At 41.0% G+C, this 288,358-nt stretch overlaps 6 protein-coding genes and 1 pseudogene across 9 annotated transcripts; 4 read left to right on the top strand and 3 right to left on the bottom strand.

Annotated features, from left to right (window-relative positions):
• Positions 1 to 2,347: 2,347 nt before the first annotated feature.
• On the top strand, positions 2,348 to 9,064 carry nanp (N-acetylneuraminic acid phosphatase). The gene is made up of 3 exons (XM_078272693.1): positions 2,348 to 2,489; positions 3,928 to 4,086; positions 4,527 to 9,064. The coding sequence occupies exons 1-3, from the start codon at positions 2,400 to 2,402 to the stop codon at positions 5,019 to 5,021; spliced, it is 744 nt and encodes a 247-aa protein (XP_078128819.1). The 5' UTR covers positions 2,348 to 2,399; the 3' UTR covers positions 5,022 to 9,064.
• polr1b (RNA polymerase I subunit B) lies at positions 7,067 to 19,698 on the bottom strand. Its single transcript, XM_078272692.1, has 15 exons — positions 19,458 to 19,698; positions 18,669 to 18,836; positions 17,973 to 18,119; positions 17,740 to 17,872; positions 17,472 to 17,608; positions 16,051 to 16,274; positions 15,322 to 15,493; positions 14,687 to 14,858; positions 13,076 to 13,357; positions 11,689 to 11,822; positions 10,748 to 10,918; positions 10,432 to 10,588; positions 9,091 to 9,287; positions 8,756 to 9,006; positions 7,067 to 8,333 (listed from the first exon to the last, which is right to left on the bottom strand). Exons 1-15 carry the CDS (start codon positions 19,632 to 19,634, stop codon positions 7,451 to 7,453), a joined length of 3,405 nt encoding a protein of 1,134 aa, XP_078128818.1. The 5' UTR covers positions 19,635 to 19,698; the 3' UTR covers positions 7,067 to 7,450.
• A 1,963-nt stretch (positions 19,699 to 21,661) lies between these two features.
• Positions 21,662 to 23,386, top strand: LOC144532818 (tubulin alpha-1B chain-like; annotated as a pseudogene). Its single transcript, XR_013503375.1, has 2 exons — positions 21,662 to 21,881; positions 21,973 to 23,386. The product of XR_013503375.1 is annotated as a tubulin alpha-1B chain-like (transcript).
• Positions 23,387 to 26,870: 3,484 nt separating this feature from the next.
• LOC144532517 (uncharacterized) lies at positions 26,871 to 35,826 on the top strand. 3 transcript variants are annotated; one of them, XR_013503358.1, is made up of 5 exons: positions 26,871 to 27,292; positions 27,936 to 28,159; positions 31,429 to 31,588; positions 34,800 to 34,923; positions 35,542 to 35,634. XR_013503358.1 is itself a non-coding variant. In XM_078273315.1 (4 exons), exons 1-4 carry the CDS (start codon positions 27,010 to 27,012, stop codon positions 35,700 to 35,702), a joined length of 828 nt encoding a protein of 275 aa, XP_078129441.1. In that variant the 5' UTR covers positions 26,872 to 27,009; the 3' UTR covers positions 35,703 to 35,826. The 3 variants fall into 3 exon arrangements, 1 of the variants encoding a protein (XP_078129441.1); XR_013503357.1 differs by having other exon boundaries at positions 34,797 to 34,923; XM_078273315.1 differs by lacking the exon at positions 34,800 to 34,923 and having other exon boundaries at positions 26,872 to 27,292; positions 35,542 to 35,826.
• Positions 35,827 to 44,267: 8,441 nt separating this feature from the next.
• LOC144532908 (ras and Rab interactor 2-like) lies at positions 44,268 to 99,633 on the top strand. Its single transcript, XM_078273878.1, has 12 exons — positions 44,268 to 44,527; positions 52,278 to 52,354; positions 55,180 to 55,280; positions 56,522 to 56,732; positions 59,415 to 59,526; positions 65,432 to 65,504; positions 68,827 to 68,918; positions 77,872 to 79,527; positions 92,260 to 92,568; positions 94,479 to 94,610; positions 94,724 to 94,887; positions 95,112 to 99,633. The coding sequence occupies exons 1-12, from the start codon at positions 44,455 to 44,457 to the stop codon at positions 95,586 to 95,588; spliced, it is 3,477 nt and encodes a 1,158-aa protein (XP_078130004.1). The 5' UTR covers positions 44,268 to 44,454; the 3' UTR covers positions 95,589 to 99,633.
• An 8,509-nt stretch (positions 99,634 to 108,142) lies between these two features.
• On the bottom strand, positions 108,143 to 241,477 carry LOC144532690 (sodium/potassium/calcium exchanger 3-like). Its single transcript, XM_078273597.1, has 17 exons — positions 241,140 to 241,477; positions 186,308 to 186,433; positions 133,977 to 134,053; positions 132,506 to 132,580; positions 131,998 to 132,082; positions 130,909 to 131,012; positions 130,252 to 130,326; positions 129,224 to 129,249; positions 129,051 to 129,104; positions 126,007 to 126,134; positions 125,181 to 125,341; positions 123,431 to 123,671; positions 119,705 to 119,871; positions 117,874 to 117,988; positions 117,025 to 117,137; positions 113,075 to 113,140; positions 108,143 to 112,175 (listed from the first exon to the last, which is right to left on the bottom strand). Exons 1-17 carry the CDS (start codon positions 241,318 to 241,320, stop codon positions 112,026 to 112,028), a joined length of 1,944 nt encoding a protein of 647 aa, XP_078129723.1. The 5' UTR covers positions 241,321 to 241,477; the 3' UTR covers positions 108,143 to 112,025.
• A 34,554-nt stretch (positions 241,478 to 276,031) lies between these two features.
• LOC144532466 (uncharacterized) lies at positions 276,032 to 278,247 on the bottom strand. Its single transcript, XM_078273241.1, has 4 exons — positions 278,084 to 278,247; positions 277,888 to 277,996; positions 277,192 to 277,345; positions 276,032 to 276,634 (listed from the first exon to the last, which is right to left on the bottom strand). The coding sequence occupies exons 1-4, from the start codon at positions 278,213 to 278,215 to the stop codon at positions 276,463 to 276,465; spliced, it is 567 nt and encodes a 188-aa protein (XP_078129367.1). The 5' UTR covers positions 278,216 to 278,247; the 3' UTR covers positions 276,032 to 276,462.
• Positions 278,248 to 288,358: the final 10,111 nt, after the last annotated feature.

Below are 288,358 nucleotides of genomic sequence, written 5' to 3'. Positions count from 1 at the left end.
TGGTCTGGTTTCTCTGGAAATTCAAAGACAGACTGTCATGGCGGCTTGTTCAGAATACGATCTCATATTGTACTAAAATAGTTCACCGAAACGTGTTTCTGAAAACATTTTAAGTGAGAAATAGGCCGTGCAGTTGCTGAATCTGTCTTCATTTCAGATCGACAAAGGTCAGTTTAAAAGATTTTCGTCAGATTTTGAGAGGCTCCAGTCACGCTCGTTCCGCTCCCCGTTTCTGGGTTAGCACTCTACCAATCAGATGGGTCATTTGAGTCCGACTGCCGGCAGTGCCCGCCCCGCCGATTATCCATGTCAAATCGCCCAAAATGAAGGCCGAAGGCCCCTTGGACAGACGACGGCACGGAACACACCGAAATGACTCGAGTCACTGACCTCGCCAGACTGTCCAACGGCCGATTATCAGCTTGGTGTGTCAGCGCCTTTACACTCGCCCTATCCAGACTTGAGCCAAAATGTTTTTTTTGGTTCATCTGTTCAGATTATTTTGTTCTTGTCCAAAAGGTTTGAAGAAGAGGGGCTAGGGCCAGTTTATATGTTGCTGAGGATCTTGCTGTATTTTTATTTTTATTTTTTATTGCTTATAAATTTTTATGTTGTGTTTGAACTTTTAGTTTTTTAACATATTAATATAATAAATTGACCAAAACAAATGTGTCCAGATAAAGCCCCTAATGATATAGAATCAAGGGAGGGTCACAAGAACATAAAAGGTGATTATAAAGCATTTTAACTAATGGAAAAATGAGGCAGATCAAATATACTCAAGATGAGAAAAGGTCTGGAGTGCTCACAAGTTCAAACACATAACGAAGGTGCTCTTTAGAAGGGAACGCAAATATTCAAAAAAGAAGAAAGGTTCCAAGGAACTCTTCTTTTCTGCAAAAAGCTAAAAAAAAAAAGCCTTTATTTAGATAGCTATATCATATTGAAATTGTTAGTATGTTAAAAAATACTCAATACTCAAGTGTTAGCTTGCAAAGCTACGAGGTGTTTGGTGGAATGACAACCTTAATAACGGGCCTTTGCAGGGGATTGTTGCCCAGCTGAGAGATAGCGTGTGACTATGTGCAGCCATGGCCACCCACACAGATAAAAGAGGAATGGTGTCGTGCAGACAAAGACACCAGGCCTCACTGGTCCTTCAGATGCCTGCACTTTCTTGGAAGAGTCACACGCGTCATTTGCTTCTTTTTTCCCCCCTCTACATCAAAAGGGAAATTCCATCTTTACACTTGTAAGTTCACTCTTCACAAATCCACTGTTTATGTTTCTCTTCCCCTTTTTTAAGGTTAAGGGTAATAAAAAAAGAAGGTTTTGAGCTCATTTTCCTCACATTTGTCATTTAATCAAGCACATTTCTCTTTCACATGCAAGCGGTAGGTGTTGTTTGTTCTGATAGATAATAGCAGGTTAGGCCTCTCACACCATTCCTTGATTTATAGTTTATCTCATTTTTCTGTCCAAGGTAATTGAAATAATTAGGTCAGGTTTCTCTTAAAGACACAAGCACATGAGCTGCAATCCAAATGCTGTCAGGTAATGCAAGAAAGGATTATTGTGATTTCTGCTGGTGCAACAGGCATACTGCACACTGTTGCGTGTCAACCTCTGGCCCGTTGCCAGATGAGAGAGGAGTTAAAGGACATTGTTGCATAAGAATTGAGGTATGTTTTGATTTTGAAAGAATGCGTCACGGAATGTGTTTGAATGGCAACATGCATAGTTCATAGTGACATAGGGCATTTAATTAAACAAGTGATAATACACATAGTTTTCCTTTCATTTAATTTTCATAATTCCTTTCTATAAATAATTTTGGAGTGAAATATATACGCAGGTTTCAGTTATAGCCAAATGGAAAACTTGTCATAATGGAAACACAACATATTGGAAAATGGTGAGTGGTGTGTGGTGGTGTGTCAAATAAGGCAAAGTGCTCCATTTTTCGAACAAAATAATCATTTATATTCACTAATATTTCTATGGGGTGTTTTAGTGTGTCATGTGCGTATACTCATACTTTGTATTTTGAAACTGTAATATTTGTACATTTCTATTGCTGATATATAAGCAGCTCTCTTGCCTATATTTCCTTTAAATGACACAAACAAGGTTTCATGTAATTACATGTAGAAAGTCATTATAAGTGGAGCGGCGGAAATCAGCGCTTAGTCCGTGTGGAGAGCACATTATAAATCTTATGAACTGCTGGCAAAAAAAATATTTGATTTAATGGCGCCCTCTCGAGGAATAAGCTCGCAAGTATGCTTACTGCAACAGTCTTGCATTTATCAGAACTACAACTCCCATCATGCAGTTTACCCGGCAGTACTTCCGCAATGTATTTAGTGTTTGTGTAGAATGAACAGTGTGTTGCAGCAATGGACGGTAAAGCTGTGAAGGCGATATTGTTTGACTTGGACAACACGCTCATTGAAACAAGTCGGGCAGGTAGAGTAGCCATACAAAAGGTGATAAAGTCTGATATTCTTCATGTAGCATTTCAAGTTAGCTTCCATATTTGTAACGTAGGCTACTATACGTGTTCAATGTACTACGTGGACTGGTGACTTGTCTCTAACTACCATGCAGACGATAACGTTAATTTAATTCCGGTTGCTAAATGGGTGTGATGATTGGTTACCGTCAACGGTGTTCATTTCTGATTGGAGTCGCGTTCAACGGCGCTGGGAGGGGCAAAAATGCACCGCTGTTTAAAAGCTAATTTAACAAGCTTTAATTTTAGCCAGAACATATTATTTCACCGCTGTCCATTTTTTATTTGTTTTTATAATGGTGTGTAACTATTGTCAGTGGTGTAAATTAACTACGTTTACTCTATTACAATTTTGAGACACCTGTACTTCGCTTAAAGCCTATTTACTACACACACAAGGGGTCCACCCACACAGGTGTTTTCGCACCTCCTCTCAGTACTCTGCATTGACATATATAAAAGGTACTGTGTGGGCATGTACACTGTGATTGACAGGCCTTTTACACAGCAGAGCTTTTGAATTGTGAGAGCAGAAAAAGCACAGGTGTTACAAATTAACTTGGGCACCACTGTTCTCTTGACAAACTTTATTACCAACACAGTATTATTACAATACAAAAAAGTAACAGTACAGGGAGTATTTTTTTTTAATAATCTGCACATAAATATACAGCTTACAGTTAAAGTTTATAACAATAAATAACCAACTTAAATCATCTGGCAATGTTGTCCATAATGTTCCTCAAGAGATGAGAAGTCATTTCTTTTTTTTTTTTTTTTTAAATATTTTACAAGCAGTCATAGAATGTCGAAAGTTGACGGTTGTATTGCACTTAAGCTTAAACCAAGGGTCTTCAATGTTCAAAGACAAGGACCCCTTAAATGAAAGAGAGAAGGAGCAGGGCGCCCTTACTAGCCTGGTTGACACCAGACCCTTCTCAGTTGTAACTGAGAGCGGGTCTGGGGAAGGTTCATTCACAGCCCATTTCCAAAGGGAGCGTCACCAACGGACGCAGCTCAAATGCCTCTGGGCGCAATTGGATAGTCCTTCAACCAATCAGACGAACAATCCGGGTGACGTAACAGCGACAGCGGCATCAACGGGTTGCTGCGCTTCGGTGGCCGTCACGTTGTTCCATTATCTTTATTGTGACCGTTTTTGCCACTGTTCATCGCACCCCCAAGCGGCACCGTCAGACACCGCCTACCAAGAGCCTGGGTCTGTCCGAGGTTTCTCCCTAAAAGGGAGTTTTTCCTCGCCACTGTCGCACTAAATGCTTGCCCTTGGGGGAATTACTGGAATTGTTGGGTCTTTGTAAATTATAGAGTGTGGTCTAGACCTACTCTATCTGTAAAGTGTCTTGAGATAACTCTAATTTTAAAGGGTTATCTGTTGTGTTTGAATCTTACAGACCAGTGAACTTTTGAAGAGCACACTGGCCCTTGACGACAAAACCATCAGCAGCATTTGTGACGAGTTCAAGCAGAAGCTTTTCCATGAGCGCTTTGACCCGTCAGCCGGCAGATCCATCGACGAGGTCCGGGTGGGTCACTGGGAGGAGAGCATACAGGTAGAGCTGTAACAATTCCAAATGTATTACTTTTTTGGAATGAATCCCAGGATACATCTTTTGGTTATATCTCGGTTATGTGACCCAGATAATGTAATAACACAGGTAAACCATGCCTTTTTATCACGTAAAACATTGTATTTTTTTTCTTAAATGAACATAAAATTGACAATTATTGTGTGGTCGAGTTAGCTTAGTTGGTGGAGTGGGCGCACATATGCGTAGAGGTTTATGCCTCGACGCAGAAGTCCAGGGTTCGAGTCCGACCTGTGACGATTTCCTGCATGTCTTCCCCCCTCTCTCTCCCCTTTTAACACAAAAAAACAAATTGACAATTATCATCAACAGTCATACCCCTTAGGAGTTAGCAATTCATTTAATTAATTAATTAAAGTTAAACAAAGAAACATGAATGTAATATTATGTAATAATTGTTACAGGCCTACATCCAGGAAGCTGTGGGCAGTTGTTCCGCACCCTCATTGGCCGCTAAGTGCTACTACCTGTGGAAAAACAGTCGCCTGGAGGTTCTCAGTCTGTCCCCTGAGATCTGCAGTCTCCTGAAACAACTGCGCAGCGGATACAAGCTGCTGCTGCTGACCAACGGGGAAGCTCGCACTCAGAGGGAGAAAGTGGAGGCAGTCGCATGCGAGGAGTTCTTCGATGCCATCGTGATCGGGGGAGAACACGCGGAGCAGAAACCATTCGCCTCCATCTTCACTTTGTGTTTCAACATGCTGGAGGTGGAGGCCCAGGACTGTGTCATGGTGGGAGACTCTCTGGACACAGATATTCAGGGGGGCTTTAACGCTAGAGTACGGGCTACCGTTTGGATCAGCCGTGCAGGAGGCGCTGTGCCCGATGGTTCAGTGAAACCAGACTACACTATCCCTACTGTGTTGGACCTGCCAGATATTCTGCAACAACTGGAATAATGACAACTGGTGATTGAAACCGTGTGTAATACAAGTGAATGAGGGGAATTTTGTGGAATGGAAATGTTAAAACATGAATGCTGTTAATAATAGTGCTGGGTACCAAATTTAGGTTTGCCTCCATAGTATCGAGTATCGAAAAATGCCTCGTCATTCAATACCACATTTCAATACCTAAGGAGTACATCTCATCAGCGTCAGTGAGCCAATAAGCACGCAGCACGCTTCTACCTAGATCTGATGATGCTGGTGATTTGCTCAAAGTATCTTTATTAGTCAGGAGAAAGGAGAAATTAGTTTTTAGTTTTGGACACTGAGAGAAATTGCTGCAAGAGTTACAACAGAGACACACAAGAAGCACAGGGTTAAAACAAAAGACAAATGTACAGTAAACATTTGGGCTACTCAAAGAGCTATGCAAATTGCAAATTACCATTTTCTATACAAAAAAGCCATCCTTCCTACATTCTTCTGTTCTCCCATACATGCCTTACAAACACTCATTCCTACTTCCATAAGCATCCATGCATTCAGTCATAAAATAAACATTCATAAATATCCATACATTGTTATAAATATGCATTCAGTCCTCCATTCATATCCATACATACATTCAGTCACAGATATACATTAATGAATTCAGTCATACGTTCCTCGCTGCTCATTAATGAGCTTGACTGAGAGAGGAAGAAATGAGTGCTTATACCTGTTATATTTGCACAGAGGAACCCTGTATCTCTTTCCTGAGTTCAGTAGCTCAAACTCTGAAAAGTGCTGTCGTTGCACGTCGTAGAGACACGCAGGAAAAACTACGTTATGCAGAGACGGGGCCCACGTAGTAAGTGCCGTAATGTTGTCATTTCTTTTCGTTAAAATGGATTTTAAATTTGTATTGGTAAAAGTATCGTTCAGGAACCTGTATCAAAGTCGTAGCCTCAATGATTAATTTTACAAAATTCAACATTGTCATTGTTTTATGCATTCTGCTAGGGATCTTACACGCTAACATATTGTCACTGTAGGACTACATGGAGTCTGTAGTGAGATTCGGTCAGCAGCACAAGTGTGGGCACTCAGGTGTGAACCATTTACTCACACAGCTGCACTTAAGTACAAGTATTTCAAAATTGTACTGGAGTATTTTTATTTTCTGCTTCTTCACTTGTACGCCACTACATTTCAGAGGGAAGCACTGTTCTTTTTACTCCACTACATCTCTGACAGCTGTAATTACTGTACAGATTAAGGATGTACATACATACGTACGATACCCTGATCAAATAGATTGTTAAAGATTCAAAAGGTTAGTAGTTCAAACTAGCTCCACGATTACCCAGCTACAAAATTCTACTTATGTTTTGATGCATCAACAACCTAATAATATAATATGGCACACGGGATGAGTACTTTTACTTTGAAGTACATTTTGCTGATAATACTGTTTTTTTTTTTAAACTTGGATATCATTTTAAAGCAGGACTATTATTTGCAGAATCCACATGGAGTGTGAGTTGGTACTTTTACTTAAAGCTACATTGTGTAAGAATTTCTCCTATCTAGCGGTGAAATTGTATACGACATCCAACTGAATATTACTTTCTAGCCCCTCCCATTCCAATCGCATTTTAACGGCTACGGTGGCAGAACCATCGTTTACGTGCAGCTGTTCCAGCCACTCCAATATTAACGTTGGTCTTGTTGCTTTGCCTGTCACGTTGTTGTTTTTAATTCTCTTTTTCGCTTCCCTGGCGAGTAATCTCCCCCTGGCATTCGTCACGGTGCGGGGTGCCACTGAGTGTAAAAGGACGAAAGGCGGAGGTATGTCCCTCTTTGGCTAATGTATTTTAAAGATGGAGGCGCAACATGCCGGCCGTCATTCCAGCGACTCGCTCGTATGCATTCTGAATGATTCTAAATGGCAGATTCTACGCTTAAGAGAATACTTTGATTAGTTGGAAGTAATTACACATGAATGAGCACATATTTGTGAAAGAACAAAAGGGTTTTTTTGCTAAGAATCGGCTACAAAAATTACACAATGTAGGTTTAAGGATCTGAATAATTTGTACAATGGTACAGCATTTTTATTCAACACTCAGTGTGACTGTACAAAAGACCTTTGGGTTATTTTTTTACACACCTTTAAAATATGTCAACACATTCATTCCATCATATGCTGCTTTTCTGTCATTTCCTCAAAATCTTGGCTAAAACACTTGACGAAGGAGATTAACTTCTCAGGCTCCTGGCTATTCTTACACACATGGCTTTACGGTTTCTTTTTTTTAATCTTTATTTAGCATGGTTAGTTGTAGCAGCTTCATAGGGTATAAAGACCAATTTTAATCAAACAAACAGCCGTTTCATAATACACTTATTTTGATTTGTCACGTTTAAGACATGCATCTTTACCGGTCGTCCTGCAAAATTCACTTAACGTCTAATTTGACTTTGATGTTCATTGCTGCGAGCTCGGCTACAAAGTAGCGGAACACATAAGGGACAGACACTGAGTCTATAGAGTCGCTTTTACCACACAGAGTGCAGACAGTCTTACGGTGGCGCATGGCCGACCAGTAGGGTGGTGGTTTCTCTAACAGGGGGGAGAGCAGGCTGCCGCAGTCGACGCACACCTGAGCCACGGATCGGTCCGAGCAGTTAAAGAGGCGATCGTGAAGCAGGAATGACGAGCCGTGGGCCAGCAGGGCGTCTCGCTCCATCTCCCCAAAACGGATGCCTCCCTGGATGTTCCTGCCTCCCACTGGCTGGTTGGTCACCTTGTCCCGCGCTCCCGTGGTCCTCACCTGGAACTTGTCGGAGACCATGTGACGCAGCCGCTGGTAGTAGACGACTCCGATGAAAATGTCGGCCTCCAGCTCCAGGCCGCTCACTCCACTGTAGAGCCTCTCCGTGCCGTAGAAGTTGTATCCGCCCGCCCGGAGCATTTCGCCAAAGTACTCGAGCGCCGAGCTCTCCTCGGAGAAGGTGAAGGGCGTGGCGTCGTGGCTCAGGCCGTGCAGGGCGCCTGACTTGCCGGCCATGCTCTCGATCAGCATCCCGATGGTCATGCGGGAGGGGAAGCCGTGCGGGTTGAACAGGATGTCGGGGGCCATGCCGCTCTCTGTGAAGGGCATGTCCTCGGCCGGCCACAGGCGGCTCAGGATTCCCTTCTGACCGTGGCGACTGGCAAACTTGTCCCCGATGGTGGGGTTTCGTGGCACTCGTATGGTGATGCAAATGCGTTTGAAACGGCCCGAGCCAGTGTCGTTGCTGCAGATCTTTATATTGTCCACAACGCAGGCCTCTTGACTCCTAGGAGAAAAAAACAAAACACAGTCACATTGCGGTTTGTAAATTGTAGCGCTGCCCCTTTTTAGTCGCCTAATCGGTCGCTTTGTTCTCAGTAGACTGAGCTTTCTTCAGTCGATTAGTCATGTTCTTAACCTTTTTCATGCTGAGTGACTTATATCAAAGAAACTTATCAGCACATCCGTGGTAAAGAACAAGATTTAAAATGGTGCTTTTGCATGACTCATGAGAAACTCATTTTTTTTACAGATCTGTTGATTTAAATCAATTAGTCAACAAAACCCTGTGGGTGTTAGTAGACTAAGAATTTCTTTAGTCGAGGACAGTACCAGTAATTTGAAAAGGTTTAGCTGCAAAATTAAATACACTGAAGAATGTAAGCAGTGTTAGTATTAAAGAACTTATTTTTCTGATAATGAAATTACTTGTAGAAGTTGACGAAGGTCTGGCCAGTGTTGAGGTTGATGTAGCTGTAGAAGGGGTCTCCGTACTGAAGTGTTGAGCCAATGAATGGCAGTCCGTCAGCGTCCAGTTTGTCGTTTACTTTGGGGTCACCTGGCTTGGTCCCAAACACCACGCTGTCTTCTCCCCGCACCTTTTCTGCCAGGTCCACCAGCTCAGTCTTGTAGATACTTCCGTGGGCAAAGCCTCTCTCCCATGACGACTTGTTCACAATCTAATATGATCAAATTGTGTCACAATTATATTTCACTCCACTTTTCTACCAGGAAAAAGACTGTGACTGTTGCGTTTTCCTCACCATGGCATCTTCCATGTCGTAGCCTGTGTAGGATATGACGGCCACGATGGCGTTTGTTCCGCTGGGGTAGTTGTCCAGGTTGTAGTGGTCGTACATGTAGGGCCGGACCAGTGGGCTCTGTGGGGTCTGCAGCCGGTACAGCTTGTTATCGGAGCGATCCATGAAGGAGTGCAGGGGGAAGCCCATTGTCTGCTTACCTGAAGAAGAGAAGGGGATTCATGTCTGATGGACACAATGCGTCATGACTCTGCAAGGCTAATGCTTCACAGCAGCTCAAAATGGTAAAGTTAGGCACGACGATGAGCGCCCGTCGCCGTAGCTTTTGCGGTTTCACAGGGAATGAAGCAGAGGCTCTGTGCTGCCACTGGCCGATTTGGGCAAATTTTCAGATTCAGAAAACTTTATCGTCCGTCATGACAGAAAATCAACTTAGATCATCTGACAACAGTGCAAAACAAACTCGGACAGTAAACGATACAATATGTATGAAATATAAAACGGACTGAAATAACAAAAATTATTTACACAGGATAAAAAAAAAAAGTAATACATGAAAAGTAAATAAAATGCTGTTTTGTTTTATGTATCATAGCAACGGTTTATCTATATGGTCTCCACAGCCCTGTGGAGTAAGGTCTGGCTACACCACACATACATTCTGGGATAGGAGAGAAAAAAAAAGAAAAGAAAAAAAAAAAACACTCTGGGTTGTTTGCATTTCTTTGAACCAATCATAATCGTCTTGGCCGGCGCTAAGCTCCGGATGCAGCGACGGTGGCTCTGCTAAATAGCCTCGTGAACGAACTTGTCTTGGTGGAACATTTGCGCCCCGAGAAAGAAAACACCACGTACAATATTAAATGAAGTTAACTGTTGACACAATACAGTAACGTGAGCTATTTAAATTAGCTGGATACAATTTGCTCCTTTGTATCGCTGTGTGTATTTCGTCCACAGCAATTTCATCAATCTCAAAACCTCCCAGTTAGAGAGTAAATGCCGTAAACATATTCTTTGTAAATCTTTACAATCATTCACTGAAAGAATCAAGCAGGCCTGCCTTGTTGCGTCATCTTTTCTTTAAAACTTGCCATTTTCAGCTTTTAGCTTGCTAGCTAGAAGTTTGTTGTCGTTTCCCGAAGAGAAGGGATTTTGAGAACGGCAACACACACAGAGAGCAGAAGGAGAGGGACACCACGCCGGTGTCAGGCAAGTATTTGGAAATGAGCTTCCGTTGAGCCTGACTAAAACGCAGGCGACGCCACAGTCGGTCTTCGTCGCCACTAGTTCTTTGTCTTCTGCCTAGGTTGTCAGCACCTGAACAGTCATCTTAACACTTACCCATCTGACACTGGTACATGTTCCTAGGACTCTGGTTGTGGTCCGAGTAGGGAATAAAGTTAGCCACCACGCTGAGCATACTGTGAGGGAAGAGCTCCTGGTGCGTGGTCACTCCTGGCTCGATCTCATCCTCCATGATGCCTACATTGATGTAAAGCTAGAGCAACAGAGAAAAAGACTGTTAAACAAAAGTTTCAGCAACCGATATGCAAAACAAATTAACATTCACAGTTGTGTGCTTCAGATATCTTGCTAATATAACGACCACATCATCTTTATATATATATATATATATATATATATAGTGTACACATACTTGTTCAAAGGTGCCGATCAACTCCTGCTTGCCAAGAGCTAAGTTGCGTACGGGCCGCACCATGCGGCAGGGTGTTGTGAAGAGGAACAGGCCTGGGTACAGGCTGGCCTTGCCTGTTTTTGGAACCAGAACAATCTCAGTCCAGGGAGGGATCTTCTTCTCTTTTAGCACCTGAAGGTATTTGTTTTAAATATCAGTTTTCCTGCACACACAGTGTGGGTGGTACAGACAGTTGACACTAGGGCTGGGACGATGGGCTTTTGCCCCGATTCGATTCTTTCATGATACATGGCTGCTGATTCGATTTATATTGCCATTTTCATTTATTGTTGATTCTGGAAGTATTGCGATTCGATAGTGTTGCGTATTGCCATTTTCTTTTCCTTCTTTAACGAAAACAAAAGATGAATAATACACTTCTAGAGACAATATATCATGAGACATTTCTAAAAACTAATTGCTTTCTAAGAATAAGAATAATCACGTCAGTCAGTCTGACACAAGTACATAACGTGGATGTTCTGCATTTTCTGCTTTCCGTCTGTTTTGCTGGAAACGGATATGATGTAGTCACCGTCGGCGGTACCGTATAAACAGAGAATATTTAGGTGAATCATTGGTTAAAAAAGAAAGAAAAAAAAGATTCTAGGGAAAAGAATCAAAAAATGTTCGCCAAAAAAAAAAAATCATTTAACAGCCTGTGCACACGCTGAGGAAGGGCGCTGCCCGAATCTTCCGTTGTGTGGCAATAAACTATCAAATTGGAGTGCAGTCCTAGTAGCTTTATTTATGATTATTCACTTTTAGGATCCAGCACAAAGCTTTCTAAGTATCTACGTGAGTTGAGCGCGTCCAGTCTTATTTTTTCGCAAATAAATCATGACGTAGGATTGTTTTTCCCACCCCTAGTAGACACTGTATACATTATACAGTTGACGTACCTTGAACCTGCGCAGTGAGTCGACCACAACCGGGGCTAATTCCGTCTCCACCCAGCCGACTACAGCGCCGTCCAGGACCACGGGGAAGCAGTCGGAAAAGGCTTGGCCTGGAGATCCATCCACTGGAGTAACACCTTAAGCGCCAGAGATGGAACAGATTTTGTACTATTGCAACTCAGCCCACTGACATGTACTTTAAAATGCGTCAGACTGAATCATCAATAATTTGGTCCAAAATGTATTTGTGCCTCATGGCTTTTAAGGGCTGTCAAAATAACGCAGATTAATCCATTCCATATTGACCTTTGACCCAGAGCCGTTCTAGCCACCATTCGACTGTAAAATGAAGGAGGGAGATGAGAATGCGCTGCCTGGATCATTAATTGGAACATTTACTTATAAAAATGTTCTTCTTGAATAGGGTTAGATACCGAAATCCGGTGCTAATACGGCACAGGTGCCTTAATGATCTGTATCTACCAGACCGAATAGCAACGCAGATTTCGGCGCCTCATTTCGGTGCCACTGATATCTCTGCGCTTCTCTCTGATTCTCTGAAACGGACGTTACAGGCAACAGAAACATCGCTGCATGTGACGCTAGTTAACATTATACTCGACAGCAGCTAACGTTAGCCTATCGCTAGCTAGTAGCTGGATTAAACATGGTTACAATGCTGACAGCTAACGCTAAACAGTGTGAAGTGTGACGGTATTTCACTGTAGAGGATTCAACACCGGGACATAACAATGTGCAGCTGCTGTTGTCGGAAAAACACAGATGGTGCGTTCAATGAAACTGGTAACCGACAGCCTCGTGGTGCATTAAAAGTTAATGTTAAATGCCCTTTTCCCATCTGCTGGTTGTTTTTGTCAATATAACAGCAATTTACTAGTGAAATAAGTAATTGTTATAGTTATTACATTATTATTAAAATCATTTAATTTGGACCATATGGTCTTAGCAATAAACAGCAATTTTACTTTAATATCACTGATGCTGATTATTCATTGATTCATTTGAACTGAATTATTTAAAATACTTTCACAGCAACAATTATGTATGGGATTAATTTAGATTAATTAATCACAGAGTATGTAATTAATTAGATTACATTTTTTAATCGATTGACAGCCCTAGTAATTTCACAATTTCATTACTAAACTCTTCAAGACATTTAAATTATCAAAAAACAACTCTTTTTTTAATAAAAAGAATAAATACAAAGTGGGAATTTAAAAATAAAGGCGCGGCTTAAAGATGACGATATACATCGATATTTTCACTTTGTATCGATAATATTGGCTCGATATAGCGATCCAGATCGATGCATCGTATGTGTATATGTATACCCCTATGGCTTAATGTAGCCAAATTGTTGACTCACCAAGGGAACAGAGCAGAGCGGGCAGAGATGTGGTGGGCAAGCTCGGGGCCACAATCTCACAGATGGCCGTCATGTGGTTCATGAGTCCACAGGGCTCTCCGTCCGGAGTGTGGACGGGACACAGGAAGCCCCAGGACTCAGGCAGCAGCTTACGGACAGAGGTGGTCCTCATCTTGGCGAAGGCAGCTCCTCTGTGCACACAGCGGAAGTGGGACAGGTAGCGGATGAAGTTGAGCTTGTCAGCTACCACACACAGGCCTGTGTTCTGCAGCATGCCGAGACCTGTGCACAGACAGCGGGAAACGGTGTTTATTTAATAGATTAACTACATTTGTATTTGGGCTGCACTATATGGAGGTAAACAATAACGTTGTTGAATATCGCTATGATGATATTACTCGCGATAAATAAACAGATTTTTAAGTGTATTCAGTTCTGCTGCTTTAAGTATTCTGCTAAAATATAACTAATTGCTTGTTGAATTTGAAACATTTTTGAACACATTGAACATTGAAAAAGGCATCACTAAAAAAAGTGACAGCTACATTTTAAAGTGCAGTTTTCTTCGGATATTTTCTTTCACGATATGTCGCAGCCTTTCATGATGTGTTTATTGCGATATCGGGATGATGATTAAAAAAATAAATAATAAATATATATATATATATATATATATATATATATATATATATATATATATATATATATGTGTGTGTATGTGTGTGTAAGCTACCTAACCGATAAGACTGACTGACGTGCGTCATCGTTTCCAAAACGTCTCCGTTTCTGCCCGTCCAGACTACAAAGCAACCCCAGGGTTCCCAAACCAAACCGGGGGCAGCAGTGTTTCCAAATGTTAGGCCTGTACCGAATACCATTTTTTGAGCTTCAAAGCTTCGGGGCTTTTCAACAGTGAATATTAGAACCTTCGGCAGCGGCAGCAGGGGAAACCAACATGTCCCATCGCACTTGAAGGCAGCTTTGGAAAAAAAAAAGAGAAAATAAAAAGGCGACCAAGCTTGAGATGCAGGACTCTCATGCCGTGATACGGACAGACGAGTCTGATCTCCGGTTACACGATTCTCCAAAGCAGGTTGACGTTGGGTTGCTTTTCTCCAAAAGTTAATTCAGACTTAACTTTTTGCCGCAGGCATTCAAAACAAACGGAAAGACCCGTGTTTTTGCCTGACTGTCTGACAAGTGACTACAGACGCAGTGTTTGTGAATGAAAGCTCAGCCAGCGCCTCACTAGAGCAATAGCATTCTGAACAGCCGTACTGTCTTTACCTTTATACAGTCGCCTGAAAACGACCCCAGGCTGCTACAGTATAACCATACAGACCTGTACTAACATCAGCCTGCTCGCATGTAACTCAACATTTCTCCGATCTTGGCTGAGATGGACGACATAGCGCTGCATAAATTAGCCAGCAGCTAGCGGTCATTTAGCTTGCAGCTTAATCCAGACACTACCAGCCCTACCAAATGTCTCCCTTTTACGGGCTCGGAAGTAGTGCGGACGCAGGGCGTAAACTTAGTAAAAGATATTCATTTTTAAACCAAAACGTAGTAGTGTGAATGTAGCCTCATACTAAACTCATATGGCCGTACCTGTCTTGGAGGTGAGGTTCCCAGTGGCCAGCAGATATTCAAAGGGTTTGGTCAGGTCAGTGCCCAAGTTGAATATCTTCATCACGTTTTCAGCGCTCAGGCTTCCACTCAGTCTGCTGCCTCGCTTGTCAAAGGACAGCTTTACAGACAGCAACCAGGCAGCCAATCTCTCCTGTTGGGAATATTTGACGGGTTAAATCCATAACTCAAAATTTCAAAGAAAAAAAATAATAATTGGGGCGGCCTCTAGCTCACCCAGTAAGAGCGTTCGCCCCATGTTGTCCTGCAGCGGCCCGGGTTCAAATCCGACCTGCGGCCCTTTGCTGCATGTCATCCCCTATCTCTCTCTCCCCCTTTCATGTCTATCCACTGTCACTATAATAAAGGGAAAAGCCCCAAAACAAATTATCTAAAAAAAATAATAATAATAATTAATAACACCCCTAAGAGGGCCGTTTGTGCCGCTACGCGTGGGTTTCTGCTTTTTGATATAATAAGATTTCAATATGAAATAGCCATATAAATAAAGGCTTTTACATTTTTTGCAAGAAGAATGCCTGGTTTCCTTCGGTGTAATGCAATCGCCAGGGGCCAATAAAATGACAGTGCTCGTTCAAATACCTGGATGAGCTTACCTTCATAAACATGAGATAGAGCTGACCGGGAGTGAGCACCTCCTGACACATGATGCTGTCGGGGTTCTCCTCCATGCACTCCTGCTTGGCAAACGTGAAGAGCTTCCGGGTCATCAGACACAGCAGGTAGAACTTCTCCACGTCTGACTTCAGGTGGATACAGATGCACTCGCTGGTCAAAACACAACACAACTCATTTTACTAAAGCGTAACCAAAAAAACAAAACAATCCATAACCGTGTTGTTTCTGTCAGACTGTGGGTAAAAATAAAATAATATCTGCCAGTTCAAGATTACGTATCGCTTCTATTGGACTCCCTCCAGTGTGTTTAGAATTGGTCTGAAAGACACTAGAGATGCACCGATTGACCGGCCGGTGACCGGAATTGGCCGATTTTCACGTCATCGGCCATGACCGGCGACCTGCCGGTCAGTCTGACATATGCCGATTTTATGCCGGTCAAATTCACTCGGGCGCCGCATGACTTACATCGCGCAACATCAGCACCACACGTGCACATGCAGGGTTTCCCCTATACGCATGTAGCAGCAGCGCACTGCCATCTTTTCTTGCTTTTGTCTGGGTGGGTGGTGATGATGCATGGGGGGAGAGGGGGATATGTTCATGTTGCAAATTGTATATTTTGTGTGTCATGTTTTAATAAAAATAAAAAAAAAACGGTTAATCATTAAACAAAAATAAAAAATACATCCGTCAGAAAAACGTACTCCAGCAGGTAGTTGGCGCACTGCTCGTTTGTGTACCACTCGGGAAGGCTCATCTTGACCCTGAAGCGCTCTCCCAGGTAGTCGAGCACCTTGGCGCGGGTGGTGCAGCCCTCCTCCATGACGACGCGCAGCATCTCCGACGCACAACTCTTATAGAAGGAGTTGTCCTCGCGGCCCTTGATCAGCTCCTGGTAGATCTGGAAGTCTGTGAAGTCCACCAGCGCCTGGACCGAGTGTGCAGGAAAATTAGCTGGATTAACAGATTTTAAGACAGTGGTTCTCAAACTTTCTTCACTATTGTAATCCCTTTTGAATTGTAGTACCCCCTGACCAGCTCAAAACATGTTTGGTAGAAAACAAAAGTCTGTATGGGGTACACTACAGCGCTGGTAGTGATACATTTACTACATTTAAATGCTGCATTTCAAATGGTTAAAATCCATCAATAAATTCATTCATTATTGTAGTGCAATTATTTTAGGATTTATGCATGACATTTTTAATAGGGCTGTCAATCGATAAAAAAATGTAATCTAATTAATTACATACTCTGATTAATTGAAATTATTCGCATACATAATTAACGGTGCCTGAACCGATACTTTTTAAGAAAGTAAAAAAAAAAAAAAAAAGGGTACTAAACAACAGTTGGTGACATTAAAGAACGGCTTGTTTATTGCTAAGGCCATATGGTCAAAATTAAATGATTTAATAATAATGTATGACAATAACTTATTTCACTAGTAAATTGCTGTTGAACGACAAAAACAACCACCAGATGGTAAAGGACATTTACAATAACTTCAAATGCACCATGAGGCTATAGTTTACCAGTTTCATTGAACGCACTGTCTGTGTTGTTTCTCCGACGGCAGCTGCAGATTGTTACATCCCGGTGTTGAATCCTCTACAGTAAAACACAGTCAAACTTTACACCGTTTAGCGTTAGCTGTCAGCATTTTAACCGTGTTTAATCCAGCTACTAGCTAGCGGTAAGCTAACGTTAGCTGCTGTTGAGTATTGTGTTAACTAGCGTCACATGCAGCGGTGTTTGTGTTTCCTGTAACGTCCGTTTCAGAGCATCAGAGAGAAGCGCAGACATATCAGTGGCACCAGATTTTCGTCTGTATGCAAACGTCAATATGGAATGGATTAATCTGCGTTATTTTTTTTTAACGCGTTATTTTTCTCTCAGATTAATTAATCGAAATGAACGCGTTATTTTGACAGCCCTAATTTTTAAATTAATTAAGTAATCCCTGCAGTACTCCAAAGTACCCCTAAGGGTACACATACCCCCATTTAAGAAACACTGTTTTAAGGTATTGTTATGTCGATATTTAACATCTCTTTTTTTTCACTTAATAATGAATTAACACCAGGCTTGGTAATTTCTGAAATACATCAACCCTTGTTATTACCTTAAGAGCAAAGCCTAGTGGGAGGAAGAAGAGCTCTTTCTGGTAGATGAAGTTCAGCATCACGGTGCCGTTTTCCAGATAATGCAGGTTCATGTTGACAGCTGTGTGTTCTTCCTTCACGCAACGCATTGAAATACCTGTGAGAGGGTATTTCTGATGACATCCAAAAAGATATGCAATATATGCAGCTGGAATTATTGGCCTAGACTATTATTACACTACTACTTTTACTGTGCTTCTGCACGTTATCTTAAAAGGTTATATTTACCAAACTGAGTGTATCCCTGGCCCCTGCTCTTCCATTTCGGTCTTGACATGGCAATAGGATAGTTCCTCCTTGGCATTATCAGCATACGGATAACCTTCTCATTTCCATTCACAATGAAATAACCTCCCATTTCCTGTTCATTTTAAAAGACAGAGTTTGTAACGTATTAATAAATACGGTTGCATGCAATGCATTTCTGTTCATCTTGCAAATGTTTTTAAAATGCTCTGTACCTCTGCTTCTTCGTGGTGTTTAACAAGCTCTTTGGGGGACATGCCGTGCAGGTTACACATCTTGGACTTCACCATGATGGGCACCTGACCCATGGACTGTTTGATGATGCCTTTGGGAACTCCGTTGACTGACCAGCTGACGTCCGCCTGCAAGCGATACAAAACACAAGCAGTTCAAGAACTGACCAGAGTGTTATCATGCCCCTCACATGCAGTTTAGAGCAATTACTAGGAGTGGGCTAGGGTGGCAGCGTTTGAAAAAATGTCATATAAAACCAGGTGCCAGGTTGGATGTCTATACTAGAAAATGGGGAAAGTACCTGAGCTTTCTGGAGGGCTCCTAAGAAGCTTTGTGCTGGTGTTTTCATTTATAAATGTGTTTATTTGGTTTATGGTTCATTGTCTATGTTGTTACTATTCTGTTGAATGGTTCTGAATATTGTAGTTACTGGGTCATATTTTCTTGATTTTTGTCTGGGTGGGTGGTGATGACGGTCTGATATGATATATTGTCTCTAGAAGTGTATTATTCAACTTGTGTTTTAGTTACAGTAGGAAAAGAAAATCGCAATACTTCTAGAAAAGCAATAAATGAAAATCACAATACAAATCGAATCGGCACCCTTGTATCATGAACGAATCTAATCGGGACAAAAGCATCTCGTCCCAGCACTAATAATTACATCTCAAACTTACCACCAGCTTTCCTTTGTATGTACATTTTCTGCCCCTGCACTCTGCTGGAAACACCTTCATTTCCCTGCAGATGCTCCCTTTGGCGACCACTGGGTTGTAGAGGGTGGCTTCAACAAACGCAAGGCTGATCCTGTCCTCTTTGAATGTGAACTCCAAAGGGGGGATGGACTGAGAAAGATATGTCACACCACAAAAACATTTTAAAAAAAACTTTGCAGGAAAAATACTGACAGGAGGTTACCCCAAGCAACAACAAACTGAGTGTGAGAACCAAATGTATACAGGAGCAAACGGACAATACAAGTTGTGAAAGTTTAAGGGTGGAAAGCTACCTGGCTACCTTTCATTGAGTACTGATGCTAGTAACCTAGCAAAACCAAAATACAGCTCACTCGTTTTCATAAGTCGATTCAAGTTACAAAATTACAAATTATAGATAAGGAAAACGTTATATGTGTCCTAAATTAGCTTCTCAAACAGAACTGACATAATTAGAGAACTACTCATAGCAAATAATGCAAACACGGCTAAAAACAAATCATGTAACGTTAAGTTATGCTAAGTGTTAACGTTAATGCACGCTTTAAAAAAAAAGCTAACATTATTTGACTTGACATTAGCAGGGTGTCATTTCAATTGACGTTAACTTTAAAGACAAGCCGTTGTAGTTTGATAAAAACGTTTTCAGCTTCATTAAATGCTAAACTGACACGTTGACACGTTTAACTGTATCTTAAGGGAATAATATGTTATGTGGTTAAAACTTTACTCAAAGAAAGCTGAACTGACCTGCACAACGCGGCTGAGTCCGTCAGTGACAGCCTGGTCAAACGACTCGATGTGAGCTTTTGTTAAATCCTGAACAGCAGCATGTTGAGACTCCTTCAGGACGCCAAATCCTCCCTCTGTCAGATTCTTTAGACTCGGACCTTTGGGCAAATTATTCCACTTTGATGAAGAGTCCATGCTTGCACTCACAGGGCTTGTTTACCACATGTGCATGGCGACACAGGAAGTACATGTACATCCCGCTGGAACCGGAAGTCTTCCTCTTCTTCACTGCTATTTTTTTGTCGCAGGTCGCATATTTATTGTTGGACTAGTGCCATCTTGTGGCGTAAATGGTCTCTCGTTTCATCTCTGCCACATGTATTTTGCACAGTCACTGATTTTGCATACCGTACAGTTTGAATTTCTTGATTTTAAGTACTGATACATCTCGACGTTAAGGGACAAAGGCTGCAACCGCATTTGTTTCTCACCTAAACCTGAAGGCCAAGGCTGGAGGCCAAGGTTGGAGCTGCAGCTGAAGTTCATGGAGAGTGGGGCTTCAGGTGCAAATAGAGTCTGGGGCTGGAACTGGTATTCTTTTTGCCATATACGAAATCATTGTCAACCTATGTTCCATAAAACAAAGATTTATTTTTACATTGAATAGTATTGTTATTCCAAATGTAGTAATTGGTTGGTGAAAATTATGTTTATAAATTAGTTTTCAGGCCAGCACAGCTTGTTTATGAAAATGTGATCATAAAGGCGAATGTTTTTGTTTAACCAATAGGAAAAGAGCTCCTGTGACTCTCGACTAATCAGATTCAGCTTCTCTTTCGCCATCGTAACAGCGAGGCCACGCCTAGCAACAGCACTATTATTTAAGCGCAGTTGTGAGAATTGCCCGTTAAATCAACCTCTTCATTTTATTTCTAGTTTTATTTGAACCGCTGTTGAGTAGTGTTAGTTAAAATGGTGAGTATGACAAAATGGGAAGTTTTCTTTTTGATGTAACTAGGCTCACAGTCCACATGTTAAATATCAATTTAAGCTAACTATTTATCCGCACAGGCTGGCTAATTGCCGAACTTTCAGCATAACCGTTAGCTAGCTAACTAGCTAGCTCTCGAATGAAAAGTCTGATGGGAAGAGCAGTTTGTGTTTAATGGCAATGCTACGTTTTACCTGTAATTGTAATTTTTAATAGTAAGTGTAGATAAACTTGTTGGTGCTATCTTTCTAATGGAAAAGACAGCGTTTATAAATTATTTTTTGTTTTTTCCTGTCTGTGCCGTGTGGACATTGACCCAGTTGGACTAGCTAGCTAGCCAGCTAAACGTTAACGTTAGCTTAACGTTAAGTACGCTAACGGCGTTATTATGGAACCCACGCAACTTCTAGGAAAGGCCCGCCCTTCCAACAGCATTCACACACTATTGGCCAGGCGTCCATGCTTACGCAAGGTTACGTAACCCGATTTATTCAGGTCCTATCCCCTGACCAATCGGCTCGGCTATCTTAACCTTAACCACTCGAGGTCAATAACGCAATATTGACCTCGACCCATAATATTAACCCAATCAAAAGAGCTACTTCGTAGGGCGGGCCTTTCCTAGATGTTACGTGGGTTCCATAATAATTTTTTTTTTTTTTTCGTTATAACTTTCAAGTAGCTACATTAACGTTAGCCTTGGCACATTGCTCTGCTTTACCGCCCATTTGAAAGGGCCTGCCTGCAACTTTAGGTTTTTCTAATAATAAAATGTATTAATCTGACATTTTAATCTTTTGTAGTAGGTAGCTAACGTTACTGGTGACAAAAGCTGCATGTGTATGGAAAATATCACCACAGCTCGGTCTGGTTTTGGTAGACTCCCTCCACAGATATTTTATGTAATTAATATTAACGTGTCATGCATATAATTAATAGTTATATAATTATGTCTGAACAAGCAGGTTCATTTTAAGAGACCAAGTGCAGCATGTGTCGGGTGACTTGATGTGGTTTTGGGTTCTTTAGAAATGGTACATTTTTATTTCCTCCCTTAACGTTAGCTTTTGAGATGATGATCTTAATCATTGAATTAAACATGGTTAAAAGATAAAACAGATTTATTGCAATATATTAATGGTAAATGTTATAAATTGCTGTTTCCCCCCCCCCACCATGAGTGCACCATTTTGTTTTCTTCAAATACCATGTTCTTTTCTTTCCACAGCGTGAGTGTATCTCTGTCCACGTTGGTCAGGCTGGGGTCCAGATTGGCAATGCCTGCTGGGAGCTTTACTGCCTGGAACATGGGATCCAGCCGGACGGACAAATGCCCAGTGACAAGACTTGCGGAGGAGGAGATGATTCCTTCAACACCTTCTTCAGTGAGACTGGAGCTGGAAAGCACGTCCCCAGGGCTATTTTTGTGGACCTGGAGCCCACTGTCATCGGTAAACTCTAATTGAAACTTTAGATGTCATAGTTACCTTATTTCATGAAGTCAAACCCTCAGGTGATTTCTGATTGAATCGGTCTCCTTAGATGAGGTGCGCACTGGGACCTACCGCCAGCTGTTCCACCCTGAGCAGCTGATCACTGGCAAGGAGGATGCTGCCAACAACTATGCCCGTGGACACTACACCATCGGCAAAGAGATCATCGACCTGGTGCTGGACAGGATCCGCAAACTGGTGGGTAACTTGATATCAGGAGGGTTTTCGTCCCTCATTTTTCAAATGTATTAATTGACATAATTGTATCTCATATGTGACCGCTGTCTCTCCCTCTCTGTCCTCAGGCAGACCAGTGCACTGGCCTTCAGGGCTTCTTGGTTTTTCACAGCTTCGGAGGGGGCACCGGCTCTGGTTTCACCTCCCTGCTGATGGAGCGTCTGTCTGTGGACTACGGAAAGAAGTCCAAGCTGGAGTTCGCCGTCTACCCAGCTCCCCAGGTATCCACGGCTGTGGTGGAACCCTACAACGCCATCCTGACCACCCACACCACCCTGGAGCACTCTGACTGTGCCTTCATGGTGGACAACGAGGCCATATACGATATCTGCCGTAGGAACCTCGATATCGAGCGTCCTTCTTACACCAACCTGAACAGGTTGATCAGTCAGATTGTGTCTTCCGTCACTGCCTCCCTTCGTTTCGACGGTGCCCTCAATGTTGATCTGACAGAGTTCCAGACCAACTTGGTGCCATATCCTCGTATCCACTTCCCTCTGGCCACCTATGCCCCTGTCATCTCTGCTGAGAAGGCTTACCATGAGCAGCTCTCAGTGGCAGAAATCACCAACGCCTGCTTCGAACCAGCCAATCAGCTGGTGAAATGTGACCCTCGCCACGGCAAATACATGGCCTGCTGCCTTTTGTATCGTGGTGACGTGGTGCCCAAAGATGTGAATGCCGCCATTGCCACCATCAAGACCAAGCGCTCCATCCAGTTTGTGGACTGGTGCCCCACTGGTTTCAAGGTGGGCATCAACTACCAGCCGCCTACTGTAGTTCCTGGTGGAGACCTGGCCAAGGTCCAGAGGGCCGTGTGCATGCTGAGCAACACCACTGCTATTGCAGAGGCCTGGGCTCGGCTTGACCACAAGTTTGATCTGATGTACGCTAAGCGTGCCTTTGTTCACTGGTATGTGGGTGAAGGGATGGAGGAGGGAGAGTTCTCTGAGGCCAGAGAAGACATGGCAGCCCTGGAGAAGGATTATGAGGAGGTTGGAGTCGACTCTATTGAGGGGGAGGGGGAGGAGGAAGGAGAGGAGTACTAATAATAAATAAATCTGACTTATGTGTCATTCCTTAACAAGTACAGGAGTGCAATATATTGCTTGTTTTGTTGATTTAACCGTTTCTGAATTCTAAATGTATTGCTGTAGTTGTATTTGCCTTTTGTGTACTGGTATGTGTGTGAGGGTATGGAGGAGGCCAGTGAGGATATGGCAGTTCTGGAGAGGGATGTAATGTAGTATTAAACAGGCATGCATTCCCTTTTGTGATATTTTAATGTCTAAAAAATAAAGTTTATTGACTGCACTATTGTTTGCTCTCTTTAATATACTTTCCACAGGGAGGTGCTCATACAGTACTCTAAAGCCACTTATCAACTTAAGATGGGTTGTATATTCTTTTGGTTTGTCACTTAAAAGGATCTCAAACTTAACTATAGAAATGATCTTGCTGCTAAACTCACTTCAGTCACTTGGGGGCAGTGGTGTTAAATAGTTTAAACTACCCACCTATACCTAAATGCCAAACTTAAGGGCCATTCACATTGTATGCGGCATGCGCTGCGCTTGCCGCTAGGTTGTCCTATTCCCAACTATATTTGTTGTGCTTGCCGCCGGGCTCAGCGCAAATTTACGTCATACGTGTGCCAATATTTGAATGCACGTTACGTCTGCGTCCGGTGTTTACATCAGACGTGCAGTACATGCAACATTGTGGATAGTGATTTGGTGGAGACGATGTTTCTGTCTTTGAAACAAAAGAAATCCTTGGCACTTGCCCTGGTTGTGAGAAGACGGAGGAAGGCAGCAGGAAGAAGGGTGTGGGTGCACGAGAACCTCAGGTCCAGAGAGCAGTTGGGGGAATTCTGGCTGGTGAAGGAGCTCCGCATTCACTGTGACCGGTTCCAGGGGTACTTTCGGCTCAACAGGGAGCAGTTTGACAGTCTGCTGACGAGAGTCGGGCCTACGATTTCCCGGCTGCGAACAACATTCCGAAAGCCCATTTCTACAACGGAGCGTCTGGCTATTTATCTCTCCCTGACGTGTGGCTCCAGACAAGACAGTATGGAAAAGTACTTCCGAGTCTGCCCCTGCACCACTTTTTTTTCTCCTCTCCTTTATGTACCTGTCCCTTAGGTTCTTCCACCTTTTCTTACACTCTTCCTCTAAATAGATGAAGACGTGTGGATTATTTTCATTTCTAAATAAAATGTTGCATTTCAACACTGTGTCATTGCATGTTTATATACTTAAGAGGTCTGCAGTCATTGCAGTTGGCTATAATAAAGCTAAGATATGAGCCTACATTCATACATGCATCATTCATTCTCTGGAAAACACTGTGTTTAATGCATATGTGCAATTAATTCCTCCAAAACTGGAGCTTACACATTTGGAAATGGGTAGTTATTCTGTGTAAAGGCCATATACCTACCTATATACCTATATGTGAACTTCAATGAAATGAACATGACTTGTGTCAATCAGTCCAAACATATTTTACATCATATAAACATACAAATACAATATTATTATTGTGTAATAACAACCGAGTGTAAATTGTAATTTCCATATTGGGGATCAATAAAGAGCATAAATTATAATTTTTTTAATATAAAAAATACAAATGTATCCTACAAATACCTGTGTGGAGCTGTATAATCAACTTGGTATTTGGTTTTCGCAGCTCACAACAGTAGGCTACAGTTCTTCTCAGTTGCTTTGGCGCATTTCTCAGATCAGAGATGACAATAATGTTTAACTTTGTCACATAGGGAATAGTGCTCCCTTTCATGTGCATTGTTCATTAGACTATACTTCCAGAGTGAACTGTTAAATATGGACAGCAACACAAAGCAGTTTCACTATCTTGGTATAAACAATGGCGGAAGGACTTGTCAGTTTGATTCATAAATACTTGCTTTGGACACAAACAAAAGATTTCCAGCAGGATACACGATTTTGCAGGTCAGTCACTAGGCGGTGCAGTTTACACCAATTGTTTTAAGAAATGTACTCACTGTTGCGCAAATGCAATTCTGATTTGACAAATGCACCAAAGTAACAGGAAAAAATGTAACATAGTTATGATTGTATTTCAGTGGAAACATGTCCATGTTCATTTCACATAGCTAAAACAAACCTGAATGATTTAAATTAAGAGGCTACAATAAGCTACACACCTGGCATGCCTATTATGGTGAAATATGCTTCCACAGCATAGTTTTGTGTCTGAGGTCTCTGTACGACCTCAAACTTGTGTCGTACAGCTCTGGGAGATCGCTGACGGCCAAAATCAACCTCTCGTCCATGTTCCTTTTGTGGATCCACGTGTATTCTGTGTTTTTGTTGTTGTTTTTTTCAGACACTTGAATGCACGTCACAGCACACCGCGGCCGCTGTTGCGCGTGCCGCGGTCAAAGTTGAACCATGTTGAACTTTGACCGCGGCACGCGCAAGAGCGGCCAGCCGCAAAATGCCGCTTCCGCTGCTTTTTTTGCTCAGCGCAGCGGCAGACCAGTTCTTGCGCGCGCAAGCCATTGACAATAATGGTTTTCATAGCGCAGCGCTGCCGTTTGCGCGTAGAATGTGAATGGCCCTTTACCCTAAATTTCATATTGTTGCAGTATACCACTTGCAGATCACACATTTACTAAATGAAGGCGATTTGTGCTTTAGGTGAGAGTTGCCTTAGAATAACAATAACAGTGGGTGAAAATGATCGTCCAATGTATGAAATAGTATTTAGACTAAATGTGATGTGAAATCATGCAGATTATACCACCGACTTGGGGGAATTAAAATAGCCCCACATCATCACATACCCTTCACCATACCTAGAGATTGCCATGGTTTTATGTCGGTTAGCCTAATAGCTGGTTTGATTTGCATTGAGAGATGATTTTATGGAAAGTACCCCATGCCAATCTGTAGGTATGTGATGATGTGGGGCTATTTTAATTCCAAAGGCCAAGGGAACTTTATCAGGATGCATAGTATCCTGGATCCATGAAATAACTGGCCTTTAAAAATAAAACATCTGCCTGCCTCTATGGGAATTTAACATAGAGGTGTACTCACTTTTGTTGCCAGCGGTTTAGACAGTAATGACTGTGTTTTGAGTTATTTTGAGGGGACAGCACATTTACACTGTTATACAAGTTGTACACTTAATACTTTACATTGTAGCAAAGTGTAATTTCTTCAGTGTTGTCCCATTAAAAGATATAATTAAATATTTACTAAAATATGAGGGGTGTACTCACTTTTGTGAGATACTGTACATGATGCCTGACAATGGTTGATAGTACTCTTTACATCCCCCTGGGTAATTTTAGTGTTACAGTGGCCAAGTCACAAATACACAAAATATAATTAATTAATTAATTTAATACAAATTCTTAAACTTCTGGTTCAAAAAACGCCCCCTGTAGTGGGAAATGTCACAGAATAATCTCACTCCAAACTAAACTGAAAAGGTTGTTGGCACTGGATAAACTAGTCTATCATTTAGGTCTCGTTTTTAAATAAGACGAGTAAACACTGTAGTGAATGTCACTCGTAGAGCACGGCGGTGTATTTCTTATAATTACTCAAACTCCTAAAAAAAGCGGTCATCTGTCTTTAGCAATGCGGCGTTTGCCTTGTGGGAAATGTAGTTCGATAGCCACCCCCAATGTTCTTTCAACATTTTGGTGACGTTTGTGCAACGTGATATCGTTCGCTGGTTTTTATATCAACTTCCGCTTCTTCTCTGTAGTGATAGAGCAAAGAAACGTTAGCAAACGTTTTATAAAGGCTTTCGGAAACGTTTCATCGGCTCACAGTTTGTAAAAACTTAAATGGAGCACGGTAATGGGGATAACCCGGACTGGCCGATACAACGACGAGTGGAGGGTTTAGTAAACAAACATATGGCAGACATTGCTCGAGAAACCCTCCAGCAGAGGCTGACTGCTGTGTCAGATGAGATGCACAGTCTGGCCGAACATGTTTCCAGACGCTCAGGGGAAGAGTTCAAAGACGACCCGCGGCAAGGGGACGTGAGCTTCGGTGTACAGCCGCCACTCTGCTCCGCCTGTAGCTCCGGAGCCGCAGACAAGTTACTTTCTGCCCCATCCACAGGTAGACTGTTAGCTGCGAACCATTTATTTCACTCCAACAGCAAAATCTGGATCTAAACGGTCTGTCAGGAAGTAGGACAATAAAGTCAACGTTAGCCATTAAACGTACCCTATTTTAGGTAGGTTAAGTGAATTTACCGTGATACCTCAAAATGCACGTCAAGTGAACATTATTGTGTCGCATTGTACAATTCCTGTTATCAAAATAGTGACTGAAGAGAGGGAGCGCCTAGGACAAAGCCGTGAATCGGAAAAATAAAACATGTTTTCGCCGATTCTACACTAGAAATGTAACAGTAGCAAGCATCTCACTGTCACTAAGGTTATCCACATTCATATCTAGACGAAACAAATGATATTTTTTAGCTACAAAAAGCCTGAAAGTTGGAAGTTAGGACGGAAGTACATGGAGTTGTTGCTATGGAGATGATACACGTCTTATCTCGTTGTATGGTGTGAACTGGCAGGTTTTAGAACGCTGCAGATCGAAGTAGTTGCAAGTTTCAATTCGTCGCACATCTTTGGTCTGAACTGGGCTTAACATGTACAGTGAATATCACTTGCCAGACTAGCCAGATGTAACTACACCTTATACCTTATCCCATCCTGTCACATTCAACTCCTCTCCAACTCTTCCTCTCTAGAGACGGCTGCTCAGCGGAAGATCATCGGCCTACTGGTGGAGATCCAAGAGGAGCAGCAGCGGCAGTGGGCAGTGCTGAGGGATCTTCAGGCCCGCCTGCAGGGTCCGGCCGGCTATGAGGAAAAGGATGTTGAGGCCCTGGACATGGATCTCCCCCTGAGGACCCTGGAGCAGCTGGATGACATGGAGAGGCAGTTGGATGACGCAGGAATACAGAAGAGAATGGTAGTTAAAACAGCTCTGTTTAGGTGTGATGTAGGGGTGTAACCGTACACAGAAATAGGGCTGGAAGATACGGAGACAATCAGATATCACAACGTTATTGAACAAATACATCAATGTCGATATTGCGGCGATATTGTAGAGTTGACTATTGGTGCTTTCACAAAATATTAATGCATAATAAAACAGCTAGAACAGTCTGGTAAGTTCAGAAAATGACATCACTTTACTGTAATGCAGCCTTTAAAACCAGGAAAATACTAAAACACTTGTATACGTTATATTACGATGTTACGATATCCAAAATCTAAGACGATATATCGATATAATATCGATATATTGCCCAGCCCTACACAGGAGTCTGTAAAAGGTTCTGTATCACACGCTTCTGTATCACACTGTACGAACACTGAACCAACCACTTCCCCAAAAGGAAACAGGTTACAATAGGCTGTCAAACTAGCACAACAAGCATCTCTTATGCTGGGAAATTGACAATACAGATCAAATAGAAAAAATAAAACTTGTGCACAGGGAGGAGTGTTACAATTACTTCCACCTTGGCTATATGCCAATTGCATCAGTTATTTTTTTGCTTTAGCTTCTAAAGGCTGCTTGAAAGCAGCGGGGATAAGGAGTTGGGCTCCGGTTTGGCACATCTGGGCTAGAGCTGCAAAGATTATTTGTTTAGTTGTCAACTAATAAATTAATCTGCAACTATTTTGATAACCCGATTCATCGGTTTGGGTCATTTTGAATGAAAAAAGTTCTCTGATTGCAGCTTCTTAAATATGAATATTTTGTTATAATATAGTTTTGTTTCTTTACTCATCTGTGACAGTAAACGGTTCGGTACGGATACATGAACCGTTACAGCCCGGATGTGATCGGATGCTTAAAAGCTACAGTTGGTAACTGTTATAAAAAATTAACTTTTTGTCATATTTGCTCAAACTGTCACTGTATCCTGACAGTAGTAGGCCTACATAAGACAGATCATCGGAGAAAACATCATGTTCCTCTGTCTCCTTCTGGGGCTTGGCATTAAGAAAACAACCAAACAGAGTCCAGAAGTCTCTATGCAACAACTTTAAATAGTTAATATTCAGATATGACTAATATGATATGATTCAGTCAGCAGCATCTATAGGGCCCCAGCAATGGAATCTGTGTCATTATTTATTTTTTTATTTTTTTTCATGATCATTTTCTCTGTATTAAAGCCATATTTTCCTGTGGACGTTTACATTAAAACGTTTGTAGAGGCTTAAGGAGATCACCACTATCTCTTAAAAGTGTAAGACGTGCTCTCCCACTGCAACATAACACGTAAGTAAGTAAGTAAAGTTTATTTAGTTTATTTTTTATTTATAGTCACGAAGTGCTTCACTGGCCAAATAAATAAACACATAACAAATCCATAATCATAAAAAGCACAATAAATCACAGTAAATCATAGTGAAACACAAAAGCATAAAATACATAGGAATACAGTCAACAATGTGGTTAAACGGCCGCTTAGAAACATTTATCACTGCCGCACATTTAGCACACACATTCACTTAAAGTGGAAATGTGATTCTGAAAGGGATAATATCATCATAGCTATATAACCTAGTAGCCAGGCCTGGTGCCAGGGTAAAATGACTAAGGGGGGCAGGTAAAAATTGCGAGGGGACGATTTTTTATACATAAAGTATGCTAAAATGAACTAATTTACCCAGGGTCAGCACTCGCACATTTTGAAGCAGTTAAGTTGTCCATCTCTTTTTATAAATAATAAGTACGACTTGACAAAGTAACTATTTAAACGTCCGTTATGAGCTTTAGGCTCTTTCATTACAGATTTAACACACACACACACACACGGCTGTGACTGGCTCTCCCAGTGCGTGCTCCCGGTTGTAAACACTTCCGTCCAGTAACGGTTGAGCCGACACTAAAGAATAAAATATGTATAATTAGTTTAGCTAGTGCAGTAAGCCAACGTTAGAAACTGCTACCGATTGTAACTGTAAGTACCTGTCACATCAGGGTCTGAGGGCGGCTGCGCTGCGATGATACGGGTAGGTGGACGTTCCTCGTCATCAGATGAAGATTCCTCATCTGATGGAAATGACGGGTCATTGAGCTCTCCCCGATCCGATTCTACATCACTCATGTCCAAATTAGAGATGTTCCTGCCTAAAACGCTGGTATCGGTATCGGGAAGTACTGGAGTTTATGCACCGATCTGATACCACGTAATAAAGCCCTAAAGAAAAAATATGTTAAAGTAGTTTATTTATGTTCTTTTTCCGTTATAACTGACTGTCAAACTGGATAATAAAAGAACGTTCTGTGGCATTCATGTTTCACAAAGAGTTTAACCTGAGCCAGACTGACAACAAAGATAGAAATAATATCACATCCATACAGGGATAGTAGTATACAGTTCTTAAAACATAATAAAATATATGACACACTGGTATCGGATCGGTACTCGGTTATCGGCCGATACGCAAGTTCAGGTATCGGAATCGGTATCGGGAAGCAAAAAATGGTATCGGACCATCTCTAGCAAATCTAGCTTGCTCTAGCTTCTGATAATGCAGCCGCCCTTGTCAAAAGACATGTAAACAACACGCATCGATAGGCTACGCGGCCACGGTCTGAGCACAGCACAGCGGCTTTTACAAGGGGGTTAAAGTCATAGACATAGGCTACTAATGAAGTGAGAGGACGGCTGGAGCGGTCGCTCTCTGTGTCAAATATCGCAGCAGATGGGATTACATTGTTAGTTGAAAGTCCCTCGTGGTAAAGACGCCATGGAGACCTAGTAATTGTGTTGTTGTGTTTTGTACGTTTTATGGATGTGATGCTGAAACAAGGGGGCAGAAAATACAACTGAAGGGGCAAAGCCCCCTTTTGCCCCCTCGTGGTGCCGGGTGCGCAGTAGCATTATGTAGGCTACATATATAACAATCACAAATGTGGTTATGTGTGACATCATAATCTAATAATGCTTAAAAAGTATTGTTGCGAAACATTTTGGGTGCACCTAAATTATGTGCTGGTGCACCTAAATAAAAATTCAGCGCACCAGTGCAACCAATGTAAAAAGTTAGTCTGGAGCCCTGCACTGAAACCTTTTTTATTTATTTTTTTTAATTTTTTGAACTTGTTAAAGTTACCTACTGCAGCTTTAAGGCTCCTAGTCCCTTGAGTTGTTTGCTGTGTGAATGCTCAGTGTGTGCTGTGAAACTGTTGTTGATGCCTTGTCTAAATTCAAGGTGTCTTACCTGTCCCGGATGGGCGGGGCTACGGTTGAAGATGCAGTGAGACGCCTTATGCAGGCTGTGCTTTCATTCGCTGTGGGTTCTGAGCTTAACTGGGTGGGCCGCGGACAGAAGAGAAGCTTCAGGAACACTCGCCTCCAAGGGGTCCTCTTCTGTAAGTACACATGCTGCTTTAATCTACTAAATATAAGATGAGATCAACTTTACTGTGATCCCACACAGGGAGAAAGAAGTGTCACAGCAGCAAAAGCAATGTTTTCCCTTGGTTTGTGGAAGACTTGGGTGCGCATATTTGACGGGGGGGGGGGGGTTTATGGGGATTTGATATCTTTCAATAAAAAAAATAAATAAATAAAATGCAATTTGACATCATTTTGGACTTATTATTGTCACCATATCTGTGTCTAAAACATTGGAAAAGCTAGAGCAGACAAATAAATAAATAAATAACACTCAAACAACTTCAGGACCAAGAAGAACCGGCTCTAAGAACCGGAGTTTCTTACTACTTTAAAGTCTTTATCCACTACGCAGCACTTCAAGAAAAACGTACATTTAAAGCTAGTTTACCTGTTACTCTCGTTTCCTTCTTCCAAAACAGTGGTAAAAAAACACCAGGAGCAATTGCCAGGAGTTTATGACTGAAATTAATCACACAAGGGACACTTGCCTCCTGAGTTACCGTATGACCGGTCGCTGACAAGCATTTAAAAAGCTACTTTCAAATGTGGAGTCTGACGCAGTCACTCCACATAACGGCCCTGACACACCAACACGATAATCGGACGTCGGACAGTCTGGCGAGGTCAGTGACTCGAGTCTGTTCGGTGTGTTCCGTGCCGTCGTCCGTCGGAGGAGGAGGAGCCGTCGGCCTTCATTTTGGCCGACCTGACTTGCTGGGTCGGAGGGCGGGCAGTCGTTCTCAGTCGAGTGGGTGAGTCCGACCCAGACCCACATGACACGTTGTCATTTCTGGTTTTCATTTTTTGTATTGCGTTTCGCGCACGCGAGGAACGTACGCCCAAGACGGCGTCGCTTCGGTGTGTTCCAAGGCACTTTTTGGACCTCGGGGAGCTGACTGATCAGTCCGACTGCCTTTTCTGCCGACGGTCAGCTGTCGGGTTAGTGTGTAAGGGGCTTAAAACACACCAGGGCTACCATCACTCCAGCTAACTTCACGGAGAACAATGAGGGCAAAACGGCTTCACCAAATATTCTCCGTCTAGCTCAGCAGAAAACACCGGATCTGCAACATGTTACCTTATCGTTCACTACCGAGCCTGACGTGTAAACTCCCCACAGACACTTTCCTCGTTCATGGACGCAGAGCGGTGCTCAGAATGAACAGGGGGAATGCTGAAATGGATATTTGGCGTTATTTTAAACGAACGGGAAACACTGATAAATGAAACAGCCAATAAGATTAATTTACTTACCAATGGAAGGTGCCTGACCGCCGCTCCTGATCGTACCGTCCCACTTAACAAGGTGCTGTACAGCACCTTACAAGTGCTGTACAGTGCAACATTATGTAAAAAATACACAGTTAAAATGGAAGGCAACAATATAAAAAGCAAACGAAAACGTAATAATAATAACTACAACATAAAAGGCAAACACCTTATGCAGTATATTTGCCCTCCGTGCCCCCCCTGCAACCCTCCCATGGCCCCCCTGGGGAGGCGCACCTCACAGTTTGAAACCTCTACACCAGGGATGTCGAACTCAATTTCACAAAGGGCCACACTGAAAAATGAAAATCACATCAAGGGCCAGACATGTTTAGTTTATTGACATGCTTTTATTTAATTGAAAAAGTAAAATATCTTTGACTGTATTACTGCATGTCTCATATAGCTTTCTCACTTACAGTTTGGCTAGTCTCGCTTTGCCAGACCGTCCTCCAAAGCACCCTAAAGGAGGGTCTGGCTACTCCACATTCGGGGATGGGAGGAAAACGTGCTCTGGTTTAATGGCATTTCTTTAAACCAATCAGAATCGTCCTGGGCGGTGCTAAACTCCGCAAACTGCAAAATAGCCGTGCGAGAGAAAACTCTGATTGGACAGATAGTGTAGCTGTCTGGATTTACCCTGCAGAGATCTGAGGAGCAGTTAACCATACTCCTCCAAAATTCCAACACAAAGAAAGCGGAAGGAAACGGAAAATTCATGCATCCGGCAGAATTTCCTGCAGCACCGGAGCAATTCCGAAGTGGAAGGCAAAGGATATAAACTACAGTTTGGCCAACGTAAAAACCCTAAAAAAGTCAGAAAAAAAGTTCCTTAGCCATCATAGCCTCTTTCCGACCAAGTAGTTAGAGGAACGTAGTTATAAGAACAGTCCACTTCTAAACAGTTCTACTAACTACTCTTCCCCCAAAAGCGGCTTTGCCATTTGCATTCACACTGGCCAAGTTATTATAACACAGCCATCTAACCACCACTATGCGGAAAAGGGAAAAGACCGTGCCCTGAAGTAGGAGCTGAAAGAGTTACAGGAACTGTGGCCAGAGGAACTAAATAATCCCCAAATTGGTCCAGTCGGAACAGGAGAAAAAAAGGGTTCTAGGAACGTTACGTTCTAGGAACTGCAAAAAGCCCTCCGGTCGGGAAAGCGGCTATAGAATTTAGCAAATGAAGCAAAACAAAGAGTACATTTTTAAAAGCAGGCTACCACACAGCCGACAACACAGCAACCGGAATATGCAAACTCTCTGGTTCTGTTGGAATTTCTGAGTCTCAAAGTCGGCAAATTCTGCAGTTTGAAAAACAGTTTCCGATTTATTGTGAACCTAAACTGATACGGGGGCCGAATCAAAATTTGTGAGCTGCCAGATTTGGCCCCCGGGTCTTAAGTTTGACACTGTTTGATTAACCTCTTGTGTCGCTGACATTGTTGGACAAGTTACTTCCAAAATGTAATACATTATAGATTCCTAGTTACTGTCGTTTGAGATTAATTAGTTATATTACAATATTACTCTGAATTGTAATGCTTTACACTACTTTTGCATTACTTTTGAGTGACTTTCACCAAAATAACAGCGGAAGTTTGACTTGGCAGGTAGCTCGTGAATTTCACCACCAGATCAATAAAGTCTCCTCTATATCCACTTTAATACATCATAGATTATTCATAATATTTTGTATAATTAATATGAATATGCAAAGTAACTAAAGCTATAAAAATAGAGAAGTAAAACGTACAATAGGCAAGTAGGAGAAAATGAAAATACTCAATTAAAAGTACCTTATAGTTGTATTGAAGTACGGCATAGTTACTTTCCACGGCTGATAAAATGCAATGATATTTACGTGTAGCAAGCCTAAACATTAATTCCCGACATGTTTCTATCTGTCAGCAGCTCAGACACACAGCTGTCCGCGCTGACGTACCGTCACCTGTTGGGACCCAGATGTTGTCCGTACCGTCTCTGGTTCTGGCTCTGACCACGGGAACAGTGACGGGACAGCTCGCTTCAACGCAGCGTAAATAACTCCTGAAAATAATGTCCATCTCGCAAATGTATCTGTCTCTGCAGTCATCTCAACCGTCAAATACAGCAACAGGAAATGACACTCACGGCTTTTTTTTTTTCCTGTGAAGAAATGTTTCGCGGTGTTGGTTAATTCTTAAGAAAACAAACGCCACTAAACGTTGCGTTAAAATGCGTTGTAACTCGCGTTACTGACATTGTAACTCGCGTTACTGACATTGTAACGGGTATAATGTTACCGAAATTGTATTAGTAATGTGTTATATTACTGCGTTACAGCAAAAAGGAATACATTACTGTTATTGCGTTACTTTTGCAACATGTAACTCCCAACGCTGGTCGCTGACTCCTGGAAGAAGTTCCACTTGCAACACTATGACACTTTGAGTCATGCGTAAATGAGACTTTCTTTCAGGTTTTAACTGACATTATCATATTGTTTGGCTCATGCTAACTGATTAGAGTTTTTTTGTTATTAAATAAGTGGTTTGGATTGCAGGTTCTTAATCTGTATCTGATAGAAAACATGTACAAAACACATGTTATTAAGGATGGTAAATAAATAATGGTGAGCTGTACAAAGGATAATCCCTAGCTTTTCCTCTTTTAGGCGCTCTGAAACGAACACCGGTGGGTAAGGAGGCCACACATCACCAGTACGCTGACGTGGTGAAGAAATGGCTGCGGTTTGCTCCGTTCAGACAGGGAGGGACCGGCCGTCGCTGCTACAAAGCTCCTGTGGAGTTTCCAGATTCCGAGGAAACTGACTGAGTTTTAAACAGAGCTGCACACACTGACACTTATGGTATCCCAAGATACCTAAACATGATGGTTTCCATTCTGGGACAAGATATCCACATGTAAAAAAATTAAAAAAAAATTAAAAAAAAAAAAACATGCATGAAATTATTGTATATTATATTAATTTTATTTATATGTCTTAAAGACACCTGCACACTGTACACTTTTGTATTTTTCCTCTTCCTGCTAAAAGTGCAAATGTCCTTTCAAAGACACGAATGAGAAGACATTTTCTTCCTTTCAGTGAACTATGTTCATTATTTATTTAAGGGACCACCAGAGTAGTTTTAGGACCTTTTAGGCTAAAAAGACTTGCCAGTAATAACTTTTCTATAACCCCTATGACCCGCCCCTTATGTGCTAGTTTCCACTTAGCAAAGATGTACAGATGCCATTTGATTTTTTTTACAGCCATGGCATGTATGTGTTAACCTCTGCATTCTCATCTTACACATCCCACTCCTCTGTTATGGTGTGGTGGCCATTTCAGTAGATTTACTCACTAACATTGTTGTGAAAACACAATAAGCATGGAAACTAAATGCACACTTCCTGCACTACTGCATTACTTCAAATACTAAGTTACTCCTCTAGTAAACTAGTATTCACATGAAATAAAAGCAAAGGACACTGGGAAATCACCAATTCAACGCTGATTGCTACGGACTCGTCACTAGGCTTCCTCACTCGTATATTTAGCACATAGGTAAAGCTGCCGAAGCTGAACATTATATTCCAAAACGTATATTTTTTATTTTTAAAGCAGATTTTAAATGACATTGTAATAATTTAACAATTCGCCGTTATGAAATCCAATCGCGGCACGGCTGTCTTGGAACGCAATAGACAGACGCTTAAATTCAACTAAAATGTAACGGTGAACAATCAGTGTTGGACCTACAGTCTGTTGAGATGCCTCTCCAAACTCACCATAAAACGTTAAGACACGTTGAGAAAAAAGTTCCGTATTTTGCCGTAATCCAATGACACGAAAAAAAAGTAATCCACAGCGATCAGTAGATCCACAAACAGAGTCACGGTGTATCCAGCAAGGCCGATACGAGCGTCACATTCACCAGCCAGCTCCAAACAGGTGAACGAGGCCTCTCCACTTCGCCGTTTAAACAAAGTGGAATAAACGTATAAAAGTCCAAATCTACACAAAACCCGCAATCAATTAGTAAGCTGACATCACATGTATATACGTGGCATTTAGGAAACCTTTATTGCAACGTTGGCACGGCAAGATATCCAGACTAGTGCAACAGTAACTTTCGTTTTTTGCGTCCTGCTTCTCCCATCGTCAGCCAGGTAATATTTTTTTTTTACTAAAGCAGTATATGAAATCAGATGTATTACCTACCACCATTTAGTCGTTTTGTGTTATTTAAGATATTTATAAAATATCTGGTCATGCCAGATATAATTAATTGTTCCACTCATTTTTTAAACAATGCAATTACCCGTTTCAGCCACCAGGGGGCCCCCCAGCAAACTCATGAGAGAGCTACATGGAAAAATATGCACCAAACAAACCACTTTGAAATGTTGCTTTTTTCATGAATACAAAAGTTGGGTGACACCCCCTCCTAGACTAAAAAAATGTCGGGTGACCCTCCCCTCAACAAAGAATAAAAAGACATGACCCTCCCCTATTTTCCTCCGGTGGTCCATTTCATAAATACCGAACGGTCCCTTAGAGAAGAAAAATGGCAATGATACGTCTTACAGAACACTAAAAAAAAAAAAACATTTAAATGCATCTTTCTTTTAAAAAATATAGGTCAGTGTACATCAGTCTCAGTTGTTTATAAATAGATGTATAGTGTCTTGGAATGAAACCATTCACTGTATGATTTTTTACGTATGTTAAAGCATTGTTTCATCCCTTGTACACCAACAATATTTTCTCCCTTCTTAACCGGGACCCGGAGGACAAAACAAGGGTTAATACAGCACCTTAGTGCTTTGTTGTACAGCATTTTGGTCAGCTTAAACTGTGTTTAAATGTGCTCTAGAAATAAACTTGACTTACTTACTTTACAAGAGACAGGGTTTAGAGAGCAATTCTCAACAAAGTAAACAGAAGTACATAACCCTTGTGTTGAGAACACAAGGGTTAATGCCTGATGCAGTGTTGTAACTCTACTGAGGGTATGTGAGCGTTTGTACAGTGGGTGTTCACAGTTTATACTGTAGGGGGCAACCAAATCAAAACATTTGTCTTAAAGTTAAGAAGAGGTTTTTTTTCTGTCATCTCTTGCCTTAAATGTAAAATATGTAGTAGGTATCACTCAGAGAGAGAGCAGCGGTGGTCGAGCAAGCTAGAGAGTAATTGAAGAGAGGGAGCACTGAACAAAGCAGTGAATTGAAGGATTACATTTTATTTTATGATTTGTTTTACTGCAGTTATGTTCTAAAGCACAAATAAACGCACACCTCCAAGGGAAGGTACCTCACTGTCGGATTTTGTGTGAATGCAGAGCTTCATTGTGTGTGTGTGTGTGTGTGTGTGTGTGTGTGTGTGTGTGTGTGTGCTACTTGCGGTCAGAACGGGGGCGGATTTACAGGGGGGGCAAGGAGGGGCAGCTGACCCCCCACTGTAGGGCCTTGCCCCCCTAACTTTGGTGTTCAGAAAACTGTGCTTGTAAAACCAAACTGCCATGTCAATGTCCACAAGCTTCTTAAAACATTGAAACAAACAATTCATTTATATTAATTAATAATAAATAATAATTGTAGACGTAATCTTAGCCCCCTGCCCCTCAAATACTTAGCTACGTCCCTGCATCAAACGTGCAGAGCGGCGTTTGCACAGTCTGCGGTGCGGTGGCCCTGCATCCAGGCAAAGACTGGAGCGACTGAAACGTGTGGTATACTCGCCGCAGCCGACCTGTCGAGTGCCAGTGTGACGTCATGGGAGCGCCGTAACTGTTTATACTCACGCAGTCTAGTTGCAGTCTTCTCCTGAACAGAGGTGGCGCTAATGAGGAAAGGCTACCGACTTTGCTATTTCTACGGACTAGAAGAAGAAGAAAAAGGTAAACAACGTCAGAACTGGCAGCAACATTGCCGTCAGTGCTTCGATTTGATTCGATGACCTACTTCATTGGATCAAGCCTTTAAAAGAACTCATCTTAACCCAGTAAGTTTACAAGAGAGACTTGCAGTCACTCTGAGAGTCCTGGCATCCTGTTACCCTCGAACGCGTTCGTGCTTCCGTTTTCTTCTGGTCACGCACTCAAACTCCTGGTGCGCCAGCGAGATCTACGTCGTTTTGACGTCACATTGGCGCGCGCCAGCTCGGCTACGGCGTCTGTAACACGTGCGGTATACTAGCCAGGGTGGCACGTGCCAATGTGATGTCAAAATGACATAGATCTCACTGGCACGCCCGCATTTATTTTTTCAGCGGCGCACGACAAATTGGAAACGGGAAGCATGGACGAGCTCGAGGGTAACCGGATGCCAGGACTCTCTGAGTGACTGCAAGTCTTGTAAACTTACAGGGTTAAGATGAGTTCTTTTATGGCGAATGAAAGGCTTGATCCGACGAAATAGGTAATCAAATCGAAGCACTGACGTCAATGCTGCTGCCAGTTCAGCCGTTGTTTACCTTTTTCTTCTTCTTCTAGTCCGTAGAAATAGCAAAGTCGGTAGCCTTTCCTCAATAGCGCCACCTCTGTTCAGGAGAAGGCTGCAACTAGTGTCGCGACCACCACGCGCGAGTATAAACGGTGCTCCCATGACGTAACATTTGTGCGCGCCAGCTTGGCTACGGCTACTGAAAAAAGGCCTTAAAACAGCTTTGAGCTGCCCCCGCTCCTCTGAAGGTGAAGTCAGTTTCCCCAGGTGAAGTTTAAACAAATGTTTAATGTAAAGTTACATTTGTAATGAATGTAATGTATGCTAAAGGCGAATCAGCATCAACAACAGCGTGTCTATTACGTTAGCCAAAAGTCAAATCGCTCCCTCGTGATTTGTAAGAGCATTCTGCCCTTTGATTAGTTTTGATTTTAGTAAAGACAAGAACAGCACAATACAAAATGTTACAAACTGGCATGTTTGAATTCACATGTTCATTTTGAACGTTTACAGAGGGTTGCCGTTTCGGTGGCGTTACGTTACAACACACTACACAGTGCTTGCTGAGACCGATCATTTGTATGTGATTAGTTAAGGAGTACTATAAAATCCACTTCCTGTCACATATCTCGGCAATAAGGCTGCACAAATTAAACCAGGTGACATCCTTTACTGTCAAACTGGGAAAACAACAAATCCAATGGGATTAAGAAGGCTAGTCTAAACATAACTGTTGTGTGCATGTAATAAATCTCTTCTGATGTTATGTTTGTTAGGCTAGGCTACTTATTAGCTACAGGGCCCTACAGTGTAATGTAATACAAGCATAACCAGAGCTTTTCACATCTTGACTTTTGCAGGCCAGAGTAACTGGCGATATTAGCTGAAGCCTAAAAGTGGGGATATTGCTAGCCAAGAAAATTCTGAGTAGTGCATAGGATGAAGAGAAGGAGGGAAATGAAGAAGAAGAAGAAGAAGAAGAAGAAGAAGAAGAAGAAGGCAGTAAATTGGAGAGACCAGGTGAGTCAGAGCAGGAGCAGACCACAGAAGGAGTGAAAGCGAAAAGGGAAAGGAAGACTTGACTGTGAGGGATGAAGAGGAGGCTGCATTTAGAGAGAGGGACAGAGGCAGGGAGTGATCAGAAGGAGGCAGATGAAGATGACAGGGAGGAAGAGGCCATATGGTATGTTTATATTCTCCTTCCATATAAATTGCAGAACAGTACCATAACATGTCATATCACTCAGTGAAATGACATGTTTTCAGTTTTTGGCTATTTCCATTCTGTTGTATATGTTATAGGGTTAGATATGTAAACATGTACATATACATAGATTATCTAATGATGTTTTACAGTTTCTCTATCATAGAATTTGTTTTACCTTTTGTTTGATCATAATACACATTCTGTTCTATTTTTCTGTATCAGTAAATATGATCAAACCATTTAATTCAATTTCAGCTAAATTCAATTTTATTTATAGTATCAAATCGTAACAAGAGTTCACTCTTCTCAAAACACAGATAGAGTAGGTCTAGACCACACTCTATAATTTACAAAGACCCAACAATTCCCCCAACATTTGGTGCAACAGTGGCGAGGAAAAAGTTCCTTTTGGGCAGAAACCTCAGACAGACCCAGGCTCTTAGTGGGCGGCCATCTGCCGCTGCCGGTTGAGACACAGAGACGGACACAGATATACAGATATAGAGAATTATGATTCATAATAATTATAGCAGTTTGTATGATGAATGGTGGCAATTATAGTAACAAAGATAATGGAACTATGACTAGAAATAATAGTAGCAGTTCAGGATGTTAGTAGGGCATAGCAGTACGTTTACATATAGGGGTTCCCATGTACCGTCTTCCAATGCCACCCTGCCAAGAGCTCTCGCTACCCCTTTGCCACCCCATGTAACATTTTCTAGATCCACCACTGTGTATGTTCAACATTAAACAAAAAAAATGATTAGGCTATTTTAATAGCTTAGTATTTTATGCACTAAAAAGGAATGTATAAAGGCTTTACGCTGTCCCACATGTTATTATAGGCCTTGTTTTATATGCAACTTCATGTTATACAATATATGTAGAGGGTCCCTGATCCGTCTCTCTTTCAGTTAAGGGGTCCTTGGTTTAAAAAACGTTGAAGCCCCCTTTTCTAAATACATGAATACATTGATGCCGATCCTGCACAGTGTGAGGAGACAGTATGCCAGTGTTCTGAACCTTTTCAGCTTGTGACCCTTTACAATAAAGCAGCATTGCTCTTGTGTCCTCTAATCACAAGGTTTTCTTTTTTTTTTTTCACTAAATAAACCTGTTTTGTCTTAAAGTCTAAAGCTACATGAGACTCGTAGTAAACCTGCAAAATGTCCCTGAAAGAAATGCTCCCATGTTGTTCATTTAATTATTTTCTTTGGATGACCAACATGTACCTCCAGGCAAAAACCTATATTTAGTATATTATATTTAACATATAAAATAATTTGAGCCAACTTATATTTTGCAAATGAGCGTTTGTCCCCTGATTTATACATCAAACTATTTTACACATGACTGTAGTGCAACTTAACATTTAAACAACAATAGACTAGCTCAACTAAACCAAATTGCCTCAACAGCAACTAACTAGGATTAATTAAAGAAAACCACAAACAAGGTCCTGGTTTTATACTCACGGCAAACGAGCCCCCAACTTGTTACGACCGGCTCACAGGCCACAACAAAAGAGGGAGATGCACAGCAACGTAACAATAATAAAGTGACATTTATTAAATAATGATGCAAACAAGAGAACGATGAGGTGTGATTGTCAGTATCAGTGATGAGTGAAGGTGTATGGATGTAATGGAGAATGTGAGTTGCACGTTGTCAGTAGTTAACAAAGGGAAAACTCAAACAGAGAGAAAACATGTTGGTGCGCAGTTGGGAGAATGCGGCCGCCTGGTCTCGGGGCAGGACGCCGTCGTTGGGGTCTTCAGTATTTACCCATAGCTGGGGCTATTTACCCATAACTGGGACAGTGGTTGACGGGCATCAGGGCGTTTCCACTCACCGATGGGCCTGCATGCCACGTCTCTGGGGCCCACTGCTGCTCCGAGATCCTAGTGAATCATTAATTATGATCAACCAAAAGGTCAAACAAATGATAGAATTATGTTATGCAGTTTCACAGTTTTTCCTCTATTTGCCACACGAGCCATTTACATATGAGGTTTCCGTGTACCGTCTTCCAATGCCACCCTGCCAAGACCTTTCGCCACCCCTTTGCCACCCCATGTCAAATTTTCTAGATCCGCCACTGGGTCAGGAACACTAAGTGTCTGGCAACATTATGGAAAGGATGGACAAGTTGCGGTTATCCTGCCATGCTTTCATAAAATCAATCTGAGCCAGTCAGCCACTGAGTTTCAAGGTACTGGTATTGTGCATGCTGGCTCACTGTCACACTGTCATAACAGGGACACCTGAATTGAATTACTGTAGCTTGGGTTGTACATAATTTGTATGTCGCTATTGACAAAAGCATAAAATCAATAAATGTAGTTAATATCATAATAATAATAATAATAATATAGTTTATAACTCCATTATAATAATCAGTTTACTAAATACTACCATAGTTGAAACTGACTTTAAAGTGTATAATTAATGGAAAAGCATGACAGTGACTCTACCAGGGGGGAGGAGCTGTGTTAAATGTTATAGTAGGGTTTTACACTTGGATTTTTTGCTAGAAGTGCAATTTCTGCAAAGTATGAATGTTTGCCTTCTTTCTGTTCCTCTTTCCATTTCTGATAGCAATGCTAGCTTTTAAAATAAGACCTAAATGAAGGGAGTATACTGAGCTGCATGGAAACATGACAAAAATCAGATAAATAAAATAGTAACATGTAGGTAACATGTACCTGTGACATGTTTTTATATTTAGCAGTGGTATCACCAACTCATAAATAAAAACATTCTCCTTCCATTTCAGTGATTCAAATTTTTTTTTTTTTTACGTTTAGGTTTGTCGCTTATATATTGTCATTATTATGGTTTTAACATGTAGGCTGTCTTATTTGAAGAATAATTAGATCTGTTGTTGAGTTATTTTGTTAAAAGGGCATCTCAGTACGTTGTAATTGCTCTGATCTGGGGGGAAACCCTCAAGCTTTGTAAAGGGGGCATAACATTTTGCCAGTCTATGGCCGAGACCTCTATGGTCGGGACACGTGATATGATGATATTAGTCTGTTTTTGTTCATTTGCAGTTCCATGGGGAGATTGAGGCAGTAGTGGCATCAAGCTGATTTAGAAGAAGTAAAGCTCCGGAAGTAGTGCGGCTTTACCTTTAAAATAAAAGCATGAAATGTGACTTTTAAAAATGTCATGAAAGAAATTCTGCTGCATCACAGATATGGCACCATTAGGGCATAAGACCAGGGTAAATTTAGGAGGTGATTTATACTAGACCAACTGTCAAAACATTTGAAAATATTTGGTAAAGTTTAGAGAGACTGTAAATTTTTTTATAAATAACACATACTATCCCTTTTACCCAGACCATGTTACTGCTTTATCTATTTAGAAATTACTGTTTCTGTCATACATAAGCAACACGTTTTCTACTGTAACTTTACTCAAGTGTCTGGTCAATTAAGTTAAAACACTAGCTAACTGACTGGTTAACTGACTGGACTATGTTGCACTGCAGGGTAGGCTACTTTGAAGTATAAATATTGGTAATAACACAGGAAGTAAGCTATTATCCAAAATGTACTTAAACCATTTTGTTTATAGGGTAGGTTAGTTTAGATGGTATTACCTTTTTTTTAAACAGCCGAAAATCAACTTTTAATTGTATTTATTTATTTACATGTAGGCTAAAAATGAATACTTTATTTTGAAACGTATAAACGGAAGTCCTTTCTTCTTGTGGCTTGTTTGTTTTACACAAAGAGAACAACGCCAGCAAGGCAAGCTTCTCAGAAGAGTTTAGGACCATGGAGGCAGCCCCCCTGACACAGGACAGATTCTGTTTACTTGTTTTTCCTCACCTGAAAGTTACAAATACTTAATCAAGTATTAATTATCACAACCTACAACCACCGAAGGTACTCGACATGGAGCTATAATGTGAATTACATGTCCAGCAGCAACTCTTCGGAGCAGCGGAGTTTTCTTTTTCCAGACTGGAATAACACTCACACCGTGATAGGCAAGTAACGTTACCGTTAAAGCTTCCCTTTGTGTTGACATTCTGCTCTGGTGGTTTCGTGTTTTTGTCGTCTGTAGCTAACTTCCAAACTCAAAGTTAGCTCCGTCTCTTGAGAAAGCAATAGCCTACTCCCAGCCATAGGGTCATTATTAATTGTTGCACCGTCAACAATAAGGCAGCATTGAATCCTGCGGGACGTGTTGTACAAGTTATCACCACCTGTTGCACGTCGTCAGTGTGTAACCAGCACAGATGAAAGCGAAGGCATATACGCTTAACATTTCGTATAAAAATGTGTTGCTTTGCGAGTTCACAGAGCATAAACTGTGATTATGATGGGGTTTTTTTTATCCTTTACCCGAGAGGAAAGCCGAAGACATGAAAGGGGAGAGAAAGGACTAACGACACGCAGCAAGGGCCGCAGGTCGGAATCGGTCCCGGGCCGCTGTGGCACGGACCGAGCCTCAGTACATGGGGCGCACACTGAACCAGGCGAGCCATCCAGGCGCCCCCATTTAAGATGTTTTTGCTTCAATTCGGCATCTAAAAAATCCAACACAAACTAAATAACATATGAATGTTTCATTCATTATAAACCGTAATGTGGTTTAAACTTTAAGGCATTTGAAGTAAGCTCTCGACATCTTACAGGACATTATAAGCGGTTTGTTCCTGTACCATACGGTCCATGGCCAGTATCGATAATCGTAAGCCTATAACTACATATAGCCTATAGATAATAGGCACATTTTTTAATTGAGTTTGGTGTATGCTGTAGATGTGTGTACTTGGTGATTTATAACGACTTGTGTGCATGTCTAAACGTCTAAATCACATCTTGTGCAGATTTAGAAGTTACACAACTTTTAATACAGAACCCATGTTGAGTTTTCGATGAGAGATGTGATTTAAGAGACTACGTCAAGTCAAGAAAACAAAATGCTTATCCCCAAAACTCTCATAGCGTGGAGCATCCGTTGATATGTGAGCAGTGTGATTTCAGTTCAGCCTAGAAATCCAATTGTCTGCAGTGGTGTTTTGTGGCTGGTGACCTGAAACTCTGCTTTCTTTTGCCGCTGAAAGTTTCCAGCTCACAGATTGGTGTGTCATCTATTGTTTGCATGGCAATTAGACTGCTGTTCAAACGTTGCTGTCAGGCATTTGCAGGGTTCTCAGACTGTAACCTCAACTATTATCCCAAGCCTTGCACATCATATCATCTCCCTAACTTTTTTTTCCCTCATAGGTAAAGCCAAAGTATTTAATGGTACAGGCCAAGACCCTGATTTTTCAATCTCCTCAGAAATCTGCTAATGTGCTTAGTGCTGTGTTGTCTACCTCAAACCTGAGTCACAGTTCAGGAATTCAAGAGTGCATTGTTCTGGCAGCCTGGTTTGCTGTCTGACCAATTCCTTTTGAATGTCAAGCTCACTCTCTTTGCTCAGGTGGAGTGACATTTTAGTTTCTTTTTTTCTATAACTCCGCCCATGGATGTATAATAAGACCTGGATACAGCTTTCGAGGCGGAGCCACACTCTTTCCTATGACAGTTGCTCAGTGGCACATGAAGCCAAAATAGTTCAACTTCAGCTTATAAAATGACCCAGATGACCGACGCTGCTTCTGAACTATGGGGCCCATATAGAACTGGGCAATATAACTGTTCTATTTATTGCCTTTACCCACTTAGTCATTGTATCCACATTACTGATGATTATTTATCAAAAAACTCATTGTGTAAATATTTTGTGAAAGCACCGATTGGCCAACTCTACGATATCGTTGCGGTATCGATATTATATTTGGTCAATAATATCGTGATATTTGATTTTCTCCATATCGCCCAGTCCTAGGCCCATTGAGCAGGCCCACTAGAGACCTCTGCCAGGCGAGCCGGCTACTTTCAGTTTAGCGCGGCGCTTACCTGAGTGGGGATTTAATCTTGCAGCTCTTCTAGATTTTCCTAATGTTATCAGACAGAATAAATAAAATTTTGATAGTGAAACAAGTCATTTTGGGGGGCTTGTAACGCTTGAAAAAGATTTATCCACTGATTTACACATCTCTTTCACTATGCAAGTCCATAGAAAAAAGTGTTTTTGGGCCCCATAGCATCGTGTGACTGACACAGAAGTTGTAATTGCACTTTTAAACCGCTACATCAAATTGGCTTCAAAGCCCGCCGCCCTTCCTGGAGACCTGTGTCCTCCAAGGATGTTAGGTTTTTGGTTAGGTTTGTATGTTTGTTGATTTGTTTGTCTGTCTGTTAGCAAGATTGCGAAAAAACTAGTGGCCCGATTTTTAATGAAACTCGGTGGAAGGGTGTAGCATGGGCCAAGGAAGAACCCATAAAATGTTGGAGCGGATCTGAATCATGGGGGGGGGGAATACATACAGTATTTTTCACCTTTGTTACGTTGGGAGATTCATGTGGTGTTGGAATAATCGGAAAAACTAGTTCCCGACTAGGAAAATTCACCCTGCAATTTTATGTATTAGTTTGGCTTTTATTGCCTTTTATTTATAGGACAGATTAAGACAGGAAAGTGGGAGAGAGAGGGCAAATCGCGTGCAGAAAAGGGCCGCAGGTCGGAACCGAACCAGCGGTAGCTGCGGTGAGTTTTTTCTGAATTGGGATTAATCTGAAGAGATGCAGATCAGGTAAACAGGTAACTATAAATCCTGTGTAGTTGTGAATGTATTTCTGAAAGACTTGCAAACTGTCCAAGGTGTTATGGTCGCTTGCCCAATGCTGGGTTAAAATCCAGCCCCCTGCGCGCCCCAACACTGGAGAAGTGATATGAAATTGATGGATTGAAATCCTGGGCTGGAATTAGTTCAGCTACAGTTTAGCATTGCTATAAATTACGAAACACTGACCTTCTTTGGGTGACCACTTGTAATCAGTTAAAATGTAAGTATTACAATTTCAGTACATAAATAATCATAATAAGGCCATGTGCAATTTAAAAGTAAAAGACTGAGGTTTTTGCTCACTTTTATTGACTTTTTTTAAAAGGTTCATAATAATTTTTTTTTTTGTTTTTGTTTTTTGCTGATGGACTCAGTCTTAACATAGTGGACTAACACACAAAATATGGGCTTTATCACAGTGTAGTACAGGGGTCTTCAACGTTTTTTAAGCTAAGGACCCCTAAGCTGAAAGAGACGGAGCAGGGACCCCCCCTACTAATATTGTATACTGGGCCTACAATAATGTGTAAGGAGGCCTAAGGCCTTTACACATAGCTTTTTGTGGTGCATATTCATATATTTATACACCATGTTTTAATGTTAAACATGCATGTGACACAGTGAATCCTTATGCTGAACTGTATCTGTGGATGGCTACCATAGTGGCTAGATTACCTACAGGCCAGTAAGCCTATCATCAATGTTCGGTAAATTGTTTTTCACAAATAGGCTGATTTATTTTTGCTAATATTATGTTGGATTCATGTTAATGTAAAGACATTTTAATTTTTGACAAAAACAAATAATTTGGTGCCCCCCTGCAGTAACTCTTAGGACCCCCTATGGGTCCCAGACCCCCTGTTGAATACCTTTTGGTCTAGTGCAAGGATTATCCAGCAGCAGCTAATACCAGGACCCTGCCTACAATACATGTGACACGTGTGTAATTTCTGCTATAGGCCTGAGTTGTAAAAGGAACTTTCAGGTTAGAGGATATAACTCATCTCAGATCGTCTTGCCTAACCATGATTGTAGAATCGGGCATTAGCTGGTATTTCTCAACACACTTACTCACTTGTCACTTACATATGAAAGCACAGGTTTTTCCTTTTGTTTTGAAGAGGCTCATTTGTTGACATCCCCTTTTGTGTTACCAAACTCTCAACTAATAGAAGTCAGAATTGCTGACATTTTACATGTAACTTTAGATATTCACTAAGCAGAAAGGTTTGCTTCCACAGTGGAATAAACAAAGAAAACTCCTGGGAAAATTCTTGAACACTATAGATATTGCGCATGTTTAACTGCATGGTCGCTGTTTTACTGTGAAGAAGACAAGTGACACACACAGGCATGATTTATTTTCCCATTTCCCCATTTTGTGTTCTGTTAGTATTTCAACCATAGAGACCCACCAGCTTTGTAAAGTTTAATCATACAAATATGACTAATTGTCACATGTGCATATACAGTGTAATCCTTGTGTATATATAGATGGATGAGAAAAGAAAGTAAAAAAAACATACATTACATTTTAAAACAGATTTTCCCTCGCTTTAGTAAAGCTAGTGCAGTCCCATTTGGAACGGGCTGACTGTTTGTCCTCTTGTATCGCTGCTTGCAGCTTTCTCCAGAACCATTGTACCCTGAAATACTGTATCTTACAGAAGGCCCCCAAAACAACCCCACTGTATACTACTGACTCACTTTGTACTTCTACTTCAGAGGAAAACATTGTACAACTACATTTACATGACAGAGAAAGGTTACTGGTTACGTTGCAGATTCAGATTTTACTCACAAAATATCACAGTTAAAATATGATGCATTATAATTCATTCAACTATGTAGCATTATATTAGAGTTGAAAGCTCCACCTTGAACATACGTTAGGTAAATGTGTAAAGTACATTGTGCTGATAATGCCTCCCTTTCACTCTTCACTTGAAGGAAACATTTGAATGCAGGACCTGTATTGTGCAGTAACAATAGTTTTACTTTGAGTACTTCTTCTACCACTGCCAATATCAACATTCCCAGTTAGAGAAAGGGTTAAACTTAAAGCAAGACGCTGTTTGCCTGGGGCCCCCATAGCTTCATATATTACACATTTTAGTTAATCTAGTCTTGCCAAAACCACCAATTTTGTCATTTTAGTGAAACTGATTCCACATAAGAGTTTATCTGATATATCTTATTATCTGATGAAAAACACAGGTGCCTATACGTTATCTTCACTTCACCTGTTCAACTGACAGTTTAGTTAACAGACACTCTGCTGTCCGGTCACGACTCGTATCGTTTGGGTGTTTTCCGATACCGGTGCTAAAACGATACTTTTAAAACGGTGCCGGTGCCCGAACCGATACTTATACTTAACGAAAAAATAAAAAAAATGTATAGATTTAAAAAAGAAAAAAGGTGCACAAAACGACAGTCGGCAACATTTAAGAACGGCTTGTTTATTGCTAAGGCCATATGGTCAAAATGAAATGATATTTTAAAAATGTAATAACAGTAACTTATTTCACCAGTAAATTGCAGGTAAACGACAAAAACAACCACCTCATGGAAAAAGCGTATTTTACAATAACTTTGAATGCACCACGAGGCTGGCGAGGCGAGTTTCAAGTGAACGCACCGTCTGTGTTGTTTTTCCAACAACAGCAGCTGCAGACTGTTACGTCTCGGTGTTGGAATCCTCTACAGTGAAATACAGTCACACCGTTTAACTTAGCTGTCATCATTTTAACCATGTTTAATCCAGCTGCTAGCTAAAGGTAGGCTAACGTTACCTGCTGCCAAGTGTATTATGTTAACTAGCGTCACATGCAGCGATGTTTCGGTTGCCTCTAACGTCCGTTTCGGAGCATCAGAGGTCAGCGCTGGCATTTCAGAAGCACCGAAATGAGGCACCGAAATCCGCGTTACCATTCGGTCCGGTAGATACCAGTTGGTTAAGGCACCGTTGCCGTATTAGCACCGGGTGTCGGTACCCAACCCTACTGTGGAGGAAGGTCTGGCAATGCAAGAATAGTTTATCACTGAACAGCTGGCAGCCCAGTGTTTGTTTTTCCTCGACTGACAACCCCAGGGGCCTTCCTGTTTACCAGGCAAGCACTGTGAATTACACACAAGCTTGCAGTCACCCACATGAAAACACATGCACGTCTTGCTCCAATCAAAACAAATCCAAAAGTCCACTCTACTGCTTTGTTTTGACAAGAGGGGTTAGCCCAACAGAGCCAGAGAGACAGAAGATAAAAAACAGCAAGTTTCCAGGCCTTCTGTCACTCTTTGGCTTCTGTTGCTTTCCAGGAAATAACCTCTTCCCCCTCCGCTTTTGTAAAAAACATGGAAATATAATCCAGCCTTCTTCCAAATGTGTGTTTTTTAGCCCAAAAACTAGAAGCCTTATATCTACACACTGCACATGTGTTTAAATGTGCGTGGTTGGGCCACACAATGTGTTTCTTAGCCAGTACCAGGGGCGGAGCGGGGGGGGGGGATTCTGGTGGTCCAGCCCCGAATATTTTATTCTCTGAAAATAGGTTTTTAAGATTAGTAATGCTGTCCACACCTGATTCCTACCCTACCATAGTTATGTACCTTTTAAAATAGTCAGACAATGTTTGTCTTTTTAGGTGGCAGGAGTGAAAATGAGTCATCCTCAACCTTTTGTTGTGTTCTGGTTTTAAAATGACTAGTACAGTGCCCACTGAAAATGTGCCAATTGCTTGGCCTGTGGTTGTTGCTTGTAGCATTAATCAAAACCAAATTGTACCCCAAAATGACTTACAGAAGGACCCCAAACCACTTCATATGCAACTCCCCTGTATACCCTACTACTAACTTACTGATTTACCTGACAGAGAACGTTGCAGATTCAGAATGTGACAATAACAATGTGGAGTAATCAGACAGCCTCATGGACTCATGGCAGTGCGCTACCCATCCGACCCGTTATGAGAGCTAATCAGCATATATCTGCATTAATCAACCACCAGAACCAGACTGTGTGTGTGTGTGCAAAGAGAGAGAGAGAGAGAGAGAGAGAGAGAGAGAGAGAGAGAGAGAGAGAGAGACGGTGTTGTCTCGTGTCGTATGATCATTAACGAATTTAACATTTCAGCAGAAGTGTTCATTTTTAGGTTTAGTGGCTTGACAGTTAACTGTGAAGTAGGGGATTTGATTCGCGGGGGTATTTTGGCAACGGTAATGTTATTAGTTAGCAGTTTACTTAATTAACCCGGGGTGAGTCTGATGACAAGTGCTGTGTCTGCCCAGTTCAGCTCTGAGACTTTCTCGCATTGCACAACGCTGTGAAGGAATAATCTCCGAGATTACTTTATATTCTGCCTCTGGTTAGAAGTGGTAAATGTAGGCGCTTTTCGGACGCACTAAGCTGTAACTTTCAACATCACTTCCTGAGAGCCTCCTTGCTGTTTGAAGACACGTAACCATGGTTACCCCTGCCGACCTCAGCTCCAGCAGCACCGCCAGATAATGCTTAAATTACTGAAAGATGTGATTAACTAGAGATCACTCACTAACTAGAGTGTTATTGTCGTTACAGAGCTGCTTGGTTTCTGTCTGTTTGTCTTTTAAACATTGTAATTTCCCCTTGCGGGATTAATAAAGTATAAATTATTATTATTATTATTAATTATTATGAACGTTGTCGTTACTACCGAATTGCATTGTGGGATACTTATGCCGGCGCAGTGTCCAGTGTTTGCATACTGTAATATTTTATCGGAAATAGTATGAAATTCACGTACTACTAGTTTCATACTGAGGTTTCGGACATACTAAAAAATCTCACTTACTGTTTTAGAAAAAAAAATCTTGTCCATAGGCTTAAAAGTTGAGGTTCAAATTGCGTTTGTGTCTTTGGAAACAGCAGTTGACAAAACAATCTTGATAAATGAAACGACCTAATGATCGGTGGACAAGTCATAGCAATTGTCCTTGGCTGAACAGATTAGGATCTTGTGTTTGTTTGTGTTGTTTTGATTGTTATAGTTGTTTTGTCTTTTTTTTTTCCTCTCCTCAGAGACGGACAGAGACACCATGTCCACCAGTACCATCAGTCAACCCGGCAAGCAAGAGAGGAAAGGCAGTTTCTTCAAGGTACGTGCCACTCAAATATTTATATCTGTGGGGCAAAATCATTTCTGCACACAGATCTGTAAAGGCAATTAGGGCTGGGACTATATGCTTTTCCCCCCCGATTCGATTATTTCACGATACATGGGTGCCGATTGTATTTGTACATTTGCGATTTTTATTCATTGCGATTCTAGAAAGATCGTGATTCGATAGTATTGCGATTTCTTTTCCTTCTTTAATAAAAACAAAAGTTCAATAATACACCTTTTAGAGACAATATATCATGAGACATTTCTAAAAACTAATTGTTTTCTAAAAAATAATGCACATCACCAGTCAGTCAGTCAGTCAGACATTTATTTCATCTGTAAAGAAGTACATAACATGGATTTTCTGCACTTTCGCTCTGTTTTGCTGGAAACAGATATGATGCAGTAGCCATTGGCAGTAAACATAAAAGTATTTAGGTGAATCATTGTTAAAAAAATATTGATTCTGGGGAAAAGAATCGCACGAATCACATACAATCCCCCCCCCCCCCACCCCTATTAGCAACTCTAGTTTACCTTAAGATCCTGGATTATTCTGTTTACACTGTAGGGTAATGTGGGTCCAGTTCTAGGCTAAAGCCTGGAGAAGATTAAAGAGGAGGAGGAGAGGACAGCTCTGTGGTTTGTTTTCCTGTCAGGCTTTTCAAGCTCAGTTTCTCCTGAGTTGCTTAACTTGCTGTTTTTAAGGAAGATGTAATAGTGAGCGTAATATTCATCAGACAATGGGAAATAAGGGTTCTCATCAAATATTCCCACAAAAGAGGAAACAATCAAAGCACAATATCACCTTGTTCGCTATATGTGTAGTTCACTCGTTCAGAGGAAGGTGCTTAGTGTGCTCAACTATCCGGCAGGCAGTTCAAGGACTGATCCTTGCCAGCCTGAGGGTAAAGGCTGTTATCTGCACCCTTGAGAATTACAGGCCTGCCTTACACACATGGCCTTAAATCATAACCACACCTCACAGCAAGCTAGCCGAAACAAAAAAGTAAAATAAAGGTGGGGTAGAAATAGAACTATTAAAGGGATACTTTGCTGACATTCAACTATATTTGAATCATAATAATGTTGGTGGTGCAAATGAACGATGTCAAACTTCCCTCCATCTTACGAGTGCCCAGATCTTCCTAACTCGCAGACCAGCAGAAAAAACTCAAAGTTTGACGCAAAACGCGTCACTTGGAGGTTTAGTATAACAGTATTACAGTGAGTGCAGTTTTCCAGCCTCTTTTTTTTTAATATTTATTTTGCTCTCTCTGGCGTTTGGCCAGTCCCAATGCCAAGGACACATACTTTCCTCATGACGCCTGAAGAATGATTTTGTTAGTTAAAGGCGGTTTTATTGCATGCAGTGGGCACAGACCTAGTGGAATCTCAAGCAGTGCCACTGTGTGCCATTTTGTGTCAGCAGCAGTGTCCTCGCCAAATGTGACCACAGTTTTCTTTCCCCATAGTTTGCAATCCTGTTTTGCATGGTTTAACCTGTTGCTTGCAGGCATTCATCTCAAACACTCATGCTTTTGTAGTTTTTCAAATAGTATTCCAAATATTTTCCAGCATACTAACAAAGTCAAGTTTGTACTGCATCTGATTATGTCAGGGACTTACGCCAGAATGTGATTTTCAATACTAGTGCAGTGCCCGTTCAAAACATGCCTGTTCGGAACAGGTCGATAGCTTGGCCTGTGGTTAAGCTAAAGATTTATTTAATTGATCTTCTAAAAAAATAAATGTGTGAAAAAATATGAATATTGTTATATTATGTTAAGAAATTGTATCCCGAAATAACTTACAGAAGGCCCTCTAAGCACTTTAAAAATATGCAACTCAGCTGTAAACTACGGACCTAGCTGTGTACTTCTACTTCGGAGAAAAACATGGTACTACTACATTTACCTTCCCGAGAAATGTTACTGGTTACACAAAATTAATAATAGGCATGCACACACACACTAACTATTCGTTGCTTTATAGTTAAATTTAAGGTTGTGATCCTCAAATGTGCCTTTGGCAAATCCAATGAGTCAACATTTATAATTTCCTTTGGAAAAGCTAAGCTAATTGTTTCCTCTATGCTAAAGCAGCTGACTCAACGGAGGCATTGCCCAACTAGACAGATAATTGGGAAACGAAACAAATGACGGCAGTGTAACACTGAAAAGAATTAGGCTCAATCTTCATTCCAGGGAAATAATTGCTAACTGTATTCCTATAAATCAAGACTTATGTTTTTCTTTCTCGTTCAGCTCACTGAGCCTGCTCCATTACTCTCTGTGATATTTGGGGTTTAATTTTAGGATAATATTAGAAATTATAACTTTAAATCATTTAGAAGTAAGAGAAAATAAAAACCATGAAGTGGAAGACTTTACATTTTAAAAATGAAACTTTTGTAGTTAGGTGTTGAATCAGGCCAGAGTGTCATACTGGTTAAGGCTGTTAGCATTGATGTCATTCTTTTAATATTTCACAACCCAAAATGCAACTTGGCTCCTGTGTGTATTGGCTAACGTATTTAAGGCGCTCTTGAATTTTGATCTTACCTAAGAACAAGCGGGAGGCAAGTTTTGACGACAGCCACAAAAAGTTTTTAAATTGTTGTTACACACAATTTAGGATCAAATGTGTGTGTATGCACGATTCATCCATGAGTTTAGGTGTCATTTACACCGGGGGCGCTGGGTACAGGTCCCCACCACTTTTTAAAATGGTTGTTTGTCCCCATTACTTTTTAAAAGCAGATTTCCTTAAAAAAAATAGAACAGAAAACACAGATATTTGTGTGTTTCTTTGTAGCTGATCGACTCATTTGCCTGGGAAATCGGCACCTTGAAGAAGGAAATGGGGAAGAAGACTGAGCCTGCAGAAGGAGACCACAATACAGATACACTACTTGGGTGAGCTCAGAGTGTGTCTGCACATTGTGTGTGTGTGTGTGTGTGTGTGAGAGTATTGCCATTTGCTACAATGTAGTGCAGTTCCCCATGACTACCAACAGAGGGCACTCTTATAAGGCCTTTAAAATGTTGTGAAGTGTGAAATGTGATGGCACAAATGTGATAGCCACATACTGACACAATGCTGTCACCTAGCTATGTCAGGAATCAGAAGGTAGTATAAAAAACTGATAAGCTTTCCGGGAACTGGTATAAAGTGTGTGTGACACTTTATACCAGTTCCCGGAAAGCTTATCAGTTTGTTATACTACCTTCTGATTCCTGACATAGCTAGGTGACAGCATTGTGTCACCTAGATGTGGGTGAGTGTGAGTGTGTGTGTGTGTACTCTGTCCTGTAAGTCTTTGAACCTAAATGACATCTTACCTTACCCTTGTAGAAAACTGAGCTCCCAGACAATCTTCTGATGATAATACAATATAAGCTTTGAAAAGAAGAGTCAGAATGTGTATGTGAATAATGTCAAGTTGAATTCAGACCATGCCCATTAGGGCTGCATGATATACCGTTTTTTTATCATCATCGCAATATCAACTGGCGCAATATACATATTGTGAAAGGCTGCAACATATCGCGAAAGAAGCTTAGAGATTTTTTGTGTTAGTTGAAAAAAAAATATCAGTAGAAAACTGCACTTTGTGCTCCCGGGTTGCTTACCTGGAGTGCGCACCCATGTATAGAGGTTTATTTCTCGACGCAGAGGCCCAGGGTTCAAGTCTGACCTGCGGCACTTTCCTGCATGTCTCCCCCCCCCCCCCCTCTCCCCTTTCATATCTTAGCTGTCCTATCAATTAAAGGCAGAAATCTTAAAAAAGAAAAGAAAACTGCACTCATAACATAGCTGTCATCGTTTTTTCAGTGGTGCCTTTTATATTCAAAGCACTGTTCAGTTTGTTCAATATAAGAATGTTGGTAATGATTTCAAATTCAATAAGCAATTTGTTTAATTTTAGCAGAATACTGAAAGCAACAGAAAGGCCAAACTGGGTTCACTTTATCTGTATATTTATCGCAAGTAATATGGTTATCACGATATTCAACAATGTTATCGCATATTTTCCTTACATCGTGCAGCCCTAAAGCCCCAGCATACCTTTGCTGGAATCATTAGTGTGCATTTCTGGTAATTCATTTTCAGTTTCTGTAGCATATATTTCATATTTGTTTGATCTTGTTATCAGACTGGGTGAAGAGGTGGGAGGTCTCTTCCTGCAGGCTTCCCCCTGTGCCGGGATGGGAGCGGGGCTGGCCAGAGCCAGAGATTCGGGCTACGATTCCCTGCATCGGCGGCTCAGTGTTCTGGACAGACTGGTGCAGACGCATGCTGTGTGGCTCCAGCTGGGCCTCAACCACCAGGATGCCATACATATACTGCAGAGCCAACCCACTGGGGTAAGGGAACAGCAGCCACTGGGACTCCTTGTATCCACACTGTTGAAACAATCATTTCAACACCTCCTCGGTGTTACTACAGCCTTCAAAATCATTGCCACCAATTAACTCATTTTTAACACAGTCCAACAAAAGTGTAACTGTTTCATGTACTTGGCAAAGTATGAGACAAAGTGCAGTCTTGAAAATAACTGCAGAGTCAGTAGGGGTGGGAATCACCAGAGGCCCCATGATACGATATTATCACGATACTTCTTACTACTTCATTATTTATGACCTTTTTCTTAAATTTCACATTATGTCCCAAAGTAAAACGTTGTAAACATCGGTTTTATCTGGTTTTAAAAGCAGTTGATTTTATTATTCTAGTACCAAAATGTTAAATTCTCACGTGCAATTTCTATTATAAAAGACTGATATTAACGTCCATGTATCAATACAGTATTGCCACGGAAAATCTTGCGATACTATGCTGCATCGTTGTTTCCCCCCACCCCTACGAGTCACCCAATGCATAGGTTCATTTGTGTGGATTACTATGCGTTTGTGTGTTTGTGAATAGAAGAGAACAAAACCGTATATGATGGGTAGGGCTGTAGTGATGACGGATGCAGTGGTTGATCACCTTAACAAAAAATGTAGAGAGTTTATTATATACAATTCATGTTCAACACCCTTTTTTTAGGCATTATACGCCTTCCTATGTTTGGGAATGCTCATGAACAATGGAACACCCACCTGAAATCAGCCGTTTCCTTTTATACATGAAGGTAGAGCTGGGCGTAATGCAGCGTTTAAAACCCGTTTTAAAACACTTATGTCATATTACGATTTCCAAAATATCTAATCTCATATATCGATATATTATCAATATATTGCCCAGCCCAACATGAAGGTTACCTATGATCCATCTACGTCTTAATTGGCATTTCTTTTTCTCAACCTGAAAATCTCCTGCCACTTTGTAACGTAAACAGATGACAGGGGGTTTGTTCACTGCTTGCAATCAATCAATTAACCAATCAATCACAATCAATGTCACATCAAATCATATAAAATACAATTCCAGTGAAATGGAATCCAGCCAGTTCTTTTACTTTATGCCGACCGCTTCATTCATACTTACTCCTGTGAATATTCATTTTTCTCTTCCACATAGCCTACCTGTGGTATGTGTATTGTGTGATATGCTGGTGTAGTTTAGCCTCCTTGCCCATAGTCTATTAGAGGTGTGAATCTTGCGTCAATGCGTCAAATACATTTTTCTATTAAAGCCATAAAGGATATTTAATTCATAGCTTTTCAAGCTTCAAAAACTAAACATTCTGCAGTGCTCTAATACTAAATAAATTGGATACATAAAACTACAGCAGTGAGCACATGGCACTTCCTGAATGTGCAAAACATAACAGAATATGTAAACAGAAAGGTTGTTAGGCCTACATTAAATTGTAAACAGAAATAATCGATTATGGCCCGGCCGATTATCGATGCAGCATCGTCCACGATTCGATGCATCGATTATTTGATTAATTTCAACACCTCTATTGTCTATATAAGCAATCATCATCTCGCATTGCCAGATCCTCCACCACAGCGCTGCGGAGGAGGGTCTGGCTAGTCCACACAGCCTTCCGGGTTGGGAGAAAAACGTGCTCTGGTTTATTTCTTTAAACCAATCAACTTGGGCGGGGCTAAGCACCGGACGGAGCCACCGTGCCTCTGCTAAATAGCCCCGGGAAGGAACTTGTTTTGGTGGAACGTGTGTACGTTCAAAAGTTGTTTTTAGTCGTGTAACAGAAAACTCAGACTGGACAGATAGTCTAGCTAGCTGTCTGGATTTACCCTGCAGAGATCTGAGGAGCAGTTAACCATAGTCCTCAGAAATCCACCAGAGTTTAAAATTACAACACACAGAAAGCGGAAGGTAACGGACATCCGGCCGAAAAGAATGACATCCGGTGGAATTTCCGGTGGCACCGGAGCAATCCCGGAAGGGGAATGTCGTGGATATAGACTAAAGCAACTCTTTCCAGTCTCGCCCTGAGAAAGACCCTGTGTGGTCGGAAACCAGTCGGCATTTGTGATATGTTTTTCTTTTATATGCCCTAAACTGATTAAGGCATTTTAACTACAGTACATCCTTTGCTCGGTGCAAGTTTGCCTTAAGTAAGCCCTAGTGTCTTCCCTTTTTCTATAGGTGACCAGATTGAATTCAACACCCCGTTTCCACCTGGTAGTAAAATCTGATCTGAGTGAGTGAGTGGTCACTCTAGACACATTTGGAGACACATTCTACTGCCAAGTGGGAACACGCGTACCTACAGTAGAGCTGTCAACTTGTGATCCCATCACTCAGATCAGATTTTAAAACCAGGTAGGAACGGGGCCCAAGAGCATTTTGCATTCACCTGGTGTTTACTACCGTACAACCGTGAGCACCCTGTATTTTTTCTTATTGCTAAATCCTGATTGGTGCGTGGAACGTACATGACAAAACCTTTTCCCCAACTGAGGCCTGTCCTCTTTTAACATACAGGGAAGCGCACAGACAAAACCACTATGACATTAATCTCTCAAAAATACACTTGAGTCAGCATAATTTCATAAAGAATGACGCAGTTCTTCAGTGAACACTGAAGTATATGTTTTTGATTGGATGTTTCCTCCCCTGGCCTGCAGACATTTGTCGTGAGGAAGTCAACTAGCCTGCAGAGGAAAGTAATATCTCTACGCATGGACAAAGAATCTTCAGTTCCTGTCAAAGACTTCCCTGTCAAGGAGAGCCAGTACAGTAAGATTCTGGGAACCCCTACTGCATGTGCTTTTTGTGTGTGTGTGTTTGTGTGCGTATAAACATTTAATAAGCATGAAGCTCAGGGGTAAACGAAGTATTCAGATCCTTTACTTCAGTAAAAGAACTAGTACCACACTGTGAAAATACTGTTACAAGTAAAAGTCCTGCATTGAAAATGTTACTCAAGTTAACAGTATGTAAGTACCATCAGGAACATGTACTTAAAGTATCAAAAGTAAAAGTACTCATCACACATTTGAGAAACTGGAAACAATCAAAACAGTTTGGTCAATCAGCTAAGTTTTTAATCGTCTAATCATTTCAGCTGGACGTGTAGGCTGTTATATCATTGGCTAGTTTAATTTATAATAAAACATTGTATTTTATGAACTACATATTTTTTGTGCAAAAATCTTAATTTGTAAAGTAGCTAGTTTCAGATGAATGTAGTGGAGTTAAAAAGTAACATTTTTTTTCTCTGAAATGTAGCGGAGTAGAAGTAGAAAGTGGCATGAAAAGAAAAGACTCAAGTAAAGTACAAGTACCTCAAATGTGTACTTAAGTACAGTACTTGAGTAAATGTACTTAGTTACATTCCACCACTGATGAAGCTGCCTATCAGGTTTCTGAGTCCTCCACCAGCAACAAAAACTATTAGAAAGTGGAATGAAATGAAGAGGTTGTCACCGGAAATAGAACTATTTTGTTGTAAAATCAATTTAATCAAAATGATGAAGGTGCTGTCCTGTTTGGTGGAACTGACAGCAACTATCGACTTACAACAGCCTGACTAACACAGGCATGCATTGCAGCAACAAATATTTGCTCAAAATAACTCACCTTCTACTACAGTCAAACCACCCACAATGTATGTCATAACCAATAAATAACAAACCGTTTCAAGCAATGTTATTGGCACCCTTGTTTTTTTTTTTTTTTTTAACCTTCTGTTGTGTGTACAGTAATTCCTCTTGAGGCTTTGTTCCAGAGTTAGAGGGTTATCTCAATCTAATGTGTCAGAGGCTTCAATATACTGTATATCTGTCAGTGAGATGTTTGGTGACCTGGGATCTTCCCTTTTCTACAGACTTCTTACTCGTCCATCACCCCCATCTAAATTAGTAAATCACTAAATCCACTGTTCTTTTCTTCTTTGTTCTGTTCTATTTTCAGTTACCTGAAACACAGGGACTTTCCTGAAGCTTTGAACAGCCATCTCACTGCTCTTAATGTGTAGTTTCTTCTTCCTCTACCTGTGTGTGCTGACACTTTGGCACCAGACTGGAATTTCCCAATGCTTACCTAGTGAGAGTATGCGCTGTGTGTGTGTGTGTATCACCGCCCACTACAGCCTTTGCGACTGGTAAAAAGTGTAGACTGAAGAGTCTGTGACGTCTCTCTTATCACCTGAAGAGAACAACGCACAAGAACAATAAGTACAGTAGTCAATTCTTTAAGGGATACTTCATGCAGTGTTTAACGAGCAAAAGTGGACTTGGACATGCCTTAAATTGCACTTTAGACCATGCGCTATAGATGGTTTGAATAGTGCCACAAATGTGACACATTTGGCCCGACAACTTTAGAAAGAGTCTTTTCAATTATTTTCCGAGAGGAGAAGAGAGAGAGGATACGAGAGGACGGGCGAGCAATGCCACCTGACGATGAAGAAACTGCCAGCAGCAGTGTTGTAGTCGAGTCGCCAACTGTCGAGTCCGAGTCGAGTCCCCAGGGTTCGAGTCCGAGTCACCAAAGAAGAGTCCGAGTCGAGTCACCATTGCCTGAGTTCGAGTCCGAGTCAAGTCTCGAGTCCCCAGTGTTCGAGTCCGAGTCGAGTCATCAAGGTTGAGTCTGTTATATTTCAAGACTGCCTACATTTCTCCACTCTGGCACCTTTAAAGAGCTGATATAATTATAAAAGGAAAAAGTGAGAGAAAAAAAGAGATTGCAAAGACGATGTAAAGCAAGTCAACAGTAAACGACAAGCTTCTTCCGTTTATTATCATATGCATTAGTCAATTATACGTTTTCCTTGTGATGCAGGTTCTATCGCAGCACAAAAAATATTGAGGTGTTTTAGAGTTTTTTTAAGTGTCTCACTGAATCCAGAATTCAATCCAGTCAGCTATTGAGTAATATAATATTACTAGTAGTTAATTTTAACAATACAATCGTGTTATGAATACAAAACTTTAGGAAGTGTAATGTTTTTTATTTTGAAATACATTTTCTATTGATCAATAAATTATCAGTCTTTTCCTCAATTGTGCAATTACACACAACATTTAGCGCTGCTCTTTCCAGCTTTGGATGTAAAATCCGTGTAGGCGAACTTCACGATCCGGGGCGCATCTCTCTGCATTTTCCAAATGTGAAAATGAGTCTCTTTCAGACCAAGTAGTTACAGGAACGTATTTATAGGGACAGTCTACTTCTAAACTGGTAACTACTCTCCCCCAAAACCGTTTTTTTTCCATTTGTATTCGCACTGGCCAAGTGGCCATATAACTGGTAATCACACACAACACAAAGCATGAATTAGCCAGTGCTTATGTAGACCTTTTGTTATTATAACACAGCCATTAGCAGCGTTAAGCGAGTGATGTCAGTAAGTGTGTTGTCAAGCAAGGAGAGCGAGCGGTAGCGGTGTCCAACTGAGAAGCGAATGTGTGGCAGTGAGGAAAAAAAAGAGATCCCGGCCGAAACAGGAAAAAGTGTAACATCTTATATCAAATTTTTATAACCTATTAAGTCAGAAACTTCATCCGAGTCCGAGTCGAGTCTCGTTATATACATCCCCAAGTCCGAGTCGAGTCTCGTTATATATATCCTCGAGTCGAGTCCTCAGTCCGCGAGTCCAAGTTGAGTCATGAGTCCAGAGAATAGAGACTCGAGTCTCGGACTCAGACTCGACAACATCGTGACCCTTTCGGAGTTCTGCGTCAGGGTTGAACGTGGGTCTTTGCATTGCGGTGCATTTCACCGCCAGCACGCTAGAGGGTGTGTGGTTTCCGGAGGGTCAATCGCGGAACTCTTTGTTTACTTGTGCGTTGGTGTGTGCCTCAAGCCGGCGTGTGTGTGTGTGTGTGTGTGTGGGGAGTGGGTGATAGAGCGAGGGAGAAAGTGAGAGAGTGACGACAATTGTCTTCGGAGCAAGTTGTGACTCGAGAGTCGTAGTGAGAGAAACAAAAGTGTCTCCCCTGTCAGACTGATCTCACTAAGAGGCGTATGTATGACACGCCAATTCGTATGCCATTTTGGCGTTGTTATCAAGACGCATAATCATTTTTTAGCATGTTTATCAATGCTGTTTGGCCTCCATTGACCTACATTACATGCGAGTTATCGCCGTAGCGAGTAGTATGAAAGGAGTGTGGTTGGGATGGCGGATGGGTAAAGCACAGGACTTTCATCCAGGAGAGCTGGGATTGCATCCCGCGCGTGGCGTTTAACAACCGTTTTTTTTCTTTCTTTTTTTAATAAAGCCTTCCCCAATGTTTTTTCCTAAACCCAACAGTTTATTGTTTTAGTAAGCGTGTGACGTTGGTCACCGTCTTGGGGCGTGTATGTTTACATCCGCTGTATACAGCGTAGACATACACATGGATAGCTCAATATGCGTACAGATAACACGCCATTTGGCTTTAGGAAAGTGCCGTGTATGTTTACGCAGTCATGATGCCATGTTGCCCCTGTTCTTTCTGACCACGGTGGGAAATCTGTAGCAGGAAAAGTTAACCCTAACCAGGAAATGAGTCACGGCCGAGCGACGTGCGTGGCCGCGACGTGTAGTTACATTTTTCGAGAGGTGCACGTCAGGCTACGGCGTAGGGTCCGGCGAAGACGCAGAGGGGTCTGCAGGGGTCTGCATGGGTACGCCGTTGATTCTACGCAGAACCATAGTGACACTGCTAACATGCTGATGCGAAACAGATACGCTTACCATGTTCATTCGCCATATTTTAGAATGGTAGCATGCTAACATTTGCTTAAATACAACTAAAGTAGAGCTGAGGCTGATGAAAATGTCATACATTTTGCCAATATTTGGTCAATAAACAAAGAATTGGACACATTGACTGGATCCCAAATTTTGTGGCGATCCATCCATCCAAGACAAATATTTCAGTAAAAGCCTAATTTAAGTCTCAACCAAAGTGCTGGGCTGACCGACGGAATGCTATTGCCATCCATAAAGCCGTGCCATTAGCATGACTGATAATCTGGTTATTGCTCAAGTGTGTATTATCTTCCAATAAATGACTAAAACCTTGGCACAAGTTTCCTGATTGAATTGGATTTTGGTTTTACTGTATGTGACTCATTTTACTCTCACGCTACTTGAGGATTACATTGTACTTTGGCCTGTTAGAACTTGTGTTCTTTAACAGAGAAATGTTGAGTTGCGTAAAATTGTTTAGTGTATCCTAGTAGATAGTTAGTTAGTTAGTTAGTTAGTTAGTATGTGCAGATGAAGCAAATAAGTCTTATTGGCCCATGTGCCAAATCAAAACTCTCTATCCAAAGTATGGTTTGATGACTTTAGAACTAAAGTATGTATCACATGTTTGATTTTGCGGCTGTTTTTGACTGTTTAATCCCACCGTGTTGATGTTGTTTTGGATGTTGGAACCCGCAGCACATTTTGAGAATTGAATTGGTGTTCATAGCGCCAAGTATTGAAAACTGTCAACGAAAGTTGACACGGCTTAGATTCTTCCATAGTTTTATTTAGTTCCATTCAATTCAGTTTATTTAAGGCCAGTGCAAATTAATAAAACGCATGATTATACATGGATTAAAAGTGCCAGAATTAGCCAAAAGGGCAAATTTTTCATTAGTAGTTCTTTGACTGGATGTTGCCAGTCAAAAGTCTTTCACTTATAAATGTCAATATTTGAACAAGAGTGTGTTAGATTAGAGCTCAGTGGAGATTTCAGATAAGGAGAATTCTAAGTTGTAGGCCTGACATACGTTTGGCTTTAACCCACTTCTCATTCACTCCAAAGTGTAAACCTGTATTCTTCTCTCGCTGTCTCTGCATCCTTCTCCCTATTCAACCATTTGAATCAACCTTTGGATTCAAATGTACTGTAGAGACATAACTGCAAACAATTCCATTTTATTGACTGATAAAATCTCACACTGCTTATCTTACAACACACAGAAATGCCTGTTATCTCTGTCGATATTCAGAAAACGCTGAGTGCAACAGAACAGTCGTGCCTACTGGCACAGTGCCAGTAGGCACAGTGCCAGTAGGCACGACTGTAAGCTGTTGCACCTGTGTGCCCATAGCAAAAAACGTTTTCACTATTGTATTACCGACAAGTTGCATAAGTTTTCCTCCTCCCAACTGTTCTGTGTGCACTTAATCTCTTACAAATGCATTAAGCAACAATTTGAGTTCACATGGAGAAAGTGGTTAGCACCACAGTCATTCTGGTTGCCATTTGTTCCGATTATTTATATGACACTTATAATACCAGTCTTATTCTTTTATCCTTAGGGGAATTTAAGATGAGGGATTATAAAGATGAAGTAAACCATTCCTTTAGCATGCATTGGTTTAAAACAAGTTGTACTGGTTGTTGTGCTTGTTTCTCAGCTATATCCTTTTCGCCCCTTGCCAGTAAAATAAGTAAAAACATGATGCATGTGGAATCTGCATGGTTTTATATCCTAAGAGTTGCAGTTTATGGCCAAAATCGCAGGATTTCTTTGATGAAATGAAATCAAAAAAATCTCGTACGGTTCGGTGGTCTTTAGAGTTTAACTACTAAATGTGGTTAATTTTGGAGCGGTTTTGACTAAACCTTGTTTTTGTTTTTAATGATTTTCCTCTGATAGTTTGCTGTGTTCCTCATCATCATCATCATCTTGTTCTTCTGTGCTCCTACAGCTTTCTCTTTGGTGGGATCAGGCCTGAGCTTTGCAGACCTTTTCCGTCTGGTGGCTTTCTGCTGCATCAGCAGGTGAGTTCTTCAGTCTGAAATACTGTATGTTTCATACACATTAGGGCTGCACGATATGAGGAAAATATCTAATTGCGATTATTTGGACTGAAAGTGCGATTATGATGTAATTCACACGATATTGGAGGGAATGGTCATTTTTCGGTCATTATTCACGTTTCCATTGAAAAAATATTAAAATAAAATGATTAAAGTTTGATTTTTTTTTGCGAGGATCTGTACCAAACAAAGATTTTTTTCTTTAGTCTGTAGGATAGGATTTGTAGGTCGGGACATCTCTGCAGGACCACAACTATACTTAATTCAAAATGGTATTTTGACACACATTTTGCCTTTAAGTAGTGGTGGAGGAAGTACTGAATCTCAGTACTTAAGTAAAAGTACAAATAACCAGAGATATATTTACTTTAGTAAAAGTACAAGTACAACAATGAAAACCCTACTTTAGTAAAAGTAAAAAGTACCTGATTTTAAATGTACTTTAAGTATTAAAAGTAAAAGTACTTGCATCACGATTTATTCTCTTAATGTCTATATTCTAATAATAAAAAAAAAAACTGTATGGGCTGTGGCATTTTAATGAAGTTAGAGATCAAAAGTTAGATAACTGCTGCAAAATGTAAAAGTAAGTAAAAGTCAAAAGTATGCACTATTGATTGTACTTAAGTAAAGTATAGATACGTGAAAAATGTACTTAAGTACAGTAACAAAGTATTTGTACTTCATTACATTCCACCACTGCCTTTAAGAAATATTGTTTTGGTTGATGGTGCATTAAAAAGAAAAACAATAAAATAAACAAACAATAAATACAGAAACAAATAACACATACAGTACATACATATGTCTATTTAACATTAAGAATGAAATAAAAGGCTGTTTGGTTAGTGCAGGATGTACAAAAATGCAGTGCATAGTGCACAAAGTTCAAAAAGGAAAAAGTTCAAAAAGGAAAAAGTTCAAAAAGGATATATAGAATGTGCAGAGGACAGGATGTAGAACTATCAAAATTGTTGCGACATGGCTAAAGGCTCACAATGTCACATCAACATTGGTTCTTATGTCTGTGGAACATAGAGACTCTCCTATCTATTCATATACAGATATTTGCCCTGTTTTGGACAGAGACGAAAAAGTCAACATTTTAAAATTGCAGCTGTGGGGTGACGGGCTGCTTTTGTTTTGTATATAATGTTTGTACCACATATGGTTTCTTTTGTATATGAATTAGTGTACTTAGTAAAATTATTCAAAACACATAATGTAAGTATATTGATGAATATCCATCCATCCATCCATCTTCATCCGCTTATCCGGGGTCGGGTCGCGAGGGTAGCAGCTCAGCAGGGGACCCCAAACTTCCCTTTCCCGGGCCACATTAACCAGCTCCGACTGGGGGATCCCGAGGCGTTCCCAGGCCAGGTTAGAGATATAATCCCTCCACCTAGTCCTGGGTCTCCCCGAGGCCTCCTCCCAGCTGGGACGTGCCTGGAACACCTCCCTAGGGGAGGCGCCCAGGGGCATCCTTACCAGATGCCCGAACCACCTCAACTGGCTCCTTTCGGCGCGAAGGAGCAGCGGCTCTACTCCGAGCTCCTCACGGATAACTGAGCTTCTCACCCTATCTCTAAGGGAGACGCCAGCTACCCTCCTGAGGAAACCCATTTCGGCCGCTTGTACCCTGGATCTTGTTCTTTCGGTCATGACCCAGCCTTCATGACCATAGGTGAGGGTAGGAACAAAAAACTGACCGGTAGATCGAGAGCTTTGCCTTCTGGCTCAGCTCTCTTTTCAGTCTAACGGTGCGATAAATTGAATGTAATACCGCACCTGCTGTGCCGATTCTCCGACCAATCTCCCGCTCCATTGTCCCCTCACTCGCGAACAAGACCCCCAAGGTACTTGAACTCCTTCACTTGGGGTAAGGACTCATTCCCTACCTGGAGAAGGCACTCCATCGGTTTCCTGCTGAGAACCATGGCCTCCGATTTAGAGGTGCTGATCCTCATCCCAGCCGCTTCACACTCGGCTGCGAACCGATCCAGTGAGTGCTGAAGGTCACAGGCCGATGATGCCATCAGGACCACATCATCTGCAAAAGCAGCGATGAGATCCCCAGCCCACCGAACTGCAACCCCTCTCCACCCCGACTACGCCTCGATATCCTGTCCATAAATACTACAAACAGGATTGGTGACAAAGCGCAGCCCTGGCGGAGGCCAACTCACCTGAAACGAGTCCGACTTACTGCCGAGAACCCGGACACAGCTCTCGCTTTGGTCGTACAGAGATTGGATGGCCCTGAGAAGGGACCCCCTCACCCTGTACTCCCGCAGCACCTCCCACAGTATCTCCCGGGGCACCCGGTCATACGCCTTCTCCAGATCCACAAAACACATGTAGACTGGTTGGGCATACTCCCAGGCTCCCTCCAGGATCCTTGCAAGAGTAAAGATATATTGATGAATATACTAAGCCAAAATAATCACACATTGTATGTTCACATACAGAATATTAAAATCTAGGTTTTACAGTATAACTCTAAAATGTTTGTTGTTTTTGTGGGTAGAAATGAGTACGTCTGGCTCTAATACAACACAGCAAAGGCCAGGAAGGAGGTATCAAGAATGTTGTCATCCTTTATCTCAACAGGGAAGCACAGAAGCATTTTTAGATGGATACATAGTTGAAATAGAAATATATCACTAGTGCATTACTATTCCATTGCACATAGCACCACTGGTGCCTGAACAAAACAACAACTCCTTGTTGTGTCATTTAAACAGGACAGACAATGAAAGCAGGTTTGATCAGAATTATAATTGGAAACAATAAGGTTCTCTCAGTACAGTCGCTTTGTTTACCTGCAGTGGCAGGTCACTGGAATGTTCCCAACCAATGCTATGTAGCAAAGTTTACGGTTATGAGCTTTTATAGTTAACATCAGCTCGAGATAACGATTGTTTATATCCTGGTGCGCTGGCACAAGACAGACAGGGACTTCACTTAATTGCACGTACACTATAATTATTATGTCCTTCACAAATCAGTAGGTAAAATGTTAAGCTTTGGTAACTAAGGTTTGCTTGACTGAGAACTTTGGAAAGCTTGTAAAAGACCCACAGGGAGGAGAGCAGCGGGCATATATTACCCTCCAGCTGTCTGGTCCAACATACACCACACACCCAGGCTACACCATGCTCCTCTTTTTCAACAAAGTGACTCACACACGTTTTGAAAAAACTGTCAGTCCCGCCCTCTTTTCTTTTCTCTGTTGACCAGGTCTTTGTCCCTTACATTCCAACTTTTCTCTTTTTCTTAGGGATGTGCTGCCCTTCACTCTGAAGCTTCCAGAAGCCATCGCTTCAGCCAGAACGTCTGCTGATCTTGAGGAGGTTGCTAAACTTGGAGCAGGTTTGTTCTCAAATTTGAATATATATTTGGGGAACAAGAATGCAATTGGGGGAATCTGTGAACTGATTGCAAGCTGAAGGTGGGAAAATGAAGATGAAGTTTCTTGATTCCATTGCAGCAGAAAGCAACATGATTTAGATAAAAAACAATAGATAAAGGAAATAATCATGCTTCATGGCAAAAGTGATTGCTTTTTATCTAGAAAGAATTAGAAAATTGGCTTATAACATTTGCAAATGAACCTGTTAACACATGTAAAAAAAAAAAAAAATAGTCGAGTATGAAAACCTAGTATGTGTAAGGTTGGATGTAGGTGTGTAAATGTACATCATTAGGTGTTCCCATAATCCTATTAAGTAATGAAAGTATAGAGTTGTAGGATAGGGAGACGTGTTAAAATCACTAGAGAGGAGTCTCCAGAAAGGATTACCATGTAAACTATGTAAAGGTTGTGTGCAGTGGTGTAGTATCAGTGTGTCATGTCATAAGTTGTGTTTGTTATAAATCTTCCTTATTGTGTCAGAGACACCAGCCAGTTTGAATCAATTATTGGTAGTATTGCATCAGTTGTTTGCAGTCAAACTGATTTGTGTAGCTCTGTCAGCTTCTTGCTGATTCAGAAAAGTTAAGTGTTTTACTCCACTCCACATCTCTTGTAAAAATTAAGTTTTTTTCGTTACACTCGTAAAGCCCCTGTCAACCACATTCCCCCCTGCTTGAAAGATTAACTGGCATGCCTTTGCTAAATGACTCACCCCCCCAGGGACAAAAGCCTCTTCCAGGCCCAGATCAGTGCTGCTCAGCTGGGCATGGACTCATGCGAGAGCTGGGTTCGGCCTTCTTACAGCCATCCCCTAAATACGCTGGACATTTTCATTCTTATAATCTGACACCTTCATCTCAAAAAAGGGTGAAGACATTTTTACTATAATGAAGACCATGTCGTTATCACAAAACCATTTCATTTATGTATTTCTTTAAAGTGCAGACATTATTTTGACTACCTGCCTCTCCTAACTTATACTATGTACTTTTGCACTTAGTTGAGGCAAAAATAATGGTTTAAAACTGTGTAGGTGTTGGTGGATTTATTTTACACACCACTGCTCTTTCCATAACCCACTTAGAGTGACCTTTCTGTGCATTCAGGCTCGTGTTCTGTGACTCAGCTCTGAGCTGTCGTGTACTCTCGGCTGACTCGGCCAGACTTCCACTGTCCCTCTGCCGGACAGCTTCTGAAAGAGTTCAGGATGACACACAATGATTCAATCAGTCTTTTGTAGTCTCAAATGATCTACATACATCGGTGGTGGAGGAAGTACTGAATCTCAGTACTTAAGTAAAAGTACAAATAACCAGAGATATATTTACTTTAGTAAAAGTAAAAGTACAACAATGAAAACCCTACTTTAGTAAAAGTAAAAAGTACCTGATTTTAAATGTACTTTAAGTATTAAAAGTAAGTAACGATTTATTCTATTAATGTCTATATTCTAATAATTAAAAAAAAAACTGTATGGGCTGTGGCATTTTAATGAAGTTAGTTTTAGGTTAATGTAATTGTGCTTACCATCTGTGGCCCAGTTTACATTCTGACTTACAATTCTGGTTATCTATCAGGGTGATCTGCATGAAGCTCGACTTTGCATTATTTCCCACGGGACAGTGAATGCTGCACACATTTATTTAGCAAGAACACACGGGCTTGGACAACAAGTACGTGTCTTCACAGCTGAGGAGGACCGGGAGTGTTTTTAAGATAGATATACGGGTTGTATATTAACCCTATGCGAACGGATGCTTCACATACGACCAAGCAGAGTATCGGGAGCAGCAGCAGCAGTAACAGGAGCAGCGGTAGTATTGGGAGCGGTACGTGCTTGGCCAATAAATGCTATTGAAGGGCGGGTCTTGGTGTGGCCATAGTGGGATTCGTAATATCGCGAGCGGCACCGGGAGCTGGACGGCCGCTGCTGAAGGCTTCCCTGCGGACTGCAAACGTGTGACGGTCAGGAAGACGTTTTGTCAGGGGGAAAAAACTGATCTGAAAATGTAACGGAACGTTGTAGAAATGTAGTGGAGTAGAAAGTATAGATAATTGCTGCAAAATGTAACGAAGTAAAAGTCAAAAGTATGCACTATTGATTGTACTTAAGTAAAGTACAGATACGTGAAAAATTTACTTAAGTACAGTAACAAAGTATTTGTACTTCGTTACATTCCACCATTGACATACATTTTTTTTTCTATTTCTTTCCCTTTCTTGTATTTCTCTCTCTCGCTCTCTCTCTCTCTCTAATTCATATACATATCACATATTAAATACATAGGTGTCACATTCTATACTGTACTGATCGCTATACAACACACTATTACAAAGTAATTACATTACACAATACAGTTATGTCTCTCTCTCTCTCTCTCTCTCTCTCTCTCTCTCTCTCTCTCTCTCTGTATTCACAAAAGGGTTCTTGTTTAGTGAGGTGACACAATGGCGGCTTTTGTGTCTGTTAAGGTACTTGAGTGGCAGTGGATAGTTGATCTAAAAGGCTGTTACGTAGGTACATACGTGCAACCTTAATGGCTGGGAAAGATGAGAACAAAGTACTGTTGGCTCGTCACAGTGTCGTATTGTTTACGTTCTGTTATATGACTCTCCACCTGTAATGACAGTTTGGTTTAGGAGGCAGTTTGTTTGTTGTAACCCACCATTGGGCAAAAATGACCTGTTGGCCACTATGGAGCCCCACACACACATGTTCCCGCAACCCATTTTTCTGACATTCCCAGAAACTAATATTTCTACACTGGAATATTAGCCAGTCCCAGGTTCATTGTCAGTTCGTCATAATTGATTAAACCTGAGTTAAACTAAAACATTAGCTATTTAAACTTGATTTTGACAGAGGGCCCTTACCATTGCAGTTTTCATTTGTGCTTTGGTGGTGTATTTTACAAGAGGTTGGTACCCGGGCTGATACTGACTTTATTTAGGGGATCAGGTACCAGATGTGACTGATCCACATTTAATAAAATGTCTTTCAATTCAGTATAATTTTATTTATAGTATCAAATCATAACAAGTTATCTCAAGACACTTTACAGATAGAGGAGGTCTAGACCACACTATAATTTACAAAGACCCAATAATTCCAACAATTCCCCCAAGAGCAAGCATTTAGTGCAACAGTGGTGGAAAAAACTTCCTTTTAGGCAGAAACCTCGGACAGACCCTGACTCTTGTGGGAAGCTTCTGCAGATGCCGGTTGGGACACAGAGACACTAATCTTTGCCAATGTTTGAAAATTATGTGTTCGTGCTATCAATTATTAATAAACATTTATTTAGTCAGTGTAGGACGCCAACACTGTTTAGTTGCTGTACGTATTTTGACTGAACAAGTGGGTTGTGCATTTTTGCTACTTTGGCTACTTTGGCTAGCCTTTCTAAAGCTATATCAGCTATGTAGCATTAACTAAGTAACATAATCAATGCTAGATTATCTGAAAAAACCTGCACCCTGAACGTTTCTTAAGGCCTTTTTTCTGTAGTCTTTCAAAAAATGAACTGGGACACTTCAAATGGCTACAATGAAGTTGTCTTCGGGATGCCTGCTAGATGCAGTTAGAAGAAGCTGTAAATATTACACAGTTAGGATTCTGTATTTATAGCAGAGATGGTCTCGTCCTCAAAAGACTTCAGACTCAGCTCAAGATTCGGGACTCCTGAACAATCTTTTTTTTTACAGGAAACGTCTGATGAGTTTATTCCCCTCCGTGCGTAACCTATAACCTCCAGTATTTACATAACATGTACTGATCTGCTGCGCTACACGTGAGAGAGGATAACATTTCGACCGCACCTGCTTCTGTGCCATTCATCAGAAGCTTTGGCTTTAAAAACGTCCTACAACAAGGCCCAAACAAAGTAAGCGCTGAATGCAAAACATTGGCTCGGCCTTTTAGCTCAGAGACTTGTGAGCATCTCTGATTTATGGTATTGCTCATCACCAATCATTGTAAGCCATCTTGTATTTAGCCAAATTGTCATTGCTTTTTAATCCAATGTTTGATATGCTGATGTTTCCTGTCACTCTAAGGTTTGGAGTTGGCTATTAATTAATAATAATAAGGTTTGAAGGTTAGAGATACAGGTTCGTTCCTGAAATGTCCTGGCTACAATCTCAATATTTCCCTCTGCAGCTACAGTAGATGAATGCCTTTTAAAAGAAGGGAGCCAAGCGTTTTCCTTTACTTTGCTCTGCTGCAGGTTTGATTTACCTCCTGGATGTCAGAGGCTCCTGTTTTCCAAACTATTTGCACAGACATTTACAAAGATAATCCACCTTTGTAACAGTATTATTACATAGGCCTGCACGATATTGGAAAAAACTTACATTGCGATATTTATTTTTTCCCTGCGATATATATTGCGATATGAAAAAAAGACAAATTTTTACGAGGACATAAATATCCCTATTTAGAAATACTAAATCATTCTCAACTACTGGGGTGATTTTGTAGGGGAGTGCATCTACAAAGAAAATAAAAATGAAAAAGGAAATGTTCTTATGTGAACCAGTCTTTGTTGAACTTTAATGCTTTACAAAAACCAAAGCAAGTAAGGCTGTGATTACTCTTCTGAAGTGATTTTGGAGAGGGAAATTAGGAAGAAATACACTGGTTGACTGACATGACACCATTGTATTCATATAACATCAATCCAGGCTAAAGTGAATATTAATAATGCATGCATGTTGCTTCCTCTAAATGTCAGGTTGTGGTCGACTAGCGGGGCCTGCTTTGGTTGTTTGATAAATTGATTAAAATTGATCATGATTGTTGGTTTGCTGTGCATGCAGAGCCTGCATGTCACACTCTTCAACAAACTGTGTATCCAAGAGAACTTAAATCAGTGTAAATTACGTTATATCAGAAACAGACTGCTGTTGTAGACTAGTGTTACGTTTCCAGCGTCGCAGCTCCGAACCATAACGTTAGTTGGGACAGACGCCTTGTTTCTTTAGGCTAACTATGTTAGCTTTAGCCTGGCTGGTAGCAGCTTTCTGTGGTGAAAAATGGCCGGGAGATGTCGTGATTACGTTGCATTAATCAGGTGATTTAGTTTGTCTTTGCAGCGAACATAAAACACTGACTACTGTAGCTTCACTACCCATGGAAAAGCATGTGCATCACTGTGTCAGCGGCAGCTGCCGCTTACGGTACTTTTCTACACACGGGAGAGCCTCACTTCCCATAACAACCCCCCTCGTCGGACTAACGTTACGTCACATGACCACCTGTCTTAAAGGGGAAGGGTCGGCCGGTAACAATCATGGAAAATGAGACCGGTGAAAGTTTACTTTTTTATCAAGCAGCAAAGAAGTTGTAGCGTCAACATCGCAACGTCCTGCGATGTGACTATCGCGCATGCCCACATCGCGATGTAGATGATGAAACAAAATATCGTGCAGCCCTATTATTACATATATTAAATATATTTTATTAATTAATTAGTGTATACTAATTAACATTAGTAACATGCAGCATGGTAATCAAAGTCTAATCTACTGCTCACTTTGACATGTCATAAGTTTATGTCTGCTTGATCTACATATGTTGTGTAAATTATACATAAGCCCAGTGAGTAATTAGGTTTTTGAAAGATTCCCAGCTCAGCACCAATCAAAGTGACTGAAGTACTGTGCAGTGTGTTAGCTCTGTCCATTTATGGCTCCAGTTCAGCTGTCATATTTATGTCTCTACAAGTTGCCCTTGACTTAACGTTGACTTTCCCAGTTCTTACATCACCACACCAAACCACATTCCTCTATGCTGTGTGTGTGTGTTTGAAGATAGTACAGCAGCGCTTGGCATATACTTGTGTGAACATGCCTGTAAGTATAATTGAGTAATCAAAACAATTCCACGAAATTGGAATTGTCGAGAACAAACTGAATTATCAAAACTGTATCTGATGACTTAGCAGCAGTAATAAGTGATACACTCAGAGCGTGTAACAGAAGAAAGTAGGGCTGCTCGATTATGGAAAAATTAATAATCACAATTATTTTGGTCAATATTGAAAAATTCAACACAATAGACAAAATAAGTTGATTTGCAAAACCTAATGTGCAAAATAATCGTTTTTCTCGATTACTCTGTCTTTGTGATCATTAGGAGCCAAAATCAAAATCGTGATCAAACTTCGATTTATTGCACAGCCCCAGAACAAAAGGAGAATATACTAATAGGAGAGAGAGTAAACAAGAGTAGAGTAGGAGGGAAATGGGAAAAACGTGTCTCCGTGTGTCAGAGAAGGAGAACAACAGAGAGAGAGAGAGAGAGAGAGAGAGAGAGAGCGAGACGGACCACAAACTCCAACGGAAAGCAAGGAAGGGAGGCGGGAATACTGTGCCAACAGCCCGCCCACACACACATTACCAGGAGTGAGTCATAACACAGATTGAGCATGAGTGAGCCAGAGAAGCTTCAGCCTGTGCAGACACAACGGCGTGTCCTCTGCAACACCGTCAGATCTGTACAGAGAAGTTTGACTGAGTGTGCGACCGACAGCTCGTCTGTGTGTCACTGAGCTTTGGGATCACAGTGAGTATTGTTGCCCTCTCCTTTCTGCTCTGTAGTTGTGTGAAGGGGCTGCTCTGTGTCTGGTACAAGTATTCCTCATGCCGTATTGTTCCCACTGGTGTGTGTCTGTCTTGTTTTGCTCTGTCTGGTACGGCTCGGACTCTAAAGGTTCCACAAATTGTTGTTTTACAGTAGTTTATTGCTTTTTTCCCCTCTTTCTTGTTTGCTAGGAAAAGATACGCTCCCTGACAGGCTGAGCCTCTAGTCTGCTAAAGGATATGGGCATTTTTTTAGATTGGTTGTAATTGCAGGTCTTGTATTGAATCATTGGGAGTGGATGAGTGGTAGAAGTTGGCAAAAGTTAAAGGGGGCTTTAAGTTAAGCATTTTTTTTAGTCCATATTTTTTGCTGCCGTTCACTGTAGTATAGCACAGTTTGGTTTGAGTCTATACAACTGTCAGCTACCAAAAGAACAGCAGGAGACAAACAGCTGACAATTGACAGTTTTATTGCTCCTCTGGCACCTTGAAAACAACATAGGTAAACACAGTAACCAACGCAGCACACAAACACACAAGCAGACTAAGCAGGGGCCACCACAATGTGAAGGAAACCTATTTCTGTGGCATTTGCTATTGCTTTGGCTCAGCCTGGAACTGCAGTAAGTAAGAGAGGGATTTGCAACTCAGCCAGTTTTAAACTAGTTCCAGTAATTGACATATCTAGGCGATGCCATCACAAATCAGTAAGTGTGTTCAGTGCAAGGTTATTATAGTTTTGCATTTTTCATTAGTTTTTATTTTTATTTCGTTTTTGACTTTTTGTTTTCAAATTCAGTTTAGTTTTAATTAGTTTTTAAAGCGGGTTTGCTAGTTTAGTTTATATTTTTTGAAAATGCTTAGTTTTTGTTTAATTTTTATTAGTTTTAGTCTTTTTTTGTAATATGGGTTATTTGTTGGGGGATTTAAAAAGATCAGAAAAAGTATTGTGTAATAATAACAACAAAAACATCATACAATTTTAGAAATATGTATTCACAATGTATTCAACAATAACACCAGTACATAAAATGTAGCCTACATGTGGTCATAAATATGTAAACAGTCTACACAAGACGCCGCAGTAAGTGCAAAATGTGTAAGTGACGTGTTCCAGGAAAAAACCTAAATAGCCAACAGACTAAAGAAGACATGAACAGGTGTTTTCAACTTTGGTTCGAGTAAAGTGGCAACCTTTTTGAAGTCAATCGACTCACACAGTGGTGTGTAGACATCCCAGTATCAATCCACATATAACCCACGCTTCCTCCTGCTTTTGGTGTTCCTGCGTATGTACTAACCAGCAGCTATCGGGTCGCCGGTGAAAGCCCTCCTGTAGTGTTCTCTGTCCTGCGGTTGTCTCTGTCATGCTGCCTGGCCCTGTATCCATACATCCATGCCCGTAACGTTACCGGGGTTAGCTTCTGTTTCTGGGAAAGGGGGCTTTGCGTTCTCCTTAAGGTAAGCTAGGTTAGCCTCCTAGCTTGTGTGCGCTTCTCAAATGTATTTTCAAATTTGTGGGATTTTCCCCTGTAATAAATTGACCACATATTTTACCACCTTCCACTGCAAGGCACTTTATCTGACACAGTCATAATCAAATAGGACTGCCGCTTTCTTCCGACTTTCGGTACCGCCATGATGCCAGGCGAGAAGCACGGAGCCACGGACATGTTGTGTTCAATTTGACGTGGAATGTCGGAATTTCTGGGTTTCCAGTCGGAAACTATACATGTCTACGGGAAATGTCATGCTCGGAGAGATATAACGTAATTTGATCGATGAAAGATCGACAAAGACGAAAACTAAGGACATTTACTCGATAATTTGATTTTATTTTAGTTATTTTTAGTTTTTTCTGTCCTTTAGAGCTGCCCCATCTTATGTTGTGTATTCATAGGTATGTGTATTGATGTGCTGTGTATATTTATGTTTTGTTTATGCTTTTGTTTCTTCTGTTAAAGCACTTTGTAAGCTGTTGTTTTTAAAGGTGCTATACAAATAAAGTTATTGTGGGTAATGTAGGCGCCAGGTTTTGACAAGGAAAAAGAACGCACTGGAATAACAAAGACAACATCTCTGGTTCTTCTGCATCGATTTTGATAATTTAACTATCGTGAGTCCAACAACATTATAAGAGTGCAATGCTTAATTAGTGGAGTACTCTTTATTTTGTCTGAAAGCTGGTGAAAAGGCTTCAAGCCACATACTAGTATGTAAACCCCTTGGGATGAGACAGGCCCCAGACATTAAATGTGGTGCTTTCATGTTGTATTACACCCTGTCAACATAATATAGGTAGCATATTTCTCTCACTGTCTCACACAGGCTTCTGGGATGCTCAGTGTTGCCACAGGAGGAAGGACTCGGTCTCCTTGTCTGGAATAGCTGCTCCCGAGAGACCACCTCCCCCTGCCCAGAGACCAGTCTTCTCGGCCACCAACCCAGGGCGCCCTCGGCTTCTAACCCGCACCCCATCAGAGCTTGATTGTTGCCAGTCTAATGGAGCACTTTGCTTCATCAACCCCCTCTTCATAAAGGTTCACCAACCAGATGGTGACCACAGCACCGCTTCAAATCCCTCTGGTACAGCAAAGCAAGGTCTGAGGGAGGAAGCTGTCAGCGACAGCCTAGAAACCAACAACAAGGACACTCAACACCCTTGCAGAGACAGTCATCAGGTCTGTACTTCAGAGCAAAGTGACAGCAGCCAGTTCGCTCAAAGCAACCTTCAGAGCCTCGACAGAAACACAGAGTTACCGGACATTGACAGCCAAACCAGCATTAGCAGCAGCCAGAAGCTAAGCCCTGCAGACAGCGTGCCACGGTCCCCACCTCCACGTCCACCCCCGCCTCGCATTGTGCTGCAGCGCTCAGCCCCTCCTCTCCGACAGCGCAGTATGCCGGAGAAGATCGCCTGGATCAACGTCCCCAAGGAGAAGATGGAGGACAGGGAGAGGGAGAGGGGCAGCAGCCTCCTTTCTCGTCTGGGCTCCTCGCTAAGCATCAGCCCCTCGTCCTCCCCTCCCAAGAGATTTAGCATCAGCTCCCCCATATCCATCCCCCGGCCCTCCCTGCCCATCTCTCTATCAACTCTCTCTTCCTCTCCACGCCGGGCCAAGGCCTCCCCATCCTCCAGTCAGGAAGATGCCCAGTGCCACCTGGCGCTGGAGGACCAAACTATAGAGAAGGCCCTCATTAGGGCCAGACTGTCTCGGTGTAATGCTATCAGAACCTCCACCCAGGACTCCAGTAGTCCTCCAGACCCTTCGCTGATGACACCAAGCAAGCAGGCAGATGAGACAGGAGGAGAGGAAGAAGAAGCAGGCGAGGAATGCAGTGGCGGCGGCCAGCGGCTGAGCGACATGAGCCTTTCCACAGATTCCTCAGACTCTCTGGATTTCTCTCAGTCCTCGGCCTTCTTCCTTCCCCCTCTGCATGACCCCAGTCCCCCCACGGTGGCGGATTTTAACACCCACCTCCCCCTCTCCCTCCCACCGTCCCACCTGCCTTACTGCAGCATGGAGGACGACGATGACGAGGAAGACGACGAGGAAGAGGAGCCCGACTATGGGGTCAGTCTGGAGAGCGACCAGGACCAAGATCAGGACCTGACCATGGTACCGCCGGGCCACCGCACAAAGCGCCGCCCCAGCGCCAGCGCTCTGGTCCTGCAGAAGGCCCTGCGAGGGCAGCTGCGCAAGATGAGCGGTGTTTTCAACTCGCTGCTGACGCCTGAGAAGAGGGCGATTCGCAGGGTGCTGGAGCTGTCCCGAGATAAAGGCTCGTACTTCGGCTGCCTGGTGCAGGACTACCTGAGCTACATGAGCGAGGGTGCGGGCACCCAGGCCTGGCAGGGCTACGCCTCTGGACTGGAGCTGCTGCAGACTCTCCGCCAGTTCATCACTCAGATGAAGAGCTACCTGCGACAGAGCTCCGAGCTGGAGCCACCACTTGAGAGCCTCATTCCTGAAGACCAGATCGGTGAGTACCAAATGAAATAGTTCCACCATCTTTTACTCTTAGCTCTGTTTTTTCATCCTTGTTATTTCACTAGTTTTGGCAGCAATGGCTTGTGCACTGCAAATGTAACTGTTGCCTCTCTCTGGAACAATGTCGGCTTTATGCTTTTAATAACAGTAATTGTGGGTGTTCGCATGTCATGTAGGGCTGTCCCAAATGATTATTTTTTAAACGATTAATCTAGCGATTATTTTTTTTGATTAGTCGACTAATGTAACGATTAATTTTTTGGATTAATCTAACGATACATTTTTCAATAAGCGATTATTTTCCCATTGCTCAATTATTAACAATTTACACAAAACAAATTTCAATAAGGTTCAAGTCTCTATTTATAAAAATTGTTTAACACTGCACTGTTCAAGTAAAATGAATATATAGTGCAACCTGAAGCCAGATGTAGGCTATCAATCCAACAACAAAATAAAGTCACTTTCAGAAGGAATACAAAAATAAAAACTTAAAGTAAACAAAAGAGTAGCCTGTATTTGCTTTTTTTTAACATAATGAATAAGCTCTTGTTTAACATCCAAGCTCTTCTCCCTTTAATCTTACAGTAAAAAAAGTGCAATATACAATATATGAAATCAGATGTATCAAATAAATCCAACATAAGGCAAGTTGCAGAGTGTCTAATATAACAGTCTGTAATCGATTGGGTCACTCATGATGATGGTAAACCAAAAAAATAGTACTGCCGACTGACAGCGTTTGATGATGCTTAATGTTAAGTCATAGCAGGGCATTACAACGAATCAATGTACTAACGTACCGTTGGGCTACTACTGGGAACACATTCCGTATCACTTTGTTGATAATCGTACACGTCTACAGTGCACGTTGTGTCCGAGCCCGGCCCAGCCCGACACATTAACTGGAATTATGAGCCCGAGCATTTTAACCCGACAATTTTTTAATACGTGAGCCGTTATAACTGACTCTAATGAATGAATCTAAAGGACTCGTGAGATATCTGAAACAATCTGGCCTGGCTGTGCAATTATTGAAGAGTGCTACAGATGGGGGAGACACGATTTAGCACAGTTTACCTCACACTCAAATCAGTGCAGGACATATACCCAGAGCTACGGGAGAAGCTGGAGAGGCATAGCTTTCTCCCCACCCAACAAGGATAATAAAGTCATGATTAAAAAAACACAAATACTTGCTGAAGGGCCCTAGCCTGGCTCCGCCCTCCTACTTACTTCCGCTCAATTTTCATTTCCCTTCAGTACTCCGTCTGGGTTTGCGGTATATTCTTGGGTTTTCTCCGGTCAAATATTTGTAGGTCCAATCAGCGAACAAAGGGAGTGGCTGAGAACGATGATGTTGAGGACGTGCATTAGAAAGATGCGAGCGAAGCCATTCGGTCCGTTGTGGCAGCAATGCTGCCGAATATCCAGAAGTTAAAGCCCAAGCAAGAACAATCTTTGCTGAGTTTTGTTGGTGGCCATGATGTTGTTGCCCTCCTCCCCACGGGTTTCGGGAAAAGTTTGATTTTCCAGCTCGCTCCGTTAGTGGTGAAGGAGTTGGCTAAGGCTAAAGCTAGCGATGCTAATGCTAAATATAAGCCGATAGTTGTTGTCGGTCTCCCCTCTTGTTGCACATGCGCATGACATACGGCACGACCAAACGTTAGCGATTGGTTGTGGCAGATCCAGAGTGGCTCTGGGCAGATCCAATAGTTTAAAACTTCAACAGAGTACCCGCCTTCAAGGAAGTTAACACTTGTCAATGGAGAGAGGCCAGACTCTCTGTACAAATGAAATGTACCAGAGTCTGGGAGGACCAGGCTAGAAGGACCCGGCCCGGCCCGAGGATAGTGGCGGGACATATCGGCCCGTGGGTCAAGTTCGGGCTCGGGCAGAGAATCTGAACTACTTGGGAGGGAAAGGGAAAAAAAGGTGAGCAGAACTTACGGTGTTTTGCTGCTGTTATCCTGACTCAGGGAAGCATTTTACAAAGTCTACAGACTACCACGTTGTTGTTGGCATTAAGAGTAAAATATTCCCACACGTAGAAGACCGTGTGCGAGCCTTTTTCTCAACGTGTTGTTGAACTTGCGAGGAATCCATACTTGCGCGGTTGCTGGAGGCAGCCGGTTATTCATAGATTTCTACGCGTGACAATTTGACGCAAATTATTTGTGCCGACGCATTTACATAATCGATTACGTCGACTACGTCCCAGCCCTAATGTCATGTGCTTAAAAGGTCTACTGTTAGGGTGGCTCAGTGGTTAGTACTGCTGCCTCACAGCTAGTAGGCACTGCAGATCCCTGGCCCGGGCATGGCCTTTCTGTGTGGAGTTTCAATGTTCTCCCTGTGTTTTGTGTGTTTCCTCCGGGTGCTCCGGTTTCCTCCCAACATAAAGACATGCATTCTAGGTAACTAGGACTACAGTTGAAAATTAGCCGACTGGTTAAAACTGGCGCAATTACAATAAATACATCTTGGATTACTGCTGAAATGCTGGGGCTGCTCGATTGCAACATGTCTACCTTTTAGCATTATGACCTCAGGCTCAACTCAACACGGAGGGTGGCGAGAGTCATCTATGTATGTGTTTACAAATATTTTAGTGATTATTTTTAGGAAGTGTGAATGATTGATTTATTTATAGAGAAATCTTAAATTATACGGAAACACTGTGTCACAGAAAGCGTGTTCAATGCAGACACAGCAGTTTCACTTCAATATTCTAGCAGTGAGGACATTGGAAATCGTCCGTGTTTGCAGCTGGATGTGTGCACATGGGTTTATGTATATGTATACATCCCTGGTGGCCATCAGGCTATTTTTTGTTAATTGTTGTCATGTATCCTGGTAAGTCGGTATCCATTTGAAAAAGAAAGTAGGGACAGGCGAACATGGAGTCAAATCAATCTTACCTTTTGAAACGGAGTGCAAAGCTCCTATAGTCCATAGGTCCAGTCCTAACATTTGCATTTCCATCTTGTTGCCCTTTATTATATCCATCCTTTTTATTGCATCGTACAATATCATGAGAGCAACATGAAAGGGGGACCCGACACAACCACACACACACACACACACACACACACACACACACACACACACACACACACACACACACACACACACACACACACACACACCTGCCGGAAGAGCGGTCTGAATCATTTAGGCGAAGATTCAGTGGCTGCATTAGACCTTGGACAGAGTAACATGTAAACAGAAAGCACAAAGAGGGGTTTATCTCAGGAGGAAGGGAGCTGGTGAACCAACTTGTTTCTACTGGCCCAGTTCAAATGGTTCACCACAGGGCTGTAATTATGGAGTCATGAACTGGGTGAAAAACTGCTGTCTTTTTATCAGTAGTCATCACACAACATGAATACTAATCGTGAATGCTGACATTTTACATTTTCATGTTCGTTTTTTTTAGCAACTTTTTAATTGTAAGAATTATGTTTTTACTTAACTTATTTGAAAATGTTATTGGTGGCAATGTCAGTCTTTGTTTCCTTTTCAAAGCACGGTATTTTGTTAAAGGGGCACTTTAACCTCTTTACACAGGAAGTTCAGTTTACTCGTGTTCTACTCATCCTGTGAAAGCAGTTGTATAATGTCTTCTGTGGCTCTGAAGGGAGCTTTCCAAAGTTGGGGGAAAAAAAAATACCCTGATGACGTCAATGATGTCAACGTTATCGTAGCCTGTGCTTCAGACTGAAAATTCTTAGAGAGGCCGGATCACAACTTTGAAGTGTGGAGTTTGGAAGATGGTGGTGTTTACCAAGCATTGAAAATCAAATGAAAGACCACCCAGTTGCATTATGGGAAATGTAGGATCCAGCTTGACTACAGCTAGGGACTAAAAGTCAGGATATTGATCTTGGATGCTTTGATTTTGATCATTCATTTAATTTAATCTGTGTTTCACAAATCAAACATTATGGAAGTGACATACACAGCAACAGCAAATGCTTCATTATCACCTTACATCATTTGTGAACTGATGCAACACTGCTTTAACATGTTGAGCTCTGAACATGTGCTATGAGAAGGTCTTTTCCAGCAAAAGTGCTTTGGCACACAGCAAGTGGTCTTTTTTATGGTGTTTGGGATGTTTGAAAATGAATTAGAACTGAGTAGGCATATAAATACATTTTAAATACATATAAATACACAATTACATGTCATTTAGCTGACGCTTTTATCCAAAGCGATTTCCAACTTCAACCCTGAAGGTGCAAACTCCAGACAACAAGTAGTAAGTGCAGGTACATTAGCTTTACATAGCAAAACTACAGAGAGCCATATGAAAGTGCAGCTTCAAGAAATATATATACTTTTTTTCTTTTCTTTTATGTTTATCCGAGGTGCAGTCAGAAGAGAAGTGTTTTTAGCCTTTGGCGAAAGATGCGTAGGCTTTCGGCCAGCCTGATGTCAATAGGGAGCTCATTCCACCGTTTTGGAGCCAACTCAGTTACCACTTTTATAAATTTATTTTCTCCACGTTTGAGTAAAATAAAAAAAGAGAGATATTGGTGCTACTGCTCTCTTATAAAGGCATAAAACTCCCTAAATAAAAAAACAACAAAAAAACATCTTAGGTTTGATTGGCATGTGCCTAATTATAGTGCTAGTTTGTATGCTTGTATGTTGAGTGTCGTGGTTGCCCCTTCTGTTGCCTGTTTCTGAATGATCTATTTTCCACAGGAATGACACAATGGGAACTGCTGCGGTTTTAGTTCTTGAATAGTTGCACAACATTTTGTTGTGACAGCTTCAGAGTGTGTTTTCTGTTCAACTCAAAGGCCAGCTGGCCCAGATGCATTTGGGTGACTGTGTGCCAAGTCGTCCACTCTCTCTTTTTTTTTTACTCCAACTCCATTTCTTTTAAACTAACTCTCCAATCAGTGAGGAAGATTTAAGGCAAGCCCCCTCCACTTTCTGTCTCTCTGTCGTTCTCTGACACTCTCTTTGTATTTTTTCTTGGTTTCTGTGTTTCTGTTTCTCTCTCTCTCTCTCTCTCTCTCTCTCTCTGACTGTTGGTGCTTTCACGCAGTATTTAATGTAAAGGAGGGATTGGGACTCATTTTTTTACACAGTATGGTAATTTTTAATGCCTTGAAGGTGCCCTGCCACACGTATTTCATTACTTTGTGGTAATGTCTGAAGTTCTACCATGGACTCTGTAACATTTTTTGTGGAAAAAATGCCTTGGTTACCTTGTTTCAAGCCATTCTAGCGTGGTATAGAAAACCTGCAGGAAGACTCAGCATGATTTGTGCCAGTTCTCATTAATATTCAATGAGCTAAGCTGCTTGACTCTGATTGGCTAAAAGCTAGCCAATGAGAGCCTGGCTATCAGCATCCTTTACCCAGCGCACCTGGGCGAGCTCATGAATAGTAATGAGCTCAGGCAACACCACGTCAGACTGACCAGCTTTTGTAATTGGCCTGATTTCTCCGCTTATTTCGTTTTTTAGTGGCTAGAGCTGACAGAGGAGGTAGCAGTTCATTTTCACATTCACGACATAACACAAACACATATGAACATATTTAAAAAAAAAAAAATACAAGTAAAAACGGTGTTGTTTACCGTTAAACTTGAGCTAAATTATGCCAATTTATAGGTGAAAACAACAAATGTGCAGAAAGTAAGGGGAGACAAACAAGTGTTTCAAATATGTTAGATGCTGTTGTTCCCTTCTAGTAGCTCACTCAGCAACCCAAACATGTGTGTGTTTGGGTTCAGGATGTTCAGACAGGGGGGGGTGGTGGAGTGGGGGGGGGGCAGAATAGAGTTCCTTGTATTCCACTCATCCTGCACAGCGAGGCTCTCCTCTGGCAGATAGCCTGAGACAACTCTACGTCATGGACCTGTTTGTGGTGCGCATTCCCATAAAAGGGGACATTTGGCACGTTTTATTTAATTTTTTTTAAGCCTTTTACCGCACAAAATGGACCATGTGTGCCACCTACTTCAGTCAAGAGGAACAGGTTGTTAAAATGAATAGCTAAGAATAGTAGAAAATATTACAGCAACAAATTAGGCATGAGACGAATTCTGGCAGAAAATGACACGTTGTGTAAATTTGTAAGTTAATATATTTATTTTACCACTCACTGCACTCTCAATGCCTACTGTTCAACGTCTAACGTGACAACTGCACATCATAGAGTTCTTAAACTTTGAACTTGATTCTGCGTCTGGTCTGACACTGTCCCATAATGGATACAATTCAGTTTTTGGCCAAATCAAAGTGAAATGAATTTTATTGATTGAATATTATCTGTGATGAATACCATTAGACTAATCCATTTTCTAATCAGTATTCTATTAGCTGAAATACCAGCAGTGCAAAACGGATTTCAGCAAATCAGGAACAAGCATAAAGACATAACCCAAATTGGTATGTAGTTGCTGTGCCTTCATCACTCTTGTGGATGGTATGCCGTGTAACATTTAATGTGGCAATATTTCCTGAAGCATACAGGGAAAAAAATTACACTTACAACATACACAGTGTTCTTACTCAGATTTTCTGCATCACCAACTGAATGCATGTAGGTTTCTGTATTAAAAAAAACAAAAACAACACGGTGCATACAGTTTGATAGCACAGCTTTTATGGCAACACGCACAGAGCCTAAAGGAGAAACTCTGGGTTAACAAATAAAGTTGATAACCACCATTGTGATACCCTTTATCTCTACACACTGGTCGCTGCTGGTTTGTTTGACCCAAGGATAGGTACAAAGGCTATTTTTAAGATGTACATATATTATCCAAGCAGGAAGTAAGCAATCTACTACGTATCAGGAGAGCTCCTTGGTTAAGTGACAAGACACTCTCCTCCTGATTACACCAGGCTATATTTTCTACAGCGATACACCGTTTCATTTCCTGCATGGCTTTGCTATTCTGTGTGTATGGTTGCTTTTGTGTGCGTTTACTGTGATTCTACCTGCCTAAAGTTTTGCCCCAAAATGTTGAAGTTGAAGTGAAAACTGTAGCACAAAGGAATAAAATGCATTTTGAAATCATTGGGAGAATGAGCATTGAAGGCCATTCCACCGTGGCAAAGAATCGCAAAACTACAACAACAACAACAATGTGATAAATACATGCTGCATAAAGGCAGCAGTGTTAAGAGGGTGTCATCCTTTTTAATTAATAAATTATGGCTGGACGATTTCAGGAACATATCTAATTGCGTTTATTTTGACTGATACTGCAATTGCGATATGAGCAATGATATCGGAGGAAATGGTCATTTTTGCATCCTAATTCTCATTTTCATTGAAAAATATGTTAAAAGGATCACGGTGTGATTTTTGCGAGGATCTGTACCAAAGAGAGATTGTAGGTCGGGACGTTTCTGCAGCACCATAACTCAGAATGGTATTTTACACACATTTTGCCTTTAATAAATAGTGTGTGAATATTGCACTAGTCCATAATGCGATTTTGATAAAATTGCTATTAATTGTGCAACCCTAGTTGACTTTACCTTGTAGAGTTATGAAGGACAAGATGTTTACTTAAAGGCTAGAAGAGGACGGAGAGGATGTTTGGTGAGAGGATGTTTATATCAAGTGGGAAGAGGCCCTGTTTGTGTCTGATTGTTGCAGACTGACTCTTCTGTGTTTCCTCCCTTCCGTCTGTGATACAACACAAAGGACGGGAGGGAGGTAAGTCAAAGTGTCATGTAAGCGAGGTGCATGGATTCCCTGTGAAGCCATAGCAGAATAAAGGAATACGGAGGGGTAAGCATTCACTCTTGGCCAGTGTCCGAAATCAACTTTTTTTTTTTTACTCACCGGCCAAGTCGGCAGGAAAGATAAAAAAACGACATGCAGACAGCAGAGGAACAGAAGAAATTAGCTGCAGCTTCGACAAAACGAAGACTGAAAATGTGAAAAATGTTGGTACAAACATTTACTCGCCATGTGGCAGATAGCCCTCTGAAATTTACTCGCCAAACGGAAAATTGGCCCCGCATTTGCCGTCTGGCGAGTTTTGATTATAGACCCTGTTGGCCGCTCCTCTAAAGTGGGGAAAACTCATGGCCACACTGAAACTAAACTTAAAAGCCTGTAACACACACACAACCTTTACTTTGAGCGGTCTCATTTTCTATGTCTGTACATCTGGACTTTTCTCCCTTTTAGAATGACATAAACAGAGCCCTTTAATCACTGTAACAGACCTGTGGGAGTCAAGGGATTATTGAGCTCCAGGAAGAAATGTAGGGAATAAAGTAACTAGATTAAAAGAACCTAGATTATTTTTTATTATTAATCTGCTTCATGGTTTTAGTAACTTTTCAGGAAAATGTGCCCACAATTGACTGGTTCCAACCTGCCTGATGTGAATATGTGCTGCTTCTCTTAGTTCTCTGTTTTATATATATAAAAAATATTAAATTGAATATCTTTGGGGTTGGACAAAACAAGACATTTGAAGACATCAACTTCAACTTGTGATGGACATTTTTCATTATTTTATCTTTTTTATTTTATCAATCAAATGATTAGTCAATAAATCAATAAGATAATTTTCAGATTAGTCAATAATGACACAAGACATTTGAGAAAAAGCTTTTTTGTCTTGAACTTCTAGCCCTTGTATCTCTTTTCTCTAATTCTTATTTCTCACATTACTCTTCCAAAGAAGGGGAAGTATGATAGTTAAAACATTTGATTAGTCCTTGTTCCTGTTGCAGGTTGTGTCGGGAAATACCTGTTTTCTGTATTACAATTTCAAAGCTTGTTCCGTTTGTTGAAGAAGTCCCGCACACTGTCCATTACGCATGCAAATACTTTATTTCACAACGTTTCGGTCACACAGACCTTCCTCAGGTGAATTTACACTTCACATTGAATTGCGCGCTCAAGTAGTTTAGTTGACTACTCTGAACCAATCAGAATCTGCTCACAGGTGACGTCATTCGTTCACAAAAAACTTTCCATCACCATCTGTGAGTAACAAATAGAGGTAATGGCAGCTCTCTTTTAATACAGTCAGAATATTGTCAACCATTCTCCATTAACAGATATTAGAAATCTGACTTGAAAAATACAATCGAATCAGTTCAAATACATAATTAAATGATGAAGAAGACAAAATAAGAAAGTGCATGAAAAGAAAAAAGTATATTACAAAATGATATTTAGGTTGAACCCATCATGCAGGCATATTGGGAATGACTTGTTATTGTGTGGGTGGCGGAATATGAGGGTCTTGTGAATAGTAGTAGCGGTAGTTGCCAGTGGGCAATGGTCTCAGAAACCTTTTGTGAGGCGATTCTCGACTTGTATCTGGAGAAGTCTGCATGCACCAGCAGATCTTTTAAGTTTTTTTCACGCTTACGGACAAATAGCGGCGTGTCTTTCATTGTCTCGGAAAGTTCGGAATCTGATTTCAAGATGTGTCAATACTTTTTAAAGCTTGGACGTAGTATATGTGAGTGTGGAGAATAGGATGTAATGCATGTGACAGAGACTCTGCTTTTTTTTAAGTAAATCTGATCGAGGCTTTTTCAACCCATTCTGCTGGATAGCCTCGCTGCGTGAATCTTGAAGCTTGATCCGTAACATAGTTGTACTCTCTCGCTGTGAAAAGCGCCACAAACCAAGGGTTCCGTATGCTGTACAGATTGTAAAGCTCCCTTAGACAGGTTGTCTTTTTTTATCCAAAAAAGTCAGAAAGTCTCATCCTGGAATACTAAAATTAGCTGTCAAAGATCAACAAATCCTCTCAGTCTTGCACTCGGCGTCACAGAACCAAACCAACACAAGTGAGAATGTTTTGTTGACATTTTTCCAGTAAGAACAGTGAGGGAGGTGAAATTCAACACCTAACACTGACAGAGACAGATTTTTTGGGAATGCCATCAGGCTGTGGTGGAAAGTAAAATCTGCGTCTGCAGATGTGCTCAGCCAAAAAAAAGCTGCTGACTTCACCCCTTTCTGGAGGAAAGTCAGCAAAACGCACACACACACACACACACACACACACACACACACACACACACACACACACGCACACACAGTCCTTATTCAAGAGTGCTGTGGTTTGGCCTCCCTCTCTGCATCCATCCTGTCTGTGTTATGATATCATGGTTTGTAATAGTCAGACTGCACACACTGAGCTTGTAAACGCTGATGTTGACATGTTGTTGGCCCCACGCTGAAATCTGGATAATTCTGCTCCAGCAACAACATAACTGTATTCATATAGCACCTTTCATACAAGCATGCAGCCCAAAGTCCTTATCAGAACACAATTAAAACACAGATGATAATACAAAAAACAAGACGATAAAATGTTAAATAAATCAACAAATGAAACAAACCGAACAAAAGGTACACCAGGGTTAATAAATGATTTTTAAAAAAAAGCAATGATTGGCTGCCTGGGTAGCTCACCTGGTACAGCGCGCGGCCATATACAGAGGCTCAGTCCTCCGTGGGTTTGGTTCTGACCTGCGGCCCTTTGCTGCATGTCATTCACCCTCTCCCCTTTCATGCCTAAGCTGTCCTATTGAATAAAAAATAAAAAATTACTCCAAATTAAAAGCCAGATTGCCTTGCCATTCTAATATCCAGAGGCAGTGAGTTCCACAGTTGAGGGGTGTAAAAACAGATTGCACTTTCCCCGGTACATTTATGGAAAACATAAGGAACATTTAAAAGAAAGCCATAGCGGAGGACATTAGTGATATTGCTGGAACATAAAAAAGAAAAAAAGAAAATCGCTGATGTATGGAGGAGCGAGGTCATTTAAAGCTTTTTAAAGTAGAATAACTTTAAAACCAATTCTAAAAGATACAGGTAGTCAGTGCAGTGTCTTAAGCAATCCATTGTTCTTGTTTTAGTTAAGACTCAGCATTCTGAACTAGCTGTAGTTTCTTTAGACTTTTTTAGGTAATCCAGTAAAAATGGTATTGCAACAGTCTAATTGGCTGATAGTAAAAGCATGAGTGAGTATTTCAGCATCTTTTTAAGTGAAACAATGACTGAAAGGATGTTTTAATAACCTTGATAAAATGAGAATTAAAATGTAAAGCCACCAAGCATTGAGTGCAATTCTTCTCTCGCTTAAGGGTCTGATTAAAATAATTTAAGTTTTTTCCTCATTCAGCTTGAGCTGGGCCATATGGAGAAAATCAACTATCAAGATATTTTTGACTAAATACATCGATATTGCGACAATATTGTAGGGTTGACATTTGGTGCTTTCACAAAATATCAACACAATGAGAGTTTTGATAAATAATCACCAAACGGAGGATATAATGACTAAGTGGGTAAAGGAAAATAATAAAACAGCTAGAACAGTCTGGTAAGTCTGGTTATGGCATAACTTGCAGCCTTTAAAACCAGGAAAAAAACAACACTTGTGTCATAAAGCGATATTACGATATCCAAAATCTAAGTTGATATCTAGCCTTGTATATCTAGATAATATCGATATATTTTTTCCAAACAACACCACACACAGCTGTCTTGGACTTTGATGTATTCACATGGAGAACAATGAGAGCCTGAAACGTGCGGTATACTAGCCGCAGCCGACCTGTCGGGCGCCAGTGTGACGTCATGGGAGCGCCTTAACTGTTTATACTCCCGCGTGGTGGTCGCGACACTAGTTGCAGTCTTCTCCTGAACAGAGGTGGCGCTATTGAGGAAAGGCTACCGGCTTTGCTATTTCTACGGACTAGAAGAAGAAGAAAAAGGTAAACAACGGCAGAACTGGCAGCAACATTGACATCAGTGCTTCGATTTGATTCGATGACCTACTTCGTAGGATCAAGCCTTTCATTCACCATAAAAAAACTTGCAGTCACTCTGAGAGTCCTGGCATCCGGTTACCCTCAAGCTTGTTTATGCTTCCTGTTTCCGCTTTGTTGCACGCCGCTAAAAAAAATAGAGTGGTGCCCTCTTGACGTGCACTCAAAATCCTGGCGCGCCAGCGAGATCTACGTAATTTTGACGTCACATTGGCGTGTGCAAACTTGGATGCGGCGACTGTAAAACGGCCTTGAGTCTCCCACGTGAAGTGATACAAAAGTAGTGGCCTGGCCTTGGCAGTCTCCAGGAAGCCTGTGGGTCCTGAGACCGATAAGGAATGGGATGTTAACCTCGACGTGTTTGCTCTGAAATGAAATCTCCTCAAAATAGACTGACAGTGGACAGATAAGACACACAGGCTACTAAGTACTGACACAAACAAACATAAAGACAAACTAGGGTCACAAATGAGGCTAGTGTGCATGTCTTCAGAGGTGGGAATACAAGGCGATGTTTACCAGTCCGAGTGATCTATGGATTCTTTTACAACGCTATCTGACGGGTGTATTTAGCCATCCTGTAGTTCAGACTTTAGAAAGCTTTTGTTGTCATTGCATTGGAATACAATAAAATAATTTGTGACACTAAAGTGATGCATTCCAAAATAAAAACATAAGGACATTCAGTAGGATTAAATTGTGATTTAAAAAAAAAAAAATATATATATATATGACTGCTTGAATTTGTCGATGAAAACCATGTGTAGTAATATATAATAAAATTGAGGAGGTGACGCATCGTGATGCTTTGTGATATTGAATTGATTCAAATCATTGACAGGATAATCGTATTGAACCGTGTTAAATTAGAACAACTGTAAGAAGATCCCTGTAAGAAAGCTCAACTGTTTTTCTCCTTTCCCCAGACCAAGTCCTGGAGAAAGCCATGCACAAGTGCCTCCTGAAGAGCCTGAAACCGGTGGTGAGTGCCGCCCTGCAGGAGTTCCAGGTGCGCAGTGGCGAGTGGCAGGAGCTGAAGGAGAACCTGGCGTTGGCCAAGTCCCGGCAGCCGCAGGAAATGGGCGTGGCCGACACACTGCCGCCGGACCCCGTGGCCATAGAGAAGATCAAGCACAAGTTCCACACCATGAGTAAGATGTACTCCCCTGAGAAGAAGGTCACCATGCTGCTGAGAGTCTGCAAGCACATCTACACCATCATGGAGGACAACTCAGGTGAACATCTGAGTACTGCACCAATGTTCTGCAATATGAGAAACACATTGATCCTCAAATCAATTAATTAGGGCTGTCAATCGATTACATTTTGTCCCAGTTGACTCGCAATAATTCGCAAATGAATCACACATTTTTCATCAGTTCTAAATGTACTTTAAAAGGGATATTTTTTAAGTTTTTAATGCTCAAGTGGTATTAGAGACTCAACCTACTCCGTTGTAACTCAATTCACATCGACAGTACATGCAAATAACTTCATTCTTGTGGAGAGAACTGTCTTGAAGGTCTTTGAAACTCAAATTGCCATTCAAAAACCCTTTTCCTTATCCATTTGTGCTCAGGAAGCTTTGTTTCTGCTATCCATCCACTCCCATTCATGGATGTATGAACCCAGCCCTCCTGACTGCCTGCTCTGTGCTGCTGTGCAGTGGACAGGGGGGAGAGAGGAGCTGTAGACTGCATGCATGGGAATACATTGCAATAGGAATACATTTGAATATATTTATAAGTCTCCAAGTGTCTGAAAAAGTCACTTAACCTAGCGAGAAAGTAGCCAAGTTGGCAACACTGTCCACAATGTTACTGCTGCATCGCTTCCTGATTTCGCAAACTACGGAGCAAAATCACAGAACACACGTGCGTTAGTCTCGCATTGCCAGACCTTCCTCCACAGCGCTGCGAAGGAGGGTCTGGCTAGTCCACACAGCATTCCGGGATGGGAGAAAAACGTGCTCTGGTTTATTGGCATTTCTTTAAACCAATCTTAAAAAGTCTTGGGCGGCGTTAAACACAGAATGGAGCCCGGTGCCTCTGCAAAATAGCCTCGTGAAGGAACTTGTTTTAGTGTGTACGTTCAAAAGTTGTTTAGTCGTGCAACAGAAAACTCAGATTGGACAGATAGTCTAGCTAGCTGTCTGGATTTACCCTGCAGAGATCTGGGGAGCAGTTAAAGCGGCGCTATGCAGTTTTGGCAATTTCTTTGCTTTTTGCTCGCAGGTTTCTCTATAGAGCCCCCCCCTACAGCTTCGGAATAGATATTTGGCAACACTGTTGTAAAAACTCGTTGGCGACTCTCCCCCCTCCCATCTTCTCCCTCTGGTCATGTGCATTTGTTTTCATAGAAGCTGGCGAACGTACAGAGCCATGTCCACTGAGGTAGACAGTTAGTAAGCTAGCTAGTAAGCCCATAACAGACAGCGATCATAATAAAAACCTTTACAGACAATAGCAAACATCCTGAGATCACAATAACAGGAAATACAAAGATTAAACAGAGTTTATCCGAAAACGCAGGTCCGATGTTTACTCGTGTCTGACTCCTCGATCGGTCAGTCTGCCATTTCCTCTTTGCCGGCTCAGCCATGACGATAGTGTGAAAAACTCCATTTCTACCTTGTTCTTATAGCTAGCCGGTTCCTGTATGTGTGCAGTGCTGTGAAGCAATTCGTTACATCGCGAGACCTGATATTACGCGATACTTCCTGACGCTGAGGCCAGCGGCTCACCGGCCCAAAGTTGCAAGGGTGGTTTTTCCGCTCACAGGCGCTAGGGGGATGCGAGACGACCACCATTCAACCCGAAAAAAGTCATATAACCATTCCAATGACTCCGAAGCTGTTCAGTTGAGGTAAATTAAGCTAAAAAACAAAAAACAAGGACAAACAGCAAAACTTCCGGCGGCAACGGAGCAATCCTGGAAGTGGAACATCGTGGATATAGACTAATCACGCGCTAATTGCGCGTAAAAAAAGAATTAGGGCTGTTAAAAAGAATTTGAGGTAACTCATTATTAATGCGTTAATTTTGACAGACCTACAATTAATACAATTTAAAAAAATCTGTTAAAAAGTGTCAAATGATGAAATTGAAAGTGCAGGATCTCACAATGTGGTCTGTCTGCCTCTCAGGTCGTCTGTACGGTGCTGATGACTTCCTGCCCATGCTGACCTACGTGTTGGCCCAGTGCGACATGCCCCAGCTGGACAACGAGATCCTTTACATGATGGAGCTGCTGGACCCGTCTCTGCTCCATGGAGAAGGTCTGTTTGGTTAAAACTTGAGAGCCTCCACCCTGAACACCCCACAGAAAAAGAACATTTTGCTTTTGACCGTCTATGTTCATATTGTTAACCCTGTGCCTGCGTGTGTTCAGGCGGCTACTACCTGACCAGCGCATATGGAGCCATGTCACTGATTCGAAACTTCCAGGAGGAGCAGGCAGCCAGAGTGCTGAGCTCTGAAACCAGGAACACCCTCCACCAGTGGCACCGCCGACGCACCACCCAGCGCTCCGCCCCATCCATCGATGACTTCCAGGTAGAAGCACAGTCACACTGGAGGCTTCGCCTTCAGTCCTCTTCTTTCCCAATAGTAATGTTGAGGTAGCTCATTCTTAAAGTTACAAAAGTCACAAGCACCTGGATTTTGGCATTTTTATAGTAGTAATAGTTGCTTTTTAGCTACCACCCAGAAATTGTGTTCAGTACTATCAGATCTCCAATGTTTGGCTGATTGAGGTTTTTTTTCTGTCTGTCCCTCAGAATTACCTGCGGGTGGCGCTGCAGGAGCTGGACAGTGGCTGTACTGCCAAGACCATACAGGTCCGCCCGTACGCCTCAGTGGAGGAGGTGTGCCGCCTGTGCGCCCAGAAGTTCAAAGTGTCGGACCCTGAGAACTACGGCTTGTTCCTGCTGATGGAGGGCAGCAGCCAGCAGCTGGCGCCAGACACCCACCCTCAGAAGATCAAGGCAGAGCTCCTCAGCCGTTCGCAGGCCACTCCCTTCCACTTTGTCTTCCGCCGCGTGGCCAACAGCGACGCCTCGCCGACAGATCCCCTCAATCTTACACCCAACCTCAACAGCCTCACTGTGGCCGCAGACCCCCACGCCAACCTGAATCAGCTCAGCATAGATATGTCCGCCCCCTCCCCCCAGCCCACTCTCAGCTCAGGCCTCAGCCCCACTCTGAGCCTCAGTCTGCCGCCCAGCCACATCAACAGCAGCTCTATATCTCTATGACTGTAACAGAGGGTTACTGAAAGTTTAACCCATGGATGTATTCTAAGACCTGGATGCAGCTTTAATGGCCAAGCGTTCATTCCTATGAGAGTTGTTCAGTGGCGCATCCGCCAAAAAGTTTCCAAGCTTCCGTGTTTGCTTCCGTGATATGTGACCACTGACTATGCACAATAGTGTTTCTCTCGCTCGGCCCATAGACTTTACATTGTGGTGATATCACAGGTTTTTGAATCGCTTTTCTTGTCTCGAGGGAGGTTTTTCAAAAATATAAAGTCCATGGATTAAAAATTCAGAATAGAAAGAGTTATAACCGAGCTTGTTTGCAGTGGAGGTGTCCTGGCAGCAGTTTTACACGTCTCTTTTACAATGGTGGCCTTTGGGGAAAAATCCTTTCCATTTTTCGTACGGCCAGTGGCCACTGGACAAAATCAGCGGAGAGGCTGAGCGCTGTATGTGGGGGGGGCCTGGTTTAAACGGGGGCTTTGTCTCCCAGCTGTGACAGTTTGGACCATTATCTCTAACAAACAGGGTTCCATAAACCTTTTAGACCTAAAAGGGTTCAACCGGGCTGTGTGTCTTTACAAAATCTGACTTCTCCTTTTGGATGGCACGTCTGTGTCAGTCAACATCCCACTCGCTGGAAAGTTTGGTGAGACAGACACTAGTGAAAGAGGAAAAGAAGAAAGGAGGAAAGGAAATGAAAGAGATTGAGTTGTTTTTTTTTACTTCCTTGGTTAGCTCTATATCTGGCATCAGAGCATCACTTTGCTGAACACGACTCTCAAAGTCTAAACACACAGTTAAGGTAGAGATGTTGGAGATAATGTACTAAAGACCACACCAACACTAAAGCCTGTTTTATGCTTCTGCGTCAAATCGACGGCGTACCCCCGCAGACCCCTACGCCGTTGCCTGACATGCACCGCTCGAAAAATCTAACTACACGTTGCAGCGACGCATGACGCTCGGCCGTGGCTTGGTAGCCCCCCACTCATTTCCTGGTTCTCCTTCTCCATAAACAACATGAAATCAAGGAGAGGGTTAACTTTTCCTGCTAAAGATTTCCCACCGTGGTCAGAAAGAACAGGGGAGACACTTTGTTTCTCTCACTATGAGTCTAGAGTCGCTACTCACTCCGAAGCTAATCACCGTCACTCTGCATCTCCCTCGCTCTACCACACTCCCAACACACACACACACGCCGGCCCGACGCACACACCAGCGCACAAGTATAAACATCAGGCCACTTACGTAGGCTACGGCGAAAGCTCTGCGCGGAGCCTCCGCAGAACCATAAAACAGGCTTAAAATGTTTTCAGGTGCAGATTCAGGGTCAGCTGTTCTTGTTGTTACCTTTAGGGTAAATAGAGGGAAATCAGATCTCTGATACATGTGAGACTAATCTTTGATCAATCCTTTTAAATATACAACAGGTATTTTTAGGTGATAGGTGTGTAACTATGATTTACTTATAACAGTTGCTGGTAAACTGTGTTATTATGTTGTTTGTGTTTTGAGACCGTTAATCCTCCAGATTGTTTCTATGTTTTTATGGGTGTGGCGACACCCAGTGGTGGCTGGTACACATAGCAAGAGTCCCATCTGAAACAGAACAATGGCCTCAGGTGGGAAGCAACACACATTACTGCAACGCAATACGCTGTACTGCAACAAAATTCACCAAAATTCAAAAGAAGAGGAACTCAACTGTATAGCACAACCTTAAGAAAACATGCGTGTAATGTAAAAAAAAAAAAATTCCCAATGCACAACTTTTCTGTATATGCGTCTGTATTGACTGAACCATTGTTTACATACGGTAAGTGGCTATTGGTGGTGGCAAACACACACATATTGTGTGTTTTTTCAAATATTTTGAATAAACACAATATTTTTATATAGGCGGTATACCTTGCAGCAACTAGTCTACAACTAGTTATTCTACTCATTAAAAGGAAAAAAAAAAACTGTACAGATACAACCTCAACAAACCAGCGGGCGTTAAAAGAGCACAGTACTCACCATGGACAACTTTTGAAAAAAGGATCAAAATTGATGCAACAGAACCAGAGATTATATATTAATTAGATATTCCACACGTCCTGCAGACGCTCCATAATGTCAAAAAAAAAGAGTGCCAAAAGTGTGGTGCCAAGGAAAAAAGAGATACAAGATATCGCCTTTTTCTTTGGAAAGTTGTTGGAATATCGAGCCAAACTTTGCCTCCTTTTCTGTTTTAACTGGACATCTGAAGATAATCCAATAACACACACAAACACACGCGCATATATATATATATATATTATATAAAATTGTCAAAACTATGCCAATGGTTGATTAGCCACAGCCACTGTTTCCCTTCTGTTTTGGACATGCAGCATTTCCTGTGCATAAAGTTGCATATTGGCAGGTAGATCCCAACATTATCAATGAAAAGGTATAATATATAATGGCATTTTTATTTGATAATCTTAAGGATTAACATTTTAAAATGTGTAAAATATTCTTCTTGCATGTAGTTTGTGTTTAAGTGTAATGTTAGAAACAGGCAGTTCTGCTGGTGTTTAAAAAATGTAACATTCATTTATGTATTTACTGATTATCCTGGTGATATGAAAGATAGTGTATCATACCTTATATATTGCTTGTTAAAGAGCATCTTTTTCCATTGAGATTGACAATGTGTGACAGAGGAACAACTGTGGCTGCCACGTAACAATTTTGACAATTCTCTGTACTACTGACAAATGTTAAAGGTTTTTATCCTGGTGAAAAAAAGACAAAAAAAAAGAAATGGTCAGTTTTGAAAAAGATGTGTGGACTTCAAAGCTGGTCTGAGGTCGTTCACAGTGACACATGCTGTATGGTTTTTGTAGATACTTGGAAAGACAGAGGTATGTGTGTATAGAGCTCAACAGTGACCCTCCACTTTTTTGAGGGCTCTGGTTCCAGAAGTGTTTTTCCCAGTTCAATATCTCCATTTACGTTTTCAGGAAATGCTTATATAAAGAGTTTTAAGCCTGGAACTAAGCCAACTAGCTACGAGATAAATCGTGACCATGAAACACTTGATTCGGCGCAAAAGAAAATTTTTAAACCAGCAATAAGAGAAAGGTACAAGACTGTGTGCAGAAACAATCATAGACTTCAATGGTAGCAGCTCGCTCTAGCCGTCTGCGGGTTGGCTTAACATTTCGCATGGTAAGAGAGTTCCATCAACAAGAGACTTCGTTTCTACGCTTAGGATTGTGGGTAGTGTAGTATTTCTCCATAAGATCTCGAATAAAAGCAGTTTTTCTTAAAACAAGGTGGATTTCATACGGACTTGTGGCTTCTAAGTAAGCAGAAACCTTTGTTTCACAACCTCGGAGCTCGTGGTCATTTTACCTTGGATGGTTTAGACATGTTGGCTAATAATCAAAATCCTTACGGAGAAAATGAATGGGAGTTTTACTTCCGGAACTGTTGAGCTGTATACAGTGGGCAGGAGAGAGAATGTTACTGAGATGGGCTCACTCTGCAATACAGTCTACATCAGTATTGAGTTTGGTACGGTCGGTCAAAAAAATACTTGAAAGTTTCTTGTGAATCTAAGGATTCCAGTAGTTGGGAAATCTAATCGATATGCTGTTTATGTACTGTATTGAAGTGTATTGAACTATAACACTCCGTTCCTGTTTTACAGTGTCGTGAGAGGTAGATGTTTGAGGTGTAGTAAGTAGAGAGGAAACCTGCCTTTTGGAGGCAGTTGAGTATTGTAGCATTAATCTAACCTGTACGTAGCTCACCGTGTACATCTCTGGGGGCCAAGTGTTCACATTTTTCAGTTGACTCGTACTGCCATGTTATTGACATCTAACTTTCTTTGATAAAGCAAAGTGAGTATTTATACGTCTCTGTGCGGGGATTTTTCACAGATGGCTGTTCTATGTCTAGAATGTTCTTTATGGTGTCAAAATGTCATTTGCATCTTCCTGTTTATTATTTGTCATTTAATGATCTGCATATTCTTTTGCACTTAATAAATGTTGGAAATGGAATTCCATGCCTGACTCTGTTTGTATTTGATTTTACAAAGAAAAAATTCACACATCCAACAATTCTTAGATGCAGGTGCATTGGAAAATGGCACATCAGTGTCCCCCATTTCCTCTCTCTTTTCAGCTGTTCTAAATAAAGGAAAAGGCCTTAAAAATCTTAGAAAAAAAATAAGTATACTAGATATTCAATCTGCAAACTTAATCTTCCAATGGTCATCATACTATCGCATGTTATGCTTTAAGGAGCTTTGGGAAATGTATGATAAACCCAAGATACAAGTGATTCATGAGATTGCACGAGTTTCAATAATTGTTTTTCATTCATTTAGTATGCAGACTTTGTAAATATTTTTTATAAATAGTAATACGTAAGAGTTGTGTGGAGCCACTATGCATGTTGTTCCTTACAATGTGATAACATTTATATTATTGCACAAATGATGATTGAGAGACGCCCCCACAGATGAGAAATTGTCCCATACCTGTGTACACAGAATGGGCGGAGCATTATGTATTTAAGATCATTGTTGTAAAAACTCTTGACAAAGGTCCAGAGGGGTTGAAACATAAGTATGTTCAATAAATGGTGATGCTGAAAAGGTTGTAGAACTGGATCTTCCTTTTTTTCCAAAGTCTGGTTGTGTTGGATTAAAGGGGTGATAGAATGCAAAACCGATTTTACCTTGTCATAGTTGAATAACGACAGTGTGGTGGGTAAATAGGACATACACAGAACCTCAAAATCCCATTGACACCTCTTTCCTCTGCAAATCTCACAATTTGAAACTGCTTCTGAAAACGGGCAAATCTCAACGAACCGGTGGCTCCTCCTTATTTGGCTCTAGTCTCTATCTTTGTCACGCCCCAACATTTACATAGGCTACACCACTGATCTGAGACAGTCTTCTGAATAGGTTGAGCAGAGCTCAGAAATTGTATACATTGTTCATCTGCTATTTTATCACTAAATTCATTTCTGAGAGGTTTTTTATGCGAGAAATAAACTATGTAGAGGTCAAATAAGTGCCATTTTCTGAAAATTGATGGCTTGCAAATTGTGTCCAACTGTGTGTCAGAATTCAGCGGCCGATAATGCCTGGGTTACTGCCTCGTCGCCCGGCCTGTCTTCCTTCACAGATCCCGGCCCGCTGTGAGCTAAATGGAGCTCCGTCACGGCCGACAGCCCGCGGTGCTCCATACCCGCGCAAAGTCACCGTTTCTGGGTTAGTGGACTACCAAACGCCGCTGCCCTGACAGAGCTCCAGGGCCTGCAGCTCGCTGTTCTCCCTCCCCTCTTCCTGCTAAATGGCCGGTGTGTGTGAGTGAGAGCGCGGTCAGCGAGCTTGTTACGCCCGCAATCTCCTACCACAGGCTCAGTTAATCTTATAATGGATATGTGTGTTGAGTTATTTAAACAATTCAAACAACGATTGGGGAAATAAACGCCTCTTGTCCGCGAGTCTCATTGATAGAGCCTGCAGTGAGCTGGATGGAGCTCTATCAATGAGAGCTAGCTAGCCTCCTTCTAGACCTCAGAAATTCACAAAAATGCATTAAATTGAAATCGGACACAATTGTTAGCTTTATAAGACCTTGGGGTAGCTGTTATATATGTGGCATGACGAAATACAAACTGTAAATATACTCTAGTTATGCCGAACGTGTATCCAACTAGCCGCGATCTGTAAGGGACTATCAGCCAACGAAACCCCTCATGTTCACAAAAATGCATTAAATTGAAATCGGACACAATTGTTAGCTTTATTAGACCTTGGGGTAGCTGTTATATAAGTGGCGTGACAAAATTCAAACTGTAAATATACTCTAGTTATTAGTAGCCGGCCAGCTCCGCCCTGGTAGTCCAGTAACCAAGAAAGGGTGACTTTCACTGGGTATGGAGGTTGCTGCTTTCTCGTCAGACTGTGTCAAGCTCCTAAAGTCTGACACGTCTTACCAAATTTGCAATTAGCCATCAATTTTCGTAAAATGGCCCATATTTGAGCTGTATATAGTTGATTTCTCACATAAAAAAGTCTCAGAAGTGAATTTAATAACAAAATAGTAGACAAACAATGTATAACTTTGCAGTGTCTGAAATATGAGACCTGCTGTCTTGCCTCCAAACGTATGTGGTTCGCTCAAACCAATCAGCGCGCAGCTCATCTAAATATTCATGAGCATACCATATTTGGAAGAAAAGCTCTTGTTAAAAATAGTATATAATATTCACAGGGTAGTTAAGGGCCCATAAAATAGCATTCGGGAAATTTTCAGCCCATCCAATGTTACATATCCTATTAGGAGACCTTTGTGAAATACCCTATATATAATCATTCTGTCAACCCTTTAAAAGCTTTTCTCACAAGCCATATGTACCAGTAGTTAACCACTAGATGGTGGTCACAACTCATATTTCCACACTGTGTCAGTGGTGCAGAGTGCTATTTGTTTCATCTGTCATCAGGTGTGAACAGCTACTGATCAGCCATTTAAATGAAACCTACCTGACCCAACAGAAAGCACTTTGGATTGATGATGCATTTCCCTGCATCGGATAAAGTGTCTCACCAGCAAAAAGAACGTATGCATGGCATGGATAAGTATTCAAGTGCTCATTTTATGCTTTTTGGCTTTTTCCCTTTCCTTTATTGTGTTATATATCTTTTTTTGCACGTTATAGGTTTACAAAGTGAAAAAGCCCAAAGTCCACTCCAAAGGGACTTACAAACTGCTCCAAACAGCTCTGTTGTAATCTAGCCGTGACGAATGTGCGTCACTTTGTAACACAAGTTATAATACTTGCCTAGCTACTAGCGTGGCACGCCCTCATACTCTGCTTCTGACTGGCTAGTAGTCCTCACCTAGCTACTGCGCATGTGCGACTCCCAACAAAGATGGAACAGAAGTGAGATGCCTCACTCTGTAGCTAAAACAGAGAGCTCAACACACAGGGGGAAAAGAGGAGCTGCAGCAAGTGTAGTACAACAAAAATATGGTGTTTTTTGAAAATTAAACCATGTAAACCTATTCTGATATAATCTCTAAATACAATTATGAACCTGAAAATGAGCATAATATGAGCACTGTGTATTGAAACTCAAAATATTACAAATAACTGACGAAGTTATGAGTCGTCATTTTAAGTAAGTCCATCTTAACAGTAACAGTTTTCATTAGTAGTTAATAAGCACAATTTGCATACATTTTGGCATTTCTGTCTAGTTTTAAGGCCTGTTAAGTCTTTCAGCGGTGCCAGCGTCATGGGGGGCATAGAGAGCAATGCCTGCCCAAATTAACTTGTGTGCCCCCAACCGCTACTAGGCGGACAGCAGCCCCCTGCGGCACGGGAGAGGGGTTTGTGAACATCCTGCTGCTGTCCCAGGTGTTTTCAATTAGCGATTGACATTGGATGGGACAGATGGACCCTGCGTCCCAAATCGTATACTAAATACTATATATGCTATAATACTAGTAAGCCAGAAAAAAATGTGTATGCCCCAATAGTATGTCAAGTGCAGTAGGCCAAATATATTACCATTTAAAGTGCCCATATTATGCTCATTTTCAGGTTCATAACTGTATTTTAAGGTTGTACCAGAATAGGTTTACATGGTTTAATTTTCAAAAAGCACCATATTTTTGTTGTACTGCACAGCTCTCTCTCACTGCTGCAGATCCTCTTTTCACCTGGTATCTGTTTTAGCTACAGAGTGAGACCTCTTTTCTTCTTCTTCTTCTTCTGTACTATCTTTGCTTGCACTCGCACATGCGCAGTAGCTCAGATGTAGATCATGTCAGCTAGACTTTACTCCATAGACAGTAAAAGAAAGGCTGTTTCTCCAACTTTGGTCAGTTACAAGGCAGGATTAGCTGGGAGACTTCTAAATGAGGGCGCACATGGAAGTAGTTCTTTTGTAGATTATGGTGAATTGGTGTGTGTTGTAGCAGTGCTTTGCTATTGAGAACGAGGTAGCATGCTAGCGTTAGCATGCTAACGCTAATGCTACGAGCTAACGGTTGCGGTTAGCCAGCTCGTTTTCGGCTTGTGACGTCACACAAATAACTGACGAAGTTATGAGTCGTCATTTTAAGTAAGTCCATCTTAACAGTAACAGTTTTCATTAGTAGTTAATAAGCACAATTTGCATACATTTTGGCATTTCTGTCTAGTTTTAAGGCCTGTTAAGTCTTTCAGCGGTGCCAGCGTCATGGGGGGCATAGAGAGCAATGCCTGCCCAAAGGCAAGGATATTACGAATCCCACTATGGCCACGCCAAGACCCGCCCTTCAATAGCATTTATTGGCCAAGCACGTACCGCTCCCGGTACTACCACTGCTCCTGTTACTGCTGCTGCTCCCGATACTCTGCTTGGTCGTATGTTAAGCATCCGTTCGCGTAGGGTTAATATACAACCCGTATATCTATCTTAAAAACACTCCCGGTCCTCCTCAGCTGTGAAGACACGTACTTGTTGTCCAAGCCCGTGTGTTCTTGCTAAATAAATGTGTGCAGCATTCACTGTCCCGTGGGAAATAATGCAAAGTCGAGTTTCATGCAGATCACCCTGATAGATAACCAGAATTGTAAGTCAGAATGTAAACTGGGCCACAGATGGTAAGCACAATTACATTAACCTAAAACTAACTTCATTAAAATGCCACAGCCCATACAGTTTTTTTTGTTAATTAGAATATAGACATTAAGAGAATAAATCGTTATGCAAGTACTTTTACTTTTAATACTTAAAGTACTTTTAAAATCAGGTACTTTTACCATTACTAAAGTAAATATATCTCTGGTTATTTGTACTTTTACTTAAGTACTGAGATTCAGTACTTTCTCCACCACTTTCAGTGGTGGATAATCAGTTTTTGGCAGAATGCCAGAATTAGAAATTAACTGAGGACTAATGTGAGACAAGATACTTTTTCTCATGCCTGAATCGAACTGAAAACTACACTGGACTTTTGCTAATATCATGGATAATTTCGCATCAGTCCTGGAACGGCATTACATAAGGTAAGAACACTTTTTGGTTCATTTAGGCTTATAAAGTGTAGCCTATTGTGTTTGTTAGATGTGGTACCAGCTTGCCTTGCTGTCAACTGGTTTTGGGGATGTTAATATTAAATGATGCATAAACATTTATCTTATTTGTGGTTGAGAGTGGCTTATCTGGTGTATATTTTAATGAGCTGTTGGCTTTAATTATATGCGCTGTAAGCAGTTTTATCAGTGGACACGGAAAAGGCTTTTGACCACCTAGAGTGGAACTACTTGTGGCAAGTAATGGAGAGGCTTGGTTTGGGGGCCAAATTCATTGACATGATGCTTATTTTATATGTGAATACCACAGCCATAGTCTCAACCAATGGCTTGCATTCTCAGCCATTTCCCATCGAGCGGGGCTCTCAACAGGGATGCCCGCTTTCCCCCATGCTGTTTGCAATCTCTCTTGAACCGTTAGCCCAAGCCATAAAGCAAAATAAAATCTGTAATGTCCAGATTAAATCCAATAGCAGCTCAATATCATTATTTGCAGATGATATTTTGTTGTACATCTCTAACTGTATTCCAAAAATTCTTAACGAATTTGGCTCAATCTCCAGCTATAAAATTAACTGGACTAAATGGTTTGTTGTTTTTCCTGTGAGATGATTAGTGTCCAAGATTTATGCTGAACTGATGCAGGTATCCATAGGAGAACTCCCAATAGTAAAGAAATGGAAGTGAGAGTTGAGCCCTGAGGGGAACACAATTAATTGGGAGACAGTTTGGGACAACATTTTCCACTGTTCCAAGAACCCAAATCGCCAGTATATCCACTTCGACATATGTCATAGGACATATTGGACTCTTCAGAAGAGATACATCTCTAAAGCCATTCCCACCCCCTATTGTACGTTCTGTCAACCTGAACAAACTGGAACTTTCCTGCACATGGTCTGGGAGTGTGAACAGGTGCATGAGTTTTGGAATAAAACAACATCAATAATATCTGATGTGATAGGATGTTGAATTCCTACTGACTCGATTGTTTTGTTACTTAATGACGACTCTAAATTACACCTGCTTGTGAGACAAAGGAAAATTTGGATAGAGAGAGAAAATGATAGTTCAACGCTGGCTCCCCCCTCACTCGCTTTGTATAAAACAGTGGTTAGCGTAATTTCTAGACATAGTTATGCTTGAGCTCTCTACAAAGCAAAATCATCAACTATCATCCTATGGGAAAGCACAGCAGCGCAAATATCAGACTTAATGACCTCAGCCCCACAAGAACTAGAGGAGAGTGATTAGGCAAGGTGAGATTTCTGTTTGTTTGTTTTGTTTTCCTTGAGCCCGCACAGGGTTGGGGGTGGGAGAGGTTTTTTGTTTTTGTGTAATTTGTGTTTCTCTGTTCTGTGCACCATATGAAATTACCTGTCATACATTGTGGAATTTGTTTTGTATGTCTGAACAAGATAAATGGTGCTAATAAAAAAATTATCACAAAAAAAAGTATATGCGCTGTAAACCCGTTGTTGAGATAAAGGTGAATGAATTTATTTTGCTGTTGGCATCAGTATTCAGGTAAATCCTACTGAGATGTAGGCTATGTGTCTCATTGCTCCTCTCCCTTCGTGCTGTTCGCTCGTTGCATTGGCTGGACGAAGTTAGGGTCTTATTTTTGTTTCAGCTGGAGTTAATTGTCAGAGATAACTTTTTATAGTACTATAGGTCAGAGAGTAGTCCTCTTCCCCAATATGGCATGGTATACATACCCACACCTGTTGTCATTGACATCAGCTCATGCGCATTTTTCTTATTTAAAAAGAAAGTGCCCCCTTACTGACAATTGTCTGGCGCCGGTGCTGTCTTTCAGTGGCTATACTTTTATGCTAGCTTTTTTCTACATTTTCATGTATGAAAAAGTGCTGTATAAATAAAGTCTGACTGATTGATTGATGATACTTTAATAAAACTAAGGTCAGCCCTTAATAGGTACATTTCTGCATGCATGTGTGAGTTTGTAGGTTCAACAAAAACTTACTACAGGACAAGGCTTGTGTTACCTTAAGCAAAGACAACTTTATTAATGCTCAGGTAGCAAAATGATGTCTAAAATAACATTTGAAACATCTAAACACAAAGTAAACCATTCTGTTGAAAAGTTTCTTGTGTATGAAGAGGTAAAGCTTGGATACGTCGAGAAACGTGTCGTCTGCAAACACTCACTCTCCATCTCTTACATCCTATACTAACAACAGCATGCAGTCATTTAGGATATCCAGTTCAAACTAAATCCAGTGCTGTCTAAAAACTCATTGGACTCTCATCCCAAATTACATTAAGATTGATCATAAATAATTTATTATATTGAAATCTTCCATGCGAGTAAACAAAGGACAATAGCTTCGGAGGTCTCAAACACATCAAAGGGGGGTACAAGGGAGACCTAGGATCTATGAAAATATATTCGACAGATATACAGATTGAGACAAAAAATATATAAATACATTTACACCTATCTATACACATATGTACATCAGCAATATCACCCATGTGAATATCACCAATTATTTAGAAATCTCCTCGACAAGAGGCCTCTTTTCAAAATGTGAGTGCCTTTGTTTGTAGTTTGGTTAGTTTCAAAGACATGGTACCCTATGTTTAGGTGTTAGGTACACACAGTGAATAGCAGCACAGAATGTATTGAACCAAATAATTTGTAGCATCAATTGGTAAATGGTAAAGTGCATGATACAGATATTTTGTAATATATATATATATATGATAAACTGAAGAAAAAAAACGCCCTGGGTTATAAAGATTGTGTTAAAACATTAAATGAAGATTAATGCCTTGTAACCAGCGATGCCAGCATAATGTATGGTATAAACTAGATTAAATATCTGTATCTGAGTCACCCTACTAAACATGAGCAGTAGGGAGCATGTAGCTAGTGATAGGTATAGAGACAGAGCGCATTTAAGTCCCGCCCCCACCGAAGGGGGAAAACAACTCTCTGCTCTCCATTGACTTGAATTGTGTGAAGGTGTTTCCTTGTCAATTTCGTCTGCTATCAAACAACAGAAAAATGCCTAAAAGCTGCCGTGTGGTGATATTCACTACCAACAATGTAAAGGACGTTATGTCTGACGTTATGTGTGTTAGCTTAACTTACAGACATTTGGATGTATGTCTTGGTAACAAAATGCTTTAGCTTAATTCACAGACGTATAGTTAGGCTAAAACTGACATTTGGCTATTTGACTTGATAACAAAATGCTTGCTGCAAACATAACATCAGACATAAAGTTAGCTTAGTGTCATGATCCCACTGTCTCCCCATTCTTCCTGCTGATTCCTCACGTCTGTATCCACTTTTGACTTCATAAAAGCTCAGTTTTTCAGGTGGGCAGCTTATAAAAACTTAAGTCATGGGTTATTTACCCTGTTGGTAGTGAATATCACCACACAGCAGCTTTTAGGCATTTTTCTGTTGTTTGCTAGCAGTTGAAATTAACAGGAGGAACCTTCCTCCTGCAATACAAGTCAATGGAGAGCGGAGAGTTGTTCCCCCCCGGTGGGCGTGACTCTATTGGTTCGAGCCAGGAATGCTACAATACACATGCATAAAGATCCACTTCTTAATGTCATATTCAATTGTCAAGTCAATTGATAAAATGAAGGTTCCTATTATAAAGGAATATTTACTTGGATTTAATGGATCTCTGTCTGGGTTTCCATTCATTAATTCAGTTCTTTCAGAGAATTTATGGAAGCCCATTTTTTTCCGCAAGAAAAAGAAAGAAATGTTAGAAATGACGAATATAAAATAAGTCGTGATGATTCAACATTTCAAGATACGTCAAGGATAAGTCAAAACTATGATTCAAAAAATCAAATATAATTGATTCAAAATAAAATTGTGCGATTTTAAAATTGACCTATGAGATAGTAAGGTGAAATAATGAGATACTTATCAAAGTCAAAATGATGTAAGAGTTAAACATATATCAATACTTTTAACTTAGTATTTCATTATTTGGCTTAAAAGTTAAAGTTATGACTTGCATTCTCATCATTTTGACTTACCAAGTCAAACTTTCGACTCAGCATTTCATAACTGACTAATGATTATTTTCTGGTGGAAATGGGCTTCCATGTAATTCCTCTAGAAATCAGCAGTTGCTTATAAACTCAACACAACTATAACAATTTCCAGGTTCTTTCAAGTAAATGAGTTACGTACTTTGTATACGGCTCAAAATATTCTCGCTATTTTCCCTACAATTAGCACCATATTGCACTCTTCTTTTAGGGAAGTTCTCGACTCAATTATTAAGAAATGATTGGACTTATAAAATCAATATTTAAAAGCTGTGGCATGCAAAAATGCTTCCCTCAGACTGTAAATATCTCCCTTCAGGTAACTAGAATCTACAGTCTTTGATAATGATTTAAACACTTCAGCCTACCAGTAATCTGATTACCAATTTAGCCTGCCAGTAATTTGTGTGCGAACCGACTATGCTGATGTTTAGAGCTGTAGGGCTCCGTTTGTTAATAACAGTCCTGTTTTGATTGTTTGTATAGTGATTGATAAATAGTTCCATAAATAATTCTGTAACAGTGTCACATTTTGACAGACATTATCGACAATATGAATACATCATGTTAAAATCTATTATAAATTTCTCTTTGATCTTTAAAGCAGCATATTTACACATCCGTAAGCTCATAGTTATTGCATTACATAAGATTCAAAACACATTTAAACCCTGTTTTCCGGTCATAGCACAGAGTACTCTGCCTGTGTCTCTGAAATAATTAAATATGGACGATATATATATATAAACAAAAAAACAATTATTTGTACATTCGAAAGATACTATATCTCAGATTTTATATTTTACATTTCTGATCAATAAATTAAAAGTGTCCCTGAAACAAATCAGACTTAGTTGTGTATTTTAGCAATTGCCTTCCATAAAAATATATATAAACTGAGTAGAGCACTCGACATTTGAAATGAATTTATCTGGAAGAAAAGTTGACATTTTGATGGATACTGTGAGAACCAACAGGCTCTGACAGACAAAGTGTTTGTCATTTCTGTGGTGGAAGTCTTTGAGGAATAGTGTGACTTCGCTGGCGTTGTGCCTTGACTCCTGTAGCGGAATAAAAATTCCCCCGTAGGGGTTCACGAACCACGTTGTACATGCTCTAAAAACTAGTAGGAATACCTATCTCAATTTACCACAAACCTACCATATCTGGACAAATCTAGACATTAGGTATTACAAAATACAAACAAAAAAGTCAAAACCCCAACGTATTGGGATAAAGCTGGGATAAAAGTCCTGATGCTTTATATTGCATCTTTACTCTACTCGTACAACACTACCACTTCATTAAAATCTCACTTCCTTTTTTGGGACAGAACATCCATCCAAACACAGAGGAAATACCTCGTCCAACTTGCTCCCCAGTTGTTTTAAGTAATGCCACCACTGTTCTGAGTCTATTTGGTTGAGAGAAAAAAACAGCAGCTCATTATTTTCTGTCCCATAGGTGGCAGCACACACTATTACACCTCTCCACAACAATCCCCCCCCCCCCAAAACATAACATTTGCTTTCTTAAAACCTCAACATTATAATTTCATACAGACCTGCTTCATTTTACAAGGAAGCTATCCCTATAATCAGCACGCGTTGGGAGGAGAAACACTCACAGTCTCCCTGTGAAGCTAGTTTAAGCTCTTCAGTGCAAGGTTGAATTCTGTTTTTAACACACACACACACACACACACACACACACACACACACACACACACACACACACACACACACACACACACACAAAATCAAGTTCATTAATGAAATCAACAAGACAAATACCTTCAGAGGAAATTGTGATTGTTTGGACATGAGTGGTCTTGTGAAAAACATCTTAGGTGTAGATTTCCTCAACCCGGGGTCCATAAAAATAAAAACCTGCCCTGGTGTTTTGTGACCTCCAGAGGAGAAATGTGCGTATGACATGAATAAATAATAAATATGACATCTGGGGGAGTATTTACAGAGGTGTACTATTTACAGAAAGAAAAGAAAAGAACTTTCCACAAAGCTAATTCCCTTCCAGTACAAAACATAGAAGCTACAGAGGTGATGCTATTGAATTTAATTTATAAAAAGGTGAGTGGATAATGCCCTGGTTTTGTGTGTGTGTCAGGGGGGTATTTTCAGGTATTTTTTTCCCCCAAGTTGTGTAGCTGTCTTAAAATGTTCTAAACAAAAGCAAAAACAATAGCTGTGTCCCACATAATGGGAATCTAAATAGTCTAGATAATGGCGTTTGAAAAATGTGCTCAGCATAACAGATGGTACTCTTTGCCTGAAGAATTGTGTTAATGAAATAAATGTAATGTTTGTTTGTAATCAGGGTGCGATTTGCCGGTTACCGGGGGGGGGGTGTTAGAGGCTAAAAAATAATTTAGCAGAAGCTATGTACTTTTGCGGCAAAGTGAATTCCGCTCTTCGGCTTGAAAGCGCTGTGTTTTATGTTTACACCAGGTTGTGCTATTTCATATGAGATTATTTTCCATTGGATATTGCAGTGCATATTTAAGTGTTCTGGCATGGCTAGCCTAGTGACACTATATCCATGGTATTGAAAGGGGGATTTCATTCTTGCATGTTTTGTTTTGTTTTGCTCGATCAAACCCGCCTTCCCCTGCTTTTTTCACAAATCGCACCCTGTTTGTAATGTTTAGACGACATTATCTGCATCACAGAGCTAACCTACACCCTCCCACCCATTTACATCATTGCTTTTATAGTTATTACTCTCAACTAGTAGATCTAAAAGACCTGCCTTTCCTCTCAGGAAAGATTAGCAGCTAGAAAACATGACTACTTTCACACTAATACGGGGAAATTTCAAAAGAAAAGGTCCTCACGTCAGAAGCAAGCAGTAGTCGGACAGAGAGTTTTTGTTGTTGTGGCTGTTGTCCTCTGTGCTGTCCTGCGTGAGGGTTTGTAACGAGTCAGTCATTTCCATCTCTGCTCCTGAAACTTAATCCTGCACTCTGATTGATCGTGAGCAAACATCTGAGCAGCTCCATATTGCACCGAGCAGAAAGACAGGCATCAGAAAAAGAGTAGCAGAGTGGGACGCCTTCTCATAGATGAGAATAAAAGCAGGAAACAGTGTGTGTGAGTGTGAATCAGACCTGTGTCAAACGGTGTTTGCAAATAATTCTTGCTGTTAGATTCAGAATGATACTTTCTGGCTCTCATTCTATACTTAACTTCACTTAGAATTCCTTGCAAACACCACTTTTAGTGTGAGTGTGTGCACACGTTTATTTGTGTGCGTGTGTGTGCGTGTGTGTGTGTGTGTGTCTCAGTCATCCCGGCAGGTTGGCAGGTTGACAAAGGTGAAGATGTTGTATTCGATGAGGCAGGAGAAACACAGGAAGATGGAGTAGAGGAGGAGACACATGAAACCCAGGCGCTTGTCCAACGTCCACTTGTTTAGGTGAACTCCCAGGACCTGGACAGACAGACAGACAGACAGAGGGATGGACAGAGAGACAGACAGAGAGAGAGAGAGAGAGAGAGAGAGAGAGAGACAGACAGACAGACAGACGGACGGACGGACAGAAATACAGACAGAGAGAGACGGACAGGCGGGCAGAGAGACAGACAGACAGAGAGACAGACAGGGAGACGGATAGACAGACGGACGGACAGAGATACAGACAGAGAGATGGACAGACAGACAGAGAGACGGACAGACAGGCGGGCAGAGAGACGGACAGACAGAGAGACAGACAGACAGGAATGTGGGTGAAGAAACAGGCAGGTAAACAGATCAATAGACAGATTGAGACAAACACATGGAAAGAAGTCAGAAATCTGTCAAAGGAATTAGTGATAAGTAGGGATGTAACGATGCATCATGAATCCGTTATAAATCGATAAATGTTTAAATATTACAACCGGTTGAGATTTTTAAAGATATTATTAAAGATATATATTATTGAGAAATTAAAATCGCAATGTTGCAATTTTAAACTGCCTAGGGCGTAATCTACTTTTGATTTCACTTGTTTGACTTCAGCCGTCCCTACGTCTTCTCAGTTTCTTTATTTAGTTATTTGAATGTGGGATTTGTTTTAAAAAATCAAATTAGAATTTCTTTAATTTCATTTGTGTTATCTGCACTGAAATTGCATTTAATACAATTTCATCAGTGTCACTTTTGATAAGAAGACACATCTGTTGTTTTGCAGTTTATATATACATAAAGGAATATTTTTCAGTCATTTGTGGCCTAGTGCTCATTCTGTTAAATTAAATCGTGAGAAAATCATATCGTGAACTTAAAATCGTGAATCATATCGAATCCCTACATCCCTAGTGATAAGACATGCTGTCGTATATACTCACAGTCATAAACACAGATGCCAGCAGGAGCCCCACAGAGAAGATCAGTCCTTTACTGTTCAGTTTGATCTGCAACAAGATCATGTGTGAGACATTAGTACCACAGTAGTACATCACTTTGAAGACAAGTAGAAAAAGAACAAAACTAACTTTTGGAATGATCTTAAATGAACATTTTTCCTGTGGCCTGGACACACAGCAGGAATTTAAATGATTTAACATTTTGTGGCAAAATCAATGCATTCTAACAGCACCGTAAAGCACTGGGGAGCTGCAGATTCATTGATAATTTAGTGTTGGTTCTGACTTCGCACATTATCTTTTCATTTCAAAACATATTGCGAGGGAACACAAAAATAGTCCCCCCTCAAGTGACCTAAATCCAATGAAGTTGGGATGTTGTGTAAAACGTAAATAAAAACAGAATACAATGATTTACAAATCCTTTTCAACCTATATTCAATTGAATACACTAGAAAGAAAGAATATTTAATGTTCAAACTGATAAACTATTGTTTTTTTGCAAATATTCGCTCATTTTGAATTTGATGCCTGCAACACGTTCCAAAAAAGCCCGGACAGGGGCATGTTTACCAGTATGTTACATCACCTTTCCTTTTAACAACACTCAATAAGCGTTTGGGAACTGAGGACACTAATTGTTAAAGCTTTGTAGGTGGAATTCTTTCCCATTCCGATGTACGACTTCAGTTACTCAACAGTCCGGGGTTAGGGTTAGCCTTAGCCTAACATTATCCCTCCTCTCTTTGTTTACGGTCTTAACCCCGCTTTCCTGCACTTCCGGTCGGCAGAGCTGTGTTGATAGACCTCGGCAGTGCTGTAGTATTCGGTCTCGTCAAAAAATCGACCGCAACATTTGCCTCATGCGTTGGGCGAGAGATAGGGCTGCACGATTATGGCCAAAATGATAATCACGATTATTTTGATCAATATTGAGATCACGATTAATTATCACGATTATTTGTTGATTTTAACCAAAACAGTTGTTATTGTCACATTAATTATAACTGCTTTCACATACATATTGTACTACATTCCTCCTTTGTTGAAGGATACTATGAAGGAGTATGCCATTTCAGCTGTTGTGTGACCGCTTTCCACACATGTGAGTTTGCCGTGAAAAAATACAGGCAACGCAATTTTCTGTTCACGTTAACGGCACATGTTAAAATTGGCACCGGTGCCCGGGATCTACCGGACAAAATAGCAACGTGGATTATGGTGCCACTTAAATGTCTACATTGCGCTCTGATGCTCCAAAACAGACGTTAGAGACAACAGAAACATCGTTGCATGTGACGCTAGTAAACACTAATAACACACAGCAGGTAACGTTAGCCTACCATTAGCTACAGTAGTAACTGGATTAAACACAAGACGGCTAAACGGTGTAGTGTGACTGTATTTCACTGTAGAACACTAAAGCTATGAGCTAAAAGACACAAACTAGCAGTGGTCACTGCTGTTGTCTGAAAAACAACACAGACGGGACAAAACGTTGCGTTTACTGGTAAACTGGTAAACCTCATGACGACTTATGACGACTACTATCTGTTGTGGAATTTTCCTGACGTTACTCTGTCCTCTGTGACTGTCTACATCTAAACTAAGCTGCGCGGTGCAGGGAACAACTCTGATTGGCTCATGGAGGCACGTGATCAGAGAATGGTTTACGGAGCTTTGGGAAAAAAAAACTTTGATATGGAGCGTTCTATGAACGGAATGACGCATTTTAAATATCGCTCGATAACGTGAATTTGATCGTGGGATCCAAAATCGTGATCGTGGTTAAAATTCAATGAATTGTGCAGCCCTAGCGAGAGAGGTTACTTCTTTGAAAAAAATAAAATAAAATCCATATAGGCTGCTAAGTGTATAAATCTTACCTCGTAAAAACAAATAGTGCTTTGTGAGTGTCTTGAGCTCATGACAACTAGGTGACATTCACAGGTGTAGACTTGAGCAGGTGAGCAGTGATCGAGGGCGTGACAAAAATAATCGTTAAAACCACCAAAATAATCATTAGTTGCAGCCCTACTATAGAGCTCAACAGTGACCCCCCACTTTTTTGACTCTGGTTCCAGAAGTGTTTTTCCCTGTTCAGTATCTCCATTGACGTTTCATTAAATGCTTATATAAAGAGTTTTGAGCCTGGAACCAAGCTAACCAGCTACGAGATGAATCGTGACCATGAAACATTTGATTTGGCGCAAAATAGCATTTTGAAAACGACAAAAAATACTGTGTTACAGAAATGATCATAGACTTTAATGGTGGCAGCTCGCTCTAGCCGTTCGCGGTGCGCTAAACATTTCCATTGTAACCGCGAGTTCCACCAATCAGAGACATTGCTATTAAGCTTAGGATTGTGGGTAGTGTATTAATCCATGAGATCGCAAATAAAAGCTGTTTTTCTTAAAGGTACACTGTGTAGTGTCTTAAGTATTTTAGTAGCTAAAATCAATGTCTTCATTCATAAATATGTCCTCATTGGTGTAAAATTACCTCTGCCAATTATGTGACTTATTCTCGTAAGCGAAGAATTTCTTATCTGTATTTACATTGGACGGGCTAGTCCAAGGAGGCTTCCATGTCGTTCCGCCATTTTGAAAAACTATCATCGCTGAGAGGGACATAGAGCACTAGCCTACCTGTCTAGCTAATCCACAACTCGTTTTCGTTCAGAGCCAGCGCCACGTGACTGAAACCAGCTGAAACGGAGAAGGAGATCAGTGAGAGGCGCTTGTCACTGCCCCGAAAAATTTCAAAGCCTGCACTGCATTTTAGTTCAGAATGGAGGGTCATACTTATGCCGAGCCACAGGAGAAAGAATCCTCGTGGCCAAAAAAGCGAAAATTGGAAGACATGTTTTCATAGCTTCTTGGTACATAACGGCTACCGTAGTTAGGCGTAGGCGCTAGAGAGCACTATTCGTTTGAATGCAAAATACAATTTCACCGCTAGATGGGAGAAATTCCTACACAGTGTACCTTTAAAACAAGGCTGTTACACAACCTCGGAGCTCATGGTCAGTCTACCTCGGATGGTTTAGACATGTTGGCTAATAATCAAAATCCTTGAATGTGAATGAGAACAGCTTTATTGGGAATTTGGTTTATTAAATACTGTGGAAGAACTGACACTGGCTGACACTAGACAGGGTGCAAATACCACGTGATGACGTCACACATATGCTCATTAGCACATGATGTCATCTAGCGACATTAAGTGACTTTTCCATGTGCATTTAACTTGGGAGGAGACTTACTGCTAGACTGTGTGAATCTAGGCTGAGTACTTTCTGTAACAGGCTTCTCTGCTTGACTGTCACTGTGTCTGCCGTCTTAGGTTACGTTGACTGCTTTGTTTGTGCTGTTTTTTTTACCTAGAATTGTGTGTGCTAGGATCTTGTCTAACTTTCAGTTAGATGTACTTAGCTCTAGCCAGGTTAGCCATTGTTAGCAATACCAGTTAATAACAACGCATTACGCTGTTTTTTGTGCATACAAACAGCGTAACAACATGTCTACAGATAGAAGAAGGACAGGACTGTGTGTACCTGTATGTTACTACAGCTTTCACTACTGTTGATGCATGGAGCATCCATGTTGGATTTTGAGCTCGGGGTACTGCAAGGTTGTCTGACTTCCCAACTCGGAAATCCGAGTTCAGGGGGGGCATGTTTCCGACTTTGACCTCGGACCTCCGAGTACAAATGGAACGCACTATGAGTTTCTATTGCTGAGCTATCACCAGCTTTGTTTGACTCATTAGCAGGGGTGTGACCACCACAGTTGAACTTTGGTATTTAGCTAGTTTCAACAGGCCAAAACTTTTTTTTAGTTTCTGATTTCAGTAAGATGTGTATGACATCTGTGGCTGTTAACCTGAGAAGAAGTAGTGTGATGTACATTGAGGAGTGTGCTACTTACATCAGAGCCGTAGTTGATAGCCAGCGTCTGCAGGGCCCAGGGGAGACCAAGCCCCACCAAGATGTCAAACACGTTACTGCCGATGGAGTTGGACACTGCCATGTCTCCCATTCCTGAACAAAGATGGAGTTGTAAAGCAGAAGAAACAGATGGAACAGGAAAGGAGAAGAAAGACAGCATGAAAGGAAAAGTGAGTGAGTGGGCAACGAGGCGACAGGAAGTGACACTGGGGGCGTGGGGTGGGGAGGGGTGGGGTGGTGGTGGTGGGGGGGGTGCTGCGACACGTCGGGACAGAGGTAGGTGGATATGGGCGAGATCAGTGGAACTATCTGTCTGACTGACGTCCCACAGAAACAACGAAGCGGAGAAGCGACAGCAGTTACAAAACGAAGGACGGACGGTTAAACTGCGGTGGCGAGTGTGTGTCTCCCAGCGAGCAGTCAGACAGAGCCGTTTAAATATTTGATGACAGGAGCAAGAATAAACACAGATGAAAGGATGGAGGTAGGGACCCTGTCGGGCTGTCTTCCCTCATCACCCCCCCATTCTTTACAGTCTCACCACAGGGACGGAAGAGGGACAGCAGAAAAAGATGACGTGCCTACACACACACACACACACACACACACACACACACACACACACACACACACACACACACATCCTCCCCAGCCATCTCCTCCCCTCTCTGGCTCTTTAACAGCGGCCTCACTTTGATTCTATTGTTTGGCCTCCCTCGGGCCGTAAGTGTGTGTGTGTGTGTGTGTGTGTGTGTGTGTGTGTGTGTGTTTGTGTTAAATGACAGCTTGGTAACCTGTCGTCGTGTTGTGTGTTTGTGTGTGTGATTACCTTGTCGTGCCACTATCAGGCTGGCCATGCAATCAGGGACGCTGGTGCCGGCTGCCAGGAAGGTGATGCCCATGATGACATCAGGGATACCGAGTGTGAAGCCTATCACTGTTACCTGACGCACAGACAAAGAGAGACAGAGACAGACCATTACTGCTTGTATTTTGGCAGTTGTCTTTGTGTTAGAGAGATAGGAGAAAGATGAGACAGCTTGAGATGGGCTTGGAACAGAAAATGCCACCAATGCTCGTTGTGGTGGATGAATGGGTTAAACACAGGACTTGCACCCAGGAGGCTGGTGTTTGTGTTAAGGTAAAAAGCTAGCTTTACTATTTCTGTGGCTCAGGAGGTAGAGTTGTTGTCCACCAATCGGAAGGTCGGTGGTTGATTCCCTTGCCTCTGCAGTCTACATGTTGCAAGATACTGAACCCTAAATTGCTAAAACTAGTGCAGTACCCGCTTGGAGCGATGTCTGTTTGGAAGGGGCCGATTGCTTGGTTCCCAGTATTGCTGCTTGCAGCGTTGTTGGGTGGCGTGCCTATTCAAAGTGAGAACCACTCATCCAGTGGTAAATGTACTGCATTTATATAGCGCCTTTTCTTCCTTACCGGACGAATCGCTTTACAATTTGCCTCTCATTCATCCATCCACATGAATCAATGGTGGCGCAGCTGCCATGCAAGGCACTGGCCTCCTCATCAGGAGCAACCTGGGGTTCAGTGCTCAACCTCTACTGCTCTACCTCCTGAGCCACAGCCGCAGTTACTACTTCACTCTCAACACTACACTTCGTCGGTCCACAGCAATACACCTGCCATGTGCGAAGTTGGTTGGATGAATGCTTTTTGAATTTTAGACGTGCAGGGTTTCCCCTAAAATCATATGGTTTTAGGTTTGTTAGCAAGTTTGGTCTTTAACCTTTTTTAATTGTTATTTACCTGTTTGAGCTTTTCCAACGTTTTTAGACGCAGATATGGTAATAATTGTGCTCCGAAATGTGAAATAGCTTCTTTTTTTTTTATTGAAAATAGTAACATGTTCTGAGGAAGGACCCCATAACCCCCGCCAAATACGTACACCTAAGTCTTCCACAAACCTAGGCATAACACTGGACATGTATTTGGATCTTGAATCAGCAACATTCAGTTGCTTTATTTCAGCTACTTATTTTAGGACCGATTGGTGGAATTGCTGTGGATGAAGTACACACAGCAATACACTGGTAAGAACAAATTATGTTTAACCATGTATATCTAGCTAATTTAACTAGCTCACATTACTGTATTGTGTCAACAGTTAACTTCATTTAATATTGTATGTGGCGTTATCGTTTGCTGTGTGCAAATGTTCCACCAAAAGAAGTTCCTTCCTGAGACTATTTTGCAGAGCCCCCGTCACTGCGTCTGGAGCTTAGCGAGATTGTGATTGGTTCAAAGAAATGCAAACAACCCAGAGCGTTTTTTTCTCACCTATCAAGGAATGTATCTGTGTGGATATGTCTGGAAATGCGAGGCAAAAATGTGCTACTAAATTGCCCTTTTTTCATGTTTTCACTAATGTACCTCCTCCACCACCAGCACACCTTCCTCCCGGCTCCAGTTTGGTTTTCTTTTTCTTTCCATTCCAGCCAATCGTTTATTAATTTAATTTTTTTTATATGGCTAAGGGATTGTTAATTTCACAGGTTAATTGCTACACACAACATTAAAGATTTAAAACAAATGTAAATGTATAAAATCACACAGGCTATGGCAGAACATCATATCACTGAGCATGTGTGTTTTTATCCCCATCTATGCCAGTTTGCCTTCCCCTCTTCCCAGTCTCTCACCATCCAGACCATGATGTAGGAGAAGGCGGCGATCCACAGGGTGGAGCAGAAGAAGGATAGCATGAAGTAGTTTTCCCAGCGAGGCTTGGCACAGTTGGGGACGGTGAAGTAGAGCAGCAGGCACAGAGGCCAGGCCACCAGCCACTTAAGCTTGTTAAACACACCAGCTGCAAACACACAAGATAGAAGACACAGTGTCATGGCTCAGGTACATGGAGGCAGGGGAAAAAGACAGATTATTATGCCCTCTTATACTATGTCACGTCATAATCCACCTCTTGGTTTCTTTGGCTGATTTGTTGTGACGTTTTCCCCAACAAGTTGTGTTGATGTTATGTCCGCATCTTCAAATGTCTACAAATGAACTGTCAACTTGATGTTGATGCTGTTTGACACCTGAACGAAGACAGACCTGGTCCAAAAAGAAGAGCGGAAAGGATAGGCAAGATACGACAAAGGTAGGCCTCTCATCTTTACCTTCAGTCGGGCGGTTAAGTGTTTAGCTTTTTTAGTTTTCAAATGCACAAGCAAAACCAAGCTCTGCAATCCCTACACGTAAGGAGAGTAATTAACATTTAATTTCATTTCATTCACATTTCAGATTTAAACTGATGTCCACCCATAAGAACAGTTTGCTGTCGTATTCTGTTTAAAAAAAAAGAAAAAGATTCACAGTGTTTCCTCTATGTTGATAGCATAGTGGCGGTCCGCCACAGTAAAATTTCCAGCGCCACGGTATCAGAAATAGGGCAGACGCACAACAGGGTTTCCGCTATGTACACCGCGCACCACCGCTCCTTCAGCTGTTTATGAAAAGTCATCAAGTCGTAGCGCCGTCTGCTCTACTGAACTCAAGCGAACTGTCATCCGCTCTCTCTCCCCCTAGGGTGAGCAGAGCAACTGGAACAGTGACAGGACGTCATCACTCGTGAAGTTATGGCAACCAAATAAACAACAGGGCGAGTACTACTTCACTCAATAAGTGATAAACAGCGACGAAAGCCGCGACATGAAATCCACACTCACGCCCATGAAATATGACAGCTACAGTTTATTGGAAAATAGCATTGTGGACACTGAAGTTGATGAATTTACTGTTTATCAGACCCCAAATGAGACAAGAAGCTAACGTTAGCCACGCTGCTGTGATGGCCCCTCTGCCTTTGACTCGCCGCTGTGTGTATTCCTCCGACACGCTGTAGTAACATTACTGATTTAAAACCGTTTTCCAGGTTAGTGGGGGTGCATACCACTCAAAACCAACATGAACCAACTTTTGTTAAACTTGATCAAATTATGATCAGATAACAGCAAATTTATCAAGTCACTTAATACTTTCATCAACTTTTTGTTATTATTTTCACATTATTTTTCAGCTTATTCTCGCTTGTTTCTTTGCAATCACGTCTGTGTATGGCGGTGAAGTCGGGACATGGTTAGCTTAGCTTAGCGTTAGGACTAAAACCGGGGTGAAACAGCTAGCCTGACATTCAACAATATGCCTGCCACCACTTCTAAATCATATATATCTTGTTTGCTTTCACACCCTCTGCTTCTGCCCCCTCTACCTTCTAGCTAAAAGCTTCTCCCCATCCGTCTGTCTGTGTTGTGAGTTGTTTATCTTCTCTGCTTTAAATACTAGGCTTCATTTCCACCAGTTGTTCACTCAGCTACATAGTCAGTCTCGTTCCAGACCCTTGTTTGGACTTTTGCTAGTTTGGTCTCCCTCTGCCTGCAGCATTCCCCCCCGCCCGACTCCTGCCTCTGTCCCTCTCCTGCTTTGCCTGGAAACCGCACTGGATCAGCTCCGCTCTCCCCGGCTCTCTGGACTGTGACAGTGCCTTGCTTCCCTCTGCCATTTCCCCTCTCAGCCTTGGACTCCGACTGCCAGCCTCAACCTTTCCCCTGGTTCCTCCTCGCCTAGCCCCTGCTCTCCTCTGGCCACAAACACTCTGCTTCCAATTCTCTTCTTCTTCTTCCAAGTATCATCAGTTTGATACCTTGTTCCATTACTAGCCTCTGCCTCTGTGTTCTGCACTTGGGTTCTCTGAACTACCTCCCGTGACATATAGTGCGTTCCATTTGTACTCGGAAGTTGGATTTTCCGATGTCAAAGTCGGAAACACGCCTCCTGACCTCGGATTCAAGCTCGGAACTTGGAAAACCACGGAGTACCCCGAGCTAAAATCCAACATGGATGACCCGTGCATCAACAGTTGTGAAAGCTGTAGTAACGTACAGTTATTAGCACTTCTATAGTACTTCTAGGGATCTATGTGCTCTATCTGCATTTCTGGCACGCCGCTCTCTGTTTACATTATTTTCCACCATGAGCACACAGCGACAAACACAAATCAACAGAGAACTCTGTAATGAAACATAATCTAACAAGTGTAATGAAGCGGCTCTGTTGTAAAGGCTAACGTTGCTCAGTTAGCACAATGATATCATGTTAGAAAGCACAGCTGAAACGATTTGTCATAAACTAAGTAACACTAACAATAGTGTTAGGCCACGATGCTAACGGCATTGATAACTAAGCCAAACGGTGCTGTCACAACTATTGTAGTGATTTAAAAGCAACCTGTTTCTTGCAGATTGCCACGTTACTGAGAATACAGCTGTTAGAAGGTAATATATGAAGTCAAAGCTAACTCTGACAGCTGTAGGGCAGCTAACATAAACTTTAGCTGTCTCCATGAAGCTCCCAGCTAAGCTCCTATAACTCACGACGCAGTTAGGAAACAAGAACGAGCTAACTATTCATAACAAGCATTTTGGCTCGGTGGATGTCGATTTTAAAGTCACGTTAAAACTATTTCCCATCCTTCCAATTTCCAGCCGCAGCCTGTCACTCCCCCTGTACTAACGTTACTCTGTATGTAACGTTAGTAAATTTAGCTCACAATGCCTTGTGTTTCTCACTCCCGTAACTTATTGTTCATCAGACGTGACATGAGAAGAGGGAGATTAGCTAACGTTAGCCAACCTATTTATAAAAAGACAATCACATTTGAATAGTAATTTCAGCATTCGAATAGTATTGATTTTTTTACTATTGTTCTACTATTACTGTTTATTTGACTTTCGGAATTCGTTCCAACAGCCCTAATAGACATGTAGGTTTTGGTGGTGGTAATGTGTTGCTACCTTATCTTGCAGTGACTGTGTGCAGCTTCCTGGAGTCACTCCAGAAAAGAAAACAAATAAGTGGATTTCCAAAAACATTGAATTATTTCTTTAAAGGTCCCATATTATAGCCATTTTCAGGTTCACACAGTTCTCATACTGTCTGTCTGAAAATACCTGTATTCACCCTCTGTCTGAAACGCTCCATTTTAGCACCTGTCCCTTTAAGCCTCCCTCCCAAAAAAGCCCAGTCTGCTCTGATTGGTCAGCGTTTCTAGGGCTTCTGTATCTGCACTCTCGGAATCTCTGCACCATCATTGCAGCCGGGGAATTACTGTAGCGGCACTTTATACCTATATAAAGTATAGTTGTGACATCACAACCAGTCCTGAAGGCACGTTCAATGGCACAATTTCTGAATACAGATGTGTGCATTTCTCTGTGGATTGTCATTTTGATACTTTGACAGTATTCATATAGCACCGCAACCTGCTTTATAATCAAAAAGACATTCTTTTTACAATATGAGACCTTTAAACAAAAGTGACGCAAAATAAATAATTTACAATAACACACAGATGCATCTCTAGCAGGTACCTGGGCACTGGAAGGGTACCAAGGGTCCCTCTCCATCCTCTTCTTCTTCCTCTTCATCGTTCTCGTTGTTCTCATTGTCCTCGGTCTCTGTCTCGTTGCCCGCCTCTTGGTCATCGCGGCGCACGCTGACGCCCCTTTCAGCCTTGGACAGCCCATTTTCTATGCCCCGCCTACTTCCTCCTTTCACTGGAACATCCGAGTCACCGTTGGTCAAAGTCCGGGTGTTGATTAGACGCTGCCTCTGTATCACACACACACACACACACACACACACACACACACACACACACACACACACACACACACACACACACACAGTTAGTTTAGTTTAAGTGTTTCACCAAACATAAAATACAAATTACATTGAAGAAATACAAAAATACTGTACATGTGAGGGTGTGGTAGAAACCTGTAACGGCCTATATAAAAAACACCACCAAAGGACATGCACAAATGTAGGTCAAACTAAAAAAATACAAATCTATCAGTTTGTCATACAAACATACTGATGGAACACCCTGATCCAATTTATTTCATACAGCAGCTTCATTCATCAATGTGAAATTCAGACTTGGGCAACAGATCGCTATATTTACTGGGAATTTCTTTCGTCTTTTACAGTCAGAAAAGTTATAAAATCCTTTTAAATTAAACTAAAAGCAAATGGTCATCACTTTGTGACACTTGAAGTTGAGTTGTGTGTCATGTCTTACGCTCGGGCTGAACACTTTAACGCTTTTATTTTGAAAATGCAATTTGAAAGAGTAATTTCTTTGATTGCAAGAGCTGCGAATTTCAGCTATAAAGTTGCGTAATAAATAGTGTTGTAACAAGCTGTAGCTAGTGAAGGTTTAAGCCAGCATCTAGCAATTTCACCGGCTATCATGACAATGGGCACATCCACTGTTTGAGCTTGGCAAAAGAGTTTTTGTGGAAGACAAAACAGCACTTTGTATCATGTCTTTATGTTTGGAAAGATATGCAGTGGGCTGTTCATATATGACCAACAGAGTGGTGAATCTTTTTCTACAGACAAGATCACATAAATGTCAGACAGCTAGCTCAGCAGTGTAAATGACAGCTGGTGAACAGCGTCATCAGAATCTCCCTTTAAACATTTAGTCAGATATTATTGGTTTAATCTTGTAACCTTAAAGCTCTCAATTGAGACGTCCAAGATTCAGGCCTATGAAGCAGCTCATCCTGTCTGTGAAGCTAATTTTAGCACTATCTTAAGATGCTATGAAGCAGAGCTGTTGACTGTAGGTGTCATCAGTTGATATGGAAACATTGTAGGATGTGAATTACTAGGTGCCAAAAGCCGAAAATGCAGAAAATCCATGTTATCCACTTCTTTACAAATGAAATAAATGCATTCTTCTTAGAAAACAATTAATTTTTAGAAATGTCTCATGATATATTGTCTCTAGAAGTGGATTATTCAACTTTTGTTGAAAGAATTGAATCGGGACAAAAGCATACCGTCCCAGCACTATGAATTACTAGCAGTTTGTCATCATTACAACAACTGGCCAAGCATGCAGCTGTTCCTGCAAACGTATGAAGTAAAATAATTTGAGTAACTATCTGCAGAGGAAAAACAACTGCATCCTGGGTGGTGTTAGCACAGACAGGGTGCCATTATGAAACCAAAAATATAATTTTTCTTTGTTTCTTTTAGGGCAATTTGTTTTGTTTCTCTTTATTTCGATCAAAAGTGCAGCTGTGGTGCGCCTGTGTGCATCCTGACCTCGGTGATGAGCATGCGGGAAGCCATGGTAAGGCGGGTTCTCGGGGAGAAATGACTGGTGATCATGATTCTCATGCCCGCCTCGGAGAAGGACAGCTGGTGGGGGTACGCCGACATCAGCTCGTCCACCATCAGCACCGACGGCTTCCTGTGGTGGTTCGCTGCAGGACACACACACACACACACACACACACACACACACACACACACACACACACACACAGGTAATTACAAAATATACACAGGCACTTATGCTTATGCTACTACTTATATTCCCACTGTACTTATTTATATTCATACTGTATTCATGTTGAAGCTGCACATTATGTTCACACTGCACTACAATAGAATTTGTTTAATCTTTAGAAACACTCTTTATAAAATAATCTTAATTTACTTCTACTTAACGTTTTTATGTGTTACTGTAGCTATGTTACTTTATGTTACTGTACACTTATTGACTTGCTCTTTTATTACTAACCCCAATGCCTAACCCCAACCAACTGAGCTGCTTCGTAGGGCGGAACTTGGCTAGAAGTTACGTGGGATCCATAATAATGCAGCAGGGAGGCATTTAGCTTAGCTTAGCATAAGAAATGGAAGCAGAGGGAAACAGCTAGCCTGGCTCTGTCCCGAATTAAAGAATACATTGACCAATCCCTGCAAAGCTCACTACTAAACATGTATTTATTTTGTTGAAGTGGTAAACAAACAGAAACTAGTGTATTGTATTGAAACTATTTCCTGGTTAAACAACAGTTTATCCATCTGCCCAGTACTTATATACACGTCCAGCTGTTGAATCCTTGTAAAATATAAAGTGCACCTTTCTTCAGTAGAACAGCGGTAGCATCACATCCATCGTCTAGCTCAGCGTTATTGGCAGCTCCGTTCCTTAAACTAGACGGGTTCTTCTTCCGCCTCTCCAGGAAACGAACAATATGGGAGTTCATCCTGAAACAGACACATTTATTTAATTATCTCAACATTTATGTACAGCATCTGTGAATCTTCCCCATGATTTGAGATTTTTGGATCACAAAACACTTTGCAGTTATTTACCAGTTTTGTTTGATTGACAACTGATAACAACTTGATATTTTATGTAGTTTCCTTTTTTTGTAAATGTTTCCATCAACATTAAATAACACTTTTTATTCCCAGGCCACAGAGAATACTCAATTCAGATTGGCTGCACGGTGTGCATTATCTTATAACTCATAACTGAAAGGCTCTGTGTTACTGTACGTGCCGTGGTGTTTTGTGTCTGGGTTTTGTGCTTTGATCCTCTCCAGGTGTGCGCCCCTGCCAGTGACGTCACACCCGTGAGCTGAAGCTGCTCAGCTGTGATAATCAGGAAGAAGCAATAAGTGGCCTCGCCGAGCTTCAGCAGCCAGTGTGCCAGACAGCTGAGTGGAAGCCGTGTCTGTTGCTCCAACACAGTTGTGCTGTGAAGCGTTGTAGTGTTTATTAGGATGTGTTAACCGAGTCCTAATCGTTTGTTACTTTGTTAAAAACTTTGCTCTTTAGTTTACTTTTAGTGATTAATATTAAACGTACAATATGTAACTTTCTGCCACTAGGGGTCTCTCAACCAAAACAATGGAATGTAAACACAGACGTTTGATGACGTAGGGAAGTTGCGTGGAATTATGGGAGTTTTTATTGCTAAACGCTATTGTTGATTAGAATGCATCTGTTCACGGACGAGTTTACCCATTCAAGTTTATTCACATTACGTTTAGTAACATTTATTCATGTCATGCTAATAAAATAGCTGCAGTTTCCTCAACATAATTATGTTTTTCTTGATTCAATCTGTATTGGTAGCTGGCTGACCAGTTAGCTAGTGAGCTGGCAAGCTAACATTAGCGGCTAACGTTAGCAGGTTTTACCACACTATCACAATATATTTCACATGCCAATGTCACCTTTTGGATTTTACCAGATGGACGGGGTTTGTTGTAACGCTAGCTAGCTACTCAACGAGGCTGAGAGATGGGTGTGGGTGGGGATTGCAGGGGGAATCTCCGAGATGGCGATGATGTTCGATACCTGTTGTGCAGCAGCAGAACATCTCCCCCTTCACTTTTCTGTAATCTTAACTATTCGTTTTGGTGCTTAACACACCTGTTGTCGGGTTAATTTAGCTAGCTAACTGTAAATACAGCTAAACGCGAAGGGGGGAGAAACTCGACAGGGAGGAGATTTTCGGTACAAACACTGTTAGCGTTTACGGAGACGTAGCTAGCTAGCTAACATTATGGATGGCCGATGTTGTGACTAGGATGCCTGGGTCTGATATTCTCTGTTTCCCGACGCTTCATTAAACTACCGTTAGCGTCGTAAGCACCGGCTGGGGCTAACGGTAACTAGCTATTGCTACATGTACCGGCTGTGTTGTCAGCTATCATCCCGAATGATGTCTCTTTGTGCCGGGGGAGTGAGGCAGGCAGAGCGGAGTGTGCTAGCTGGCTAAATTAGCATTAGCTTAATCGTCTATCTATACAGCTAACGTTAACGTTACTAGTGAACTTATTCGTGGGTTTAGCGCAGTGCTGCTTTTATCCATGGTCAAAACAATCATACTACTAATAACTTTATAAGTGTGTTGAACGATGTTGTAACCCTATGATGTTATCCACCAAGCATTAGCTAGCATTAATGTTAGCTACTTGTCAACCAGCACATACATTAGTAACATTAAGCTGGATTAATATTGATATGTATCAATAAATAAGGTTTCTGCTGTATTACTGTGTTGCAAAGTGGCATGTAATTAATCACACAATTATGCATTTTGGCAGAAAATACCAGTTACCAGTATTTATTTCTGTGACATTGTATGATTTACAATTACTCTCGAACGTAGCATCTGGGTGCCCATGTTTTGACGGAAGTTACGAGTAACTAGATGGTGAAAGGTTATGACGCCACTGACAGGCGACTAAATGAAACGTGACGTGTCTGAAAATAAAATAACAGATTTCTCTGGGTTTGCCATTTGATGGAAACATTTGGGATAGTGTAACTACACAACTCAAAAAAATATATAACATAGGTATGGTCGTTTTTAGACATTTTAATGCAGAAAAGTTACATATTGTACCTTTAATCTTTGGTTTTTGTGGAGATCGCTTTCAGTTGTTTAGTGGTGTTCCTTGGTTCAACAATAAATTACTTTACCCTTGAACTGCTTCCACCTGTCCCCCCCCCAGGGTTTCACACCTGCCTTATTTAGTTTGGTTGAATTACACTACAGTTGGTTTTACCCCTTGGTGCGGTTCTTTGGGCATTTTGGTGTGATTGGATTTTTCCAGGTGTGCAACGAAACCGAACCAAGGGGAAATCGCTCCAAGTTTACAAACTCATCAACTGATTTGGACCAAAGCAAACGAACTATAGGTGTGAAAACGCCAGACAATATAGGGACATAACACTCTGACACAGAGTCATCATCTGCATTCTAGTTTAATACTCGTACACAGGTTGACCCAGAGAGTGCCCTGAACACATTGTTTCCAAAAAGTAATAGTTACCAAAAATTACATTTTGGCCATGGTATAAATGGGATAATCCAATCTCACCCATTTGGTTTGAAAAATAATGTGCAGAACCTGACCACGAATATAACAGTTTCTGCAGTTGCTTTACAACAACTTTTAATGTGAATAGGCGCTGATGTAACACAGCAATATGGCTCTCGGAGAGCACTCTGACTGGTGAAAATGAACAACATTACATTGATATGCTTTACAGGTTTACTGCAATCAACGGATTGTGGCCCCTGTTTTAAAGTGCCCTTATTTTGTCAATGAGTATTCTTTAAGAAAAAAAACATAAGGTGTTGAACTTAATTATAGTACTTACTTCATGATCAAAATGTAGACGAAATACATCAGAATCAACGTGAGAGCTTCCCACCTGGAACGCACAATGAATTTAGCATGTGAATTATTCTGTAAATTACAATCTGAGGCATGCCGTTCATTCTTGTGGTTCATTTTAAACAATCAATACTTATTAAAAATTACCAAACTTACCAAACCACTTTTTCATCATAGATGAACTGTAATATGGAAAAGAGGAACATGACAGAGAAGTGAAAGTCCTAGGTTTGAATATGTAATTCACACAGCTGTCGAAATCCCACATGTTGTCAACACACAAAGGCATAATTATATGTGGATAATCACAACAGTCCAACCGGTTGTTAAGTTAAAAATATATTCATAATTCTCCTCGCAAGACACTCTAGCATGAATCTTTGTAATTGCAATGTTAAAGCTATAGTGCGTCATTTTTTTGTCGCCAACAACACTGTCGGAGCATCCACATGCCTTCGGTGATCCTGCACCACCACTCCTCCATGCAGCTGCTAGTAGCGTTTATCCCGTCAAATCAAGGAGGACAGAGAGGATTAAAAAACAAAAAAACATGGACTCTTCAGGAGAGGTAATTATCTTAATTACTTTAATTAAAATTAGTTTAAATTTTAACAGAAATGCGGTTGTCCGTCGGTCACTTTCTTCGGTCATTTCAGTTCTTTTGCTGAACGTGTAGCTCTTTTCCTAGCAGTACAATCACTGGCCGAAACATTTCGTGGGTGCTTCTTCGGGTTTTCAGTAGTGCTGTCAGTTAAACGCGTTATTAACGGCGTTAACGCAAACCCATTTTAACGGTGTAAATTTTTTTATTGCGAGATTAACGTTCTTTTTGGCCTAGCAAACTTTTTAGTTTTTTTTCACATGCTGTTGCAACAACTAGTAACGTTAGAAAAACTACAACACCACACCGGATCTAGCTAGACCGGAAACAAAACAACAGGCATGTCACTTGTTTGGGCTTGCCAGCCGGCCAAAGAGTAGTAGGCTAATGTTACGTTTTTGTTACGAAATGGATGCACTGGCAGATTCTGAATGGAACACCATTTTGTAAACATACTGAGAACTACAGAGTGCTGTATCAACACATTTGGCAATGGCTTGAATGTAACGTTCATTAATATAAAATAGGGGCGCACTGTAGCTTTAATATGACTGTGTTTGGGTAATATCAAGATGTTCCTTACCACTATAAGAGCAGAGATAGACAGGGTGTAGTACGTAGAGTCTCTGAGCAGAGGCCAGCGGGAGAGACGAATTGCCTGGGAGACAGACAGACAGACATAGAGTAGTGAGATGATGCAACTGAACTACATTTTTTGTCCTGTTGAGTAACACATCCCACAAGGTACTCACTGCTCTGCACTACTAACAAGATAAACCAAGCTCTGTATGTGTGTGTGTGTGTGTGTGTATGTGTGTGTGTTGGCCTTACATAACATGTAATCTAAATAGGAAAAAAAAATCTTTCAAGTATGTTTCTCTTTTCCTCCTGGGATTACAGCTGAACGGGACAGATATGGTTTTCTGACACACACACTTCAGCTACAAAATAAATGCAGTTATGAAATGAAGGAAAGAGAGATAGAGTGTAGTTTCCATCCAATGTTTAATGTGAACCGTTTTTAAAAAGGTATCAACTTGGGCGTACTGCAGAAAATTCAAAATAAAAAATTATTCTTTAACAACATCGGTCGGCTCATGGATGCATACTTAACAGTGCAGTGTTTAAAATGCTTGGTAATGTTTTGCGTGAATGTTGGGAGGGAAACATGGAAAGAGAGAAAGAAACAGACATAGGTACCGGTACGTGTGTGTGCGTGTGTCTGTATTTTGCACTATACCTCTAGGGCGAATATCCCACACACTCCAATAATGCAGAGGATGTTGAAGACGGCCGAGCCCACGATGGTGCCGACCCCGACGTCACCTTTCGTGATGAAAACTCCTGCAGCAGATCGCAAACACAAATTATCACACGCGACTTCCATCTTTATAAATACTATTTAAGTAGTTGTACATTTTTATTCCCAACTTGGGGGGGATGTATATGTGATTGTACATTCTTTCCTTCATTCATTATTTCTTGTATATTCTGTATGTGTGCTGTGTGTCTGATATTTTGCTGCTGCAGCACTGACATTTCCCAATTTGGGATCAATAAAGTCTATCTAATCTAAGTTAGTTCACATCTTTTGGTTGTGTGTAGTCAAAAAGCCACCCGATCCACAATGCTATATTAGCCCTGCTAACGGTAACTGAATAATAATTGAGTGCATTAACAAAAACAATAATTTTCAATTGAAGCCTCTAAATATTTATGCATTTTTTTATATTTATGTTCACAGGGACTTTATTCTGAAAAGGTTAATGACATTTACCTTGGGGTCCGGACACCCAAACTGTCCAACGATAAATCTGAGCGCCACCAGACGTTTATTGGAATAAGAAATTAAAAATTCTGTCACATAAAATTGTAGTTTTTCCTGACTTTTCTCTATTTTTTTCCCTTTTTCTGTGAAATATGGGACACATGTACCTCTTAAAACCTCTCAAAACCATTAATAAGAAAAATCTAAGAATGAAAAATTGCAGTTGAACTCATAGATTTAAGTAGTCACAGGCTTAAAAGTTTGCAACAAGCTTATTTGCAACTCTCAATCTCTAGAGAAATGTTGTGGAAAACATAGCTATACATTGCAATAAAATACAAATATCTGGATATGTAAATATACCAGCAATAAATAGAAAATACAAATTATTATAAGAAAAGTATTATGAGAGTAATGATAACCTAAAATCATAAAATGCACAAAACATTAGCAGAGTAACATTGTATAGCAGTCTGTATAGTCTACAGTCTGTACAGCTAAAATGTGTGTGTGTGTGTGTGTGTGTGTTTGTATGTGCGTGCGTGCGTGTGTGTTTCTCACCAATGACAGAGGTGAACAATTCAGGAGCTGAACTGCCTGCTGCCATAAAGGTTGCTCCGGCAACATCCTCACTCAGCTGGAGACGCTGGTGAAGAGAGGATAAGAGGAGGACAGAAAGAAAGAAGGAAAGGAAAAAAACAAAAGAATAAATAAAGAATAAAGAAACAATGACAGAAACAAAAACAGAAAGGGAAAAAAGAAAGACCATATAAAGAAAGAAAGAAAGAATAAATAAATAAAGAAAGACAGAAACAAAGAAAGAAAAGAAAAAAGAAATATATAAATGAAGAAAAACGAAAAAAAAGAATACATACACAAAGAAAGAAAAAAGTAAGAAAGAAAAACAGAAACAAAGAAAGAATAAATACAGGAAGAAAAGAAAGAAAAAATAAATAAAGAAACAAACAAAGAAAACACTATTCTTCACAGAAATACTGTACATCCCAGCGCATCCCAAAGGGAGTTGTTGTGTAGTGATGGAAGCTCAGTGGAGGCGGTGCTCTCTTACCTCACATAGCTTCTCCAGAGACGGGACAAAGTAGTCGTCACACACCAAGGCCAAGGCCAGGAACATGTAGACCGTCTGCACACGCCCACACACGCACACACACACACACACACACACACACACACACACACACACACACACACACACACACTGCTAAAGGGACAATAAACAACTATATATTTTTTCTCGCTAATCGAAACGCATCACCTGACCGCTCATTTACCGCGCAACCCGGAGCGTGAGCCCAGCCCGAGCCCGTGTAAAATTATAGAAATTACCGAAATGACGTAATTTCGGTAATTTCTACGTTAGCTTAGTGTCATGATCCCACTGTCTCCCCATTCTTCCTGCTGATTCCTCACGTCTGTATCCACTTTTGACTTCATAAAAGCTCAGTTTTCCAGGTGGGCAGCTTATAAAAACTTAAGTCATGGGTTAATTACCCTGTTGGTAGTGAATATCACCACACAGCAGCTTTTAGGCATTTTTACTGTTGTTTGCTAGCAGATGAAATTAACAGGAGGAACCTTCCTCCTGCAATACAAGTCAATGGAGAGCGGAGAGTTGTTCCCCCCCCCCCCGGTGGGCGTGACTTTCAGAGTATGATGCGATGCGCTCTGTCTCTATGTAGAGGGAAGACTGGTGAGTATGACATGTCTGAAATGCTAGAATATTGCTGTGTCATTGTACATTATGCTGGTTCACCAATGCAAGTCAGCCTTTCCAATACAGGTAATTCCCCTCCATTTTCTTTTACCGGGCCTTTATTCACAAACGGCCTTTATTTGTTCTTGTTGGCCATTGTTTGAATATTGGCTTCCAATAGAGAATTTACAGTACCTTGGACTCTAAATTGTACAGAGGCTGCAGGAAACAATTAGTTCAAGGTGAGAATAACGTCTAAGACTTTAGGTTTAGTGTTCCTAAATGAATGGGGGTGGGGGGATAACCATCAGCCGTGTGTAGACATATCGCTCTTTTGCGTTTTTCTTCGTCGGCCCTTTATTCAGCAAGCCACTGCCATCAAAACATGACGATTCAATAAAAATGTAGATTTAGGTTAAAAAATAAATAATGTCATGTAGCAGGTTTGTGGCTTTTACTTTCTGTTTTTTTTTTACAAGTGGCACACTTGTAACGCTGTGAAAATTTGAGCGAGTGTGTCAAGAGTTGAGCATGCACAGAGTGAAGAGGTTGAGAGCGAGGGAGACATGACTCCCATTATACTTTTCAGCATCATATTTTTACTCAAAACTGGGCTGGCATTCTCAATCAGTGACATCATTAATTGAGGAATTTTTGGAGTGGAATGTGTTTTTTTGTACTTTGTACATTTCTTACATACACAAAACAACTATATAACACACTCAAAGTGGGTGGGTGGGGGTGGGGAGCATAATGGGTGCTCTTTAAGCATCGGCATCCTTTTCTAAGTGTGTACAGTGTATAGAGTGCTGCAGGTACCACTCACACAAAGGACATGTAGACCCACTGCTCCATCAACACGTTCCTGATTGGTGAAGTAATCCCTGGGAAACTCATGGATTGCTGCAGAGAGACAAATACACACACATATATGCTGAATAAAACTAAAAGGAAACAAAATATTAAACATTTAATTTCAAATGGAGGTGAGCGAGAGGAAGATCTCCTGAGGGACTCATGTGGAAAGTAAATACAAGAGAGCGGGTAAATGGGAATTCTCAGGGTTTCTGCAGGTTTCAACAAGTCCAATTTAAGACTTTTTTTAGACCATTTTAAGACCATTATGAATAAAATGTAAGAACTATATTGCGACATAAAAAAAAAAAAAAAAAAAAGTCAGATGTCAGAGTTCCCCAATTTCCTCATTGGCATTATAGGACATAAGTGTCTAAATTGGGTGCAATATGAGTTGCATATTGGTCTAATTTGTAGTCGTAATACAGCGAATTATAATTGGACTAGCGACAGAAAGAACTACAACACCACAGAATTAAAAAAGAACATTGTCAAGTGCTGCTATTAAATCACACCACAGCTCTTTTGGAGGCATTTTAAGGCATACAGGTGCAATTAATTGGAGTCACTTAAAGGGTAATTTTGTTTTCTTTTTCCCCATGCATTGGTGTCTGAGTGACTAATGTGAACAAAAATCTGGGTTATAATAAATATTGGTTCAGTATTGTGAGCGAGAACGCTGTAACTGTCAGGTTAACTATAGGGCAAATGTTCACTGTCCATTCTATCCACTAAAAGTGTTGTTTTTGCAACTACTATTAGTGTCTGACAACATTGGAGAGAGGATCTAAATTGAGACCTTTTTGTTAAAGAATAAAATCCTTTTTGTTTAACCAGAAACAGCTCAGAGAGTGCTATCGCTAAACCCACCAGAATTATTTTAGCGTGTATTTCACCATGTAAATTGGTAAATTGAACTCTTTAACAGAATGGTCGACCTCTGTAGAGAACCTTTCCATAATGTTGTCAGACACTAAGAATAATAATCTGAGCATGTCAGTGGCAAAACAAGCACTTTTGTGAACGTAAATGGAAGGTGCCCAATAACTAACATTGTAGCTTGTTTCACCGCTGTCGACTGAAGCGATCTTGCTTAAAACTGGACCAATTTCAGAGATCGTTGTTCCCATCAGTCACTTACACACAAAAACTTGGAAAAATAAGGTCTAGGTTTAAAAAAGAAAAAAAAGAAAAACGAAGTTACCCTTTATGTTCAGGGTGCATGGTACTGCTTTGCTCTAGCCAAAATAAAAAGCTGAACCAAAAGGAGGAAGTGCCCAAGAGTTTAAATTCAGTGATCCACACGTGCTCAGTGTGAAGCAGTCCTGCGTGAGATATCAGTTTGACGGCACTCTGTCCCTCCATCCTCAACTCGACTTGACAGAGGTGACAGCACAAATCAATCACTGTCCCAACAGCATTGGCTAATCACAACATGCCAGAATATACCACATAGTCATTCACAGCCATCATGTGCATTTCCTGTTGCATATGATTTTGCATACGAGTGGCCCGAGTAGCCCTGTGTGTGTGTGTGTGTGTGTGTGTGTGTGTGTGTGTGTGTGCGGGCGCGCGCGCTTGCGTAGTTGGGATTTGCTTGGCTTGCTCTGTGTGTGTACTGTCTGTGTGCTGTGAGTATGTGTGTGTGTATTTTCCCGTTGGATGTTTGTTTGCTGTGTGCATTTGTGCATTGGCTTGTGTAACGTGAAGGCAACCCAATGTGCAGTGACATTCTCTCTCTCAACAGCCGAGAGCTTGTGAGTCAGGCGGCTTTAGCATCAGCCGGCCCTGTGTGGCCCAAACACAACACAGGCCTGTCTGCTCATAGGAACTGACAGTGGCAAGGAGAGGGGGGGGAGTGACAGAAATGGAAACAACAGACAAAATTAAGAATCTCACATCATGCTATTGAAAAACGAGCTTGGAATGAAAAAATAAAACACAACTTTTCTTTTATTCTATGTCTGTTATGGTCAAACGTGTACCAAGCAGATATTTCACCAGGAGGAATCCCTGATGTGTATGTCTGGTCTCCAAACTACACATGCGGAAAATGACACGGGAAATGACGTAATACCACGTGCGAGACAGGATTCTGTTTCAAAAATGGATGTCCATGTCAGAAACAAGGGCTACAGGTTGTTGCAAATGCAACACATACAGTAAAGTTCCTATTGTTACAGGCGACCCCTTCCCCAGGTTTCCCCTCAACCAGTGTCTTGTGCTCTAATTGACTTTTCAACTCCCCGACAGCTCCAGATATGTAGCCTGCTACTGTAGATATCTGGAATGTGTCTGCGAGGCACCAGAGAGCCTCTCGCCTCGCATCTTTCAACAGCTCTGATTTGTGAGCTCCGAGCCATCGCCGATTTGCCTGTGATCTGGGGCTCCTGTAAGCGTCCTCTTTTAGTATAAATGATCTAAATTGTTCTTTCCCCTAGTTGGGAATTTAACATGTTGGAAGAGTCTGGGAAGATAATTCCTGAGGGTTGTGTGGTTAATGACCCCAGCAATGATGAAGACATGTTCCTGGAAGCAATCATTTTTTACCCCTAGGATGGTGAAGGCATGTCGCGTCCTACTCTGCATCTGATATTCTTACACTAACCCCAACCAATCTCACTCATCATGCCTAGACCTAACCAACCCCAACCAACAAGGACAACGAGTACTGGCCAATCAGAGACAGAGCAGGGCGGGTCGTGCTCAATACATGCTTTACCATTCTCAAATATCTTCTTTACTACAGTGACCAGCGATTGGCAACAGCAAATCATATATTATGTATCATATACTATATATTTCCATTTACTCAGGATTAAAATACATGAAAAATTCAAATTGGGATGGCGTTTGTGCCATTTTGCCTAAATAGCAAATAACATGCAATCTAAATCGATATTTTGCGCCACTAAATCTTCTCTCCTTTTCTCACTTCATTTTCTTTTTTACTGCTTTAAATTCTGCTCTGATTAAACGTAGCTACTATAGGAGCTTTAGCCGATCACCTTAGATTTCAAACATAGTCAGTCATCTTAAAAAAAGAACTTCAGTTTCTCTGCTGGGCCATTTCTTACAGGGGAATGTGTTTCCCACAGAACCTTCACAGCAAGGACAGCTAGTGACAAGAGGAGTGCAACACACACACACACACACACACACACACACACACACACACACACACACACACACACACACACACAGGCAGACAGACAGCACATTGAGAACATGCAGGGAAGAACACAATTAAGTTCAGTCTCTGTATCGTCACACCTGACACTTATTGTATGCATATTCCTAAATGCAGTAACAATTGTACAAACCCAAATACACACTCACACCACACACAGGCCTCTTTACATACTAATGAGACACCGCTTTAGCCAATTCCACAGCCCCAAAATAACCACAATAATCTTGGTCTGTTGGCATGACTGGTTCTGTTGGAGCATCTATGAGGAGTCTTTGTGTTTCCAATTCACAGATTAGAGGCTCACTGAACCTAGTCGATGCAGGCACGGACACAGACCAAAGGTGTGTGTGTGTGTGTGTGTGTGTGTGTGTGTGTGTGTGTGTGTGTGTGTGTGTGTGTGTGTGTGTGTGTGTGACAGGCCATCGTACAAAGCTGTCCTTTCTCTTTTCTATTCAGACCCAATGGAAGGGCAGACATACTACAAAATATCTACAATTCAAACACACATGCTAACAAACACACCAGATAATACTATCAAACCCAAACCCAAACACGGAAACTATATTTAGATTCATACCTTACTTTACTTATTCTTTGATGAGACCAGTTTCTAATTTTAGAATACTTAGGCAAAGTTCTTATGCGGCTGCTTGTGTTCATTTAACACTGGGGAACTTTGTCTTACTTTATGTTTTCTACAAAATCATTTATTTGTAGAAAATACTTGAACACAAATAAAATAAATGATTTTAACCCTTGTGCCTCAAATTAAAAAGGTCCTCTAGTGTCATTAGAGGACAAACATGTCTGCGTGAAAAAAATGCCATGAAATATTATATATTATTATTTATTTTCACTTTCACTTAGTTAAATATTTTAACCAACTTCAGGGTTTCAATGGGGACATTTTTGTCCTCAAGGGTCTGAGGGTCTGAGTTTGTTTTTCACAGCTGCGCGACAACCACCCTGACAACCGCCCTGACAACCGCCCTGACAACCGCCTATCTGCAAGACAGTTTCCCAAAAAAGCAAAGCGTTATTAAAAGCAGTTCCTACTGCAGTTACCGTTAGGAGTTCAGCACGGTGAACAAAATCACGTGTTCATGTTCACGTAGGTGGCAACCACATACCTCTACTGCCATGATCCAAACCACATCCCCTTTGGCCCCCTGGGATCCTGTCCTTAAAGGTCTGAGGGTCTGTATTTTGGATACACAGTTTATTTTTGACTATAGTTTTGATTATAGGAACTAAAGCTTAACTTCCAAAATTTGAGGAAAACCTCACCTCCTTAAGCTGGTTTCACACTGCAAAATCTGTGCACGCTCACGTGGGCGGCGACTAGAGCTTAGATCTGGCCCAAAAAATCAACCCGACCAAACCCGAGCCCGTGCACGTTGTATCCGAGACCGGCCCGGCCCGACACATTAACTGGAATTATGAGCCCGAGCCCGATTTCAACCCAACACTTTTTTAATACGTGGGCCGTTATAACTGACGTTCTCAACTACAATTCAGAGTTGTTTGAACTCAACGCATTTCTCTGTGAGGGCTTGCTTCGCCCTCATGCTTGGAGAAGTAACAAAAGAGGACGTTGCCTGCTTCATGCGTGCATGCTTCATGCGTCTGTTCATCATCCAAGTCCCCGTTTGATTTGCTGTCATAGGCGAGCAGCGTGCCACACTTAGCCTAATGCACTCGACAAAGCCGACACACATGTTGTCACTGCCCACGACTTGTTTAAAATGGTTCCATACCTCCGACTTTCCTCCAAACTTGCTCAAAGGTAACTCTCCTGTTTTTCTTTTTTTCTTTACATCCTCAAGCTCCATGTTGTACTTAAGCTACACCATACAGCCCAGCAGGCCCGGTGTGATGCTACACCATACAGCCCAGCAGCCCCGGTGTGATGTGTGCGAGAGGAGGAGACTCCGCGCATGACACGTGTTGCATTTTGTAACTGTAGTCCAACTTGTGTAACTTTTTGGACACATTTGTTACTTTGGCCTAAATATAGCCTATATATAGATAATATTTCTGATTATGGCATAGCTTTCTCCCCACCCAATTAGGCTAATAAAGTAATGATAAAAAACACAAATGCTTGATCAAGGGCCCGGCCCGGCCCGGCCCGGCCCGAAGATAGTGGCGGAAAATAACTGCCCGGGTTCGGGCAGAGAATCTAAACTCTAGCGGCAACCGCTTCATACCCCTACCACTGTGATCGAAACCACTTCCCATCTTTCGCATCCCTCATCCCGCAGGGAGTTCACCCACAGTAGAGCTGGCCGATATGAAGAAAATCAAATATCACATTTTTGACCAAATACATCGATATCAATATTGTAGGGTTGACTATTGGTGCTTTCACAAAATATTTACACAATGAGAGTTTTGATAAATAATCACCAATGATGTGGACATAAAGTGGGTAAAGGCAATACATAGAACAGCTAGATCAGTCTGGTAAGTTCAGAAAATGTCATCACTTTACTGTAATGCAGCCTTTAAAACCAGGAAAAGACAACACTTGTGTCATATTACGATGTCCAAAATTTAGGACGATATCCAGCCGCATGTATCGGTATCGATATACTGTAATATCGATATATTGCCCATGCATCCCTACTGCCCGGCGGTGTGAAAGCCCCTTTACCAATAATTATGCAATATGTATTACTGTAACAGAGCCAAAATGATCCAAACAATTTAAAACACAAATGTCCCTAATGATGCACAAGGGTTAAAAAGTATACACTATAAAACTTTGATGTAAATTTACAGCAAAAATCTCACAGTATCTTACCGTTTTAATGTTATACAGGATCATACTGTAAATGGCAATGCATTCTGGGAGAAAATAATGTTACAGCACTACCTGCGAATGTTACAGATTACAGGTATTTACTGTCAATACAGTAAAATACCTTAAAATTTAAAAACAGTGTGCATACTGTAAATAAACAGTAGTTTACTGGCGACGCTGCTGCCAGTATATTACTGTTAATTCAATGTGAAAAGTTTTACAGTGATAAGTACAAGTAAGTATCATGATTCTATCTAAAAACATTTGTATAATGTTTGTATAACTTTATTCTCTTATGTCATACAGGATTTATGTGACTGTTGCCCTCTGCCACTCTGGGTAAAAGCCTCTGCTAAGTGCTTAAAAAGTAAATGTAAAAATGCTTCTTCCTCATGTTAAGCACAATCTAAGTCATCTATGAGCATCCATCATGATTTAGGATTAAACAAACTCATGTGGAGGATGGTGATGGTGGTTGGACCAGGCTGACATCAGCACTGCACTGATGTCACCCTCTCATACTGCACTAATCTTGTTAAATATTCTGTGAAATAATGAATGTCAAACAGTGGGTGAAACAATAGAGTTTCATAATCTCCGGATTTACAGAAAGAAAAGAAAAAAATCAATATGATTTACAGTAGCTGCTGCATTAAAGCTGTTTCTGAAAATGTATAATCTGCGTTATCTGGTATTTGGTGGTTTAAGTGCAGTGTGCAGCCTCTCTGAACGGCTTTACACAGAATAGGATGAACGGAGCACAGAGTAAAAAAGGGATGGGACATACTGCTGTTGTCTGCAGCTAGGTCCTAGGTCCAAATGCTCAAAAGCACTCCTTCAAGAAACGTATCTTTTTAATCTTGCTTTTAAAAAAAGGGGCTGTACTCAACATTCAGAACATTAATATTATATATATATATAGCAGCAAACAAATATTTGTTATGTAAAGATATAGTGGAGTAATGGCTTCCTGAGCAGAGAAGGAAGTCACACTTCCTTCGTGTGTGTTGTAATCCAACCTTCTCTGTTCTTTCTTTGGAAGCCGGTCCAGCCGTGCGTGCATGTTAGTGCATGCACTATGCTCTGTTTTGCATGTAGTCGTTAGTGCTGTTGAGGCCCATTCACACTAGAATAAGTGATCCGTTGATTCGCAGCAGGGTTGTGCGACGTGGGAATGTCACTTGAATGACCCGTTTGTGTGACGTCCTGTTGTGTTCTTTAACCCCCCAATGTAGCACAAGTAGACTTTATATTTCACAGTTACTGTTTTTTCGTCACGTTTATAGATCTCGACATTTCCGACCGCACTTGAAGGCAGCTTCATTTCAGGAGAAAGAGAGAAAGAAGAAACGGCGGGACTGCTTTGTTGTTGCAGGAAACAGTCAGCTGTTACACAAACACCCAGGCAGTTCAGTGCTTGTGTTTAGTTTTTTTTTAACCCGTTATAGTGTTTTAAAACTGTCTTGTGGCAGCGATGAAGGCAGTGATGTTTCCTGTTTACTGTAACGGGACTCTCACACCGCCTCAAAACCGACTGGCAAGTCTGATACCGCTTGTTTGGCCACAGCAGTGTGACATCGGGTTGCGTTTCTCCAGAAGTTGAATCCGCAGCTGAAACGCACTACCCTGATTCAAAATAGATGGGAAGACCTGCATTTTCGCCTGTCGCGGTCATGGTACATGTCCATATACGCGTTGTTTTCACGCTTCCCAGCATTGCACGCTAGTGGGCTTGCTACCAGCAGTTGTCAGTTTCTCTTCACTTACCACTGACAAGCAAAGAAAACAGGCTCCACCCACTTACAACTGCAATAGCTGCACCTGATTGAACAAACAGCGGCCGAAATGGGTTTCCTCAGGAGGGTAGCTGGCGTCTCCCTTAGAGATAGGGTGAGAAGCTCAGTTATCCGTGAGGAGCTCGGAGTAGAGCCGCTGCTCCTTTGCGTCGAAAGGAGCCAGTTGAGGTGGTTCGGGCATCTGGTAAGGATGCCCCCTGGGCGCCTCCCTAGGGAGGTGTTCCAGGCACGTCCAGCTGGGAGGAGGCCTCGGGGGAGACCCAGGACTAGGTGGAGGGATTATATCTCTAACCTGGCCTGGGAACGCCTCGGGATCCCCCAGTCGGAGCTGGTTAATGTGGCCCGGGAAAGGGAAGTTTGGGGTCCCCTGCTGGAGCTGCTACCCCCGCGACCCGACCCCGGATAAGCGGATGAAGATGGATGGATGATTGAACAAACGCGTCATGTGTGGCTGTCTGCTCCCGGATTTCAGAACCGACCAAAATGACGGCTCGTTTGGAATACGATCTCTTATTTTAAAAAAACAGTTCACCGAAACGTGTTTCTGAAAACATTTTAATAGATAAGAAATAGGCCATGCAGTTGCTGACTGTCTTCATTTCAGATTGACAACGGTCAGTTTAAAAGATTTTCGTCACCACATGGAAACAATAATATACAGACTGAATTTTTTTCAGTATTTGGAGTGTAGCCCCTTTAAGTTTCTAGTTGTCTCGCTTATTTCATTGAAATATTACATTTACATTGCATTTTTTATTGTATTCTATACAGTTCGTTTGCAACCTTTGATTCTGTTTAATGCAATTGTAATTGCAACACTTTGAGCTACAAAAATAAAGTTTACTATTCTATTGTTAAATGATGGAGAACAATATGATACCCCTCCACACCTTCAGCCACTGGAATTTACATATTTACTGTAGTATTATAAGTTGTTTCCATTCTGTCAGCTTCTAATGATTAATAGAAATTACGAGTGGTGTGCCACCCGTTGTAGTGTTTTTCTTTTTAATTCAGCCTAAACTGAGGGCAACTCAAAATGAACTTTCTTTAACCGAGTTCATAGGCAGTTAAATACCTCTGTGCTGCAGGGATGTGTGACAGCTTAACACCATTTATTGAATGTGTCAGTGAAAGAGAGAGGTTAAAGCCCTGATAAAACAAATACAAAAATGTGTTCTGAGTTTGTCGCACCACAGGAAAATGTTATTAACAGTGTTGGGGAGTAAGACATGTAACGGCGTAATTTAATTACAAAATAAAAGTAACTGTAATCGGTTACAGTTACTGGGAAAACGTGAAATTACAGTTACCTTTATTTATTATTACATTGGGGGTTACACACACACACACACACACACACACACACACACACACACACACACACACATTTTGTGTAATAAGACTGGATTAATATAACTTTATCTTGCCATATTTAACTTTAGCTTTACAGACTGTAGACTAGGTGTCTCCAACAAGTATGCCAGTCGTGCTGTAGCTGTCCTTTCTCCTAAAGATGGAATTTTAATGCATTGGGATGTAAAGTGCCATTCATTTAGGTTCAGTGTTTAATGCAAACTGTCTTAACCTCATGAACAGTATGCATTCTCTAACTGAGCAGCTTTAGACACAGTCAGCACGCAATGTACATGTACACAGCAGGTACAAGGGAGAAATATGATGTAAGTTTAAAATGCTCAACCCTATGGCCTTACGCCTGCTAGTGGTTAACAGTTTAGTGCATAAGAAACCAGGCAACTACACGTACACACATATACAAACGGCAGCATGTGGTTGCAGTTATTTTCTGCCACAAGTGTTTACAAGTAAGTGGGTGGTATTACCTAACGCATCGGACATTCATCAGCAGGAAAAAAAAGTGTAGAAATTAAAGAAAACGAGGGGGAAGCACGAAGAGAGGTCAATTGTCTTTACAACATTTTTCTGTAAATCGCTGACTAACATCAGTGTCGAATAAACTCAAATAAACATGTCTTTATAATGGCTCTTAATGTCTGCAGCAAAGTGCAGAATGTAAGTTAACAGTAAAAACAAAAAAGCAAAGTAAGGAAAATGGGGAGATCAAATCAACTGTCGCCCTCTGCTCCGTCCCTCTACAAAACTGTCCCTTTAAGTCAGTTATGGACTGTCAGAGGGCCTAAGCAATTCTAAGAAATTATATTTAATAGTCATCAGATGTAATTGTATTTGATCATTTCATAATATGACAATCAACATTTAAAAATAGCGTTTTTGAGGAAATAAACCGTAAAATGTGAAGGGTTAAATGAATTGTCGACCTATCAGAATTCTGCTGCCTCTGCAGTTGCTGGGAAGAAGATTTGTGCTTTCAGCTCTGTGATTGGTGGTCCAGCTATACATTTACAGAAGGCTGAGCAATAGTTTTCAATGAGAGACTAATTTCAAATTGACCAATCCTATCTTCACTCCAAATGGGCAGGCTTTGTTATCACTAACTTTATATCACAAGCTAGCACTGCTCATAGATCCATGAGCACGGCTGATAAACTAGCTAGCTAGCCTGTTGGTTCACAAAGGAAGCCGCAAGTTACATTAACGCTGATGAGGAGGACACTTTTGCCACTTTAAACACGTTGTTTAATATTAACTTCTTTTTTTTTTTTTTTTTTAAGCTTTAGTGCGTAACTTTTTTATATTAAAGGACAAATCCGGCACAAAATGAACCTAGGGATTAATAACGTGTACCGAGTTCACCGTTCTTTGTTTTCATGCTAATTGTATGTGACCAGTTTTATCGCAAACTGCTAATTACCTTATAACGCTAGTCGTCGGGAAATCGCTATTTCTATACCACTAACAAGGCTCAAAATAGCACCACACTTCCCTGGTAGCATAATGAGGGTCCCTACATTTAAACCGAAGCATTGAGAACTTTGTAAGTCTACAGACAGTTTATTAAAAAGATTAGATTTAGAAAGTACCTTTCACATATACAGGCAGGCGCCATCTTGGGCCAGTCGAACGCCGTGCAACATGAGCGGAACTGAATGCACGTTGCAAAACAAATCTCAGAGAACGGTGAACTCGGTACACGTGTTATTAACCCCTAGGTTCATTTTGTGCCGGATTTCTCCTTCAATGAACGTCTGTTACATTCAAGCCATTGCCAAATGAGTTGATACAAAGCTATTTAAGACTATCGGCTCCACACAACTCTCTCTGTATTTCTCAGTATGGCTATGTTCAGAAGATTGTGGCGTCCGGCGAGTGTGGCGTCCGGCGACTTTTGCGCGCAGAAACTTGAGTGAAGATAATTACCTCTTCTGAAGAGTCCATCATCTTTTTTTAATCCTACATGTCTCCTTGGCTACTAGCAACTGTGTGGAGTGGGGGGGGGGTGGCGTGATCACGGAAGACTTGGATCATGTGGATGCGCTGACAGTTTTGTTGTCATTACTTACAATTCCTCATGGGGGAGACAGAAACTATGCGTTTAAGGACTAAGCCTTGGTACATGGGGCGCACGCTCAACCAGGTGAGCTACCAGGGAGCCCCAAGATGATTTTAATGAAAAGATGAAGTAAATCGGCAAAGAAAGACCTACACCGAAGCCTAATTTGGTGCAGAAAACCAAGGCTTTTAAAAGGCATTTCAACTCCAGCAATTACATTTTATTGAACTTGGTTTTCAAGTAATGCCATTATCAAAGGATAAGTTATTAAAAAACTAATCCCCTATCTAATAATCTTATTAATTAATAATATTGCTTGTTTGTGGTGATGGGTTCCAAAATGCAGTGATCGCTGTTCACTGTCCATGGTTCTGAAGTGTCTGTTGCTGGTGGTCACTGGACTGTGTACACGCTGTCGTGATGTGTAGGCACACAAAATGTGGTTTTGTGTGGTAGGAGGGGGTGGCTGTCATGTGTTTTAAACCCCAGCCCACTGTCACCATATTCAGCTGAAGTGCACACACAGCTTGTGTGATTATGCGATTATTTGTAAGGAGGATTTGCATTTTGCTTAAGAAATCAGCTGTTTTTCGTTTTGGTGATAACGCTCACTCTCAACATTGCTAAGGCTGGACTAGCGTCTTCATTTTAGTTTCAGAGCTGGAATTGTCATAACTAACTTCTGCAGTAATGTAAGAGAGGACACAATAAGCTAGGCTGGTACTTTTTTTTTCACGACGATGGGGGTCAGAGGGCTAAAGTTTAAGAGTCACAGTTTGCTAGTGCTGTAGGTGTCTGCAGCCTTAGGACACAATTAGCACCACAGGTGGCTTAGTGAGGGCTCATACTTACCCACCCTTGAGCTACATTAGGTGGGCAACTAACCTCAGTACTGCCCTACCAATTTCTGCTCTAAGCTGTAGTGCTTGGATAAGTTTAACAATTCACAGTCAACTCGCTATCATAGAGTGAAGATATTTTCACGGCTTGCAGCGTACATCAAAAAGGCAGGTTTCATTTGGGCAATTTAGAAAGTTTTGGAAAACTTAAAGAGATATTTTGATGGTTTAAATACAGCTCACATGGGAGTGTGGGCAGTGTGTGCAGATGAACAGTGTGAGGCTGTGTCCATGGCTGCAGTGCACAGAGCTTCCAGATGAGCATTGCATCACTGGTCAAAATGCGTCACGGAGGTCTGCTGAGATTTCAGCACACCTTGGCTGCTCCATGCTCCGTGCACTGTTGCCAAGGAGTGAAGCAAAACACTGTTCATCTAAACACAGCGCCCACACAAAGATGACACAGATCTGGATTGAAATTGGCAAAGTATCCCTTTGAAGCTGCACTAGTCTTTCTTTTTTATAATGTGAAAGGTACTGCTTGAGTGACCAATGAGCCAGCCTCTGGTCAAAAATGTGTTGGCTGCTTGTTGAATGATTTGTACATTGCTTTATCTAATAAAAAACAAGGAAAGATAAGTGCCTTTCTTTTGCTTCCTTATACTTTTCCTCTAGAGATTTGCCACATTCTTTGCAATTACTACTTAAAAAAAACCTAAATTGTCTCCTAATTAGGAGAAGGCAAAACACCACAAATTACTGTCTTCAAATGGCCTTTGGTCTATGTTTCTTCTTCGCATCATTTATCAATGAAACCCAGCAGATAACCATATCAGATCCAGACTCTGGTTTGACAGTACCCCTGACAGGACACATTCCCGATCAATCGCCCTCCTCTCCACAATGACAAGTTTACCACTAGGACAGGCTTTTAACGAGCTCTGACCGGGAATAGGTTTTCTCTCTCTCTGTACATTCTGCATCAGGAAATCTCCAATGTTCTCGTCTCCAAGGAGTCATATGAAGCAATTTCAGGAGAAGAAAAAAGAAAAAAAGGGAGAGGGGAGGTTTAAATCACAATGCAAACAAAGACAAACTGTTGTATTACGAAGGAAGTTCGACAGAGTCCAGCTTTCTTTATGTTAGCTGGCTCGCCAAAGCCTAAAGCCACAATCAGAGATAAAGAGTATCTATAGTATATATAGAGTATGTCTTTGTTAACCCAGGGTTTCTTCCTCAGGCTCTGTGAGCGTTCCTATAAAAAGGGCCGTTTGTCGGATCATTTGACCGCTGCACAAAATGGAACGATCTCATGCCACCTATTTCCGCCTATGAAGATCATGAAAACATATTAGAGCAATAAACAACACTGTTTCTGTCAAGGGAGGACTGCTGGCAGAAATCTTGTTTGTTGTTTAAATTGTATAAATGTATGTACTGCATTGCCAAACCAATTCTAGAAATGAACACTAAAAATAAAATAAATAGCTCAATAAAGATCAAGTTCAGTATCAGTCATTTGCTAATCAATTAAATAAACAATGAATACAAATGTAATAAATAGCTATATGACACCATTTCTAAATCACCCCAAGCATCGTTTTCTGCATTATAAATTTAGCACAAAAAGTAAGGAAATTTGTGTTTGGTAGATTATTTCTCTGTGGTAACAATGCTTTTTGGCAATACATCTTATACCGTTGGAAAGCCTGTTTAGTTCCCTTTCAAATGTTGCCCCATTTATAAGGAACATGCATTTGTGGGAAGAGCAGCAGTGCTGAGTATGTGGGTTGCACCCATGAAAAATTTGCCAAATCTTCTCTTATTTTTAGGTTATTTTGCTGTTGCTATTGACACTTGTTTTGAGCTTTTGGTACCCCCAGGATTATGCAACCATTGGCAATCCCATATCTCCACAGTCTGGGACCGAACTCTATTCTCAAATATGACAACGCTCACCCCCCACAGGGCGAGGTTTATCAGAGACTACCTCCAGAATGTGGGAGTGGAGAGGATGGAATGGCCTGCCAGCAGTCCTGACCTCAACCCCATTGAACACTTGTGGGATCAGCTTGGACGTGATGTTCGTGCCAGAGTGACCAACACAACCACGTTGGCTGACTTGCGACAAATGCTGGTTAAAGAATGGGATGCCATCCCACAGCAGTGTGTGACCAGGCTGGTGACCAGCAAGAGGAGGAGGTGCCAGGCTGTTGTTGCTGTGTATGGTTCTTCCACACACTACTGAGGTTTCTGTTTGTGAAATGAATAAATTGTTAAATTGCCAATATGTCTTGTTTCTTCAAACTTCAATCATCCAATCCACCAAATACCAAACTATCTAGCCAGGTTGAAAGAGAGCCAATTTCATTACACGGAAAACTATGGCTTTAGGCTTAATGTACTTTGCTAACCCACTATTATTGCTTCGTAGAACACCCCTAGGGTTACCTCTGGCTCAACAGGCAATCATGCGTGAACACGAGACAGAGAGAGTGAGAAAGAGAGAGAGAGAGAGAGAGAGAGAGAGAGAGAGAAAGCGAAAGAGAGAGATGAACAAAACATAATAAGGAGGGATGAGGGAGTAGATGTACTGTATCTGTGTATGGAGGCCTGCTTTTTGAGCTTTTTGTTGCAGATGGAGAAAACTAAACACTGAAAACTTGTTGGTTGTGTGTGTGTGTGTGTGTGTGTGTGTGTGTGTGTGTGTGTGTGTGCTACTTCCCAGCTAAAGGTTACATGGTAATGCTGGCATTTAATCAGTGAGGCAGCAGACGTGGGCAGCAAGAAATCAGATTATGACCCGCGCTGACCTGAGACTCATATTATACAGCATCATACAATCAGTATAATGTTTCTTTAGTGTCTCACCTGTGGATGATGGAGTATGTTATGTGTCCAATATATTTCCCCTATGTTGTGTTGGTATCACTGTAGCTTTTATGGCTCTTATGCCTTATCTTTTTCAGTCCTACAGTAGTGTCAGTCATACAGCATGTGCCCTCTTGTCAAAAGGATTTTGCTGCCCACGTATCATATCACAGTAAACACAGATTTTTGTCACGGCCTCAACCGCTGCCTAGCCTGCAGTCAATCTTTTTCTCTCTCCCTTTGTGTCTGTGTGATTGAGTGGAGCCTGCAGATCTGCATCCCATCCTGTAATCATCCTGTGTCAGCCCTGGGGTGGGTAGAGAGACTACAGACTCTGTACTACATTTAACAATTACTTATTTAACACTAAATATTACATTTAAATAATAATATATATAACTAATAAATAACCAGCTTTTCAAAATAACAGTTGCAATGTGCAATTTTAAGCTCATTAAACTATTAAACTACTAAAAAAAATGTGCTATAACAGTTTTACTCGAATTACTCCCATTATCCTCAGTGACACGCTCTCTTCCACTTCGCCTGACAACTGTTCTCCAAAACAAACAGCTCTGACCTGGTGGGGGTGATGTCACTGAAGGCCCACTCAAAAAATGCACCGACTTCACCGATACCGAATCTCACTCCAAAGTTGGCATTCCATGGTTTTAACATATTTACAGTAAGGACACTGACAATAGGTGACTTATTAATTCACATTATTCTAATTTTAAGAGACACACATTATGAAACTTACTTTTCTGATGATTGCCATTACATAGCAGACATTCTTCAACTAGTTAACAAGCAGGGCAGTATGGAGGTTACTTGGCCAGATATCATAGCTCTAGGGTGGTTGGAACTTGGCGCCCTCCCTCACTCAGCCACCTCTGGTACTAATTGTGGCCTGAGGCTGCAGACACTTAAAGCTACAGTGCTATTTTATATTAATGAACGTCCGTTACATTCAAGCCATTGCCAAATGAGTTGATACAAAGCTAATTATGACTATCAGCTCCACACAACTCTCTCTGGGTTTCCCCCAGAAAAGTTGTTAGGTGGCAAGTGTCTTTTTTCGTCGAGGGCCCGTCTGGGGCCAGTCACAGACTGCTGGCAGCATTAATGTAGAGCCCAATAGTTTCTGTGATACCAAATAATGGATGGAATCGTGAAATTAAGAATTTAAAAAAAGCTATAAGACAGACGCCATAGGACCCTACATTAAGTCAGTGCTAAAAGCTTACTGGAGAGTTGAAAATATGACTACGCCGGTTGGCCAGTTAGCGATGCTTGGTTTTGGCTCAACTTGATCGCAAACGTTCTCATTTTACAGCTAAAACTGTACACTAAAATACGTTTTTGAAAACATTAGAAGTGAGAAATAGGCAATGCAGTAACAGAATCTTGATTCATATTTGATCAGCGCTGCCTAGTTTGACAGTTTGGTGTACTGAGTCAGAGACTCCTCGCTCTGATTGATTGTTGTCCTTCGGGCGTGGTGGAATCTGGTGGTGGAATCTTAGGAGCACTAGGAGGAGGCAGAGGAACATGATTTTTTCCACAGATTATCTGTCTCATGTACTGGTCTCTTCAGTTGGTAAGCGAGACTTCGTAGTATAATGGATCTGTGGGGTCTCACTGCGCTCCTCATGTGAATAGACAGGCAGACAACACTCCGTGAGTCAATGCCAGGTAACCATGGAGATGCCGCGGATGTCCTTCACCTTCCGCCTCTGTGTGTTGTCATTCTTAAGCTCATTTAGGAAACAACAACAAACTTCGAGCTAGCAAGCTACATGCAGAAAATGGCAAGTTTTGAAGAAAATTTGATGGTGCAACAGGGCAGGCCTGCTTGGTTCTTTCGGTGAATGATTGTAAAGATTTAGAAAGAATATGTTTACGGCATTTACTTTTTTGGGACAGACTGGTGGAGATTTGCTATGGACGAAGTACACACAAAGACACACTGGTAAGAGCAAATGACATTTAAAGTGCCCATATTATGAAAAAAACACACGCATACCAACTTTGAAAAAAATCCATCCATGCTGTTTTGAGTGAGATACGGTTTCTGAATGTGTCCTGCCTTCAGTCTCCGGGTGAGCTGTTCAAAATCGGCACGGCTTGTGATGTCACAAGCCGAAACGAGCTGGCTACCCGCCAGAGTTAGCTCGTAGCGTTAGCATGCTAACGCTAGCATGCTACCTCGTTCTCAATAGCAAAGCACTGCTACAACACACACAAGTTCACCATAATATACAAAAGAACTACTTACATGTGCGCCCTCATTTAGAAGTCTCCCAGCTAATCCTGCCTTGTAACTGACCAAAGTTGTAGAAACAGCCTTTCTTTTACTGTCTATGGAGCTAGCTAGCTGACATGATCTACATCTGAGCTACTGCGCATGTGCGAGTGCAATCAAAGATAGTACAGAAGAAGAAGAAGAAAAGAGGTCTCACTCTGTAGCTAAAACAGAGACCAGGTGAAAAGAGGATCTGCAGCAGTGAGAGAATGTAAATGTAAACCTATTCTGGTACAACCTTAAAATACAATTATGAACCTGAAAATGAGCATAATATGGGCGCTTTAACTATGTATCCAGCTAATTTAAATAGCTCACGTTATTGTACTGTGTGAACAGTTAACTTCATTTAATATTGTATGTGGCGTTTTCTTTTGCAGGGTGCAAATGTTCTACCAAAACAACTTCCTTCCTGAGATTAGTTTGCTGAGCCACCGTCTCTGCATCCGGAGCTTAGCGCCGCCCAAGACGATTGTGATTGGTTTAAAGAAATGCAAACAACCCAAAGCGTTTTTATTCTCCTATCCCAGAATGTATGTGTGGAGGTGCCAGATCTTACTCCACAGCGCTGTGGAAATAGGTCTGGCAATGTATTTTTGTGCTAGACAAACGTTAAGAAAACTGAACAAACTGATCTGGCTACTTCTTCTTTAATACTGAAGGTTTTGTTATGGCTGATGTTACAGGTATATGTTGATTGTTAACTTTAACAAACAAAAGTTGAGTAGGTTTTATGTGGTCTGAGCATTAACATTACATTACATAGCATTACAAAATACACAAAGTTAGGAGGCAGGGAGTGAAAAGAAGGAAGCTTTTTTAGGGATCAGGAACATACTGTAACAATATATGTCCAGATATGAAAAAAAAAAATGCTCTATTTAATCCAATCCAATTTTATTTATATAGTCAAATCATAACAGAGAGAGACAGAGAGAGAGAGATTTAAACAATATATAGTGCATGGTCTGAACTTGCATGGTGTAAGTCCATGTAGGGCATGTCCAACTAACTCCACTTTTGCTAATTAAACGGCACATAATATGGGAACAAAATAAGGCACAAAAGGGGTTGTATTGAGTCTCTTAATTAATCATAGTTGTGTTTTGGGTGTAATAAATTCAACCAATCAGAGTTTCATGCCTTTAAAAGCCAGGTGCTACTGGGGCTGGGTACCGAATTCAATAGTTTTTAGGCACCCACCGAATTGCCTCTAGTACTAGAGGCAATTCGGTACTAAAAGTATTGTTTATTGAAAAAGGTCTCGTCATTTAAAATTTCAATACCTAAGGAGTAAATCTCATCAGCATCAGTGAGCCAATAAGCATGCAGCATGCTTCTACCAAGATCTAATGATGTTTGTTTAGCATTACATGTCATAGAGGCAGGCAGGGAAATCTCTTATGTTACGCACAGAGACGGACTCACGTAGTAGAAAAGATTTGTTACATAAAATTGGTATTGAAAAAAGTATTGTTTAGGAACCGGTATCGACGTCACGGTATTGGTATCGGTACCGAATATCTTTTATACCCAAGCCTAGGTGCGCCTGCACCTGGGGCATTGCTATTTAAGCGACAGATTCAAGGTATTAGAGAAGCGAGGGGTTTTCTGCTGAGGTAACAGATCTGCTTGTGCGCAAAGCAGCGGACAATCCGACGTCTCCCAATCCTCTGTTCTATCAACAACTCCATTTGACTGAATGTGAGGAAATGCACCGTTAATCTATTTAACTGAAGAGGAGAAGCGCTGCTGTGTGTCCCTGTGTGTCTACCAAGCATGATGCACAGATCGCCTCTGATCCCATCCTAATCAGCTTGTCCATACGCCCACCAATAATATATCATCCAATAATAATAATAAATATATGTGTATGATGGAGGGAAGTCTTAGGCAGTGTCCCAGTGTCCAGGCACTGAACTGCAGTTTTGATCTCAGGCACATGGCTGTGTGTTTACATCGCTGGTAGAAAGATACTTCTACCAGCTCTATGGACTCTTGTGTATATTTTTGGAAGTTCTATGACACACAGGAATAAGCTTCACTCACAATACTTGCAACTCCAGATATAGAAGGTTATACTTCTAGTCAAATGTACCACCAGGGACACTTTAGAGTTGGAGTCTGATAGTAGGTTCCATGTTTAATCTAGTTCCAAGTTGGTTAAATAGCTTGATGAACTCTGACTCATTATTGCATCTTTGATCTTCTTAGGGCGCTATCACACGTACACTTTGGTAGACTGCGATTCGGGGGTGAAATTGCAACATTGTTGCATTTTTCATTTGGGTCGGTTAGCACAACTGCACTTTGTCGAATGCACCAAACATTGTAAACAGATGTCACATGGCTGGTCTATTGAAATACCCGAGTGAAACTCGACGACACTTCTGGTCTCAGAAACAATGGAGCACCAAATGTATAACGTCTTGGCTTTTCTGGTGTTGGTTCAGTGTTTCTAATATTTTAAAAGAAGGTAAACAATCTGAGCAGCTGACAGACAGCGAGTGAAGGAGAGGGCAGTCCTGATGAGAGAGATAATGATGTGTTGTCACACAGACGACAAGTGACGTATGGTCATTATAGGTTATGGATTTGAAAGTTATCCCTTAAATCATATAGAAGTTCGTAAATTGTTTGCAAGGTTCAAAATTGCTAGTAAATGCACTGTTTTTGGTTCACTTGATATATTTGGAATCAGATTGTATTCTCACCTGAAGTGCACCAAACTCTAGTTCACTTGGAAGCGAACCAAGACCGCCGTTTTCAAGCGGACCAGAGTTCAGTTGTTTGGTCCGCACCAGAGTTCAAAGGAGGTTTCACACCGGCCCAAACAACCTGGACTATCTGACGCAAAGCTCCAGGGTTTAGTTAAAACGAACCAGACAGCTCAGGTGTGAAAGCACCCTCAATTCCTTTTTTTCACAACAATTGAAGAAATGTGGTGATAACCTTACAAAAACCTGTACAGCTGTGTGGGCCTGATCTGCGCTCTCACCAATTTTTCAGTCATTATTTGTCCTGAATGTAGCTAGCTATGTTGGAAGATAACATCTTCATTCTTACTCTTGCCAGCTAAGCTCTAATTGGTTAAAACATGCCATCAATAATAACATTACTAGTAGGGGTGCACGATTCAGGATTTGATTCGATATTGATTTTTAGGCTCACGATTCGATTCAAAATCGATTTTCGATTCCAAAACGATTCTCGATAAAAAAAAAAAAAATGTAAGTACAGTATGTAGTATGTAGTTTTTTTTAAATATTAATCGATTTTTGGAATTCTATGAATCGATTTTGAATCGGTAGAGCTTGAATCGCGATTTGAATATGAATCGATTTTTTTGCACACCCCTAATCACTAGACCTATTTGAGTAACAAACAGGATTATCGGCTGCGATTCAGCTTTCTGGAACCAGGCTAACTGTGTGATTATAGCATCTTCCCAAGCATTTACCAAAATAAATACATTAAAAAGTAAAATATGCTTACATCTTCTTATTACTCAGTCCCTCCAGGATTTCGCGATGTCGCAATCGCGCCAATTCACGCGAATTCAACCAATCACCGCAAATTTGGTAAGACTCGCAATTTTGACCAATCGCCGCAACTTTTCCGCACATTTGACCAATAACCTGAAGTTTCCCGCGACTTACAACCAATCACAGCAGTCCCACGTGCACTCTGAGAGCCAATGACCAAGCGGGAGTGAGAACGGGTTGATCATTTCCTTGTTTTTGATATGAAGACGAGACGTGTGTGGGACTCATTTACCAACAAAATGTACAGCAAAAGACCGTGCAAAACATTTCAGACCGTCAGATACATTTTAACATCAATGTAGACTTTAACGATTTAAAAGTCGCTGAAGTTGTTGCCGTTTCCATCCTGGCTGTCGGGTCTCTGCAGCGGCTGACGCTTGCACACACACAAACACACACGCAGACACACACACACAAACAACACACACACGGTGGATGCAGGAGAAAAAGGAGATGAGACGACATGATGACCTAAATTGAGGACAGCTACGCTCATTATTGTAAGTGCAATGATAAGTTAAAGTCAGTATTATCAAACCGTATGAATGTGTGTCCCAGCCCAGGCCAGGTTAGGAAAATAACTAACAATGTAAAGATCAACAAGCCACTGACAGATATGTTCAAATTTGATTCATTCAATAAATTATTATTTTTTGTCTTAAATCCCCAGCCATTTTCATATTATACCAACATTACAGCATCCTGAGCCTTTTTGGTAAGGTTACTAGGAAAACTCAGCCCAGAGTAATTTTATTCTCCCAAAAACAAGTTTCCTTTTTATTGTGAAAGAACTATACAAAAGACATCGCAACTTTTATCGCAATTTTTTACAAATGCTCCCGCAAAATCAGGCATTTTGGGCCGCAACAATCTCAAAAAAAGGCCGTGAAATCCTGGAAGGGACTGATTACTTCTGTACTTTATAATTACAACTAAGCATCTCAAGAGAAAACAATCCCATAATTATGTGTCTGAAAAATTACGAGATATGGAAGCCATAATTAGTAGTTTTTCTTTGAAATATTCGGAGAATCTACACATAGTGACTTTAAATATTGTATGAAACCTTTATTTCAAAATCTCAGAAATCATTTAGGTCCCCGCATTTGTAATGATGCCGAGATACAAGAAACAAAGAAAAAAATACTCAATGAAAACAATTGCACATTGAGGTAAAATGATTTGAAATGTATAACATTTGCTGCTTAAAGCTAAAAGTTGGAGATTCAGTTTTGGAATTAGAATAAATAAAATGCTATCGACCCCCAATTCTTGGCACATCAGATGTGAAAATGGAGCTGTTTTCAATGCTTCCCCAACCTTCTGGCATCTGCCGCTGTATGTCCTACAGTACTGTGCCTCTCTCTTGATGCTCCGCACAAGAGTTAATACCATGAAATCAACAGCACAATCCTCCTCCAGACCAATAGGGAGATTACATGTGCCTTCTCTTTAGCATGTGCCCTCTTGACATGGAATACACTATCCTCTTAATACCATTATCGTCTGCAGCGCTCTGTAAAGCCCCAGCCCCGTTCCACACATGCACAAACACCGGACGACAACGCATATTATATATATCCACATGCACACATGAACGCACACCCCACACACTAGCCTGTGCTTCTATTATATAGCCTATATGCCTTCAGTGTCTACATAAACAGGCCTGATATTAATCCCATCACATACACACACACACACACCACTGTGTTACTTTACTGTTCCTTTTGTTTTCCGGACTAACATGATCTTGCTTTACATGTAATCTCTGCTGCAAATCATGACATCACTCTGTAGCCCAGCAACTGTCTGCATGTGTGTGTTTGTGTGTGTGTGTTGTATCACTGTACTCTGGCTGATCTGCAGCATTATCAGCGGCTGTTTTTCCCCGCTGATGTATATTTTGAGCTTTCCTCACTACATGATAACCCTGCAGTAAACTGTTCTCTTGCTGCAGGGAACTTTTAATGTGTGAGTTAAAATAGTTTTTGATTTTCAGTTAGTTTTTATTGTATTTTATTTTTGACTGTTCTATTTTAATTTAGTATAGTTTGAGTTAGTTTTCATAAAGGTTCAGTTTTTATATAGTGTATTTATTTTTAAAGTAGTTTTAGTTTGTTGTTGTCAGGGCCAGATGTAATGCCTCAGAAGTATGTAGCTACATATACACACAAACACACACACACACAGAGAACCGTATAGGAATAGCCATGATGTCTAATGTTTAATCTTCACAATGCCTTATCATATGACAGAAAATCATGTTGTCTCCTTTTTTCAGAAGGAAAATATAGCTCAAAAACTAAAACTGAAATGATTTACATTTTTTTATTTGTACTAATATTTTTAACATGGCAATGTCGTTTCAGTTTAGGTTTCACTTTTCATTTAGTTTCAGTTTACTAAAAATATTTTTCACTCCTTATGGTCGTTTCAGTTATAGTTTACTATAGTAACCCGGGTGGGAACACAAGATCGAGGTGAACATCAGTCCTGCATTTTTCAGTGAAAATCAGTAAAAACAAGCCTTATGTCTATATTGTGAGGGTTACAGTTAGGATAAGTTGTTACAAGATTGTCATCAAGTGTAGCAAGTATAGAGATAGATAGGTGTGTGTGTGTGTGTGTGTGTGTGTGAGTGTAGCTGGGTCGGTTATGTCATGATATAATCCTCTATTTCTGGCCTCTAACTGGTGATATTTACACCGCTCCAACAGCAACAGCATCCTGATTTAGAGTATGAAAAACATTTGAGCGTAGACAGAAAATAAGCCAAGTTGGAGAGAAGAGGAGGAGCGAGCTGATATAACACTGATATAAACAGATCCATACCATATTCTATATGGACTTTATCAGAAATCTATATGACAATCTAAAAAAAAAAAAAACAATCTTTTCAAGTTGTCTTTTTTTCACAGTCTGTCTAGCCTCTCAGAGAGGAGCTTGGTGGAAAAAGGTGTCTGAGACCATGGTTTACATCCCATTACTTTGGCTAAATAGGCCTACTGGAAATTGATATCCCAAATATAATCCTGGAGTTTTCCCCAAATCTACTCCCTTAAGCCCTGGTCACACCAATAAATGACGCAGCGTTTAACCAGCAGTTCATCCACATGTCCTTGTGACACTGTGTGTGCTAAAAGCTTGGTGACATATTTACTATTCACAAAGCGAGTTGGCAAACTAGCTGGTTGTAGCTAGTTAGCTGTCCAGGACTCGACTACTCCATCGCTGCCTATTACACATAAGAGTAGTCAGAAACTTTTCTATTTCACGAATGCTCACGCCTGATGACGTAAATCCTTGAGTCCCAACCCGTTCTCACTCCCAACTCGTAAAATGCTGACGCTTGGTCAGTGGTTCTCAGCGTCAGATACCCACGTAAAAATCCCCCCTAGGGTCTAAATGGAACGCACCAGGCATAACAACAGCTCGACCACGGCGCTGTAAGATGACATAATATTAACAGCGACAATGGTAGCGAGTAGTATGAAAGGCCGAAAATCTGCGTAAGGAGGTTGGTTGGGGTGGTGGATGGGTCGGACAACACAGGACTTTCAGTTTTGTAACCCCACCCACGATCTTTTCCTAAACCTAACTGTCCCGTTCTTGTGTCTTGTGTGTCAGTTAAACGTGCGTCCCACCCGAGAGTGTCAAAAAGTGACGCCAAGAGTCCCGGCCAAGCGCGTCTAAATGTGAATAGTGTCACATTTTGACGCCCTGTGAGTGAGAATGTGTTGCGAGTCCAAGTCATCAGTGCGCAAGTCCAAGTCGTGTCACGAGTCCAGAGAATAGCGACTTGAGTCGGACTTGAGTCCAAGTAACGGATTCGAGTACTGGCAGGAGGTAATGAGATCAGAAGCAAATCTCCATGACAAAACCTACCCTATCTACCTTCTATTGTGTCTTCCAGTGTCAATGTCCCTGTCTCGGTCCTCCTGAACCCTCTGACTCAGGTCTGTCAGCTCCTGCTCTTTGGTTTCCGCTGGGAGAGTTTTGAAATGTAAACATCCCCTGTGGAGCTGAGAAATGCAGAGAGGCACGCTGAGGCACGAGAAACAGCCAAGTACTGCTGCAAGGCCTCTGGTATGCCAACAGCTGGCACCGTGCACGTATACCGGCTATCAACTGAGAGGCAGAGAGAGAGACAGATGGAGAGAGAGAAAGAGAGAGAGAGAGAGTGGTGGTGCATCCAGGTATGAAACTGACATGCACAAGGAGAGAGATGTGGAAAAACTGTAGTATTGAAATATGCATTGGACATGGTTTGTGTTCTCTTCTAGCTACTTCTTCCTTTTTGTAAAACACACACCGTGCACATACAGTAGACAGACACACACATATACACACACACACACACACACACACACACACACAAAATCCACTGGCAGGTCACACAGTTCACTGGTTGCCATGGCAGCAGGGGGGAGGAGGGTATATTCCCACCAGCGGAAAAATTTGCAGATTTGCCTGACTCCATTACGCACGCACGCACAAACACACACACGCAAACACGCACACACGCACAAATGCACACACACACACACACACACACACACACACACACACACACACACACAAACACACACACACGCACACACACACACGGCTATAGCCACTGTTGTAGTGACTTCAGCCAGGTTGTTTGTGCTGGCTGCAGATCTGTGGGAGCTGTGAGGGCATCTGGTACGTCTGTATGGAATTTGTAAATGTAAAATTCAGCATATAGGCCTAATGCGTTCCAACTGCATAGAATGTGGATTTTGTGTACGTGATAAATGCCTGGATGTAGGGCTGGGCGATATGGAGAAAATCAAATATCACAATATTTTTTACCAAATACCTCGATATCGATAAATAATCTTCAGTAACGTGGATATAATGAATAAGTGGGTAAAGGCAAATAATAGAACAGTTATAACAGTCTGGTAAGTTCAGAAAATGACATCACTTTACTGTAATGCAGCCTTTAAAACCAGTAAAAGACAACACTTATGCCATATTACGATATCCAAAATCTAAGACGATATCTAGTCTCATATCACGATATCGATATAGATATATTGCCCAGCTCTACCTGGATCCTCTCTCTCTCTCTCGCTTTGATTTCATCACTGATTGTACAGCCCATAAATGACTCCGAGATTTTCGTTTACGAGTATCGCTAATACTAGAGCCCCATGCACAACGTTTTGACGTGGAAGAACTACCGTGCCATCATTTTTATGGGTAGGGGTTTAGCTAACGATCAATTTCTCAACAGTTTCAAAAGTTAGAATTAACATTGAACTATCTGAGCATTTATAAACATTTCAAAACTTTATTTCACATAGGTCGCTTCAGAGTTGCAGTCAGCACCTATTTGTTTGATGCATGTACTTGGAAAAATGGTATGTTTGGTAATGAATAAGGACAGCTACAAATATAGATTTTTAAGATATCTGCATTGTTACCACATGTCACAATAAACTAGAATTAACTAGACATGCTACAGCAGGTACAGCAATGAAATAATAAAATAATGTTTTCAAAAATTGTTTAATGGTAGACATTTTGGGGATCTCTACTTATGACTGTAGTGCGATAATTAAAAATGATTGGGTTAAATGAGTGCTGACTGGAGTGCATAACCAGTTAAACCAATAACGACCCTTTCGGGAGCAGTGGAATTCTCCTTTAATTACAGTATTTAAGAATGATTACCCTTTAATCGATTATATGCTATCAGCATCGCCCACAACTTGTATGTTGTCTTTCTCAATAAAAGAAACCTGCACTGAAAACTGATTAAAGCAGACTGTGGGTTGATGGTCACTAGGGGATGGTCAGCTCTTCAGTAATTGTGCAGAGGATTATAAACTGACAAGAAAAATAACCCAACACTCAATTTTAGCATGTGGAGGTTTGGTGATCAATATATAGGTCCAGGGGTTAAATTCCATTGAGGAGAATAAAGAATGTCCCACAGGGATCCATACTAGGACATTTATCTATCTCACCCAGCGAGATGTCTGTTCAAAACACAACTACAGACCATTAACATTGCTGCTGTTAATCATCTGAGGAGGACTACTGGGGTACAGGACTACTGTGTTTCAGGTGTTACACGGTGGTCGGGCATACAGCGATTACATTACTTGCCCTCGTTTTGCTTTAATAGAAAAATAATACCCATTTAGTTCATTTTCGGGTATCGGCGCCCACTAAAATACTAAGCGTATCAAAGTCTGACAACAACAGATGCTACAATTATAAACTGAAGTGTCTGCTCCATGGAGCAGCAGCACAGAGTAGCAGGAGTCACGTCATAAGGAGAGTTTACCGACACGACGATCGTGGAGGATTTGGTGTCAAAGCAAAAAGTAAAAAAAGTCTATTTGGCAAAATGTAATAGGGAACGGAAGCAGCAGAAGCTCAACTGGATATCCCAGAGATCAAAGTAAGAGCTCTGTGAGCGTCATTGTCGAAAAATCTTTTCTTGTACTATAAAATGTCCGATGTAAATCGGTGTTGTCAAAAGTATTAACAGGTAAAAAAATGTCCTCACTGTGGAATCCCTGGTGATTGTCTTTGTTAATACATTACATGTCATTTAGCTGACGCTTTTATCCAAAGCAACTTACAATTGCTATATATGTGAGAGGTTGCACGCCTCTGGAGCAACTAGGGGTTAAGTGTCTTGCTCAGGGACAAATTGGTTGATGTATCGCAGTGGGAATTGAACCCAGGTCTCCCACACCAAAAGCATGTGTCATATCCACTGCGCCATCACCACCCCGAAACCACATACTGGTTGGGATTTGACATCATTGTGATCATTAACATTTCCATTTGTGTAACCTCGAAAGATTTTCTAAATATAGCATCCAACCAGCCTGTGGACATTCATCACTACTGTCAATCATCAGTCAAACTGGCTGCTCACACTGACCACTAGCCATCGAAGATGACAATTAACTGTGACATGTCGATAAATGTCACAGGGCATACAATCAACTCACAAGCTAATTTTCATTCCATGGTACTGTATGTGTATATGAAGCTGCTGATATAATGGTGAAATGTATTACCCTTTTTTATGGTTTTTCAACATAAATGTGGCCCTGGTGTGTCTAGAGACTAACCTGACTCAGCCAGATGGATTGCTTCGCATTTGCTCGGCATAGAGGCCCCCAAAGTATAAGAAAAGACCTTCCTTATATAGTATATATCAATATATATCAATATTAGGGGTGGAATGGTACATGTATTCGTATTGAACCGAAACGGTACGGGCGTCTCGGTTCGGTAGGGGACAGCCAGGACGATTGAAACGCGGGACGGATGAAACATTCCAGTTTTCTCCGAGTGCAATGATGATAGACAGACTTCCTTAGGTCAAAACATAGAGCATGTTAACCTCCTTCTATCAGCCAAATATCTTCCTGTTATTTCCTTTTATCACAGAGTTACAGGCGATAAACGCGTTTTGATGGTCCAAAGTAAACTTCATTAGCGGTTACATTTTTTCGATTATTAATGAGTGCTTTTCATTTAAAGGTTCGACTACATGCTTATTCAGTAGACCATTTAGTGTTCTCCACAATCCCAGACTTTCATATTGCATGCTTGTTTACATGGAAAGCAAAACAAGCTATAATGGCATCGGGACGATTGAAACAACTGTTTCAACCATCCCGACCTGGCTGTAACTCCATGTATTTTAAGTAAATGCACAAATATCTGTGTTTATATAATAATTTATGGAGGTGAGACATGGAAAAGCAGTTTTAGAAAGATGAAAATATATTTGAGCCCACCAGGTAGGGGGTTGAGTTTTCCCATGTTATCCTATGGAGACTGACGGGCTGTGGGTCGTTAAGGGCACTTATTTGGATGTACAGTGCCCTAACCCACGTAAAAACCTAGCGAAACGACATTTTCCACAATAGAAAGATGATATAAATGGGAACACTTACTTACTGTTCTAGCTATACAAATGGCAGAATCATCCACAGTGCATGATATTTCAATAACCGCTTCATGATGACGGCGATTAGTTGTTAACAGACATTCACGAAGACGTATAGCCCAGCAACAATCTATCTAAAATAACACCTTTTGGGAGTAGCCTACCATTCATGATATGTAGTAAAATATTGAAGTTGTGGGAAGTTTAAATGGCTTAAACTGTATGTTTCATCCGTCCCCCCATGCTGTTTCAATTGTCCAGGCCAGGAGGGACGAATGAAACATTACGCACGTCCCACTTTTGCTGTAATAGGCCTAATTCCTGAACGGTTTTGTTCAAAGATGAAAATGCAACTGTATTTGACAGATGACAGGTGTAGGTTGTTAGTGACAAAATATTAGCTTCCAGTGCGATATGATCGCTTTGTAAATTACGTTTAATTAAAAAGTGTTTCAACTGTCCCGGCTCTCCCCTACATGAATTTACACGGAGAATACACTGTATAAAAATAAATAAAACTTGCGTGCAAATTAATGTAATGTAATGCGGAACTACTGTTAGACACGTGGTTCTTTAGGGACACCTAATCTGTAGCCCTGCCCTTAGCTCTGAAGCTCCCGAGCTCCGCCTACATGTCGAGTCAGTCGGCCCAGTGAGTCCACACGAAGCAAACTAGTCCCTTCCATATACAACCAAACACGGACGTAGCTGTATCCCTTCTCGCCTTGACCACAAATGGCCTCCAGGCCCGTTTGCTTCGCATTTTGCTCCGGTATTAGCTGTTAGCGCCGCCGTTAGCTCTTAGCTCCGCTATTAGCTGTTAGCTCCGCCGTTAGCTTCGCCGTTAGCGTGTGAAGCTAACACCAAAACTCGTCAACTGCTCTGTGTAACCGAAGCTGCTCTTTTAACATCCCTGCTCTGTGCATTTACATATGAGAGCAGCGCTTGTCTCCCATATCACACTACTAGCTGATTGTCTTATTTTGTTTACAAGTTAGGCAACAGATGGAGTCTGGAGATGATGCAGGGTACTTATTGTTTACTGTTTACATCTTACTTTATACACTTCAAGCTGTTACAGCTAATATATAGCCTATCAATATATATATATATATCCAGGGGTTTTCAGGTTTGAGTGAGCTAAGTCATTGAAACTGACAAGAGTCCTTAAATGTATGTATTCACTGAGACACTTAAGTTAATTTGCCCCTCTTATTTATTTGTTCTTTCATCATTTTTTTTTAATTTATTTTGAATTTTTAAGTATCTGCTCTAAGTTTTGTTGTTTCTATGCTCCACCCGAGACAAAGGTTCTATTTTTGAAGTAAATTTGTTATTGTGCTTTGTTTGTTTGTAAATCTGTATTCTCAATAAAGAACTGAAAAAAACCAACTCACTTCTAGTTCACCTGTTACTTTCGTTATTTCCTTCTTCCAAAACAGCCAGGAGTTGAGTTTTCCTTAAAACTACACTATGACCACTTTAACCTCTGTATAAATGCATTCTGCCGATAAATCGGTGCATCCCTAAATAAGACCTTTACTTTTTATTGGTTGAGAAGACATGGACACTACAGTCTTTTTTGTTATGTCTAAAGTCATCAAGTAGATGACTCTATTCACGTGACTCAAGTGCAATCCATGTGAACAGAATCCACCTTTGGTAGCTGTAGTCTTGCTGCATTTCACAACTATCTCATCATGTGCTTTTGTGTGGCATTCCACATGTATCAAATTAATTCTAGATACAGATATAAGTATTGCATAGTTTCCTTGCCTCTGCTGTTACTTCACATCCATGGAAAATGACTGTGCTGACATGACTGTCACTGAAAACTGCAGGCACCATGAGGCCGAAGAGCGACAAGGTTCGATGGAATTAGAGGGTAAGTATGCACAGTATACGGACTAATGCACAATTCACAGCCACACATAAATAGCCACTTAACGTTTCCCTGACACTTTCACACCTCTTTCTGCTGTACGGCCTGGCTCAGCAGAAGGTGAAGCAGAGAGCGAAGCTCGGTACCACGTTCTGCTAAAATGATAACCAGGCAAGCAGAGTACAGTAAAACACACACATACCTCCCAGACACTGATGAAATCTGACACCTCGTGTATAGCCGGCCTCGCCATTACGCTGCTGAGTAATATGACATTAAAGCTTAATCTCCATATGTGTCTGAGGTTGGGTTTGTGTTGGACACATTTTTTTGTGTGTTAGAGTGTGTATGTGTGAGTGTACATGTCCCCATACAGAGGAAAAGTACTGGAAGTGCAGTGGCAGACTATGCATAATATTACATCATTAAGCAGAGTGTGGCTTGCCTTCCAACTGCACACAAGGAGAAGAGACACAGCAGTAGATGGCAGATTCAAACACACACATTCATGACAGTTTGCTGAACAAGGATGAAGCAACAATCTGCTACAACTGTTTAAAATGATATCACACTTCAGTGTTTCCCACAGAATTAGAGTCTATGTGTGGCAGTCTTTTTTTCCGTTCAGTTTATTTATTTTTTTTCAAATTTGATTTCTGTCACTTTTAAGGAGTTTGAGGTGAGGAGGGCTAGGAGAGCGTGATTAAGATGTAATCTGAAGAAAATGTTGGCATCACCACACAGCTACCATATGGTAATGTCTTCCATGTTTTCACATGGGACTCCCACAGCAAGCAGGGTTCAACGTTAAGGTTTTTTTTTTTACTTGTCTGGTCGGGCAAGTGAAAAACATTTCTGCTTGCACCTAGGCAATTTTTACTGGCCCCTATACAAATTGTTTGTTTTTTATCCGAAAAGAAAACAAAACAAGAAAAGAAATTGTCAAAAAGCATAAAAAACTTCAAAAAAATCCAAATAAATTTCAACAAAAAACATTAAAACAAATGATGAAGATGATGCTCAAACAGGCAAGTGGGTAGTTATATTTACTTGCCCGACGTGGTGTTTTACTTGCCCCGGGCCATCGGGCAACCCTTATTGTTGAACCCTGGCAAGTATGTTAAGTGTTTTTCACATAGAACGGTTAAAGTTAACCTAACTGAAGAGGTCCGCTGTAGCAACCGCTAATGTGAGCTAATGTCCGCTATCGTGGTTAACGTAGCTAACGTTAGGCTCTATGTGAAAAACAACGGCAGAGAGAAACAGCGAGTATGTAAGGGATAATGTACAGGGTACAGAGTTATTCAAACCAGAGTTCAGATACAGAGGTTACCAACGTGCGTCCCGGTTGCGACCGTTAACTTTACCGCTGAGGAGCACGGCTCTCCGGCGGAAGCCATGGTCGTCCTGGTAAGTGGGCTAACCATGAAGCTAACTGATACTGCGTTGTTAGCGATCCCCGTTCCCTCCACCCTCTCTCTCCTGTTATGATCCACGGATCAGCGCTATGAGCTCAGTATGAGCACGAATATTGCGATTATAAACGATTTTATTGATTTAAAAATGGTCCGCCAGAATCTGTGATCAGAATTCTGTTATACAGATTTACAGAAGATTACACCGTACAAAGTATTACACCGTGTCAGAGGAAGATCAGCAACATAAACCACCACCAGCAAGACTCAGTCCTTTTAGCATTTTAGAAAGGGACAAAATTCTCCAGCGCCAAAGCTAGAGGGATTACTATCAAGGTGAAACCTACAAACATTCATGAGCTACTAGGCTTGTGTGAGTATGCTTAGCCTTCACGGCACAATGGATTGACAGAGATTTTAATTTGATAAAAGCAGTGTTACACTCCCAGGATAATATATTAGTATTTTGTTTCTTTTGTAATGGCTTTTACATTTAATTTATGTTTAACAAAACGTTTTTGTTGAAGTACTGAAAGATTATTGTCATTGAATTGGTAACGTTAGTTGTTTAGTACTTTAAAGGGGCTTTTAAACCACAAAATTGCCAATTTTGTTCCCCTTGATAATCTTTTCCATTCCTGTCTCAGACTTGGGATTATTTTTTTGCGCTGGTGGGATTCTTTTACAGGAAATGAAGTGGCAGAGATCACCCCCCCCTCTCCATCCTCCACCCCTACACACACACACACACACACACACACACACACACACACACACACACACACACACACAGCTGACCCACAGTCTCATGACATGCATAGTGAGCTTTCTTGCAGTGACAGATGGCTTGGTAAACACACTCATATAATCACACACACATAAAAAACACACTCACAAGGGGGTGAACATAATCGTCCCCACATCAGCACACAAGCTTCATTCCCAACATGGAGCTGGCTTCACCCCCCCCCCCTCTCCTGCCTTCACCCACAGTCTGTGTTAAGGGCTGGATCCCCAAGGCTCCATACACATGATGGGGATGAATGGCCTGCCTGCCTTTCCCAACCTGTTGGTTCTCCTGCCCTGCCAAGCACCACACGCCACACAACAGCTAGCCCGGACCAGGGACAGGCTATCATTTCTAAATAAATCGCCGAGGTTTCTTTCTTCAGAAAATGGAGCTGTAGTTGTGTCTTCAGAAATGTGCCTTTAATTAAAAATCCAATACGCTCCAGTCAGCATTGTCCACCTCAGATATATGTTGCAGTGTGACCGATTTAGGGTTGGGTATCGTTCAAAAATAGTTGCTACTGGTACCAATACTGTGACCTAGTAATAACAAAAGGTCTCAATATTTCTAGTGTTGTGGTTACTGATGTTGCCCTCTCCAAACACTCCTCTGTATATTTTGAAATAACTATCAATGTCTGCACTAATTACTAAGTGGTACATCACTGAAAACACCAGCAAACTGTTCACTGAATTTTTCTCTGCCACTCCTGCACTCTATTCTCTGTTGATGATTTGGTGGATCATCTAAGCTCCAAAAGTGCAAATCTTATTGATGCTCTTGCCCGAGCTAAGCTCAACATTATTTCTGGTTAAAGAAAAAAAGCACCATGGAGAAATGCCACACTGGTGAAGCTACAGAAAAGAGAATGTTGGAAAGCGGAACGCAGATGGCCAAAATCAAATCTCCATATTCATTTTGAGATTTATAAAGATTCTTTGCACCTATAACGCAGTACTAAGAAATGCAAGACAATCCTTTTTCTCAGATATCATTAGCATGTGTGGCATCCCATTCTTCAACCAGCATTTGTCACAAGTCAGCCAACGTGGTTGTGTTGGTCACTCTGGCACGAACAGCACGCCCAAGCTGATCCCACAAGTGCTCAATGGGGTTGAGGTCAGGACTGTGTGGGATGCCATCCCACAGCAGTGTGTGACCAGGCTGGTGACCAGCATGAGGAGGAGGTGCCAGGCTGTTGTGGCTGTGTATGGTTCTTCAGGCTTTCCAACGGTATAAGATTTATTGCCAAAAAGCATTGTAACCACAGAGAAATAATCTACCAAACACAAATTTCCTTACTTTTTGTGCTAAGTTTATTTATGAGGGTGTCCAAACACTTAACTGTGTAACAACTAGCACAATTGTGGTTTAGAGCACATATTTTTTTGAAAATAAATAATAACAACACATTACACATTACACAATTATTTAGCAACAGTTAGTAACAGTTGAAAATAGGGGCAAGGTTGCGCGACTTTGGCTATATTGAATGCGTAACGTATGCGGACCGTTAGCGGAGCGTATGTGCCGTGGAATGTATCTTTTAACCGGCTACACCTTCTGCGCACACAAGGCGGAGGATTGTGTGAGTCACAGGCGAGATTTGGGATTTGGGATGATTGTTGTTTTTTCATTTTTTTCGAGCCGGCACAGTGCTGTGAAAACGTCAATCTACTGTCAGCTGTTATCAGAGGACGCAGGTGAGGGAAACAAGAAATAAAAACAGAAACTCTCAAAATACGCTCATTCAGTCATTAAGTCATTAAGTCGTTTCTCTGGTAGTTTAATTCAAAAGAAATAATGATACTTTATGATCCATTTATGCATAAAAAATATTAATAGAAGACTGTCCTATCTTTACGGATTTTCGCGGAGCATACGCACCACTACGCGCTGCTCTTGTGCCCGGTGTAGCCAGTTTAGCATAATTATACAATTTTGTCATTCTTTCAGGGGGGGCGGGGGGGTCAATGGTAGGGGAAAACACTGTATTGGCTCACTGACGCTGATGAGATTTACTGCTTAGGTATTGAAATTGGGTACTGAATGACGAGGCAATTTTTCGATATTCGATACTTTAGATGTAATTCGGTCGGTGCCTAAAAAGCTGGAGGTAAATTCAATACCTTTTAATACCATTTTTAATACCTTCTCAATATTTTCTAAAACCAACACGCCATTGAGTTGCAGGTTTATACGGCAACACGTTTTCTAACCATTAAACAGAGTTTGAGATTTATAAAACTACACCCTCTAGGCCAATAGAATGCAAATAGGGAAAGACAACAGAATAGATTGAGACTAACTGACTTTGGAAACATCTTCCAATCCTAAACCATCTGGCATTTATTTCACCTTTAGAATAAAATTAATAGATGAAATAAAATGATAAATTAAAGCAGTTCAAAGAAACGAGCATTCATTGATGCCATTATAACCACCTAAAACTAAGTGAACCTTCTTCTGTATGCACGGACACCCAAATAGTACACATAGAAAATATTCCATGAGGCAAGTGAAATACAAGAAAACAGACAGCCTACATACAGACAAGCAAACAAGCATTCACCGTTTGAACTTGTGATGCCATTGTAACCATTTGAAACTAAGTGAACCTGTGATCTCATGGTAAGTGCTTCAATGGAATTGCTTTTTCTTCTCCACGAGGGGAGCATACTGCTCAATACCAACATGAAAAACGTAGCTAGTAATGTTCACTCAGCGTTTTGTTTTGTTGTTAAATCACCGGTTTCAGGTAACGGTACCGTCTATTAGGGGTGCAAGATATATCGACTCAATATCGTTATCGCGATATCACGTTGCGCGATATTATACCGAAAGTCTCGCGATAATTATGCGATATTTTGTTTTATTTGTGAATCGTTTCATCCCGCCCGACATGTACCCAAAGAGTATAGAAGTAACAAGATGTTCAGTCCAAGATGGCGGAGCTGCACTCAATAGAATGTTCCATTGCAAGCTGCAGCACAACGTTCTATTGAGTTTCGCCTCTTGTTACGTCTATACTCTTTGATGCACCTCTCGAAAAATACACATCACTTGGTAGCGTTGCATTTCCCCCGACTCATTTCCTGGTTCACCTTCTCCATAGACAACATGAAATCAAGGAGAGGGTTAACTTTTCCTGCTCCACATTTCCCACCGTGGTCAGAAAGAACAGAGGAGACACTTTGTTTCTCGCACTACAACTCTAGAGTCGCTACTCGCTCCGAAGAAAATCGCCGTCACTCTCTCACTTCTTCCCCACTCTACCACACACTCCCCACACGCACACACACACACACACACACACGCCGGCTCGACGCACACACCAGCGCACAAGTATAAACATCAGCTGCGTGGAGCCTCCGCAGAACCATAAATCAGTGAAGAAATAGACAGAGACAACAAAACAAAGTGAAAGAAAAGAAAGAACCTAAAGAGAGAGCGAAGGGAGCCAGTGGAGCAAAAAGAACACAAAAGTAAGAAAATGAGTGTTGCTCAGGGAGACGACGAAATAACAGAGATTGAAAAGGAAACTATAGTGGCCAAAAGTAATGCCTCCTCGGTAGCTTGGAAATACTTTGGCTTTAAGCCAATAGATGTTGCATTGCATTGTTTTTTATACTGTAGTTACAACCAGTACAACATGTCCTGTTCTATAGACATGCTCTTTATTTATTTATTTTATACTGGACAACCAGTACAACATGTCCTGTTCTATAGACATGCTCTTTATTTATTTATTTTATACTGGACAACCAGTACAACATGTCCTGTTCTATAGACATGCTCTTTATTTATTTATTTTATACTGTACAACCAGTACAACATGTCCTGTTCTATAGACATGCTCTTTATTTATTTATTTTATACTGGACAACCAGTACAACATGTCCTGTTCTATAGACATGCTCTTTATTTATTTATTTTATACTGGACAACCAGTACAACATGTCCTGTTCTGTAGACACATGTTGTACCAGTCCAATATGACAGTCAGTTGAAATAAACCTTGTGTTGTAAGAAAACTTGTTTTATTTGTTATAATCTATTTTGATGCGTTTTCCCATAACTTTTGTAATTTTACATATGTTTAAAAATATCGAAATTAATATCAATATCGCAATATTCATTATCGATATCGCAATATCACATTTTTTCAATATCGTGCACCCCTACCTTCTATTTGCTGGATGGTTTTAAGGTCGGTAGCTGACATTAGCAGATAAGCCCATTGACAGCGACGTTATTGTTCATATTTTGGCACAATCAATGTTGACCGTAGTAGTAGTGGTCATAGTGACTGAAAGTGTGATGTGAGATGCTAAAAAGAATCTACACTGTTTTCAGGTAATGTCACTTTTTGACGTTCAACACCCCCACCCCCGCTGCTGAAAACAATTCTAGAGGAAACACTGTCAACCATCACAGCATCTACATAGAGAGCTAGGAGTACATAGTAGATTTTTTCAGAACGTGTTCAAATAAATGATTGCTCTGCTTGGTTGTAGCGTCCAGAGGGAATTTGAAAGACAACCGTTTATCCCGCCTCTCGGATTGAGCCCTGCCAATGGTGAGTTCCCAGACCCAACATCTGGATGTGGGTCTGGCTTGTCAGGCTAAGATAGGCCATCACCCGATGCGGGAACAACAGAGTTTTAATTTGTCTTTCCACTGGCTGCAGAGCTAAAAGTTGGTGACCATTTATCTATATCATGATAGCTAACACAAAAACTAAAATAAAAATTTGACATAGAATTTGTGATTTATTATTTGACTATTCGGAATACATTAGGATATTCCTAATAATTTGACAAAGCCCCTGGTGTTTTGTCTAATTCCCAGCATTGCTAACAGTGGTGTTTTAAACTAAATGCTAACATCAGCATGGTAACATCCACACAATGACAAAGGATGTGTCCTTAAGCTCTCTCTATTGATTCATTGACTACTCCCTATTGAACAGATGCTAGGTTTAGTGAACAATACATAGAGATTTTAAAAATCAAGTTACTACTTGTTACTGAAAGGCATTGAATGTTGTCAGAGATCCAGATTTAGCAATTTTTAGCTGCCTCCATTCTGCCAAAATAGTCTCAAAAGTCTCCAAAGAGTCTCTCACTCTGCCTTCAAGGGTCATTTTGCTTTAGTGTGCAGTAATGGAAAAAGGGAAAATGGTCCCATTAACTAGATAATTAGCTGCATGCAGTATACATGCTGTTTATCCTGCTGTGCTGCGAGTCGAGGCAGAGCTTTCTCATGTGTTCTTAAAAGAAGTTACAAAGCATTTGACTTTTGAGAAAACTACAGCTGGAGACAACACTGACTGGGAAATAAAGCAACAAACAACATGCTATAGCTATTCTTAGAATGAACAGCATTCTTATTGTGCATTATCAACATATTTTGGGCATTGTATGCCTGTGGATCTATAAATTCCATGTGGATATGTTCCCTAAAAGACATCTCTTATTTGGAGGTGGTATGATGTTGCCGTATTGGACTTAGTGAAAGTCGTTACGTTGACTCTTTAACATTAGGGTAATGCATGAGAAAAGCTGATGGAGAATCCAAAATAGAAAAGGGTTAATCCTCAGGAGAGGGTGAATATGTTCTGTAACTTTAATGGCAATGTGGTCATCAAATTTTGGTATTTGTAAAGGTAAAAGGGAAAATGTGGGCCCGATGGCGGTGCTATAGAAAAGGTCAGATGATCACCAAAAACATAGGGATTGAACCTCTCTGGGGGGTCCATGGATAACTGACCAGAAGTTTTTGAGACACCTTTTCATAAACAGGTGTTGCTCAAATCCCACAGCTTTCCCTCATAACATAAAAACTAACCTTTACAGAGTGAAGTTTCCATGTGAAAGACGGACAAATGGACAAATAAACATTACTGTTTGAAAAGTCTTATTCAATGACCTGTATGCATCTGTGGAATCACACAAACTATCTTTTTTTCAGAAGTTCATTGAGCTGCTTAACCTGTTGCACTAAAACGTATAATTTTGCATTTCAGTAATGTTAGCTAACGTTACCAGTTCTTGGAAGAACTGGTAACGTTAGCAAAGGTGTCAAACTCAATTTCACTAAGGGCCACACTGGAAAACAGGAATTTAAATCTAGGGTCAGACATTTCTAGTTTATTGACATGCTTTTATTTAATTGAAAAAAATATATTTTTTTGACTGTATGATTGCATGTCCCTTATATTTTCACTTACAGTTCGATCGACATTAAGCCTGTTTCACAGCATGAATATGAAAACTCACTGCTTCTGTGGGAATTTCTGAGTCTCAAAGTCGACAAATCTTCCAAAATTCACGTGTGTCGAGTGTCACCTAAATACAGTTTTAAAAACTGTTTTCCATCTTTTTGGTTTGGCGCACAACTAGGCGAGCCAAAATGTATTGTGAACCTAAAGTGATATCCGGGCCTGATCAAAACGAGCAAGGGGCCGGATTTGGCCCGCGGGCCTTGAGTTTGACAAATGTGCTCTACAGTAACTAAAGCCACTAAAAGTTCTACAAGATGCGGCAATACGACAACCGGGATTAACCAAAAAAACAGGCAGATGCACGTTGTTATTTATGCCGTACGGTAACATTACATGTAAATGATGTTCGATAAAGAAATACCAGTGTTTCCTCTATGTTGATAGCCTAGTGGCGGTCCGCCACGGTAAAATTTCCAGCGCCACGGTATCAGAAATAGGGCAGACGCACAACAGGGTTTCCGCTATGTACACCGCGCACCACCGCTCCTTCAGCTGTTTATGAAAAGTCATAAACTCATAGCGCCGTCTGCTCTACTGAACTCAAGCGAACTGTCATCCGCTCTCTCTCCCCCTAGGGTGAGCAGAGCAACTGGAACAGTGACAGGACGTCATCACTCGCGAAGTTATGGCAACCAAATAAACAACAGGGCGAGTACTACTTCACTCAATAAGTGATAAACAGCGACGAAAGCCGCGACATGAAATCCACACTCACGCCCATGAAATATGACAGCTACAGTTTATTGGAAAATAGCATTGTGGACACTGAAGTTGATGAATTTACTGTTTATCAGACCCCAGATGAGACAAGAAGCTAACGTTAGCCACGCTGCTGTGACGGCCCCTCTGCCTTTGACTCGCCGCTGCAGGAGACTGTGTGTATTCCTCCGACACGCTGTATTAACGTTACTGATTTAAAACTGTTTTCCAGGTTAGTGGGGGTGCATACCACTCAAAACCAACATGAAAAATGTAGCTAGTAATGTTCACTCAGCATTTAGTTTTGTTATTAAACTGTGTGTAAAATGAGCGGTGACGTTAAATCACCCTACGGTACCGTCTATTTTCTGGATGGTTTCAAGGTAACGGTCGGTACCTTATATTAGCAGAAAAGCACGTACTCTGAAGTCCAACACCCCCTCCAAACATTCTAGAGGAAACACTGAATACTGTTATTACCCAACGTTTAAGCTGCTCGTCGCAAGCTAAACCCAGACAGTGAAGAGTATGTTAGTGAAGAAATTGCTGTACGGACACACCAAACAGGGGCCACTGACAAGTTGCATTTTACACTCTAATATGTTGCGTTTAGTATTTTCATTCTTGACAGTTCTTTTCTTTTTTTAAATCTAAGGGATCTAAAGTATATCAAGATTGTTTGCTTATGTTATATGTTACATAAAACTAATTACGATTGGCTAATATATGGTTGATGCATTTTTCCCCAAATATTGATATCAGTATTGACCTCACAAATCCAGTATATGTCAGGCTATATGTTGTGGAGGAAGTTCTGGCTAGTCCACACAGCATTCTGGGATAGGAGAAAAACGTGCTCTGGTTTATTGGCATTTCTTTAAACCAATCACAATCGTCTTGGGCGGCGCTAAGCACCAGACAGAGCAACGGCGCCGCTGCAAAAAGCCTCGGAAAAGAACTTGTTTTGGTGGAAGATGTGTGTTCAAAAGTTGTTTTAGTCGTGCAACAGAAAACTGAGATTGGACAGATAGTCTAGCTAACTGTCTGGATTTACCCTGCAGAGATCTGAGGAGCAGTTAACATATTCCTCATTAATCCACCAGAGTTTAAAATGCAAACACAAAGAAACGGAAGGTGACGGACATCCGGCCAAAATAAGGGAAACCCAGCGGAATTCAAGGAGGCACTGGAGCAATACCGGAAATGAAACGTCGTCGATATAGACTAATCCTGATAAAATAAAGTGAATTGAATCCCTAAGAAGACATTAATATTAAAAATGAGCACAATATTAATTTGACAAACACTATCCAAAAATAAATATTTGACGAATTTTCTTTTTTCTCGTCTAAAGTAAAAGTAAAACTGAAGTACGTCAAGACATCTGAACTGCCCAGACGATCCATTTTTTTATTCTAACGCTAATTAATTAAGAGCGCAGTGTGAAGAGAAGCAAAGAGCAATAGAGCATTACCTTTTAAATTACGTCCCATTTGTGCAACTGCAGTATAATCATACTGTAACAAATCATTTTGTATGGTTAATTAAGACTTGATAGACAGGAATGTGAGCTATAAAGTGTCACTGATAAAGCAGGTCAAGAGTCTGCTGGACCACGATCACTACAGACATCCAAATCGATCTGTGCTGCTGCTTATAATGGAGCGAGATTGAATTAGATGAGAATAGATATGAGTCATGGAGGAAAATGATAGAGGTCATTGCTACCACGGCACGTGCACGCGCACACACACACACACACACACACACTCACACACACACATACACACACACACACACATTCTAATGAGGCAGAGGTTGTGGTTTGTTGCGGTGCATGAGCAGAGAGGCGAAAGCCGGCAATTGTAAACACGATTATCTCTAATCCAACACACTCCACTGTTATAATGCGTAATCATAGCTGAATGTGTGTGTATGTGTGTGTGTGTGTGTGTGTGTGTGTGTGTGTGTGTGTGTGTGTGTCGGTATTTGACCTTAGAGGGATGGAAAATGCTGGAAAAAAAACAATGTCTGCAGAGTTGTTTGCTTCACATACATATCTTTGTTTGTGTGTTTGTACCAGTAGCTAAGTTTCCATCCACGAATTATCTGAAGTTCGGTAAAAAAAACTCATGCGAATAAAGCTGGTGAAAGTGTGTTTCCATCCAACGGCTTTAAAGCGAATAAAAACCTGTGCGTAATGACGTCACATGCTGTTTTGCGGTCAAATTGGTATATCGAATTGATTTTAGACATCTTAAGGTGTTTCCATTCATTTTCGCACTAACATTCAAGCAAACATTTTCGAACAAAGTTTTGCTAGACAAAATGGATCACGCCATCTACCAACAAATGATCAATATTGCACAAGTTGTAATAGTGCTTATGTGCCAGCTGATAGCGACATATCAAGCTATAATAAGAAAACAACGACGCTATCAAGACATTGCTATGATGATGCAGATGCACATAAATGCCCGACGACAACCGAGTCGGCCTGTGGTGTGGGAACGACAGCGTTATATTTTGCTCGTAAATTAAATTCAAAAAGTCTCTTGTCTCCTCGTTAGTCCACTTCCATCTGTCTTTGTTGACACCCGCCATGTGTGAAAACAGACCGGAAATACTGGGCAGAAATGAACTAAAACTTCTTCTTCGTTTTGTGGCGGGTTGCAACCATAAAATGACCTAAAACTTAATTGCAATTCATTATTTATTCAGCAAATAACGTTTCCATCAGCGTTTATCGCATAAGCCGAATATCGATCAAGATAAAATCCGATGAGACCGAACGTATTTCCTTTGAGTCGATATTCATAAAATTCAATCAAATTTTACTGTTTCCATAAGGCATTTTTCATTCAATATCACTTAATTTCGATAAAAACGTGTGGATGGAAACATAGCTATAGACTGTAAAAAACAATAATGGACATAACATTGGTGACGTCACCCATTGGTTTGTGGACTGCCATTTTGAAGCCAGCAGTTTGCACTTTGGCTGTCGCCATCTTGGTATTTTGGAGCCAGAAGTGACCATATTTGGAAAAAAGGGCAGAGCTGAGGAGGATGACAATTGATAGTTGCTTTTCCAACCCTTCTGACACGATTAATTCGGTGGAGGTTTGCCGGCTGGTAAATGCGGACCACCGGATACTGGCACCGTTCATATGCATGTACGGCAGTAGGCTACAGAAATACAGCAGACTTTCGCTTAAGTTACAAGCTAACGCTAACGCTAGCTAGCTTTGGTTGACAAGGTGCGACCCAACGACATTTTTAGGCGACCAAAATGTTCCACTGTTAGGAAGTGAAAACACACAGTGAGAGGGTCAAAGTTTAAGATGAAAATATCGTTTAAATGTCCACAGTGCCATGGTTATCATTGCTAAGCCTCTGTCCTGATTGACAGGCCGGTGTGTAGCCACGCTCTAAATGATCCCCTGCTTTATCGTCTATTTTAAAATAAATGGGACTATGATTTACCAAACGAAAATCATGCTGTACAGAAGAAGACTTGAAAGTAGCGATTGAGACCATAAACTCTTTATAAAAATGTTTACTGAGGTAATAAATCAAGTGACAAGTAGGCTCATTTTCTCATAGACTTCTACAGAAACAGACTAATTTTTGCAACCAGTGGAGTCGCCCCCTGCTGGAAATTAGATAGAATGCAGGTTAAAGGCACTTCTGCATTGGCTTCACTTTTCAGGCCCTGGAAGGAGTATGGATGCTCTGTAGGTATACTGTGTGTGGTGAGATAAGAGGAGGTTAGTGACATTGATCCGACGAATTACAGTGCTGGAGAAGAGACAGTTGCTGTCATAAGAATGTAAAGAAGAATCTCCTCTGACAGATTTGAGTGGGGACATTTTCTAATCTGAAGGTCTTTCATTTTGTTTGTTTTTTTGTTTAGCGCTCAGTGCTGCTGGTGTTTTGTTTTGTGCTGTGCTTCACCTGTCAATCAAATACTGCGAGCACCTGTCTGTTGTTAGCTTGGTTGATGCTCCTCTCTTTTGGATTAACCAAGATGGGATTTAGTGCTAAAACCAGGATTTTTAGAATGAATTAAACGTCAAACTCATTTATCAAGCAAAGATTTTATGAACTGAATTATCAATCCGTCTATCCATCATCCCAGCCGCTTCACACTCGGCTGTGAACCGCTCCAGTGAGTGCTGAAGGTCACAGGCCGATGATGCCATCAGGACCACATCATCTGCAAAAAGCAGCGATGAGATCCCCAGCCCACCGAACTGCAACCCCTCTCCACCCCGACTACGCCTCGATGATCCTGTCCATAAATACTACAAACAGGATTGGTGACAAAGCGCAGCGCTGGCGGAGGCCAACTCTCACCTGAAACGAGTCCGACTTACTGCCGAGATCCCGGACACAGCTCTCGCTTTGGTCGTACAGAGATTGGATGGCCCTGAGAAGGGACCCCCTCACCCCGTACTCCCGCAGCACCTCCCACAGTATCTCCCGGGGCACCCGGTCATACGACTTCTCCAGATCCACAAAACACATGTAGACTGGTTGGGCATACTGCCAGGCTCCCTCCAGGATCCTTGCGAGAGTAAAGATCTGGTCCGTTGTTCCACGACCAGGACGGAATCCGCATTGTTCCTCTTCAACCTGAGATTCGACTATCGACCGAACCCTCCTTTCCAGCACTTTGGAGTAGACTTTACCGGGGAGGCTGAGAAGTGTGATACCCCTGTAATTGGCACACACCCTCTGGTCCCCCTTTTTAAAAAGGGGAACCACCACCCCGGTCTGCCACTCCTTAGGCACCGTCCCAGACTTCCACGCAATGTTGAAGAGGCGTGTCAACCAAGACAACCCCTCCACACCCAGAGCTTTAAGCATTTCTGGACGGATCTCATCAATTCCTGGGGCTTTGCCACTGTGGAGTTGTTTAACTACCTCAGCAACCTCCACCAGGGAAATTGATGCCAATCCCCCCTCATCCCCCCGCTCTGCCTCTACCATAGAGGGCGTATTAGTCGGATTTAGGAGTTCCTCAAAGTGCTCCTTCCACCGCCCTATTACCTCCTCAGTTGAGGTCAACAGCGTCCCATCCTTACTGTACACAGCTTGGATGGTTCTCCGCTTCCCCCTCCTGAGGTGGCGAACGGTTTTCCAGAAGCACCTTGGTGCCGACCGAAAGTCCTTCTCCATGTCTTCTCCGAACTTCTCCCACACACGCTGCTTTGCCTCTTTCACGGCAGAGGCTGCAGCCCTTCGGGCCCTTCGGTACCTTGCAACTGCCTCCGGAGTCGTCTGGGATAACATATCCCGGAAAGACTCCTTCTTCAGTCGGACGGCTTCCCTGACCACCGGTGTCCACCACAGTGTTCGTGGGTTACCGCCCCTTGAGGCACCTAAGACCCTAAGACCACAGCTCCTCACCGCAGCTTCAGCAATGGAAACTTTGAACATTGTCCACTCGGGTTCAATGCCCCCAGCCTCCACAGGGATGCACGAAAAGCTCCGCCGGAGGTGTGAGTTGAAAGTCTGTCAGACAGGGGCCTCCTCCAGATGTTCCCAATTTACCCGCACTACCCGTTTGGGCTTACCAGGTCTGTCCAGAGTCTTCCCCCACCCCCTGACCCAACTCACCACCAGATGGTGATCGGTTGACAGCTCCGCCCCTCTCTTCACCCGAGTGTCCAAAACATACGGCCTCAGATCAGATGAAACGATTATAAATCGATCGTTGACCTTTGGCCTACGGTGCTCTGGTACCAAGTACACTTATGAGCATCCCTATGTTCGAACATGGTGTTCGTTATAGACAATCTATGACTAGCACAGAAGTCCAACAACAAACAACCACTCTGGTTTAGATCAGGGAGGCAGTTCCTCCCAATCACGCCTCTCCATGTGTCTCCACGTGCGCGTTGAAGTCCCCCAGCAGAACTATGGAGTCCCCGACTGGAGCCCCATGCAGGACTCCACTCAAGGTCTCCAAGAAGGCCGAATACTCCGAACTCTTGTTTGGTGCATATGCACAAACAACAGTCAGAGTTTCCCCCCCCCCCCCACAACCCGCAGGCGTAGGGAGGCGACCCTCTCGTCCACCGGGTTAAACTCCAACGTAGCGGCGCTCAGCCGGGGGCTTGTGAGTATCCCCACACCTGCCTGGCGCCTCACACCCTGGGCAACTCCGGAGAAGAAAAGAGTCCAACCCCTATCCAGGAGTATGGTTCCAGAACCAAGACTGTGCGTAGAGGTAAGCCCCACCAGATCTAACCGGTAGCGCTCCACCTCCCGCACAAGTTCCGGCTCCTTCCCCCACAGAGAGGTGACATTCCACGTCCCCAGAGCCAGCCTCTGCTGCCCGGGTCTGGTCCGTCGAGGCCCCTGACCTTCACTGCCACCCATGTGGCAGCGCACCCGACCCCAGAGGTTCCTCCCACAGGTGGTGGGCCCATGGGATGGAGAGATGTCCGCCACGTAGCTTTTTCGGGCTGTGCCCGGCCGGGCTCCGTGGCAAACCCGGCCACCAGGCGCTCGCTGACGAGCCCTCCATCTGGGCCTGGCTCCAGACGGGGGACCCAGGCTTCCTCCGGACAGGGTCACTTCATCCCTTCCTCGATTTTTCATAGGATTTTTGAACCATTCTTTGTCTGGCCCCTCACCTGAGACTACTTTGCCTTGGGAGACCCTACCAGGAGCACAAAGCTCCAGACAACACAGCCCTCAGGTTCATAGGGACACACAAACCTCTCCACCACGATAAGGTGATGGTTCCCGGGCATCAGAATTGTTCAAATCAAAACGATGCCCAACCCTAGTAATATTAGACTGAAATGTATGTACCAGGGTAATAAGAGGCCAAAACAAAGGGTAATAATAGGGAAACATTTAAATATATACTGTATATTATTATATTATATCTCATCTGACCATTTGGTGATAATAATTAACCATTAACACATTATTTGCATCATACCTCATGATGCACATGCATCTCCCACTAACATCATTTTATATTAAGCTGAATCCAGATCAGTACAGTTCAAATGATTTGCACACTTGACGGAGCCTCGCAGACCCCAGCTGGCCTGAGCCAACAGCAGAAGGAACAACGTTATTTTGGGGAATTTGCTGCCACGTGTCACAAGCTCCATTGTTGCGTATTTGCAGAGGGGCTGTCAAGCGAACGCCACTAGAAATAGGACTAGCTAACTGAATTTTTAATTCCCAACAGAGGCACCCGCAGCCCATTCCAGCAAATACCCTACTCCTTTATTCCCCGACAGTACACTCCTTATCTCTGTAACAAAGGAAAAGACTGCACACTGACAAAACTGTTAGTCTCACCTTTATTAAATCCTCCATTTTAGACTTTTTCTTTGGCAGGAGGGTGAAATAATTTGACTTTTTGTCCTCTAATTCAACCTAAAACGTGCAACATCATTCAACAGGGGCTAATCTTCGTTACGTTGTCATTTGGTTTTGGAGTCTAATCTAGCAAGGAAGTTAAACGAATAAAACAAATCTAATTAACCGCTCTGTCTGAAGCGTTTGCTTGTTTTGAGAACAAAAAGGCTTAGACTCTCCACATGAGATCAAATACTTGTTTAGATGGATACGTGCATGCACATCACATCTGCAGCATGCACAAAGATGCTCGTATCTCCTCAGTGTGTGCACATGCCGTGTTTCTGTGCTTGTGCATGCAGTATATTTTCTTGTGAACAAGAAGAATGCTCAATGACTTAAAATGTATCTGATGCTTCTATGTGTAAAAAAAAGACACCAGACAACGATAGATAGAAAGAAAAACACAAAGAAAAAGCAGGAGACAGGGGGATGAGAGAGCAGATGATAATGGAGCGAGAGAGAGAGAGAGAGAGAGAGAGAGAGAGAGAGACAGAGAGGGAGCGAGAGAAAGAGTGGTATAAGGAACACGTTGTAAAGGCATCTCTTAGTGCAGGAAAGCAGGAATAATCCCTATTAAGATAATTAGTGTTTCAGGAGACAAAGCATAATTAAACAGAAACAGGCTATAAACTATGTGCTATCTAAATATAACTCGCCCTTACAAATTCAGACTGTCAGATTGCGGAATCCAATGTCTGTGCAGCCCAAACTGCAGGCAGGAGGAGCATGTGTGCATGCAGACATTAGATGGGGGCGGTGTGTTTACAATGAGATCAAGAGAATGCCTGGCAGGACGTCAGCCCTGTAAAGCCCCAGGATTCCACATGGAAAACACTAACACACTCCGTGCCATGGAGAAAACACATGCACATGCGCACGCACACACAAACACACACACACACACACACACACACACACACACACACACACACACACACACACACACACACAAGCCCCAGAAAAAGCAAACATATGACATGAGAGCTTTTGGTACACATTGAGGAAGCGACTAGCAGACACTCAGGGATAAAAGCCCAGTGACGCTGGCAGCGTTCAGTCTAAAGGAGCACAGAGAGGATATATACCTGGGAGAAGTTTGTGATTTTCATCAGCTTTCATCTTAATGTCAACATCCCCCTCACTTTCTTTCTCTCTCTCTCTCTCTCTCTCTCTCTCTCTCTTTCTCTCTCTCTCTCACTCTCACTCTCACTCTCTCTCTCTCTCTCTCTGTTTGTCTTCTGCTCTTTACCAGAGGGAGCGCTGTTCATTATTCATCTTCAGTTCAGAATTTTTGAAGCCAGCTCTCCTGAGAAAGGATAGTGTGTGTGTTTGTGTGTGTGTGTGTGTGTGTGTGTGTGTGTGTGTGTGTGTGTGTGTGTGTGTGTGTGTGTGTGTGTGTGTGCGTGCATCAGTGATGGAGTACTCGAGTCCTGGACTCGGACTCGTGACTTGACTTGGATTCTCGGACTGATGATTTTTACTTGGACTCGGACTCCAGGATGTATAAAGTCGGACTTGAGCATTCATGAAAAAGGACTCAGACGTTGGATGAAGTTTCTGACTAAATAGGTTATACAAATTTGATATAAGATGTTACACTTTTCCTGTTTCGGGCTCCAAGACCGGGCGGGAAGCAGCTGGGGAGACGTTCCATCCAGGGCTGATGTTCTTTTGGGGGTAACACCCTTTACTCCACCGACAGTATTAACAAAAGATGAAGCCACATTGTCTTGAGAAGCTTCTTGTTTTTTGTTAACTGTTAACTCACTTTACATCTCTTCTCAGTCGGACACCGCTACCGCTCGCTCTCCTTGCTTGACAAAACACTCATTGACGTCACTCACTTAACGCTGCATTCTCGCTCTTACTTTCACTACTCTCGTAACAAAGGAATTGATATTGATATATGCAACTGTAGTGCATGATTCACGGGCTTCCACTACATAGAAAAAAGTCAGTAGATAAACTCCCTTTGCAATCGTGACAGTGTGTTATGTCTCGTCAAGTATGTTAAGATAATTCACTCATGTCTAGTCTTGTTGTGCACTTCCTGTTTTATTTTGTATTCACCTTTCCCTCTCGTTTCAGACCCTGACTTCCTCCCTTTGTGCGAATTTCCCGCCATTGTGATTGTCTACCCCGCCCCTGATTGGTTTCACCTGTTTTCCCCTACCTCTTGTATAAATAGTCCTAGGCTGTTTCTCAATCTCAAGAATGCAAAGAACGGACTTGTGTTCTTGGGGAGAATGTTCTTGCTGCTTGTTCTTGGAAGAATGAACTTGCAAGTTCACAAGCACAGAAAACGCTGTTAACAGTTTGAGACGATGTGTTCTCGCTGGTTTTGCGCAACACCCCCAGCACAGAGGCTACCTGCAGTGCTCCAAAATAACAGCTAGAAATAAAACCCACAACAATATAACCACTTTGAACCACTAGAAAACCTCACAATGTTACAACTACTGCAATAACATTAAAAAATAAAACTTATTGAGCTTTAATTTTATTGTTTATAGTTTAGCTCAAACACCCCTTAATTATTCAAAAGAGTGGAACGTGATCCCTACTATTATTAGTGTATTAGTTTAAGTCAGTTTAAATAAAAAAAAGAAGTAGGCCTATGCACTGGCGTGTCCTAAGTGTCCCTATTAGTGTTATGTGGAATTATCATTTCTACATTATTGTAGTACACTGTAATTGGTATGTTACCACTTTATGTACACCTGTTCATTTATCATACAGACTGACTGTCCGAGCGATGAGCTAGCGCCCCCGGCAGGCGCTAGCTGGCTGTCGCGTCACTTTGTGGAGCTCAACTCCGAAAACTTAAAAGCAAATTGTCAATTCGGCAACGATCTTCGCAAGACTGCCAATATTCTAAATCTAAACAGTTCATTTCTCGCCTAAAACATTCTCAGAAGTGAATTTAGTGATGAATAAGATGGCGAAAATTGTTATTGTCTATGTACTGGAAACCCGACCCTCCTTGAATGCCGAAATTAATGTTGGGATACGGTTGCTGCCAAGTTCATACAGGTTACCAACCAATGCATCCTCGGTAAAATGGGCGTGTCAAGAACATTTCCGGTAAGCTTAACTGTTCTTGGTGAAATGCGAACTTGTGTATTGGGACAGTACTTTGGCAACATGAGATGACGTTTCACAGGGACACAAGAACACAAGTCAATAGAAGAACACAGATTGAGAAACGCCACGTCTCCATTTGTCTTGTGCCAGGTCGTCTTGTTCAGTCTGTGTGACAGTCTAGTCCAACGTTCCAGCCATGTTTCCATGATATTTGGTTTTGTTTGTATTTTGTTATCCTCCAAGTGAGCGCTTTACTTTGTTTGTACTTTGATCCTCATTGTGAGTAGAGATGCACTGATCGACCGGCTGGTGACCGGAATTGGCCGATTTTCACGTCATCGGCCATGACCGGCGACCTGCCGGTCAGTCTGACATATGCCGATTTTATGCCGGTCAAATTCACTCGGGCGCTGCATGACTTACATCGCGCAACATCAGCACCACACGTGCACATGCAGGGTTTCCGCTATATGCATGTAGCAGCAGCGCACTGCCGCTCAATCAGCTGTTTGTGAAATGTCATAAAGTCGTAATTTTACACGGCTAGGCAGAGCCGTCTGCTCAGCTGCTCTCTCTCCCCTCTGAGGCTGAAAAACTGGAACATGAAAACCGCACTCACGCGGGTCCAGTGAAATATGACAGCTACAGTTTATTGGAAAATAGCGTTGGGCACACTGACTTTGAATTTATTTTATCTTAGTTTATCAGACCCCAGATGAGACAAGAAGCTAACATTAGCAAACGCTGTGTGGTCCCTCTGCCTCTTACGCCCCGCTGGCCGCTGTAGGAGACAAAAAAGAAAAAAGAAAAAAAAGAGATGCTGTATTCCTCCGACATGCTGTACTAACGTTACTGTTTAAAACGCTTTCTAGGTTAGTGGGGATGCATACTGCTCAAAACAAACATTAAAAACGTAGTAATCTTCCCTCGGTGTTTAGTTTTGTCGCTAAACTGTGTGTAAAATGAGCGGTGACGTTAAATCATCTGTTTCAGGTAACGGCACTCTAGGGTACCGTCTATTTGCTGGATTGTTCCGAGGTAACCGTCGGAAGCTAACGTTAGCAGACAAGCCCGTTGACAGCAACGGCAGTGTTCATATTTATGACACATAAAGCAAACTTGCTAAAAAAGGAACTACACGCTGTTTTCAGGTAACGTTACTGTTGACGTTCAAACAGGCCTGTGTGTGTGTGTTTTGAGAAATATCTTTATACTGCAAGGCTATATTTATTTTATTTTTATTTGTTATTTATATATTATTTTATTGCCATTACCTGTTCATACATACAGAAGTTTAGTTTGCTAAATATATCACATTTGTTTAGTTGGATATTGGATGTGAAAAGAAGGAAATGGTTCTAACATTGCACTTTAGATGTGTGTGAATTTCCCACACCAGGAGTCATTTATATAGTTCTATTTTATAGTGATCGATTATCTATTCAAAAAATTTTCTATGTTCTATGCAAAATGTAAAATGTTCTATTAAAGAAAAGATAGAAAATAAATTTTTGTGTGTGCTGTATAGTGGTTAGAAAATATGAAATCGGAATCGGCTAAAATCAGTATCGGCTGGTCTAACTCATTGAAAAATCGGAAATCGGAATCGGCCTAAAAATTGTAATCGGTGCATCTCTAATTGTGAGTGATGTTTTGTTTTGTTTGTACTTTACCCAGTAAACTACTTTTGTTTTACCTACTACGAAATGTGGCATTTTGGGCTTTGGCTCTGATAAGTCCTGAAACTCCAAAATAAGATACAGTAGGTATGTGCCATACAGTAATAAGAGCATCTTGACATAATCAGTTGGTTGTTCTATCCAAAGAAAATGCTTAACTCCCCACACTGGTGTTTGCATTGCACTGCGATTAATACCTCTACCTCTCTTGCAAAGACACACATGGGGTTCTTTAAATTGCTTTGTCTCTCAGAAACCTCAAAGTTCTGCCTGCTCTTGTGACATGTTTTCTTTTACATTTATCTCACCGCACATCTCAGGTAGTCTTACCTGGTTCTGTGCAGTTTTTTGCAGGCTCAGAGTAGAGCTTTGACTCGTTGTCATAGACTTCTTGTAGAAGGTGACGGCTCTCCCACCTCGCGCCCTCATCAACCACGGAACTGGAAACATGATATCCTGAGTGACAGAAACAAAGAGAAAGAGATGGTGGAATGGTTAGAATGGTTCCATAAAGAACGTATTCACTGAAAACAAACCATGAGACAAAGCATTAGTGGCAGCTCTATCCCTGGGCAGTTGGCTTAGTGAAAGACACCGAATGCATCACAATGCATTCGAAAAAACTTGGTTTCATGTTACAAAATAATAACACTTTCAAAGAGATCCCTAATATATTTTGTTGTGTTATTATGTTTTATTCTGGAGATAGATGCATGTTGTGATGCCCCTCATGCAAAAACAGGCTAATGGCCAAAATGCACAAGCTCTTAGTTCCGTAGTTAATAGACATTCTTGAATACTCCAAACCTTCCCTCTCCCCACAGAACAAAGGCAGATGAGACATGCATCTTGTGTCACCACGTTCCTGCGGGAGCATTAGTGCGGCAGCATAGTAAGCGCAGCAAGGCCAATCATTCCAGCTCAGTCATCTGGGTCACACTATCCTCAAGCGCCCCACCTCCCACCATGCAACGAGCCCCGTCTTAGGTGCACAGCATGCCGGGGCTTCTATAAATAGCACTGAGCTCGGGCTATATTTATCAAAATGCAGAAACATGAAATGTTGGCAACGTTATGCAAACAGGTATGTCACAGGCAGATGGAAGAATAGAGAGGCAGTGAGCTAGAACAGGATGCTCTGGAGTGATGATTGTAGCTGATGTATGGCAGTATTATGGTGGATATGTGTTTGGGGGCATATGTTTCGCTAATAACTGTGAACACCAACAACTATCCTTAAGCCCAAAAACAGAACTAAGTCTTAGAAGGGGCAATGCAACAAAGACGTGAATCCCTGAGAAAAATGTGTTACCTCCTCAGTAAGTATTTTAATTGATTATTATTTTTTTTTGTGAGCCCTGTTTCACATTAAAGTCTTTGTATCGCCACCTTTCCTAAAAAATGGCATTTTCTGTAAAGGGTCAGTACAACCAAATTACTAAACAATTATTTTTCCTCTTACCTTTTTGGCAGCCATATTTTGGTTTTATTTATCTACTTTTGACATATTCAAGAAGGGCTGCATGATTTATATAATCGCAACCGCGATGTCACTCCGTAAGATTACATAACCGCAACAGTGTGCGATTTAAGTAAACAAAAAGGTGTGCTGTGTGTGACACTCTAGTCTCTGTGTGAACACTGCAGTCTCCACGTTGTAACACCCTTCACTTTACCAACAGTATTAACAACAGATGAAGCCACTGTGTCTTAAAGGTGCCCTGCCACACAAAACCGTTTTTACTTGTATTTTTTTTAATATGTTAGGTCCATATGTGTTTGTGTTATGTTGTGAATGTGAAAATGAACTGCTACCTCCTCTGTCAGCTCTGTCAGGGGGAGAAATCAGGCCAATTACAAAAGCTGGTCAGTCTGACGTGAGCTCATTACTATTCATGAGCTCGCCCAATTGCGCTGGGTTAAGGATGCGGATAGCCAGACTCTCATTGGCTAGCTGTTAGCCAATCAGAGTCAAGCAGCTTAGCTCGTTGAATATTAATGAGAACTGGCACAAATCATGCTGAGTCTTCCTGCAGGCTTTCTATACCACGCTAGAATGGCTTGAAACAAGGTAACCATTGCATTTTTTCCACAAAACATGTTACAGAGTCCATGGTAGAACTTCAGACATTACCAAAGTAATGAAATACGTGTGGCAGGGCAACTTTAAGCAACCTGTTGTTTCGACATTGCTCTCTCTCCCTCCTTGAGTCGACCAATCACTCACTGACGTCCAATCACTCACTGACGTCACTCACTGATGTCACTCACTCAACACACCTACGATTGTCGCTCTCACTACCATCGTAACAATGTCGATAAAAGATATGACCAGTCTACACGTGATAGGCGGCAAACCCGTCTACACATGATAGGCGGCAAACCAGCTCTGCACTGGTTTTGCCATTGTTGTATGGCTTGGCTCAGGTTAAACCCTTTGAACAAATACCTACAGAGAATGAATGCCATAGAACTTTCTGTTATTATCTAGATTGAGGTCAGTCATCAATAAACTTATTTAAAGTATTTTTTATTTATTTAATTAATTATGTGGTATTGGATTGGTACATATCGCGTACTTGCCGATACCAATACCAGCACTTTAGGCAGTAGGAGGCATTTCCAATACTGGTATCGGTATCTGAACAACTTCACTCTTATTAGAAAAAAATCTGCACCTGGAGGTGTGTTCTGCGAACTGCGAATAACTAACTTATTTAATGTACTGTAATTTCTATATGCTGTGAGCATCAAAATTATTATTATATACCTGCTAGGCATGTAATAACTATTTGACTTTTATATAAAGTCTACATTTTACTGATTTATGCCTGTATCTCTGTTTCAGAACCACACACAACCACACAACCTTTATTCCAATAAAACACTTAAAAGGAACATCTTGTCTGCATTCTGATCGATGCCCCCAGGTGGCCACAACCTTTTAAAGACCAGCCAAAATACACAGTCTTTTTCAGTCACCAACACATTTGGCCCTTCGAGCCGGATACAGCGTGGTCACTGTGGGATTGTTTAGAGATGTTCTCGGATCAGCATACCCGCCCAGCAGATGGCCGTCCCTGCCCGAGAGATGCGGCGACCAGCCTGGATGGAAGACTATGACATCCCCCTCTAAGCACTGCAGCAGCCCTCTCATTTGCCTCATCAAGCGGCTAACCTGTCAGAGCAACAGCAGCCCTACGACAGCATGGTGAAATTCCCCGAGATAAACGTCTGGATGACGCCTCTCACACCCCCACTGCTGCATAAGGACGAGAGAGTCATGCGGGGAGCAGAAGCTGCCTATCCACGCCAGTCTGAGTATACAGAACCCCTCTTCCAGAGTACGCCTGCCTCTGTCCGATGGAGGCCTGCCCCAGAAACAGTGCCTGAGTACCTTGAAGCTAGGGCTGCACGATTATGGCCAATATGATAATCACGATTATTTTGATCAATATATTGATCACGATTAATTATCACGATTATTTGTTGATTTTAACCAAAACACATTTTAATGTCAAATAGGCTAATTATAACTGCTTTCACATCCATATTGTGCATTGTTCCTGCCAATGCATCCATATTGTGCTACATTCCTCCTTTGTTGAAGGATACTATGAAGGAGTATGCCATTTCAGCTGTTGTGCCACCGCTTTCCAAACATGCGCGTTTGCTGTGAAAAGATACAGGCAACGCAATTTTCTGTTCACGTTAATGGTGCATGTTAAAATCTGGTGCCAATGGGTAATGGTGCCCGGTATCTACCGGACAAAATAGCAACACGGATTACGGTCCCACTTAAATGTCTGCGTTGCGCTCTGATGCTCCAAAACAAACAGAAACATCGCTGCACGTCACGCTAGTTAACACTAATAACACGTTACACAGCAGCTAACGTTAGCCTACCGTTAGCTACAGTAGTAACTGGATTAAACACGGCTAAAATGCTGACAGCTAAACGGTGTAGTGTGACTGTATTTCACTGTTAGAGAATTACAACAGCGGGACGTACAACAGTCTGCCGCTAAAGCTATGAGCTAAAAGACTCAAACTAGCACTTGTCACTGCTGTTGTCTGAAAAATAACACAGACGGGACAAAATGTTGCGTTTACTGGTAAACTGGTAAACCTTGTGACGACTTATGACCGACTGCTATCTGTTGTGGAATTTTGCTGACGTTACTCTGTCCTCTGTGACTGTCAACATCTAAACTAAACTGCGCGGTGCAGGGAACCACTCTGATTGGCTCATGGAGGCACGTGATCAGAGAGTGGTCTACGGAGCTTGGGGGGAAAAAAAAACTTTGATAAAGAGCGTTCTATGAACGGAATGAAGCATTTTAAATATCGCTCGATCACGTGAATTTGATCATGGGAAGCCAAAATCGTGATCGTGATCGTGATTAAAATTCAATTCTCTTCTCTTCATTCTCTTCGTATTGGTTCTTGTGACATCCCTAGCGCAGAGCCTTAAGCTTACTGGTGAGCGGGAAGATCTGATCCTCAGAACTGTTTGGCAGGACATCAGGGTTCTGCACGGCACTGCAGTGTCTTTCTCCATCTCCCCAGTAGACCATCCAAAGAAATCCTTTAAGATATACAGAGCATTCACTGCTGATCAACTAGGTCTGGCTGAGCACACTTACCCAATGAAGGTACTTCAGAGGAAGCACAAGCATTTAAGAGGCCTCCCTCTCCAGATGATTAACAGAGTGCAACCCCTGCTGTTAATCGGGTCAGATTATACAGACTTAATCACTCCAGTGAGAGCCTGTGCGTTTGGGACCCCACGGGGGACCAGCAGCAGTGAAGACGAGGTTAGGCTGGACACTTCAGGGGCCGACCAGGTACAGCAAGCAGCAGGCAACATCACAACAGTGCCTGCACGTCTCCACCCTCTCACCCACTGCCAAGCTTCTACAGAGTGTAGAGAGATTGTGGCAGCTGGATGTTCTGCCCTACAGGAGTGAAAAGCTTGTCACACGCTCCAGGCAGGATCAGGAACCAGTCCGCCTGCTGGAGGCACCTCAACGAGCTGCTGTTGCCTCGGCCCACCTTAAGTTCCAGTTTACTGACTGGGTGTAATGCTGCGCTTCAGAGAGCATGCCATTGCTGTCAGCAGCGATATCAAAGGCATGTTTCACCAGGTGAGGCTGCTCCCAGAGGACAAGCCCTTGCTGCGCATCCTGTGGCGAGACCTGAAGACAGAGGAACCTGTATCTACACATGGCAAGTCCTTCCATTTGGCACCACATGTAAGCCCCTGCTGTGCTACTTTTGCGCTGCAGAAACGTGTTTGACCACAGTTAGCCAGGTGAAGATGTTCAAGTGTCGACAGAACGATCCTTTTATGTGGACAACTGTCTGCAGAGCCTCCCGTCTGTGGAAGAAGCCCATCACCTGGTTGACGAACTGACCTCACTGTTGGCTACATGTTGATTTAAGCTACGCCAGTGGCCCAGTAACACCCATGAGGTCATCAGCGACCTGTCCCAAAGAAGCCAGATTTGAGAGCAGTGAGTTGTGGCTCAACGAGTCAGACACTGACCCTTAGGAGCTCGCCCCTGGCTCTGCAATTCTGCAATTCATGTCAGGACTCTCAGAGTGACTGCAAGTCTCTCTTGTAAACTTACTGGGTTAAGATGAGTTCTCTAATGGCGAAAGAAAGGCTTGATCCGACGAAGTAGATCATTGAATCAAATCGAAGCATTGACGGCAATGCTGCTGCCAGTTCTGCCCATAGACTGTATATAGAATGGACCAACAGATCTGGACGGAGATGGATATTAGAAGCACTGAGAGAGACGACGTAAATGTGACGTGAGCAACCTGTCTGAAAGTTGTAAGTCTTCTGGTAGCTGTGCCAAGAGAAATCTCAATCATTCCGAATATTGCAGAGACGGAGAGCCTAGGTATATGTAAGAAGATAACATAGGCACAGGCTAATTATTGCTAACTAAAATGCTAGTTAACATTAGTAATTAAACTTAAACAGTTAATGGAAGTCGAAACTGCCTGTGAGCTTCTCCTGTACTATACGGTAATTCCTCTACTATGCGACAGTAAGTCCCGTGGTTATGACACAATCGTTATACGTCGTCATACGAGGTAATGGAGCCTTTTATACATTGTCGTGTTTCTTTAGAAATAAACAATGGACAAATAAAGTCTTTAAACGCTTCAGATGTAAAGTTATACGCTGTCAAAGTGACGTCAAAATGAATGGCAGTCAATGGGATGCTAACGGGGGGTGAGTGCTTGTTAGCATCAGAATGGCGCCATAGGATCTACGCGTTGTGAGGAGATGCTTACCCCCTTGGTTCTGCCGTTGTTTACTTTTTTCTTCTTCTTCTAGTCCGTAGAAAGAGCAACGTCGGTAGCCTTTGCTCATTAGCGCGGGTATAAATAGTCACGGTGATCCCATGACGTCACATTTGCAGGTGCCAGCTGGACTGCGTCTAGTATATAAGAGCCTTAAGGTGTAAATACCGTATGCTGGACCAACCCACACCCAGCATGTGAAACATAGTCCTGGCATGCTTGTACAAACCCCTGGGATTTATTGTCCCCTTCACCACGCGGGCCAAGGTCCTGGTGCAGCACTTGTGGGACAAACAGAGAGACTGGGATGACCCGTCACTGCCTGAGGATGTGCTGCAGCCATGGCTGATGTGGGAGGAAGAAATGCAGCATCTCTCCCAGATTCTACTGCCTCGCTGCTATGTGAGCCCTGAGATGGACACTTCAAACCTCCAGAGAGACCTAAACATCTTTGCTAATGCGTCAGAGAAGGCATATGGCTCAGTGGTCTATCTGCGGACGGAGAGCTCACATGGCCGTGTGGAAGTGTTTTTCCTGACTGCCAGATCCAGAGTGGCCCTGAAGAAGCAGCAATTGATACCAAGACTAGAACTATGTGCTGCCCTGACAGCTTCACAGCTAGCTGCACTACTGCAAAGAGAGCTGACTGTGAATATCTGCAATGTTGTCTTCTGGACAGACTCCACAACAGTACTCACATGGCTCCAAGTCCGACTCCTGTCGGTACAAGGTATTTGTGGGAACACAGGTAGCTGAAATCCAGGAGTTGATTGACGTCCGGGCCTGGGGATATGTGGATTCTGTCAACAACCCAGCCGATTACATTACGCGGGGGAAAACACTGCTGGAAGTGGCTGGTAAGACCAGATGGAGTCAGGGCCCTGCCTTCCTACAACAGTCGCCTGAAGTCTGGCCCACACAGCCAGCCACAGAGGAGACAGAGAATTCTGCTGAGCTGCGAAAACCCACTGTCTGCTGTCTCACTACAAGCATACAGACTTCTCTGCTACCAAATGCTGATCAGTTTTCCTTGTTCAGAGCGCTGACAGAGGCTGTTGCACAATCCAGCCCTGGGTCATCAGTGAGCCCTGTCAGTCTTTCTGCTGATAAAGAAAAAGACTACCAAAAAGCAGAGAGAGAAGTATTGAGACGAGCCCAGCAAGACAGCTTTGCTGAGGAGCTCAGCCTCTTGAGTACCGGTAAGCCAGTAGCTGCCACCAGTAGGCTGATCTCCCTAGCACCAGAGTATGACGAGACTGTGAGACTCATCCGGGTTGGAGGAAGGCTCAGCCGCAGTGACCAGCTAGAGCCAGAATCTATTCACCCAGTAGTCCTGGACCATCGGCATAAAGTGACCAAGCTTATCATGCAGGACATGGACAAGACATGGGCACTAATTCAACTAAGGGAGGTGAAAGAGAGCTCCAGGAGGCCTTCAGGTCATTACACCCCACACTCCAGGCTCATCTGGCTAAACACCACATTAGGTTTCAGTTCAACCCAAAATGTCTAACATTTTAATGAAATGTCTAATATTTTAAGCCAAAGCAACAAAAAAAGGAGGCTGATCGGCTCTATGTACAATTTACTGATAAGCATGGAAAGCAATGATGAATTATTACAAAGTATATACAATAAATGGACGAATGACCTAGGGGTTGACGTCAGTGTTGGGAAGGATACTTTCAAAACGTATTCCGTTACAGAGTACAGAATACATGCCCAAAAATGTAATTTGTAACGTATTCCTTGGATTACTTCCACATTGAATTGCATTTTATAAGTAGGAATGCGGCCATCACATACAGCTTACTAAACAGGCCTATTCTGGTGTGTTCTTCTGTTCCAACTGGCTGAATGTGTACCTAAACAAGCAGATAGATTTTTGTATTTGTAGTCCCGAACTGCATACTACAAAAATCTAACCGCAGTCTAAGCTACCACGAGCTAATTTTAGCTAACGTTAGCTAACATGTCAAACGGGGCTAGTCTTTCAACGGCTCTGGGGCTAGTAAATCAGCATGTAAGAGAATGTAAAGTCGCACGTCAACTACAAAAAAGCAAGGTGACCAGTAAAACTACAGCAGACGACTACCCTTGGCTAAAAATAACTTACTTTAAGATGCTTCTTCAGGTTGGAGGTGGAGGAATTTGGACGCTGAAAGGAAGTTGGTTGCTGGCAAGCAGAAGTCGCACTGCAGTGCACAGTTATATTTCGTTCTCTCTTCTCTTTCTTTAATGTGAAATGCTGTTTGAATTTCCAAGATAGAAACGCATTCCTGCCCTGGCTCTATTGTGCCGGTTCCGGCTCCATCTCTACATCTATCAGTGATCACGCAAATAGCAAATTTTTTCGTTTTCATATTGGGGCTTCTGGGAAATGCATGGAGTTGCGAGAGTGAATAAACCCGTGAAACAGAGAAGTATCGTCATGTAATCCATTGATTTCAACAATGTAACTGTATTCTAAATACCAACTATTTAAATTGTAACTGTAACGGAATACAGTTACTCATAATTTGTATTCTAAATCCGTAACGCCGGTACATGTATTCCGTTACTCCCCAAAACTGGTTGACGTTAAAGAAAAATGGAAAGAAAGCTTGTCACTAACATACAAATTAACTACTAACGAAAATCTGTGTCTAATACAGTTTAAGATAATGACAAGAATATATTACACTAGAGATAAAATAAACAAGTTTGATAACACATCATCAGATATATGTTTAAAATGTAATCTATATGGTGACTCCCTTATGCATGCCTTTTGGTACTGCAAATGAATTAAGAAGACTTGGGAGAGTATAGAGATTTGGTTATCTAAGTATACTAACAGAAAAATCATATTCTCTCCAAAAATGTGTATTTTTCAAGATATAGAGGGAATAAGATATCCAACTTGTTGGCAGATACTTTTTTCCTCTCTTATCTTTAAAAGAATTGATATTGCAAAACTGGAAAAATAAGGAAGCACCTTCAATAGAGAAATGGAAGGCCCTAATGAAGTATTATCTGTGTACTGAAAGATCAATGTCAGAGGACAAAAATAAAAATAAATAATTTGATAGCCAATGGAGCCAAATGTATAATGCCCTCTAGAGCATGTCTTTAGAACCCCCTTTATTATATTATTATTACTATTTGTGTGTGTGTGTGTGTGTGTGTGTGTGTGTGTGTGATCTCTGGTGAATGAGGACCAGCAATGTGCGGGTAAATGGGGACGGGGCTGGGAGAGGTGGGCGGATGGTAGGGTGGGTTGGTAGGTGTGGGTTGATATAATCAGTAATAAGTATTGAGGGAAGCATAGTATATAAAAAAATAGAGATGAAATTCTGACGAAATTCTGATTTTGATGAAATTTTGAAATCTGTCTTTATTGATTTATTTTCTTTTTGTTTATTATTTGTTGTTTCGCCTTTATTTGATGTATTTCCTGGAACCAAATTATGATGACCCACAGAAATTAATAAAAAATAAATTCTAAAAAGAAAAAGGTTTCAGTTCAACCCCCCAAGCGCACCACACTTTGGACGAGTCTGGGAAAGGGAAGTGAGATCTGTTAAAGCTGCAGTGTATGCCACCATCCAGTCATAGACTGTCCCCGAAGAGTTCCTGCGGACAGTACTTATTGCAGTGGAGGGGATTTTAAACTCCAAACCACTGGGTTACGTGTCAACAGACGTGGGGGATGCTGACCCAGTGAACCCCCAACTTGCTCCTCATGGGGCAGCTCGACCCCTCTTTACCACAGGCTGTGTATGCTGAGTCTTAGCTCCTGAGTCGCCACCGCTGGAGACACACTCAGGTGCTGGCTGACCAGTTTTGGTCCCACTTTATCCGACACTACCTCCCGACTCTTCAGACTCGCTCCAAGTGACATAAGGACCCTGCACAGCTGCAAACTGGAACCATAGTCATGGTGGTGGACCCACAGCTGCCAAGAGTGCAGTGGCCTTTACGTCATGTCACTGAGGTTATTCCAGGAACTGATGGGAGAGTCAGGACTGCAGTGGTCAAGGACAAAATGGACACGAGGCCTGTCGCTCGCCTTGTCGCTCTGCCTGCCATACCAGACACTGATACGGTCAGTCCTTCTTAGTGTGGCAAATTTAGTGTAACAAATTTGGGGCAGCTGTGACGAAGGACGACCTCCTTAGGCAGGTAAAACTGGCTGCTTGAGAATCAGCCAATCAGAAGCAGCACTGCGCTCTGCTGCTCGCTGAAGAAGACGGCTTAAGTTTCAGTTTTGGGAAAGTTTGGAAGAGAGTGCTGATGTCGAAAGACTTTTTATATATAGATAATATAAGATAGTGTTGTTGTACTTCGTTTTACCTCATAATAATGTTACACTGTGTTCATTGCACTGCAATAATGTCGTGGCACGTTGCTGCTCGTTACTGTATAATGGCGGAGCCTCGCACTGCTCGTGTGTTTGATTGTTTAGAGCAGGGATTTTCAACAGGGGGTCCGGGACCCCTAGGGGGTCCTCAGAGTCAATGCAGTCAATTTTATTAGCAAATATAAATCCCCACTGATGATAGGCTTACTGGCCTGTAGGTAAGGTAGTCACTTAGATATCCATCCCCAGATACAGTTCATCCTAAGGATTCACTGTGCCACATGTATGTTTTAAATAAAACATGATTTATAAAATCATGCCAACAATTATTAGGCTATTTTAATAGCTTAGTATTTTATGCAAAAAAGGTATACATGTTTTAGGCTGCCCACACGTTATTGAAGGCCCAGTTTAATACACAACTTCATTTTATACAACATATGTAGTAGGGGGTCCCTGCTCCGTCTCTCTTTCAGTTAAGGGGTCCTTGGCCTAAAAAACATTGAAGACCCCTGGTTTAGAGCGTTGTATATTAACGGAGGTGTTGCTTTGCAAGCCTTACGTGTCTCAATTTGAAGTTCTTACACAATGTGTAACGTTGTTTATGTTAAGGAGGAATTCTGCAGCTCATAATTATTAAATGTTCAGCTGAATTTAGCATCTTGTGTATTGTTGCAGTTAATGTGAAGCAAATTAAATTGAACTTTATACAGTAGCTTGAAACACCCTCAACACACTCCTCAGGAATCCTCTCTGTTATTCCTAAATAACTTGAATCTGTTCTTTATTAGACAGCACATACACACACACACACACACACACACACACAGACAGACACAGACAGACAGACACAAACGCACGCACGCACGCACACACACACACACACACACACACACACACACACACTAGTTAAAGTACACACACACTCACCTGCGTGACATGCATGTAGACACACTTACACTGAAACACAACAGACCTTGGTGAGTGTTTCGGTGGTGCATCACCACTGCTGAGGTTACCATGGTGATGTGACGTAATAGATAAGATGCAGGGAGCGTTTGGGGGGGTTGTGCATGAGATAGCTCTGAGTAACACGGCACATGCACACAGACACACAGACACACACACACAAACTACACGCACATGCTCTCTGATGTGTTGCACAACACTGTCAGTCACACAGGTAGATACACTGGGACTCAGTAGCAGTTCCACATGGCAGACAGGAATGAGAGCCATGTTGATCATGATCATGTAAAAAGCTACACAGCACATTTTCAAGTTGCATGTTGATATGCATTCATTTCAAAGTCAAATTCAGGTTTTCATATTCATATCTGACTGTCATTAGCTACAAGTCGTCCTAATGCAGAGTTTTCAGAATTCAGAATATTTTCTAGTTTCTTCTCTCCTCTGTGACAGTACACTTAATCTCTTTGAGTTGTGGAAAAAACAAGTCATTTGAGGACGTCATCTTGGGCTCGACATTTTCTGACATTTTATAGACCAAACAACTAATCGATTAATCAACGAAAATAATCGTTTGTTGCAGCCCTAATTCAAAGATCATAATATATATATATAGATTTTTTGCTCTATATTTTTCCCTGCAAGTGGTTGGTTGGGTTTCTGGTACAACTTCAACCAAAAGGTGGTCCCATCACTTAGGCCAGAGCAAGATATCTTAACAACCACTGAACATTTTGGAATGAAATCTAGTACTTAGATACCCAGAGGATGATACCTTATGATTCCGCTGACTTCATGACCTTTTGTCTAGTGCCATCGTCATCCTCAAACTTCCACCTGGTATTTCAAAATCTAACGTCTAATTGTCCTGAAATTTGCTTGGGATATTCATGGTCCCCAATGGATGGATTTGAATGTTTTAGGTGATGAAGCAGATTAGGAATTTTGGACCCAACTTCCCCTACTTCCACTGTTCATGGAGAAGCAAATTGTCCTAAAGGGTCAAACAAGTCTTAGTGGGCGATCCGGCGATTATCCGCAGGGTAGTGCGGCGGGGGGGAGTGTCAATGAAACAGCCCATTTGTGTGGCATCCTGTTGTGTTCATAAACCCCCCACGAAAGCACAAATAGACTTAGAGCTGGGCAATATATTGATATTATATCGATATCATGATATGAGACTAGATATCGACTTAGATTTTGGATATCGTAATATCGTAATATGGCATAAGTGTTGTCTTTTACTGGTTTTAAAGGCTGCATTACAGTAAAGTGATGTCATTTTCTGAACTTACCAGACTGTTGTAACTGTTCTATTATTTGGCTTTCCCCACTTAGTCATTATATCCACATTACTGATGATTATTTATCAAAAATCTCATTGTGTAAATATTTCGTGAAAGCAACACTACAATATCGTTGCGGTATCGATATCGAGGTATTTGGTCAGAAATGTCGTGATATTTGATTTTCTCCATATCGCCCAGCCCTAAGTAGACTTTATATTTCACAATTACTGTTTTCCGTCAGATCGTACAGTATGGAGTAAGACAAGATGTGATGTACCTGCAGGAATCATCTACCTCATAGATCTAGGTCAGGAGTGTGTTTGTGTATGAGATGTGTGTGTGTGTGTGTGTGTGTGTGTGTGTGTGTGTGTGTGTGTGTGTGTGTGTGTGTGTGTGTGTGTGTGTGTGTGTGTGTGTGTGTAAAGAAAGAAAACATCAGGGGAATCAACACCAAGGGAGCTGGAATGAACCTCAAAACTTCTTCTCCCCGCCTCACGTTTCACGGTGTCCTATATTGGCCAAAGTCTATACGTCCAAGCCGACCCCATAACATCACATGACATGGCCGCTCATCGCTCCTGTCATGTTTAATTAGCTACTTTATCTTCTTTAGCGTCACTTAGCAGGCTTGTGTGTGTATGCATGTGAGTGAATGTGTGTGCACATTTCTTTCTATGCATAAAGACATGTCTGAGTCCTTGTGCATCTGTGTGACAGAGTATGTTTTTATATGGGTTGCAAGTAGTGCTAGCTACAACCTTGTCCCTAGAGAGAAAAGAATCAGGCCATGAGCATATGGCTCTTACTATACGGTGCTGTAACATGCTACACGTGATACCAACATCCTTGACTCCCCATCATAGGACAAAGGCAATATCTAGGTTACTGTATTTTGATTTGATTTGATTTATTTTGGATTTGACAAACAACGTAATCCAAAGGATAGCATGTTAAAGTGTAAACACTTATTTCCAACATGGTCCTTGGTGTTAAAACATGCAACACATAACGAAGACCTATTTCAGGTCAAAGACAATAACATATAATACAGATCATCCGAGGTTTAAAAGCATTCTAAAATCAGTGACTCATAAATCACATAAAATAATCAGTCTAGTCTAATTAAAAAGTATTGGCTACTCTATTCCATAAAAAAGCCTTAACCTTGTGTCTAAAAGCCCCTCTGGTATTTACAATTTGTATTGTATGAACCTATTAGTATAGAACCCATACATTATACATACACATACATAATTACATTAATTATAAAATTAGCATCAGGAAACTGTGTTGATGAAAGGAATAATTGATGTTGTATGTTGAGAATAAAGGTCACATAGTGACACAATCTACAAAATACCGTAGTATTGTCTATAATGGCATGCAGAAAGTAACGCTATCCTAATAGTGAGAAAATAACAACATGTAGCATCCAGCTCTAATGCTGGATGGATAGAAAACGTCAATAACAGTCATCTAAAACAGAATAGTTTCATGTAGAATTGATTTACAATATAGTAAAAAAAAAAAATGCTTCTATGTTAAAAGATAACCCACCTTCTTCATGGGTAAGGTCAAGGTCAAGGAGTCTTTATTATCCCCAAGGGACAATTCGTTGTGCAGCAATAGAATGCAACATAAACAACACATAAGCCATACAAACAACAGACACTATCAATAGAGGACACAAATAGATACATACTGCACAGAAGTCCACGTCTCACATTGAATTATTAACAAACCCTATAGCAGCAGGAACAAAAGAGTTTTTGTGTCTGTTTGTCCTGCATTTAGGCAGACAGAATCAGCGGCCAGACGGCAACAACATGAAGTAGCTGTTCGGGGGGGGGGCTTATATCAGCCAGGACTGACTGGGCCTTCTTCAAGATGTTTGTCTCATATAGCGATTTTAAGTCAGTCAGAGAGTTGTGGGAAATCTTGCCACACACTTTAGTTATGTATTGCAGCCTGTTTTTGTTTTTAAGAGTGAGGGACCCAAACCAGCTCACAAAGGCAAAAGAAAGAATAGTTTCAATAAAACAACAATAAAACATCCTCATGAAGGTCTTATCAACATTAAAATTGCGAAGTTTACGATAAAAAAACATGCGCTGGTGTGATTTTTTTACAGACAGTGTCAACTTGAGGCTCGAAGGTGAGTTTGTCGTCTATTATAATACCGAGGTATTTGTATAGCTTCACTACTTCGATAGCTTGATCGTTAATAAGGGTGGGAGAGAGGGTGGGGGGATTCTTCCTAAAGTCGATCAGCATTTCTTTAGTTTTTGCCGCGTTAATGTTCATAAAAGACGACTTGCACCACTCTGTAAAATCATTTAAGGTAGCGCCGTACTCAGGGTCGTTGTGCGTCAGAAGCGATACGCATACCATGTTGCACAATTGTATCAAGTCCTGCCAAAACATATGCACAAAATATTTAAGAGATGAAAACAAAGTAATACTTTTACTCAGGTTGCCACATGAGGAAGGACTATGGGGTCACTCCATCAAAAGGGTTTATTTGCTTGGTAGCATGAATGTGCTGAGCAAATTTCTTCCCAATCTGTTAATTACATTATGAAATGTGTTATATATTGTAGCTAATAGATTTTCCAAATTGGAAATGGTTCATCCTCTGGGGAACAGGAATGTGTTTAGTAAATTTAAAGATACTCTGTTAAATAGTTTTTTTATATTTCTTGTGAATAAGTCCATGACAAGGCCTGGCAAGGAAACACATCAATATCCCATTTTCATTCTTTATTAATTAAGCAACACTATATAATATACTGACCTCACTTTCACTTTCTCTTTCCTTATGACAAATGCTGAAGCATTCGAAAGCAGCTAAAGCCAACCTCAAAACTAAATCATCAATCATCATCTAACCCTAACCCTAATCAACATGAATGACAATCAGTACAGAGTCCCACTGCCGGACTAATTTCTGATAAATTATTGACAATAACTAATCATCTTTACGGGACGTTGTTTTTTACTAGCAGAAACAGCTCTAGACCGCAGGCAAAATTAATTAAGCCAATCAAATTGATTGTTTACCACGCGTAGTGTGAGAGATGAAAGCATGGAGCATGAAGCAAGTGAGCTGCAACTTTCTAGTCTGAGACTGTGTACCCCACTCTCGCCAGGTCAACACTGTGTCAGCACTGCACACCTTGACCCTGCTTGGATTGACTTACAACTGTGAGTCAGCTTTCTCCGCTATGAACTATTATAAAAAATCAAGTACCATTCTTGGCTTATCAATGAGCACCTAGACATGTGCATGGGAATGGCACTAAATCCGGATTCAAACTACTGGCAGGGCAGTCACAGGCCCATCAGCACTTTGTTTGATACACAAGGGTATGCTATAGGGAGAAATTTAGACAGTAACTGGACCTCTTAGGCTATTAATTGAACACCCCCGATCCAAAACAATTAAAACTCCTACTTACTTTAAAGATGACAAGCCGCACTGGAACAAGCTGTGCCTTGTGTCTATTAGAGTGCACGTGAGAAGATGATGTACCACACTTTGCAGCTGTGTGTGAAAACTTCAATGCTACAGAACACAGTATGTCATGTTGAATGTTGAGCTAATGTGAGAGTTGGACAGAGGAGGTGACTATCACCTCAGCAGTAGAGCTGTAACAATTCCAAATTGAGCTGTATAATTAACTGTCTGAAATAATTGTGCTTAATAATATAATTGTCTCTTTCAGTCAAATTTAAAAATATGTATTAATGTATTGCTTTTTCAAAGACATTAGAGTTTTGAATGAATCCCATGAATGAATTAATGAATTATCTGGGTTATGTGACCCAGATAATTTAAAAACACAGGTACACAGCCTATGAAGTAAACCAAGCCTTTTATCATAAAACATATTTTTTTCTTAAATGAACATACAATTGACAATTGCCATTAACAGTTATACCCCTTAGGAGTTAGCAATTAATTGCGATTAAACAAAGAAACTGCGATTACATGAAAAAATTGTGATTAGACAATTATTATGTAATAATTGTTACGGGCCTCAGTAATGTAGTAATGAAGTAATTTTTACAACAATAAGTCAATAGTTCCTGGCTTTTGAAATTTGTGTTACTTGAGAAAGTTAATTGCTGAGATTGGGGAAAAGTAGGGCGTGAAACACAAACAGCCTGACAATCAGACAGGCTTTAAACAACACAGCAGGTTAGTCAAGCTTATTTGAAGTTTCAAATGCACTCATTTTCAGATTTGTCAACGAAAGCAGTTTAGATTATATGTCATGCGTTTCCATGTCTCAACAATACCTTTATTCCGTTTTCCGTGTAGCTTGACTCGCTCTTTTTTGGTTTTCCTTAGCAAAAGTTGTACTGGAGGTTACCTGGGAGTGTTAAACGGTATACCGAAACATAGATACTTTTACAATTTTGTGTAGAAAAAAAAAACGTAGAGTAGAATTTTCCAATATTCGGTACTTGATGTGAGTTAAATGTGTCTACGGTGTAGTTGATTGACAGGATGAAACGTATAATCGGTCTGAATCTCCACTAGGTGGCCGTCGCAGCAATGTCCGGTGCTTGTGCGGTCTATGCAGTCAGCGGGCAATTCCTGCGCATTTATCCCCGTTGATACAGCGTGAGCCTTCGCTTTTGTTGTGACAGAGAAGCAATGCCTCTGCCTCAACATGGCTAACGTTACTGACAACAACAGCGTGTCATAATACCTCCATGCCCTGTACAAAATGGGCTAGCGAAGTCTACTGTGGGACTATTTTTGTCTACACAGCCGCTGATGGCGAACCCACTGACATAACAGAGCCTTTATGTAAATGTGCTACAAAACAGTGTCGTGCAAGGCAGGAAACACTTCAAACCTCGCCAAGCACCTCCAAGGAGTACAAAACACGACAGGTTAGCAAATGAGCTAGCTGGCTAGCCAGCTGCTAGGATGCTGATGAGCTGCTAAATTATACGACGTACATATTAGTAGCTTAACATTAGCGTATCGATGTCAGGCCTACACTGTAACGAAAATAGCATGACAAGCATATTAGAAAATGGGAGTTCCAAAACGACACGGATAAAGCTACAGTTCTTTGAGGATTATTTTAGGGTTTCATTTTGGTGTTTTTTTTATTTATTTGGTAAATAGCTTAATAGCATCTACTAGCTACGTGTCACTTCCAAACTACGGTGGCTCTACAGTGTCAGACAGAATGGCCAGTAAAAAAGGTGCATTCTCACCTTAAACTTAGCAAACAGCATTGCTCACAGTGAACATAATGCCCATGGCTAAAAAAGAAACGTTTAAGTGGAAATGGTCTGTTGGTAGAATGATGGTTTATCATTTTGGAATTATTCACAGAATAATGAATTGTGCAAGGCAGGCCTATAATACAAAATGTATCTTATATCTTGTTTGATATCAGACAGAATTATCAACTTGTTACACTTCAGTCAACTCGGTGGAGTGGGCGAACTCAAAGGTCTGGATCCAGGCGAAGTGGCAGCACCTTTCCGCACAGAATTTACTTTTTCCAGATAGTCAAGCAGTCAATGCGCTGTAGCAAATCGCGACTGTCACAGTGCCAACTGAAAATCAGAAACACACTATCTGCGAGCGCTCGGCTACAACCACTCAATATCTCAGAGCAAGAGCTGTGTCAAATTCTGCTCACACACCCCACTCTCTCAGACAAACACACACGCACCAGCTAAGCCTTGTCGTGAGATTGTCTGTCAATAAATCAATATGACTACGAGTGGCTAGAAAGAGACTGGTCCCTTGTGTTTTCAAAAAAATACTGTGTGTGCATCTGCCGATGATGTCAAAGGGAATATATACTGGTTAGGCCTACTATCTATTTATGTATGCAGTGTATTTATTCATGTATTCACAAAATCATGTATATGGGTAAAAAATATGACTACATAAAAGATGACTATATGCATAGCCCGTCAGAGGGTTTCTTTAACTGTTGCCTAACGAACGTGACAGCTAGTTAATGGTCTCATTAGCTGACTCTGCCGGACGCCACTTCTGCTGTGAGTGTGTAAGAGTGCTGTCATCTCAGACGGTTCCTATCGCCTCTCATCTCTCTCTCTCTGTCTGAATATGCAACCCAGGCAGGAGGCTCAGAGGAGTCTCTCTGCCCAGGGAAGAGGAGTCACATGGGGGGGCTCTTATCTGAGCTCGGCTGACAATGTGCTGTGGTCTACTCAGGTAACTGTCATTGTTTTTTCCTTGAAAATGACATTAGCCACGTTACAACCCAAAGTTCCAGGGACTTAAGTGCCAGTCTGTGTCAAAGGAGTGAGGACTGCTTTCCACACCGATATCAAAAAAATTGACATCTACCCGTAGGGCTGTCAAAATTGGCCAGAAATGAGGATCCAATATTCATTCTAAAAAAGTCTGAATACATTAAAATATCTATTTGTGTGCATTATGTCCATAAGAGGTCAAACCAATACAACGGGAGCCATAACTACTTGTGTAGGTATTGTGCCGTCATCTTCTTCTGCCGTTTACTTTGGATACCAGCCGTTAGGGCTGAACGATTAATTGCATTTGCAATAATATCGCGAACGTATCAACTTAGCACGCTAACGCTACGCCGTACCTTGAGCAGATTTCTGTCATTCAAACAACTCTGAGTTGTAGTTTAACATTTTTACAGCCATTTTAATAAAATGAAGGGGTTTTATTTGTAGTCCATATATGCAGTTAATGGATACAGGCACGCAGAACTGAAGGCTCGGTTAGCAACGATTAGCTCTGATTATCGGTTAGCTCCAGTTAGCTAACTCTGTTATAAAGATATGGAGCGGAGGAGACTGCCACGGGGAGGGGTAACAACCACACTCTGATAAATGATGGGGAGGGATGGGCTGGAGGCAGCTCCTCCGTGTGCACTGTAAAAAAAAAAAAAATACACAATTGTATATACTGTATATACTATATTTTTACTTATTTAACTGTCTAGTAAAGTTCCAAGACAGTGTTTAAAAAGTGCAATCCACAATTGTGTGGTAAAGCCACATATTCGTTTTTATATTTCTGCAATCTTCACTTTAGTTTGTGTGATTTGTTTCTGACTTTCATATGAATGTTTCCACCAGGCTTGGTCAGTGCTCAATATACTACTGTGACTGAAGTAGTTAAATAAAAGATGTCATTCATATAAATTCATGCATCACCTAATTTCATCATCACATCCAGGCCTGGCCTCCAGTAAAGAACAGTTTGTTTAATCTATCTAATCTTGTGTTGTTCATACTATACAATGATTTATTGCTTGTCTTTGTTGAATAATAGAGAAGACAAAGAGCTTAAAAAATAAATCGCAATTAGATTATTTTCAAAAATCGTTCAGCCCTACCAGCCATGTGATAGAACGTCATCGACACGCTCATCCGCTCGCTGTGAATTCTCTTCCCTCTTCTGGACCGGCTGGGCTCAAATCAGACAGGAAGCTGAACGTTTAGGCAGTAGCGGCTCAGGCCCACGAATGATTGCGTGAGGCAGATAGCCGTGGTAGTGCCGTTTTTTTCTCTCTTTCATTATATTCGAATGTACATTTTCATATTCAAATTTCTTTTACTATTTACTATTTTTACTATTTACTATTCGAATATACTGTATATTTCAATTTAGAATATATTCGTTGACAGCCCTTCTACACAGTGCTGAAATGTTTATCGTGTTTTAAGCCCCCAACGTCTCCTTCCAGGCAGCGCTGCCTTGAGGCACTAGGATTAGGCAATGGTTATGGTTATGGTTAGGGTTAAGGTTAGGGTTAGGTTCCTTGAAGTCAACGGTCGCAGCGCTGCCTGGAAGGAGACGTTTGGAGCTTAAAACACCATTGAGTGCCTGAAATGGGCCAGTACTCACCGGTACTGCACTTCTGATTTTTGTCCACATGAGTACCCTTACTTCTAATTGTATATACAGTCTATGACTAATATTTGTACCAAAACATGATATATATCATGATGTATTGGGAACAACCAAGCAATTCTAGGTCAAACCAGACATTCAGCACCCCCATATAACCCAAATGGAATGATCCTCTGATTCATAACCGCATTTTCAGACACTGCGACGATTTGACTGTGAGATTGGCAGTGGAATCAGACTCCTTAGAGCGAATAGTCAACTATTCAGGGTCACCCATTCAAGATATATGTATAAATACAAATATATCCAAGACACATGTGATGATCATGTCATGCAACCGCTGAAACGGTACTGGCACTCCAATTCAGGCACTGTATCTACCTGCAGCAACTTCAAGGCAGTTATGATCATGTGAGGGTGACGCAGCACTATCTGATATCAGGAGTTAGGAAGAGTACTTATCTACCACCAGGCTGTGGTATCTTCTGCCATACTGCAACAATAGAATCTTTCTACTAAAATAGCAATAGCAAGATACTGAACAAACATGATCTAGAAAGAGCAAGAACCAATATGGAAAGCTGTTGATATCTTTAGTTTAACACATTGTGCTTTACATTTGTTATGATTTTTTGTTTTTTACTTATTCAGATGTGAAACAACCTTGATAACATTATATAATATTAAAGATAATTTTCCAAAGTATGGTTATAATGATGCATCTGACCAATGACACTTATACTACAGGTGACAGCTCTGCACTTTAGCTGCCAGCGTCAGCTTTAGCTTGACTAACAGTAGCTCCTTCAACCCTGAATCTTGAAGGTGCTAATTTACAATTTTATAAGGTGATAAACTTTGTTCAACTGGAAAATTCCACTTGTTGGACATTAGCTGCTAGCTAGTGTTAGGACTTTTTTGAACAGGGAAGAGAGAGTCCATTCCCTATTTTCACAAACTTCAAAATGATGAAGTGTGTGTTAGTGTTTTCTTCGGTCGAGAGTAAATACAGAAATAATTTGCTAGTGTTGGTCTTTATTTTAGCCAGCAAAATCAATGGTTGCTGAATCATTTTGTACACCTCTTTTAGCTTGAAGGCATTTAATAGTCTAATAAAATGTGTGGCTCTTGAAATTAAAATGTTAGAAACATTAAGTAATCGTCTTAAATGAGGCTAGTTCTAGCAACTTAAAATCAATAGGTGACTATAATATTCATTTTGAAACATAATGAATTAGCATATGGCATCATTGCCAAGACAACTGGAATATACTACTAACCTCTAAAATGAAGACAATAGGGTTGGAAATACATCCTAAAGCTTTTCAGCACAAACTGAAAGAGCGTATTTCGGACACAAATATTTTCTATTCTTGTAATAGTTGGTACAGTAGAAGGAATTTATCAAAAACAGGCTCATCATTTTCAGTAGTCGAGGATAAAATCACCAAAAAGGATAGAAATGAGGCAACATTTTCACTCCAGGAGTGATGACATATTTGAGGAAAGTCCCGTTTCATATATTTAGGAAACACTAGCGCTTAAAGAGAAATGAGAGATGCCTTATAATTTTCACTGTGATTCGGTTTTATTATAATTTGACTTTTCTGACCTTTCCCGCAGACAAATTAACTTTCTTTCTGGCCCACAGCAGATCCATGTCTCTTTGGATGAGCAACCAATCCAGTAAGGGCGATATGTCACATACAATAACCAACATGATATCACTTGTCACAGTGTGTGAATGTATTACATAAGTCTCATGTTCCCTGTGTCAATCAAACACACATGATGCTAGAAACATCCAGGTCCAGGCAGAACCTGAAGAGATTTTCACTCCCTCTCTACAAAGACTTACTGCATGAATTCTCCTCCACACTGAAACACAGACCAAATAATGTATTAGCTTCAGAGCAGCAAAAAGATTGTCTGTGTTAGAGAGGAAGATTATCACCACGGAAATGTTTTATGTGTAGAGATCGCAGAAAACACACACTCTCACATACCCATTTCAGGACAAATTGTCTATTTAATGCAGATGCAAGTTCAGACAAGAAAGTTATGTAATTAGGTTTTCCCTAAATTGTCCAAAAATGGACTGGGGGAAGTGTATGGTCCATTCTCTGTGTGTATTCCACAAAAGGATTGAGATGAACAAAGAACAAAAATGGTCTTAGCTGGATAAAGCTCATAATGATTAAAAGGCAGTCTCATAATAACATGTTTTGTGCACCTTTATGAGTGTAAGAATGTGTTTGTTAGACTACTCTGTGTCTTTAGCTGCAGACTGTTGCACCATATCCATGGTGTAGGAACCCTTTAGAGGGAAATAAAGCTATACTTCAGACCGTTTAGCTTTGAGTTAAGCATTTCAGACATTGAAAAGAAATAAGCGGAGAAATTAGGCCAATTACAAAAGCTGGTCAGTCTGACGTGGTGTTGCCTGAGCTCATTACTATTCATGAGCTCGCCCAGTTGCGCTGGGTAAAGGATGCTGATAGCCAGGCTCTCATTGGCTAGCTTTTAGCCAATCGGAGTCAAGCAGCTTAGCTTGTTGAATATTAATGAGAACTGGCACAAAATCGAGCTGAGTCTTCCTGCAGGTTTTCTATACAACGCTAGAATGGCTTGAAACAAGGTAACCAAGGCATTTTTTCCACAAAAAATGTTACAGAGTTCATGGTTGAACTTCAGACATTACCACAAAGTAATGAAACACATGTGGCAGGGCACCTCTAAGGGACTTGTTTAGCTCTAACTTCAGAGCAGGTACTGTCCCAGCAAAGGGGGACTTAGTGTCGATGATTGATCGATCACATGAGCCAATGCAGCACCGGCAAACATCATTTTCAACCGCTAACTAGCCAACTCTGTTGATTGAGACAGCTGGTGTTCCTGCGCTCACTGCTCTCCTGTTGACTAAGGAGAAAAACCTTTGCTGCAGAGACTGGGACCTGTTGATGACGGACTTGGAAAATATAGACATGAATAGATGAGAAAGATCCCAGCAGATTTGCAGCTCTGATCAACATCGTCGTCCTGGAGACGGCATTTCACCTCCCCAAAATCAACTGGGAGAAAAGTCAGTGGCCGCTCACTGAACCAAACAGTCAGACTGTAAGCAACCGCAACAACAATCCCTAAAAAGAAACTAAAGTCTTTTAGGACATTCTGTAATGTCAGTTATTAGGCAGATGAACAGGCAGCTTGTTCTCTTAGCAAAAATATGAAGGATGGATATTCCTGTACACTTAGATAAAATAGTTAATTATGTTCATTTCTGTTCTTTTTGTCTGACATGACTCAAATAGCTTTAGGTGACTGCTTGCCCCAATATAGCTTTTTTGTTCGACTGTGCATTCTCTACAATGAAGGTGGTAAGTAGGGCTGGGTACCGAATTCAATACTTTTTAGGCAGCGACCAAATTGCCTCCATAGTATCGAGTATCAAAAAATGCCTCGTCATTCAATACCAAATTTCAATACCTAAGGAGTAAATCTCATCAGTGACAGGGAGCCAATAAGCATGCAGCATGCTTCTACCAAGATGTAATAATGTTTGTGATTGGCTGTACGGTAGACATCGTAAAGGCAGCAAATTGTATTGTATTGTATTGAAGTCACTAACCCACTCAACCAGGCATGCTGACACACTTATTTATGAACTTCAATATTCAATGGAAAATAATCTCAAAATGAAATAGCACAATGTGGTGTCAACAAATCGCTTTCAAGCCGGAGAGCGGAGTTCACTATGCGGCGAAAACAAAATACTTTCACCCAGGAAATGCTCGTCCGTTCCTTGGGAGTGTTTTAATCCAAACCAGGATCTTTTTCTGACTATAGTCGTTTTGGTGCCTAAAGTTAACTGTCAGCGCCGCATGATGCCCACTTTTTCTGGCTAAACTCCACTACCATGGTCCCTGAAAGGAGCGTCATCTCCGGCTCACAGTCACCTATTGGTGGCTAAACACTTGCTGCTGGTAGCCGGCGTCCCGGAGCTCTGTAGCAGCTAAATACAACCATCAACTGTCGCTCGGATTTTATCGTTCTATAGACTGTTCACATTATAGCGCTTTACTTAGTTTTAAATACTTCTATTTTAGGTATATAAATAATATATCATAGGCAAATGGTGAAGTAGATGATCACTTTGAGGGGGGGGATACATTTTGTCCCCACCGGGGATAAAATTAATTCAGCAGAGACAGGGATATGTAGATCAGAAAGGGGGAAATCCCACGGCAAATTGCACCCTGGGTATTGGTACCGGTATCGAACATTTTTTAACGATACCCAGCCCTAGTGTTGAGTGCAGAGTTAGCATGACCCATATGGCCACGTTAAGGATAAAAACCCAGGTTGAAAAATAAAATCCTCGATTTACAGTTTTGCATGGTTTTGGAGCATGAAATCCTCAAAACTACTGGAATTGTCAACAATGGATGATAGTGCTCATGTCAATTGCGATTACACTGAATAACAATGAGCCTAACAGACAATAAGGAGGGACAAGAGATCTGATGTGGAAGGAAGCAAGTGAGGACAACATGAAGTAATAATAAAGGAAGAGAAAAAGAGGAGTAAAGACAACAGCAGGTCTACGGAATCTTATACAATGGTCACACTCCTCCTCAGGGATGGACCCCTCTCTTCCACTCTTCCTCCTTTCATCTGTCTCTCCGAGCCATGCAAGGATCCCAGAATACACATGGCGGGTGCTAAAATAGGCTTGGGCTGGGTGATGAATTAACCAGGGCGTATTTAGGGAGCAAGGGAGCGACAGAGAGAGAGAGAGAGAGAAAATAGCTCCTAATGTTTAATCACAGCTAGATCAAATACAGTACATGGATGACAGACAAAATCGCTGAACCTTGCTTGGATTTGTTCATCCATCATAACAGAGCTCTGACTCTGTGTGCGTGCGTGTGTGCGTGCGTGTGTGTGTGCGTGTGTGCGTGTGTGTGTGTGTGTGTGTGTGTGTGTGTGTGTGTGTGTGTGCGCGCATATGATTTGAGTATAAAACACGTGAGAAAAGACTCACTCCTGAGGGTGAGAGATAAAGCTGTTTTGGGGACAATTGGGGACGATCAGGAGACAGGGACACACAAACACAAACACCTACAAAATCTCAAATTCCTCAGGTGAGGTTAATGTGAGGTATGCTGCTTTTCTTGTTTAAATGTAATCGGGAAGTGAATCTCTTTAGATTTTGGACTGTTGGTCGGACAAAATAAGCAATTTGAAGGCATCCCCTCGTACTCTGGGAAGTTCCCACGGGCATTTTTCTTTACTATCCGACATTCTGACATAGCACGGTTAGCCAGGTAAGTCAGGCTTAATCGACAATGGCTTGTGTCAAACTGTATGCCAGCAATGTTGCGTATATCTGTGAAGTGGGGATACACTTCAAACATTGTGACGATTAGCGGAACAAGACAGAAATGGAGTGGAAGGTGAGTCCTTCTCCCGACAGCGTTCAAGCAGCCTCCCACTGCAGATTCCGACTGTGCCGCAGTAATAACTAATGCTATTGAGTGTTTATCGCATGTCACCTATAAATAAATTAGGTTTACAAATGTCTTCCTGATGCACACACGAATATTTCTTTGTTTTAAATAAATGTAGTAGAAATCTACAAATATATGTATTTTTTTAAATATTTGCAATTTTCGCAAACCTGCAACTTCACGAACCTGCATTTTCAAACTGCTTGTCATGTGTGAACTCCACTGCATTTGTGTTTGGGTTTGTTTAACTTTTGATTAAGCAATTATCAAAACTGTTGCCGACATGTTTTTCTGTTGACTGAACTTATTGATTAATCAAGGTATAACTGTTTCTCTAGAATAATGCAAGAACTCTGTTTAGGTGTTTGTTGTTTCAGTTGATATTCAGCTGTAGTGGTGCACATTTTCAAACAAATTTACAATTGATCAAATCACCGGAAACTAATTGACCAGACCTCCAAACCCGCTCGCTCCCAACTCGTCAAATACTGACGCTTGGTCATTAGCTTTCAGTGTTGGATACCCAAGCAAAAATCACCCTTTAGCATCTTTATGGCATAGCAGCAGCTCCCTACCGTGGCGCTGTAAGATGAAGTAGTATTAAGAGCGACAACGGTAGCGTGTAGGATGAAAGTACCCAAACTCCGCGTAAGGAAGCAGGTTGGGGTGGTGGATGGGTCGGACAACACAGGACCTTCACCCAGGAGACCGGGGTTGGTGTCCCGTTCTGGTCCTGTGTGTCACTGAAACATACAATTTGTAACCCCACCCACGATCTTTTCCTAAACCTAACTGTCCTGTTCATGTGCCACATATCAGTTAAACGTTCGTCCCGACCCAGAGCATCAAATAGTGACGCCAAGAGTCCTGTCCAAGCGCGTCTAAATATGACACCAAAGGGCTAGACGTGAGTCCTGGGAGCTTCAAATAGTGACGCCAAGAGTCCAAACCCAGAGTGTCAAAAAGTGCACACCAAGAGTCCCGACCAAGCGTGTCTTAATATGACGCTGAAGGAGACTTTTTGCATCAATAACAAACGCCAAAGGCGCCTGACCAAAAGCGTTGCTTTTTGACTCGATGGGAGTGAGAATGTGTTGGACCTCCAGGGCAGTTGCTCTTGACTGAGGTATATAAATCATCATAGTCCACCTTACTACATTGAGAGTATATTAGTGTGGCTTCTCTATGAGGCCTGAAAGCACAGTGAGATTTGGCTGCTGCTGGATGAGCCAAGTGGCCACTTAATTATCAGCTCAACACCAGAATGTGTTGGAGCTTTTCTAAGTGCACACATGCACTCACCCTCCATCAGTGGTGGAAGAAGTATTCAGATCCTTCACTTAAGTAAAAGGAATAATACCACACTGTTAAAATACTGATAAGTAAAAGTCCTGCATTGAAAATGTTACTTGAGTAAACGTATGTGAGTATCATCAGGAAAATGTACTTAAAGTAGTAGAAGTAAAAGTACTCAATGCAGAAAAAACTTCACATTTTAGAAACTGGGTACGACCAAAACAGTTCTGCGTTTAATGTTCTTGTAGGCCGTTATATTGTTTGGTAGTTTAATCTATAATAAAACATCGTATTTTATAAACAACATGTGTTTTGTGTGTAAAAATCTTAATTTGTAAAGTAACTAAAACTGTCAGATTAATGTAGTGGAGTAAGAAGTACAATATTTCTCTCTGAAATGTACTTGAGAGAAGTAGAAAGTGGCTTGAAAAAGAAAAGACTCAAGTAAAGTACAAGTACTTACAATTTTAACTTAAGTACAGTACTTAAGTAAATGTAATTAGTTACATTTCACCACTGCTCATCATCTCTCTTTCTCTCCCTCACACATTCATGTACAAAAGACAATTCTGAACTGAGTGTGACATTATTCTCACTGTGCTTATTAAGTAATAACCCACACTGCTCTTCCCCCACAGTTCAAAGTGTCATGCAGTCTGTTACATGCTGAATTTGCTCTGCCGTGGATTCATTATTCATCTCCAGGCTTAAATGAATGGGCTTTCATGGAATCAACAGGAACCATATGATAACCGCAATTTATTGTTAGAAGCCTGTGAGAACCTGGGTTTGTATTAAGTGTGTGTAAAGTGCTTATATTTTTTAGCTCACTTTACCTAAAACTGTGAATAAAGTAGGCCTGCAACTAACGATTATTTTCATAGTCGATTAATCTGTCGATTGTTTTATCGATTAATCGATGAGTTGTGTGGTCTAGTTGTTAGAAAACGGTAAAGAAAAAATGTCAAATCACTGTTTCCCAAAGCCCAAGATGACGTCCTCAAATGTCTTGTCTCAAAGATTTTCAGTTTACTGTCACAGAAGAGTAATAAGAGTAAGAGTTTAATAACGTAGTTGCTACATTGTATCTCGCTTGCGAAACTATGTGTCGACTGACCCTCCAATAGATTTCCGACACATTTTAGAAACTTTTTTAAACAAGGTTTATTTTTACAATGGACCTCATGTTTGAAATGTCTGTGATAGAAAAAAAATACAAGCGGCGTATTGATCTACTATTTGATGACACTGTGCTCAGTCAGCGGGCAACCTGCCGGGTTAATGCCCTCCTCCCAGCCAATCAGAATCAAGCATTCTTAAACAAAGTGGAATAATCACATTTAAAGAATGTGGAATCAGAGAATGTTCTTTTTTTTTTTTAAATGACTCAAACCGATTAATCCATTATCAAAATACAGTAGTTGGGGGATTAATTTAATAGTTGACAACTCATCGATTAATCTTTGCAGCTCTAGAATAAAGAGTAGCACATTTGACGGACATATGATATTGTGTGTACACTGTGATGTTTAAAAAGCCAAATGGTACCTCGACACACCTTGCTAATTTGTTTGCATCTGGTAGTGCTTTGTGTTTTACAGAGGAATGCTAACTAGAACCAACGCTTTGCTGTTATATGCCACCACCAACCAGTCAAGTTGCAGTTCACATCCATGTTTGTCCAGACTCATAATACATGTCTAAGACTAAGAAGCAATTTAAAAGAAGTTATTAAGTGTATTTTTGGTGAAATATGGCTGCTTCACACACATCTTTAACCAGGCGGCACAGAAGATCTATACAGTCACCACAGTTTCAAGATTAGTGTCCCCAATTCAGTATCGGCCCAAAATGTCTCCCCTTCTGTTCCTGAGTTATGGCGTTTACAGTAATAATGGCCAGAAAAATGTTTTTGAAGAACACTATGATGTCACAGTGAAGTTTACCTTTGACCTTTTGGATATAAACTGTCATAATTGTATTAGACATTTGTGTGAAATGTCATAATTAGCGTAGGAACTCTTGAGTTCGGGCTAAAAACTACGGATAGGTATCGCCAATTGTTTCCCAAATCGATACGGTTTTCCCATTCATTTCAACGTCAATTAGGTCAATATTGGTTCAATACTGACCAAAATAATTGTGATTATGATTTTTTCCATAACCCAGCAGCCCTACTATAAATGCAGTTGACTGTTATTATATTATAGTGTGATGATGTAAAAACACAGCTAAAACACAATACTATACAATTTGTAGAATCAGGTTAAACAAAATGTATGTAACGGTACACCCTGCTACACTGTACTGCGTGTTTCTGCAGGACTTTGGAGTTGGTTGTCCTAATGCAGCACACATATCAAACAGGGGCAATTTCTTGTTTCAATTAGACTAGTCAAAAACAATCAACATGTGTCAGAGTGCTGTGACTGAATGTGTCTGAGTACGAGTGTTCAGGGGCCTCCTGCAGTGATTATGCCTGGTATTCAATGACAAAAGCATGTACTTATCACCCACACGTTGATACAAAGGGAGAATAGAAGCTTTGAGTGACTCACACCTGCAGCTCATTGGTCCGCTGAAGGTACATTGCTAAAGCAGAGCAGGGGAAAATGGAAAGCGCTGACATCTCATTAAACCCACAATTATACTTTACAGCCTCTCTAGTCCCTGCAGATCCCCATTTGACAAGGTTTGATCAGAGGGACCTGCGTATGAATACAATGACACTGATCCAGGGGAAAATGGTAACTGCTACTATGTGTTGTACAGCTGAATACAGTATACGGCAGGGGTCTGCAACCTTTTTAAGATAAAGTGCCATCTTAAAATGTTCTTGTTCACCAGTGTGCCATATTAGCATACTAACGCCACACCAAATTCTGTTCTCAATTAACACTTTAAAGTCTCTTTAAATATTTATCAACCACTCCAAAAATCAAGTAGTCCGGACCGATGCCACCAAAAGTACACGATACTCGTACTACATGCCACTTAGCTATCGTAGCTCATGTTAGGCTGTGACAGACAACGACAGAGAGGAACAGATTTACTTTCTATTTGGGAGCTCCAGGTGAGGTCGTGAAAGCCGTTACTGTAGATGTACGGTAAAGAAACTTAAATAAGCCAAAAAAGGACAAAAAAAGACACATATATACCAAATAAAACCAAACAAAGAAATCCTAAATTAATGAACCAGTTTACATTATAAGTTTGGTGAGAAGCACAATGGATTCCAGCTCAAAACGTATATAACCTATATAGCCCGATTCGTAAAGTTGCGCCGAGATTGAAAAGAGGCCGATGGTATGTCACTAGTGGTACAGCAGCATAAACTGATCCCCTGGCGACTTATAGGGGTGGGGGGAAAAATCGATACAACCCTCCTCAAAAACATGGGTGTACTCTTGTAGAGAAGAGGACAATTTGATTCTCAGCAATCTAACCCAGAGACAGCGTGTGTCAGTAACACAAAGCCATCTATCAAAACCCGGACTCGCTGTCACAAAAGCAGCTCCTATAATGAAGTGCTACATACGAGTGAGAAAAAAAAGATAAAGAGAGAGAAATCCATATATTGTAGTCCCTGATGAACATCAGCAGGCCATTTGTACCTTATGTTCTGACTGTTTCATAGACTGGGTAAACCCAGCCCGATCTGCCGGTGATTTGATTTCGCCCTGCAGCTCAGGCTGTAAACCTGTATTTAACATTTATCTATCCTGCTTCCGTTACAATTTTGCGGGGACCAATCACAAACTGGCTTATCCACCTGACGCGCTATTGGCAGGTTTAACACGATGACGATAGAGAAGCGACCAAGCAGCTTCTTGTTTACATTCAACAAAAAAAGCGCAGCAACCCATTGATGCCGCTGCTACATCACCCGGATCGTTGGTCTGATTGGTTGAAGGACTATCCAATTGCGTACAGAGTCATTTGAACTATGCCCGTTGATCACGCCTCTTGTGCAGTAGAAAATACAGAGCAGACTCCCGAGACTAATGTTCAATCTTACAGTAAAAGATTGAGCTTGGTCTGGTGATAGCCAGACTAACTGTTTCATTCATCACACACATACTCATACACACATACTTCCTTTGTGTCATGTAGCTATTGTGCTTCGTTTTACAGCAGTACATCGCACACAAGTGTCTGCATTTTCCTGTAAAGTGAGACACTGACACTCTAAAAAGGCTGTGTGTGTGTGTGTGTGTGTGTGTGTGTGTGTGTGTGTGTGTGTGTGTTTGTTTGTGTGTGTGGATAACTTTGATGCGCATCCATTATTTTGTGCACTTGCTTGTGCCTGTTCGTACGTTCACATACAGAGTTCACACAGATGCACTATTTCTTCAATCAAATTAGAGATGTTAATAATTAACCGTTTCACTGTTTAACCTTTAACCGACAATAATAATTTTGACCGATTAATACTATCAGTTAAAAACAATATTATTAAAACAAAAATAAAAAGGTAATTATTTTTTGGACTCCGTTGCCTGCATGACGGTTAACGGGTCAATGATCGGTTAACCAGCGTCTGTGTGTCTATGTGTAATGTGAAAGGTGTTGCTCGTAATGACAAACACAGAGATTAATCACCAAAATCTCACAAAAAAAATCTTTTTGCTGGAGCATTTCAGCATCTTTAAGCTCATTGTTTTGGTTTTTACAACACGCAGCTATTTTGATTATTGATGTCTTACCGAGATCAGGATTTAATTAAAGCTGCAAGCAGCGTTGGACGGGCCCTCGCGCCTCTGCGCGACCGTGCATTTGCGCGGCACTCAGACACCGCAAATCGTCACCAATGAAAAGGGAACCCCCCGCTGAGTTCAAGGATACCTCACACAAGACTCTACGTCATACAGTTCAGTAGCTGTGAAAGGGGGCATGGCCAAAGCATAGGGGGCGGGCCAAACCTTTACCAGTAAAAAAGGAAGTCTCTGCTGAGTTCATTGATACCTCACACAAGGGTATACCTTAAACGGTGTAAATGCTATGAAAGGGGGCGTGGCTTAAGCATGGGGGGTGGGTCAAACCATCACCAATGAAGAAGGAACTCTCTGCTGAGTTCAATGACACCTCACACAAGACTCTACCTTAAACGGTTCAAATGTTATGAAAGGGGCCGTGGCCTGAGTAAGTGGGCGTGGTTAAAGTATAGGGGCCGGCTCAGTATCACACGTAGACCACACATTCTAAGTTTCATTTAAATCGGATGTATGTTTGTCATATAAGGCAGATTTCCTGTTGCCAGCGGGGGGGGCTATGACCAAAAGTCAATATTGGCCTGTATATGTCCTCAGGCCTGGACTCTTGTTGATTCTTTAACATTTCAAGCAGATATGACAATGTATACTGTAGTTACAGCCACTTTCTCGTTCATCGCTAAACACTCAAAATGGCCGCCACGCCACGCCCACAATGTTAGACGAAAAGTTTTTCTTTTAATAACTTTTCATCTTGAAAGTGTTGTGATGGTACAGACCAAGTTTGAAGTCCGCCGGATGAAACCTCTAGGAGGAGTTCGTTAAAGTATGGCACCTTGACTTTTAGGCCTACTTCTTGTTGCCACTAGGGGGCGCTATGACTTTAAGTAAATATCGGCCTTTCTTTGTCCTCAGGGTAGGACCCTTATAAATCCTGAAAAGTCTCAAGCCAATTGGACATTGTACACTCAAGTTAAACCCACTTCCTGTTTTGATGGCGAAACGAACAAATAACATAATTTCGAACTTTCAATTCCAAATGGCAGACTTCCTGTTGGGTTTAGGATATGGCTCCAATGACATTTTCTGTGCGTCTTGACATGATACATATGTTTACCAAGTTTCGTGAGTCTACGTTAAACGTACTGCAGGGGCTCAATTTTCTTAATTTTGTAGGGGGCGCTAGCGAGCCATTTTTGCGCACCTATCCCCGAAACCCTTAAAATACGTACATTTTCACCAGACTTGATGCAACTGCCAAATTTGGTGAGTTGTTAAATATGTTAAGCCCCTCAAAAAGGCAATTAATTTGCCGGAAAAAAGAATAATAATAATTCCTTCAGTTCCAATAGGGCCTTCGCCACTGTCGGCGCTCGGGCCCTAATAAACCCACTGCACACTACCTGGTCAGCACAAAACAGCTGACAGACAAAGTTAGTATTAAGAGCTTAAAGGAGAGTGACTATTGGACTCAGAAACACGACTCCAAGTGAATACTTATGTTGCCCTGTGTCTGCTGGATGTGTACATAGGAATCATTATGCTAACATGTTAAAGGTGCAATATGTAATACTGACAGCTAGTGTTTAAAATAGTTACTGCAGTACAAATTCAAAATACTGGAGAGAGTCGTCTCCCCCGCCCCCTCCTCCCCAGACTCGAAGTTTACATTGGTTGCCAGGCTGATACCGGAGTATCCACAACAATGTTGCTAGACGCTTGTCTCACATAGCCAGACATTACTCCACAGCACAGCGGAGTAGCTAACGTTAGATACTGGCTATATTGACAGTCATAAAAGCCTGTGCTCACGTGGAGCTCTGTACCCAACTGACAGACACACTTTTTCGGCTTAGAATTACCGTAGGAACTGCTAAGAATCCCACAACCTCGCCATCCTCTCCACACGCCAGGACAGACACACTTTCTCGGCTTAGAATTACGATAGGAACCACTAAAAATACCACTACCTTGCCGTCCTTTTCCACCCGACTGAACACACTTTACTGGCTTAGAATTACGGCAACAATCGCTAAACACACTGCAAACTCAAGGTCCTCTCTTTCCGATTTACAGCCCCCCTCTCTTGGCTTCAAATAACTCACCGTTGTCGGCTACAGCCGCTGAACAGGCTACACGTTGTAAACAGCCGTGGCCCGCTTGCTTCCGGTAACGTTAGCAGTTAGCAGGGTTAGCATGGCGGAGTTAGCCAGGATTAGTCGGGATCACTTCACTGGCTGTGTCTCAATTGTTTTTGTGAGTAACCAACTCGGGTACTCTAGCTATATAATTCAATGTGAGTAGCTACACAAATGTTGAAATTACATAAAATGCCCGTCCCTAGTAGCCGTGATAAATTAGCCTGAAGCTAATGCTTACCTGTTCAGGAGGAAATTAGCCAACTCTGCGCGCTTTTGGGCTCTAAGTTGTCTCCATCTTTCAAATACATCTCCAATATTTACCCAGACGGGTTTGTTACGTCTCTGGTCACGCAACTATTAGAAACATGCCGTTTTTTTTGTCAGGTAAAATCAATCTCCGTTGATCCTGTTCGTTTGTTTGCTGCTTTTATGGCTGTACAGCTTACAGCTGTAGCGCGCTGGGTTTACGTTTTTACAGGTATATCTGGCAACCCAGCCTGGCTGACAAACTGGCCAAAACACAACAGAAATTCCGGAAATTTCAAAAGGAGAAAATACTGGCATTAGCATTGTTGTCAGAAAAGATAGTATTTCAACTTAGCATGTTTCCTTAATATCTGATGACGCATTGGGGTCATTTTTGGATTTATTACAGTAAATATATTACATATTGGACCTTTAACCATTTCAACATTACAAGGTGTCCGTTTTGTTTAAAGCTTGGTCTGCTGCCCCCGAGTGGCCAAAAATCAATATTTAGATGTAAAATTAGCTGGAAAATACCGTTGTTATGTCGTGTTATTATGAGGCTGGCAAGCAAACCCTTTACACTTTTTTGGTACAAACTGATGTGTTTATAAAGATTAGCAAAACTGTCAAGTATATTGAATATTAGATTTGCATGTTTGGTCAGATTTGTAATCTTGTTTATTTTTTTCTTCAATTATATACCGGCTTGTTTTTAACATTTAACATTTTGGAATTTTGGCATCTTTTCTTCAAGGAAACAAGACTAAAAGTCTACAGCCACGCTTACTCTGTGAACAGTACTTTGAGCTACAGGTTAACATCAGCATGTTAACATTCTCACGATACCAATATCCACATAGTGGTAACATTTAGCAGATAATGTTTACAATGTGTGCGGTCTTCTTCCGGCAAGTTAACAAGCTAAAATATTCTCATTCTTAAAATAAAGCTGAGGCTGATGGTGCTCTATGATTGCAAAAATGTCAGCGTGAATCAAAATGCTTGACATTGCCACCCCTACAGCCCCATTGTTAGCTGGCTAAAAAGGGTTTTTATAGAAAAACATGTTAATCTGAAATAACCCCTTTCTACTGCAGGAACGTAACAAAATAAAACTTAATGTGCTGCCATTGTCGTGTCTACAAGGACCACTATAACAGTATGAGAAGTGTTACGCTTCTCCAAACCCACGATTCGATTCAATTTTACTGACTGCTATGCCATTGTTAGACTATGTAGTCTTGATTTGTAAAAATCAACAGATAATTGGTTGTATGCCCTGACTGTCCTTTACATTTTCAAATTCTTGAAAAAGATAGGCTACATGGTACGAAGTGTCATAAAACCACCTCATATTTTTGAATGTTCCACACTAAGGCCATATGATCAGTTATAAATAATTTATTTAAACAATAACTTATTTCACCAGTCAATTAGGAACAAACTATTAAACAACAAAAAGAAGAGCCACTAGATGGCAGAAAGGTACTTTAAATTTAAATTTAAATTTCTCAGTTGTGCACCTTAATGCACCTTGAAGTCCTTGTCGGCACCATGGATGTACAACTGGATATAGAACGCCGTTCATTTCTATGAGAGTTGCTCAGTGGCGCATGGATCCATCATAGAGCCATCATGGAGCCACAAATTACCCAGATGATCAGCACTACTTTAGCGCTCAGCTAACTTGAATGGGTATTAAATGATTTAATTGTGCAGCCCTTCCAGACTTTCCAAATGTTATCGGACCAAATGGATCAAATTCTAATAGTAAAACGAGTCATTTTGTGGGGGGTTGTGACGCTCTCTTTCGCCATGTAAGAATATGTCTTTTTGGGGCAGAGGGCGTGACGGCCCCGGAGTGTCAATTCCACTTTTTGGCCACTATGTTCAACTTGCTTCAAAGACCAGTGCACTTCCTGGGGCCCTGGTGGGGGCTCACTCACATTACCGTTTGTTGTTTACTGAACTCATGGGGAAGGCAAACTATTGCCAACGCATGGTGGCCACGGTGTCTCGAAAAGTGCAGCTGCAGGCTACCGGTAAGCTAGGCGGTGTCGTCTTTAAAGTGCTCACTACCCCAGACATCTAGGCCTTCATTTGTGTTTGTTAAGTTCCTGCAGTGGCAATTGGCTAAGGTATTAAAAAAAAGCATCAGTACTAAAACACAGGCATCGTAACAGCCCTAGTATTAAAAATTGATATCCAAGGTTTTATATTTAAAAAGAAAAAGTCTAAACAAACAAACAAACATTTTGAGCTGCATTTAGTGTGCTTGGGGAAACACAGTAGGTTACACGGAAACAATGACGCAGATATGGGATGGTGAGGCAAAGCAGCAAATAAATAAGTCAACAAACGGGCGAGCTGTGCTTTACAAATTCTGTGAACAGGCTTTTGAAGACTGTGTGCTGATGATACAGGAGAGAGTGAGCAAGGGTGGAAAAGGGGAAGAAAGAAGAAAACTGGAGCTGCTGCATGGCTGGGGCGCTATGGAAGGGCACATGGGTTACAGCTACAGGGGGGTAGAGTACTAAATGATAGCGGAGTGCCACCGAAATGGAGGGAGAAAGGGACGAGACGATGGCATAGTGAGCGCTAGATGGAGGGGATGAACGAGAATGCGACAGAGGAGGCAGAAATGGATGGATAGAAAAAGGAGAGAGAGTTTGTTTGTGTCTGTGTCAGACTCGGGGAGTGTTGCTCTCTGTTCACACAGGCTGACCCAGATGCAGCTGAATTAGACACAGCCCTGTGTCTGGAGAGGTGTGTGTGTGTGTGTGTGTGTGTGTGTGTGTGTGCGTGCGTGCGTGCGTGTTGATGACAGCCTAGGTATAAGAGCTAAAGAGGTAGAGATAGACAAAAAGTGACAGAGTAGTCCAAGCAGAATGTCTCTAAGTTCATGAGGCTCACAAGCCAAGAAAGCTTGCACAATCTAAAAATTAAAGGTGCTTTATATAGCACTTCTACTTTACATCATAGGGCTGCTCGATTATGGAAAAAAATCATAATCACAATTATTTTGGTCAATCTCGAAATCACGATTATTTAACACAATTTCTAATTGACTTTTGGAAAGATGTTGCATTTATTGAACTTAAAAAAGTGAAACTGTTAAACTAGGGCTGTCAAAATAACTTACAATAATAAGTTTTTTTTAACGCGTTATTTTTTCTCAGATTAATTAATCAAAATTAACGCGTTAAAAAAAATAACGCAGATTAATCCATTCCATATTGACGTTTGACCCGGAGCCGTTCTAGCCACCATTCGACTGTAAAATGAAGGAGGGAGACAAGAATGTGCTGCCTGGATCATTAATTGGAACATTTACTTGTAAAAACCTTCTTCCTGCCAACCCCGGCTACCGAAATCTGGTGCCACTGATATGTCTGCGCTTCTCTCTGATGCTCTGAAACAGACAATAGAGGCAACACAAACACCGCTGCACGTGACGCTAGTTAACACTATACTCGACAGCAGCTAACGTTAGCCTACCACTAGCTAGTAGCTGGATTAAACACGGTTAAAATGCTGACAGCTAACGCTAAACGGTGTAAAGTTTGACTGTGTTTTACTGTAGAGGATTCAACACCGGTATGTAACAATCCGCAACTGCCGTTGGAAAAAACCATACAGACGGTGCGTTCAATGAAACTGGTAAACTACAGCCTCGTGGTGCATTTGAAGTTATTGTAAATGTCCATTTCCCATCTGGTGGTTGTTTTTGTCGTTCAACAGCAATTTACTAGTGAAATAAGTTATTGTTATTGTTATACATTATTATTAAACATTTAATTTTGACCATATGGCCTTAGCAATAAACAAGCCGTTCTTTAATGTCACCGACTGTTGTTTTTTCTTTTCTTTTTTTACTTTCTTAAAAAGTATTGGTTCAGGCACCGTTAATTATGTATGCGATTAATTTCGATTCATTAATCACAGAATATGTAATTAATTAGATTACATTTTTTAATCGATTGACAGCCCTAAGTTAAACAAATCAACAGTGAAAACACCTTAAACTGTGAAAATTCCCTTGGTACTCTTGACCTTGAACTCTTTGAATTCCCCTTGAAATAAATAATATAAAAAATATATATTCAAATGTTTAAATAGTATTAAATAATAATTTAAAATTAAATGTTTTTATTAATTGAACATCCCTAGTATATCATTAGGTTATATTAATGTGATGAGTATCCAAAACTGTCAGGTACTAAAAGCTAAGTCAGATCCATCCATCTATCCATCCATCCATCCATGGCTGCTTGTGTTCAGAGTAGACACAAAGCTGCATTTATTTTTTGTGCCACTTTTGGCCAAAACAGCTGAGAAATACATCCAGCTTTCATCCGTCTGCCTAGTGTAACTCAATTTAAGATTGTCTACGGGAACACATAGAAAGAAAGAAATATAACTTTAAACTTTGTTAAATAAACATGACAGGGTTACTAGTAGAGGCGGCGGAGTTCTGGTTTACATCAAAGACTCCTTTAAGACCAAGGAAGTTCAATTAGATTAATCTTTATCACTTGAAAGTCTTTGTGTAAATGTGGCTCTATCCTCACGCATGATGTTTAACATCCTTGTGGTGTATAATCCACCATCTAGTTGCCTACAAACCTTTTATCAAAACTTGGAAAAAATTCACAAATCTTTTAAACCGAACAGTGAGGTGCTTATTTAGGGAGATACTAATGTTAATTGGTTAAATAAATCCAGTAGGAAACAACTCAAAGAACTAATATCAAAATATGACTTTCATCAATTTGTAAATGGACCGACTCGCTTGACAAAAACATCACAGACAGCAATAGATTTAGCTTTCTCAAATAAGCCGGAAAGAGTCTTAAAAACACAATCTGGTGTGTGGCTTATCAGATCATAACATGATATTAATTTCCAGAAAACTCTCAAACCAAGTTAATAATCTTAAAACCAGATATGACACAGATCTGATGTTATTTAAAGGTTTACGAAATCAAGTAGTAAAAGAATTGCGCAACTTAAAAGCAAACTATTATATGAAAATTCTAACTGAAGCTAAAGGAAATTGTAAAGCAATGTGGAAACAAATAAACAGTCTAATTAAACCTAATGCAAATACAAATAATTCATATGAACTAAAATGTGAAGGAAAGGACATATCAGACCCTGTTCAAGTTGCTAATGCCTTTAATCAATTTTTTATTAAATCTGTACAAGATCTTGCTTCTAATTTTTTAGATGGCGAGCCTAATAGTAGCAACTTAAACATATTGTCATCAGAGAATGAGAATTCCTTTAAAATTAGAGAAGTGAATCAGGCAGTGGTATTGAAAGCTATTTCAGACCTGAATACCAATTTATCCAAAGATAACTACTTTCCTCAAAAAATATGCACAAGTTATCATTCAACCTTTGACCCACATTATAAATGTCTCTATTAAAACAGGAATATTTCCAGATGCTTGGAAAATGTCACTGGTAAAACCCATCTTTAAGTCCAGGAATACCACAGACGTTAGTAACTATCGACCAATAAGTCTAGTTCCGGTAATGTCAAAAATACTAGAAAAAATTGTTTCAGAACAACTAACTCAATATTTAGAAATACATCAGTATATACACCCTCAACAGTATGGTTTCAGACAGAACCATTCCACTGAAACAGCCATCTGCGCATTATTGGAAAATATTGTGCAGCCGCTTGATAAAGGAAACATCGTGGGTGCAGTATTCCTGGACTTAAAGAGGGCATTCGACACCATAAATCATAGCCGTCTTATCTCAAAACTATCATCTTATAATACATCACACCAAGCATTATCATGGTTTGAGTCATACTTAAAGGGTCAAGAACAATGTGTAGTTATTGATCATGCAAAATCTGCCCCATGTGAACTTAAGACCGGAATCCCGCAGGGAACCATACTGGGGCCTGTTCTCTTCAGCCTGTATGTGAACGAGCTGCCTGAAGTATGTCCTGAAGTTGGCATTCAGATGTATGCCGATGACACTGTGGTTTATGTGTCCGGCAAAAGCCCTGTTGTTATCAGCAGTACATTGACTAAAAGTCTTGAGAAAGTGTTTGATTGGCTAAACAAATTATGTTTAACACTTAATCTGAGGAAAACTAAATCTATGTGTTTTTCTATAACAAGAAAGCGGATAATAAATTATCTTAACATTAAAATGAATGGTGAACTCATCGATCAGGTAGAAGAAGAAAAATATTTAGGAGTGATTTTAGATTCTCAGCTAAATTTTAAAAGTCATATTAAAAACATCTCAAGAAAAATGAAGGCCAGTATGAACTGTTTCAGGTTGATCAGGAGCAGTTTAACATTTTAATGTGCTCATGTCTTTCTGAACACTATGATCCTGTCCCACCTGTCGTACTGCACCACTGTTTGGTCCCAGGCTAGCCAAACTACCCTAAAGCCTATTGAGAGGCTTTATAACCGTGCCCTAAAAATTTTAGATAAAAAGCCCATTCGATTCCATCACTGTTACATTTTAAATAAACATAAAATCTTAAACTTTGTTAATTTTGTTAATCTTAAATACATAAAGTTGTTTTTAAATGTTTGACTGGACTTGCACCTGAGCCACTTTGTAAATTTGTGAACAGGCTGGAATCCACCCGAGATCCACAAGAGCTGCTGTATGTGGAGACTGTAAAGTTCCATTTTGTAAAACATCTTTTGCCCAAAATGTTTTTTCTGTGAAAGGAGCCAATCTGTGGAACTGGCTTCCTACAAATATAAAGACTCTAACTAAAATGTCCATATCAAAAGCATGGTTCATACAGCAGCAGCAGTGTGATCATGACATATGAAATGTATAGCTGTGTGTATGCGAGGTGTGCATCTGTGTGAGCTCGAGTGAATGTGTTTATTTACAACACTTATTTTTATTGCTACTAACTGGTTTTTGGACTTTTTATTGTACTCACTGTACAAATTTGACTCCTATATTATTTTAACTGTTAAAAGCCCTTCTAGGGACAGGTGTTGCGAATTAGCCATGGCTATAAACACTGTGATACAGGCATCGGATTGTTCTTTGTGTAATAATCTATGTTTTTTTGTATCTGTCCCTATTCAAATAAACAGAAATAAATAAATGACTGGTCTAATCACATATTGTAATTTATATATTTAAAAAGTTGTTGATTTCACGATGAGCAAAGACATGAGAGACATGAGAATGCACTTATCACTTCCTGTTAACATCCTCAAATGTTAGCCCACACCCATGGGACCTTGCTGCCCTGAGCTGTTCCTATCATACATTCATACATATGCACACAGTACATACATACAGTACATACATACATACATACAAGCATTCATACATACATACTATAAATACATACATACTGTACATACTGTACATACATGCATACAGCACATACATACTGTACATACTGTACATACATGCATACAGTACATACATACTGTAGTGCTATTGGAACGAATTCCGAAAGTCGAATATAATTCGAAAAGTAAAAAAATCAATACTAATCGAATGCTGAAATTACTATTCAAATGTGATTTCTTTTATAAATATGTTGGCTAACGTTAGCTAATCTCCCTCTTCTCACATTGGCCTACCTGTATGTGAAAATGAAATGCTTTTGTCATGTCACATCTGATGAACAATAAGTAAGCGGGAGTGAGAATCACAAGGCATTGTGAGGTCTTAACATCACGGAGCACGTAACGTTAGTACAGGGTGAGTGACAGGCTGCGGCTGGAAATCGGAAATAGGATGGAAAATAGTTTTAACATTAAAATCGACATTGACCGAGCCAAAATGCTTATGTTATTATTAGTTAGCTCTTTCTTGTTTCCTAACTGCGTCGCAGGTTATAGGAGCGTAGGAGCTTCATGGAGACAGCTAAAGTTAATGTTAGCTGCCTTACAGCTGTCAGGGTTAGCTTAGACTTCATTTATTACCTTCTAATCTATTCTCAGTAACGTGACAATCAGCAAGAAACAGGTTGCTTTTAAATCACAAAAATAGTAGTGACAGCACCATTTCGCTTAGTTATCAATGCCTTTAGCACTTAGCACAACATTTTTGTTACTTAGTTTATGACAAATCGTTTCGGCTTTGCTTTCTAACATGATGTCATTGTGCTAACCGAGCAACGTTAGCCTTTACAACAGAGCCGCTTCAATACACTTGTTCGATAATGTTTCATTACATAGTTCTCTGTTGATTTGTGTTTTTTGCTGTGTGCTCGTGGTGGAAAATGATATTAAACAGAGAACGGCTTATAGTGGCATTGACAATGCATAAGCCTGAGTAGTGTAGTACACATTAATAACAGGCTGCATTTGAGCATTAAATATTAAATATTATTAGAATATTAACATGAAATTTGAATGGTTGGTGACAAACGGTAGAGGAAGATTGACAGCTCTAGTACATACATACATACAGTACATACTGTACATACATACATACCAGCATACATACATACATATTGTACATACATACATACATATTGTACATACAAGCATACATATACATACATACATACATACATACATACATGCTTCATTTACAGTAAATCTTCTTTTAGCTGTTATTAAAGTCTTCAAATTTGTTTTGATGAAAATTTCAGTCATTGTTCACAATTAGCCGTCTTATCTAGCTTAATATGTGACAACATATTCCATGCATGTACCTCCACAGCTGTGTTGGCATTCTATCAAGTTTAACTAGCTCATTAATGAACCTGTCAATCACACATTAAAAAGGTACTGCTGGGGTGGAGCAGCAGTCCATTTGTGGGAAATGTCAGAATCTACCCATTGGCAACGGGAACAGAATATGTAGAAGAGTAAAGAAGCTCTTAAGAGTCTGCCTACATAACTAATATGTAGAATATTGTAAATTGAAGATACTGAGTTTTTTGCAATGTAGCTGCTTTGGATGTCTGTTGGCTTCCTGGCAATTCATTTTTGCTTTAGTTTAGCTGATGAATGCTTTTCCTATGAAATCTTCTATATACTGTACCTTTTTATCATTCTGTGGTCACTTTAAAACTACTTGACTTGATTGGGGGAACTACAGGGGGCTGAATTGTTTATTGCAGGTGCTAGTGAATTTTTACGCAACAACAACAACAAATACTACTACAGAAAAATGGCATCCAGGGCTAATGGACTACATAAATGCAATGCATGTTAGGGCTGGGTATCGCCAATGATTTCCCAAATCGATTTGATTCTGATTTACATCAGGATTTTCCCCTGTGAAATGCGGCAAAGTTTTGTCTTTACGCTTTTTGAGTGTTATTATAAGTTTTAGACACAGATATGATTATAATAAAGGTCTAAAATGATGTGAATTCGCATTTTTCTTTTATTGAAAAACATAAAATTGTCATGAGGAAAGACCTCTAAACCCCACCGCCAAATATGCGCACGTAAGTCTACGATAAACCCAGGGAAAACACTGCACATGGTACCGATTCGGTTACATTTCCACATGGAGGAGCGGCAGGCTCCTGAGGGCTGTTGGGAGAGTTCATGTCGGCGTTCTCTGAAGCAAAACTTGTACTATAAGTTGGCAAAGCGGACGATAAAGTGCGGGTCGACGTGATTGTTGGGGGATGTGTGTGACAGGCCTGCAGGGCAGCCTGCATTATCAGAGTGTACTATTGAGATGATGCTACCTAGCGCGGGGCATTTAGGGACTGTTCATGGTGTTACACAGACAGAGAGAGCATTTACATAAGACAGACTGTGAATGGTTGTTTCTCTAGGTATGTGGGTTTATGCACGGGCATTTTCTCACTGTAATATTTTTTTTTTGGAACGAATGTATTTTTGGTTATTTATTTTATAAGAATTCTATACATCATGTTTTAGTGCTCTGCTTCCTCCTTCCTTCCTTCTTTCTGAGGTTTTCCCTATGAGCAGTTATGCAAGAGAGACCCTGAGGATGCTTTGTTCCTCTACTATTGCAGTGAAGTTATGCTGATGCCATTTCAGGTTCTTGCAATACAGTGCTGAAAGACGATCTGGAAGTTTGATCATTGTCCACTATACAACCCAACACAGAGTTAGCACTACAAATTAACCTTTAATATTGGTTTCTTCTATTTGATGTTGATTTAAGAAAAGAAAAGTCTGCTGCTGCACTCACTGCTAACCCTTTTGCCTAAAACCCCAGCTCCCAACAATGCCACAAGAGTTATTAATTATTAGTTTGAACCTTTTTAGAAAAGACCTTGCGCAGTTTATATATATTTATATATAATATTAAGAGTAGAGAGAAAGACAGACATTGAGTGCATTTACATGCACACCATTCTTCCACTATTATTCTGAATATGACAATATTCCGAATTTGATACAGCTCATATCAACAGCATATTCCGTTTAGATATTCCGAATAAGGCCTTTTTCCGAATTTAGCATGTTCCAATGAAGAGATGTCGAATATGCTGCTATTATTCGGGTTTTAGAGGCATTCGTTGGTCATGTACATAGCGCATTCGGAATATGCGTCTCAGTCTGGGTTTTTACTGCAGTTTGCAACAGTTTATGGCCAGTTTACGGCTTACGGTCAGCTCTGTGCTTTGCTATGGTTGTTGTACACAAACCAACCAGCCAGCAGTTTGCAGGGCTGCGGTAGAGATGCATGTTTTTTATGGTTTTTGGATATGGGCAAACATCACAACACTGACTTTTTCAACAAGGTGGTTGAAGGAATGAAAGGACGCTGTGTTTGCACGGTCAAACAGGTCTGCCACCAGGGTAAAACTTTGAAAAAATCCTATTTTGCATGGCCACATGTAAACAGGAATCTTAGTGGAATATTCACTTTCATAAGCAATGTTTACAGCTTAGTGGGAATATGGTCTTTTTCAGAATAAGGTGCAAAAACCGGAATAATGTGTACATGTAAACGTAGTGAGTAAGTGAGAGTGACATCTCTTAATCCTCCCTCCTCTTTCTACACTTGCTCCCTGAATAATCACTACCTTTACTCCTATCCTCACTTCCTCCACCTCAACACGGACAGGCTCCCCGCTTCGTCTTTTCTCTCTGCCTGCCTGCCTGCCTCCCCTGACTCCACCTCACCCTCTTCATCTCACTTTCTCCCTCACTACATCCCTCCGTTCACTCTACTCCATCAGGATCTCCCTCCTCCACCTCCCTCCATCACTGCCACCGTTGTCCTCGCTTGCTCCCACTTTTCCTCTTCACATCACCCCCTCGTTTCCCTCCACTCTTGTCTCTTTTCCTTTTTGTCTGATTTGGCTCAGAGTCCCGAGGCTTCGTCTGCGCAAAGTGCTCCTTCTGTGCTTCTCTGCTTCCCCCCTACCCCCCCCCCCCCCTGCTAGCGTGCGAAGAGGAGGGGATGCACCTAAGAGATATTTATATTATGTAATGAGATCATCTGGAGACTAATGCTGCTGTATACCACATATACTGAGCGGCCATTAGTGGCTTCTCTATAGCATAAGCATTTGTCTGGCTGGTACACCCATATTTTAGGTTTGTCACAGATGGATGATGGAGGGACTTTGGCTTGAGTAGGCTCAATGATATTTAAACCTCCAGATGATAGCAACAGCAACATGTGTTTGCTCATCATAATTTCTCAGAGCCCAAAGTAACGTCTTATAATAATGTTCGAACAACAGTCCAAACAGTGTAACAGTGAAAACCCTGAGAGAAGACAGTATTACAGATAACGAATGTAATAGTTGCAGTCCTCTTTTTTTGTTGCAGTTATTCAAATTCTTGCACCCGGCTGCCTCCTCTATATAGGAATATATGACAGTGTTCTAAACTAGGGCTGCACGAATAATCTAATCGCAATCGCAATGTCACTGTGTTCGATTACATAACCGCAAAAAAATTGCGATTTAAGTAAACAAAAGGGTGTGCTGTGTGTGTGACACTCTAGTCTCTGTGTGCAATGCAGTCTCCACGTTGTAACACCCTTCATTTTAGCGACAGAACTTAACAACAGATGAAGCCACCGTGGTTTAAGACGCTTGGTGTTTTTATTGTTCACTGTTAAGTCACTTTACATCGTCTTTGCTGTCTCCTGTTCCTCTCACTTTTCTCTCACACAGCCAGGGCTGGACTGGCCATCTGGCACACCGGGCATTTTCCCGGTGGGCCGACGCACTTTTGAGCCAAATCACCGATATAATTTATAGGCCTTTTTTTTTTTTTCTTAAGAACTGACAGCGGCCCATTGGTTAATTTTAAGCATGGACGCCTGGCCAATAAATGCTATTGAAGGGCGGGGCCTTGGCATGGCCACAATGGGATTCGTAATATCGCCTCCCGGCCCTGAGACACAAGCTGTAATAGTTATGCTTATGCTGGAAGTTTAGCATCCACGTTGAAATGGACAAACGACCACCAAAGCGCAAGGGAGGTGCAGAGAAATTACGGGAGAAAAAGATTAAGAATCTACAGGCAGATGCCTCAAAACATTTCTGAAATGTTTGGGGCTGTAGTAGCTGCTTCAACATCAGCAATAGCTGAAGTAGAGGAAGGAGGAGAGGGTGGCTGGCTATACAGAGAAGCAGAAACAACATCGTGACAGGGAAGAAGCCGAGGAGGAGGAGAGTGACCATGACAGGGCTATGGGAGCGAGTGAGGAAAAGATGGAAGAGAGAGTAGTTGACGACGTGGTAAGGAGTAGGCAAATTAACAGGGACTCTCAGGAAGGGTGTGTATGTGTGTGTGTGTGTGTGTGTGTGTGTGTGTGTGTGTGTGTGTGTGTGTGTGTGTGCTTCTTGTCTCATCTGGGGTCTGAGAAAGAGTAAATTCAGTGTCCACAATGCATTCCAATGAACTGTAGCTATCATATTTCACGGGACCCGCGTGATTGCTTAATCCACTAATCACTTCAGTAGCATTGTTCTTTCATTTCATGGTAGTCGTCTTTGGGTGTTTATGCTTATTTGTTGTGTGTTTCTTAAAGCCTACATTATTACAGGCTGAAACAACAACGATAGATGTTAATCATGAGGAACATTATTAGTGTCACAAAGCTTGAGTTCCACAGCTGAGAATATAGAAAATCATCCAAATTTAAATCTCCCATCAGGTGGCCAGACTTGGGAAATTTCATGAAGTGAAATGTGCCAATAATGATAATTTCTTGCTTTCCAATTACACATTAGAGAGTGAGACATCTGGCTGCACTTCATAACGCCTTAGTAATCACTTCACCTTCTCATCTTCTCTGTGGCCCCCAAAAATAGAAGCTTCAGCAGCACACTATCAGAAAAATGTCAGTGAGTCCGTCAGGTGCCAATTAAGTGAACAATAAGCACTAAATGTATAAAATCGTACTGTAAATGCTAGCCTATCCCTCTGGTCGAGTTCATTTTAAGATAACAAAACACAAACATCTAGAGGTAATCAACAACGGCATAAAGCTATTCAAAAGTCTGAAGCTTGTGTCTAGGGATGTAACGGTATGAAAATTTAACCTCACGGTTATAGTGACCAAAATTATCACGGTTTTCGGTATTATCATGGTATTTCTAAAAGTGTGTTCAATATGTTCAGAAAGCACTGATAGGCCTACACAAGCTGAAATCGTTTCAAAAAGTGTAACAGTGTTTATTATATTACAAAAATATAGGCAATAGGCTAAAAAAAACTATTGAAAACTGGCTACTGAAACACTGGCCCGCTGTAGGGGGTCCGGTAGGAGCTTGAACCAGAGATGTCTGACTTTGAGATCACGGAAGATTTATTAACAACTCCAACATGAAGTTAACTATTAAGTTGTATTTGACATTACATGTGAAGTTGGATGTGGTTCTGAAATATAAGCAAATAATAATGCACATTAATAAGCGTCTGACTTACCTATGAACATTATTTACCAAAAACTAAATGTTATAGCCACCAGCATAAAACAAGAAACAATACTAAGAATTACATTAATTTCTCTGTAATAAGTAACATAAATTTAACATATTGCTCAGAAACACAAACTGAGAATAAGCCACATCTATTACAGCACATATATCCATAACGGAGCAAACTGTGTAATACACCTTTAGTAGCTAAGCACGTGGCTCCACAGGCTAGTCTGTTTACTGGAGATTGCACCTTGCTAGCAAACACTACCTGAATATCAACACGTGGCTGCACAAGTAATATTAAACAATCTGCACATCTATCAGCTATGCAATAAGAAACACAGCAACAGCAATATTATCAAGGCGATAATATATCTCTCTCACTCCAAATAAATGTCATGTCGTAACACGGGCAAAACTTAATCCACATCGTAGCAGAACACTTATTGAAATATGAAAGTAGCTTTAACGTTTACACAGATAACGAGGCAGTAAAACCCATGACAGTTTAGCAAGCTACAGAATAGTTTAAACTTACGTTCTGGGCTACACACTTCACTTCAACAAGTCAGAAAACGGGAAAAGAATGAGGCATTAGAAAGTTTGTAACTACACCAGAAGTATATTTAAATAACACTTGCCTGATGGAAACTCCTCTCGCGCGAGATCCCGCAAGATCACGCACAGAGCACAACATCTATTGCCAGAAGAGACTACTGGTAAAGAAGAATCAAGAAGCGAGTGAACAGCAGAAGCAACTACTGCAGCGTGAGGCGATAGGACAAGATGCCACACGGTTGTATATATCCTGGCTGCGGTTTAAAAGCAATAGATGCTCTGTGCGTGATCTCGCGTGATCTAGCACGGTAGCAGCCGAGAGGAGTTTCCATCAGGCAAGTGTTATTTAAATATACTTCTGGTGTAGTTACAAACTTTCTAATGCCTCGTTTTATAAGTACAGAAACTATTTGTACTACTGTAGAAGTTTGGTATCATTCCGGGCATTATTAGTGGGGTAATTTACGAGATACAAACGTGGATCCATTAGCGCCTGCACTAAGCTAACCAGCTGATAACGCTAACACGACCAACCTTATAACAAGGAAAAAAAGCTTATGGGGGGTTGTTTGGCTCGAGGTCAAGGTGCAAAGCAGCCTAGGGTGAAATTACTCCGAACCATCACTTTAAGCTGGGAACACACGGTTTCCACTCTGTGGTAATCCACCGAGATAATAATGATATTTTAAATGAAAAAGGTTATTGTTATCTTCAACATTTTTACCGTGGTTTACCGTTACACCGGTAATCGTTACATCTAGGGTTGGGCGGTAATATGGTAATACGGTATACCACGGGGTCTAAAAATAGCGGTATCAGTTTCAATACCGTCATTAAAAAAAATGCACTTATATAGGAGACAAGGATTAAATATTAAATTGTGGTGACCCACAAGTAAGACTGAAAGAGACATTCACCAAGGTACTGTACCTTTAAGGGAGAGGTGTTATGATATACGAGCTCCAGGTTAACGGCTGAATTATGTCAAACAACGACGGTGGTGAAAATGCTGCTGTTGCTGCGGCGGCGCTGGCCGCTGCTAGCGGCACGGCTAATGTTGGTGCTATCTACGTGGCCACCATCAAGTTACCGGACTTTTTGGCAGCACAACCCACGGCCGTGGTTTTAGCACATCGAGGCCCAGTTCCAGGTGAGAGGAATAACACAGGACATTACAAAGTATTTCCACATGGTATCGGCCTTAGATGCCTCAACAACAGCCAGGGCTATGGCGCTGTTAGAGGCTCCTCCGGCTAACGGCAAGTACGAGGCACTCAAAACATTCCTGTTGGAACTCTTTGAACTGTCCGAGCTGGAGAAAGCAGAATTGATTAATTAAAAACACCTCTATTGCTAATTGTGAGAAATTGCTTCCTGTGTGTTCAGGATCACTATGGCTGGTAGTGCCATACCCACTGAACTTTATATAAGTATATATATATATATATATATACCAACACATTATACTTATTTAACTGTCTGTCTTTAATTGTCTAGTAAAGTTCAAAGACAGTGTTTAAAAAGAGCAATCACATGTTTACATATGTTTTACAGTAAATAATAATGTAAATACTACTAAGTGTGGTAAAGCCACATATTTGTTTTTATATTTCTGCAATCTTCACTTTAGTTTGTGTGATTTGTTTCTGACTTTCATATGAATGTTTCCACCAGGCTTGGTCAGTGCTCAATATACTACTGTGACTGAAGTAGTTAAATAAAAGATGTCATTCATATAAATTCATGCATCACCAAATTTCATCATCACATACAGGCCTGGCCTCCAGTAAAGAACAGTTTGTTTAATCTATCTAATCGTGTGTTGCTCATACTATACAATGATTTATTGCTTGTCTTTGTTAAATAATGCAGAAGACAAAGAGCTTAAAAAACAAAATCGCACATTAAATCGCAATCGCAATATTGGTGAAAAAAATTGCAATTAGATTATTTTCCAAAATCGTTCAGCCCTACTTTTTACACTATTTTAATGTTACAACTGACACCACATTAGGGTTGGGATTGACAGGGTACCTATCTATAAGATATAGTATACCAATTAGAGCTAGGCGATATGGAAAAAATCAAATATCAAGCGATGCACCGATTGACTAGCCTGGTCCTACCAGACTCTGGTACATTTCATTTGTACAGAGAGTCTGGCCTCTCTCCATTGACAAGTGTTAACTTCCTTGAAGGTGGGTACTTTGTTGAAGTTTTAAACTATTGGATCTGCCCAGAGCCACTCTGGATCTGCCACAACCAATCACTAATGTTTGGTCGTGACGTCATGTCAAATTTCATTACAAAAAGGAGGGCACCTACTCCATAGGTACCGTGGGCACACTCGACATCGACTGTGACTTCATCGAAGGGAAGGGAAATAAAAATTGAGCGTAAGTACGTAGGAGGGCAGAGCCAGGCTACCAATATGCCGATTTTATGCCAGTCAAATGCTGTAAATAAATAACATTGTAAAGGCTACCATACACAATGCATAGGAATTATACATAGGCTAGCAAATAATAGGTGCTTTCCGACCGGATAGTACTTATAGTACTACACTTCTAAGCAGTTCTAAGAACTACTCTCCCCCAAAATCTTTTTTTCCGTTTGCATTCCCACTGGCCAAGTGGCCATAGGGACTGGTAGGAGGGGTAAGGGAGTGACGCAAGCACGGCAACGGTCTTTATAGCATCGTCACTAGACCTTAGCGCCACATACAACAACAACAAAGCAGCATTCCGTCCATTCTCGTAGTAATTCACATAATGTTTTGCTCAACACAGACAAGGCTTTATTATACTCGGAACAGACCCCGCCTCTGCCTGCTGCGCTGTGGACGTGTGTGTGTGTGTGACTGTGTGTGTGTGTGTGTGTGACGCTTGTGGAGTTTAACTCCGAAAAGACAGTTAACGACAGGTTCCCGTTAATCTTATGATGGACATGTGTTGTGATATTTAAACAAACGAACCGTCAACGGCGAAATAAAAGCCTCTTATTTAGGAGAGCGGTCTGAGAGACCTCCAGCTCACAGCGAGGTGTCTGAGCAAGACTGGCCGAGCGACGAGCTAGAGGCCGGGGCAGGCGCTTGCTGGCTGTCGCCTCACTTCATGGAGGTTCTCAACTCCGAAAACTTTGAAGCAAATTGTCAATTCGGCATAAATTTTCACAAGACTGCCTATAATCGAAATCTAAACAGTTAATTCCTCGCATAAAACTTTGTCAGAAGTGAATTTAATGATGAATAAGATGATGAAAATTGTTAAAAATGTCCCTTTGTTGGTTGTTGCTCTGTCTGCAAGTTCCGAGTTGGCAGTGGGCGTGACTTATAAGTTCGACCAATCAAGTACACCTAGGAAAAGGGAAAAGGGAAAAGACCCTGCTCTGAAGTAGGAGCTAAAAAAGTACGCTACTGAGGCCAGAGGAACTTAAAAATCCCCAAATCTTTCCTGTCGGAACACGACGAAAAAAAATGTTCTAGGAACGTTTAGTTCTAAGAACCGCAAAAATCCCTCCGGTCGGAAAGCCCCTAATAACAATAAACCCACTATTAATTACATTATCTTAATGCAGTGTAACTACTGTAGCATGTAAATAATGCACATAAAATACCAACGTGAGCAAGAGCGTTCAACAATCGCCATTATATCGATCAAGAGCCATGTGCAACCTAGCTAGCAGGTGAAGAACACAAACGTTATACTACTTACAGTTCTCAAGGACGCACGCACACATGCGATCTCCACTGGCTTTCTCTCACTTCTCCGCCGGGTGGCGTGTGTGCCTGCTCGCGGTGTGAAGCGCGTGTCCGCGCTATTCTCCGATGTGCACTCTAACAATCACTGCTTATAGACGGCCTTTTGTACAAATGCATTACCTGTTTTCATACAGAAGTTTAGTTTGCTAAATATATTTTAATTATATATTTCCCACACCAGGAGTAATTTATATAGCTCTATTTTATAGTGATCGATTATCTGTTCAAATGTTCTATGTTCTATGCAAAATGTAAAATGTTGTATTAAAGAAAAGATAGAAAATAAATATTTGTGTGTGCCGTAAAGTGGTTAGAAAAAATGAAATCGGAATCGGCTAAAATCGGTATCGGCTGGTCTAACTCAATGAAAAATTGTAATTGGTGCATCTCTACAAATATCATGATATTTTTGACCAAATTCATCAATGTCGATATTGCGGCGATATTGTAGGGTTGACTATTGGTGCTTTCACAAAATATTTACACAATGAGAGTTTTGATAAATAATCACCAATAATGTGGATACAATGACTAAGTGGGTAAATGCAAATAATAAAACAGCTAGAACATTCTGGTAAGTTCAGAAAATGACATCACTTTACTGTAATGCAGCCTGTAAATCCAGGACAAGACGATACTGTGTCATATCACGATATTACAATATCCAAACTTTTAGACGATATCTAGTCTCATATATTGATGTCGATATAATATTGATATATTGCCCAGCCCTAATACCGATAATATCATGATACAGCAATCCTGCGATACTCAATATATTGCTTGACAATCCTATCATGATACATCACGATATCGGTCTAACTATGAACACAAAATGCCCGTGAAAAAAGGTTAAGTGCTCTTTATACACTTCGAGTCCAAACTGTTAGAAATGGCACAATTCTACAGCACACGTTTTTCAGCCTGTAAATTAAAATGACAGAACTATAGAGCAACTATGGGTCCAGACTTTGGACTGAAACGTGGCTGGGGCATCTGTTATTTTCCTCAAACTGCTGCCCGCCAATCCCATTGAAAACCTCTTCCTCTTTGGCTAATTAACTTATGTTCAAGTTTTCCTCGTTCATGTGTTGAGCACCACCTCGAGGAGCCATGAAGTAGCAACGCTGGGAGCAGGGAAATCTTTTTAGAGCATTTTATTCATTAAAATATCGGTATTTGGAGCTAGCGTATCAATTCTCGTATCGCACAAAGAAGGACAACAATATATTGCCGTATCAATATTTTGTCCCACCCCTACACTACATAACCCACTGACTGATAACCCAGTCGATATGAAAATCCCTGCTGGAGTGATAAGCTTGTACTGTTTAAATTATATTTACAGTATAAGAATGCTGCTCATTGAGTGAATGTCACCAGTTGGGCGAAAATCAAATATCACGATATTTTTTACCAAATACATCGAAGTTCAGAAAATTACATCACTTTACTGTAATGCAGCCTTTAAAACCAGGAAAAGAGAACACTTGTGTCATATCCCAATGTTACGATAGCCAAAAACTAAGATGATATCTAGTCTCATATCACGATATCGATATAATATTGATATATTGCCCAGCCCTATTCACAACTCACAGCGCATCAGTTGCCCTCTGCCTACTGTATCTAACAGGAAATGGTAGAAAAAGTGGATATCTGTTGAGTAATTCAAGCAACAGAGAGCAGCAGAGTCACAGCCATTTCCAGGGGATTATTAGTTACAGATGTTGAGCTACAAGAAGGCATGTCGTTGTTTCGTTCTTTACACTGAGTGGTTGTAAATGTGTGCAGTGACACAAAAAGAAGTACAGCAAAAATGTCGGTAAACCTAATGGGATCTATTTGTCTTATATCTTTGACAGCCTGTTCACTGATGAGTTTACAGGTTCAGTACTGTACTACATATAGTACAATATTGGTCATACTGTAGGCTACTTACATTTTAAATTCCATGTTTTACTATATCATTTCACGTTAGTTATATTGCCTATACCTTTTCTGTATATTTTCCTGTCTAACATCCATCACAGTAGAGCCGCCAATCTTGTTGATTTAGGGACGTAAAAATGTAACAAAAGGAACAAAGAACAATTACAAAATTCATAAATATATCCATGACAGTGTTTCTCTAACCGCCGTTTTGCCTTCAAACTGCCTGTTGTTCCTGCTTGTCACAAACTTCGCATGTACGCTGTGTTCTAAACAAAATAAATGTAGGCTAAATGCATGTTGGTTGACAAAAAAAGACGTCTAAATTGCCCCTCACCTGCTTTCTGTGCAACGGACTTGAGCCCTACGACGAGCCCCAGCAGTACCCCCGCTAAGCACATCTGGATGGCCAACAACTCCTTTCGCTTTCTCCGCCTGCCTTTGCTCCTCCGTCGGTTCAGCATCACTCCTCCTCCGACGGCCGACTCCGGCATCCCTTCAACCACCACGCGGGCCATGGCGCTCTTCTGTCGGCGAGCGTTCCGGTGGAACCACCGGTGGTGGTGCAAAGGTACGAGAAACTGAAGCGAGGAGGAAGAGACAGAAATATGTGCTGTATGGGCACTGAAGTTACTCGACGAGAGAAGATATGAATCGCTTGCTTGTCGATGGATTTGTAAAGTAAACCAGAGGGTAACAACTGAAACGTCCGGGCTCATATTTCAAAATAAAACCCCGTTTGTGACCAATAGCTATAACGTTAGCAAACAAAAATGATTTTACGATCATTATTTATCTCGAAGGTATTTTTGTCCAAGATACTCAACAGTCTATAGCCTACATAGTAAAACAATATAGTATAAAGTATAATTGAAAAGGCTGGATCGTTTTAAATGGAAAGCTGCATTTGATATCTTAGACATCTTGACAGGTAACATTAGCTAGTTTACCTTGGACGGCAACTGGATTCTCGCAAGGTCACGAGAGAAGCCCATCTGCAACAAAAAACAGTGGTCCCACAAAAACTATAGGCCTAACGTTACTAGATAATAATGAAGACCAAAATTAATCACAGTTATCAAGACTAATTATTATTTTTGCAATTACTTTTTTTAATTATGTGATTCTAATACATTTGACTTCGTTTTGATTCCTAAATAATTAGTTGAGAAATAAAGGAGAAAATAAAGACATCAACTGCAGGTGGAACCTCAATTGTATAAAGCATGAAGATATTTTTAGGTAGAATCAGAGTAATGTAAATACCATCATCAATGTTTGGCAACCCTGAAAAGTCCTGAAATTGTATATAAGGCATGTAGCCTACGTTTTATAATGCTAATACCAAATTTAAAAGGTTGTATAAACTATACGCTTTTATTTTGAAATTCCCATTTCCTGTTACTAGCTAACTCTAAAGATTTGACGCAGCTTGAAAGTGGTTGGCCTCCCCACAGTTCTTCTCCTTTTTTCGTGTTTGGAGCCAGATGGCGGGTTTGGGGTTCCGTTTGTGCCAAAATTAAGTTGACATGCTAACTGTCTGTCTATGTCGTCATCCATGTCTATGTGTCTGCTTACTGTCTATGTCTAGTTAGCAAGTCGACTTAATTTTGGCACAAACGGAACCCCATAGCCGGGATCCTGGGTAAACGATCCGGTACAGGAGTGTGGCATGTCGCGGTTATGCTGCTTCGGAGCTGGAGATGTAACAGAGAGAGAGAGAGAGAGAGAGAGAGAGAGAGAGAGAGAGAGAGAGAGAGAGAGAGAGAGAGAGAGAGAGAGAAAGTGTGTTTGTGAAAGTGTGAAAGCATGTGTCAGTGAAGTAGGCCTACACTGAATTGAACTGAATTGCTTATATAATAAATTGTGTAGATTAAATTATGTGTTACTGTATGTTATGGTATGATAGCCTATTCAGTTTTTTAAATGCTGTGGCCCAAGAGGTGGACTGGTCGTTTACCAGTCGGAAGGTTGGTGGTTCAATCCCTGGCCCCTGCAATCTACATATTGAAATGTCCTTGGGCAAGACGCTGAACCCCGAAAAGCAGAATAGGTGTGTGATGTTCTCGTTTGGTGTTCTCGTTTGACGCTGGTTGAGTATACGGCTGAAACGATTCCTCGAGTAACTCAAATAATTCAATTACTAAAAATCCTCGATGCAAAATGATTTGCCTCAAAGCTTCATTTAATTAATGTTACCAACGTTGTATCGGTCAGGGTGTTTCCGCACGGAGGATTATTACTGTCGCACACCGGGCTGACGCTGCTGGCGACACATGCCATGAAGACTGATTACAAAATAAAGAAAGAGCGTAAGGGGCTAAGAGACAGGCTGGAGAAAACGACAGAAAGTGTCCAAAGTTTGAAATCAGTTCAAACGTAATTAAAACAAAAACTCTGTACAGTGTATCTACTGCAAAATCGAACGAGCTTACCACAATAATAGCACGACGTCAATGCTTCAGCATCTCAACAGAAAACATTGAGTCTAACTTAATCATCCATTCCATGAAGCGGACCCAACAAAGTAAATCACAGAGTCGTATGGACAATGACACTACACCAAACACAACAACTACCGAAAACAAAGACAAGAAAATACGTAGTGGTGACCCCAATTTGATCTAAAGAGCCGGAAAAACAGCTGATTGTTGTGCACCATTTTCTCTCACTCTCTTTCTTCACGGAGAAACAGCTGATCAACGATCTACTAGCATAAGTGTAACAGAGCTGTGTAGAATTGTAATCAAATATATAAATGAAAATAGGCTGAGTATAACAAATATTTAGGCCTATATACAGATCAGTCTCAGGTTGAAACTTGTAGTTCTGAACGTTAAGTTGCACAACTTAAGGTAATGTTATATGTTTAATTAATGTATGCCTTAGTTTGAGGTTGTTATTGCATTTCAGAAAATGTTTTCTTTAAAAACAATGTAATATGGCACTTAAATTCACTTCATATGTTTAGTTTTTTGAGAGATGATGTTGTAAGCAATGTAGGCAATAAAAATGTTGCTTTTTCCGAAAATTAAACCAAACTATTGTATATTATTGCTCTTCAATAAAACAAAAGTATTTCTTATCCGATTACTCGAGTAATCGATGGAATAATCGGTAGAATACTCGATTACTAAAATAATCAATAGCTGCAGCCCTAGTTGAGTAACTAGTATACTTTACTGTGATATGTTCAGGCATGTCTCATACATACAGCCGTAGGCTACTGAAAACTGACTAACTTTCGTGGGCTTAGTGCCAATGTTCTATACACAACGTATGACGGCAGTCATACAACAATACGTCACTGTCGTAAACATACTAATGTTGTATACCTTAAACATTACGTCACTCTTTTTTTTCTTTTTTAACAACCAGATCCATTACCTTGGACATACGTAACTGATTCACTTGTTCTCTGCAATAACAACATTACTTGTCATTCATAACTCATCAGTACAAAGTATAAACATATAATTCAAGTATGTGTTGGAACACTCACATTCAGGTAACTCATCAGTGTGCTTGGAATAAACGGTATCAAAGTAGAACAGTACTTCACAATCATTAAAGTACATTCATATGCATTGTGTAAATGGTTTTAAAGACAGAGCAGTCATTCAGAAACATTTAGATTAATCTATTGCTGGATTAAATGTAGACATTCTTTAAACAGGCTCATTGTCATTGAGGTAAGATGGGCGCTGGCGATTAACTCTGTGGGGGCGCATTCGGTCTTTGGTGTTTTTTGCTCCCAACGTCTCCTCCCAGGCAATGCGGCAATGGTTATGTTTAGGGTTAAGGTTAGGGTTAGCTGCCTCGAAGGCACCGTTGGAGGCAAAAAACACCATCGAGCGGGCGCATTCTCTGTCTCGGAAATGATCTTTTTAAAGAAGGAAGAATTCCTTGTTATGGAATGAAATCTTTGGTCGCTGTGATCATGGAGCCTTTGACCTCTGACACAGCGTATGGCTTGCTGTTGAATGGGGTAGCGAGTTTGTTGTGCTTGGGTTGTTGGTAAAGTACCTTGTCACCAGGGGTGAGTGTGCTTGGCTTAGCACGACAGCGCGCATCTGAGTTGGACTTCATCTTTGCTTTTGCAGTCGTGTCCCGCTCTCTGATGGTGTGATCAGTGTTGCCTTCGCAGGTTGTGGTGATTAACGGGATCTTTGTGTGGATCTTGCGCTGGAACAACAGTTCTGCAGGTGACGCTTCTGTGGTGCTGTGTGGTGTGGCGCGGTACTCACGGAGAAACGTGTTGAGTCTCTGTTTCCATGGGGTGCTCTGTGTTTCTGCCACACAAATTGCTTTTCCAAGTGTACCCATGAAGCGTTCTGCTGTTGCATTTGCTTGAGGCCAGAGAGGTGTTATTTTCCGATGGTGGAAACCTAGATGGCCTGCAAAAATTGGAAAACCATTCACTGTTAAAAGGGGGGCCGTTGTCCGTTTTCAGAACTCTGGGAATTCCAAACATTGAGAACACTTTATCAATGATTGGGATGACTGTGTTGGCTGAGACAGATCTCACGATTTCAACAACTGGGTAGCGAGAGTATTCATCTATGATGACTAATAGATACTCTCCAGTCGGAAGTGGGCCGTAGAAATCTGCACTGATGTTATGCCAGGGGGCTTCTGGCAACTCAGACATTTTCAGAGGTTCTGACTGTAATAGGCGTGTTGGCTTGACATGCTAAACAGTTCTTAATAGTCAGTTCTGCTTTCTGGTCTATGTTAGGAAACCAGACCTTTGACCTGAGCAATGTATTAGTCTTTACAATGCCCTGGTATCCTTCATGGGCTAGCTGTAGCACTCTGTGCTCGAGGGATGCAGGGATGACAATTCTTGTACCTCGCAGGATGATGTCATCGGTGTGGGACACTGAGCTCCTCACTAATCTGTCTGTACTTTTTCAGTGTTGCAGCATGTTGTGTGTCGCCTGTGATTCTGTGCCATGTGTTGTCTCTGATGTGGGTACTAACCTTTTGCAGGATTGGGTCGTTTAGTGTTTCATCTTTTATCTCAGTGAAAGTCATAGCTTTGGGTGTGGCATACTCAGCCACAAAGTTGTCATACTCCTCTGCTACTTTCACCACTCTTGTGCTTTCACTTCCTGTCTGCATCGGGATGGGGTGACGGGAGATGTTGGCAGCAGGGTTGTCTGCGCCTTTCCTGTATTTTACCCTGAAGTTGTATGGCTGTAGTCTCAGTCCCCATCTCTCGATCCTTGCAGGTGGTTTTGAATGCGGGTTGTTCCATATGACCTCTAGGGCTTTGTGGTCAGTGACAAGGATGAAAGGGTTGCCATACAGGTACTGGTGGAAGTGTTCACACAATGGCCAATGCTTCTTTTTCAGTTTGTGAATAGCGTCTTTCTACGTTGCTGAGAGCATGGCTGTCGTATGCTGTGGTGTGTCTCTCTCCTTTTCCATTCTTTTGGTAGAGAATGGCGCCTAGGCCAACTGGACTAGCATCTACCACAAGCTCTGTGTCTTTGGCTGGATCAAAGTATGACATTACTGTGTTGCTGGTCAGGCTGTCTTTGATCGTCTGTAGCGCTCTGGCGTGCTCAGGGCTCCAGTGCCACAGTGTGTCTTTTCTGGTCAGCTCACGAAGTGGTGCAGAGATGGAGGCAAAGTATTCGATAAAGCGAGCACAGTAGGTCGCCATGCCAAGCAGACTCCTGACTTCAGTCGGGTCTTGTGGATCACTCGCCTGCTGAATGGCAGCAATTTATTTGGAGTTAGAGAATTAAGAATTAGAGTTTAGCTTTGTTGAACTCGCATTTCTTTCTATTGAGTGTGAGCCCTCTGTCTTTCAGTCTCTGGAACACAGCTCTGAGGCTGTCGTCATGGTCTTTCTGTGTTCTACCATACACAATGATGTCATCACTCAGATTTTTCACCCCTTTGATGCCTTGCAGAGTCTGGCAGATCGCATTCTGGAACACCTCCGCCGCTGAAGATATCCCAAAATTCAGGCGCTTGTAGCATCTCAAACCAAGGTGTGTGGTGAATGTTGTGATGTACCTGCTGCCTGCGTGGAGTTCTAGCTGATGGTAACCGGCAGTCAGGTCGAGCTTGGAGAAGACTGTAGCTCCATTCAACTCGTGGATTACGTCTTCCATGGTGGGAGTGATCTGGCGTTCACGTTGAATGGTAGTGTTCGCCTGTCTCATGTCGATACAGACTCTAACCTTGTCCGAATCCTTCGACTTGGGTGGCGTCACAGTGGGGGAGACCCATGGCGTAGGGTCTGTTACTGTCTCGATGACGTCATCATCCTCAAGCCGTTTCAGCTCCTCTTCGACCTGTCGGATGTGAAAAGGCACTCGCCTATGTGGCTGACAGGTTGGCTGGATGTCAGTGTTAATGTGAAGCTTTACTTGAAAGTCTTTCAGCATGCCAATGCCTTCAAACAGCTCTGGGTGTTTCTGTACTAGCTCATCTGCTACTGTTGGCTGGTTGGAGCAGACACAGTGTTGATGATCTTGATGAGGCCTAGCTCTTCAGCTGTGTTGTAGCCTAGCAGAGAGCAGCTATCACCCTTCATTACATAGAATTTGGCCATGGTTTTGGCGAAGTGGTTTAGCTTCCCGCATTCTTTACAGTCTTTTCCTTTTGCTGGGCAGTTTCCGTCGTGTGGATACTTTCCTCCGCAATTCCTGCACTGGACATTGGGCTTGGCTCTCCCTGTCATGACTGGTGACTGTCCGGTGTGGGTGTGTTTTTGTTTTATTTCCTCATTTTGTTGTGCCTGCAGTGTGGCTGGTGTGTTTTGGTTTTTCCTTTAACGTCATTCACTACAGTGTGTGGACACGCCCCCTCCTGCTGCTCTCTTCCCGCACGTGGTGCCTATTCCGAATCAGTGCACCTGAAATTCATCAGCTCCTCATCCTCCTAAAATACCCACCCTGACACTCCCGGCGCGTCGGCTGGTAGCTGTTCGCCCGTTCTCCCGCCTTAAGCAACATTATTTAAAGTTTAATTGAGGTAGGTTCAAATTAGGCCTATAGTTTAGAAATATTTAGTTTACATTGGGGTGCCAGCAGAGGATAAGAGCTACTTGGCATGGAGAATAAAGATAGATCAGACCATATTTCCTGAAATGCTTCCTAAAACTAGTCCCTTCTTAATTTTGAAGGCTATATGGCTACAAGCTGTAACCACGGTGATTGATATGAGGATCATCTTCTGAATATAATAATAATTAATGTTAGGCCTACCATAAATTGATATTTCAAAAAAGTCAGTTATTTGCTCATTTTGTGTTTCTCTGTTCTGTGCACCATCCAATATTACCAGGTTCATTTTGTGGACTCTGTTCTGTATGTCTGAGTGATAAATGGTGCTAATAAAAAATTGAAGTAAAAGAAAAGTAATTTATTTAAAACAACTAATAATGCAGTGTGATGTTAAATTAAAGTAAGTCCCACACATACATATGCTCATGTGTTTTTTCCCTTTAGTCTTTGCTATTAACATTCATCAACCACAAAATTAGAAAATTGTGTTTTTAAATAACGATGCATGGTAAATAAAATAAAAAAATGCTTCTCTTTGTAAGTCGTTTATTTTAGATTTTTAACAACAGAACAAGTCAAAACAAATGCTAATAAGTCAAACATAAGCATAAAACACTATTTTTTCATTATTGGTATATTTATTGTACAAATTCTCACATAGGCTACAGCGTGCAGCAAGCTTTGTCAGACGCCGTGCAGTAATTATACGTCACTTCCGGAGTCTTCAGCTGATTGTTTTAAACGTAATTACGGTGCATAACTTACTGGAACAAAACAGAGCAACGTGTTGTTGCTGGTGACTAAACCACTGATTATATATATGTACACTGGCGTTAAAGATCTGCTGATCGCTGTCTGATTCTCTGAAATGAATGCCCGCATTGCATTATGGGAAATGGGCTTTGCATGCGCCCAGCTCGGATCATATCGTGTTCTGTTTTACAGCATACTGTAATATTTCACCGGTAATAAGACCAAAATAATATTATTAAAATAAAGAAATGCATAATATTTAAATATATGTTGCTAGATGTAGCGTTATAGTTTTAAAAATATCAATAAACAACAAAGCAATCCAGCTTCCGTGGCCGAAATAGACCGAAATAATAACTTTAAAAGAAATACATATAAACCATGATAAGATCTGGTGAATAAATGTTGATTAAAACAGCGGTTATTGGGATAAAAATACCAATAATAGCAAAGCTATACAGCTTCTCTGTGGCAGCCCGACTGGCAGAAAGAAACGTGCTGTGATCAGGGAATCTGTGCGTAGGCCTAGACCACGGATGATGCCTGTCATTGATTTACATAGGCATCGGATCCGTGGGACCGTCACGGAATCTTTGGAAACTGCCACAGATTTTGATTTAAGGGGCCGTGTTCATTTCACGGAATTCTGTGAGATCAGGTTGCTCTCCAAGGCACTCCAGCTGATTAGGGCCAAAGATCACGCCCCCTGACCTCGCTATAGATGGATGCTTTTATTCTAGAAGCAGAGCAGAGAAAGGAACATAATGGGAAGGAGAAAGTAAATAGTTAGGCACTTGAGATTGTCACTTGAAATGCAATTGAAGTACTTGTACTTGAAGTGCATCATCTGACTACACATGTTCTTTTCTTTTCTTGCCCTCCCACCGAGGTGTAATGATGTCATCGCAGGGAGGACAGAAACTGGATGGAAACTAGAGACCCATAATGCCATGTGAGAGATAGAAGGCAGTGTGGCTGAGCTCCCAGATTACACCCACAGCCCCTTGGCCCGTGCATACACACACACACACACACACACACACACACACACACACACACACACACACACACACACACACACACACACACACACACACACTTCCTTTATGACGGATTGGGCATAATCCTCATCCTGAGCAATAGCGTCTGACAGCCATGATTCGAGACAATGACAATGATCAAGTGTGCTGGATTAGTAGGCAGCAAGGGATTTTTACCCTTCATCCTTTCGGGGTAAAATCTCCAAACAGAGCTACATGTTGTTTTTTACATCTATACTCTTTGTATACAAAAAGTCATTTGTTTTGTTTCAGTGCGGAATGAGACTATCCCATGGTTCATTTAGCATGTCAATAGCATGCTCCATGTCATATTCTGTTGCTACTGACAGGGCATTAAAATATGTTGTGCGGATGAGATCATCTCATCATTAATGCTACAGTCTGACATGACATAAAACACAAAAGGACCAGGCCAGAGGCCATGCATGTGTATCCTTCTTTATCCCCTTGGGGACAAGTAAGGGATAATCACCTCAAGGCAGGGCAATAAACAGTTTGATATGCCACCTTCCACAAGCCGGGCATATCAAACTGTTTATTGCCCTGCCTTGGGGTGATTATCCCGTTTATTCTACTTCTTGCTTGCCAACATAATAAAACAATTCAAAACTTTAATAATTATGCTTTTTCTTATTCGTATTGCATGCTTATTAAATGTATACTCTGTTTGAGTTCATCTCCCTCAAAAAGTAGTCCCCTTTAGAACTACGGTGAATAACGTTAGCTCAGCTGTAGCTAATTAGTTTCTATAGCAACCACACAAAGTTCTTCGGCGCTGCAGGTGTCCGGGTCAGTTGTCACTGTCAGTCTATCCTTCTGGTGGCTTTTCCACTCGGTGAAAACCTTGAAAGCAAAGGCAGTTGCCTTTTTCGTGTTTGATTCAAGGGCCCCGTCTTCAATTTTACGCAGCTCCTCATCTGTCAGATCTCAGAAACGGGTACCCTGGGCCTTGTCTTTTTCTTTTGTCATTCCGTCGTCCTCGTCGCTCTTTAACCAGTCCTCAAATGTCTTCCCTACTCCAAATATATTAAAATTGACAATGAATTTGTCCATTTTTAAAACACTGTAATGTTTAGAACTACGGCGAATAACGTTAGCTCAACTGTAGTTAACCGTTAATTAGTTTCTATAGCAACCACACAAGGCTGCATCTGATCACTAACGTTAGTTTAATAACGTAGTTGCTACATTGTATCTCGCTTGCGAAACTATGTATCGACTGACCCTCCGATAGATTTCCGACACATTTTAGAAACTTTTTGAAACAAGGTTTATTTTTACAATGGACCTCATGTTTGAAATTTCTGTGATAGAAAAAAAATACAAGCGGCGTATTGATCTACTATTTGATGACGCTGTGCTACCTGCTAGGTTAATGCCCTCCTCCCAGCCAATCAGAAGCAAGCATTCTTAAACAAAGTAGAATAATAAAGTGTATTCTATTCTATTCTAACCCCCTGATTCTGATTCACCATGAATTACATATATTTTCCAAAACTCCTGACCCTATTCCTAGTTCCTAGTCCTCACCAGAAAAACAACAGGATTGGGCATTTGTTCAAACATACTTAAAACAGCCTGTGTTTAAATTTACCTAACAAGCGACCTTATGTTGTTTTGTAATGACTGTTATCTCTATCTTTAAAGGAAATAATACAGAGCCCTGCAGAGGTCACAGAGATAAAAAAATACATTTTTGACACAATTTGTATGTTCTTGGGTTCATTTGTGGACAACAATTAACAGAATACAATGTTAAACAACAGCTGACATTTTAATATATATTTAAAGGAATAGTTAAACATGTCTTCACAAAAGTGAGAGGAGAATACAGTAGCTCATGTCTGTGCATTAAAGGTCCCTAGTGTAAAAAAAAATAAATTCAGATTTTCATGTCTTTGATTATAAAGCAGGGCAAGGTGCTAAAAAAATACTGTGAAAGTGTCAAAACCCTCAATCCACAGAGAAATGCACACAGCCCGTATTAAAAAACTGTGCCTTTAACAAGTGTCACAACTATACTAAATATATACTGTAGGTAGAATGCTGCTACAGTGCTGTTACAGTCATTACCCGGCTGCAATGATGGTGCAGAGACTGGAAACGCTGACCAATCAGAGCCGACTGGGCTTTTTCGAAAGGGGGGGCTTTAAAGGGACAGGCGCTACAACGGAGTGTTTCAGAAAGAGGGTGAATACAGGTATATTCAGACAGGCAGTACAAGAAAAATGACGCCAAGGGGTCCTGACCAAGCGCGTTGAAAATTGAGGCTAAAGGGGTACCCTGAGCGTTGAAAGTGACAGCAACGGGTCCGGACCAAATGTCAGTATTTGACGAGTTGGGAGTGAGAATGTGTTGGAGTTGCCGCTGATCCCAGCTGCATCACTTTGTGAAACTATTTACTGTACGTCCTATAATTCAAAAGTTACCATTCATTAACGACTGCGACCCAATGTGCAAAACTGCCCCAGCTGAGAAGGGGCTAACGTCTGTACAAAAGCTCAAACTGTTTGAATGATACATTTTCTAAACGCCTGATCTCAAATGTAATGAAATGTATGCTTTAAACTTTTAAAGCCCGTCAACATCTGATCCTTTGATAAATGAAAACACGTTTGTCTTTAGGTTTGACAACATGAAAAAAATCAGATTAAAAGTCATTGGTAGATTTTACACTCTGACTACCATTGCATCTCTCTCAAACACTTGCGTTATACCTGTGTTCCCTCTATGCACACTCCACACTCTTACACACGCACGGACAAACACACTGCGTTTGTAGTGTGATGTTACACCTGCCTTTGATGTGTTGTTAGTCCAAGGCATTGTCCCGTAAATCATTCCAGGATTCCATGTTTATTCCTTTCTGCGCGGACCATTGAAGCTGCTACTCGCCTCTTTTGATCATCAGGGATTCGGTTGGAACAGTTAAAAGGATTTTTTTTTTCTCATAGAAGATTAATTAGGTGTGTTTGAAATTAATTCGGTGAAAACACAGAAGACTGTCCCACCCTCACTGCTGACTGAGACACTGTTGCTTCGGTCTGTCCGTACACCACACAAATATTCATGATAAATTGAAACTTAAAAGCAAACTATAAAACATAGCCTACCTTTCCTCTTCAGCTCTAGAACATCTGCTGCATCAATAGAAAGCAGGACTGAGTAATGGCTGAATGTATTTTATGTCTAGTTGGACCAAAGGGTAAAGAAGATGTAGTAAGATGTCTAATGTGCTATGTGCAGTTTAAAAATGATGGTAATTGACATACTGTAGTCTTTTCAAAGAAGGTATTACAACATTAATTAAAACATTACAGTTCATTACAGTGGTTCCCAATGTGGATTGTGGGATTGTTGAGTAACCTTTTTTTTCAACCTGGACCCTATTATCCTATGTTTTTGTGTCTAAGTGACTGATAGGAACAACCATCTTTGACATTGGCCTATGGTCTGCAGTCGGTAGTCAGCTAAACAAGCTACAATGTATGTTGCAATTGCGCACCTTCAATTTATGTTCACAAAAGTGCTCGTTTTGCCACTGACAGGCTCAGATTATTATTCTAAGTGTCATTATAGAAAGCATTATAAACATTATAGAAAGGATTTCTAAGGAGGTTCACCTTTCTGTTAAAGAGTTCCTTTTTTTAAACATCTGCCGTGATTGGAAAGCACTTTGGGTCAACTTACATATCTGAAAAGAGAAAGAATTTTTTCACTCTCCGTGCGGTAAAATCATGGAACGAGCTTCCAGAAGAAGTTGTGCGTTCCCCTTCAATTAATTCTTTTAAGAATAGGTTGGATACATTTTGCCTGTCAAAAGGTGTAATGTATAATTATAAAGCTTGTCAGTAATTTATGTAACTTGTAAATTTCAATCATGAAATTAATGTGTTTTATGAAAACAACATGTTAAAATGTGAATATATGTATTTGTTTTGTGTTGCTTGAGTCTGGAATAGAGGATTTTATATCCTGTACCAGAATTTTTTTCAATAAATTTCAATGAATAAAGATGACTTGACTTGATTTGACTTGACTTATTCATTCAGAATCTCTCTGTCTCCCACTCTCTGGCTTCTACTCTCCCAGCTGACTATGGGTGTTCACTCGAACTTTAACCAACCAGATTTTGCCACGATCTCCCTAAGCCAATCATATCGTCTCTGTTAAACTCTAAATCTGTTCGCCTCTCTGCTGCTGTCAGTTGTCATTGCAGTATGAACGGATGCGATCCTTGTCCACCCCATTCACCTCCAGTCTCCGTCCCATCCAGTATCCAGTCCGGCTCCACTTTTATTTTTGTTTATTTTAGTTTATTTTGAACATGTTAAAAAAAAAATAATACAAAAAAGTTAGAAGAAGAACATGTATATTTGAGTGCAGGCAAGAAAATCAACACAAAAAATTCCTCAGCAAACATATCTTTCTAAAATTCCAGTTACTGATTCAAATAAGGATTTCTGTGTTCACAAACGAGTAGGAAGAAGTAAAACAAAACAAAAATTCTGGTCCTGCCACCTTTTTCGATGACATCATCATTCAGATCTTCAGCCGGCTCTCTTCACCACCACCACCAGTGTCTAGACACCAGGGAGGAATATTTCTGAACAAACATGCAGACGCATAGAGGACGTACTTGGGAGATTTTAAATGCAGGTGCACACACAGAGTCCACACACACACACACACACACACACACACACACACACACACACACACACACACACACACACACACACACACACACACACACACACACACCTGTTCACTCCCTGAAGCTTTTACCTGTTCCACATTAGCACAGTGTTTTTGTGTGAGGGAACATCCTTCTATGAGAGGCCGTATAGGAAGTAATTCATACTTCTGTCTTACACACACTATCATAATCTTGCATATACACCTCTATACTCATACACACACACTATTATAATCCTTTTACATGTATGTATGAGAGGGTATAGTCGTGTATGTGAGAGTATAGTAGTGTGTGTGTGAGTATATTAGTGTATGTGAGCGAGTATAGTAATGTATGTGAAAGAGTATAGTAGTGTATCTGAGAGAGTATAGTAGTGTATCTGAGAGAGTATAGTAGTGTATGTGAGAGAGTATAGTAGTGTATGTGAGAGAGTATAGTAGTGTATCTGAGAGAGTATAGTAGTGTATGTGAGAGAGTATAGTAGTGTATGTGAGAGAGTATAGTAGTGTATGTGAGAGAGTATAGAATATAGTATATATAGGCTAATTAAAGGCCATGGACAATTTCTGCTTCACAATCTTGAACAATAAAATAAAATAACAAAATGGTTTCCTTTTTAGTCAAATGATTATTCAATTTTAATTGTTTCAACAATACATTAATAATGTATTAGGAAATGGTGAGTTATTGACAACGATGCCTCATCAATCAACTCCAAAATGCAACGGAGGTCTGAAAGCATCTGGGTGCATTCTTATTGCATCAAGAACACCAAGGGTCTTCATCCCCTCCCTGAATCTGTAAAAATGTATCATGAGAAGATACAAATATCTGTTTTCAAATTGGATAAATTATCACACAGCACATGAAAGGGATGACTTACAAGACGGTTCAGTGTTTTTGATTATGCAAAAAGGCCTTGTCATTGACAACTATCTAAAACGTGATGTTCTTTAAGTTATTTTATATGATACATGCAAGCCTTTATTCAGAGTGTTTGTAAGGTTGTACACTGGCTTTTAAAAATATATGTTGAAATCTTTAATTATTCTTAACCCTTGTAAGTTGTTCGGGTCTGTGGGACCCGTTTTCAATGTTTGCTAAAAGAACAATTATGGTATTTATTATTTCTTCTAACTCAAACTCACTGGCCTTGGCTCATTTTCTGTGAAGAACATAAAAAATAACTTATTTTCAATGACTGCACAAGGTACACTCCCCCCTACACATAACTATTACATATGAGGTGTTCGGGTCTACTGGACCCGAGTGTTATTATTACAGTGTAATAATTGTAGGTGCTATGAAACTTAACTGTGTCCTCCTAATTGGGCCTGCTGTGTGTGTGTGTGTGTGTGTGTGTGTGTGTGTCTGTGCGTGTCTCTTTGTGTGTCTGTTTGTCTGTATGTGTGCGTGTCTGAGTGTAGGTGCTATGAAACTATGTTGTCTTTCTGCACCTGCTATTCCCACACAAAGTTACACAATTTTACATAAATTGTTATGGCTGTATTGATTTAAAAGCCTAATAATGTGGTAGGTCCACCAGACCCGGGAACATTGGCTGTGTAACAAAAATATGAACACCTTAGAAGGGTTAATTATGTTTGCTAAAAAATGGAGTTACACGAACCTTTGAAGTGCTCCACTGACTCGATGAACCACCTGAAACATGACGATATCCTCCACTAAGAGATCTTTGTCTTCTATGCGTTTCAAAGTCCTTAGACACCCAGCATTGGCCAGATAATCTGTAATAATCATTGTATAGTATGAACAACACAAGATTAGATATATATACAAACGAAATGTTCTTTCCTGGAGGCCAGGCCCGTATGTGATGCATGAATTTATATGAATGACATCTTTTATTTAACTACTTCAGTCACAGTAATATATTGAGCACTGACCAAGCCTGGTGTAAACATTCATATAAAAGTCAGAAACAAATCACACAAACTAAAGTGCAGATTGCAGAAATATAAAAACAAATATGTGGCTTTACCACACTAAGTAGTATTTAGATTATTATTCACTGTAATAAATGTATGTAAACATGTGGATTGCACTTTTTAATATTATTATTAATAATAATAATAATAATAATAATAATAATAATACATTTTATTTATATAGCGCTTTTCACAGTACTCAAAGACACACACAGATATCAGCTAAACATCGTCACCCAGTCGGATGATTGCAACTCAGCTAGCTAGCCAGCCGATGCTAGAGCTTTCTCATTTAACGCTATCTTTACAGCCTACTCTGATATCTCCTTACCCAAAGATAGGCGAAATCCAGTAAATGCAGAACTACACTGTAATAAGCTGCGCATTGAATAGCAAATTACAATGTGTTTGAAATTGAATAACAGGAGCGCAGCAATGGATACTATAACTACCAATATGTTTCCATAACTGCTGCTGCTATCTTTTTCTCCTAGTCAAAGTCAAATGTATTTGTACAGTAAAATATCATATACTGTGGTTAATCAAAGGGCTTGACAGATACTGTCTCCTCTCTCATGTAACAGCAGATTTAATTCTGAAACCTGATTTCTGAAATTATTTCACACAGCTTGCTCAAACTTGCTTGATCATATTAACTAGCACTAGCTAGTGGAGATATTGCAGAGTTTTCAATGGAAAATGGCTAGCCCGTGTTGTATGTGGGTAGCAACCATAGACTGTTAATATATACAGTCTATGGTAGCAACTAGCTAGCGGCGCTAACGTCACAACCATGCTAACATGAATTTGGGGGGACACTACAGATAGGATGAAGTTAATAAAAAAGGGTCCTTGGCTATTTTTTTATCAACTTACCTCTTCCTGGATTTCGACGACGATCCACCGAAATGCTGTCTCGTCTGGTAACGGGGTCCTCCGTGTTCCATTGAGCTAGCTAGAAGTAGTAGCGCTAGCGCTGGAGCCAGGTCTGACTGGATTTGCAGTTCCATCCCTGAATAATCTCTGCATCTCCGAATCAGAGCTCTGTTGGACTTGATTTAATTGTCGAGACATTGCTGACAATAGCTCACCATTTCCTAAAATATTATTTAGAAGACCCACAGCTTCAGTTAGCCTCTCTCTGTCTATTACAGCACCACTTCAGCCAAACTAGTATAATGACTATGAGGATTTTGACCATCAAATACCGCTTCTTCTTTGTCAACCAATCAGGAGCTGAGTAATCAAACTCCCTTCTGTTTCAATCAAACTCTCACACACACTACTACTACTATATTCTCTCGCATAAACAACTACACATTCTCACATATTCAACTATATACTCTCTCACACACTACTATTCTCTATCACATACACTACTGTACTCTCTCACATACACTACTATACTCTCTCACATGCACTAGTATACTCTCTCATATACACTAGTATACTCTCTCACATACACTAGTATACTCTCACACACACACTAGTATACTCTCTCACATACACTAGTATACTCTCTCACACTAGTGTACTCTCACACACACACACACACACACACTAGTATACTCTCACACACACACTACTATACTCTCTCACATACACAACTATACCCTCTCATACATACATGTAAAAGGATTATAATAGTGTGTGTGTATGAGTATAGTGGTGTATATGCAAGACTATGATAGTGTGTGTAAGACAGAAGTATGAATTACTTCCTATGCGGCCTCTCATATCCTCCACTGCTGACAGCAAGCTGCTCATTCTCTCTCTCTCTCTCTCTCTCTCTCTCTCTCTCTCTCGCTCTCTCTCTCTCGCTCTCTCTCTCACTTTAATTTTCAATTCAATATTCCTTCATTGGCATTACAGAAAGACATTTTGTTGCCAAAATATAGAAGATTCATATGCTAGGGCTGCACAATATGAGGATAATATGCGATATGCAATAACGTTGAATATCGCGATAACGATATTACTCGCGATAAATTAACAGATATTAAAGTGTACTCAGTTATGCCTGCTGCTTTCAGTATTCTGCTAAAAGACAACAAATTGCTTGTTGAATTTAAAACAAATGAAAGGAAATAATTTGCAACATTCTTTCATTGAATAAACGAACATTGAATTGCATATAAAAGACACCACTAAAAATAGAGCAGTGCAGTTTTCTACTGATATTTCCTTACAACCAACACAAGAAATCTCTGACTGTCTATCGTGATATGTCGCAGCCTTTCGCGATGTGTTTATTGCACCAGTTGATATCGTGATGATGATTAAAAAAACGATATATTGTGCAGCCCTATCACATACATATCACATATTAAATACTGATGATTGCTAATACAATACAATACAATACAGTAAACTACAATACAACTACATTATACAATACAATACACTAACATTGTGTACAATTTAATATAATTGCTAAACTAAATACTATACAAATGTATAATTTTGGGATCCTATAGTGGTTGTGAGTCCCTCAGGCTGTGGCAGGCAGAGCTGCCAGAGGAGCTGCTGTCTCTTCACTAGCTTCTCTTCTGGGATTAAGATTGGAAAGTTTTATGTTGTCTTTGCCATTTCCCCGAAGTATAAATCTCTTAGTGAAGAGAATTTCTCACAGTGGAGGAGGAAGGGCATCTCTATCTGTGTTCCAAACCGTTCACTATGACGGAAATAGTGCACTATATAGTGTGTATGCCATTTTGTAGTGGTGTTCCAATTCTCTGCAGTTAATTTCATTCACTATATAGTCCACTACAAAATACCCACAATGCACTGCTAATTTGAGTGTACATAAGATGTACCCTAAATTTTACTCCTGTATACCACGATGCAATGCAGTCCTGATTTCCCTGGAGGAGAAAAAGAAGCAGAAGGACCTGCGAAAAAAAATTAAAAAGGAAAAATGGAGTGGGCTTTCCAGACCTCTCTGGAATCTGATTGGCCAACCCTGGCGCCCCCTCTACCAGAGTCAGAAGGTATTTAGCTTATTAGTACCATGGATGGATTTTTTATGAGTTATATTTCTGTATTTATTGTAGTTAGTTTATCCTCGCCGCTGTCCCACCAAATGCATGCTCTTGGGGGGAATTGTTGGGTTTTATAAATTATAGACTGTGGTCTAGAGCTACTCTATCTGGACAGTGTCCTGGGATAACGTCTGTTGTGATTGTAAATTAAATTGAACTAAAGTGAATTGAATTACTGAATGGGTCGGGTCCCTGGACTAGGATGCAAAATGAGCACAAAGAGACACAAGCTATTAATAATGTACAGTTTATCATGACCAAGAACCAGGGCTGTAACACATTCATACTCATTTTACAGAAATGCTCTTCTTCTTTAAACTGGTTAGTTTAAGTACTGCTGTCCAGAGTGCTGATCTAGGAGCTGTCTGCGGTACTTTTCTGTTAGCAGGTTTTTACTCCCATTGTCCAATACTTACCTTTTGGTCTTTTGTCTGTCATTTACTTCACCACATTCCACTGCTTCTCAGATCTCTGCATGGTAAATTGAGACAGCCAGCTAGACCATCTGTCCAATCTGAGTTTTCACTCGCACGACTATTTTGCAGCGGCTCTGTGCCGAGTTTAGCACCGCCCATGACAATTCTGATTGGTTTAAAGAAATGCCATTAAACCAGAGCACGTTTTCCTCCCATCTCTGAATGCTATGTGGAGTAGCCAGACTCCTTCAGCGCGCTTTGGAGGAGGGTCTGGCAAAGCGAGACTAGTAGTGTTGCAACTAACCATTATTTTCATTGTCAATTAATCTGTTAATTAGTGTTTCCCAAAGCCCAAGAGGATGTCTTCAAATGTCTTGTTTCGTCCACAACTCAAAGATATTCAGTTTACTGTCACAGAGGAGTGAGGAAACTAGATACGATTCACATTTAAGAGGAACTCATACTACACCTTTAAAGTAATGGTAAATATTTCCAAGGCCTTCTGGTAATGGGCATCCCATCATTACGTAATCACACACTCTCCTGTCAATCTCTTGGAAGCAGCCGCTTTAAGGACCACGGTAAGATTTTCTCTGGCTGTTTGCATTTTTAGACGGCGTAACATCTCCATGACAATGCCTCGTTGGACTTCCGTTTTAACTTCCGACTTTTAGGCCTTTTTGTAGCTGTGTATGAATGTGGATAACCTTAGTGATATTGAGATGCTTGCTACAGTTACACTTGCTTGCTACAGTTACACTTCTTGTGATGAATCTAGTTTATTTCTCTGATTCACTGCTTTGTTCCAGCGCCGCTGGGTGCTCTCTCTCTTCAGTCTCTCTCTATCTCGCTTGACCATATAACGTTACCGTGCTTTCGGGCGGTCGTTGAGGCTCCATCTAAAACTCTGCCATTTCGACCAGCTGTTTGTAATATTAAAATAAAATGGATTATGGATAATTTCATTTCTATAGTTTATAGATGACTTCTCTATTGGCTGTTGAGACGTGGTGACGTCTCTTACGTTCTAAAACCATCCTCTGTGACTTGAACAGCTGAGTTGCAGCGTGACCATCATATATATGTATATATATATATATATATATCAGTTGGTTTGAGTCAAGCTGAGACAATCGCTGTGTCTCTCCATGTTTCAGGCCCTGGCACTAGCTAGCTGTGATGGACGGTGACTCGCTTCAGTTAGGAGGGCAACACCCGTTTAACTCATTTCGTGTTGTTGGCGACATCTGTTGTTGTGGGTGTATTAACATAAAAAAGTCTAGACCCCAAATATAAAACGACCCCACTTTTTCAAAAGTATTTCCAAGCAAAAAAAATGTCTTATATTCAGACCAATATGGTAGACCTACGCCGTTTCAACAAGGTCTTCCGTGCAACTGTAGGCCATCCAGAATCTTTGTAATCAGCATGGAATTACAGTGTCTTTGTACAATAAATTCATAATTATGAACCCATAAATCAAGTCAATCAAATCAATCTCTGCATCGCTTCAAATTAACGAAATATATATATATATATATATATATATATATATATATATATATAATAAATAGTCTGTGCTCCTGCCAACGGCTGGGAAAGAGGTCATTTGGGATTGAAACATTTCCAAAAAACTCTCTTGCACACTTATTGCTTGTATGCCATTGGTTGAGCTAGTGCGTGCCAATGGTGAATGCTGAAATCTTTAAGAGACAGGAAGCTAGTGTAAAGACCTCAGAACCTGTGATGTGATCCACTTTCTTGGTGAGGACTCAGCAGCAGCGTTCTGAATCAGCTGCCGCTGTCTTATTGATTTCTTAGGGAGACCTGTAAAGACACCGTTACAGTAGTTGAGCCTACTGAAGATAAAAGCATAGACAGGTTTTTACATATCCTGCTGAGACATAAGTCCTTTAACCCTCGATATATTCTTAACTGAATCGGCTTAGTAAATGCAGCTGTCAAAGTACTTAAGGGTCAGTCCACCCAAATTACAGATCTCTCGTGCAGATACTTTTGGTTTAAATTTTCTAGATTTTGAGATATCTGTCTCTGATATTTCTGTCTCCACCTTTAATACAACAGAGGAAACTGGATTTTGTCTGTGGTTCTCATAGCAACGGGATGGGTAAGGTTCGGCCAGCAGGGCAAGGAGGCATTTCATTGGTTCTTTTCAAGCGGCGAGGCAGTGATTGGTAGGCAGTGGTAGGTACAGCATTACTGCAGCTACAGATGACGACAGATCTTTTTCGCTCCTTTTTCAGAGCCCATAAGTTATTAATTGCTGTCGGGGTGTAAAGACCATTTCAAACATATTATAAAAGAGTGTATATTGGAAATAGTTATCAATCCTGCTTTTAAATGGTAAATTGACTGCATTTATACAGCGCTTTTCTAGTCTTAACGACCACTCAAAGCACTTTGCACCATTCACCCCACACATTGATATACATTCATACACTGTTGGCCAAGACTGCCATACAAGGTGCCATTCACACACATTCACACATTGATGGCCGTCATGTAGACTTCTGGGGGCCAGGAATTAAGTTGAACCAGGGACATTACGATTGGGAGACAACCGCTCTTCCTCCTGAGCCACATGTCCCCCCTCTCCGTCTTTGTAACTTTCACACATGCGGCGAGCCGGCTTAAAGGCGCAACAGTCCCGTCTTGAACAGGCTGTGTGAAAGGGGCTGTAGTATTCCCACATCTCTGCAATTCCTTTTGTAAGAACAATGTTAACACCAATAGAAATGATGAAAGTTTTATACAGTAACTCTGGACCCAATTTGGGGTCTATTTTTTCTCCAGATTGTACCGGACAGCCAACTGACACCTTCCATCTGGAAAGGACACCTGGACGAAAGGATGCAGGGTTGTTAGGCTAAAGCAGGCGGATTTGTTTGAATAAATGAGTGTATTTACTGTCAGGCCAATCTGTCTGGATGACCCTCATCTCCTCTCCCGTCACACTGCGACTCTGGCAGAATGCATAATAGACTTCAACGAAAACGAGCCAAAACACAGCAGGAGGACAAACTGTGAGGAACACACTTTTCCAAACACACCTCTGTAAATTATAGAGTGTGTTCTAGACCTACTCTATCTGTAAAGTGTCCTGAGATAACTCCTGTGTTGATTTAACGCTATAAATAATATTGAATGGAATTGAATTGAATCCAGGCTACTTTATGCAAATGAGGAGGGGGCGCTCGACTCGCTGCCTCTTGAAAATTCCCGAAAATCTTAAAAATTGACTGTTGTCGATCTGAAATGAAGACAGATTCCGCAACTGTATAGCTTATTTCTCGCATAAAATGTTTTCCGAAACACAATTTGGTGAACTATTATTTTAAAATAAGAGATTGTTTTCCAAACGAGCCACCATGTTGGTCTGTTTTGAAATCCAGGAGCAGACAGCCCCAAGCGTTCGTCCAATCAGATGCAGACATCGCGGTTGTAGGAGGGTGGAGCCTGTTTCCTTTGCTTGTCAGTGGTCAGTGAAGAGAAACTGATAACTGCTGGTGGCAAGCCCATCAAGCGTGCAATTGAAAGTCTTGAACAATAAAGATAGTTGATGATAAAGCTTGTTAGAGCTTGTTTTTCCCCCTAAATTAACAGGTAATATAATATACCAACTTTTTGAGCAGGCTTTAGCTTCTGTTCGGTGCAGCATTAATTAGATAATCTGATGAGATGGTATGAAGACAGATGGATGAATACCACAGGACTGTAGTTGGGAAGGTGTAAAAACACACTGTACATCACTTAACATGAGTGATTTCATCAAAATTTAAAACCTAAAAAATGTATCCGGGTTGATTTAATTTATTAATGCTTTAAAGCAGGTGTGTGACTAAAGTGGTCTTTAAAATTAATTTGTGACACTTATCTGGTTCTTAAAAAAACATCCACACTGATCATGTCACATCATCATCTATATGCTTACAGAAAATGAGACATTGCTTAAAATAACAGAATACAAGGCATGGTGGGATGATGCAAAAGCCTATAAATAAAGACTTGAGCGGATCTGGAGCTATGACTTTCAGAATTATAATCTTTTATTTTGGGAAGGTTGGCAGGCCTGGTGACAGATTATCATATAGAAAGCTCACACATTAGAGGAGACATATTGTGTAACACCATGACATACTCAGACACACGCTGGAGGGAAAGAATGTGTCAAAAAAACACAGCATGACTTAAGGATATGATTTGAAATACATCTCTTGTCAGAAAAATTAGCAGATTGGACAATGTATTGCTTAAATGTTGTCAATCAACGGACAATCCTGTCAACATTTACATCAGGCAAAACAGATACAACCCCTATCAAATTTAGAGACTGTACTGACTAGAAAAACAACTTTTTAAGTCTTTTAAACTGCTATTGCCTATATTAACATCTACATTGTCTTCCTGACAAGCACCCTCTTGCAGCAATGTGAATAATGGCTATTGTCTCTGAGATGCAAGGGCGGAAGTTGCATGACGTTGCTGTAGCACTACAAAACCTCTTAAAGGAATACTTTGCTGTTTTCAATGCAGCTCTGTGTCACCTTTGTGTCTGCAGTGTGTTTAGATTAATGGTTTCATAGTTTAAAACATCATTTCTATTGGTGTTTTGTATTTACAAAAGTAAGTTGCAGAGATGTGGGATATGATACAAATAGTGGTCTCCAGTGTCAAAGTCTGGCACTTATTATGTCTACTCAATCACCATGACCTCCTTAAAGAGATATTTTGTTGATTGAAATCCAGCTCTCATGGCAGTGTGGGCAGTGTGTTTAGATGAACAGTGTGTGGCTTTCCACCGGGGCCCCAGCTTTGAGCAGCCGAGGTCTGCCGGATAACGCGAAACATGTCACACACCGTTCATCTAAACACACTGCCCACACTGCCATGACACAGAGCTGGATTTCAATCAGCATAACATCCTTTTAAGGAGGTCAAGCTGGATGAGTAGACATAATAAGTTTGACACTAAAGAATTATTTTTATCATGTCCCACATCTGCTAAGTTGTAATAAACTGAAATTGTCCTTTAACTCTGGACCCAATTTGGCTATAAAAAAGTTGTCTATATTAACATCTACATGTCTTCTTGACAAGCTCCTTTTTGTGCTGATGTGAATATTGGCTATTTTCTATGAGAAGCAAAAGTGGAAGTATCGTGACATCGTTGTAGCACTACAAAACCTGTTAAGAAGGAGGTCAGGGTGGATGTCTCTGACTTTGACACCAGAGACCGCTATTTTTATCATGTCTCCTTCCAACTGTCCACCTTGATTTCTTTTAAACAAGGTCATAGTTTTTTCCCTAACCTCAACCTAGTAGTTTTGTACATACACCTAACCAAACTTTACATATAAAAGGGCAGATCAAAAAACTTTCTGCAAAATTATGAAAACAATTGTTTTCCAAAAACAGTACAATTACTGTCTATCGCTTTGCTCAGTATTCATGACTAAACAGGAGATTCAGAGCTTCAAGGAGTGTGATAGCATGGCGGAATCCTTCAATATCAACATTCTATGCTGACGATAGGGTTTTGTATCTCCTCACTGTCTTAAATGTGCTTGTGGAATGTTTGCATCACATAGATATTTAATCTTTAGTCAGAAATCTATCAGAGGGTCAGTTGATACATAGTTTCGCAAGCGAAATACAATGTAGCAACTACGTTATTAAACTAACGTTAGTGATCAGAAGAAAAAGCATAATTATTAAAGTATTTCAATTGTTTTATTATGTTGGCAAGCAAGAAGTAGAAGAACCTTCCACAAGCCAACAAAAAGTCAACTTGGTTAATAAGATGACAGACAAAACGTGTCCATTTTGAAAGGGCAACATTACACAGTACATGCTTGTCATATTTCTTTCATGGTTTGAGTTTGAGAGTCAGTAGATGGCGGTCTTGGCATCAGTTCAGTCATGGTGCCATCGCCAATCATGCCTAATGCTCAGTTCTTCTGATTACTCAAAAGTGTCCATGAACTGGCTATAGATTACATCACTATTACGTTGTATCAGTTCAGTATCAGTTAGAGTTAAAGGGTAGCAAAATAATTCATTCTGAAAATATATGATCTGCCTTTAGACAGTCAACAGTTGGCATTATAGTCTGCATATTGTCTGCGTGGATACACATCTGCATAGGGCAACAGCAGTTTCTTGACCTGTGATTTTAGGATGGGGGAGGGGAGCTGTGTGTGTGTGTGTGTGTGTGTGTGTGTGTGTGTGTGTGTATAGACATGACTTACAGTGACATTGAGATTGACATAGAGAGAGAGAGAGAGAGAGAGAGAGAGAGAGAGAGAGAGAGAGAGAGAGAGAGTATGACATGAGAAAATTTGCCTTTCCGCTCAAGTGAGTTGAGTAATCCAGTGTGGGCAAACTAATGCCATATAATCAATGCAACTCCGTCTCAATGTTCATTTGCAATGAGACAGCAGTGACAAAAACTGCATTAGGATAATGCACAGTGCTGTGTGTCCAGTGTAAATGCTTTCCACTAAAGTCACATCTTTCCAAAAAGCAATGCAAATACAAATAAGTATGTTTCCACCCACAAGTATTATGGAAATACAGCATACGTACGTGACACGAATACAAGGTAACTCGGGTGCTGCTTCCCAACTAAGATAGCATTTATGTTAATTTAGTGAACAAATTTCTCCACTGTGTTTTCATGCCCTTTGCTGTATTGTTGTCAGCTGCCAAAGGTCCTTGGGTTTCATGAAATTTCCATGGTAAAGTGTCCTAGGGTTTCATGAAAGGCGCTATATAAATACAAGTTATTATTATTATTATTATTATTATTATTATTATTATTATAAGGAAAAGAGAGAGGGGGAAACATAAGGTCCCCATTAGGGATGGGTATCGTGAACCGGTAAAGGTACCAAGAAAATTGGTACCAGTACTAAATTGATGCTCCTATGGCACACTGCAGACATGAGATTTGAAGAGCCAACACCATAGTACCAGCAGTATTTTAGGAAAACGTCCTTAATGAGTCAATGTTTTTGTATATTTCAAATACCCCCATTCTTTTTCTATAGCCTACATTTCTATTAGAGTAACGTTATATGAAATTTCAACACCACAGAACCAGCAACATTTTTGGGAAAGGTCACTATTTATATGTATGCAGGCACATATACCCCTCATTATTTTCTATACATTTCTATTTGAGTAGCCTATAATGTTATGTAATAGTGCAGGAGGGCAACGTCATGCCAGTTTCATGCTTGTTGTGGTTGGCACGGTGCAGAAGGCACGCACGGTCCCCGCAAAAGTCTGGTTGTTCATACTGATTCAAAGCAGCTCCAAGAACGGACCATCTCTCCTTTGTGGACCTCTGTTGTTGTAAATTAGTCTACTTTTAAAAAAAGTAGACTAGACTCATTTCACATTCTCGAAAGACTGTTCAAGAGACTTTGATGACACAGGACCATTTAATGAATTCTCAATTGAGGAGAGAATTAAGCAGGCAGTACAGTTTAACCATGATGTGTTATTGTGCAGTGCCATCCCAAATATCTGAAGTTCCTTTCTTCGTGAAGGTGTATTTAAACTCATGCTGGAGGCATTAAGTTTAGCTGAACTTTCAGTAAAAACAAAGATATTGTGGGCGCCCAAATATCTCAGCACAGACAAAATGTGTTATGTGTTTACTTCCTCCCTGACCTTGGCAGGGTGAGCAGCACTGTCTTATCATACAGCTTCGTCTCCCGTCTTCCAAGTAGAAGAAAGTGGCATAAAAAGAAAAGACTCAAGTAAAGTACAAGTACTTCAAATTTGTACATAAGTACAGTACTTGAGTAAATACTAAGTTACATTCCACCACTGTCTTTAACTTCCGCTTGTCAAGGGCCAGGAACATAGTGGGAAATACATTCGGCATCCTTACCTCAAAGTGGTGCATACATCCACGTATAACATAAGACAGACAACAATATGGCTGCACACCTCCTCTCTCCAGAAGGAAGAGTCCCATGGCAAGACCAAATAGTTTGGAAGAGGCTGTTTGCAAGAGGGAGGGGCAGATGGGAGATGAGAAGTGTGTTTCTTCAGCTTGCCTCAGATTTTGTATGGTTGAATTCAATTAATAATGAATAAAATTATGATTTTCAATCATTTTCATTGTTGTAATTTTTCCTTAATCATCTTAAAATTACTTGTGCCACCAGTCATGAGTCTATATATTTTAAGAAAATAAAATAACTATGGAAACATGTTTTATTTTATTTTTCAAAAATGACTAACGTGTGTGTGTGTGTTTATGTCCAAAAGTGGGGTTAGGGTAGTGGAGTAAAAAAACTCAGATGGACCAACACACACACACACACACACACACACACACACACACACACACACACACACACACACACACACACACACACACACACACACACACACACACACACACACACACACACACACACACACACACACAGCTGAATACATCAACATTCTTAGAGCACTCTCCTCAACAGAGCAAACTCTATTAGTAAGCATCTTCCCTCAGGGCTGACACTGACTTCTCCTATCAGACTCCACTGTCCTCAAAAGGACACACACACACACACACACACGCGCACACACACACACACACACACACACACACACACACACACACACACACACACACACACACACAGGCATGACAGCCGAGCATAAATGCTTCAAGCAGGCCTGTGTGTATGCGTCAGAGAGAGAGAGAGAGAGAGAGAGAGAGAGAATGAGAGAGAGAGAGAGAGAGAGAGAGAGAGAGAGAGAGAGAGAGAGAGAGAGAGAGAGAGAGAGAGAGAGAGAGAAAATTGACTTAATAAGAAACTAGAGTTAAAAATAGGCAGATGAGACTTTTCAGCAAGTCACAGTACAGATTATTTCTCATACATGTTTCATATGGTGAAATCAGTGAAGGCATTTCCAACAGTTTGATGCTCTGAAACAGGGGTCGGCAACCTTTTTGATATGAAGTGCCCTTTTCAAAATGTCTTGTTTATTAGTGTGCCATGTTAACATTAAGTTTAATTATGACATCACATCAAAATTTAATATCCAGGGAATCTGTAATTTTATTCCATAGCAACATTTGATAACATTTATTTCCCATAATCAGGACATTGTAATTATTAGCAGTTAAGTTTATAAAAATTTGTCCAAATTTCAAGATTCCCGGCAAACTAAGATAAACAGACTACAAACCGACAGCTTTTTTTTTAGCTTGTTTGTAAAAATTTGCTATTTGCAGAGTAGAGCTGTGTTGCGTAAAAAAGAGTTGTGGACAAGAGTGGACTGAGCAGACAGAGCAGATTGAAATATCGCTTTCTATATGTTTATGCCTGTCTATACAGGTGAGTGCATTGATAAGTATTGGCTTTTTACTGTAGCCTACTTACAGTAACGAGCATAGCGTTAGTTCATCTGCCCCAGCGGCCATTGGTAATCCTCTTTGTATCGTTCCCAGTCAGAGATATGTTGATCCGAAGACTGTCAGCAAAGACAATGCAATGTTCCTGCCAGTCCATCAAAGCTATCGGGTTTAAGCAATGTGATAGCTTGCTTTGGTAGCATGATTTCTGGCCGTGGCGAAGACCCATACCTGGACATGGGACGTTTAATAGATTCAGTCTTGTCTGCTGCATCCTTGAAAGTTTTCTCGTGTTTGGTCTCAAAATGGCGTTTAACACTAGATATTCAGCAAACAGCATTTTCAAGACATAAAGTGCACACAGCACGGTCCGTCTGAAACACAAATCCCCACTCTTCTGTCCATAAGGGCTGGAATGCCCGAACATTAATTTTAGCTTTGTTAGCTAGCAGGCATGCCGACATACCGTTACCGAGCCCGCTCCGCCAGCAGCGTCACTAGTAGCCTACTAGCCAATTAGAGCAGAGGCAGAGTAGGGTGGGTCTTTTCTGCATGCAGATGGGGATAGTTTTTATAGTCTATGGTGGGGATACAAGTCAATCAAACTACCGTAAATAACAGGTCGCGCAACTGTGAACGTTGTAATTTGGCATGCGGATGAGAGAGTGCTTCAGCATTTCAACCATGATGTCAACATCAATAATTCTCTTGCACACATATTGCCAGCGTGCCATTGGGTAAGGTACCGCATGCTCATGGTGGCACGCGTGCCTAAGGTTGCCGACCCCTGCTCTAAAATGAGCATGCTGCTTACAGTTTCCAGCCAAAACCACACAGGATGTGTGTGATTATGAGAGACACATGGAGTGAATGAGAAATAATGAGTGACTTCCAACTTCATTTGTACGTATTCCTACACACGCACAAACACACCAACCTTCTATATTTAGATTCTCTATTCTACATAAGACCTGAGAGACATGGTGAAAAAATAAATTGCAGGCACTGTTTGTTTTGGCCACCATTGCCCGCAACTTTCATATTTTCACTTTGCCTTTTGGGGCTTTTGTCCTATTCCTATCAGTATTTCAGATACATCTTAGCCACGTACTAACAACTATACATCTCTTTTAAAGTTTTGTTAAGTGAACATAATCTAGAATTTTTAGGTGAACATTTCTTTTTGAATTAATACACTCCACTACAAACTTGTAATTAAATAAGTATCGCTAGTATTACAGTTTCTCAAAGCTACGACCATACTCTCCATAAACCCTTTTACTTCCATTGTTCCCAAAATGATATTTTTTTGCTGCAAGAACAGCGTCACACTTTCAGCTTTGCACCAACAAACAATTTCTCAGATTTCCTGCTAAATCCAGCCCGATGGCACATGATGTAAAATGCAGCGTGGAGGTTTCTAATCCTCTTGGCAATAGTGTTGTTTTTTGACGATAATTAAAACAACATTAAACAATGAACGTGAACATGATGCATTGATGATATAGAGCTACAGTACATACAATCAAGATATACATCAGAGAGAACAGCGAGTGGCTGAGTGGGAACAGATGGTACAAGACAGTCATAGATCCATACTTCCATTGTGTATCGCTGGCGTAGGTAACCATTGAACCATTGAACACCAAAGACATTATAAAAAGGTTGACAAGAATGTAAACTCCAACCTGTGTTTAAGCTAAATCACTTCTTTTAGAAAAATACTAGGCCTAATTGAAGTTGATTTACAGTAAAATTCCTGCGAAAATGTATTCATCCCCATGGAGTTTTTTCTGTATTCAATAGCTTTCTGAAAATAAATAAATAACACCAGAAAACATTCCCAATACAAAAGATAGTTACAAAAGAAGATAACAATAGATAAAATAGTCAGGTGATAGATGAAGATAGATGACAAGTGGTTGTCCTCTAACTTCCCCCTTTTATTTTTTTTAATTTTTTTTTACAATTATCTATTGGGACTATTATTATATATATCTACTCAAAGCTGAGCACAAAGTGACAACATCACCAAGCTAGCAGGAATGCAGTTAGCATTCCTCACATTCAGTTTTTTATCTATGTGATTAATTCCTGAATAAAACAGATGGTAATGCAATAAAGCTCAACGACTGCTGGATGTTAAACATTAGAAATAGACGCTGTAACTATTGCCATGTTGCAACACCAAACAGATAGGCTAGCACGGTGCATTGAGGCTTTTCTCAAAAACATTGTCATCTCCTCTTTTCTTTCAGGATGAGCTACCACAGGATTAAAAATGTGTTCACGTCCTGGGTCGGGACGTACGTTTAACTGACATGTGGCACAAGAATGGGACAGTTAGATTAAGGAAAATATTGTGGGTGGGGTTACAAAATGTACAAAATATACAAAAAATGGGACATCCGACCCATCCACCACCCCAACCTCCTTACATTTTCTGTCTTTCATACTACTTGTTACCGTTGTCGCTCTTAATACTACGTCATCTAACAGCGCCGCGGTCGAGCAGCTGCTATGCCTAGCGTGTTGCGTGCAGACGCTAAAGGGTGATTTTTGCATGGGTACACTTGCTGTATTTTTTGTTGATGGTCGGGCAGCAAAGTCAGAAAGGGACTTATGAATTGATTTCCCTATCATGATGATCTTATCATTGTCATGAGATGGCAGCAGAGATGGTCTTGCTAGCTTGAGCTCATCTTCTTCCCCTTTTCCGTTATATAGATATAATCAATTAAATCATATTACATTAGAATCGTTCCTTTCATCTATGGAGTGATAGGCATGTAAAAGGGTAGATGGGAAAGTAAGTCCTTATTAAGTATGAGTCATATGGTCACACTCTTCTACCTTTAGTTCAACTTTCCATATAAGTGTGATTGTATACCTGACGCACTGGGCCTGTCTTCTCACTTTAGAAACGGTTGCTGTGGTGACTGAAAGTGTCGATTAAGTGGATGAGGGTCTTATGGTAAGGAACAGTGATATGGTCTGTTTCAAGGTTACTTCATGTTCCCTTTAAAGAAATCCACGTTACGGCAGTAGCTGAATAGAGTTTAGTGAGCTTTCTTTCTGTGGGTCTATATCAATGACTCATAGGCTAGATGTGATAGGAGAAGACAATTTGATAAAGCCAGCCTGCACTCACACACTCAACGCGCTAACACTGATGATAGGTGGCTACAGTCAGTGGGATATAGCCCCTGGTACAGTATGGAGAATCTATACTTAAAGTATACTCAAAGTCTGACAGAGACGTATGTTTGGATTATGTCACTAGATATGGATTCACAAAATATTATTTGAACTACAGTCAAGATTCTGAAAATCCCATTCCACTGAAACCTGCCTTATATATTTAACAGATCACATCAAAAAGCAGGCTGATGCAGGCAAACCTTTAAAAGGTGCCAACGATTCAGCTATTCTTGTGTGTCATAAAGCTTTAGCAGTTGTGGAAAAGTTGTTGGGTGAGGAGCTTCTAAATGTTGGATTTGGCTGTCTAATAACGAGCTGTCTCTTCATCTAGGGAAAACAGAGCCCATCCTATTTGGATCCAGAATAAAACTTGGAAAGTCCCCAGTGATATGAGTAAAGATATAACAAATGTTTAATATAAGAAAAAAGTTTGTGGTAAATAACTTCTGGGAAATGACAAGTACTTGCTGAAAGTCCTGTGTTTTGGGACCCATCCACCACCCAGACCTACGTGCGGTCATAATTACTACGGACACAAGTAGGGATGCACCGAATCCAGGATTCGGGTTCGGATTCGTACGAATATTGGGCTTTTTGACAGGGTTCGGCTTTTTTCCACTGAACCGAACCCTACACTTGCACTACGCGTGCTGCGCTGGTCGACGTAATGACACCGCCGTTGATTACGGGAAGGTGTTTACGTAGGTGGATCGTTCAATGCTGTAGACTATGAGAAAGTGAAAATGGAACTCAGCAACACAGAAACCCCAGGTATGGCAAAGGAAGGACAGTCACAGCTAAAAACTTGTGTTAACCAGACAGTGCCTCTCCCGGGCTGTCAGCTGTTTTCTTGGCAAATGAGTCTCCTTACAGTGGGAGCGGAGCGACCGAACGGCCGGCTGCTACTCCTTAGCTATTGCTAACTCGTTAGCTTTCTAATTTCACCCACCCAACATGCCTTCATCATACACTAGTTAGCAAAAATTTGCCAAACAAAATTGTCACTCATCTGGCGATAGCGATGTGCTTTCCTACGATGTGAAAAGAGCATGTAAATTCAACATTAAGTTACATTTAACTATTTTAGAGGCTGTGGACATTGTTTACTTTATTAATGTGTTTACTGTGTTAATGTACTGAGGATGGGAGTAGGATTCAGTATTCGGTTTCGGATTCTGCAGAATCTTAACCAGTGGATACGGTATTCGGCCGAAACCCTACAATCTGGATTCGGTGCATCCCTAGACACAAGCGGTAGCTGCATTACAGCAAACATCAGTGTGGGGCTTAAAGTAATAAATATGTGGAATACATACAAATTACAGTGCATTACTTTTCGTAGGTATGTACAGAGGACAGCCTGGAATATTAACTTATGACAAAACATCTACTTTTCATACTTCAATTATACGGTATTTTACTTTTAATACTTATATTTTACTGAAGTAAGATTTTGAATGCAGTCTTTTACTTTTAATGTAGTCTTTTTTCCATTGTGGTATGAAAAAAAGGATTTGAATAGTTCTTCCACCAACATTTCAGAACTATACAAAATCATATATTGATTAAAACAATCAAGCTTACCCAGAAAGTAGCATACAGCTTTCCAACATGCTAGAATGTGACTGTACATACCTGAAATAGCAAATTATGTAATATTGCTTTGTGACAGCTATAGAGGAAAAATCTCAGTCAAAATAAAATTCAGCCTTTTTTGTGCTTGCTCCCTTCACCGAGTCTCATTTGTTACCCATACCTACAGCACCATCTAGTGTTAAATATCAGATATCACACGCCGGTGAGCCTGGTGGTGCTGGAATACATCAGCATATTTTTAAAGTCCCTGGACACCCACACAGGCGTTTTCAGTTCATCTAGCTGATTAGACCTCTGCCCAGATTTAAGGTGGGAAGAAGCTTAGATGGGAATTTATGTCACAAATTTCATCTACCAATAAGAATGATAAAGGTGTCATGTGTGCAGGTGCAACAGAGCTAACTGGAGGCTCAGGAGATGTCAATCAATCAGTTTATACACACAAACAGAGTCCTGGGAAGAGGTTTTATCAGCCAGAATAGCTGAAAACACACCGATGTGGGGGTCCAAGGCTTTTAAGCTTATATAGTTTTCCTTAGTCAGGATCATTTTACTTGAAAACGCCACAGTTTCTCATTTCTTGTGATTTTTTAGGTGACTGCTGTATGCTTTGCTTCTCTTTAAAAGGGGACATAGTATGTAAAGAGATTTGATGCTGGATATGACGTCCTGGAGTGTGTTGCACCAACTGGTCTTTATCAAGCCTGGTCGGTCTTTATTAGGACCAGTGGTGGAATGTAACTAAGTACATTTACTCAAATACTGTACTTAAGTACAAATTTGAGGTACTTTTCATGTCACTTCCTACTTCTACTTCTACTTCACTACATGTCAGAGAGAAATATTGTAGTTTTTACTCCACTACATTCATCTGACAGCTTTAGTTGATAGTTACTTTACGAATGAAGGTTTTTGCACACAAAACACATGCAGTTTATAAAATACCATGTTTTATAATGAATTAACCTACCCAACAATACAGTATAATGGCCTACAAGTCCAGCTGAAATGATTAGACCATTAAACACACAACTGTTTGGATTTTTCTGCATTGAGTACTTTCACTTTTAGTACTTTAAGTACATTTTCCTGATGATACTTACATACTTTTTATTTTCAATGCAGGTCTTTTACTCATAACAGAGTGTTTTTACAGTGTGGTATTAGTACTTTTACTTAGGTGAAGGATCTGAATAGTTGGTATTATGCTACATAACGATCACAATAAACACAGAGAAAAAAAACGGTACTAAGTACTAAGTACTGCAAAGGTCAAGAATGCTAAATATAAATTTATACAATAAAGAACATGTAAAACATATCTGTTTTGAGATGAAAAGAGCACAGTGTTTAAACAAAGTGTTTAAAACAAAGAGATGGAATGTGCAAAATACTGATGACATTTGTGCAATCTGCGAATATAATCATCCAAGATTTGCAAAAATGTGCATGTACACGGGTTAGTCCTATATTTTAAACAGCATAAAAAAAATCAGAGCTTGTTGAACTAATATTGTACAAAAATATCAACAACATTGACATCTACAAACTATTAACTAAAATAAAGTTTTAAAAAAGTAAAAATGAAAACTAAATACATAACAGAGTCTTTCATCCCAGGTTAAGTTACATCTTATGAGGTGCTATTTAATTTCCATTCAAACATGACCCAATACTTAATCCAAAAGATTGAATGCTTTCCAGATTTTCTTCATAAAGAAGGTTTTATTGTCAATTTTGTTCCCAATCCCATTTGTAGTGCTATATTTTTAACCCAGACATCAATATTTGGCATATCACTCTTTTCCAGTTGCAAACAATAAGTAGCTTTGCTTGTATATACACATACATATCTATAAATGTATGCTTTTACTCTCAAAATAAGATCCAGTGGGTATAAGTAAACTAAAAGTACCCTAAATTCTAAAGACATATTTGCAATTTGTTTTTAGATTATATCAATGACCTTTATGGCGTTATGGTTTTGCACAAACAAGTCTAACCAGGAAGAAGTCATTTTCACCAATGTATGTGTAAAGGGAGATGTCCCTTTAATAAAGTAGCTTGTTTTTTTAGCAGGGAGTTCCTGCAGTGCTGATCTGTAGTCAACGTTTTATTCAACAGAGCGATAGGAAGGAACAGCTTGTGACATTTACCACACATGCAAACAAAGATAAAGCTTTCAACAGTTTCAACAGATTATTTTGTTTATAGCAGATATATTTGGCGCAAGAAGCATCTTCAGATGACATATTGTCACTAATAAGTAAAAAGTAGGACAGGCTGCTGGTAAACACCACAACATTCCTGAAACCAGTTTCCAGCATGTGACAGAAGCATCCAAGAATGTCTGTCTGCTGACTACCAACAAAATATATGTTCATTACAGTGAAATAGAATACAGAATTTGTCAGAACGGTGCCTGTGATTCTGCTACATTTACTTGGCATTCTACCCCAAAACTGTTACAGTGCAGATCCTGATTCAGAGGATAAGTACAAAGTTACTACAGTGATTAAATGATGTACAGGTTACTGGGTTTTGTCAAACCACACCTCGTTGTGGTGAGTAATAGAGAAATAGGAGCCATAGAACGCGAAGGAGTAGGTATCAGTACAGCTTTTCCCAGCTTCCTGCAACGCGCCACATAGCATCTTAACATTTTCTTGACCATTGTCGATGCCTGGAGTGCCACCAAAGACCCTTTGTATGATGTGGAAACAATGGCAGAAAAAATGGTTATAGATTACATCAAATACTTTGTATAAATCATCTTTCACTGTGGCTTTTAAGGCTGGTGTGTGAGATGTTCATGTATTTATTTTTTTCCCAACATTTACCTTCTCTCTTCTATCTCTCTTTTGTTTTGCACGCGTGTTACGTTTATTGCTTGGATATGCCAAATTATTCGATCACTTAAATCTGCAAACTAGTGGTGTGAAAAGTTTGAATTCTCAGTTATAGTAAATTCTGGCCCCAAAAAAGTTAAAATCTGGTTAGGTATGTGCTAGTCTCACTTTACCAGACTATCCAAGTGTCTGGCTAATCCACACAGCATTCCGGGATGGGAGAAAAACATGCTCTGGTTTATTGGCATTTCTTTAAACCAATCACAATCGTCATGGGCGGTGCTAAGCTCCGCACGGAGCCGCTGTAAAATAGTTGTGCAAGAGAAAACTTCTGAGGAGCAGTTAACAATAGTGATTAAATGAAACCCAAATATAAAAACAGATTGAAAGATAAAAGTAGGCACTGTTTACCTGACATAGACGGTGACCTCAGGTCTGCTTTGCAGTGTGACTGATGGATCAGTCATTTCAGGCTTAGCTGTGTTAGGAGGAACAAACCAGGATAAGGATGCATCACTGCCGTTTGTGACAGTGATCAGCACCGGCCAGTAGTCAGCAGAATCACCTGGAAAAGACCAACACGGTACAAAATGGTAAAAAAGTTTGTATGCCAAACTGTACGGCACTACAGGGACCCAGGCACGTTTTGAAGGAAATCACACTTATTTGTCATCTTGTCAACAATTACAAAACAAATTTCTTGGAGGCCAAACCTATATGATTTTAAAGATGTCTTGAATGCAAAGATCGTGTGAATTAAAAAAAATGTCAAAAAAACAGTTCTTCAAGACAAAACTTGTACAGATTCTAGATTTGGCAATATGGCAAAATAAATAGCTACAAAGTCAGACATTTATTTCCAGGCAAATCTTAAACAAATTTCCATATCTCTGAAAGGAAAAAGTTTTTAATTTAACAGCGTTTGAAGGACAAACTACTACACATCTGGCTTCAACTTCTGGTAATTCTGAAAACTGAAAAAAAAAAAAAAAAAGCTTCTGTTTGGGTCTGATTATAGCACATGAATTGCACTGGCAGGGCTATTTCAAATAAGCTAGTTGATCCCAAAACTAAACTACTGTACGAGTGAAACATAAACAGACATACCTGCAACACGCTTCAGCCTTGAATTTGCAGCCATTAAATCAATGCTCTTAAGGTTGTCTATCTTGGTGGTAATCCATTCAGTGGGAACATACAAACGCTCTTCAAAACCCTGTAACAGAAACATAAAATGTTTTTTCTACATATACAAAAAAAAAAAAAAAAGAGTGTACCAATGGTTTGTGCGTGTGGAACCTACCTGGTGTTGTACCGCCGCTGTGAATTGAGGGCATAGTTTGTTTCGGCAAAAGTCTGGAGCATTCCAATTCTGTCCTTCGCAGAACGAGACCAGGACAAGCATGAGCAGTGACAGTTCCATCCTCCCGGACATTACAAAGTAATTCCACTGATGCAGCTGCCGAATGATTTAAACTGAATGGCAAGGTCACGTCTCACGTTTCCAGTTTATCAGGTCACACAGGCACTCCCACATTGTTCTTCTCTTCTCTTCACATCACAATCACTTTAACACATAGTTTCACTTGTGGTCAAAACAAATGTCAATAGATATATACCGAAGAGAATTAGGGCCACATGTGAAAAAATTTATTGAGTTCTGAGTTTAAAGTCAGAAATATGAAAATAAGGTCAGAATTCTAAGAAAAAAATCTGAATTATGACTTTAGTCTTAGAATTCTAAGATTATGTGGCCGGGTTGGCTCAGTTGGTAGAGCGGGTGCACATAGAGGTTTATGCCTCGACGCAGAGATTCAGGGTTTGACCTGTGATGATTTCCCACATGTCTTCCCCCTCTCTCTCCCCTTTATCACCTACCTGTCCTATCCATTAAAGGTGGAAATGCCCCCCAAATAATCTTGAATAATCTAATCTAAATTGATTTAAAAAAAAAAAAAAATAGGTACAGCTAAAAATATAAACAGGTCACTTCTCATTTAAAAAAAAATTGATTTTGTATTAGATAGCCATGCTAGCAGTGTTATTGGTTCACAGTAAAATGTCTCCACAAATATTGGATGGAATGCCATGGAGTTTTGTACAGACATTTACTGTACAACAGAATTCGATTGTAATAACTGACTAGGTCCAATACTTTGATTTATGACCAAATAACTGAAAAACTAGAAACATTCTCAGCTGTATTTTGAGTTAAATGCTAATTAGCTAATGTTAGCATGCTAACATGCTGGACTAAGATGATGACCACAGTAAATGTCAGGAAACTGGCCTCAAGTCAGTGTCAAAAAGGGAATCACACAGGTAATCTACTTTGAATAAATTAAGTATATTGTAAACTCAAAGTAAAATAACAATAGTTATTTTGATCTTAGTCTCGCATTGCCAGACCTTCTTCTAGCCTGGTTGACTCCAGACCCTTCTCAGTTGTAACTGAGAGTGGGTCTGGGCAAGCTTCATTCGCAGCGCATTTCCAAAGGGGCGTCACCAACGGACGCCGTTCAAATGCCTCTGGGGGCAATTGGATAGTCCTTCAACAAATCAGACCAATGATCCAGGTGACGTAGCAGCGACAGCGGCATCAATGGGTTGCTGTGCAACATAGCTAACGCTAGCATTAGCATCGCTAGCGTTAGCCTTAGCCAACTCCTTCACCACTAACGGAGCTAGCTGGAAAATCTAACTTTTCCCGAACCCTGTGGGGAGGAGGGCCACAACATCATGGCCAACAACACAACTCAGCAAAGATTGTTCTTGCTCGGGCTTTAACTTCTGGATATTCGGCAGCATTGCTGCCACAACGGACCAAATGGCTTCGCTCGCATCTTTCTAGTGCACGTCCTCAACGTCATCGATCTGGTGAAAAAAAAGTGATTGGTGCCTCGATTTGGAAAAATTGGAAATGGGCTTGAATGACTTGCAGAGCAAATCTCAAATTTGCTGGAAGTTCGTCAGGGTTTTTCCAGGCTAACCTTCTTCCACATCGCTGCGGAGGAGGGTCTGGCTAGTCCACACAGCATTCCGGGATGGGAGAAAAACGTGCTCTGGTTTATTGGCATTTCTTTAAACCAATCACAATTGTCTTGGTCGGTGCTAAGCGAGCGGAGCCACGGTGCCGCTGCAAAACACCCTCGGGAAGGAACTGTCAGGGTTTCAGGGAATGTAGGACCCGTTAGAGGATTTAATAAGCAAAAACAAAGTTCATACTAACAAAAGGGTGTCCTGATAACAGCAGGCAGAGTAATCCAGAATAAGAACAATACAAAACAGGAATCACAGGTACTAGGAACCAAGAACAGCGAGACAAAACACACAGACGCTCAAAACATGAATACACACCAACAGTAACATTGATCCGACAAAAGACAAGGAAAACACAGAGACTAAATACAAGAGGTAACGAGAACTAACAAGGGACAGGTGATTTATTTATTTATTTCAGGTTTATTTAACAGGGACAATGCACACTAATAATACATATAAAAATGTAAAATGTGCCAGAATTAGTCAAAAGGCTATTTTACATCTGCTGTCCCTGGACAGATCGTACAATGTCACACCTAAAAAGATAAAAGGATTATAAGAGTACATACAGGTTTAGCCCAGTACAAGTAAAATTTACTATAAATGTAAAAAAATTAAAAAATGACAAGATCAACATATAAACAAGAACAGATGGTCATTATCAACATCAATACCAACACACACATACACACACAAGCCAAACGTTCAGTGCATCTAACAGACAACCTCATAGGCATAGCACAAGTGGCACAAACAGGCAGGATAGGAAAGACAAGATGGCAGCAAGATTTAGTGTCTATATGTAATGTCGACAGTCCTGATTACCTGTTAGCCACTTCTTTAAGTTAAATTTAAAAGAAACTTTCTAATGTGAGTTGGAATGATGTTCCATTCACGAGCAGCCCTGACTGAAAAAAGCTGTTTGACCGAATGCACTTTTCCTCAACGGGACAATGCAGTCACCTCTTGCTGCACTCCTTGTAGATCTGTAAGTGTTTGGTACTATGTTTACAAACTGGCTCAATACATGAGGAGCCAGTCCATGTAGAATTTTGTACATAAGACAGAGATCTGTATATCTTATCAAATTTTCGAAACTTAAAAAGTTGTATTTTTTTTTTATACAGGGAGAGTAGTGGTTTGAGAGAAGTGTTGCTTGCTTGTGACCAGGTTGTCAAACAGTAGGTGATATGGGATAAAATCATTGAGTGCATAAACATCATTGCAGCCCTTGTTGACATGCAATTGCGGACATGTCTAAAGTTTGCCAGGTTGAACTTAATGTGATTACAAACCTTCTTAATATGTGATTTAAAATTAAGATTGTTATCAATGCATACTCCAAGGTATTTAAAATCTGAGACGACTTGTAGTCTCTCCCCTGCTACGACTACATCCGGTTCTTCACAGCAACTTTTAGATTTACTAAAAAACATACATACAGTTTTAGATACATTCAGTTGAAGGCAATTGTGATTTAGCCATTCTGTTATCTTTTGCATTGAGTTTGTTAGCAGATCAGCAGCTTGAGCTGCATTGTCAGCATGTACAAAGATTACTGTGTCATCTGCATACATTTTGGTGTTCGCATTAAGACAAACATTTGGAAGATCATTTACATACAAGGAAAATAAAAGTGGACCCAAGATTGAGCCCTGCGGGACACCTGCAGACATGGAAAATGGAAATAGCATCTGATTGATGATTCCTAACTCTAACAAACTGAGTCTGATGTGTTAAGTAAGATTCTACCCATTTAATGGTGCCTGCGGAGAAATTAAACGTTTGTAATTTAGATAGAAGAACTTCATGATTAATGGTATCAAATGCTTTTTTTTTAATCTAGAAAAACAGCACCAACAACCCCTCCTCGATCCAACAGTGACTTGACTTTTTCAACGAAATAGCAATTGGCTGTTTCTGTTGAATGATTAATACGGAAGCCGAATTGATTTGGATGTAAAGGATTGGAACTGGTATTTAAATTTTTTCATTTGTTCTGAGACAAGTTTTTCGGCCACCTTGGAAAACACTGGCAGCATACTAATGGGTCTGTAGTTGCAGATGGACAAGCGATCGCCTCCTTTAAATACAGGAAAGACTGCAGCCAATTTCCACACATTTGGGAACAATCCCTGAGCAAATGAAAGGTTAACAATTTTTGTAATTGGGTAGACTAATGATTCCTTAAGGTCTTTCAACATAATAGTGTTCATACCAATGACATCTTTCGCTCGAGATGGCCTCAGAGATCGAATCACTCTCATAACATCTGCCTCAGTGATATATTCTATATTGAAAGCTGGTTCTGTCTGTCTGACTTGGCAAGGAGTATTCTTATATTCAGAGGAAAAATACTTGATGATATTTTCTTCTGAGTCAATGAAATGATTATTGAGAGCATCAGCTACTTCAGCTGGCTTGTTTCTTAATTTTCCACTAACAACAAGTTCAAGTGATTTGGCATTGTGAACATTATGCCCCATTAGTTTTCTTAACTGGCTCCAAACAATTTTAGTATTACTTCCTGCTTTTTTAATTATGGTCAAAAAGAAGTTGGCTTTGGCCATCCTTATCTTTGACTACCCTATTCCGTAGCATAGCGAAAGTATGTCTATCTCTGCTTGCTCTAGATTTAATGGCAGATTTTAAAGCCATATCCCGTTTTTTCATTAGATTTAAGATTTCTGTGGTTATCCAAGGAATGGTGTTCTTTTTTTTCCTGTTGTTGTCTGCATGTGAAAGCATTAATTGATCTCTTCAGTTGTTGTGTAACTCTTTCACTGTCTTCTTCCAAAGATTTTCCTACAAGTACGTTCTCCCAGTTGATGCTCTGAACAGCACTTATAAACTGATCCTGCATATTTTTCGGAATATTTAAAGATTCCTGTTCTTGGACAAGTGGAGTGAAACGCTTGTTATTTAGCTTCCTGGCTATCAGGATCATATTATGGTCAGGTAGTCCAGTCAGCATATTAAAGGATTTGACAATTCGCTTTGGCCTATTGCTAAATATTAGATCTATTTGGGTTCTTGTAGAATTTATTACTCTGGTAGGCCTATTTATCAACTGTGTAAGTTTGCAATCGTCAGTGATATGTTTTAATGTTTTCCGTTAAACACAAGAAATCCAGGTTGGAGTCTAATAAAAGCTGGTGGATTTGATCACTTTTAGATTTAAAACTTCTTATGTTTAGGTGCCCTCCTAAAATACCCCTGGGCTTTGATTTGGGGTCCCAGATTATTCTTGAGTGATTGACGGTCTGGAATATGTTTAATTTCCTAAACTGGAGTGTTTGTCACCTTTTGTTTTTTGAAAACGGAGAACAATTAGATCTAGAATTTGGTAATTCTGCGATGCAACTGTTGGACGTAGTCTCTGCTGGAATCCCCACCGTGGCACATCGCTGGTCTCGCCGCCGGTCTGCCGGTGCAATGGCGGCTCCCCTCAGGTGCGTCCCCGGCGAATCAATCGGCTCCCCCGTGAGACAGGCCTCAGGAACTCGGACAGACAAGCCAAACCCAGTGTTGCGTTTCACGGACGCGGGCCAGGACATGGATGAATATCTCCAGATAGTAGTAAGCAGATTGTGATCACCAAAGCATTGCTTTGTTGTATCTTGGTTAAAGGCTTATGTTTCTTTGTAGGATGGTACAGTTGTGGACACATGAACGTTATTGCCAACGCGTGTTTCCCATAGCCGAAGTTTGCTGTGGCTTGGGTTGTTTGTTTAATTTTTGTCCTCTCTGTATGGAGAACATTTTCAACTGGTTTCGCTGATATATTAATATCAGTGGGTTTTAGTACATTTAAAATCAATCCATAAAATAAAAGCGCTACTGTCGCATCTGTCCTGCCAGTACCTGACACACATGCCGCCATACAACAGGTGAAACACATAAGACAATCACAAGGGCGGGAAAACTAAAGACAGGAAGTAAAACCAGACAAGACAAGGCAGAAAACCAGAGACTTCAAAATAAAACAGGAAACAGAACATATACAGAAACTTACAAGCATGACAGGAACTTCTTTTGGTGGAACATGTGTACGTTCAAAAGTTGTTTTAGTCCTGCAACAGAAAACTCAGATTGGTTTAGACTTCCAACTTAAACTCAGTTTAGAATTCCAACACACAGAAAGCGGAAGGTGACGGACATCCAACATGGACATTTCCAGCAGACCAAGAGCAATCCCGGAAGTGGAACGTCGTGGCTATAGACTATAGACACACACACACACACACACACACACACACACACACACACACACACACACACACACACACACACACACACACACACACACATCGTAGAAGGCATTGCCTTTCTTTGTATAATCTTGTCTTTTGCTTTCAAATATTTATTCTCCTGTAGATCAACTTTTCTCATGTAATATTATCTCTGCTGAGTCAACACACATGTAGGCACGATTAAATTTTTCCTCCTGCTTTGAGGCTTTTGTTTGAGGAAGTAACCTCTTTAAATGCACCTGTTCACATCAATGATCAATTGAATTAATTTTATGTAATTCATAAACCCCTGGACTTTAACAGCTCAAATGTGTTTCAGCAAGATCTCTGCTCATGTTCAAAACTTTCTGCACTAGTTTTCAGAACATTTGTGCGAATCTGCTTTTAAAAAGTGATGGGGATTAAATAAACAATTTCCAAGATGTCCCCAGCGTCCCCAGTGTTAATAACACCTGTTTATACTGAGGCATGCCTGGCATGGCAGTGACACAGTGACACAGAAATACAAATTGTAAAACATTTTATTTTGGAGACAAACTATGATATTGGAAACATTTCCACTAAACATTAATTCTAAGGAGTCTGATTCCACTGCCAAACTCACAGTCAAATCGTTGCAGTGTCTGAAAATGTGATTATGAATCAGAGGATCATTCCATTTGGGTTATATGGGGGTGCTAAATGTCTGGTTTGACCTAGAATTGCTCGGTTGTTCCTAATAAATCATGATATATAGATATATATATATAATGTTTTGGTATAAATATTAGCCATAGACTGTATATACAATTAGAAGTAAGGGTACTCATGTGTCAGAAGTACAGTACCGGTGACTACTGGCCCATTTCAGGCACTGTGTAGTAGGGCTGTCAACGAATATATTCTTTTTTTTATATAACTTTATTTTCATTTTTGTTAGTAGACAACATATATGACAAACATACATATAGAACCTAGCTACATATTGAACAACAATCACATTATCTATGGCAGATGGAGTTATTCAATAGAGAAAGGAAGAAAATAAATAAATAAAATAAAAAGAAAGCTGTAATTATGATGTTACTGACACAGCAAGCAAGAGGAGCAAAAACAATTATAAAAAATACATAGAAAATAAATAAAAATAGTAATAAAAATAAAATAATAAATTAAAATAATGAAAATAACAACTGAGGGGGGTTCGTCTCTAGGGTATCAGCTGGGGACAGATTAAGACAGTGATGGCAGGGTGGGAGTGATCCCAGTGGCATTGATAGAAGAGAAGTAGGAAATGAATGGGTTCCAAATAGTCTTAAATTTGTCCTGCTTCCCATCTCTCAGATATCTTATATTTTCAAGATGGATGCAACTCATTAGGTCACGTATCCAGTTTATATGAGTAGGTGGTTGACTTGACTTCCAATTAAGGAGAATCAATCGCCTGGCTATTAATGTACAGAAGGCGAGTGCACCGTTATGGAGGTTTGACAAATTTGCAGTTTTTGGGGAGAGACCAAAAAGTGCAACAAGTGGGCAAGGGTTAATTACAGAGCCCAGTGCAACTGACATAAAATTAAAAATCAATTTCCAGTAGCCCGTCAAACTTGGACAAAGCCAGAACATGTGGAGCAGAGAAGCTGGAGCCTGCCTGCACCTATCACATGTAGGGTCTATCTCTGGTTTGATCTTTGCTAACCTAACTTTAGTCCAATATATGCGATGAATGAATTTAAATTGGATAAGACTATGACGGCTGCATATGGAGGAGGAATGGATCCTATTTAGAACTTGTCTCCATTCCTCATCAGTAAACCTATAGTCCAGATCGACCTCCCAATTTTGTCTAGCTGTAATAGCAGATGAAGGCGAGAACCCTGCAATACAGTCATAAAGAGCGGATATAGCACCTTTGTTATTGATGTTAACATCAAGGGTGGTGTCGAGCTGTGTTGGGGGAGGAAGATTTGGAAACAGAGGAGAAATCTTTCTTATAAAATCTCTAATCTGAAAGTATCTAAAAAGGTGCGACCTTGGGAGGCTAAACTTTAAGGACAGCTGGGTGAAGGAGGCAAACGTCTTGTCTACATACAAGTCTTTAAATTTTTATTCCCTTTTTGAACCAGAGTTTAAAGACACTATCATTCAACGATGGGGGAAAAGCTGGATTTTTGTCACATGGAGAAGAAAACAGGAAACTCTGGAACCCAAAATGTGATCTGAATTGTCTCCAAATACGTAAAGACTGATTGACTACTGGACTGTAGTTTGGACGTTTAGGAATTGAAGCTAGTGGGGCGTAAAGTAGGGCTGTTAGAGATAATGGTTTGCAGGAGGCTTCTTCTAATTGTACCCACGTGGGAACCCAATCGCTCAGAACGAAATGGCAGTGTGGCCAGTAAAGGAGGTTGCGAATATTGGCAGCCCAGTAATATGACTGAAAATCTGGGAGAGCAAGTCCTCCAGCAGTTTTTGGTAGTTGTAGAATAGATTTCCATATCCTGCAAGGGCATTTATTCCAAATAAAAGAAGAAATTGTTTGGTTGAGGGTTTTAAAGAAAGATTTCGGAACAAAGACGGGAACACACTGAAAGAGATAAAGAAATCTAGGTAGTATATTCATTTTTACAGAGTTAATACGGCCTGTTAAGGATAGAGGGAGAGAAGACCAGCGCAGAAGATCCGACTTAACACGTTCCAGGGCAGGTGTAAAGTTCCTATTAAGTAGTATTTACGTGTGATAACAATTCCGACGTATTTAAATTCATCCAAGGCTACTTTAAAGGGTGCAGCAGAGGGTGGTAGACAGCTTGCATCTATATTGAGAGGGAAGAGCTTGCTCTTACTAATATTTAGCTTGTAGCCAGAGATGTCGCCAAACCCCTCCATGCAGGTGAGAATTCTAGGCAATGATACAACGGGGTTGGAAATAAAAAGGATTATGTCATCCGCATAGAGAGAATTTTTTTGGTTGCGATCTCCCCTGGTAATACCTGAGATCCTACTATCTGAGCGAATGGCTATTGCGAGGGGTTCCATAGCAAGGGCAAAAAGGAGGGGGGAGAGAGGGCACCCCTGTCTCGTACCACGCGACAACTGAAAGTAGGGAGATGAGGTATCGTTAGTACGAACAGATGCGACAGGAGAAGTATAAAGAAGCTTAACCCTTGTATTAAAACAAGGGTTAAAACAGCACCGTAGTACTTTTTTGTACAGCATTTTGGTCAGCTTAAACTGTGTTTAAATGTGCTCTAGAAATAAACTTTACTTACTTACTTTACAAGAGACAGGGTTTAGAGAGCAATTCTCAACAAACCGAAATACATAACCCTTGTGTGTGTCCCGGTGACCCGGAGGACAACACAAGGGTTAATCTAACTAATGAAGACTTCTCCAAAACCGAAACGTCGCAGTGTCAAACAGATATGACCACTCGACACGGTCGAATGCTTTCTCTGTGTCAAGCATAGCCAGGACTTTGTGGGATGTGGGATTGGAAGGAGAGTAAATGATATTAAAAGCACGCCTAATATTAAATAAAGATTTTCTATTCTTTATGAATCCTGTCTGATCATAATGAATAAGCTCAGGCAACACAGGCTCCAACCGACGAGCAAGAACTTTAGCAAGAATTTTAGCATCTACAGGGCAAAGACTTATAGGTCTGTAATTACCACAGTCCAGGGGGTCCTTATTCTTCTTTGTGATCAAAGAAATTGAGGCCTGGCAGGTAGAAAGGGGCAGAAGCCCAATTTTCAGGGTGCATTATCAAGCATTGGTCTCACCAGAACGCTGTGTGCCACTTTAAAAAATTCAACAGAAAAGCTGTCCGGCCCCGGTGATTTGCCGCTTTGCATGGACTGAGTGGCCTTCAATACCTCTTCACAGGAGAGAGGCTGATCAAGTTGCGTCTTGCAGTCATTGCTAATAGTGGGGATCTGTAATTTATTGAAGAAAAATTGTAATGATTCTGTATTTGCACTCGATTCTGTTTGGTAGAGGGCAGCGTAGTAGTTAAGAAAGCACTTGTTTATATCGGTTGGGTTGGTGAGGATATCGCCATTTATCTAGCAATATGTGAGGTATGAGAGATAATTTGGCCACGGATGTATGCTTTGAGAGTTTCCCAAATTGTACACGGTGACATACCCAGCCCGGTCTCACGGCAGGTCGTGTAACTGTCACGTTATTTTTAATCTATTGATACGTGTTCACAGGCACGTTTTTCGCGTTTTTTACGTGGTGGCCAGCACGAAAATGTGAAGTAATGTATTTCAATGGGAAGCATATTTTGTGGCCACAGC

Source organism: Sander vitreus, chromosome 17, assembly GCF_031162955.1.
Source record: "Sander vitreus isolate 19-12246 chromosome 17, sanVit1, whole genome shotgun sequence".
NCBI lineage: Eukaryota > Metazoa > Chordata > Actinopteri > Perciformes > Percidae > Sander > Sander vitreus.
This window is presented reverse-complemented; position numbering and strand designations above follow the sequence as displayed.

What these genes read in the sequence shown, in the direction of transcription:
- nanp (XM_078272693.1), top strand. Translation starts at nt 2,400, where the DNA reads ATGGACGGTAAAGCTGTGAAGGCGATATTGTTTGACTTGGACAACACG. An exon ending in GTAGAGTAGCCATACAAAAG is followed by an intron (nt 2,490 to 3,927) that starts GTGATAAAGTCT and finishes TGAATCTTACAG; the next exon opens with ACCAGTGAACTTTTGAAGAG. An exon ending in ACTGGGAGGAGAGCATACAG is followed by an intron (nt 4,087 to 4,526) that starts GTAGAGCTGTAA and finishes TAATTGTTACAG; the next exon opens with GCCTACATCCAGGAAGCTGT.
- polr1b (XM_078272692.1), bottom strand. Translation starts at nt 19,634, where the DNA reads ATGGACTCTTCATCAAAGTGGAATAATTTGCCCAAAGGTCCGAGTCTA. An exon ending in GACTCAGCCGCGTTGTGCAG is followed by an intron (nt 18,837 to 19,457) that starts GTCAGTTCAGCT and finishes TATCTTTCTCAG; the next exon opens with TCCATCCCCCCTTTGGAGTT. An exon ending in TGATCGGCACCTTTGAACAA is followed by an intron (nt 10,589 to 10,747) that starts GTATGTGTACAC and finishes CTGTTGCTCTAG; the next exon opens with CTTTACATCAATGTAGGCAT.
- LOC144532517 (XM_078273315.1), top strand. Translation starts at nt 27,010, where the DNA reads ATGGAGCACGGTAATGGGGATAACCCGGACTGGCCGATACAACGACGA. An exon ending in CAGGAATACAGAAGAGAATG is followed by an intron (nt 28,160 to 31,428) that starts GTAGTTAAAACA and finishes TCTAAATTCAAG; the next exon opens with GTGTCTTACCTGTCCCGGAT. An exon ending in CCTCCAAGGGGTCCTCTTCT is followed by an intron (nt 31,589 to 35,541) that starts GTAAGTACACAT and finishes TTCCTCTTTTAG; the next exon opens with GCGCTCTGAAACGAACACCG.
- LOC144532908 (XM_078273878.1), top strand. Translation starts at nt 44,455, where the DNA reads ATGTCCAGCAGCAACTCTTCGGAGCAGCGGAGTTTTCTTTTTCCAGAC. An exon ending in TGTCAAGGAGAGCCAGTACA is followed by an intron (nt 59,527 to 65,431) that starts GTAAGATTCTGG and finishes GTGCTCCTACAG; the next exon opens with CTTTCTCTTTGGTGGGATCA. An exon ending in CATCATGGAGGACAACTCAG is followed by an intron (nt 92,569 to 94,478) that starts GTGAACATCTGA and finishes TCTGCCTCTCAG; the next exon opens with GTCGTCTGTACGGTGCTGAT.
- LOC144532466 (XM_078273241.1), bottom strand. Translation starts at nt 278,215, where the DNA reads ATGTCCGGGAGGATGGAACTGTCACTGCTCATGCTTGTCCTGGTCTCG. An exon ending in CAGCGGCGGTACAACACCAG is followed by an intron (nt 277,997 to 278,083) that starts GTAGGTTCCACA and finishes TTTCTGTTACAG; the next exon opens with GGTTTTGAAGAGCGTTTGTA. An exon ending in GAGGTCACCGTCTATGTCAG is followed by an intron (nt 276,635 to 277,191) that starts GTAAACAGTGCC and finishes CATCATACAAAG; the next exon opens with GGTCTTTGGTGGCACTCCAG.
- LOC144532690 (XM_078273597.1), bottom strand. Translation starts at nt 241,320, where the DNA reads ATGGCCCGCGTGGTGGTTGAAGGGATGCCGGAGTCGGCCGTCGGAGGA. An exon ending in AAAAAACTGCACAGAACCAG is followed by an intron (nt 134,054 to 186,307) that starts GTAAGACTACCT and finishes GTCTCTCTGCAG; the next exon opens with CAATCCATGAGTTTCCCAGG. An exon ending in GTCTACATTTTGATCATGAA is followed by an intron (nt 126,135 to 129,050) that starts GTAAGTACTATA and finishes TGTCTGTTTCAG; the next exon opens with GATGAACTCCCATATTGTTC.